This window comes from Mobula hypostoma, chromosome 7 (genome assembly GCF_963921235.1).
Source record: "Mobula hypostoma chromosome 7, sMobHyp1.1, whole genome shotgun sequence".
Taxonomy (NCBI): Eukaryota; Metazoa; Chordata; class Chondrichthyes; order Myliobatiformes; family Myliobatidae; genus Mobula; species Mobula hypostoma.
The window spans coordinates 48,236,357-48,524,714 of NC_086103.1; the positions used below are offsets into that span (position 1 = coordinate 48,236,357).

Below are 288,358 nucleotides of genomic sequence, written 5' to 3' on the forward strand. Positions count from 1 at the left end.
AGTTCTGTGATGTTGTCCTTATGACTGCACAAACAAAATTCCTCACAGAAAATAAAGTGAATTGAAATCATCAATTAAATCTAATTTAATCTACAATTAAATTACATAAATTATACATAACCTATATGACAAAATAAACAAATAAGCATAACATTAGTGCAAGTTAAAAGAAATATAGTCCAAGGTAGTTTGGGGTTTTCTAGTTGGTTCAAGAAATGGATGGCAGTGAGGAAGATGTTATTGTTGACTACCCCTTGCTCCTTGATTTTGTTGACATTGAGTGTAAGGTTGTTGCTGTGACACCACTCAAACAGCTGACTTTTCTCATTTCTGTATGCCCCCTCGTCACCGTCCTCAACAGAGGTGTTATCAGAGATGGAGTTGGAAATAGGCTTAAATACGCAGGTATAGATAGAGAGAGAGTAGAGCAGGGAGCTAAACATGCAGTTCTGGTCAGCCCTTTGTTGATAGTCAGTGAGGAGCAGATAAGGTGAGGAATCTAATTGCAGAAGGAAGTGCAGAGGCCCAGAGGGTGATGGCGTTGAACCCAAAGCCGTAATCAATGAGCAAGATATCTGACACCATATCCCTCTACTTCTTTCCTATCCATGTACCTGATGAAATGCTGTAAAATGGTCTTTCTCAATAACCATTAACCTCTTATGAAAAACTAACCTTCCAGATCAGTTCTAGGCTCTCACCCACCTCCCAACACCCTGGAAAATTAATTCTGATTATCTATCCTATCTATGCCCCTCATAATTCTGTAAACCTCTATAACAGGGGTTCCCAACCATTTTTATGTCACAGACCCTTACCATTAACTGAGGGGTTTGTGGACCCCCGGATGGAAACCTCTGCTGTATAAGGTCATTTATAATTTCAGTGAGAATAAACTCAGTTTACACAATCATGTCATACGTGGTCATTGGTAGCAGACCCAAATGCCAGGCACAGACACTGAAGTACTAGGAACTGGACTATGTTTATTAAGATTGCTAGGGAAGCCAAAGAGCGAGGACAAAATGATAACATGAAGGAAGACAAAGAGTGACAAACTGGAAAACCTGGACTTGGACTTGGGACTAGAACTTGACAGGGAACTCATGCAATAACTCGGAACTCGGGACCAGGGTCTAGACTTGGCTCTTGGCTCAGACTCAAACTTGGTTTGGCCTTGGCTCGGTCTGGGCTCGGAGCTTGGCTCTCGCCTTGGACACAGGACACAGAACACTGAGCCAGGGCTCCTCCTTGGACACAGGACATAGAGCCAGGACTCTTCTTGGACACAGGGCACAAAACACTGAGACCATTCCCCCCCTCAGGGTAGTGGTAAGTGGCCAGAGCTACCCAGTGGAGGAGAGAACATGGAGAGACAAAATCATACAATAGACTGACCTTTATCTTGACACAAAAAAGCTCCAAGTAGCAGCAAGCCCTAGATGCAGCCCAGGAACTACAGACAGCGGCTCTAGTCTCACTCCGGCGGGTTAACTTGACAGGGATTCTGACGAGGTTACTGCCAAGGACGGTCCAGCAAGGACCCCAGAGCTATTTATGTTGCCAGCCCGAAACGAGAATCAGGTGCCTCAATTAAGGCACCGAACGGAACAAGGGAAAAATGGAATAACCGGAGTACAGAATCCACTTCACGGACCGGACCATGACAACTCTGTCCTTACAACAGCAGGTCTCCACTCCAGGCAACATCCTAGTGACTCTCTCTAACACTCTCCCTATTGTTGCCACATCCCTCCTATGGTGTGCAACCAGAATTGTACCGAATACTCTAAGTTCAGTCTAACCAATACTTGTACAACTGCAGCATGGCATCCTAAGCAACACACAGAAAATTCTGGAGGAACTCAGCAGGAGACGTCAACTGTACTCTTTTCCATAGATGCTGCCTGGCCTGTCGAGTTCCTCTAGCATTTTGTGCATGTTGTCTGGATTTCCAGCAGCTGCAGATTTTCTCTTGTTTGCGATTGCACGACTCCCCAACTCTTGTTGTCTCTTGGGCTATGGAGGCAAACATACCAAATCCTTTTTTTTATATTACCCTTTCTTCTTGTGCTTCCACCTTCAGCAAACGTTGGACTTGTACCCCAAGGCCTCTCTGCATCAACGCTCCTACTGTCCCCCACTTGCCGTGTATGCCCCCAACAGAATTTGACCTCCCAAAGATGGCCTGTCCTGGGGTACAGGACTGTCAATGTGCATGGGTGGGATGGAAGAACGAGGCTTGTTTCGCTGTTGTTACTTTGTTGCTTGTTATATTGTGTTGTTCTGCCGAGTATTGTTATGTTGGCTGTTGGCGCGTTTCACTGTTTGCATCGATGTGTACGTTATAAACAAACCTGAATCCTGAATCTTGAGCAATCTTCTCCTTTGCTTCCCATTATATTCACCCCAGTTGTAACTGAAATCCACCAACCGACACGGTGAGATTTCAACTTCTGTCACCGCATCTGTACCAATAGGACTGTATTGAAAAGTTGTGACTTGGTAAAGATCGATACATAGTTATTAGGTCTTAAACCTGAAACGTTATCCCTTGCTTCTCTCCCGAATGATACAGTCTGGCCTGCGGTGTATTTCCAGCGTTTTCTGCTCATTAGAATGATGCACAGGACAAACGATACTGAAACACCGTAGTCTGATTTCTAGCAGAGAAAGCCTGGGTCTAATGATGTTACAGTAATCTATACATTAGAGAGGATGCAAGGCTCATCTCCGCATTGAATAAATCACAGAGCTGAAAATACTTTAGTTCAGTGCGTGACGGCGAGGTGGTGCTGGCTGCAGACATTTTGGCTGAGTCAGACCCCACAATTCGCTATTAATTTTGAAATATTTTATAAATGCTCCAGGCTCAAAAGCATTATACAAGACTCAATGAATCAACTTTATCACAAGGTATAATTAGGGGAAATGTTTAAAGTATTTAATTGAAAAATCAACTTTAAATTATAAATAAACCGTAATCAGACTTCAGGCAGCACCGGCGACAGAGACAGGTTGCGTTCCGGGTCCAAGACCTTTCATCGATTCCGGAAGATCGTACCCTTTAGAAACCATTGGAGAGGCAGGGGAGCGGACTATTTTGGGATATAATTTTAGAGTGAATTAGATACCGTATCTGATACCAATTTCGGATGGCCGGTAAATTCTGGCCCATGTAAATAGCCCAACCTGGCCCGACAGAGGAATCGTATCCCCCAGTGCTCCGCCCATTGATGCAGCGCCGTGTTCTGCAGACTCCTCTTGCGCGGGTGGTTAAGAGATCAGCAAAAAAAATGCCGCACATCCGCAACTAGGTTGTCATGCCCGCTGCAACAGGTTACGAATAGTATTTCAGAATTAATTTCTGCCAGTCCCGTTTAACACTGCTCCTGCATCCAGCGATGATCCCCAGCCCTTGTCTCTCATATATCTACATCACTCAAAGCGATCTTCGCCGGGGGTTGGAAATTGCAGTGGGCTGGGTCTATTGTTTAACTGACGCGCGGCTCCAACTTATTGGAAGTGTAGGGCACAAACCAAAGTCGATTTCTTTCAGTTCCGGCTGTAGACTTGCTGCTCACATAGGCTGCTTTCTTTATCGCACAATAAATGCATTTTCTATCCAGGGAGGTTCTAGTTGCAGTTTTGGAGGCGTTTTTTTCACGAATTTGACTTAAGTTATTGTAAGGCTGAATCGATTTGGAGACAATTCAGGGAACCACGATGTGGGCGAAACTGATGTTCATTGCGTGGCAGCATTTTATTTTTTCCTCAGGTATGTAAATACAAGTTGTTAGATTGTGAACGCTAAGCAAAAAAAAAACCCTGCACTTTCAGCTTCAGTATAGCATGATCATTATTTGCGAAGAGCTGAAGAATATTCTAATATTTATAATTCTAATATAGTTGTTGTTTGACGTATCTAGCATTTATTTTAGTCAGAAAAATCTTGTTTCACATAATGGCTTCTGGCCATATTAATTTGAGCAAATCCTTCCACTCGATACGATTATTTCGCGGTCCTCCACGGCAGCCCAGTGTAATGTTCGGTCTACAGTGGCAGGATACCAAAGAATAACAAGATAGACGTTCTTCTGTAAACTTTTGCTTAAATTAGAGGGACTGAAAGCCCCTATTGTATAGATCCCTAAAAATAAACAGCACGAGTCTGTGCAGCGGAACAGCCGCTTCAGAAAATGAACAGGCAGAATAAGAAAGTATCTGTTTTAAAAACAACTACATAGCAAATTGTATTTCGCATTCTGGCATCTAAATCATTAATATTTTCTCATGCAATTTGTGTGGTGCTAAATAATCAGTGAATATTCCTTTTTTCTTTTCCCCAGCTAGTGACTCGACTGCGCACAAAACAACACAAACAGGTTTTTCAACAAACGTCGGTACATTTCTATCAGAAAATTCATCTACCACTTTTAGCTCCGCCACGCCTCTCGTCAGCTTGCAAAACGCACACAGTACAGAAGTAAGTCGCAATTCGGAAGACGGTACCGCGACAAATTTTACATCCTTTCCCTACAATCAAATATTTTTCTCAAATGCAAGCCACTCAACTCGTACTGTGCTCTCCACCACTGCGGCAACGAACCTCACTTTTCAAAACAGCACAGCTCCTAATGTCGCAATCGCGCCGATCACAATAGCTCCCAATGCAACTTATAACAGTTCAGTAACAGTAACAAGTTACTCACCCAACGTAACAAATAGTTCAGTAGAAGAAGAGATTACAACTAATATAACCGATAGTCCGATGGTAAATAGTACGACCCAGCCAACTTCACTGCGCGCTTTGACCGGCAATACTTCTTTCACAAGCCAGGAGCCAACTTCCTTTACAACTAGCATTAAGTACAGTGAAGCCACTGCAATTCAAGTCTCTACTACTACCTTTACACACCCTGATGCTTCTATCACCCTTGTATCATCTTCGAGCATAACTCCTCTACTAAGCAAGAATCATTCAAATACTAATGGGGAAAGAGGACATGCATCTGCAGCTCCAAGCAAAACAGGTGAGAATTTATAGTACTATTTCAAATATGTATTGTTGGGGCCCGTAAATCAGCACTCACTGTACAATGTGTACTGCTTGTCTGTCTGTTTCCATTGCGTTCTTTTTGATGAAGAGAGGGGTAATAATACCTTGAACAGACAAAGAAGATAGATAATGACAATGATGCGAGAGACGTGAATATGTAAATGTATTTGAAAGGACAACTCATGGAAGCGGACTGGTTCAATAATTTTAAAGCTTTTAACATTCCACTGGATTTCTGAGGCTTCATCTCAAGCGATGAAAAATCAAAAAGTTGAGTTGTAAATGACCAGCCTGTAGAAAACATTGGTAATACCCTGGGTAGAGTAATGTAGTATATGCTGTACTGTATTAGGCAACACACTATCAAAACGACATTCAGACTTAAAAGGATGGACAGAGAACATTTAACAAAATGCTTCCTCATATGATGAAATACCAACCTGAAGAAAGGTTTGGGCCACGTTTGGAATTAATTTTAATTTGCTGTCCCACTGCCGTCTATTTCAATGTCATTTGTGAAACATATTAAGCCATAATTTGATAGAGCAGTGCATCTTACAAATTCTGCCATTACCTAATCATGCCATTATAAGTTTAAGTTTTGAATATTTTGTTTTACTTGGAAAGCTGCTAAATGCTTTAGTGAACAGAACAAGAAACTATAACTAAATATGGTATAACTATACATCAGTATAATCAAACAAACTGATGAAATTAACAGCTCAAGTGTTGAAGAGAAAAGGAGGAATCAGAGAATGAAAGTAAAATGAGAAAGAAAATAGTTATGTATTAATCTCAAAATTTCCAAAATATCAATTAAATTTAACCCAACGAATCGAGACTCCTTGCATGCAGTTGGTAATTCCCAGTACAATTGAGATCCACTGGCTATAATTAATCTGAATGATTTTGGCCTAGAGTTTCTGACATTGGTGAACTGCCTGTACTTGCTGCTGTCTCACCCATTGTCTACTTTAACTTGGAATGGATCTTCTTCCACAATTTCCTGAACAAAATTGCATTGAAGGTGTTGGGCAAGTTCCGTAGAGAGCAGCCTCTGACTTCCAAAACTAATTTAAAGTAATCACCTGATTATAAGTGGAAATTTATAATAATTAAAAACAATTAATACATTTAACTCAATCAATTTAGACAACCATGACCATGTTCTGGAACAAACTATCCAGCTATTTCTCAACCTTCTTTGCATGTTGAAATGTCCCTCACTACTGCTGAGACCAATGTTTCATAACGCTGCAGAGAAATTTCTCATGCATTCATTGTATTAGGTCTTATTGTCATTAGTTACTCTAAATTTGTTTTTTCAGTATGTTAGTTACTTAATTCTGATTCACCTTTTATTCTAAACATAATTGCCAGACAGATTTAATTTTATTTCTGCTAGTTTCTCAATTTAACAATTTTTACATCTATTTACTTAAACATGATAACTTCACTTTTATCCTTGATTTTTATGTATTATTTTTAGCAGTTTTGTGGCCCCTTAATCTGCCACATAGTTAAAACCAGAATTTTAAAAAAATCAAATGCTTGACTTTTATTTCTTGGTCTCTATGGCTATATCATATGCATCTGCAATGGCATAATTTTCCGTTCTTAACTCTCATCTCATTGCGGACTTATGAAGCACATTATATAGAGATTTTTTAAAGAATCTTTATTGCGGATATCTTATCTGTCATGTTCCTGATTTACCTTGCTGCAGTGATATGACTTTTCATTGATAATACAAGTTATTGCCATAGCTGTGTACTTCTTTAGTTTCAGTCATTGAGTGATCAGATATGTGACTGTGTAAAAGAAAACTATCCAGTCTTTGTAGCTAATCAGTTTGTCTCAGTCACTCCCTAGTTCTAAGTTATGTTCCCATGAAAATCTGGTATGAGCCCTGGAGGATTCTACTCAAGGAGGCAGAGGGCACGGCTGAGCTCTCAGTCGAGTGGTTAAAATATGCCTTCAGTTAAAAAGAGACAGCTGTTGGAATTTCAGTAAAGGATAATACAGTTGAGATTCTACAAGGGCTAAAACTTGATAAAGAGCAGGTACTAGAAAGGTCTGTTGCACTTAAAGTAGATAAATCAACTTGTTCACATGTTTACATGGAGAATAAGCAAGATGTTCTGGCCATTTTCTAACAAGCATCATATTTAGGAGTGGTGTTTCAAGTTAAAGAAATGTTACAGCTTCATTAAAAACAAAATGTAAGGATAAAACTAGCAACTACAGAACAACTAGTCTAACCTTGGTGATGAGAAGCTCCAGAAACAAAAACCAGGGACAAAACACTTTGTGAATAAATGTTTAGAGAGAGCCATTATGGATTGGTTAAATATAAAATGTTTTTAACTAAATGAAGATTTTTTGATGAAGTGACAGAAAGTGTTCCTGTGGATAAACTATGTGGACTTTGAAAAGATATTTGATAAAATGCCACAGGATAAGATTCTCATCAAGATTGAAGGGACTATAACAGTATGAAAGGGAAATTGGCCAAGAAAAGAGAAAGAGTGGTAGAAAAAGATTTTCTTTTGGACTGGAATGAATTGTATGATGGACATTCCTCAGGAGGTAATACAAATATCATTACAGCAATGGTTTGGACTTGGGTATACAGAACTAAATTTTCAAAGATGCAAATGTATTGAGCTGTGAAGAGGATAGTAGTGCACATGAAGGACCTATTGATAGAATCAGGAGAGAGATGACAAATGAAATGTAGTGATAAGAATCATAAAGTGTTTAATTTTGATAAGTAGAATGAGAAAAAATGATGTAAATTAGAGGTTGCAATTCTAAAAGAAAAGGAACAAAGAGATTTTAGAGGTTGAAGCGCACTGAAATTGACAAGGCAGTCTATGAATGCCATAAAAAAGCATGAGGTTTATCTTGCAAAGAAAGAGTGTCATGACAAACCATTGCAAGATACTAGTTCCAACTAATGTGTCAAATTCCAGATACTTTATGAAATATAAGGATGCAAGAGATAAAGAAAAATGATTCCAAGAATGAGGGATTTTAGTTATAGAAAAGTTTGGTGAATCAGAGGTTGACCTCCTAGAAAGGGAGGAGACTGCAAGGCCTTATAACATTTCAAACCACAGGTGTATAGTTAGAGCGGAATGAAAGAGACTGCACCCATTGGTGGAAGAATTGCAGTGGAGATGTGGAAACAGATTCAGTCGTAGCATTAAAAATGGCTGTGAATAAATAACTCAAAGAAAAGAACTGGCATTATTCTAGAGGCAAAGATGGGGAAATGGAAATAATGCATTGCTCTTAAATAGAGATGATATGGTTCTACTGAGCCAAATAGCCTCTTTCCATATTATGTATTAAAAACTATATATCTTGAAAGAAGTGTATTGAACAGTAATTAATCTCATATATGCATTCTATTTGAATATCAGTGGGGAAATAATCAATATTGATGCTTCTCTTAAGATTATTGTTTTGCATCATTAGACATGGCTCAGGTTGTTTTCAGGCAATTGTGCTTATAAAATAGTTTAAGGAAAGAGCATAAATGGCCAATTTTATTTTAGGTTAGATAACTGTTCATTTAACCATTTAATCACCATGGCTAAAACAGCATAAGGTGGAGCTGCGTACTTTTGCTGATCGTTTCCTTTTCCATATTGACCAAACAACTAAAAATCAATGTCTCGTGTTTGAATACAACATCCATATTTTGTTAGCTGAAAGCACTTACCACAAGAGCTTTTTCTGGGTAACCATGATAGCATAGTGGTTAACGTGACAGTATTACATCTTGGGGTGTTCTGAAGTCTGGAGTTCAATTCCGGCACTGTCCTATATGGAGTTTGTATGTTCTTCCCGTGGAATGTGTGGGTTTTCCCTGGGGGCTCCAGTTTCCTCCCACAGTCCAAAGAAGTCCCAGTTAGTAGGCTAATTGGTCACTGTAAATTGTCCTGTGGTTTGGTTAGTGTCAATTAGGTTTGATGGGGTGGCATGGCTCAGAGAGCTGTACGAGCCTACTCTGTGTTGTATCACTAAATAAGAATTTTTAAAAAAGTATTCTTAACTATAATTTTAAAATGTAAAGTACGTTTAAAGTTCAGGGTACTAGAATTGAGATAATCTTATTAATATAACTATTAATTAAGGAAAGCAAAATGGACAGGTGCTATATTAAGCAACATACATAAAAGTTGCTGGTGAACGCAGCAGGCCAGGCAGCATCTCTAGGAAGAGGTACAGTCGACGTTTCAGGCCGAGACCCTTCGTCAGGACTAACTGAAGGAACAGCTAGTAAGAGATTTGAAAGTGGGACGGGGAGGGGGAGATCCAAAATGATAGGAGAAGACAGGAGGGGGAGGGATGGAGCCAAGAGCTGGACAGGTGATTGGCAAAGGGGATATGAGAAGATCATGGGACAGGAGGCCCAGGGAGAAAGAAAAGGGGGAGGGGGGAAACCAGAGGATGGGCAAGGGGTATAGTGAGGGGGACAGAGGGAGAAAAAGGAGAGAGAGAAAAAGAATGTGTGTATATAAATAAATAAATAACGGATGGGGTACGAGGGGGAGGTGGGGCATTAGCGGAAGTTTGAGAAGTCAATGTTCATGCCATCAGGTTGGAGGCTACCAGACGGAATATAAGGTGTTGTTCCTCCAACCTGAGTGATCCTCTCATACTAGTGATGATTGACGCCATACTAGCAGACGCAGGCTATCGTGACAGCTGTGATGTGGGCTTCTGTGCAGCTCATATGACTTTTCCTTGAGCAGGTTGCCACTGTGAAGTCCACTTTAACTTACTGAGATAAATGTTAAGGCAAATTTCTTTCTGTCGTCATGCTACCTAACACTGTAGTGGCTTTAGTTGGGTTGGATATGGATCAGGTTTTAATTTTGTATCCAAGCAGGAAATAGTACTAAAAGCTCCTTAAAATATTGTGGTTACATAATTACATTCTGTTTCCAAAGTTCAGTGACATTGCTCTGTATGTTGCAGTGATGATGATAAACTAAACTATGAGTCACTAACTGTCATTCCTCCATGAAACTGATAGCAACTTTGAGGTTTTGTCATAATTTAATGTGAAGTCCACAGCTACTGTACTGTTGCAAGCCTCTCCATTACAATTAATCACCATAATTGAAACTGAAATGAATTTCGGGTGATCAAATTAATCAGTAATCAAAATAATTTATGCTTAGTTATATGATGACTAAAAGTTATATAAATACCATATTATTATTCCAAAAACTCCATGGCTCAAAAGCCTAATATTTAATTTGGATATAAAGTGGATTCCGGTTAACAGGGTCACATTGGGTCCAGTACGTTTTGGCTCAATTAAGCAGCTGCCCAAATTAGCTGAAGTTTTACAGAAATAGTTAAAAAGGTATAAAAAAGACAAACTACTGTTTAACTGAGTAAAAAAGTTGCAAGACCATAAGGCTATAAGATATACGAGGAGAATTAGACCACTTGGCCCATCTAGTTTGCTTCACCATTTCATCATGGCTGATCCAATTTTCCTCTCAGCCCCAATCTCCTGCCTTTTCCCTGTATTCCTTCATGCTCTGACTAATCAAGCATCTGTCAACCGCTGCCTTAAATATCCATAAAGACTTGGCCTCCACAGCTGCCTGTGGCAAAAAAATTTACAGATTCACCACTCTCTGGCTAAAGAAATTCCTCCTCATTTCTGTTCTAAAAGGACGCTCCTCTATTCTGAGGCTTTGTCCTGTGGTCGTAGACTCTCCCACCATAGGAAGCATCTTCACCATCAAGGCTATTCACCATTTGCAGGTTTCAATAAGGTCACCCCTCCTTCTTCTGAATTCCGGTGAATACAGGCCCAGAACCATCAAACACGGTTCATATGACAAGCCATTCAATCCTGAAATCATTTTCGTGAACACCCTTTGAACCCTCTTCAGTTTTAGCACATCCTTTCTGAGATAAGAAGGTCAAAGCTGGTCACAAGTGAGGCCTCACCTGTGCTTTATAAAGTCTCAACATTAAATCCTTGTTTTTATATTGTAGTCCTTTGAAATGAGTGCTAACATTGCAGTTACCTTCCTCAATACAGACTCAACCTGCAAATTAACCTTTCGGGCATCCTGCACAAAGTCTCCCAAGACCCTTTGCATCCCAGTTTTTTTGTATTTTCTTTCCATTTAGAAAATAGACAAACCTTTCATTTCTTCTATCAAAGTGCATGACTGTGTTCTTCTTGACACTGTATTCCATCTGCCACTTTTTTGTCCATTCTCCTAATTTGTCTAAGTCATTCTGTAGCCTACTTCCTCAAAACTACCTGCCCCTTCACCTATCTTCTTATCATCTGCAAACTTTGCAACAAAGCCATCAATTTCATCATCCAAGTCATTGACATATAACATAAAAAGCATCAGTCCCAACACAGACCCTTGTGGAACACCACTAGTCACCAGGAAAGGCTCCCTTTATTCCCACTCTTTGCCTCCTGCAGATCAGCCACTGCTTTATCAATGTAGAATCTTTCCTGTAAATCCATGGGCTCATAGCTTGTTAAGCAGCCTCATGTGTGGTACCTTGTCAAAGGCCTTCTGAAAATCCAAGTACGCAACATCAATTTAATCTCCTTTGTGTATCCTGCTTTGTTATTTCTTCACAGAATTCCAACAGATTTGTCAGGCAAGATTTTCTCTTGAGAAAATGATGCTGACTATGGCCTATTTTATCAAGTGCATCCAAGTATCCTGAGATCTCATCCTTAATAATTGAATCCAACATCTTCCCAACCACTGAGATCAGACTAACTGGCCTATAGTTTCCTTTCTCCTGCCTCTCTCCCTTCTTGAAGAGTGGAGTGACATTTGCAATTTTCCAATCTTCAGGAACCATTTCAGAATCAAGTGATTCTTGAAAGATCGTTACTAATATCTCCACAATCTCCTCAGCCACCTCTTTCAGAACGCTTGGTTGTATGCCATCTGGTCCAGGTGACTTATCTACCTTCAGACTATTTGGTTTCACAAGAATCTTCTTTCTTGTTCACACCTTCACACACTTCATGCCCCCTGGCACCTGGAACTTTCATTATACTGCAAGTGTCTTCCACAGACTGATGCAAAGTACCTATTCAGTTTGTCCACCATGTCCTTGTTCCCCATTGCTACCACTCCAGGTTTGTTTTCCAGCAGTCAGGTACCCCTCTTGCCTCTCTTTTACACTTTATGAATCTGAAGAAACTTTTGGTATCCTCTTTAATATTGTTGGCTAACTTACTTTCGTATTCCATCTTTATCTTAATGACTTTTTTAGTTGCGTCATGTTGGTTTTTAAAAGCTTCCCAATCCTCTAACTTCGCACTAATTTTTGCTGTATTATATGCCCTCTCTTTGGTTTTGATGTTGACTTTGACTTCTCTTGTTAGTCACAGTTCTGTCAACTTGCCTTTAGAATACTCTTCCTGTTTGGGATTTATATTTCCTGTGCCTTCCGAAATTCTTCCAGAAATTCTAGCCATTGCTGCTCTGCTGTCTTCCCTGCCAGTGTTTTTTTCCAATAGTTTCTGGCCAACTCCTCTCTCATGCCTCTGTAATTCCCTTTCCTCCACTGTAATATGGAAACATCTGACTTTAGCTTCTCCTTCTCAAATTTCGGAGTGAATTCGATCATATTATGATCACTTTCCCCTAAGGGTTCTTTTTCCTTAAGCTCTCTAATCAATTCTGTTTCATTGCACAAAACCCAATCCGGATTAGCTGATCCCCTGGTGGGTTCAACCACAAGTTGCTCTAAAAAGCATCTCATAGGCATTCTAGAAATTCCTCCTCTTGAAATGCAGCACCAACCTGATTTTCCCAATCTACCTGCATATTGAAATCCCCCAATACTATTGTAACATTGCCCTTTTGGCATACATTTTCCATCTCCTGCTGTAATTTGTAGATCACATCCTTACTGCTGCTTGGGGATCTATATACAACTTCCATCGGGGTCTTTTACCCTTGCAGTTCCTTAGCTCTATCCACAATGATTCAACAGCTTCTGATCCCATCTCACCCCTTTCTAATGATTTGATTTCATTTTTTACAACGGAGCAACCCCGCCCCCTCTGCCTTCCTGCCTGTCCTTTCAATACAATGTGTATCCTTGGACGTTAAGCCCCAAGCTATAATCTTCTTTCAGGCCATGAATCAGTGATGCCTACAACATCATACATGCCATTCTGCAACTGTGCTACAAGTTCATCTACCTTATTCCATCTACTGCACGTATTCAAATAATATCCTGTATTTACCCTTTTTGATTTTGTTCGCCTTTTACGTTGCAACTCATCCTGTTGACTGAAATTTTGCCCAATCAACAACCTCTCCTCACTACACATCGCCCCTGTTTGTAAACAAACTACCTCATCTTGAGCACTATCATCTACCTTTCTAATCATCCTTCTTGCATTGAAATATATCTAGCTCAGGACAGTAGTCACATCATGCTCAACGTCTTGATCCCTAACTTTATCTATGGTCTTACCAACATCTACCTCCACAACCTCTCCACTAACTGTTCTGGTACTCTGGTTCCCATCCCCCTGCAGTTATGTATTTAAATGAAATATAGAACAAATTAGAACACTACCGAAACTACTACTATACTATAAAACTGTGTATTAGTTCCTAGCAGTTATCGATGGAGCAATTCATCCAGTGTACACTGCCACGTTCTTTTGACTGACTTTAAACAAAATTAGCACGGACATCTTGTGCACATATTAGACTGCCTTCAAACAATGCTTTTGATGATTGCATCCTCCAAATTTTCATTTTTGCTGTAACATTCCAGATGATTGTCGATGCCTTCAAATTCTAGCAATTCCTATCGTGTTGTAGTAGTGAAATTGTTTCATTTTCACTGCAGGATGTTTCTGGCATCTCCAAGCCCGAATGCTTGAAACCACAGTGAGCAAAACAGTTCTGAATTGTCTTACTGCTTACTTCTTGGCAACTATCAATGACAAAGATCCCTGATTTTTGAACGCAAACACACATAAGTGATACTATTTAAAAACTTTTCATGCTAAGCACGGTGTGGTGTCTGATGGCCACATGAAGTGCACGTGACTGATGCTAGTTAGAAACTGTTTGGCAACTGTCTCCTGTCCCAATTAAATGGCATAGTGTGCAAATAAACAAAGGGAATCCTGGCTATGTTCTTGGTTTGTTTTTGTTCTTTAAGAGATGTCCCAAATAAGTGGCTTTTTGAGATGTTCTTTCATGAAGATTTAAAAATAATGGATTTTCAAAGATTTTTCTCTCAAAGTTTTTATTTGTTACGTTGTTGCTTTTAACTCAATGAAATATTCATTCAGGTTTGTTGCCTATGAGAACAGTTAACCTAAGCTGCTAGTGTCCAGGGATACTTCAGGACTATTCCTTGATGCTGCAACCCTCGAAAGGACAATGTTCTTGTGACAGAATGGCACATTACATTTTTCAAGAATCTATGAAAATATCATGACATTCTGTATATTGTGTAATGCCACATCAGGCCTTGAAGGTAAAAAAGGAACTTCTTTTACTGAAGGTATTTAGCAAGGGAAAGATTGTTGATGAGAGAAAAAAGTCTGTAGTCCCAATAACATCTACTTTTAAATGTACCATTTGAATTGAAGAAATTATTGCACTTTAGCAAATTTACTTCATATTTTTTAACATTTTTCTAACCAATTGACAGTAAGACTATTCGAGTAATATAGAATCATGAAAATGTACAGCTCACAAATATAAACAAGAGAAAATCTGCAGATGCTGGATACCTGAGCAACACACACAAAATGCTGGAGGAACTCAGCAGGCCAGGCCACATCTATGGAAAAAGATACAGTTGACGTTTCAGGCCGATACCCTTTGGCAGGACTGGAGAAAAAAAACTGAGGAGTAGATTTAAACTGTATCGTATCTTTGCAAGCAGAACAAGTGCTACATCTGTCCCTACACCTCCTCCCTCACTACCACTCAGGGCCCTAAACAGTCCTTCCAGGTAAGGTGACACCTCACCTGTGCGTCTGTTGGAGTCATACACTGCGTTCAGTGTTCCTGGTATAGCCTCCTGTATGTTGGTGAGATCTGAGGTAGACTGGGAGACCACTTTGCCAAGCACCTGTGCTCCGTCCACCAGAAAAAGTGGGATCTCCCAGTGGCCAGCCATTTTAATTCCATTTCCCATTCCCATTCCGATATGTCCATCCATGGCCTCCTCCACTGTCGTGATGAGGCCACACTTAGGTTGGAAGAACAACACCTTATATTCCATTTGAGTAGCCTCCAACCTGATGGCATGAACATTGATTTCTCAAGCTTCTGGTAGTGCTCCCTACCCTTCTTTTCTTTCACCAATTCCCATCCCCTTTTCCCTCTCTCACCTTATCTCCTTGCTCACCCATCGTCTCCCTCTGGTGCTCCTCCCTCTTTCTTCCATGGCCTTCTGTCTCTTTCACCAATCAACTTCCCAGCTCTTTACTTCATTCCTCCCCCTCCAGGTTTCACCTTGTCTTTCTCCCTCCCCTCCCCCCACCTTTTAAATCTACTCCTCAGCTTTTCTTCTCCTGGCCTGCTGAGTTCCCCCAGCATTTTGTGTGTGTAGCTCACAAATATGCCGACTAGGATGCCTATTTACACTATACCACTTGCCCACATTAGGCCAATATCCTTCTACTCTTTAATATCTAAGTACCCATCCCAGTGTCTTTTAAACACTGTAATTGTATCTGTCCCTGCCACTTCCCGGGCAGCTCATCCCATACATAACCACCACCCTCTGTGTGAAAAAGTTTGCCCCTCATATCTCCTTTTTTCGTCTCACCTTTAACCTATGCCCACTCGTTTTAGAGTCCTATGTATGATTCCTGATAAAGAACCTTGACCTGAAATATCAAGAACTCCTTTCCCTCCACAGATGCTGCTTGACCTAATGAGTTTCTCCTGCAGTTTGTTTTTAACATTCCTGTGAATCTCTTCTCACTTTTCTAATGCTGTGACAATTTTCCTGTTGCATGGTGATGAGACTGTACACAGTTTTCCAAGTACAGGTTGACCAGTGGATTGTACAGCTGCAATATGACATCCCAACTCCTACACTGAATGTCTCGGCTTACGAAGGCAAGCCTTCCTCATGACCTTTTCCAGCAGTGTCACCATTGTTAGTGGGCGATGGACTTGCATTCCAAGGTCCCCCTGTACATCGTTGCTCCTGAATCCCCTGCCATTTACTATAGATGTCCTGTTAGTACTTGATATCCCAAAGTGGATTACTTTGTATTTGTCTGGATTAAATTCCATCTGCTGTTGCTTCACCCAGTTTTTCAACTGATTGATGCCTCTTTCACAACCTTCTTTACTGTCTACTGTACCACATTTTTGTATCATTGGAAAAAGTGCTAATCATTCCATTAAAGTCATGACAAGCCACAGTGATGCTAGCACTGATCCCTGCAGAATACTGCATGTCTCAGGCTTCCAGTAAAAATAACACCCCCAGTCACTGCCCTCTGCTTCCAAACACAAAGGCAATTTTGTATCCAGTTTGCTAGTACACCATGAATCCAATATACCCTAAATCTAACAATGCAAGGCTTTGATATAATCTTTGCTAAAGACCATCTGAGTCACATCTACTGTGCTGCCTTACCTCATCAAAACATTCAGTCAGATATGTGAGACAGGATTTCCCCCGCACAAAACCAGACTGACACCTCCTAACCAGGCCCTGCTTTCCCAAGTTGATGTAAACACTGCCCCTTCGAATTTTTTTCCAAATATTTTCTACTTTTGATGTAAGTTCCTTGCTTATCTCTACTGCCCATTTTGAAAAGGGAACAACATTAGCTACCCTCTAATCTCTGTTTACCTGTGGCTAATAAAGATGCAGCAATCTCTATTAGCGTCTTCCATCCTTTGCTTCCCATAGCAGTATAAGTTAGATACCATCAGGCTCTAATGGATTAGAGGTGTGGTCAAATGGAGTAAGACTCTCTATATACTGCCTTAAAAATCACTTCTGAATGCACTTGGTAAATTAGTATTGTCACAAGTACCAAGGTGCAGTAAAAACTTTGTTTGCATATCATTTATATAGATCAAATCATCACACCAGTGCATTGAAGATGTGCAAGATAAAACAATAGCAGAATAAAGTGTTACAGTTACAGAGGAAGTAAATAAGGTGCAGGATTATGGTGAGGTTAGACTGGGAGATTAAGAGTTCATTTTATTATACTATGGAACTGTTCAGTAGCCTTAAAACATTGAGGTAGAAGCTGTCCTTGAACCTGGCTGTACTTGCTTTCAGGCTTTTGTATCTTCTTCCCAGTTGAGAGGGGAGAAGAGAGAATGTCCTGGGTGGGTGGGATCTTTGATTATTCTGGCTGCTGTACTGATGCAGTGAGAAGTATAGACAGAGTCCACGGAGAGGAGGCTGCTTTCCATGATGTCCCACAATTCTCTGCAGTTTCTTGTGGTCATAGGCAGAGCAGTTGCCATACCAAGCCATGACTCATCGGGATAGGATGCTTTCGATGGTGCATTGGCGACGGTCAAAGAGGACAGGCCAAATTTCTTGAGGAAGTAGAGATGCTGGTGAGCTTCCATGGCCGTGACATCAATGTGGTTGGGCCAGGACCGGCTATTGATGATGTTCACTCCCAGGGGCTTGAAGCTTTCAATCTTTTTCAAAGATAAAAATAAAAGATCAGCTTTATTTATATGCACATCAAAATATGTCATTTGCGTGGACAACAGACACAGTCTGATTATTTTCTGTGGGCAACCCGCAGTGTCGCCACACTCCCTGCAGCAATATAGCATATAATCAACTTCCTAACCCTAACCTGTATGTCTCTGGATTGTGAGAAGAAACCCACAAGGTATGGGGAGAATGTACAAATTCCTTACAGACAGTGGCGGGAATTCAACCCTGATCGCGATCGCTGGCACTATGAACCATTATACTAACTGCTACACCATTGTGCTGACCCTGTTGTCCTCAGTGCTGCTGATGAAAACAGAAGCAGGTGCACTGCCACCCCACTCCTAAAGTCAACGACTGGCCTTTTTTGCTGATATTGAGGGAGAGGTTGTTGTCTTGGCACTGTCACTAGGCTCTCTATCTCCTTCTTGTATTGCAACTCATCGTTATATAAGATGCAGCCTACCATAGTGGGATCATCTGCACACTTGCAGATGGAGCTCAGACAGAACCTGGCCACCCAGTGGTGAGTGTGCTGGTAACAGAGTGGGGGGCTGAGCACACAGCCTTGTGGGGCACCAGCGTTGAGAATAATCGTGGCAGAGGCGTTGCTGCCCTCCCTTACTGGTTGTTGCTTGTTGGTCAGGAAATCAATGATCCAGTTACAAACAGAGGTGTTGAGTCCCATATCCAGGTGTTTGGAGATGAATTTGCTGGGATTTATAGTACTGGAGAGGATTATAGCAGAAGCATTATAGTATTTTATGATATCCACCCCATCTAAACCACTTAGACTAACGTAATCCCAGTCAATGTCAAGAAAGTTTAAATTCCTTGCTACTCAGTCATCTTAAACACAAAATAATCTGCAGATGCTGGGGTCAAAGCAACACTCACAACACGCTGGAGGAACTCAGCAGGTCGGGCAGCATCCTTGGAAAAGATCGGTCGACGTTTCGGGCCGGAACCCTTTGTCCTGACGAAGCGTTCTGGCCCAAAACGTCGACCGATCTTTTCCACAGATGCTGCTCGACCTGCTGAGTTCCTCCAGCGTGTTGTGAGTGTTACTCAGTCATCTTGTTTTTACACTACATTGCAATTTTCCTACATAGTTGCTCTTCTACTTCGCACTGACCATTGAGAGGTCTATAATATAGCCCCATCTAGGTGATTGCCCAATTTCTTACTTCTAAATTCCACCCATTTAGCTCATTCCATCATCCCTCCAGATACCTTCCTTGAGCACCTCCATGAAGCTGAGTGATCAGCAACGCATCACTCCCTTACTCTCATGCCTGAAAGTTCCATATCCTGGGCTACCAGGTTTCTTTGAATGGCTTGTCATATGACGAGCATTTGATGGCTCTGGGCTTGTATTCACTAGAATTCAGAAGAATGAGGGGTGACCTCATTGGAAGCTATCGATTGGTGAAAGGCCTTGATAGAGTGAATATTTCCTATGGTGGGAGAGTCTAAGACCAGAGGACACAGCCTCAGAGTAGAGAGGTGTCCTTTTACAACAGAACTGAGGAGAAATTTCTTTAGCCAGAGGGTGGTGAATCTGTGGAATTCTTTGCCACAGGCGGCTGTGGAGGCCAAGTCTTTCTGTATATTTAAAGCAGGCGGTAATAGATTCTTGATTGCTCAGGGCATGAAGGGACACGGGAAGAAGGTAGGAGGTTGGTGCTGAGAGGAAAATTGGATCAGCCATGGTGAAATGGCGGGGCAGACTTGATAGTCCAAATTGCCTAATTCTGCTCCTATATCTTATGGTCTTATGGTTTGCCCTGCCCTCAACAACATTTCCATGGTTACAAAGATATCGTAATATCAAGTGATGATCCATGCTGTCAGATTATCCTTTTTACCTGTGAGGCTCCTTGCATTAAAGTAAATCCAGTTAAGTTCATCAGTCTTCTCATATTTTCCCCACCTGTTTCTGTCTGCCCTGCATACTAGATTTGCCTGTTCTATTTTCTGCATATGATTCTCACTCCCCACCTGTACCACTGCTATTCTGTGTTTCACCCCCTTGCCTGCATCACTAATTTAAATTTTCCTAACTATCAGTTACAATCCTCCCTGCAAGAATATCAGTCCCCTTCTACTGTAGGTGCAATCCGTCCTTCTTGTGCCCCAGAATAGATCCTGATGTTTCAAATATCTGAAGCCTTCCCCACTCTACAATCTATCCATTCATTCAGCTGTTCAGTCTTCCTGTTTCTATACTCACTAGCATGTGGGCCAGGGAGTATTTGTGAGATTACAACTGCAGAAGTCCTGACTTTCAACTTTGTACCTAACTTCTTAAATTCTCTTTGTAAGACCTTGTCTTTTCTTATCTATTTTGTTAGTAACAACATGACCACTAGTTGCATGCCCTCCACTTTAAGAATATTTTGCACTTGCTGTAACCCCGATACCAAGGAGGCAACATCCCATCCTGGAGTTTTGCTCACAGCACAGAAACTCAGTCTGTCCCACAACTATCAAGCCCCTTTCTGTGCCTGCCTAATCTTTGTCCTTCTCTGGTGTACAACAGAGCCAGGTATCATGCCGCTGATTTGGCCTTTGCTGTCATCTCATGAGTGGCCATGCACCCCAACAGTATCCAGAGCAGTAGAGCTGTCGGAGAGGTGAACAGCCACAGGCCGGCCTGCCTGCCTGCCCCTTTTGGCAGTCACCCTCCTACTGCCAGGCGTGCTGACATCCCTAAAGCTCCTTCATACTTCCTGCCTCGTGTATGCTCTTTCGTGTGTTCAGCTGCCGCTGCAACTAACCTCTGCAGTCCGAGAGGAGCTGCAGCTGAACAATACGCTTCATTGACTGAGGTAATATTTAAGAATAGCAACCATGCCCCAAGGGAGAAATTGAAAGGAGCTGGTTTAAACTCTCTAGGACTCATAAGAATGAGAGTTAATCTCATTGAAACATATACATTTCTTCAGGGGATTGGCAACAGAAATGAAGGGATAATGTTTCCCTTGGCTGAATGTCCAAAACTCTGGGACACATTGCCAAAATAAGGGGTCAGCCATTCAAAATTGAGATGAGAAGGTACTTCTTTACCAAAAGGGGGATGAGTGTAAGGAATTTGTTTCCCAGGACGCTGTGGGTTCTCAGTCAGAGTATATTGTAAATATATTTTTGATATTAACGATATTTAAGGATATAGATTAGCTTCAAGAAAGATCAGCCGTGATGTTACTAAATGGTGAAGCAGGTACAAAGGCTGAATTCTCTATTTCCACTTGTATGTTCTTATAATTTAAAGAATATGCAGGAGATCTGACTAAATCAGAACTGACTAAAATACTCAGCAGTAATACAGATGATTTTTCTGTGAATTGAATTCTCATTAAGTGTTATTGACTTGAAATATTAACTCTTTTGTTCTCTGCATAGATTTATTTACTGAATATCTTCAGCATTTATGTTTTACTTAAGGTTTCCAGCATCTTTTATAAATTGAATAAGGAGTTCTAAGTATAAACTTGGGAACAGATTTGTTGTGTTTTACTAACATGAGATAAAACTTGCATTTTATATCTATACTATGTAAACATAGGTGCCAGAGAATTTAAAGAATGATATGTGAGGTGATCATTCACATTCTACCTTGCTTCATTGCCGGCTTTCGTCATCTCCTTCATCATGGGAAAGGGAGGAAAGGAAATTTCATATTCAATGTTGCTTTCATTTTAATCAATATATGATTGAAAGTGATATGGTTTAGTCTTTTATGTGCATTGTTTATTGTTCTCTTTTTTCCTGCATTGTACGTTATTTATATTTGCAAAGGAGAAGTACATTCTTAAGCAAATGTTATTACATCTGTGAAATGGACCATTACACAGTGCACTAATCATTCAGGTTGTTACTGTTCTGGCAATGTTGTCTGTGTTGAATCTGCCCTGGATCAAAGTGCTTAGCCACTCCGTTTCAGCTGATTTAGAAACTTTGTGTTCAAAACACTAATTGTAAGGATTATTCAATGCTTTTAGCATCAGTTCATTAAAAAAAATAGTCTCAGGGCACAGGAGCAACTAACAAGATTGAACTTATATTGCTGTGTTTGTTGCCAGAGAACATGTAGACAATGATTTTGGCTGTGGAAATCCCCAGCTACTGCTCATTGTAATCAGTAGGTTGCATTGAATAAGACTTTAAGAATCTATTGTGAAGAATGGCTACAAACTACCTTTGCAACAGGCTGTGTAGAAGCCCCAGCAAGGGATTTCAGTAAATGAAACAAATATACAGTAAGTCCATATTCTGTGGTGAAATGTTTTTAACTGAGGTTGAGGACTTGCGATAATCTTGATGTAACAGCTCACAGTGGGAGGCTTTTCCTTTTCTCTGTCCCACTTTATGCAATGAGCTGTGCCCTGCATATACTCATGACTATTGTGGGTGTTAAACTGCTGACAGCCTGATGAAACATGACATCTGGTGACTGACTAGGTCAATTTTGCTGACTGGAGTGTTTTCAAAGCTGAGAGATCTTTGTTTTGATTTGAAACCTCCAGGTTAGTAATCTCTGGAATGCCACCTGCGCCATGTGCCATTTGGGGTAAGAATAGGACGATTTGGCAGGTGAATGTGTGGCAGAAGAATTGGTGCAGGGGACAGGGTCATTGGGATCTCTTCTGGGGAAGGATGGGTCACAACTGAACCTGAGTGGGACCGATATCCTTGTGGGCAGGTTTGCTCGAGCAGTTGGGGAGGGTTCAAACTAATTTGCAGGGGTATGGGAACCAGAGTGATAGGGCTGAGGGTGGGTCAGTTGATATCCAAGTGGATGCAGTGTGGAGAGAGACTGTGAGGAAGGACAGGCAGATGACAGAGCAAATTTGCAGTCAGTGGGATGAGTTAAAGTGTAACGGGGGGGCAGAATCAAAAAAGGGTAATAAATACAAGACTGAAGGTGTTATGTTTGAATGCACACAGTATATAGAAAAGGTTGGTGTTCTTGTAGAGCAGTTAGAGATAGGCAGGTATGATGTTGTGGGCATCTCTAAGTCATGGCTGAAAGAAGATCACAAATGGGGCCTAACATCCAAGGATGCATTGAAAGGACAGGCTCAGGAGAGCAGAGGGGGTGGAGTGGCTCTATTGGTAAAAATTGAAATCGAGTCCTTAGAAAGAGGTGACATAGGGAGTGAAAGGTGTAAAATCCTTGCGGGGAGAATTAAGAAAATGCAACAGTACAAAGGCCCTGATTGAAGTTATATACAGGCCTCCGAACAGTAGGCAGGATGTGGGAAACAAGATACAAAGGGAGATGGAAAAGGCATGTAAGTGGGCAATGTTGTAATAATCATGGGAGTTTCAATATGCAGGTAAATTGGGAAAATCTGGTTGGTGCTGGATCCCAAGAGAGGGAATTTGTAGAATGCCTCTGAGATGGCCTTTCAAAGTATCTTATGGTTGAGCCAACTAGGGAAATGGCAATTCTACATTGCGTTTTATGTAATGACCCAGATTTGATTAGGAAGCTTAAAGCAGAGGAACCCTTAGGAGGCTGTGATCGTAATATGACAGAGTTTACCCTGCAGTTTGAGAAGGAGAAGCTAAAATTGGATGTATCAGTATTACAGTGGAGTAAAGGAAATTGCAGAGGCATGAGAGAGGAGCTGGCCAAAGCTGATTAGAAGGGAAGACTTCAAGGATGACAGCAGAACAGCAATGGCTATTGTTTCTGGGGGAAATTCAGATGGCACAGGAAAGATACATTCCAAAGGTGAAGAAGTATTCTAAAGGAAGGACGAGGCAATTGCCTCAATAATGCTAGAGAGGTAAAAAAATGTCATAGAAAAGTACAGCACAGAAACAGGCCCCTTGGCCCATCCAGACCGTGCCAAACCATTGAAATTGCCTCGTCCCATCAAGCTCACATGCACCACTTGTGCAGGCAGCTTGTTCCACATTCTCATGACCCTCTTAGTAAAGAAGTTTCCCTCAGGTGGAAAAAGCCTGCATGTGCTTACCCTATCTATACCCCTCATAATTTTGTATACCTCTAGCAAATCTCCCCTCAGTCTTCTATGTTCTAGGGTATAAAGTTCTAACCTATTCAATCTTGTAACTCAAGTTCTCCAGTCCTGACAACATCCTTATAGATTTTCTTGGTACTCTTTCAATCTTATTTACATCTTTCCTCTAGATAGGTGACCAAAACTGCACACAATACTCCAAATTAGGCCTCACCAACATCTTATACAACTTCAACATACCATCACATTTTCAGGACATAATACTTTGATTTATGAAAGACAATGTGTCAAAGCTTTTTTTACAATCCTATCTACCTTTGACACCACTTTTAATGAATTATATTCTTGTATTCCCAGATCCCATTGTTCTACTGCTCTCCTCAATGCCCTACTGTTCACTGTACAAGACCTACCCTGGTTGGTCCAAAGAAAATGCAACACGTCACACTTGACTGCATAAAATTCCATCTTCTAGCTGGTCCAGTTCCTGCTGCAAGTCTTCCTCACTGTCCACTACATCCCCAATCTTGGTGTCATTCGCAAATTTGCTAATCCAGTTAACCACATTATCATTCAGATCATTGATATAGATGACAAACAACAATAGACCCAGCACCGATCCCTATGGCACCTCACTAGACACAGGCATCCAGTCAGAGAGTTAACCATCAGCTACTAACCTCTGTCTTCTCCCACAAAGCCAATGTCTTATCCTATTTACTACCTTATTTTGAAAGCCAAGTGACTAAACCTTCTTGACCAACCTCCCATGCTGGAACTTGTTAAATGCCTTGCTGCAGTCCATGTAGACAACATCTACTGTCTTGCCTCCATCTTCTTTTCTGTTAACCTGCTCAATAAACTCTATAAGATTGGATAGACATGACCTACCATGCACAACGCCATGTTGACTATCCCAGATCAGTCCACACCTATCCAAATACTTATATATCCAGTCCCTTGGGATACCCTCCAATAACTTTCGCACCACTTGATGTCAGGCTCATCAGCTTATAATTTCCTGGCTTATTTTTACAGCCTTTCTTAAACAGTGGAACAACATTAGCTATCCTTTAATCCTCCAGAACCTTACCTGTCACTAATGATGATATAAATATCTCTGCTAGGGCCCTGGAAATTTCTGCATTTGCCTCCCACTGGGTCCAAGGGAACTCATTGTCAGACCTTGGGGATTTATTCACCATATTTTGCCTCAAGACAGCAAACACTTCCTCCTCTGTAAACCGTATTGGGTCGATGACATCGCTGCTGCTTTGCCTCACTTCTATAGACTCTGTGCCCATCTCCTGAGTAAATACAGATGCAAAAAAATCCAGTTAAGATCTCCACCATCTCTTTTGGCTCTGTGCACAGATTACCATTCTGATGTTCCAGAGCATCAATTTTGTCCCTTGCAATCATTTTGTTCTTACCATATCTGTAGAATCCCTTAGCATTCTCCCTCACCTTGTCTGCTAGGGCAAACTCGTACCTTCTTTAAGCCCTCTGGATTTCTTTCTTAGTGTTCTCTTGCATTTCTTATACTCCATAAGTATCTTATTTGTTCCTACCTCCCCAAACCTGCTATGCACCTCCTTTTTTTTCTTAACCAGGGCCTCAATATCTTTTGAGAGCCAAGGTTCTCTAAACCTGTTAGCTTTGGCTTTTATTCTGACAGACACATACAAGTTTTGTACTCTCAAAATTTCTCTTTTGGTCTCCCACTTACCAAGTACACCTTTGCCAGTGAACAGCCTGTCCCAATCCACACTTGCCAGATCCTTTCTGATACCATCAAAATTGACCTTTCTCCAATTTAGAATCTCAACTCTAGAACCAGACATATCCTTTTCCATAATTACCTTGAAACAAGATGCAAAGTGTTCCCCCACACAAATTTCTGTCACCTGCCCTGTCTCATTCCCTATTAGGAGATCAAGTGTTGCACACTCTCTCTTTGGGACGTCCATGTACTGATTAAGTAAACTTTCCTGAACATGTTTGACAAACTCTATCCCATCTAGTCCTTTTACAGTGTGGGAGTTCCAGTCAATATGTGGAAAGTTAAAACTGCCCATCTATAACAATCTTATGTTTCATGCAACAGTCTGCAATATCTCTACAGATTTGTTCTGCTAAATCCTGTGGACTATTAGGTGGCCTATAATATAGCCCCAATAATGTGTCCATACCTCTCTTTTTCTTCAGTTCCGCTCATAAAACCTCACTAGCAGAGTTCTCCAGTATGTCCTGACTGAGCACTGCTGTGATATTTTCCCTGAATAGTACCACTCTTTCCTCTTTAATCTTTCCTGCTCTGTTACGTCTAAAACAACAGAACCCCGGGATAATGAGCTGCTGGTCCTGCCCCTTCTGCAACCAAGTCTCAGTAAAGGCTACAATGTCATAATTGAGCTGATCCATGCTCCAAACTCATCTGCCTTTCCTGCAATACCTCTTGCTTTGAAATGTATGCAACTCAGTACGTTAGTCCCAGAATCCTCAATCTTTTGATTCTTGACTTTGTCAGAGGTCTTAACAACATCTGTCTCCACAGCCTCTCCACTATCTGTTCTGGCACTCATCTCCCTGCAACATTAGTTGAAACCCCTCCCCCTCCCTGCGCCGCCCCCCCACCCACTAGGATATTAGTCCCCCTCCAGTTCAGGTGTAAACTATCTCTTCTGTACAGGTCCCATGTTCCCTGGAAGAGTGCCCAATGATCCAAAAATCTGACACTTTCCCTCCTACACCAACTCCTTATCCACTTGTTAAACTGTATCATCTTTCTGCTGAATGGGGGCAAAGAAGTATTTTGCGTCTGTCTTCACTGTGGAAGGTACTAGCAGAATGCCAGAAATGCGAGATTGTCAGGGGACATTGCTATTACTAAGGAGAGGGCGCTTGAGAATCTGTAAGGTCTGAAGGGATCTGGACCAGATAGACTACACCCCTGGTTCCGAAAGAGGTAGCTGAAGAGATTGTGGAGGCACTAGTAATGATCTTTCAAGAATCACTGGGTTCTGGCATGGTTCCTGATGACTGGAAAATTGCAAATGTCACTCCACTCTTTAAGAAGGGAGGGAGGAGGAAGAAAGAAAATCATAGGCCAGTTAGCCTGACTTCAGTGGTTGGAAAGACGTTGAAGTCGATTATTAAGGATGTGGTTTCGGGGTACTTGTAGGCACATGATTAAATAGGCCACAGTCAGCATGGTTTTCTAAAGGGGAAATTTTGCCCTTCAAATCTGTTCGAATTACTTAAGGAAGTAACGGACCGGATGGACAAAGGAGATTCAGTGAATTGGCTGACTAGCAGGAGGCAAAGAGTGAGAATAAAGGGGGCCTTTTCTGTCTGGCTGCTGGTGATTAGTGGTATGGTACAGAGGTAGGTCCTGGGGCCGCTTCTTTTCATGTTGCATGTCAGTGATTTGGATGAAGGAATTGATGGCTTTGTGGCCAAATTGGCAGATGATACAAAGATAGGTGGAGGGACAGGGAAGCAGGATATCTGCATAAGGACTTAGACAAATTGGAGGAATGGGCAAAGATAAGCAATATAATGTAGGTTAGTGCTTATACTGTAAGGAAGTGAAAAAATAAAGGTGTGGACTATTTTGTAAGTTGGGAGAAAACTCAAAAATCAGAGGTTCAGAGGGATTTGGGAATCCTTATGCAGGATTCCCTGATGGTTAACTTACAAGTTCAGTCGGTGGTAAGGAAGGCAAATCCAATGTTAGCATTCAATTCGAGAGGACTAGAATCCAAAAGGAAGATTGTAATGCTGAGGCTTTATAAGGCATTTGTCAGACTGCACTTGGAGTATTGTGAGCAGTTTAGGGCTCCTTACCTAAGAAATGATATACTGGTAACTGAGAGAGTCCAGAGGACGTTCACGAGAATGATCCCAGGAAGGAAAGGGTTAACATATGAGGAGCATTTGATGAATCACTGGAGTTTAGAAGAATGGGGGGAATTAAGGGACATCCATTTAGAACAGAGATAAGGAAAAAATTGCCATAGATGTCTGTGCTGGTCAAGTCATTGTGTACAGTATATTTAAGGTTGATAGGTTCTTGATTTTTCGGGGTGTCAAAGGTTACAGGGAGAAGGCAGGAAAACAGAATTGAGACGGATAATCAATCAGCCATGATGGAATGGCGGAGCAGACTCGATGGGCTAAGTAGCCTATTCTGCTCCTAAGTCTTATGGTCTTATGCTATAAATATTGAAGTTGAAGCTTCTGCTTTGATCTATGAATGTGTTTGTACCCTGCTCTCATGCTTGTCTTGAACAGACTGCCTGTCTGGTATCGGATTTGATTCGAAGAAGGAGTCTGAGAGTCTGAGTGGGAGTGCCGAGAAAGAGATTTTTGAAATTTTCGTTATTTTTTTTTCTCCAACGGCTTTCTGAGAGGCGGGACTGCGCAGGCGTGTGACGTCGGGCAGTGCAGCGCGGCAGATTTAAAAGGGCAGACATCCTGCTTCGGATTTGATTCGAAGAAGGAGTCTGAGAGTCTGAGTGGGAGTGCCGAGAAAGAGATTTTTGAAATTTTCGTTATTTTTTTTTCTCCAACGGCTTTCTGAGAGGCGGGACTGCGCAGGCGTGTGACGTCGGGCAGTGCAGCGCGGCAGATTTAAAAGGGCAGACATCCTGCTTCGGATTTGATTCGAAGAAGGAGTCTGAGAGTCTGAGTGGGAGTGCCGAGAAAGAGATTTTTGAAATTTTCGTTATTTTTTTTTCTCCAACGGCTTTCTGAGAGGCGGGACTGCGCAGGCGTGTGACGTCGGGCAGTGCAGCGCGGCAGATTTAAAAGGAACAAAGCCTCATAGAGCGGGCAGCGTAGTTTGCGGGCGGCGGAGTGAGCCGGGAGCAGAGTGAAGACTTAAGGGCTTCGGCTCAACGGGCTTAGGCGGAAGCGGGCGAGGCGAGGAAGGTTTGACATTCATTTTCTGTTGCTATTTGAGGAGAGGGGCATTATGACTGTGAGGGCAGTTTGCTGTTCTCGGTGTCGGATGTGGGAGGCCCTGGAGTCTCCAAGCCTCCCGGACGTCTACATCTGCGCCAAGTGCATCGAGATGCAGCTCCTAAGGGACCGCGTTACGGAACTGGAGCTGCAGCTCGATGACCTTCGTCTGGTCAGGGAGAGCGAGGAGGTGATAGAGAGGAGTGGAAGGCAGGTGGTCACGCCGGGGCCACGGGAGGCAGACAAGTGGGTCACGGTTAGGAGAGGGAAGGGGAAAAGGCAGGTGATGAGGAGTACCCCGGCGGCTGTGCCCCTTAACAACAGGTACTCCTGTTTGAGTACTGTTGGGGGGGACAGCTTACCCGGGGGAAGCGACAGTGGCCCTGCCTCCGGCACAGAGTCTGGCCCTGTAGCTCAGAAGGGTAGGGCAAGGAAGAGGAGGGCAGTTGTGATAGGGGACTCGATAGTAAGGGGGTCAGATAGGCGATTCTGTGGACGCAGTCCAGAGACTCGGATGGTAGTTTGCCTCCCTGGTGCCAGGGTCCGGGATATTTCTGATCGTGTCCAAGATATCCTGAAGTGGGAGGGTGAAGAGCCAGAGGTCCTGGTACATATAGGTACCAATGACATAGGTAGGAAAAGGGATGAGGTCCTGAAAGAAGAATATAGGGAGCTAGGAAGGGAGTTGAGAAAAAGGACCGCAAAGGTAGTAATCTCGGGATTACTGCCTGTGCCACGCGACAGTGAGAGTAGGAATGCGATGAGGTGGAGGATAAATGCGTGGCTGAGGGATTGGAGCAGGGGGCAGGGATTCAAGTTTTTGGATCATTGGGACCTCTTTTGGCGTAGGTGTGACCTGTACAAAAAGGACGGGTTACACTTAAATCCTAGGGGGACCAATATCCTGGCAGGGAGATTAGCGGGGGCTACTGAGGTGACTTTAAACTAGAATGGTTGGGGGGTGGGAATCAAATTAAAGCGGCTAGGTGTGAGGAGGTTAGTTCACAACAGAGGGATGGGAACCAGTGCAGAGAGACAGAGGAGTGTAAAGTGAGCGTAGAAGCAAAAAGTACAAAGGGGAAAAGTAAAAGTGGCAGGCCGACAAATTCAGGGCAAGCATTAAAAAGGGCTAAGAGAGTTGTAAAAGAGCGCCTGAAGGCTTTATGTGTCAATGCAAGGAGCATTCGTAATAAGGTGGATGAATTGAAAGTGCAGATTGTTATTAATGATTATGATATAGTTGGGATCACAGAGACATGGCTCCAGGGTGACCAGGGATGGGAGCTCAACGTTCAGGGATATTCAATATTCAGGAGGGATAGACACGAAGGAAGGGGAGGTGGGGTGGCGTTGCTGGTTAAAAAAGAGATTAACGCAATAGAAAGGAAGGACATAAGCCGGGAAGATGTGGAATCGATATGGGTAGAGCTGCGTAACACTAAGGGGCAGAAGACGCTGCTGGGAGTTGTGTACAGGCCACCTAACAGTAGTAGTGAGGTCGGAGATGGTATTAAACAGGAAATTAGAAATGTGTGCAATAAAGGAACAGCAGTTATAATGGGTGACTTCAATCTACATGTAGACTGGGTGAACCAAATTGGTAAAGGTGCTGAGGAAGAGGATTTCTTGGAATGTATGCGGGATGGTTTTTTGAACCAACATGTCGAGGAACCGACTAGAGAGCAGGCTATTCTGGACTGGGTTTTGAGCAATGAGGAAGGGTTAATTAGCGATCTTGTCGTGAGAGGCCCCTTGGGTAAGAGTGACCATAATATGGTGGAATTCTTCATTAACATGGAGAGTGACGTAGTTAATTCAGAAACAAAGGTTCTGAACTTAAAGAGGGGTAACTTTGAAGGTATGAGACATGAATTAGCTAAGATAGACTGGCAAATGACACTTCAAGGATTGACGGTGGATATGCAATGGCAGGCATTTAAAGGTTGCATGGATGAACTACAACAATTGTTCATCCCAGTTTGGCAAAAGAATAAATCAAGGAAGGTAGTGCACCCGTGGCTGACAAGAGAAATTAGGGATAGTATCAATTCCAAAGAAGTAGCATACAAATTAGCCAGAGAAAGTGGCTCACCTGAGGACTGGGAGAAATTCAGAGTTCAGCAGAGGAGGACAAAGGGCTTAATTAGGAAGGGGAAAAAAGATTATGAGAGAAAACTGGCAGAGAACATAAAAACGGACTGTAAAAGCTTTTATAGATATGTAAAAAGGAAAAGACTGATAAAGACAAATGTAGGTCCCCTGCAAACAGAAACAGGTGAATTGATTATGGGGAGCAAGGACATGGCAGACCAATTGAATAATTACTTTGGTTCTGTCTTCACTAAGGAGGACATAAATAATCTTCCAGAAATAGTAAGGGACAGAGGGTCCAGTGAGATGGAGGAACTGAGCGAAATACATGTTAGTAGGGAAGTGGTGTTAGGTAAATTGAAGGGATTGAAGGCAGATAAATCCCCAGGGCCAGATGGTCTGCATCCCAGAGTGCTTAAGGAAGTGGCCCAAGAAATAGTGGATGCATTAGTGATAATTTTTCAAAACTCGTTAGATTCTGGACTAGTTCCTGAGGATTGGAGGGTGGCTAATGTAACCCCACTTTTTAAAAAAGGAGGGAGAGAGAAACCGGGGAATTATAGGCCGGTTAGCCTAACGTCGGTGGTGGGGAAACTGCTGGAGTCAGTTATCAAGGATGTGATAACAGCACATTTGGAAAGCGGTGAAATGATCGGACAAAGTCAGCATGGATTTGTGAAAGGAAAATCATGTCTGACGAATCTCATAGAATTTTTTGAGGATGTAACTAGTAGAGTGGATAGGGGAGAACCAGTGGATGTGGTATATTTGGATTTTCAAAAGGCTTTTGACAAGGTCCCACACAGGAGATTAGTGTGCAAACTTAAAGCACATGGTATTGGGGGTAAGGTATTGGTGTGGGTGGAGAATTGGTTAGCAGACAGGAAGCAAAGAGTGGGAATAAACGGGACCTTTTCAGAATGGCAGGCGGTGACTAGTGGGGTACCGCAAGGCTCAGTGCTGGGACCCCAGTTGTTTACAATATATATTAATGACTTGGATGAGGGAATTAAATGCAGCATCTCCAAGTTTGCGGATGACACGAAGCTGGGTGGCAGTGTTAGCAGTGAGGAGGATGCTAAGAGGATGCAGGGTGACTTGGATAGGTTGGGTGAGTGGGCAAACTCATGGCAGATGCAATTTAATGTGGATAAATGTGAAGTTATCCACTTTGGTGGCAAAAATAGGAAAACAGATTATTATCTGAATGGTGGCCGATTAGGAAAAGGGGAGGTGCAACGAGACCTGGGTGTCATTATACACCAGTCATTGAAAGTGGGCATGCAGGTACAGCAGGCGGTGAAAAAGGCGAACGGTATGCTGGCATTTATAGCGAGAGGATTCGAGTACAGGAGCAGGGAGGTACTACTGCAGTTGTACAAGGCCTTGGTGAGACCACACCTGGAGTATTGTGTGCAGTTTTGGTCCCCTAATCTGAGGAAAGACATCCTTGCCATAGAGGGAGTACAAAGAAGGTTCACCAGATTGATTCCTGGGATGGCAGGTCTTTCATATGAAGAAAGACTGGATGAACTGGGCTTGTACTCGTTGGAATTTAGAAGATTGAGGGGGGATCTGATTGAAACGTATAAGATCCTAAAGGGATTGGACAGGCTAGATGCGGGAAGATTGTTCCCGATGTTGGGGAGGTCTAGAACGAGGGGTCACAGTTTGAGGATAGAGGGGAAGCCTTTTAGGACCGAGGTTAGGAAAAACTTCTTCACACAGAGAGTGGTGAATCTGTGGAATTCTCTGCCACAGCAAACTGTTGAGGCCAGTTCATTAGCTATGTTTAAAAGGAAGTTAGATATGGCCCTTGTGGCTACAGGGGTCACGGGGTATGGAGGGAAGGCTGGGTTCTGAGTTGGATGATCAGCCATGATCATAATAAATGGCGGTGCAGGCTCGAAGGGCCGAATGGCCTACTCCTGCACCTATTTTCTATGTTTCTATGTTTCTATCTACACCAGCTGTTTAATATAATTTTTGTTATATTCCAAGTGGTCAAACACAAATTCACTTAATATTTCAAGTGGAAAGACAGCGTCATTTGGGATGCACTTTCACAGTAGGAATCAATGCAAGCAGGGAATAAAGATATAAAGCACTTCCCATCACCTGCTCTCTGTTCATTTACACAGCTTCAAAATAGCACTTTGTTTGCATAACTGAAGTGCTCTTTCTGTTGGCTTTTTATTCCCAATAGTATTCAGCTCAATGGTTTTTGATTTTCTGTACTTACAGCTTATTTAGGGCAGTATTGTGAACATTCTGGTTCTGTGGACTATCAAAAACCATATGGTGTCAGACAAGGGTTTGGTTTTGTTCATTTTCTGAGTTTTTAACTTTCTGTACAGTTTGCTATCTTTACAGTTGCTGAGCCTCATTAATGTTGGTAATACTGTTCTGAGACTTGACATGTGGTAGTTCATTGGCCTGGATTTTAATTGCAGATGCATTTCCTGCTGTCGTATCACTAAGACAGATAGCTGGTGAGTGGGAGACGGGCGGCAGTGGTGTTGGGGGAAATGTCTAAACTATTTTTAAGGACCTTTTTTCTTTGGCACGATAAACATAAAAAGTCTTTTTTAAAAGCTTTTTTTTTGGACATTCCAAGCCCACATGCAACTTTATGGCTGAGCTGACTTATCAGTAAACTGTGACATTAGGGTTTCCTGTCCTAGTCATCTAATTAGAATTCAAACCAGGTCGCAAAGAATCTGCAGTAGTTTAAGGCAGGTGCTAACTTGAATGATGGTGGGGTTAAGATTGCCCATTTGGCAGGCTCTTGTTGCTATTTTTCTTGCTGACTTCCCTTGCTGTCTTTGGAGTTTTGTTTTTCTTTATGAGGTTCATGATTAAGCCACTTTGCAAGGCAAATTCGTACAGACACCATATACAATTACAGTCCTTTGGATCTTAGTTGCATTATGTAGCTGGACTATAGAGTTCTCTGACTAGTCCGGACATCTCAAACCAAAAATGCATTTGTTTTTAGTCTAATGTAACAAAAATTATTGTATCTGATATGAATTTTAAAATAAATAGTAAACTATCATAATCCAAGAATGCAGAGGTTAAACCTGATTGCCCCAAAACCACATCCTTTTGGTTAGAGTGATGGCACAGTAGCCTGCCTTAAAACGAAGCCTTACAGCAACACTTGAAGAGTTTTTGCTTGCATAAAACAACACAGCAGTTTGAAAGGAGGCCACTTACTGTGATGATAAAATCCTTTCTTATTAAAGACAATCAAACTTGATGGTCAGGAAAAGAGCAGATAGTCCATCAATCTTATTCCATATTATGATAGTTTAAGTATACGACATAGGAGCAAAATTAGGCCATTTGGTCCATCAAGTCTGCTCTGCCATTTCATCATGGCTGATCCATTTCCCTCTCGACCCCATTCTCCTACCTTCTCTCTGTAACCTTTCACACCTTAACTAATCAAGAACCTACCAACCTCTGCCTTAATGACCTGGCCTCCACAGCTGCCCTTGGCAATGAAATCCACAGATTCACCACCCTCCGGCTGAAGAAATTCTTCCTCATCTCCATTCTAAATAGACGTCCCCACCATAGGAAATATCCTCTCCACATCCACTTTAGGCCTTTCAACATTCGATAGGCTTCAGAGAGATCCCTGCTCATTCTTCTAAATTCCAGTGAGTAAAGGCCCAGAATTATCAGTCGCTCCTCATGTGATAAGCAAGAATCCATCTGCAGTATCCATTATAAAAAGCTAATTTTGCTTTCAGGATGTTCCCTCTTAACTGCTGAGTTGAAAGTTTTTTTGCTTAATCTTCTAGAATTAGTCTGGAAGATCTATTGCCAGTTAAGTTAATTGAAGTTTCTGGGTTTTAGATGAGTTCTTTCAAGGTTTAACATTGATGACATGGTGTGAGTCCAGATGCCTGATGTAATGCCTAAATGAAAGCTCACAATCTCAGTGAGCCACATCCAAAGATAAATGTCAAACTGATAGTTTGCTTATTCCAATTTATCCCCTTCAAACCACCTAAGCAAGCTTCCTCACTCACAGCTTTTTATCTGCGGGTGAGGGGGTCAGGGATTGTATTGTTGCTCTTTCTTTTTCTGTGGGTGAGCGGGTCAGGGATTGTTATTGTTGCTGTTTTTTTCTGCAGGGAGAGGAGTAGAGATTTGTTGCTATTGTTGGTGTTTTTTCTGCAGGGGAGGGGTGCTGGATTTTGGGGGTCTGTGAGTTTTATTTATTTTTCTTTTTCATGCTGGGGACTTGATGTATGGTCTTTCTGTATTTCATGGCTATCTGGAGAAGACAAGTATCAGAGTTGTATCATACATGCATACTTTGACAATAGAATGAACCTTTGAACCAATATATGAAAACCATCTTCAAGCCTAGTAAACCATTAGAAGGTTACCTCTTCCGCTTGAATACTGTTAATTCCTGAATCAGAGCTGCACCAATTTTTAACCTTACTATATCAAGCTAAGGCAATAACATTACCTGTTATAATGTTAATAATGTTGTGCAATAGAAAAACATGGTCATGAAAATATCATATATCAGGTTATGGCTTGATAGAAAGCAGATTTTAGCAGCTCTGTTGCAACATGACGTTCAGTTCAAATCTACTGTACAGATATATACTGTATGACCACAGTCCTTTGATCCTAGTTACGTTATGTGACTGGATTTCCCAGTTTGTCTGGATTATCTCAAGCTTAAAATGCATTTGGTTTTAGTCTAATGCAATAAATTTATTGTGCTTTTAATGGTCTCTTAATTTGCGACTTGGCTGAACTTTTCTTTTGCCATTACCGTCAAAGTTGTGCATTGCTTTCCTTACATTATACAGGTATTCTTACAGCTGTTTACCATTTGCTTTGATTGGAAATAGTATTTGCCTGTTCTCATGTAAAATAACAACCTTAGCTAAGTAGAATATTTTCTACTTTCTTTAGATTTGCCTCTCCATATTCTTTGTCAACCATAATGCTTTTGTTTTTCTGTACATTTTTCTTCTATCAGGATAGACAATACATTTTCCTGATTGAGAATGTGACCTCAAGTGTCTGTAATGTAGGATTGGCCATTCCACTTTTGCCAGATATCCAGCTCTAATAAAATTAGCTCTTAAGATCTGGTACCAGATCTGTAGCTGTAGATTGGCAGTAACAAATCAAACAACATTACTGATGCTGGGCCATGTGACTGAATCACTGAGGTGCTGCAAATCTTTTCGGTTTTATTGCCTGAACATCCTGTTCTGTTGTTCCAGGATGAGGATGAAATATAGCGAGTAATATTTCCTTGACCTGCTTATAAGACCTGTACTTAGCAGATTAAAAGACATGCTTGAATCTTTTTATTATTTATTGTTGGAATGTTTCACTGGGAAAAACAAGTAAAGGTTAGCTATGAGCTTACTCACCGTTGGAGGTGCGACGTCTCTGCTGGGCAGATTGAGATGTGGGATCTTTCCGTGATGAGATATTTGGTCATCCAGTATGTCTTCATGCAATGTTTCTGAGCTACCTGGAGTTAAGGGTACCTCTCCTAACATTTTTTGTTTGATTCTAGTTTTGTCTGATAGTATGGCATTCTTCCCTGGCTCTTCCTGTTTCAAAAACAAAACCAAAGAGGTATTTCTAGAGAGAAATACATTGCTTGTTACATGAAATGATTTTCAAATAAAGATTGCCACAAAACAAATATTGTGGTGTTATCTTATAGTGTTAACAATAGGAAAAGAAGCAAATTTTCTCTTTAAAAAAAGGGTTGGGAATATGTTTCAATAAATTATGTAACTCCCAAGAAATTTGTATGAACAGATAGAATGTTTGTGATGGTGCTGGAAAAATGAAATGGTCCCAGTGTGGAGCCAGCAGAGCAAAGTGCTGGCTGATTTCCCAATAATCATCACTTGACGGTATCAGAGCTAATTGTTGGAAATTCTGCCACTGTGGTTTAAAACAGTACTTTATTTAAAAAATATTAACATTATTCAATGTAATTTACAAATTAGGGATTATAATAGAAATAGCTACTCTTGATCTCTACCTACTCTGTGCCAACACATTCTTTGGTTAACAGGAAATATCACAATAAAATCATATTCATTTCATCTACATATTGTGTAGACACAGGTTTGTGTTTCTGTTCTATATAGGAAATAACAGAGCTAAAGCTATTAACAAAACATTTTTTATCAAAGGCAACACATCTCAACCAATGATTGTGACTTGTACAACATTGTGTCATAATAATTGTACATTTAGTTCTGAAAGGTACTGTAAATGAAATTTATTTACACCACATTGCCTCCTCTTGAAAAAGGATAATAAAGTCTTACAAAACATCAAATATTTACATGCATAAAATTATACAACCAGTTAACAGTTTACATCAATTTGAATTGTAACTTCAATTAACAACAAATGTACTGATTCTTGGTCTCTTTGTTCAGTAAATTCTTCATCACGAACTTGACTTGATCTCACTGCAGTATTCAATTCAGTCATTGATGATTCCATCCGTCATTTCTTCAGATTGACCTCCAGAGCATTTGGGTTCAGGACATGCTCTGTAAATATTGTTTCAACAGTCACATATTGCTTGATAACTGTCAAATATTGTATACCCGTACACCAAACTACTTAGGTAAAACTTAACAAAAGGCTAATAGTAAAGAAGAGAAAATCTGCAGATGCTGGAAATCCAAGCAACACACCCAAAATGCTGGAGAAACTCAGTAGGCCAGGAATCATCTATGGAAAAGAGTAGAGTTGACATTTCAGGCTGAGACCCTTCAACAGGACTGGAAAAAGGATGATGAGGAGTCAGAGTAAGAAAGTGGGGGGGGGGAGGGGGGGAGTAGGGGAGGAAGAACCACAAGGTGAAAGGTGAAACTGGAAAGAGGAACAGGTGAAGTAAAGAGCTGGGAAGTTGATTGGTGAAAGAGATACAGGACTGGAGAAGGGGAAATCTGAAATGGAAGGACAGAAGGCCAAGGAAGAATGAGAAGGGGGAGGAGAACCAGAGGGAGGTGATAGGCAGGTAAGGAGATAAGGTGAGAGAGGGAAATTGGATGGGAATGGGAAGTGGGGGGCGGTGGAATTACAGGAAGTTCAAGAAATCGATGTTCATTACATTGGTTGGAGGCTTCCCAGCTGAAATACAAGGTGTTGCTCCTCCAACCTGAGTGTGGCCACATCATGACAGTAGAGACCATGTATTGACATTTTGGAATGGGAATTGTCAGTGGAAATAAAATGGGTGGCCACTTGGAGATCCCACTTTTTCTGGCAGGTGGAGGGTAGGTGCTCAGCGGTCTCCCAGTCTGCATTGGGTCTCACCGATATATAGGAGGCCACACCGGGAGCACCAAGCTAATAATGATTTGTTAATTAAGACTGTAGTTACATTGGTTTTTTTAAAAAAATTCTAGATTATTTGAACTCCACAATGATCTCTACTTTGGTAGATTATTAAGATTGCATCTTTGTGCATCTGTTTATACTCAGTCTTCATTCCAGACTCCCACCCTAACTCCATTAAACACATCACATTATTCTTTCCTACTGTCACTGTCCTCTGATATTTTCTTTAGATAATCACCAAGCTTTCTAACTCTTATCATTATTACTTTTTTATTTCTCTCACCACATTCTGACCAGACTTACTGCCCATCATTTGATCTTTGGAGATCTGGAGAGAATGTAGACTTTTTACATTGCAGTTTTGACGCAGTTTGTACAGTAGAGCATCTTGAAAGAGGACCTTTATTTTGTGTGCATTAAATGTAAGCTGCAGTCTCTCATGTTGCCTTAGCGACAAGTTATTAATGACCTGGAGCTTGGCCTTCAGACACATACAGAACCACTGTCTATATGGGTCCTGCTTTGATAAGTGATGTTGTGGTGATACTGGCTGCAGAGTGAAGGCAGTTTAGATTAAACCAGTTGACCTGCTAATTTAATTAATTCCATTAGAAAGCTTGTTTGATGTGAAGTGCAGTACAGTGGTGAAAAAGAACTTTCTACATAATATTCCATCAGCAATGTCCTTGCCCATTCAGTTCATCTACCTATATCCCCCAAAGCCTCCCAGCATCCTTTTTACATCTAACTCCGCCTACCTTTCTACCTTCAACAAACCGAAGTCAAATTACATAGAAACATAGAAACATAGAAAATAGGTGTAGGAGTAGGCCATTCGGCCCTTTGAGCCTGCACCGCCATTTATTATGATCATAGCTGATCATCCAACTCAGAACCTTGCACCAGCCTTCCCTCCATACCCTCTGATCCCTTTAGCCACAAGGGCCATATCTAACTCCCTCTTAAATATAGCCAATGAACTGGCCTCAACTGTTTCCTGTGGCAGAGAATTCCACAGATTCACCACTCTCTGTGTGAAGAAGTTTTTCCTAATCTCAGTCCTAAAAGGCTTCGCCTTTATCCTCAAACCGTGACCCCTCGTTCTGGACTTCCCCAACATCGGGAACAATCTTCCTGCATCTAGCCTGTCCAATCCCTTTCGGATTTTATATGTTTCAATCAGATCCCCCCTCAATCTTCTAAATTCCAACGAGTACAAGCCTAGTTCATCCAGTCTTTCTTCATATGAAAGTCCTGCCATCCCAGGAATCAATCTGGTGAACCTTCTTTGTAGCCCTCTATGGCAAGGATGTCTTTCCTCAGATTAGGGGACCAAAACTGCACACAATACTCCAGGTGTGGTCTCACCAAGGCCTTGTACAACTGCAGTAGTACCTCCCTGCTCCTGTACTCGAATCCTCTTGCTATAAATGCCAGCATTCCATTCGCCTTTTTCACTGCCTGCTGTACCTGCATGCCCACTTTCAATGACTGGTGTATAATGACAGCCAGGTCTCGTTGCACCTCCCCTTTTCCTAATCGGCCACCATTCAGATAATAATCTGTTTTCCTATTTTTGCCACCAAAGTGGATAACTTCACATTTATCTACATTAAATTGCATCTGCCATGAGTTTGCCCACTCATCCAACCTATCCAAGTCACCCTGCATCCTCTTAGCATCCTCCTCACTGCTAACACTGCCGCCCAGCTTCGTGTCATCCGCAAACTTGGAGATGCTGCATTTAATTCCCTCATCCAAGTCATTAATATATATTGTAAACAACTGGGGTCCCAGCACTGAGCCTTGCGGTACCCCACTAGTCACTGCCTGCCATTCTGAAAAGGTCCCATTTATTCCCACTCTTTGCTTCCTGTCTGCTAACCAATTCTCTATCCTCATCAATACCTTACCCCCAATACCGTGTGCTTTAAGTTTGCACACTAATCTCCTGTGTGGGACCTTGTCAAAAGCCTTTTGAAAATCCAAATATACCACATCCACTGGTTCTCCCCTATCCACTCTACTAGTTACATCCTCAAAAAATTCTATGAGATTCGTCAGACATGATTTTCCTTTCACAAATCCATGCTGACTTTGTCCGATGATTTCACCGCTTTCCAAATGTGCTGTTATCACATCTTTGATAACTGACTCCAGCAGTTTCCCCACCACTGACGTTAGGCTAACCGGTCTATAATTGTCTGGTTTCTCTCTCCCTCCTTTTTTAAAAAGTGGGGTTACATTAGCCACCCTCCAATCCTCAGGAACTAGTCCAGAATCTAACGAGTTTTGAAAAATTATCACTAATGCATCCACTATTTCTTGGGCTACTTCCTTAAGCACTCTGGGATGCAGACCATCTGGCCCTGGGGATTTATCTGCCTTTAATCCCTTCAATTTACCTAACACCACTTCCCTACTAACATGTATTTCGCTCAGTTCCTCCATCTCACTGGACCCTCTGTCCCCTACTATTTCTGGAAGATTATTTATGTCCTCCTTAGTGAAGACAGAACCAAAGTAATTATTCAATTGGTCTGCCATGTCCTTGCTCCCCATAATCAATTCACCTATTTCTGTCTGTAGGGGACCTACATTTGTCTTTACCAGTCTTTTCCTTTTTACATATCTATAAAAGCTTTTACAGTCAGTTTTTATGTTCCCTGCCAGTTTTCTCTCATAATCTTTTTTTTTCCCCTTCCTAATTAAGCCCTTTGTCCTCCTCTGCTGAACTCTGAATTTCTCCCAGTCCTCAGGTGAGCCACTTTTTCTGGCTAATTTGTATGCTTCTTTGGAATTGATACTATCCCTAATTTCTTTTGTCAGCCACGGGTGCACTACCTTCCTTGATTTATTCTTTTGTCTAACTGGGTTGAACAATTGTTGTAGTTCATCTGTGCAATCTTTAAATGCTTGCCATTGCATATCCACCGTCAATCCTTTAAGTGTCATTTGCCAGTCTATCTTAGCTAATTCACGTCTCATAGCTTCAAAGTTACCCCTCTTTAAGTTCAGAACCTTTGTTTCTGAATTAACTATGTCACTCTCCATCTTAATGAAGAATTCCACCATATTATGGTCACTCTTACCCAAGATCACTTTATTTAAATTATTGAAATAGATTGTAAGCATTCTGGGGCTCACTGATTCCTGTGGTACCTCGCAAGTTAGAACAAACAAACTCAAAAACTTTGTGTCTGCTATCGGTTTTCAGTCAATGCCAAAACTGGGTGCTAATTTTGTTTAGTGGTATCTAATGTATCACTTTTCAATGATTGACAACTAGCTTGTTACAACCTCAAAAGAAGTTCCAAAAGACTTCCAGAAATTTTTCTCAAATCCATATTGACTCTGCCTGGTCCTATTCTTATTTTCTGAGTACGCTGTTAGCATGTCTTAAATAAGGTATTATAAATGAGGGAGCACTTTTCCTGCTACTCATATCAGGTTAACTGTTTTCTCTGTCCCAAGCTTTTTAAACACGGTGAGGTGGGGTTGGTATATTTACAACAGTCCTAACATTCTTCTTGGGTGTGTAGTAGATACAATTCTGAATGACTACTTGCACCTCCTCATTTTTGAGTTTCAATGTGTGCACAGTGTCCCAGTGAGACTTAAATCTGAATCACTGAGGAACCACCAACTTTATAATGTTACATTTCTCAGGGATTTGCTTCAGTGCAATACAACCTACATGGTGACAGAATAGCACAGTGGCTTAATGGATGCTTCAGATTCTGGTCCACCCAGGCTTGGGTGGATCTCATAACATTCATAGCAAGGCTCTCACCACTTGCACTCCATGTGATCCACAACCATCCAGTTTTCAGCATTCATGTGACCTGACAAACCCATATGTAGCATCTACATGACAATGTGAAGTAGAAAACCATACCATTATTATCCAATTCAGTAGTCTTGTACCAAGATTCCCATGTAAGCTAGTCCATTTGACCCATATCCTTCCAGATCTTTCCATTCTATGCACTTGTCTAAGTAACTTTAATGTTATCAATTTATCTACCTCAACCACTTCCTCTGGTACCTGACTGCATATAATTACCACACTTTGGTTGAAAAGGTTTCCCCAGAGCTTTCTATTTAAATCCCTCAATGAGGTGCAGGGTACAGAAGTGTATGGTCATGCACTTTATAGACAATAGGTGCAGGAGTAGGCCATTTGGCCCTTCAAGCCAGCACCACTATTCACTGTGATCATGGCTGATCATCCACAATCAGTATCCAGTTCCTGCCTTATCCCCATAACCTTTGATTCCACTATCTTTAAGAGCTCTATTCATCTCTTTCTTGAAAGCATCCAGAGACTTGGCCTCCACTGCCTTCTGGGGCAGAGCATTCCACATATCCACCACTCTCTGGGTGAAAAAGTTTTTCCTCAACTCCATTCTAAATGGCCTACCCCTTATTCTTAAACTGTGGCCTCTGGTTCTGGACTCACCCACTCTGGTAGAAGGAATAAAGGCACAGGCTGTTGCAAGGATGAGGCTGAGGCACAGAGGCAGAGTCGTGAGGCATTAGTACCATCACGAACAGGGAACCAGTATCCAGGAGAGTCTTTACATGGAGACAATGTTTACGTAGAGTATCCAGGCAATGATGCCAAGCTTAGAACTGACAGACACAAGGAATCAAGAAACAAAGTTTACTCACACTAGAGTCAACCAACAAACTAGCAAAGCATGGCTCTGCTGCCCGAGTTTTATCCTATGTTCGCTAATGGGAACCAGGTGTGCTGTAATTAGTGGAACTGGGAATGATTGGAAATCAGATGAGGAGATTAAGGCCCAATTAAGGAGGTAATAGCAAGATGGGGAATTGCCAGACGGGACCATGACACAGGCTGTTTTCTAAATGGTGAGCGAATTCAGAAATTGGACGTGCAAAGGGACTTTGGGAGTCCTAGTGCAGGATCCCTTAAAGGATAACTTGCTGGTTTAGTTGGTAATAAGGAAGACAAATGCAATGTTAGCGTTAGTGTCGAGAGGACTAGAATATAAAAGCAAGGATGTTATGCTGAAGCTCCAAGAGGCATTGGTCAGGCCACATCTGGAGTACTGTGAACAGTTTTCAGCTCCATATCGAAGAATTAATGTGTTGGAATGGGAGAGGGACCAGAGGAGGCTTATGAAAATGACCCTGGGAATGAAAAGGTTTGATAGCTTTTGCCTGTAATCACTGGAGTTCAGAAGAAAGAGCGGATCTCATGGAAACCTACTGAATATTGAAGATATTTTGAGTGGATGTAGAGAGGATGTTTCCGTAGTGGGGGAAAAGGTGGGAGAATGAGGTTGAGAGGGAAAATAAGTCAACCATTAGTGGAGCATACTTGACGGACCAGATGGCCTAATTCTGCTGCTATGTTTAATGGTCTCCTATCACTTAAACTTAAGTCCTCTCATTCTTGATTTGCCTTTGCAAAAAAGGATGTGCTCATTTATGCAATCTATGCCCCTCATAATTTAATACATCTCAACTGGCTCAACTGGTCCCAGCTGGCTAAACTTCTCCCCATATCTCAGTTTCTCAAGCCCTGGCAATGTTCTTCTAAATTTCATCCACTCTCTTTCCAGCTTAATGCCATATTTCCTCTGCACTGTAACATCCCAACTTCTAAACTCAGTGCCTTGAACGATGCAAGCCAGTGTGCCAAAAGTTTTCTTTAACAGCATGTCTACCTGCAATGCCACTTTTAGGGCACTTTGCACTTAATTGAATTAAACTCCATTTGCCATTCCTTAGCCCACTCACTCAAGATCCCTTTGTATGTCCTATTATTCTTCATTTTTCCCCCCAAAAGTACTCAAAATATGTACAGTGGATTGCGGTTAATTGGGACACATTGGTCCAGTACATTTTGGCCCAATTAAGCAGCTGCTCCAATTAAGCCTTGCTCCAACAAGACAAACTATTGTTCAACTGAGTAATAATTTATATATTCAGGGGAAATACAGAAAATATTAGAACACTACCAATACCTCTACAGAACTATAGAACTCCTAATAGTTACTGACAGAGGAATTCATCTGTGTTCTTTTGCTTGACTGTAAATGAACAAAATTGGCAGACACCTAGTGCAGATCATGGACTGCCTTCATTCAACGCTTTAGACAGTTACACCCTCCAAATCTTCATTTTCCTTGTAACAAGATGGTTGTTGATACAGTCAAATTCTTTGTAATTAATAACTTGATGCAGTATTGAAATCATTTCATTTTCACTCAAGCCCATTTCTGGCATCTCCAAGCATGAATGCTTGAAATGGCAGTGAGTAAAACATTTCCTAAATGCCTTGCTGCTTATTTCTTTCCAATTATTAGTGATAAGCATCGCTGCTTTCTGAACACAAGCACATGTAACTGACATTATGTAAAATCTGATCGTTCTAAGCAGAATGGCCATGCAATGCTCACGACTGACGCTAGTCAGAAACTGTTCGGCAATTGTCTCCCACCCCAATTAAGCAGCATGGTGTCCAAAATAAACAAAAGGAATCCCTGCTATTTTCTCAATTTAGTTTTTGTTCTTTAAGGGTTGTCCCAAATAAATGACTGTCCCAATTAACAGATGACCCAATTATCCGGAATCCACAGTATATGCCAATTGGTCATTTGCTTCATTCTAACACCCGATGCTGGCACTGGGTTTTCAATGGGAATATTTAATTCAGAGTATTTGCAACTAACTCAAGCTACATGAAAGTGCATCAACACAAGATACTGGAGGAACTCAGCAGGCCAGGCGGCATCTATGGAAAAGAGTACAGTCAACATCTCGGGCTGAGACCCTTCAGCAGAACCAGAGGGAAAAAGGATGAGGAGGCAGAGCTGGAAAGTGGGGGAGGGGAGGGAGAAGCACAAGGTGAAAGGTGAAACTGGGAGGGGGAGGGGTGAAGTAACGAACTGGGAAATTGATTGGTGAGAGAGATACAGGGCTGGAGAAGGGGAAAGCTAATAGGAGAGGACAGAAGCCATGGAAGAGAGAAAAGGGGGGAGAAGCACCAGAGGGAGATGATGGGAAGGCAAGGAGATAAGGTGAGAGCGAGAAAAGGGGATGGGGAATAGAGAAGGTGGGAGCATCGATGTTCATGCCATCAGGTTGGAGGCTACCCAGACGGAATATAAGGTGTTGCTCCTCTAACCTGAGTGTGGCTGCATCACAACAGTAGAGGAGGCCATGGATGGACATGTCGAAGTGGGAATGGGAAGTAGAATTAGAATGGTCAGGACATAGATTGGGAGACTGCTTTGCTGAGCACTGACATTCCGTCACCAGAAAAACAGGATCTCCCAGTGGCCACCCATTCCCGTAATGGCCCCACCCTTCTCTAATCCCCACCCCTTTTCCCTCTCTCATGTTATCTACTTGCCTGCTCATTGCCTCCCTCTGATGCTCCTCCCCTTTTTCATTCTTCCATGTCTTTCTGTCCTCTCCTTCTCCAGCCCTGTATCTCTCTCACCAATCAACTTCCCAGCTCTTTACTTCACCCCTCCCCCTCCCAGTTTCATCAATCAGCTTGTGTTTCTACCTCCCCCCTGCCCACATTCTAACTCTGACTCCTCATCTTTTTTTCTCCAATCCTGCTGAAGGGTCTCAGCCCGAAACGTCGACTGTACTTTTTCCTTAGATGCTGCCTGACCTGCTGAGTTCCTCCAGCATTTTGTGTGCTGCTTAGATTTCCATCATCTGCAGACTTTCTCCTGATGGTGAAAGTGCATCAACCCATTTGCATACCCGCATTTGTAGACAACTACAGATTCATATTTCACTTTGGTTGACATTAAATGCATGCAGTGTCTTCTATTATTAAAGTACAGGTGGCATCACCAAGGTTCATCAATAATTGCTTACATTCTACAAAACAGTTGAATAGCAACATGTCATGTGTTCAATTGTATTTCATGAATGATGGCACAATAGGATGATTAAATATGATTAAGTGCCTTTAAATTTGCAAAATCTTATAAGGTGCTTGACTGGAGTATTATACAACATTTGGTAATGAATCAAAATGAGGAATATTAGTCAAAGAAGTCATTGTGAAGAGTAACTTAAGCTAGAGATAATAGGAGTTTTGCATATTTGAAAGCATATATTTTAACATGGGACCAAAATTAAATGAGCATATTCTGGATAATGCCTGTGAAAATACCAGCATCATTATTGCCACCAGAATATTTTCAGCTGCTGTGCAAAGTCACTAAAAGCACACTGCGTTACAAATAGAACGCCTCGAGGACACATCCACATTCTACTTAATTAGGAATCTGCTTATCTTACTGGTGTCTCCTGGGGTCTGCCGTACCAATTCCTTTTAATAATAGGGGTGACATAAACAGAGATCAACAACACCTACACCGTGGAGGAAGAAGTGCTTTTAGCCCACTCCAGCAATGTGCTCGAGTAATCTAGCTTGTCTCTATCCCCTGTTCTCTCCCTGCATGAGAACTTACCTATTTCCCTTTTGAAAACTATAACTGAGTTTGCCTTCACCGTCCCCACTACCTCTCCCAACCTACACCAGTGAATTCCAGTCGCTAACTATACGCTGCATAACAGATGTTTCTCCTTATGGTTGTTTTGCTAGTTACCTTCATTCAGACAATATAACCGAAACCTATTGCACCTTACTCAAAAGTAAGTGTCAGATACAACCAAACCAAAAACACTCAGAGTCACACATGCACAGACATGATTCCCTGAAGAAACTAAAAGCAAAATATTTTCCGTAAGGACAATACTACAGATGCAAAATAGGAGAGCAGGTTCATTTAGGTGTTATATAAATAAAGGAAATATGATCCTGTTCATGTTTTGGCCAAGGCTGAACAAGAATGAATAAACAAAAGTGAAGAGAATGTAAATCTAAAGGGCTAAAGTTAGTCTGCATGCTGCTATTGAAGTAGCCCCACATCACTCTTCTCAGCTACTAAACTAGAGATAATATTGTTCGATTTTATTTGCCAACAATACATAGAAAGATTTCATAGGGTGTCTGCAAATATTTGGCCAGTAAATTTCCTCTGAAAAGCGCAGTGTTACCTGATGTGCTTAGTATTTCCAGAATTTTCTTTGTCTTGTATTTATCTGGTGTGGCCCCTGCTGTACTTTTAAAACATAAATGGAAAATTCAGTTATGAATGCCGACTGAATTTTCTCCATGCCAGTAGCTGAAGTATGAGGAAATGCTCAGCTGTAAGAAAGGGATGAGTTGCAATTAAGTTGGCCATTCAACAGGCTGGAGAAGAAACTATTAAACTGCATTAAGGTATGGTAGTGCTTTGAAAGTGAAGTCTTTTGTATATACGCACATGCACACACAAGCAGAACTACAGCATGAATTAAGGTCATTGTTACGTTCTTAGATCTAATTGCATAATGTTTTATTATTGTATCTTGACAACATTCTATTTTGCATTTCTCATATGTAGCATGATTATTGATCTTTCATCACTTGCCTCTTAATTCTATGTTTCAAAACTGAATTTGATAGGGCACTTTGCAACATCTTGATTGACCTTTCCAAAGTTTGCTTAAACTTCAATGTGACCTCTTCGATTTATTAGCATTCATATTGGAATTTCCCCTTAAACGAAGTTCCTCTAAATTAATTTTCCTGTTATGTTTTTCTCTTAGTTATTTGTTTAACTGGTGGTTTTGCTTTTTGGAAAATACAGCCATTAAGTTGGGCTCGTCATTTCCTAGTTTGTGTTCAAGTAGATGCAAGAAGTGTTACGACAGATTTCAGAACCTGTCCCTTAGGTTTTAACTGATTTTCATTTTCGAAAATTTTGCAAACTTAAAAAAAAATGAATAAAATAGTTATACCTGTAATTACAAATGAAAGTAGCTATATTTTCTATTTTTGCAGTTACATTAACTTATAGGCAGAAACAAAATAGCTTTGGACATTTGTAAACAAAACTGAAATAAAAGTTTCCAGTTAAAAGCCATATAAAATGTTAAATATATACACATCAGAGAAATAATTAGGCTTAATATATTTAGATAAATAGTCTTGCAGTTTCGATGATTATTTTTCTCTGGAAGGAGTTCATTTGGAGAAAAAATATCATTAATGTGTTAATAATGTTTTGTTTAAATTGACAGGGACAGTAATTGCTGCAGTGTGTTTGATTCTTGTTGCTGCTGCGTTATTGGGAGTGCTGATGTATTTGAAGAAAAGGTAGGTTCCCAAATTACAGTAGTGGAATAATTCTGACCAGAAAACCAAACAATTTTTAGCTGTAGTAATCAGGTTAAACTGACACTCCTCCAACCTCATTAATGTATATTTAACCAAGCACAGATTTCATATTCTGTAAAGAAAATATATTTTTTAAAATGGGCACATTTGGGCACATCTTTTGGAAACAGGCACATTATTCTAATCGATGGGGTAGGTTCCGGAGAAGAAAAAAATAAGCCTACTTGCAGATCAAATGAAAATGGTTTACAGGCTTTGAGCAACAGGAATTTCTTATTATCATGTACAAACAAGCTTCTTACCTGGACAATCAATCATATTTCTTTGTTGTGGTAGAATTGTGCATTCTGTTCAGTGAGTTTTTACTGCGATTTTGATTGGGCATCCAGATGATAAAATACTTTCATTTCCTCTATTTTTCAGTTCTGGACGAAACAGCATTTTAAACAACAATTGTGGCCCAACTTCGTAGTGGTTAAAAATACAAAGTTTATATTTTCTGTTTCCAAACCATTTAAATGGTGAAAGCATGGGAAAAGTGAATTAAATCTATATAAGGGATTGTGCTCAGTGTTTGATGCATAATTTACACACATTCAGTGATTTATACTAATTCAACTTAGAAGTAATTAGCTGTTAACAATGAAATAGTGGAACAGAAAATTAAAAATCCTTTTCATTTTCTTGTAGAAGAGTATTCTATAGCCGACTACAGGAAGACAATCCAATTGGATCTTGGAGCAATTACAATAACCCTGTATATGAGGATCCATAACATTAAATCAAGAAACCACTTGGCAAGAAATTACATGGATCTTTAAATATATTTCCTTTTGTCTGAAACTTAAAAAAAACACAAAAACGGTGAACTTAATCTTGGGTGTCAGCAGTAACCAGTTTGCATCCACATCACTTTTTATTTGTTCTGTTGCTTATTTTGCATCTCTGCCAAAGACAAAAATTACCCATCGGTACTTTGTATTTGTAATTTCTTTATAGGAATAAATTTCAGTGTTTGTCACAATGTTTGAGTCAATGGCATCAAGTATATATATGATAAAAATATTAACTTACAGTGTCAAGGGCTCACGTGCAGCCTGAGTTAATACTCCATAAATTGATCTTGCTTGCTTATATTTAGAAATTATAGAATCCATTCTCTCCAAATCTGCCAAAGCAGGATATTAGCTCAATATTGTTGAAATGCACTTTATTTTCTGCTAATGCAGATTATTTTGAAGTGCCATAATGAGGCTTTTTTTCACCTAACCAGAGTGGCTATTGTACATACAGAGAGCAAACTTGGCTCAGTACAAACCAATATATGAGGAACAGCTCCTATTACTGGGAGGAATATTATATTTCTATGAATTAATAGTCTGCAACTTTTTAAGTTGTACTCTGAGCTTTGAGGCCATTGTCAGTGTGGTAAACCTTGGATGCATGGTATTCATCCAAAAAGTTTCTTCAATTAAGGGGACTTTTATTTCAGGCAAACTTGCAGTTTACCAATATTTAATATAACAACAATCAGATAATATATATTTTAGGTTGACCTAGAATGCTAAATGTGGATTCAAAATTAGCGTGAAGCTGCCTTTAAATTTATTCCAGGAAAATACCTCAGTAGGAAAAGATCACTGTTAAAAATTCAAACAGGAATCTTGATATATGCCTTTTAACAATAGATTTATACAGAAAAATGAAGCATAGCAATGCATTTTTTTTGAAATATATGCCAGACAATCATAACCTTCGTCAAAAGCAAGAGACAAGCAATCAGAAATTAAAACAGAGATTGCAAATAATACTCAGGATTTATATACAGAGAACTGAGGGAAGAGATCAAGACAATTATTTTCATTAACCTCTTTTGGATTTCTTCTGTAATATACAGCAGGAATTCATGAGGCATTTGGATTGTGCAAAATAACATACATTTATTATGTGTCACTGAATTCAATACTCTGCTTTGGATTTTAAAGAATATCTAAATGTGTTGTGAAATAATATGCTTAGTAAGTGATGCATTTTTGAGATATTTGTTTAATAGATGTTCAAATGTAATAAATTGTATGTTCTCAACATTTAAATGTGAATGTGTTATTACTGATTGCCTTGAACATTACTGCTAGTATCCTTGGATATCGTTGAGAGTACTGGGTTCCATTTTCTTTAATAAAATAACAAAACCATTTTGAATATTTTAACTCTAACAGCATTGACTACAATCACAGATTCCAGAGTTTCCTTTGCATTCATGCCACCAAAGAGTGGAAACATGAAGCTTAACATTCAAAAATGTTATAATTGTTCAACTCAATCTTGATGCATTTAATGTTAGCTGATAAAACTTACACAAAAACACTCTATCCTTTGATATTTTCTGGATAGCAATAATAGATTATACAATGCACATCCTTTGTTCATTATAACTTATATCTTGATATTTCCCCAACATTTTGTGGCCAATCAGCATGTTATTTTCCTATAAAAGTGTAGCTATACTTATCAATAATCAATAACTGTTGTCTGGCAATATATTTATGAATTTTAAAATTATAAAAAAAGGATTCAGAAATGTGCTCACATTATTAACATTAAAAATTAACTTTATTGAAAATATTATTGTTCAATGTATATTTTCAACGAAAATAAAACAAAAATTCCACACTCCACACCTTTCCCAAACTCACTTTTAACCTTAAAAAAATTTCAGTTTGTCCAAGGCTCTGTTTACCTCTGTCCTCGGAGAAGCACAAAGAAGATTGACAATGATTCATGCATGGAAAAGAAGAGGAGGGGGAGAACTTATTGGAAATTGGAAATATCTATGTTCATGCCATCAGGTTGGAAGCTACCCAGATGGAATATGAGGTGTTGCTCCTCCAGCCTGAGAGTGGCCGTAGAGAAAGCCATGGGCTGACAGGTCAGAAGGGGTATGGGGAGTGAAATTGTGATGGTTGATCACTGGGAAACCCTCCCTGTTGCAGATGGAGCAAAGGTGCTCGACAAAGAGTTCTTCCAATCTACTTTGGGTCAGAGCGATATAGTGATGGCTGCACCGGGAACATCAGATACAGTGGATGACCCCGACAGACTTGCTGGTGAAGCGTTGCCTCACCTGGAAGGACTGTTTGGGGCCTTTAAAGGTGGTGAGTGAGGAGGTACGTGGTCAGGTGTAGCACTGGTGCTTCTTGGAGGGATAACTGCCAGGAGGAGGAATCACTGGGGAGGTTTGAGTAGACAAGGAAATCATGGAGAAAGTGATCTCTGCAGAAAGCTGAGAGCGGGGCGCTGGGTGGTAGAGCTCTGTTTGGAAGTAGGATTCCACTGAAGATGGCCTCAATATCCTTATTGAGGGAGTGAGAAGGTGGGGTTTTGCCGATGTCGGGGAAATGGAGGAGATGGGGGTGAGGACAACATCAATGGCAGATGAAGGAAAACCTCATCCTCTGAAGAAGGATAACATCACGTCACTTCAATGCATTACTTGAGAAGGTGGAAATGTGAATAGAGTTCACATCTTAAAGACCAGGAAGCCTTTGGTATCAATTACGAAGCTGCATTGGATAAAGGCAACTCAGTCAATTCCATGGGGTCCCAAGGAACTCAGTAAGGTACTGGAAATACTTAATGACTTCATGCAACATGGAACAGAATAGTACAGTACAGGAACTGGCACTCTTGATGTCTGCACGGACCATGAATCCTGTCCAAACTAATCCCATCCACCTGCAAATGATCACTTTCTCTCCATTCCCTGCTTGTCCACTTGTCTGTCTAGTGCCCCCTACATGTTACCGTCAAAACATTCAACATATGTGTGTGTACAGTATAGAACCCTGATATTCCTCTTCCCCACAGATAGTCGTGAAACAAAGACCCAAGGAACCTGCTCAAAGAGAAACATCACCCCCCCATGAATAAAAAAATTGTGTAAATGGCAACAACATAAAGAGTGAACTGCACAGAATATAAAACACCAGATTGAAGGAGTCCAGGCACGTTCAGTTCAGCCCAGTTCATTATCCACAGTCTGCCTCGATCAAAATCACTCAAAATAGCCCCAAAAAAAAGGACCAACCAGACGCACATCATAACGTGAACCACAGAGTCCAATCCACAAACTGTGTTGATTCAACCCTGCCCAAGACTCAGAAATCTGGCACCACCCTCAGACAGCATCGAAGGAGAGAGACCATCGGAACGCAGGGACCTTCCTCTGACAGTGGTGAGTGAGAGGCTGGTAGACAGCGCTGAACACCCACTCGCCCTCTGTACAACTGCAATCCTCCTTGGTGCTTTGATTGGCAAGATCAGCGAGGAATGGAATCGACGATGGGCTCACGCCCCTTCTCCAGGGCTCTTGGCCACAAATTTCTCTCGAAGCCTCACGGAGACAGCAACGCACCAGATCACTCAATTAGCCCGAAAACCTGCCACCAAAATGTAGATCACAAGCTCCAACAGTAGCAGAACCCCACTTCTGACTGATCAGATTCAGATCTAATCCCACTACCACTCTTCACAGTACATTCCAGGCACCCAACAATCTGTCTTTTTCAAAAATAAACTCCTTTAAACATTCCTTATCTCACCTTAAAGCTATGCCCTCTAAAAGACCATAAAGCCATAAGACATAGGAGCAGAATTAGGCCATTGGCCCATCGAACCTGCTCCACTATTTCAACATGGCTGCTCTATTGCTCCTCTCAGCCCCAATCTCCTGTCTTCCCCCACATCCCTTCATGCACTGACCAGTCAAGAATCTATTAACCTCTGCCTTAAAAATACATTAAAGACTCAGCCTCCACAGCTGCCTGTGATAACAAATTCCACAGATCCACCACTCTCTGGCTAAAGAAATTCCTCATCTCCATTCTAAAAGGATGCCCCTCTATTTTGAGGCTGTGTCCTCTAGTCTTAGCCTTTCCCACCACAGGAAACACCCTCTATACATCCACTCTATCGAGGCCTTTCACCATTCAATAGGTTTCAATCAGGTCACTCTTCATTCTTCTGAATTCCAATGAATACAGGCTCAGTGCCACCAAACGTTCTTTATATGACAAACCATTCAACCCGGAATCATTTTTGTGAAACTCCTTTGAACCCTCTCCAGTTTCAGCACATCGTTTCTAAGATAATGGGTGCAAAACTGCTCACAATACTCCAAGTGAGGCCTCACCAGTGCTTTAGAAATCCTCAACATTACATCCTTGCTCTTATATTCTAGTCCTCTTGAAATGGATGCTAACATTGCATTTGCCTTCCTCACAATGGACACAATCTGCAAATTAACCATTAGGGAATCCCACACAAGAACTCCCAAGACCCTTGGAGCCTCAGTTTTTTGTATTTTCTCTCCATTTAGAAAATAATCAAACCTTTAATTTCTTCCACCAAAGTGCATGACCATACACTTCCTGACACTGTATTCCATCTGCCACTTCTTCGCCCATTCTCCTACTCTGTTTAAGTCCTTCTATAGTCCATTTCCTCAACACTACCTGTCCCTCCACCTATCTTTGTATCATCTGCAGACACTCCACCAACCAAATCTTTAACATATAACATAAAAGGAATCGGTCCCAACACAGACCCCCTGTGGAACACTACTAGTCACTGGCAGCCAACCAGAAAAGGCTCTTTTTATTCCCACTCTTTGTCTCCAACCAGTCAGCCACTGCTTTACCATGCTAGAATCTTCCTCTTTAATACCATGGACTCGTAGCTTGTTATGCAGCTTCATGTGTGGCACCTTGTCAAAGGTCTTCTGAAAATCCAAATATACAATGCTAACTGATTCTCCTTTATCTATTCTGCTTGTTATTTCTTCAAAGAATTCCAACAGATCTGTCAGGCGAGATTTTCCCTTGAGGAAACCATGCTGCCTTTGGCCTATTTTATCAAGTGCTTCCAAATACCCCAAAACCACATACTTAACAATCAACTCCAATATTTGCCCAACCACTGAGGTCAGACTAACTGGCCTTAGTTTTCTTTCTTCTGCCTCTCTCCCTTCTTGAAGAGTGCAGTGACATTTGCAATTTTTGGAACCATTCCTAATGGTTAACTGTAATACTGATATGTCTAGTATTTGACACTTCCACCCTGAGAAAAAGGTTCTATCTACCCTATCTATCCTACTTAATATTTTATATATTTCTGTCAGAACACCCCTTAATTTTACTTCCCTTTCCAGTGAGTCAAATAAATGGGGGAGATAGATCTCAAGCAACTGACAGAAGGGAGGTCAGGAGAATGTTTTCAGTAAGGTTATGCCTGAAAAGATGATAGAGATAAATATCCCAACAGGTTTTAGACACGTTTCAATGTGAATTTGAATGATCAAATCCCACCAAACTGCAAATCTATTGATGAAAAATTTGATTAGCTTGGTTTGGTGCTGGCCTTTTTGACTGAATGGACTTTAACCAAAAGCCCAAAAGATATAGGAACAACTGTAGGCTGGTCACCCTTGTGTGCCTCTCCATTACTCAATAGGATCTTGGCTGAACCGACATTCTTTGAGTTTACTCTACTGTCATTGCCCCTGAATACATGATCGCCTTACTGATCAGAGATCTTTCTCAGCCTTTAATGCATTCATGGTTACTGCCCCCACATCGCTCGGTTTCAAATAATTACAAAAAGATGCTTCTGCATTTCTCAGTGTTTATAATTCAATTTGATACCCAGAGTCACCAGCTCAGATAAATGCACTATTTACCTAGTGTGGCACGGTGGTTCCCCCAAAACGTTATGGTACAGACGACACGGGTTCAATTCCTGTTGCTGCCTCTAAGGAGTTTGTATGTTCTCCATGTAACCATGTGGGATTCCTCCCACAGTACAAAGACATACCAGTTGGTAGGTTAATTAGTCATTATAAAATTGTCTTGTGATTAGGCTAGGATTAAATCAGTGGGGGTTGCTGGGTGACAAGACTCAAAGGGCTGCAAGGGCCTGTTTTACGCTGTGTCTCTAAATGAAATAAATAAACTCATTCAGAATGCTGCTGCTAGACTTTTAATGAAAACCAGGATGAGAAGCATATTACTCCCTCCCTCACTACTCTGCTTTGGTCCGGCCAAAGGGTCTTGGCCTGAAACATCCACGGTACTTTTTTCCATCGATGCTGCCTGGCCTGCTGAGCTCCTGTGTGTGTTCCTTGGATTTCCAGCTCAGCAGATTTTCCCTTGTTTGTGCATTGGCTTCCTGTATCTTTAAGAACTGATTTTAAAATTCTCTCACTTGTTTTAAAGCTTTCAGTGGTCTGGGCCTGGAGTACATCACAGAATCTCTTTCGTTTTATAATCCTGCTTGAGCCCTCTCAGGTCTTCTTCCAGCAGTCCCTTAAATTTAAAACTCCATCAAAAGAAAATTGGCAGGTCAGCTTTTTTTAACTATGCTCCTAAACTGTGGAATCAATACCTAAAACTATAAGGGATGAAGACTCTGTTGACACTTTTAAATGCCAGTTCAAAACCTATTTAACCTTACTTTTAGCCAAGCAACACATAAAAAGTGCTGGTGAACACAGCAGGCCAGGTAGCATCTCTAGGAAGAGGTACAATCGACGTTTCGGACTGAGACCCTTCGTCAGGACTAACTGAAAGAAGATATAGTAAGAGATTTGAAAGTGGGAGGGGGAGGGGGAGATCCAAAATGATAGGAGAAGACAGGAGGGGGAAGGATGGAGCCAAGAGCTGGACAGTTGATTGGCAAAAGGGATATGAGAGGACCATGGGATGGAAGGCCCAGGGAGAAAGAAAGGGGGAGGGGGGAAGCCCAGAGGATGGGCAGGGAGTTTCGTGAGAGGGACAGAGGGAGAAAAAGCGAGAGAGAAAAAAAAAATAATAATAAATAAATAACAGATGGGGTATGAAGGGGAGATGGGCCATTAATGGAAGTTAGAGAAGCCAATGTTCATGCCATCAGGTTGGAGGCTACCCAGACGGAATATAAGGTGTTGTTTCTCCAACCTGAGTGTGGCTTCATCTTGACAGTAGAGAAGGCTGTGGATGGACATATCAGAATAGGAATGGGATGTGGAATTAAAATGTGTGGCCACTGGGAGATCCTGCTTTCTCTAGCGGACAGAGCGTAGGTGTTCAGCGAAATGGTCTCCCAATCTGCGCCGGGTCTCGCCAATATATAGAAGGCCACATCGGGAGCACCGGACGCAGTATATCACCCCAGCCAACTCACAGGCGAAGTGTCGCCTCACCTGGAAGGACTGTCTGGGGCCCTGAATGGTGGTGAGGGAGGAAGTGTATGGGCATGTGTAGCACTTGTTCCGCTTACAAGGATAAGTGCCAGGAGGGAGATCAGTGGGGAGGGATGGGGGGGGACGAATGGACAAGGGAGTCGCGTAGGGAGCGATCCCTGCGGAAAGCAGAGGGGAGGGGAGGGAAAGATGTGCTTAGTGGTGGGATCCCGTTGGAGGTGGTGGAAGTTACAGAGAATTATATGTTGGACCTGGAAGCTGGTGGGGTGGTAGGTGAGGACAAGGGGAACCCTATTCCTAGTGGGGTGGCGGGAGGAATGGGTGAGAGCAGATGTGCGTGAAATGGGAGAGATGCGTTTGAGAGTAGAGTTGATGGTGGAGTAAGGGAAGCCCCTTTCTTTAAAAAAGGAGGACATCTCCTTCGTCCTGGAATGAAAAGCCTCATCCTGAGAGCAGATGCAGCGGAAACGGAGGAATTGCGAGAAGGGGACGGCATTTTTGCAAGAGACAGGGTGAGAAGAGGAATAGTCCAGATAGCTGTGAGAGTCAGTAGGCTTATAGTAGACATCAGTAGATAAGCTGTCTCCAGAGATAGAGACAGAAGGATCCAGAAAGGGGAGGTAGGTGTCGGAAATGGACCAGGTAAACTTGAGGGCAGGGTGAAAGTTGGAGGCAAAGTTAATAAAGTCAACGAGCTCAGCATGCGTGCAGGAAGCAGCGCCAATGCAGTCATTGATGTAGTGAAGGAAAAGAGGGGACAGATACCAGTATAAGCTTGGAACATGGATTGTTCCACAAAACCAACAAAAAGGCTGACATAGCTGGGACCCATACGGGTGCCCATGGCTACACCTTTAGTTTGGAGGAAGTGGGAGGGGCCAAAGGAGAAATTATTAAGAGTAGGGACTAATTCCGCTAGACGGAGCAGAGCGGTGGTAGAGGGGAACTGGTTAGGTCTGGAATCCAAAAAGAAGCGGAGAGCTTTGAGACTTTCCTGGTGGGGGATGGAAGTATATAGGAACTGAACATCCATGGTGAAAATAAAGTGGTGGGGGCCAGGGAACTTAAAATCATCGAAAAATTTCAGAGCATGAGAAGTGTCACGAACATAGGTAGGAAGGGATTGAACGAGGGGGGATAAAACAGTGGCGAGATATGATTGAAAAATTTCACATGCTGCCTGGCCTGCTGCATCAGCAATTTTTATGTGTGTTGCTTGAAATTTCAGCATCTGCAGATTTCCTTCGTGTTTACTTTTAGCCAACATCATTTGACTTTTATTTTTATGTTTCCACTTTATCCCGTTGTAAAACACATTGTTTGTATGAAAAGTGCTCTATTAATAAGTCATTATTATTCCAAATTGTTGGTGCTGATGGTGAGTCTGAACAGTTCAAAGGCAAGCTCCAGATCACAGCACTACTCAAGATTTCCCTTTGAGACTCAGAATTGTTTAATGTCATTTCCTGTATACAAATGTAAAGAAGAACAGAGCACTTGGTATTCCTGACTTGATGCAGCACAAACCACGCCCCCCCCACCCCCGCCACAAAATATAAAGAACACAATAATTGATAAAAAACAAGACATGTCAATACATAAGATAATTTATATACAAAGATTGATTGTATGCCCATAAAGTGATGTAAGGCAGTATGTAAGGTGATTGAAAGGAAATAATAAAGTCATGGTGGAGTTAGTGGGTGGTGGTGTTGCTTGGGAAAGGTAACTGATTTTGAGTCTGGTGCTCCTGGTGTGGATGCTACATAGCCTTCTCCTTGATGGGAATGGGACAAACAGTCCATGAACAGAGTGGGTGGAATCCTTCATGATGCTACTGGCTCTTTTCTGGCACCTTTCTGTACATTTGCCCTTGATGGCAGATGCCAGGGATGTGTTGGGCAGTTTGGACTATCTGTTGCACAGCCTTCCTGACTGCCACAGTACAGTTTCCATAACAAAAGGTATTACTGGGCTTCCTTGACTGTGTAGGATGTGTTCTCGGACCATGAGAGGTTGTATGTGATGGGCACTCCCAGAAGTCTGAAATTGCTAGCAGTTTCCACTGTTGTGCCACCAGTATAAAGGGGGAATGTGTGGTGTGAGTTCTCCTGAAGTTGGTAACCATCTCCTTTGTCTTATTGACGTGCCTGGCACCAGGCCTTGAGCTCTTCCTCCTCCTGTCGGTAGGCCTCCAGGCCTGGGGATTTGAGCCAGGCCACCGGGCGGCAGGAGAAGCCGGATTGGGTTTGGATGAGCTGACCTGGGTGGAGACTGTGCTGCTGCCCGCTACACGGAGGCACCGGAGTTGGTGCCTTCAAGTTGGCGCAAAGGTGGCATGTGGTGATGCCATGACACCATAAGACCATAAGACATAGGAGCAGAATTAGGCCATCTGGCCCATCGAGTCTGCTCCGCCATTCAATCATGGCTGATCTATTTTTTTCTCCTCTGCAAACCCCAGTTCCCGGCCTTCTCCCTGTAACCTTTGATGCCATGTTCAATCAAGAACCTATCAATCTCTGCCTTAAATACACCCCATTGACCTGGCCTCCACAGTTGCATGTGGCAACAAATCCCACAAATTCACCACCGTTTGGCAAAAAAAATTTCTCCGCATCTCTAGTTTTGAAAGGGCGCCCCTCCATCCTGAGGCTGTGCCCTCTTGTCCTAGACTCTCCCACCATGGGAAACATCTTTTCCACATCTACCCTGTCTAGGCCTTTCAACATTTGAAAGGTTTCAATGAGATCCCCCCTCATCCTTCTGAATTCCAGCAAGGTACAGACCCACAGCCATCAAATGTTCCTCGTATGATAACCCTTTCATTCCTGGAATCATCCTTGAGAACCTCCTCTGGACCCTTTCCAATGCCAGCACATCTTTTCTAAGATGAGGGGCCCAAAACTGTTCACAACACTCAAGGTGAGGTCTCACCAGTGCCTTATAAAGCCTCAGCATTACATCCTTGCTCTTGTATTCTATACCTCTTGAAATGAATGCCAAAATTGCATTTTCCTTCCTCACCACCGACTCTAGCTGCAAGTTAACCTTTAGGTTGTTCTGCTCAAGGACTCCCAAGTCCCTCTGCATATCAGATTTTTGGATTTTCTCCCCATTTAGAAAATAGTCCGCACATTTATTTCTACTACCAAAGTGCATGACCATGCATTTTCCAACATTGTATTTAATTTGCCACTTTCTTGCCCATTCTCCTAATCTGTCTAAGTCCTTCTGCTTCCTGTTTCCTCAACACTACCTGCCCCTCCACCAGTCTTTGCAAACTTGGCAACAAAGCCATCTATTCCATCATCTAAAGCACTTATATAAAGCATAAAAAGAAGTGGTCCCAACACTGACCCTTGTGGAACACCACTAGTCACTGGCAGCCAACCAGAAAAGGATCCTTTTATTCCCACTCGCTGCCTCCTACCAATCAGCCAATGCTCTAACCATACTAGTAGCTTGCCTGTAATACCATGGGCTCTTAACTTGGTAAGCAGCCTCATGTGTGGTACTTTGTTAAAGGCCTTCTGAAAGTACAAATATACAACATCCACTGCATCCCCTTTATCTATCCTACTTGTAATCTCCTCAAAGAATTCCAAAAGGTTCGTCAGGCAGGATTTTCCCTGAAGGAGACCATGCTGACTTTGTCCTATCTTGTCCTGTGTCACCAAATACTCCATCACCTCATCCGTAACAATTGAGTCTTTACATCTTCCCAGCCGCTGAGGTCAGGCTAACTGGTCTATAATTTCCTTTCTGCTGCCTTCCTCCTTTCTTAAAGAGTGGAGTGACATTTGCAATTTTCCAGACCTCTGGCACCATGCCAGAGTCCAATGATTTTTGAAAGATCATTTCTAATGCCACCGCAATCTCTAATGCTACCTCTTTCAGAACCCTAGGGTGCAGTTCATCTGGTCTGGGTGACTTATGTACCTTTAGGTCTTTCAGCTTTCTGAGCACCTTCTCTCTTGTAATAGTAACTGCACCCACTTCTCTTCCTTCACACACTACAACATCAGACATACTGCTAGTGTCTTCTGCAGTGAAGAATGATGCAAAATACTCATTTAGTTCATCAGCCATCTCCTTGTCCCCCATTATTATTTCTCCTGCCTCATTTTCTAGTGGTCCTATGTCCACTCTTGTTTCTCTTTTATTTTTAACATACTTGAAAAAACTTTTACTATCCACTTTGATATTATTTGCTAGCTTGCTTTCATATTTCATCTTTTCCCTTCTAATGATTTTTTTAGTTGCTGTCTAGGTTTTTAAAAGCTTCCCAATCCTCTATCTTCCCACTAATTTTTGCTTTGCTGTATGCCTTTTTTGGTTTTACAATAGCTTTGACTTCCATTGTTAGCCATGGTTGTACTATTTTACCATTTGAGTGTTTCTTCATTTTTGGAATACATATGTCCTGCATCTTCCTTATTTTCCCCAGAGATGCACGCATTTGCTGCTCTACTGACATCCCTGCCAGCAGCTCCTTCCAATTTGCTTTGGCCAACTCCTCTCTCATACCATTGTAATTTCCTTTACTCCACTGAAATACTGCTACATCAGACTTTACTTTCTCCCTATCAAATTTCAAGTTGAACTCATTTATAATTGATCACTAGTTCCTAAGGGTTTTTTTTTTACCTTAAGCTCCCTAATCACTTCTGGTTCACTACATAACACCCAATCCAGTATAGTTAATCCCCTAGTAGGCTCAATGACAAACTGCTCTAAAAAGTCATCTCTTAAGCAGTCAACAAACTCACTCTCTTGAGATCCATTACTGACCTGATTTTCCCAATCATATATGTTAAAATCTCCCATGACTACCATAACATTGCCCATTTGACTCACCTTTTCTCTTTCCTGTTGTAAAATCTGTGGTCCACCTCCCAGCCACTGTTGGGAGGCCTGTATATAACTGCCATCAATGTCCTTTTACCCTTGCGGTTTCTTAACTCAACCCGCAAGGATTCAACATCTTCCGATCCTATCTCACATCTTTCTACTGATTTGATGCCATTCTTTACCATTCACACCACCCCCTCTGCCTACCTTCCTCCGATATAACACGTAACCTTGGATATTCAGCTCCCAGCTACAACCCACCCTTCAGCCACAATTCAGTGATGGCCACAACATCATACTTGGCAATCTGTAACAGTGTAACAAGATCATCCACCTTATTTCTTTTACTACGTGCATTTAGATACAACATCTTGAGTACCGTATTTGCTATCCTTCCTGATTCTGCATCCCTCATGTTTTGATACTCAACCTGTTGGCTGCAACTTAAGTCCTATCACCTGCCTGCCCTTCCTGACAGTCTGACTGCATGCTATCTTTACTTTTTTACCATCCGTCCTATCCTGAGTCCCTTCACTCTGGTTCCCATCCTCCTGCCAAATTAGTTTAAACCCTCCCCAACAGCTCTAACAAACCTGTCCACAAGAATATTGATCCCCCTCGGGTTCAGGTGCAACCTGTCACTGTTGAACAGATCATACCTCCCCCAGAAGAGATCCCAATGATCCAAGAACCTGAAGCCCTGCCCCCTGCACCAGCTTCTCAGCCACGCATTTATCTGCCAAATCATCCTGATTCTACCCCTACTGGCGTGTGGCACAGGCAGCAATCCAGAAATTACTACCTGGGAGGTCCTGCTTCTCTTTTCAGGACCTCATTGCTTTTCCTTCCTATGTCACTGGTACCAATATGTACCAAGACATTGGTTGGTCCCCCTCCCTCTCCAGAATGTTGTGGACGCGATCTGAGACATCCCTGACCCTGGCACCTGGGAGGCAACACACCTGGACTGTCCTGGATGTTTCTTTTGTAATCACAAGACCCTGTTGGATATTGATTGCCACAGGCCTGCTTCCCTTGTTTGGGGGGAGACAGGCAGTGAGGCAGCAGCTCACCTCGGTTGAGGCTAGGACTAGGCCGCAGTTTTCCGGCTTGCGTTGTAGTGTGGTGTCTAGGTTCAGTTGGGGGGAAGGATGGGAGGGAGGGGGAGGGGTGGCCTCTCCCATCGGTGCTGTCCTCGGTGTGAATTGGTGGGATTACAGGCTGGACAGCTGGGAATCATCAATTTGCTGGACTTGTATTTCATGAAATTGGTCTAAAAATTTGGTTTCTTACGTGAATATGTTGTTTATTTTCTTTCTCATTACCTTGAATGCACGTGTATGTCTTTGCACCTTGGCCCTAGAGGAAAGTTGTCTCTTTTGTATGTATCCATATGTGGTTTGTATGACAATTAAACTTGATTCGATCTCATTATTGTTTCTGCTGAGTTCCACTGCTGTCATGCCATCAGCGAACTTGATGATGTGATTGTTCAGGTGTTTGGCCGTGCAGTTATGACTCAGCACACAGCCCTGGGGGCATCTGTGTTGAGTGTGATGGGGAGGGAGGAACACTTGTGCATCCTGACTATCTGAGGTCTGTTGGTTAGGAAGTCCAACACCCAGTTGCACAGCGATATACTTAGACTGAGGAGTGGGAGTTTGTTCACCAAGGTCTGTGGGACAATAGTGTTGAATGCTGAACTGAAATCCAGAAACGGTATTCTGACATAAGCGTCCTTGTTTTCTAGGTTTGTCAGGACCAGGTACATCTGTTGTCGAGCAGTTGTGTCGGTAAGTATATTGGTGAGGGCCTAATGTGGCAGGAATGGAGTTTTTGACATGTGCTATGATCAGCCATTCAAAGCACTTCATGACGATTGGCGTCAGTGCCACCGGGCAGTAGTCATTTAGTCCTGAAGCTGTAGAGTTATTTGGTAGCGGGATGACGGTGGCTGATTTAAAGCATGTGGGGACAGCAGCCTAGATAAGTGAAGTGTTGAAGATGTCTGTGAAGATGTCAGTGAGCTGGCGTGCACACTCCCTGAGTACTCAGCCTGGGAGGATGTCTGGCCCAGTTGCCTTACAGGGGTTGACCATCTGCAAAGCCCTTCCCAGGTCTGCTGCTGTCACAGGCAATGGCTACTATAGCCTATGAAATAGCCTTCCATTAGCCCGAGAGGATGAGAACAGTAGAACAGCCAAAGACAAATCATAAACTGATGCAGATGCTTTGCTGAGAGTGATTAGTCAATCGTTGGATGGTTTCTGTATAGATTAGATCTACAGGTTTGGCAGCTTGATCCCTCTATTCATGATTTATGCTGAAAGAAATTTGAAACAGAGATAAGGTAACATAAATTGCAAACACAAGTGATTCTGCAAATGCTGGAAATCCAGAGTAACACACAAAATGCTGGAGGAACTCAGCAGGCCAGGTTGTGTCTATGGAGGGGAAAACCAGTCGACATTTTGGGCCGACTGGATAACGGCAGTTCCATTTCCTGTCAGAGGCAACAGTCAGGAGACTCTCATTGGAGATGGTGATCACCAGCACATGACACTGCCTCTATGTATTGGGCTGTAGGTTTTCTATGTTTCTATCCAGTTCTTAATTAGTCGAACAGGGTCCGCACTTGAAATAGTGGTCAAGTTCAGAGAGTCTCTCATCTTGTTCTCCTTCTTGTATAATTCTCTTATCTTCGGTTGTTGTAGGACAGCAGGCAAGTGATACGGTTGCATAATTACCGAATTCTGGAAGGTGCAACAGGCAATGATGAAGCATGAGTTTCATTGCCGGATTGGTTCAGACATTTGCAGGAGTACCAGCATAGCTATCTGCATTATGGTACTGGCTGCATTGTTCCTCATGTTGCATGTAGGCTCAGCACTACTTGAAAGGAAAGAATTAGCGTTAAAGAAATCAGGCAAAGACCCTTATTGGTCGAGTCACATGGCTGATATACAGCAGGCACAACAGACAACTAAGAATGAAAGAACCTTGAGTTTTCTGAGCTTCGGATTTTGACCAACATGATTTTCTGACTGTTGATATGTACAAATTGCACACTTAGGAAGTGTTAGCCTTTCCTACAGCGAATCTGGCCTGGTTTCCTTTACAAGATAGCATTCCATGTGTGCTATCTATTGTTGCTCCAAATATGGGAGAACCCATGATCAAATCAAAACTCTCTGCTGAACTCCACTGAGAGAGAAGGAGGTGAGTTCTTCGCCATGTATTAAGGACCTTCCATTAAGTTTCATATGAAACAATGAACTGCAGATGGAGACGTGGCGTCAGGGGAGCAAAGGGACTTGGGAGTCCTCGTGCAGAATTCCTTAAACGGATGCTTCACTCCCACATGAGCTAAACACCTTTTATGTATGGCTTGAAAGGGAGATTAAAATGACACCTGTGTGAATCCCTGCAGCATCTAGTCTCTGTCTTGGAGGCCAACATCAGAACATCTTTCATGAGGGTGAACCCTCACAAGGTGTCAGGCCCTGATGGTGTACCTGGTAGGGCACTGAAAGCCTGAGTTAATCAGCTGGCGGGTGTGTTCAGGGACATCTTCGGTCTCTCACTGCTGCTTCGGAGGTTCCCACCAGCTCCAAAAGGACAACAATCATACCAGTGACCAAGAGGAGGAGGCTAAGCCATCTCAATGACTGTCATCCAGTCACATTCATATCTACTCTGATGAAGTGGTTTGAGGGGTTGGTTATGGCCAGAATCAACTCCTGCCTGAGCAAGGACCTGGACCCAATGTAATTTGCTTATTGCCACAATGTTGGCGCGTAGTCAAGTGGTTAAGGCGTTCGTCTAGTGATCTGAAGGTTGCTAGATCGAGCATTGGCTGAGGCAGTGTGTGTGTCCTTGAGCAAGGCACTTAAACACATATTGCTCTGCGATGACACTGGTGCCAAGCTGTATCAGACCTAGTGCCCTTCCCTTGGACAACATCGGTGGCGTGGAGAAAGGAGACTTGCGGCATGGGCAACTGCTGGTCTTCCATACAACCTTGCCCAGGCCTGCGCCCTGGAAACCTTCCAAGGCGCAAATCCATGGTCTCATGAGACTAACGGATGCCTATATATATTGCCACAACAGGTCTATAGCAGATGAAATCTCACTGGCTCTCCACTCAGCCTTGGATTACCTGAACAATAGCAAAATCTATATTAGGCTGCTGTTCATTGACCATGGCTCAGCATTCAACACCATTATACCTTCAGTTTTAATCAATGAGCTCCAAAACCTTGGCCTCTATACCTCCCTCTGCAACTGGATCCTCGACTTCCTCACTGGGAGACTATAGTCAGTACAGATTGGAAATAACATCTCCTCCTTGATGGCAATCAACACAGGTGCACCTCAAGGATGCATGCTTTGCCAACTCCTCGACTCCTTCTACACCCATGATCTTGTGGCCAGGCACATCTCAAATGTCATCCATAAATTTGTTGGTAGAATTTCAGATGGTGATGAGGAAGCATTGAGGATTGTGATAGATCAGCTGGTTGAGTGGTGTCACAACAACCACATTGCACTCAATGTCAATAAAACCAAGGGATTAATTGTGGACTTGAGGACAGCGAAGTTGACAGAACACACAACAGTCCTCATTGAGGGATCAACAGTGGAAAGGGTGAGCAGCTGGAAGTTTCTGAGTTTCAACATCTCTGAAGATCTATCCAAGGCCTAACATATTGATACAATTACAAAGAAGGCAGGACAGTGGCTATACTTCATAAGAGTTTGAGGAGATTTGGTACATTGCCAAAGACTTTCCCAAATTTCTACAGATGTACTTTCCAACTGTTTGCATCACTGTCTGGTATGGAGAGGCGACTGCACAGGATCGGAATAAGCTGCAGAATGTTGCAAAATCAGCCATCTACAACATGGACATTTGCCTCCCCAGCATCGAGGATAACTTCTAAAGGTGATGTCTCAAAAGGTTGGCATCGTCATGAAGGACTCTCCTCACCCAGGACATGCTCTCTTCTCATTGCTACCATCAAGGAGGAGGAAACTGAAGATACACATTCAACATTTTAGGAATAGCTTCTTTCCAACCGCAATCATATTTCTGAATGGACAATGAACCCATATTCTGATTCTGAGGTTAACTCGCATGCTGAGTCAGTTGTATGAAAGCCAAATGGAATGTTTGCATTAACTGCAAGAAGACTGGAATAAAAATAAACAAGAGTTTAACTCTGCTGCTTTTTCAGTGGTTTGAACGGGGCATGACTGCGCAAGTGCATGGAGGTCAGCCAGAGAGAACAGTGGGAAGGGTTTAAAAGGAACACAGATTTACAGAGCGGGCAACAGAATAGAGACAGAGTAGGAAGGCTTTGGCTCAACGGGGCTTCGGCGATAAAGGGTTCAGGTCAGGTAGGTTATCTGTTTAAAATAAAGGCAAAGTATGTGAGTGAGGCCAGTTTTCTGTGCTCGGTGTCAGATGTGGAAGGTCCTGGAGGCCCTGGAGACTCCCAGCCTCCTGGCCGACTACATCTGCACCAGGTGTGTCGAGCTGCTGCTCAATGATTTTCGTCTGGTCAGGGAGAGTGAGGAGGTGATAGAGAGGAGCTACAGGCAGGTAGTCACCCTGGGACCACAGGAGACAGAGAAGTGGGTAACAGTCAGGAGAGGGAAGGGCAAGAAGCAGGTACTAGTGAGTACCCCAGTGGCTGTCCCCCTTAACAATAAATACTCCTATTTGAGTACTGTTGGGGGGATGGCCTACCTGGGGGAAGCAACAATGGTTGTGCCTCTGGCACAGAGTCTGGCCCTGTGGCTCAGAAGGGTAGGGAAAGGAAGAGGATGGCAGCAGTGATAGGGGACTCTATAGTTAGGGTGTCAGATAAGTGATTCTGTGGATGCAGGAAAGAAATGCAGATGGTAGTTCACCTCCCAGGTGCCAGAGTCTGGGATGTTTCTGATCATGTCCACAATATCTTGAATTTGGAAGGAGAACAGCCAGAGGTCATGGTACATATTGGTGCCAACAACACAGGTAGGAAAAGGGAGGAAGTCCTGAAAAATGACTACAGGGAGCTAGGAAAGAAGTTGAGAAGCAGGACATCAAAGGTAGTAATCTCGGGATTACTGCCTGTGCCACATAACAGTGAGTATAGGAATAGAATGAGGTGGAGGATAAATGCGTGGCTGAGGGATTGGAGCAGGGGGCAGGGATTCAGATTTCTGGATCATTGGAACCTCTTTTGAGTCAGGCGTGACCTGTACAAAAAGGACAGGTTGCACTTGAATCCGAGGGGGACCAATATCCTGTCGGGGAGGTTTGCTAAAGCTATTGGGGAGAGTTTAAATTAGAATTGCTGGGGCTGGGAACCAAACTGAAGTGACAGAGGAAAGGAAGGTTGCCTCAGAAATAGAGAAAGCTTGTAGACAGTGCGATAGGGAATATAGGCAGGTGATAGAGAAGGGACGCGCTCAGTCTGATGGTTTGAGATGTATCTATTTTAATGCAAGGAGTATCATGAATAAAGCGGATGAGCTTAGAGCGTGGATCAGCACTTGGAGCTATGATGTTGTTGTCATTACAGAGACTTGGATGGTGCAGGGGCAGGAATAGCTACTTCAAGTGCCAGACTTTAGATGTTTCAGAAAGGATAAGGAGGGAGGCAAAAGAGGTGGGGGCGTGGCACTCTTGATCTGAGATAGTGTCACGGCTGCAGAAAAGGAGGAAGTCATGGAAGGGTTGTCTACGGAGTCTCTGTGGGTGGAAGTTAGGAATAGCAAGGGGTCAATAACTCTACTGGGTGTTTTTTATAGACCACCCAATAGTAACAGGGACATCGAGGAGTAGAGAGGGAGACAGATTCTGGAAAGGAGTAATAATAAGAGGGTTGTTGTGGTGGGAGATTTTAATTTCCCAAATACTGATTGGCATCTCCCTAGAGTGAGGCGTTTAGATGGGTTTAGATGTTAGGTGTGTTCTGGAAGGTTTCTTGACACAGTATGTAGATAAGCCTATAAGAGGAGAGGCTGTACTTGATCTGGTATTGGGTAATGAATCTGGTCAGGTGTCAGGTCTCTCAGTGGGAGAGCATTTTGGAGATAGTGATCACAATGCTATCTCCTTTACCATAGCATTGGAGAGGGATAGGAACAGACAAGTTAGGGAAATGTTTAATTGGAGTAAAGGGAAAAACGAGGCTATCAGGCAGGAACTTGGAAGCATAAATTGGAAACAGATGTTCTCAGGGAAACATACAGAAGAAATGTGGCAACAGGGGATATTTGCGTGGGGTTCCGAGTAGGTACCTTCCAATGAGACATGGAAAGGATGGTAGGGTACAAGATCTGTGGTGTACAAAGGCTGTTGTAAGTCTAGTCAAGAAGAAGAGCTTATGAAAGGTTCAAAAAACTAGGTAATGATATGAATCTAGAAGATTATAAGGCTAACAGGAAAGAGCTTAAGAATGAAATTAGGAGAGCCAGAAGGAGCCATGAGAAGGCCTTGGCAGTCAGGATTATGGAAAACCCCAAGGCATTCTACAAGTATGTGAAGAGCAAGAGGATAAGACGTGAGAGAATAGAACCAATCAAGTGTGACAGTGGAAAAGTGTGTATGGAACTGGAGGAAATAGCAGAGGTACTTAATGAATACTTTGCTTCAGTATTCACTACGGAAAAGGATCTTGGCGATTGTAGGGATGACTTGCAGTGGACTGAAAAGCTTGAGAATGTAGATATTAAGAAAGAGGATGTGCTGGAGCTTTTGGAAAGCATCAAGTTGGATAAGTCACCGGGACTGGACGGGATGTACCCCAGGCTACTGTGGGAAGCGACAGAAGAGATTGCTGAGCCTCTGGCAATGATCTTTGCATCATCAATGAGGACAGGAGAGGTTCCAGAGGATGGGAGAGGTGCGGATGTTGTTTCCTTATTCTAGAAAGGGAGTAGGGATAGCCCAGGAAATTATAGGCCAATTGGTCTTACTTCAGTGGTTGGTAAGTTGATGGAGAAGATCCTGAGAGGCAGGATTTATGAACATTTGGAAAGGCATAATATGATTAGTAATAGTCAGTATGGCTTTGTCAAAGGCAGGTCGTGCCTTACAAGCCTGATTGAATTTTTTGAGGATGTGACTAAGCACATTGATGAAAGTAGAACCGTAGATGTAGTGTATATGGATTTCAGAAAGGCATTTGATAAGGTACCCCATGCAAGGTTTATTGAGAAAGTAAGGAGGCATGGGATACAAGAGGACATTGCTTTGTGGATCCAGAATTGGCTTGCCCACAGAAGGCAAAGAGTGGTTGTAGACGGGTCATATTCTGTATGGAGGCCAGTGACCAGTGGTGTGCCTCAGGGATCTGTTCTGGGACCCCTACTCTTTGTGATTTTTATAAATAACCTGGATGAGGAAGTGGAAGGATGGGTTAGTAAATTTGCTGATGACACAGAGGTTGGGGGACATTGATAGGATGCAAAACTGAACTGAGAAGTGGCAGATGGAGTTCAACCCAGATAAATGTGAGGTGGTTCATTTTAGTAGGTCACATATGATGGCAGAATATAGCATTAATGGTAAGACTCTTGGCAGTATGGAGGATCAGAGGGATCTTGGGGTCCTAGTCCATAGGACACTCAAAGCTGCTATGCAGTTTGACTCTGTGGTTAAGAAGGCATACGGTGCATTGGCCTTCATCAATCGTGGGATTGAGTTTGAGAGTCAAGAGGTAATGTTGCAGCTATATAGGACCCTGGTCAGACCCCACGTGGAGTACTGTGCTCAATTCTGGTTGCCTCACTACAGGAAGGACATGGAAACCATAGAAAGGGTGCAGAGGAGATTTACAAGGATGTTGCCTGGATTGGGGAGAATGCCTTATGAGAATAGGTTAAGTGAACACGGACTTTTCTCCTTGGAGCGACGGAGGATGAGAGGAGACCTGATACAGGTGTACAAGATAATGAGAGGCATTGATTGTGTGGATAGTCAGAGGCTTTTCCCCAGGGCTGAAATAGCTAGCCTGAGAGAGCATTGTTTTAAGGTGCTTGGAAGTAGGTACAGAGGAGATATCAGGGGTAAGTTTTTTTACACAGAGAGTGGTGAGGGCGTGGAATGGGCCAGTGGCGGCAGTGGAAACCCAAACGATAGGGTCTTTTAAGAGACTCCTGGATGGCTACATGGAGCTTAGAAAAATAGAGGGCTATGTGTAAAGCCTAGGTAGTTATAAGGTAGGGACATGTTCGGCACAGCTTTGTGGGCTGAAAGGCCTGTATTGTGCTGTATGTTTTCTATGTTTCTATGAGGCCTTGGTCAGATCACACTTGGAATATGGTGAGCAGTTTTGGGCCCTTTATCCAATAAAGGATGTGCTGGCATTGGAGACGGTCCAGAGAAGGTTCACGAGAATGATCCTGGGAATGAAAGGGTTAACACATGAACAGTGTTTTTAATCCTTGGCTTGCACTCGCTGGAGTTTAGAAAAATGAAGAGGGATTTCATTGAAACCTATCAAATATTGAAATGCTCATAGAGTATAAATATTGAAAGAGTGGTCATGGAGAGGATTTTTCCATTTGTGGGGGGAATCTAGGACCAGAGGACACAACTCCAGAATACAAGCATGTCCCTTTAGAACAGAGAAGAGGAGGAATTTCTTTAGCCAGAGGGGCGGTGAAACTGTGACATTCATGGCCACAGATGGCTATGGAGATCAAGTCATTGGGTACACTTAAAGCGGAGGTTGATGGGTTCTTGATTAGTAAAGGTGTCAAAGGTTACAGGAGGAAGGCAGGAGAGTGGGATGGAGAAGGATATTAAATCAGACATGATGGAATGGTGCAGCAGACTCAATGGACTAGATGGCCTAATTCTATTTCTATGTCTTATGGCAAATGTTACCAGGCTCTGCCTAAAATGATACAGGTGGTATGGTTCAGGGCCCCTGTGAATTTAACTAGCAAGTAACATTCTCTCCTTTGAGTGATATCTTGGCTTGAACCCAGAACTTTTAGTCGAGAATGCAAACAATTGAGCTAATGGGCTGAAGTTACTGGTTAGTACTCTCCATCTGCAGTCTCGAGACTTAAAACAGCAATTAGGAGAGATGTCAGCAATTTTTAAAATTAATGTTGTATTTTGTTCTGAGGTTTTCCAAGTGCTGTTCATTAAGTTTTGCAATTGTATTTCTCAGCCTGATTTCCTACATAAAGATTATCCATGCCATTCCAATTATGCATCAGAAAGACATTTAAAAAAAAACAGTGCATTGTGCAAGTTGAAAAGAAAGGGGAAGATACATTTGAAGTATATTTCATATTCCAAGCATATCTCAGTGTACTTTATAAATAAGTATTTTTGAAACTTTTGTAATACAGAGAACTACACTTGTGTAACTGGTCAACTTGATGAGAAGTAATAATTAATACCAGTTATCACTACCCGACACTGGGGAGAATTTTACTTCAGTCTGCAAGAAACAATTCAAATCAAGCAGATCCATATCTCCACTAATCTGATCAATGTTTATTTTGATATCACTAGTTTTGTTAGTAGATTAAACCCAGAATAATTGCAAATTGTTGTCTGAAGACATATTATCAGAAATTGATATAATTCATTTTAGTTCAACTGGAAAAATCCATAAGATGAATTGCTTAGGAATTTCAAAATCACGCAAGGACAAGTAAAAAGTAATCTAATATAATGGGGCTTAGGGGATCAGGGTGCTCCTCCAAACGTCAGAAGATGTATCCACACTTCAGCTCTGCTGGCTACAGTTGCACCCTTCCAGGGCAATTGTGTAGTTTAAAGCTGCATACTACAGTGTTCAGGTAATTTTCATTCCCTTGCCAGTAAGTTATACTTCTGCAGGAAACAACAGCATTCACAAGAGACCCAGGTGCTAATATCCGTAAAGCACTTAATAAAAGCAACCATGCGAGATTACTATTTGCACCCAATGAGAGAGAAGTTAGGCCAGTGTGTATTTTCCATGTAGATATATTTATTATATCTTCAGACCTTTTCTTCATTTCTTTTTAAATTTCTAACATTGTAGTCACGAACTACAGTGAAAACATTAGCTATATTTAGACACATGGTAAAAAGAAAGTGTTGAGTGGAAAAGAGGCTATCATTATATTTTTGACAGCTGAAGAGCTTCGTAGTTAATCTTATATATTGAAATTGAAGTGAACAACCTAGGACTTGGATGTACAGGTATCTGACAATACTGAAACTACAATAATCCACAATATTGCTTTAATGTTGTGATGTGCATTTTGCAATTAAAAAAAGCACATTATTTGGCTAGAATACGTAATGAGCAATGCTGAGGTTTGACGATCTGTGATTTTTGTGTTTGTAGTTGGTGCAGCATTTCCATTTTAGGTAAAGAATGCCATTTCTATTCATACGAACTGGAAATAGATCTGTGGCTTCAAAAAGACCTGCTTATTTTTTAATGAAAATATGTGACTTTTTGGCTGACCCTCTTAAACACAATACATCTTTTATCATATGGGAATTAAACTACACAAAATGCTGAAGTCTAAAGAAAGAAATAACCTCCAAGAGGCCAGAGTGTGGGAAGTTATGTCTTCCCAAAATTTTCCCAGAGCTATTATTGCTGCACGTTAACTGGAAACAGGGTAAAGAGAGGTTCCTGGAAACTGGCAGTGCTTAGTTTTCGTCCATGTGATATTTAGAACATGCATTCGTCTACTTTCTCAGCTTTTCTTTTATTTCTGTCAGTAACTAGTCAGCAGATTGTAAAACAAATCACCAACAAACAAGATGCTGGAGGAGCTCGATGGGTTAGCGATCATTTGAGGGGGGAAGTGGGCAGCTGGTATTTTGGGTCAGCATCCTTCATCCAGATCTGGATTTGGGCTGGGCTGAGCTGAGCTCCTCCAGCATCTTGGTTGTTGTTTCAGATTCCAGCAACTACCATCTCTTTTGTCTTTACTAAGAAACAAAATTAGCTACAAATGTAATATCTGACTGGACCTTTGCCAGGCTGAATGATAGGCTCAATTAAAAAAAAAAGGAATCTCCATTCTACAAACAATTTACAATGTCAGTGATTATTGTGATTATTAATGATACAATTCACTTTCTGGTTATGAATATGTGATATGTAAATTTTGCCATTTATCAAGTAAAGTTTAACTGGCCAAATATCTAAATTCACAGGATACTTCAATTCAGATATTACCTCAAAATCTTGTAAGTGTGCAGTTCTGTATAACAAACACAAACACACACACAATGATCTTGATGAAATGTCTCACCCAAAATGTCAAATGTTAATCGTCTCCAAAGTTCCTTCAGCACTTTGTGTGTATTGCTCTGGATTTCCAGCATCTGCAGAATCGTTTGTGTTTAGCAATTTTATATAATATAGTTTCATTGAGAATTTTTATATCAAGATTATTAGGTGGCAGGGTGGAGATACGTCTCCACCAAAGGAGGTGTAAGGCGATCCTTCCCTCCACTAGCCTGCAGGTCAACCTTGGGCAAGGTGCAGCACTTGCTTAGTCTCCCGATCAGGGTCACATCAAGCCATGGGAGCAAGTAGGTGGTGAATGGTTGTATGAATAGCTGGTCTATATCATAAGTCCTGATTATGCTGCAATGTAATTGGTGAAAACTTTTTGTGTTAAGTGTTTGGAGTACAATAAATGAGTTGTTACAGCTTTTCTTTAACATAAAACGCCTCATGGTTTAATTTGTGAAAACCCAGTGTGACCACTGATGCCAGGCAGACAATCTCTCAAGAGTATTGATAACGGCTGGGGTCACCTGTCTTGTAAGGACACTGCCCAGAAGAAGGCAATGGCAAACCACTTCTGTAGAAAAATTTGCCAATAATCTTGTTCATGGAAAGACCATGATCGCCTACGTCAAACAACATGTCACATAATGACGGTGATGATATCAGATTATATATATTTCAAGTATTAGTTCACTAGGGTTTGCAATTTTAATTAGATCTCCTGTGCTTTGGTGTCAAGTTGAACTATTCTAACTACATTGACTCCATTTTTCAATGAAAAAATATCAGTTGGCTGTGGCATTGAAATAAACTTTTTTTATCCTAAAGGTTGCAAATCAATCATAGTTCACAAATATACACTTAAGATTCAGATAATAGATCATATTGTGCATGCTTTTTGATATACTGTATGTAATAATTATGCTTTTCCTTATTAAAAATAAAAGTTATATGAATATTAAGTTTCAGGTACAACTAAAAATAAGTGTTACATTCATTAGTTTTTAGAAAATATTGGTCCTAAAAAGTTCCAGGGAAGAGTATGCACATTAATTACAGCATGAATTCTTAAACTGGTGAATTAGAAAACTTTTCAAATTGTTCTTTGAGCTGCAAATTCTTGTGATATTACAAGTTAATTACAATCTGAGGAAACAAAAATATTGACTTAAAACTGGGACTTAAAAATTTGTTAAGCATCAAAATGTTATCTACAAGCAACCTACATTCTAAAATATTAAAATTACACTGTAATTAACAGACTTCTTCTGTAAATATAACCTGTTGATATTTCCAAACAGAAAGCTGGCATTTGGAAACCACAGATTTGAATGCATGTGCAGGGTACTATTCAGAAGCAAGCACTGTGCAGCTCTTGTTGCCTATTGAATGTTTAGTCAAAAGATGCTCACAATCTGCTTTTGATGCATGCTCTGAAATTATGGGGAAGTCAGCTGCAAAGAGTAAACAAACCCTCCAGCCTATTGCATCTTTTAACAGTTCAATATCTCAGAACACATCAAATTGTAAACAATGGATTGTCTCTTAAATTTGGTAAATCTAATGATGCACACTTTTTCTGATGTAGCATTTATGGAAAGGTGATTTGCAAGACTTTATTAATGCAAGTACTTTCACAATTGCTGATGCACATTTTGAATATGGGGCTTTGGTGGGTTTGAGCTGTGCTGAGGGTGACATTGAGGGTAGCTGTAGATCCTATAATAGGTGAAGCTAATTCAATGCAGGGGAACCATTTGGGATATGTTCAAAGAATTATTTCAAATTTACATGATAAAAAACAGTTTTCTCAGAATGGTCTTATTTGTTAAAGACATGGTACCTGTCTTCACAAAACCTTCAAAGTTACTGTCAAAGTTGTTAATTATACAAAAAAAATCAAATTGTGTGTCAGGAAGTTGGCAGTGCAGATGTACATCTTCTTCACAGAATGGAAACTTATTTGATATATTGAAAAATATGCTGTACTGATAATATGAAATTAAGTGAGTTGAAGTATACAGTGTCATCAGGCAAGAAAATTCAACAACATTTGGCTTATTTTACATATCTCACAAATATATTTGACAAGCTAAACTATTTTAACACATCCTTAACACTGGACATTCAAAAGACAACTTTCTCTATGGGCCCATAAGCTTCAAATGATGAGATTTTCATTGTGTCTCTGCAACAAAATGGAAGATCCCCCTAGTTGCGAAGCATGAAAATAAAATCAGCAATCATTTAAATAAATTGTGCACAAGCTTCTGGAAATGCTTTTCAGAGAATGAACTGAAGCAGCTCAAAAGCAAAGGATGACTGCAGGATTCTTTTGGGGTCAGACCGGAACACAGTCATTTTTAGAAAGATGACTGTCCCTTGGAGGGAATAGAACACTAACGGTTGAAAATGTTGCCAGTGACTTTCCCTCAAAGTTGATTTCTGTCTTTACAAGTTTTCAAGTATTCCATTTAACTGATAGTCTTCACCTTTAAAGTTGTGCCCAAAATACAGGTTTTCTACTGAAAATATTCTTTGGACCTGGGTTGAACCACAAAATTATCAAATAAGTTCTTGTACAAAACAGGCTGAGAACCATTAAATGAAGTTATAGAGTAATACATCATTGAAATGAGCACGTTGACCCTACTCAGCATGCTGACCAAGTTGGTCCCATATCCCTCTAAGCCCCTCTTATCTAAATGCCTTTTAAATGTTGTTATTATATCTATCTTAACCACTCCTCTAACAGTTTATTCCATATATGCAATAGCCTCTGCATTTAAATCCCTTGTAAATCTTTAACCTCCCACCTTAAAGCAATGTGCTCTAGTTTTTAGTTCCCCTTCTCCAGGAAAATAACCATGTGAGGTCGTTCCGTCTCCTCCTCATGACTTTCTACACCTAGCCTGTCCAACCTCTCCTCATAACTCAAAACCCCGGGTTCTGGCAGTATCCTCAAGTCTGAATCAAAATCCTCATAATACCTTCAACAGGCAAAACAATTGATTCATCTGATGTTATTTGCATTCCTTCTGGCTAATGTTTTACACATTTATCATTGTTAACATTACTGTTGTAAGTTACTGTTAGTAAGTATATGGAATTATTGTAGCATTTTACCCCTCTCAGATGAACTGCAATCTTTTTTTTAAATAAAACTCCCTTCATTTTGTTCAAACTATTATTTTTTATTTTATCTTTATTTTTCTCAAGTCTTTTGTTACTTCTGACTCAACTATTTTTAAAATTATCTATCAGACATCAGTTTTCCTCAAAACAACCATACTGTAGTTTTGCTTCATACATGCTAAGGCAATCATATTCCTACTTATTGCTTCTATTCAGGGTTTTGTTTCTGTACTTTTAATAAGCCTTTGCTTATTCAAAATTGAATACTGGAATCAAAAACCTAGGCTAATCAGAGAATAGAATCAAAACTAGAATTTCAATTGTATTTACATAAATTCAACAATACATTTGGTTTTCCTTAACTCATTTAAAAAAATTAAGTGAAATAATTCCCAGAAAAATTCTTAATAATCTAGCATATTTGCCCAGGGGAAGGAGGATGGCTAGAAGGAGATAGGTAAAGCCAGGTGGGTGGGCAGCCTCCAACCTGATGGCCTGAATATTGATTTCTCCTTCCGATAAAACAATTTTCCCCTCCCCTTTGCCTCTTCTCATACCCACTCTGGCTTCTTACTACTTCTCTTCTGCCAATCACCTCCCCCTGTGCCCCCCCTTTCCCTTTCTCCTGTGGTCCATGTTCCTTTCCTATCAGATTCCTTCATCTTCAGCCCTTTACCTTTCCCACCCACCTGGCTTTACCTATCTCCTTCTAGCTATCCTCCTTCCCCTCCCGCTGTCTTTTTATTCTGGCAGCTTCCCCTTTCCTTTTCAGTCCGGATTAAAAGTCTCAGCCCAAAACGTGAACTAATTGTTCCTTTCCATAGATGCTGCCTGACCTGCTGAGTTTCTCCAGCGTTTTGTGTGTATTGCTTTGGATTTCCAGCATCTGCAGAATTTCTTGTGATTACAATTAATTGGTCTTTATAGGAAGCTAAATTTATTAAAATATTCCATTGACTAGTACTTGTTCTTGATAGGCAAATCAAAAAAAGCAAGGGTGTTTGAAGTTGTTCTAATCAGACCTCCTCTATATCAGTGGCATTCTAAAACTAGGTTAGCTTCACCTTATCAAAATTGACAAGGTCCATTTAAACTGGACCACATTCCATTGCTGTTATTGGATGAAAGGACAACCTTGCACTATACAGAGCACTCATCTGGTTCCCTATTAACCATTTACGATGAAAGGTATAATCATACTTCTTGCTTAGCTAATACGTCTGACAATGTCATGATTTCAGTCAGTGGCTGACCCTGAACTTTGTGTTTAATTGACCTTTTTGAAAAGGAGAGTACTGACTGCAGTATCTGGTCACAAGCTTAACCACACATCTACAAACTCTAGAACTTAGTGCCACTTTTGTCCTGCAATGACAGCAAATACTGAGAGTTTTATCACCATTGCTATTGGAAAATCTGGGCCAAAGAAGTTCTGTTCTGGGATGCCTTGCAGTAGTCAGAATCAGAATCAGGTTTATTATCACGGGCATGTTTCATGAAATTTGTTATCGAGGAATCGAACATACAAACTTATGAATTGATAAATTAGGAACAAGAGTGGGCACTCAATCCCTCGTGTGACCTGTAATTCATAAGGTCATAGCTAGTTAGATTGTGATTTCAATTGCACATTTCTGCGTACTTGGTAACGTGACAACTTCAAAAAAAAACTGTACGCTCCACTTCCTTTAAGAAAGAGATTGGAACATTGACCACTTCAATCTCTGCCTGAAATAGACAACCCCTTGTTTTAAAGTGTTTCTTGATTCTCCCACAAGAGTGCATTCCACTCCTCAGGTTTCAGTTAAGACTCCTTTCACTTTCTAAACTCCAGCAGATGGATACCTGTCCAAACCTTGCCTGTCCAATCTACCTCATAAAAGAACCTGCCCATTCCAGATATTGAGCTAATAAACCTTTTTTCTGAACTGCTTCCAATACCTTAGCATATATGTAAAGATTTTCTTAAATAAGGAGACAAACAGTTCACAGTTCTCCAGGTGCAGCTTCACAAATGTCTTATTTCCCTGGATTTAATTCAATTTCTCTCATAACAGACTCCCACTGTTAACTGCAACCTAAATCTTCAAATCACTTGCAGCAAGAAAGATGCAGAAATCAGGTAACAATACAATTTCAGCTATCTTCACAATGGGCAAACAATTCACGAGATAGACTAGTTAGGTCCTGTGATGTTTTTCAAGGAATTTTCTTTTGATTGCCATTGGCATAGAACACTTGCGAGCTCTGCACTGGGTTCCGAACTTTACATATGGATACCTTACCTAATTTGCAATCTCGGTATATCTCTTAGTAGTGCCAAAATTAGAACATGGCCCAGATGTACAGATAGGCAAATTCTAATTGGTTTGCATACTACTAAAGATTAAGCCTCAGGTCAAAATTCTAAATAAGATGTACAGGAAATGGCTTGTCAATCACTCTGGCCAATTGATCACCACCAGTCACATCCTTCCTCCAGATTAAACAGATCATGCATCTCCCTGAGCATAACCCTACCAGAGTACTCACCGCTAAAATAGCATTAACTAGGGCAAGACCAGGTTGCTGATCTAGGCAATGATAAAGTGTCCTTAACAATGTAGAAATTATGCTAATGAGATGTGGAAACAGTTAAGATCAAATGATTGGAAGATGCCTGTCATGTCAATACTATCTTATGGATAATCCCCAAAATACTAAAGTAGCCTGTAAGGATGAAGAAAACATGTGGTAAAACAGACTGAAGATCTGACCTGACCGCTAAGAACAATGGAAGTGTTCTTGGAAATCACTTATGTTTGATAACTTCTTTGTTTGTGACACTGTTTCAATGTACCTTTACTATTGTGAGGGCAGTTCGTTGTGTGATGGTATTGTGTTTGCTGATCTCAAAGTTTTGAACTTAAACAAAGACCTTCAGCTCTATCTGATATAGATAGCCACAGGTACCCTCACTAAGAAGAAGAAAAAGAAGAAGAAGAAGAAAGCCCTTAACTCCGAGTGGAGTCATCGGGACGCCATCATTTGATGGCTTTTTTTTTAGCAGGCTTTCTTGTTTTTACGAGGCCGAGTTGCTAGCTCGATGCTCAACCCAGCACGGATGGAAATTGTGCAAGGGGGCCGGCTGGATTCAAACTCGGGAGCCTTTGCTCTGAAGTCTGGTGCTGATGCCACTATGCCACCAGCCGGCTAAGTATCCTCACTAAGGGGAGGTTATACTGTAACTACCCAATCTTCAAAGACTAGTTCACTTCCAAGTTTATACTCCATGGCGAGTTTAGTTGCTAGTACCAACTATTTGAGCAATGGGTCTCCCCTCCCTGTCAAAGAGGAGATACTTTCAGCTAACAAAGTCATTTAAACACAGTTCATTTATTTTTAGTGATACATGTTTGAAAACAGACAAAATTCTTAAAACAGATTTAAAACTCAGAGGTATTCTTATGAAATTCTTACAAATTACAACATTTCTAAAACTCAAGGGTACAGATCCTATAAGCTAAAAAGACATATCCGTATGTCACCTGTCGCAGAAATTGAAAGCAGAGGAATGGATTCTAGTTCCCCCCATACTTCTGTCATTCTTCTTGATATTCCTGGACTATTTCTAAAAAGCCTGGACTGAATACCGGTACCATTGATACCGTTTCTCTGTCACTTGGGTGATTTCACACACATGCGATTTTTTTTTCGAATGCCTTACAACACAAATAGTCTAAAATGCTGTGAAGCTGACTCCCTGTGTACACAAATCTTCCAACTATTAACAAATTAGCTATTTGCTGTGCCAAATGATAATATTAATTTGGTATGCAAGTTTCCTTAACTAAATAACTCAGCCAGTGTTGTCTAGTCTGAAACTAGCCAAATTGAATAACTTCATTGTCTTGCAATGCACCTCTTGAGCGGTAAGCCCAAGTGCTGTAGGCCAGCAAGTCTGCTCTATAGAAAGTGCTTGTTTACAAAGCTGTTCTTTTAATTTCAAATTGATTACTGCTTGCTATTTACAGTAAGCATTGAAGACTGGCTCCTGTTTAGGACAGGAAGCTAAACAAAAAATGTTGCTTTGCAGTTTAGAGGTTCAACTTAAAAACAACCCTTTGCTCTCTAGAACACAGAACACTTCTACTCAATTTGAGACAGAGTTGAACTACACATGGACACACAGCATTCCTCAATCAGTTTGATGGCTACAGTGTAATTTGAAGATAAATCAGTGTTTTTGCAGCAATTCTTTCATAACCACAAACATGCTAAAGAAAAACAAACCAGCAAATGAAGTGTTGCCTAGTCTAAAAATAAGCTTGAAAAGGATGACCATCAGAAACTAATATGAAGCAAATAGGTTCAGTCGACAGATTCTGATAAACCCATGTTAACAGCTGTGGACAGATTTAGAATGACATCCTGCAAGCGTAACAGCTTTACTGATAGCTGTGAAGGTTATTACAACCAATCTATCTACAAAATTGCACTGTTCATGTGAATAACCTTACTGTGTCTTATCTTATTTCTTTTATGAGAGCTGTGATGAAAAGTTGAGATTTTTCAAAGAGGAAGCTCATTGATTGTATTTACAATCTTCTCTTGTAATAAAATGACAGACAAAATTTTAATCCTGAATTATAAGAAGCGCATTTTTTATTGTTGTGACACCACTCAACCAGCTGATAGTGTTGTTTCAAGGCAGTGGCATCCATCATTAAGGACCCTAACCATTCAGCACATGCCCTCTTCTCATTACTACTGTCAGAAGATGTACACTCAACGCTTTAGGAACAAGCTTCTTCCCTTCAGCCATCAGATTTCTGAATGGTCCATAATCCCACGGTCCCAACCTCACTACTTTGCTCACTTTTAGCACTTTTTATTTATTTCTATTTCTTACTGTAACTGAAAGTAAGTTTTTATGCATTGCACTGTATTGCTGCCATAAAACAAATGTCACAACGTATGTCAGTGACAATAAACCTATTCTGTTTCTTTTACGCTTCCATGCAGCTATCTGAAATTCAGCCAACAACAGCAGCGTCACCTGTGAATTCATAGATAGTATTTGAGCTGTGCCTGGCCGCACAGTCACGTTCGTACAGAGCGTACAGCAGTGGGCTAGGCACGCATCTTTGAGACACTCGTGCTGATTGTCAGTGAAGATTGAAGCAATCTCAACGAAGGCATGCCAGCGGTTATATTTCACTAGAAATTGGAGGAGATTTAGAATGTCACCAAAGACTGGCAAATTTCTGCAGAGGCACAGTGGAGAGCATTCTGACTGGCTGCATCACAGCATGGTATGGAGCCTCCAATGCACAGGATCACAACAGGCTGCAGAGGGTTCCAACATAGGCACAGCCTTCCCTGCCACCGAGAACATCTCCCAAAGGCAGTGACTCAAGCATGTGGTATCCATCATTACATACCCTCATCATCCAGGACACGTCCTCTTCACAATACTACCACTTCGAAGGAGATACAGGAGGCTGCAGACTCACACTCTATATTTTAAGAATAACTTCCTCCCCTGCACCAACAGATTTCTGAAGGGTCCATGAACTCATGAACACTATCTAGTTATTCGTCTTTTTGAATTATTTATCTTTGTAACCAACAGTGATTTTTGTCTTGCCCTTTACTGCTGTACAACAAATTTCACAACATATTTCTGTGATAATAAACTTGATTTGGATTCTGATACTTCATGGTTGTCAAGGTGCTGAATGTCAATGCTGTAGAATAACACTAAATTAGATATTTACACAGCAATCAATTATGTCAGGGGTCAGATGCTTTTCTCAGCTCCATAATCACTACTAATCTAACCTTACATAATTCCACCCATTTCACCCACTGAGATTCCAGAACATCACTATGCGGTGCAACTAGCTTCCACTTCCATCTCACCAATTCAAATCCCCAAATCAATCTGAGGGGTTCTTTGGGAATTCATCCAGCCCAAACCTTCCTGAGAAAATTAATGAATTGCATGAGAAGATTGAACAGTCACCCATAGCTCTCTAAAAATTTTCAGATGAAGCCTAAGCTGTGGTTCAGTTCTCCTGCTAGCAAAAGTATTGATCATTTTCAGGCTGGAACAGGAATTAAATCCAATTTCATCATTATTTCTGACTTTCACCAATAAAATGTGCAGGCACTGCTAATGACAAAGAGACTTCTTGGACTAGGAATACGTTCAGTTTCAATTGCTGCCAGACAGCTAAAACAGATTCAGCCAGGATATCGTGATACTTAAACAAACCAATATTATCTGTATGAAATCTGTCTGCTCTCACTGACTTCTTCTAATGAACAAAACACTTGCTTTTAACTGCCAGCCATCACACTGATCTCAAGCCTCAGCATCCAAAAATAACCAATTTCTTACGCTAATCCAAGAGAATCAATGTCAAGCGAACTCCTGCATTAAATACGCAAACACTAGGAAATCTGCAGATGCTGGAATTTCAAGCAACACACATAAAAGTTGCTGGTGAATGCAGCAGGCCAGGCAGCATCTCTAGGAAGAGGTACAGTCGACGTTTCGGGCCGAGACTCTTCATCAGAACTAACTGAAAGAAGAGCTAGTAAGGCGTCTCGGCCCAAAACGTCGACTATACCTCTTCCTAGAGATGCTGCCTGGCCTGCTGCGTTCACCAGCAACTTTTATGTGTGTTTCCTGCATTAAATATCCTACTTTCAGAACTGCTTCTTGTTTATCACATACACATGCCTTACAAGCACGTAGGGTTTTCTCCACTCTACCCTATGTGCCAACTGAAGATTACTTTTGACTGGAATGTCAGCAGCAGTTGCAAAATATGATCAGACCCTTGGGATGAAAATAGGTATTCTCTCTTGTCTCAGTCCTTGGATAAAAAGGGACAGCTCTACTCTGTCATGAGCACATTTCTTTGAGGAATCAATATTACGCATAACTGCTAGAAGCGGAAGGTGTGCATGCCAACTATTTCATGAGGAATAATGTTCTACTTACAATGGTGACAAATAAGAAGTCCTGACATAATCAAGACATCACCATCTCCCTCAGAGACTCTGTAGAGGCTTTGTGTGATGTGATTTCTCTACATAAAGAAGGATACACTTGCCCAGAAGTTTTAGAATATAAATTCATCAGATTGATTTATGTATGCCCTATAAAGGCAAGACTGTCCACGTTTACAAAGTCTGTTAGAATATACAGTGATCAAATAGTACTGAGAATCAGATTCCTCAGTTCGGAGAATATGAGCTAGAGCACAATCTCTGGATAATGGGTCAACCAATTAGAATTGAGATGGAAGGAATTTTCTTTACTCAGAGGACTGTCAATCTGCTCTTCCACTGGCCCGACTCTTGATCCTGGAAGAAAAACATACCATTAACCTTGGCTTGCTGGAGCAATATTTTGGCTTAATAAGCATTGTTAGAGTCATAGAGAAGTAAAATACAGAAACAGGCCCATCAATCCATCTAGACTGTGCCGAACCATTTATACTGCCCACTCCCATTGAATTGTACTGGGACAACAGCCCTCCATATCCCTATTTTCCATGTACCACTTGAGCTGGCAGCTCATCCTACACTCTCACATCCCTTTTAGTGAAGAGTCCTCGATGTTTCCCTTAAACTTTTCACCTTTCACCCTTAACCCTTGACCTCTGGTTCTAGTCCCATCCACTTCGGTGGGGAAAAAACCCGCTATACCCCAGTGTTTTCTACTATGTGTTATACTGTATTTGACCAATTAGTATGGTTTCTCCTCCAGTGCTCTGTAATTCCCTGGCATCCTGGCAATATGCATTGTTTTCTCTGCAGGAGACATACAATAGGTTCATTGACTGCTGCAGTTGTAGAGATCTCGCAGTTACAGTCTGTCAGGATTTGTAGAATAGAAAGCATTACCAGGACTGCTTGAAGCAGTAAATCTATGAAGAAAATGTTAAGTGAATAAATGTGCTTCACACAATATGAAACAATTATTATTCCCCCAATTAGATTGGCTTTGGAGCAAGAAACAAAAGTGTCACAGAACATCCCCATGCTCATTATATGATTAGCTGTAAGTTTCTATATTTTGGGAGGCTGCTCTGCTCTGTGATTCAGCTGACTGTATTCTGGTAGGATCCATGCATTGGGGTTAGGTTTAGGTTTGACTGTAAGGTCAATGAAGTTATTACGTTCCACACTGATAAGGGCATCAGCACGAAACATTAATTTTGTTTCTTTCTCCACAAATTCAGCCAATCTACTCAGTATTTCCAGTATTTTATTTTTATCTACAAGTATATTTTTGCTCTTATCTTCTCATAGTGACCATGCATTACATCCAACGAAGAACTTTGAATGAATTTTGAACTGCAGTTATTATCCCGTTTGTATCATAGAGGCAAGTGCAGAATTACAGTTTCAAACATAGAACACACAACAGGTCATTTGGCTCATTATCTTATGCCAACCTTTCTATTTACTCCACATATAAACCTAACTCTTCCCTCCTACATAGCCATCCATTTTTCTATTAACCCTAAACCTATCTAGGAGTTTCTTAAATGCCTGTAATCTATCTAACATGGTAAGATCTGTCCATGTACCTATTTACAGTGAACAGCACAACTCTAAAATCTCATTCACTTGGATGAGATTGTTCCATTCTTTCTATAAACCTTTTTCAATAAAATAGTTTTTTCTGCATTTCTTAGTTTCCTTTTGATGTAATTTATGTGTTATGCTGAAACGTTGTACTATTAGAAAGGATGCCAGGATGCAATTGGTCTACTTTCCATAATTTTAAACATTTGTATCACTTTCGCTGAACCTTCCAGTTTTTAAAAAGACAAAAAAAAACCAAGATAGTTCATCTTTTTTCATCGAACACCTCTGCTTTCTGGGGAATCAACAATAAAGTCCCTCCTTCTGAACTTTTTTTGTAAGTACAAAGGTGAACGGTATTCACAGCGTTTCCAATGTCATCTCACGAAGAGTATATATAGTTTTAAAATACTCTTTGAACTCGTTTATTTTAATCCCTCGCTATTCATTCTAAAATACTGTATTTTTAACAACAGAGAATTATTTGCTGAAGATTCTCATAGCCAACATATTGATAAACAAATTGCATATTTCCTAAATAAAATTAAACTGGATTTACACCAAAGTTTATGAGAACTGTTCAAGGAAATCTTGAAGAGTTTCCAAGAAAGTTCTCTGAATTTAAATCAAACTCTTACTATGGTTTTCTGGCAAGAAATCAAAAAGGCAGTCCTATTGAAATAATGACAGATGTCAATTTCTGCTTTGTAAAAACTAGCAAGATTTTAATGTGTTAAAACTATTTAAGAATAAACAATATTTCACTAATTTAATTGCAGCAACTTCCACTTCAGTACAATGAGGTTTGTACTGCAGTGGTTAAAAACTAGATAAAGTTTTAATGTTGATGTCACCTCCAAAGCATGAGACTTGCTCTATTATCATGCCACTGTGTTATAAACTTGAACTCGTAAGCTTCTGACTCAGGAGATACTACCAATTAAACCCAGCTGCTCAAAATATTCATAACACAGAACAAATTCAAAGCAAATTAAAGATCTGGAAATGCACAGAAGTTTGTTCAATGCATGTGAAAGGGAAAGATGAGGAATTTCTTTGGGGTTAGGTCAAGTTTGAATCAATGAAAGAAAAAAACATGGACCCAGATCAGGGGTAAATGTCTGTTAATGTACCTGACTGAAAATAAAGTGTCAAGTAAATAATTATGCCATTGAGCTAAGTAGAAAACATTAAAAAATATATATAGTCAAATTGCCAAGACGGCAAAAAAGAACAGAATATTCCCAAAAGTTAAGAACATGTAGAATATAAAAAATAACCAAACTATAATATTTGAAATGAATCAAAATGCTGAAATTTGTTAGGTCTGCTCATGGGGGAAAAATAACTTAAAACAGGCAATTGCAATTGTTTTCATTCAGCATTAAGGAACTTTACTTGAAACCATAATCGCTGTTCCTAATCAATAAATAAGATACTGTATATATCAATTAAATCTCTCTCTCTCTGTTGAGGTTGTGTGTGCTCATTAGATCAATGTGGAGTAAATGAGAACAGACTCATCAAATTAGATCTGCATAACAATGCACTGGAAAACCCCAGGTTATGATGAACAAACTATATGGAAAGTCCTTCCGCTCGTCTACATGTCTGAAACTCACCAACAAATACCTGATAGAAAGTTTGGGATTTCAGTACATGCATGCACCTACAAGGGAATCCCATGCCCCATAACAATTATAGGTTGCTGTCTGCGGAAGGAAAAGTAGGTCCTAATAAACTAACACATTCTCTGGGACCTTAAGGCTCCATCATGCTCTGTTTGTCTGCTGCTATATACATTCCTCCAGATACACCTTTTGATTGTATAATTTGTTTCATCTTCTCTTTCCTTAATTTTGTACGATCAGTACATTATCAACTAATTATATGTGGCAATCTACACCATCACAGATCTCTCATTTATTTTCCTTCCTCCCCTTTCATTGATCCCAACTTAAAAACTGTTCCTTCATCTCACTGTTCAGTTCTGACAAAAGGTCACCAATTTGAAATGTTTTCACAATGTGAGTAACATCAAGCCAAATCACCTATTGGAGAACTGATAGGATCAGATGCAAAGCTGATTTTACACCTTGCCCAATTTTAATTTCTACTGAAGTCACTCAAGAATTATATTGGGCAACATGCAAAAAAAGTCAGCCCAACTGCACATGCAAATTTGGCCAAAATTATTTGAAATGTTTCCCTCTTCATAAATTTTGCCCAACCTCTTTGTTGTCTTCTTTTTCTTTACAATTTTCAGCTTTTATCATAGCTATATTTTGTAGATTACAAACTGATAATATTGCCACCTCTACTATGTTCCCCATTAATTGTGGCACCATCATGAACTCCCAATCAACAGGAATTCTGCAGATGCTGGAAATTCAAGCAACACACATCAAAGTTGCTGGTGAACGCAGCAGGCCAGGCAGCATCTGTAGGAAGAGGTGCAGTCGACGTTTCAGGCCGAGACCCTTCATCAGGCAACTTTGAGGAACTCCCAATGTTTGTCTTGTGCACATGTCCAAGTGGATGAATTCATCTCAGCTTCCTCCTGAGATCCCCGTCATCAGAGAAACCATTCTCTGGGTCCAAACAACATTCTAGATGCACTATTGAAACTTGTGCTCCAGGCACATCATCCACCCTACTGAGCTGTTCCTTTACAAATACAACACAGGCATCTACACGACAATGGAACAACTGCCTAAGTATACCTGTCCACAGAGATGAGGACAAATAAAACCTGGGTAACTGCTGCCCTCTCATTCTATTTTCAACCATTAAGAAAGCAATGGAAGGTACCCTTCTCCATGGATTGTCACCTTGTCGTGGTGGAGGAGCTTCTGTGGTCCTGAGATCCCGAGAGCAATGCCGTCTGGAGCTATGCTCCTGGTAGGGTCACCCATGGCGGTAAGGTCAAGGGTGAGGTCCCTGACAAAGAACAATCCAGCCAAGATCTCAATTGTGGAACAGGCAGATGAAGTTACTTCGAACTCAATGGCTGTGAAGGCGGATGAAGGCTGCAACAAATCCATCAGCTCCAATCGTCATTCAATTCATGCCACTGGAATCAGTTGGTTGATTTGTGCTTCTTGGAGTGCAACATCAAGTACATGTTAAACAAATACATGCACAGGCGTCTTCACTCTGTGGGCCACTTCTTCAGAACGAGGACCATCATCCTCGAACTCGAGGGATAGCCATGACGACGGAAGATACCATTGAAAGTGCTATGAAGGAGCATTTGATTGCCAATATCCAGTTCAAAGTTCCATTTGGGTTTCACCAGGACCTTTTGGCCTCAGTCTTCAGCATGACTTTAGATGAAGTGTGGATTGAAGAGCTGAACTCTAACAGTGGGTTGAGAGCGACTAGCCCTAGGTAGACTAACATTAAATTAGCACCTGACTGCACATGGCATCAAGGAGTTCTGGTAAACCTGGAGTCAACAGAAATCAAAGGAAAAATACTCCAATGATTGGAGTTATACTCTGCATAAAGGAAGATTATTGTGGTTGTTGGAAGTCCATTAATTCAGTCTCTCATATTGTTGTCCTGCATGCAAGCACTTCCACCTGTTTTGTCAATGATTGCCCTCTCTTTAAAACAATCAGAGACAGGATTGTTTGCCAATAATTGCACAATCATTTCTAATCACAATTCTTCAGAACATGAAGCAGACCTTAAAATACAGGAAGGCCTAGATTCCTTCAAAGGTACGTGCTCATACATGACAAATAACACTCAATGATTTCAGTGCCAAGCAATACTCAATCATATCCAATAAGAGAGAGTCGACTTACCTACCCTTACATTCAATGACATATAGTATCCTAGGGAATGCTGTATGACCAGAAATTCGGCTAAATTAGCCACATAACAACTGTCTGTATGAAAGCAGATCCAAGGTCAGGTCACAGAGAAACAGAATCATCTCCTGACATCCGAAACTGTGCCACTGTATTCAGTCGCTCTACGGTAGCATAACGATTAGCATGATGCTATTGCAGCTCGGAGGGTTCTGGAGTTCAATTCAGGTGCCATCTGTAAGGAGTTAGTACATTCTCCCTGTAACCACGTGGGTTTCCTCTGGGTGCTCTGGTTTCCTCCCACAGTCCAAAGACGTACTGATTAGTAAGTTAATTGGTTATTGTAAAGATACTTGTGATTAGGCTAGTATTAAGTTGGTGGGTTACTGGACAGTGTGGCTCGTTGGGCCGAAAGGGCCCGTTCAGTGCTGTATCTCGAAACAAATATAAAAAAATAAAGGCTTTGCAACTTTAGTACCAATGATCAATCATATCCACTAAGAGAGAGTCTATTCATCTACCCTTACACTCCATGACATTACCATACTTGGGAGATACCATATGACCAGAAACTCATTTAGACCAGCCACAAATACTGCTGATATGAAAGCAGATCTAAGGCCAGGTATCATGCAGAAATTGCTTCATCTCCTGACATCCTAAACCTTGTCCCTGTATACATACGGTGGAAGCACGTTGAGGTACTCTACACTTATCCCAATGAATGAAGCTCCAAGAAAACTCAATAAGGTTGATGCATCCAGGACAAAGCAGCCAATTTGATTGATACCTCAATGACCAGCCTAAACATTTCCCACTCTGCTACCTGTGCACTGAGTCTGTAGCTTATGCCATTTACAAAATGCACTGCTGTTACTCAGAGGCTTTTCCAAAACTACCACCTTTACCACTAAGAAAGACAAATGCCATTGCATTATTCTCAAGTTACCCTACAACTCCTGACTTGGGTACATATTAGCATTTCTCCATTATTGCTGGAGGCAAGTCCTGGAACTCCTTTCCCACTGTGGGAGTCCTTTCATCAGAAGGATTGCAGTTATGCATTGTCACTTTTCCAAGACCATTTGGGGATGGATAATAATACTGGTCTTACCAGCAACATGCACATCCTGAAAAACTGAAGATGTACATTAAAAAACTTGTCTTAAACTTGCTTCTGAAACCTTCATGGTATGATATAAGCTTTACTAGATGTTGCTACTACAAGTTATAATATGAAATCTGCTCTATACGGTACCCACAAATAATAAATCTCTGGGTATCTCCAAGTCTGTGGGCTCCTTTCAGCCACAATTTTCAAAGGTGGCTTTGTTTGCAATATTATTAGACTACTTCTCTAAGTCTTTGCAACCATTGGTGATGTACATCTCTGATAGTTCAAGCAATGTTGTCAGAAATGTTGAGGTTTATATTTATTAAATTTGAGATTTCCAATTAAAACTCTTTATTTCAGGCAATAGATCTGTAGTCTAAGTGCATTTTGGGTTTTTATCTGCTCAAAAGATTATCAGCATCAGAAAAAAGGAACATTAACATTTTCATCGACTTCTCTAACTTCTGCTAATGCCCCACCTCCCACTCGTACCTCATCTGTTATTTATTTTTATACACACATTCTTTCTCTCACTCTCCTTTTTCTCCCTCTGTCCCTCTGACTATACCCCTTGCCTATCCTCTGGGTTCTACCCCCCCCTTGTCTTTCTCCCTGGGCCTCCTGTCCCACGATCCTCTCGTATCCCTTTTGCCAATCACCTGCCCAGCTCTTGGCTTCATCCCTCCCCCTCCTGTCTTCTCCTATTATTTTGGATCTCCCCCTCCCCCTCCCACTTTCAAATCTCTTACTAACTCTTCCTTCAGTTAGTCCTGACGAAGGGTCTCATCCTGAAACGTTGACTGTACCTCTTCCTAGAGTTGCTGCCTGGCCTGCTGCGTTCACCAGCAACTTTTATGTGTGTTGTTACATTAACATTTTCAACAGCTTTCATCCTAATTCACAAAACTGTGATCATCGTTAGTTCCCAGGGGCAGCGGTGGCAAGCATACACCCTCTCTGAAGCATTGATTTCTTTCTTCTTTAAAGACGTGCCAATATTTTGCATCATATACCAACTCTTGGATTGTTTCTAATCTTCTGCTATCTTCCTACTTAACTCAGCTATCGTGCCTTGAGTTGGAACTCAATGTCTGTTCTTGACTTTTGATTAATTCAGATTTTGTCATTCAAACCAGAACCAAGTGAAAGGGGAAAGGAGCCATGGTTTTTATAGATAGCCAATCAATAATAAATGGAATGTCGTTATTTCCTGCTGAGGGCACAAACTTATGCCAAAATAATTTTTTTCTTTTCAATTAGTACGATTCCAAATTGTAAATATACTGATGTTCCTTCACTATCACCATATGAAAACCTTGAGAGCTTTCTACCTAACAGCAAAGAAGTCCTGAAAAGGACTAAAAATTCAATGAGGAGACATACCACAACCTTCTTGTGGCAATTAATAAGAGGCACTCAATGCTAATCTGACAATCAAGAACTATGTCTGACAAATAACCTTACCCTACCATAAGCCTTGGATGAACTGGAACATTCACAATGTGCTGAGGGTTAGATTCGTGGCATCAGGTCTGACAAACAAGGTATTTATAATTTAAATTTTTAATATTTACTATTGATAAGTAATCCAGGGAGCAGGAAACGCAGCTTCAAATATCGCTATGATGATTGTACGTTGTAGTATCAATTGTTTCGCGACAATAAAGTATAAAGTAAGTATGAGGTCCTGGTATGACTTCCAGAAAGCCATCTCACATGCAAAGTAGTAATTCTGGACCATAGAAGGATGCTTGACAGCAGTGGCAGGGCATGAAGTCTATTATCTCCTACAAAACAAAACCAAGCAGCAAATGTGACAACAATGTTTCGCTCCCAGATGAGCACAATGCTTTCTATGCTCACTTTGACTGGCAGAACTTGAAGGCACCTTCACAAACTCCCACAGTCTCCGATGACCATGTGATCTCAGTCTCTGAGGTCGATGTGAGAGCATCCATCAAGAGGATAACCCACAGAAGGCATCTGGCCCAGACGGTGTAACTGGTTGAGTACTGGAGACCTGTGCGAATCAACTCACTAGAGTGCTTACTGACACTTTTTATCCTCTTGCTTCAGCAGTCTGAGGTACCCACTAGGCTTTAATGCCCAAGAAGAACATGATAATCTGCCTCAATGATTATCATCCAGTAGCACTTACATTCACTGTGACAAAGTGCCTTCTGAGGCTGGTCATGAAACAAATCAACTCCTACCTGAGGAGGGACTTGGATCCACTCCAATTTGCCTAGCATCACAACAGGTCAACAGCAGGTGCTATTTCATTGGCTCTTCACGCAGCCGTAGAATATTTGGACAGTAAAGATGCATACCTCAGGATGCTCTTCATTGACTACAGCTCAGCTTTCAACATATCATCCCTTCAAAACCTATCAATAAGCTGCATGACCTAGGCCTTGATGCCTCCTTGTGCAACTAGATCCGCAAGTTCCTCACTTGCAGACTCCAGTTAGTTTGGATTGGCAATAACATCTCCTCCACAGTCATAAGCACAGGTGTACCATTGGGCTGTGTGCTTAGCCCCCCCCCCCCCCCGCTGTACCTGCTTTATAGTTATGACTATGAGGCTAAGTACAGCTCCAGTGCTGTATTTAACCACTGTTGCTGGCTGAATCAAAGGTGGTGACGAATCAGCATATCACAGGGAGATTAAAAATCTGTTGAATGGTGTCACAGCAACAATCTCTCACTCAATACCAACAGCAAAGCCAAAGGTCTGATTACTGACTACTGTTATGGACATTCACTTCTTGGTTGTTCGGTAAGCTTGCCTTTTAAACGTAGTTGCACTTTTAAGATGATTAACAATTGTAAGTAAACATCCAACTAATTGTTTGTTTAACTTATGGTCGTAAATGGAAGTCAGTCTTCAGTTCTTAAGAGGTAAATGAAATGCAGTAATCAGTTTTAAGTTAAAAAGTATTGTTGACAGAACAGCTTTGCAAACAAGCTCTGTTTTTAGGTGGACACTCTGTATAGAAGCAGATGCTAGCTCACTACTTTTGCTTTAATATTGCTCCAGGTGTAATATAAAACAATGGGTTGTTTAATTTGGCTTGTTTCAAACCAACAAGCTGACTGTTAAATTGTTTAGTTCAGGGAAGCTTGCAGAACAGATGGATAATATTTCAAGGAAGTTAGCTTCACAGCATTAACTGTGAACTAAACATTAAGCTGAGACTTATGTTTCTGAAAATGCCTTTAGTCTCTGTGTTAAAAGGATATCTGAGGAAATACTGTATGCTTATGAAGTCATCCAGATGGTAGGGAAAGGGTATAAAGGTAGAGGGCAGTTCAGGCTCATCAGGAATAGGGCAAGGAACATCAAGAAGAAACATTAAAGAAACATGGGCTGACGAGAGTTCTATTCAAAAGGTTCAAAGGAATATCTAAACAAGCCTGATGCATTTTGGAAACAAGTCCTATGGACTGATGAAGTTAAAATAGAACTTTTTGGCCTCAATGAGCAAAGGTACGTTTGGAGAAAAAAAGGTGCAGAATTTCATGAAAAGAACCCCTCCCCAACTGTTAAGTACGGGGGTGGATCGATCATGCTTTAGGCTTGTGTTGCAGCCAGTGGCACGGGGAACATTTCACTGGTAGAGGGAAGAATGAATTCGATTAAATACCAGAAAATTCTGGAAGCAAAGAACATACCATCTGTAAAAAAGACGAAGATGAAAAGAGGATGGCTTCTACAACAGGATAATGAACCTAAACACACCTCAAAATCCACAATGGACTACCTCAAGAGATGCAAGCTGAAGGTTTTGCGATGGCCCCTGACCTAAACATCATCGAGAATCAGTGGATAGACTTCAAAAGAGCAGTGCATGCAAGACGGCCCAAGAATCTCACAGAACTAGAAGCTTTTTGCAAGGAAGAATGGGCGAAAATCCCCCAAACAAGAATTGAAAGACTGTTAGCTGGCTACAAAAAGCATTTACAAGCTGTAATACTTGCCAAAGGGGGTGTTACTAAGTACTGCCATGCAGGGTGCCCAAACTTTTGCTTCGGGCCTTTTTCCTTTTTTGTTATTTTGAAACTGTAAAAGATGGAAATAAAAAAGTTTTCTTGCTTAAAATATTAAAGAAATGTGTCATCTTTAACTTCATGCCTTTTGGAAATCAGTTCATCTTTTTTACTCGCTTAGCTATTCACAGCAACAGAAATTTTGACCAGGTGTGCCCAAACTTCTGCATACCACTATAATTAAAAAAATAATAAATATCTGTTAAATAACTGGCTTAAGCCAAAATGGGATTTAATTTTTCTAAAGGTAGGCTTGGTAGATTTAACTTAAATAAAGGTAGTAAATCGATATAAATTAATGCTACTTACAACATGAAAATTTATTGACAATGTGGGATAGTAAAGTTACTAAAGACCACAAACCAAAGCAATATGAATAAAAATATAGCCTGGGACAATTTTATACAAGACTTTGAAAAAACATTTTCTCAGTAAGTGATGTGATCAGACTCAAATATAGGCCTAGCCTGTGAGAGTGTGCTTGCTCTTTGCTGCAAAAATACTCAATTCTGGGTTGAACTTGAGATAAGTATACATGGATTTCAACTGAAACGTGATGATTTCCATCCTTGCTCTCGATGCTTATAACCAAGAAAAAGCTTGCTCGTACATGTAAGAAGTTGAAAACTGCTGCAAAATGTTCATTGCTTTCCTATGAATGGCAGGATACTCTTCTTTCACAGAACTCCTGAACTTGTCCAGGGGCAGGTCAGTAAATCTCATCTTGAGTGAAAGACAAGAGTGCAGCTCACAAAGTTCTTCTTCTTCTCCTCTCAAAGTCAAATTTTCAGGCTGAGCAAAGATTCAGAGAAAGAGTCCCTCACCCAGTCATACACATGTTGAAAAGGAGGAAAAATACTGTTCAGTTTTGTACTTCAGTTCTTCCAGGTGGTGTTCAATAAGATTTGCGACTTCCTGATATCCTTCCTCACTGTCAAGCCCAATAGCAGTGGAAACATTTCAGATTTCCTTTCATAGCGTTATTTTTTTAAAGATTCAGTTCCTTTTCAATCCAAGAATCTTGTCACTTGAAGTCAAAACATTTTCTCCAGGGCCTTGCAGAGACTTTTTCAACCATTTCATATGATGAAAAGTGTCTGGTTAGTAGGCTAGTTTCTACACACAGAACGTTGGGAGAGGTAATTTGGGAGGGAGAGGCTGACGTCTCAGCCCAACTTGGGTGAGTCCATTCAATGCTCGGAAAATATACTACATGCTCCTCATCAGCCTGCCGTGCTCCCCTCAGCGCAATACAGCGCTCACCAATGATCAACGGCCTCCCCTATCTTGCGTCAAAAACTGAGAATAAACACGTCCCTACTGTGCATTGCCATACTGGGCTAACAGACCTCTAATGAAATTGATAACAGGGCTGCTTGGTCACTGCTCACCACAGTGGGTGCTAGCATCACGCCTCGCGTGAAGTTCAAATTCATGTTTTTTTTAAAAACACAATCTCTCGCGGAACCCCAGTTGAGAAACCATTGGCTAAACAATAATTTCATTTTTTAAGAATGCAAATACAATGCAAAAATAAATAAAAGGACGAACCCGCAACGTTGAGATGGACTGGTCTCACAAAATACATCTTCTTAGCAGAACCTTTGTCGGATCCTGACGACTACTGTGCGTAATTATTTTTACTTCATGTATTAACTAATATTTAAATCTTTTTACATTGGTAACATTATTGTAGCAAGAATTGTACAAGTTGGATAAATATGTAATTGTGGCTTGGTTTAGGAATCTGAAATAACCATTTCAATAAAACCATTTCCCAACATGCAGCAGTGTTTCCAGAAATTCTTACTGATCGTCAAAGAATTTACTCTAATTTACCGAAAAAGAATTTCATCACCACTCCCTATGAGAGACTTTACTCTATTAGGGAACAGAGATAAAGACACAGACCTCGGGTATACGGTTAACCCTTTAATTAAATGATCATGGGCAGCCATTGTCTTATGACTCCAACAATGTCAGGTTACAACTCAAATTTATACAGTAAATTTTGGGCAGTAGCCAACAGCTAAACATACTTAAGTCAGCGATTTCCAAAGCACTTGTTAGGTATCAGCAAGTTTACTAAAGTTCCTGTGCGATGCACAACATTAGATACACATGTCTACAGTTAGTTCCTCTATTTGCTACTTGCTACACAATCTCAGAAAGAGGTTAACAATACCTCATTGTTAGCATGATCTATGTCTGGGTATTGTTAGCTCACACAAGCAAGGCAGCGTCTGCCTTTTATCCTATCACCCTCATGACCCAGGTCTTGAGCAATATCTAGCAAGTCAAACATGGCAACAACATTTAATTCAAAATTAATCTTAACTTTATAAATTTCTTCAAACCCCATCTATGAATACGTTTTGTTCTAGGCACACACTAAGAAGGGGTAGACTTTATAAAGACTGAATTTTGCCACTTGGTTGTAAACAGGAATACAGAGCTTAACTGTCAAAAGACAGGATCTGACTTGCCACTGAAGGGACACACAAGTTTGGGGCAATTATTTACAGAAAATAAATCCAAGTGCAACCAGCCACACAATCCAAGGCTAAAAGAAAACATAGAACATAGAAAACTACAACACATTACAGGCTCTTCGGCCCACAATGTTGTGCCGTCCATGTAACCTTCTCTAGAAACTGCCTAGAAATTCCCTACTAACATAGTCCTCCATTTTTCTAAGCTCCATGTACCTATCTAAGAGTCTCTTAAAAGACTCTATTGTATACGCCTCGACCATCGCTGCAGTGTATTCCATGCACCCACTACTATACGAGTGAAAAATTTACCTCTGACATCCCCCTTGTACCTACTTCCAAGCACCTTAAAACTATGCTACCTTGTGTTAGCCATTTCAGCCGTGGGAAAAAGCCTCTGGCTATCCACGTGATCAATGTCTCTCATCATCTTATATACCTCTATCAGGTCACCTCTCAACCTCCATTGTTCCAAGCAATAAAGGCAAAGTTCACTCAACCTATTTTCATAAAGCACGCTTTCCAATCCAGCATCCTTGTACATCCTTGTAAATATCCTCAGCACTCTCTCTAGTGTCCACATCCTTCCTGTAGTGAGGTGACCAGAACTGAATATAGTACTCCAAGTGGGGTCTAACTAAGGTCTTATATAGCTGTAACATTACCTCACGGCTCTTGAACTCAATCCCACGGTTGATGAAAGCCATCACACCATATGCCTTCTTAACAACACTGTCAACCTGCACAGCAGCTTTGAGTGTCCTATGGACATGGACCCCTAGGTGTCCCCATTTCTCCAAGAGTTTTACCATTAATACTGTATTCTGCCTTCAAATTTGACCTACTGAAATGAACCACTTCACACTTACCTGGGTTGAATGCCATCTGTCACTTCTCAGCCCAGTTTGCATCCTATCGATGTCCCACTGTAACCTCTGACAACCCTCCAGACTATCCACAACACTCCAAACTTTTGTGTCATCAGCAAACTTACTAACCCACCCTTCTACTTCCTCATCCAGGTCATTTACAAAATCACAAAGAGGAGGGGTCCCAGAACAGATCCCTGCAGAACACCATTGGTCACCGTCCTCCATCAAGAATACGAACCATCTACAACCATCCTTTGCCTTCCCTGGTCAAGCCAATTCTGAATCCACAAAGCAAGGTCTCCTTGGATCCCATGCCTCATTACTTTCTGAATGAGCCTCGCAAGGGGAACCTTATCAAATGCCCTAATGGAATCCATATATACATCAACTGCTCTACCTTCATCAATGTGTTTTGTTACATCCTCAAAGAATTCAATCAGGTTTGCATGGCATGACCTGCCCTTAACAAAGCTATGCTGACTATCCCTAATCAGATTAAGTCTCTCCAAATGTTCATAAATTCTGCCTCTTAGGATCTTCTCCAACAACTTGCCCACCATGGAGGTAAAACTTACTGGTTTATAATTTCCTGGGTTATCTCTACTCCCTTTCTTGAATAAGGGAACAACGTCTGCAACCTTCCAATCCCTGGTACTTCTCCTGTCTCTATTGATGATGCAAAGATCATCACCAGAGGCTCAGCAATCTCCTCCCTTGCCTCCCACTGTAGCCTGGGGTATATCTCGTCTGGTCCTGTTGATTTATCTAACTTAATACCTTTTAAAAGCTCCAGCACATCCTCTTTCTTAATGTCTATACATTTAAGCGTTTCAGTCCGCTATATGTAATCCCCACAATCGCCAAGGTCCTTTTCACTGGTGAATACTGAAGCAAAGTATTCAATAAGTACCTCCGCTACCTTCTCCGGCTCCATGCACTTGTTTCCACTCCTGCTCCTGATTGGTCCTATTTTCACATGGCTCATCCTCTTGCTCTTCACATACCTGTAGAATGCTTTGGGGTTTTCCTTAATCCTGCTCACCAAGACCTTCTCATGGCCCTTTCTAGCTCTCCTAATTTCATCCTTGAGCTCTTTTCTGACACCCTTGTAATTTTCTAGAGCTCTAATGGTACCTAGTTTCTTGAACCTTTTATAAGCTTTTCTTTTCAACTAGATTTTCTACATCCTTTGTACACCCTGGTTCTTTTACCCTACCATTCTATCCCTGCCTCAATGGAACATACCTATGCAAAATACCATGCAAATGTTCCCTGAACATTTGCAACATTTCTCCCATGCATTTCTTTGAGAACATCTGCTCCCAATTTATGTTCTCAAGTTCCTGCCTAGTGGCATCATATTTCCCCCTACCCCAATTAAGCGTTTTCCCGAATAGTCTGCTCCTATCCCTCTCCAGTGCTATGACAGAGAGATAGAATTATGATCACTACCTCCAAAATGTTCTCCCACTGAGAGATCTGACACCTGACCAGGTTCATTCCCCAATACCAGATCAAGTACAGCCCCTCCTCTAGTTGGTTTATCTACATATTGTGTCAGGAAACTTTCCTGAACACACCTAAGAAACTCCACTTCATTTAAACTCCTTGCTCTAAGAAGATGCCAGTCAATATTAGGAAAGTTAAAATCACCGATCATATCAACCCTATGATTATTGCACCATTCCAGAATCTGCCTCCGCATCTGCTCCTTAATGTCTCTGTTACTATTGGGGGGGGGGGTCTATAAAAAACACCCAGCAGAGTTACTGCCCCCTTCCTGTTTCTGACTTCCACCCACATTTCCTGTGATTCAAAATAACTAGAAACATAACTAATGGCCACAAAGTACATTATTCAAAAAAATGCAACAACTGACTGAATCTACAGAAACAATCGCAATATATTTGAATCATACCTGACAACTCTGGGATCTTGAACATAAGGCGCAGCTTTATTCTGAATATCTCTCTCTCCAACCATGTGTTCCAGCTTTTGACTTGGATGTAATTTATTATCTGTTGTTATTGGGCTAAAGATCAATCTATTCCCTAATTAACGCAAGTGTAGAGAATTATTATCGCAAGGACTGCAGTGGCTCAGTGCCCAGCAACGCCTTCTCAGAGAACCTAGGGAAGGGCAACGAACATGATCATGGCAGTGACCTCCCCGTCCAGAGAACAACAAAAGAATTCTTCTGGAAGTTAATACAGAATCTTTAATATTTTCAACTGTACCTTCTAATAGTTAATGCAGCTTCCCTGAATCTGAAATGAGATGGTGCCATCTGTTGGTGAAAGTATCAACACACTAAATTAAATTAATGTCTTGGCTAATTTGCTGGGGAGATTTTATAGGCAAACTGAGGTTAAACAAGTTGGTCGATAGTTACTTTTAGTCTTATAGGTACCACTGAACCTTGTCATTTACCTGGGTGCCACGTGGAGTCCAGTGACAGTGCCACGTCTTGCTAGAGTGCTGTGATACTAAGCTGGAGGATCTGCATCTCTGATTCTGTGTCACATCAGTCCTGGTGTGGAATCAGAGACTCCACTCATGTGAATGAGATTCTAAGCCTGCAAAATAGGTGAAGTAAATTATCTTTTAAAGTGACTTTATTTTTGTTTTAATGATCTTTAACTCATTATCTGCTTCTAATTCATTCCTTTCTCTTTAGTGGAAATTTTAATTATTTACAGCAATATTAATAGGTTTTAAGTATCTTTGAACGTCAATGACATTCAAAAATAATTAAGTTCCTTGTTAGCTTTCACACAAAGCAAAGGTCCTTTCCCAGACTTGCCTTCCATCAAAGGCTGTTAGGGGTATTCCTGGCAACACACACAAAATGCTGGTGGAATTGAGCAGGTCAGACAGCATCTATGGAAAGAATTAACAGTTGATGTTTCGGGACGAGGCTCTTCATCAGGACTGGAAAGGGAGGCGGAAGATGCCAGAATAAGAGGGTGGGGGGAGGGGAAGGAGGACAAGCTGGAAGGTGCGTGTTCTAGAAGCAAGGTCTTGGCCATACACTGCTCGAAGCTCAATTCTGGGACTTTGCAGAAGTGTCCAGGAACTGAAGGTCCAGCAAATTCCACTTAAGCAAGCATGATATGTTCTTATAGGTTGGTGGAGAGGAGCATCGATGAGTCCAGACAACTGTACAATCGAGGCACGATGGTTAAATTGTTGAACCAGTAATAAAGAGAACAGGACAAACAATCCAGAGGTCAGAGTCCAAACAACAATTATGGAATTTAAATTCAAATTTATAACCCGGAACTTAAAAACAAAGTCAGAACCACCATCAAAATCCACAAGTTTCACTGATGTCCTTCTCTACACCACACAAACAAATACTCAATGTGAAATGGTTGTGCAAGGCACTCAGTTGATGCGTAACTAAGGGTGAGCTACAAAAGCTGGGCTTGCCAACAATGCCTAGATCTTTAGAAACTGGTGAGGATAGAAAGACCAGGTCCAGTATGATTGGACCCCAAATAACAGAGTAAGACTGCATGTACTATAATGAGATCATGACTAATATATCACCCAACCCAATTTGGTGTATTTGCTCTGGAAGCTTTAATTATTTTGGTTAATGAACATATATCACTCTAAACTTTTAAATTAATAACTTGGCACCAATTGCAATAGAACTGTTTCCTGTCTTCATTGCTGAGACTGATTTTTTAATACAGTATTAATACAGCCCAAGTCCTAAACACTAACCAGTTACAATAATTTGTACCTACCACATCATTTCCCCAAATATCCTGGAAACATCAAACAAACCACCCCTCAGTCCATGGAGTACAGGTAATGATATTGCCAAGTAGCATGGTGATAAAAAACAAACTGCTGGAGACACATACAGACCCTTTCAAGGGCAATATATCCTTCAAGGAATAGTGCCCAGAATTATACAGCATGATTTGAGTCCATTAATATTAGGAGGATGAGAATGAACACAGAACATAGAAATTTACAGCACATTATAAGCCCTTCGGCCCACAATGTTGTGCTGACCATGTAACCTACTCTAGAGACTGCCTAGAATTTCCCTAGCACCTAGCCCTCTATTTTTCTAAGCTCCATGTACCTATCTAAGAGGCTCTTAAAAGACACTATTGTATCTGCATGACTAAAAATTCCATTGGCCTTTTTAATAATTTTCAGTTCCTGCTGCATTTAGACCTCAAAATTTATTCAGATTTCCACTGTTGCAGTTTTTCACTATTTATAAAGTGTTATTTTCTGTGTCCAAATAGATGATTCTATATACACTGTGAGCTCTATTAGTGTGATTGTTTAATCTTCTATTTGTTTGCACTTGTATTCTTCAGTCTAGCTCCAAAATTTCACCCAATTTTCTATTCCATTATGGTAATCATTAATAAATCAAGAGAAAACATGAGATTCATCAAGCATGCAAATATACATGGCAAAAGCTTCTTTTTTGTTTTACTCACAGTCTCTTAAGAGGACCTTCTGGAACTACACCTGAAATAACATCCACTACTTGAACCTTCATGTGTCATGAAGCATACCTAATGTTTCACTGACCAACTAAAAACTTTCAGAACCAGACTAACAGATCTGTGAAACAGATGTGGATTTGCATCTGAATAGTTCTGCTGCACTCCAATATTTACTTCTTTTTCAATAACCCTAGTTAACTATCCACCATGGCTGACGGTGCTCTCAATCACTGCCGCGCTATTTCTCATACAGCCCCTCTCCTCCAGTGAGAATTATCCTTATCCTCCACCAGACCAATCAAGAGATCACCCTCCAACTTGGTGCCACCTCCAGACTGCATTTCACTGAATGGTCATTTCAGCATTCAGAAGGGCTGTTCTATTCACAGGACTGTAGTCCACACTTCCATTAACAATCATATCTACTTTCCTTCCAGCACGGTAGTCCAAAATTCCACTGACATCACCTCTACACTCCCTTACAGCCCTGCAGTTCATACTTCCATCAACATCATATCTACTCTCTTTCACATGCAACCATAGTAGATGCTATGCCTGTTCTATTATCCCTTCCTTTTGCCATCCAGAACCTAAGCATACCAATCAGATGCAGATTCACTCATACCTCAACCAATTTAATATATGACATTTGGTGCTTACAATGTGGTCTTCCTTATGGGGAAAACCAGACAGATTGATGAACTCCTTTCAAATTGCTGCCCATCCAAGCATTCAGCATTAAATTCAACAGCTTTCTGTTGAATCCTTCAACAGTTCTCATCAGCCATTCCATTTTTGTATCTTACATTTCCAACATTCAGCATTTTTTAAACGCAAACAACAGGAATTCTGCAGATGCTGGAAATTCAAGCAACATACATCAAAGTTGCTGGTGAATGCAGCAGGCCAAGCAGCCTCTTCCTATAGATGCTGCTTGGCCTGCTGTGTTCACCAGCAACTTTGATGTATGTTGATTCAGTATTTTTGCCTCCCTCGTTTTCTGGCATTTTAGATTTCATTCCCATTTATTTATATCTCCTCCATTTTCTTTTAGCCAGCTCCACCAATACATGTCATTCAATCACAGACTTTCCCTATTGTCTCACCACACTTCTTCTATTCTTCCGCAACTGTCAGCTTAATTCTAACTTCTCTCAGTTCTGATGAAAGATCACTGTCCTGAATAATTAACACTGTCCTCTCACTACAAATGCTGCATGAAGTGCTGGTATTTCCAGCATTTTGTGTTTTAAACTCAGATTTGTGTGAGTTTGCTTTTTATATCTTATGATACTCTGGTTTCCACCCCACATATTTCTCAGAGGAGTAACCTGGTCAATTTTCCAAATTAAAGAAATAATTCCCTAATCAAGGAGGTGTTGGATAGTAAAGTCTTCAGTACTTGAGCTGGGTCTTGCTTACAAGGTAATTGTGAAATTAATGTAACCCTTGCCTAACCAAGGCACAGTCTGTACTCTTTTCGTCAAACTGCCAAAAGCTGGGTTTGTACACAAAAGGCAATGGTGAATTGCATACGAATGTGGAAGCTCATAAGTGTTGAATTAGATCCCCCAATTCAATTTAAAAATTGTGGTGTTATTCAGCACAGAGCCAAAGTAAGAAGCACTTGCAGCCATTAATGAAGTACAGAAAAGAAGAACCAGAGTGGGACTGTGCCAAGTCTGTATTCAGAGTGATTTTCAGGGATTGGTTTGTATTGGTCTATATTGGACCATTCTGATCCAGAATTCCAAGTATAGGTCTGCTATTTATTCGGCCTCCCAGATTAAAGCTATCACTTTTACACAGAACAGGAACCTAAAATACAAAAGAGAATTGATTTGGGTCACATAGAAGTAATCCCTTTTACAATGCAGTTTCCAGCTAATAAGACTCAATGGATAATGGTAGGTGTTAGAATATTGATTCATTCTACTCTTTATTGGTTGTTAAATGGCTGTCTATAGCTAATGTTATTCTTAGTTATAAAGAAAACCTACATGTTTCATTACAAATGCGCAAAGAGTTGCATTAACTCGTGCAATCCATGCGTCCCCACCCCATCACTTCGATAGGGGCAGTCAAAGCCTTCTTGAAAATTCTCGACATATGTTAATGCAAAACCACAAGAAATATACTCATCAATAGTGAAATCAAATGTCATAGTCTAAACGAAATAATATGCGTACAATTCACGTGACAGCCACCATGCGTCAAGTTGAGTCGACACCTGCACCTCTAGTTTTCTCGCAAAAGTAACATATCAGCTCGAGATTCCACATATAGCAACACAAGCACATTTTGCTGGAGGCCAGGCAGCATCAATGGAAACGAATAAACAGTCGACGTTTGGGGCAGAGACCCTCCCTCAGGACGGCTGAAAACCACGAGTACAAAACTAATCAAAAGGAGCTACAACCGAAGAGCACTGCCCTCTCACTGTTGGTTGTCATAGATTGTACGCACATTATTTTTGCTATAGTGCCCTCCCATGAATGCATAAATTCTGTCACCGTTTATGATCAGTCTTCTAGGCTGCTAGGGTTTTTTTTCGTACCTTACTCTTGTATCGAGCTCAGCATGCTATTGGATGCGGAAGACACCGCTACGCTTTTGGATAGGCCAGGACTATTTAATAAACATGGCAATTTTCACTTGACAGGAGGGGCACTAAAACAAATAGATCATAACACATTGATTAATAAAATGAGAAAAAATAGTTAATACAAACTAGCTAACAACCTCTAAATGGTCAAATCTTGCAACGACTAGAAGGATAAAGCAATAGATCAAAAAATTCCAAAACGTATAAAATCAAGTTAACATTCAAAAGAGTAAGAAAGCATTTAGACAAAATAATATGATATACAGTATAGACTTTAAATGTGCGTTATATATTCCTGTGAAACTGTGATAATTACTACTACTAATAATAATAATAATAATAATTCTGCTCTACAAGAACATTTTGGTATTGGAAGTTAGCGAACGTTTTTAAATAGTAATTGCTGATGGGTTATCTTTTAAACCTGCTGACAGAGATTCTCGCTCGTCACATTAACAATAGCAGCTAAGAGAATAGCTCAGATATTTGATAAATAAACAGTTCGAACAGATGGGGTGCCATCAGTTTTGAATCACCCTCCGCATTTTCGTGTCCTATTGATTGATACGGCTGAGGGCCCTCAAAAGTTAAGCAACTGACAGGTAGTTCATGGTAACTGAACACGTACATCGTTTGTTATTGATTTCAATCAAAAGCTAAGTCTTTAGATTCCGATGGCAAGTAAGAAGAGTGATAGTAAAAAAAATCTTCAAGGGAAACGACACCTGAAGTTTCACAGAACGGACTGCGTTCAGTGTGTAGGTTCGCCTCTAGCTTCCCAAGAATTGCCGCCCGTCCCCGTCCCCTCTGCAGATTTTGGAAGATGGGTTTATCATTGCGCAGCCTGCGGAGAAGAAGCTGTTCCCACAAAAAATAATCCGGCCTGCCACCAATGCCTTCATCCTAACTTAGCTTTAAAATGAAGAAGGAAGCCGCCGATATTAACCCTTGATTCACCAAACGCCAGAGCACCCCGCTAGAAGAAAAGGAGACCGACAGGAAAATTGCAGCCATTTCTGCCGCAACAGAATACAGCCGGAAATTATGTGTTCTGAGATTCTCTTTTACTATCTGTAATTTAGTACGAATACAGCTATTCATACTGAAATAACAGCTTCTTCTCCTCCGCCATCAGATTCCTGAACAGTCCATTAATCCATGAACGCTGCTTCCCTCTTCGCTTAATTTTGCAGTTTAGAGTAATTTTAATCTTTACATTGTCTTGCTCCCGGAAAAATAACTAATTTCAGGTCGTACAAGACAGTGATCATATACCTGATTCAGATTTTTTTTCACTGAGATATCCTTATGCAAATCAAAATCACTCTGGCTAAAACAACAAACTCCTGACGGATCCAATTCAACGAACAGTTTCGTTAACCTCACAGACATTCCATGTTGCCCGACGCATGGTAAACGCAGTTCCTTTCTCATAGATTCCGATGAAATATATAAAAATGCAAGTTTCTTTTGGAGAGAAGGACAACGACCGTGGAAACCCTTTGGCAAACTGATTACTTTGATAGATTCTCCAGTTACTAATATCATTCCCAAATCTGTGAATAGTTTAACTCTTTTTGACGAATAAGATAAACAACGGCAATGTGTTCACTCAGAATTGCACCAGCCCCCATGTGCGGCTCTTTCACTACCAAGAATTATTTTTAGCGGTCTGTTTTATTTGCATCTCCTCCTAGTCCATCCCGCCACCCCCAATTTCAATTTAACATAGCCCAACATTTCGTACTTGCCGATTATCCATCTAAGCCTTGCCAAAGTAACAAGCTATATTTTCTAGGGTATTTAATGTGGTTTGGAATGCATAGAAATATACAAATAATTAAGTTGAGGCAATGTTGTTCCCTTGATTTGAACGACGTATGAAACAGACCTTACTAAAGCATTCACCGTAGGATCATGTCGTTTTAATCTTGCAAGGTTCTTGTTCTCGGGAAGTAAAGTAACCCATATTGTTTGAATCGAAAATAGCAAAATCTAAAATCGAAATCCACAGCCTGTCCTAGATCAAAGTCGCGTTCAATCACGCCGCATTTAAATGGAAATATAATTAAAACGATATCGACGATGATAAAACAGACGCTTGAAATATTTTTTGTCCCCCCCCCCCCGCCCCGGCTTATCGACATGGTTTCCTGTTTCTTCAGGACCTAACGCAATTGCCATATGCGGCGGCGGGCAGGTGCCGCGGTCGGAGGTGCTGTTACCTCGCTGCCCTGGTCTCGGGGGCCCAGACTCTGTCGGAGTCGGAATGTGATCGCTCGCTACTACAATTGCTCTGAGTGAAAAACAAAAAATATCCACAAGATGGAGTCTACCAAGGAAAAGGCATACAAAATGGACAAATATTGGCTCAAGAATGACGATGAGCACTGCGGGCAGTTGAGATTGCAGCTCAGCATTTTGTACTACGGGATTGTGACATAAAATGAGCAGAAATCCCGGGATGGACAGATTGTCAACACCAATTTCATCCATAGTTGTTTTTATTTTACGGGGCTGAAAATTCCGTAATCAGCCATTTCCCAGCATCGGGTTAAAAAGGGTTAATGGCAGCAGCAACAGTGAGTTGAAAAGCAAACCAAGGCCATGTTAAAAGTGATTTACCTACAACACAAACGTAAGCTACGTAGAAAATGCGTATTTCTGTAAATCACAGTCTGCATAAAACTTACGTGTATGGCTATAGTTCCTGAGATGCATGCGAGTAACATCGATGGACAAGAGCGGGTTTTAGATCCGTTTAAAATCCTAGTCAGGTCTAGTATTAATTTTGGCGCATCATAATACTGTATCGTTGTAACGAAAGGGACGTCCGGGTTGCAAATGGACAAAGTGTAATCTCCATTGGCAAATTATTTTCATAGCGTTCCGGATTCTTCATTTAGAGACCTTGGGCCACGATTCAATCATTTGTCGTATGGTATAGATTTGATTGTAAACGGAGTCATGTCAGGTCAGAGTGGTAATCAATGATAGGCAACATCTCCTGATAGAAAAGGTAGAAATAAACAGGGTAAAAGTTAAACTCCGGTACATAAAACCCCAAATATATTTTGGAGAGTAGTGCAAAAGAGAAGTGCGAAAGAACAGTGAACCAGGACGTTGTCAAGGTGGTACTGAAGTACAGGAAACAAACTTGCGAGTACTTGACACTCCAAATAGGTGTCTTTGAGTCACGTGACATGTGTAACTACCCCCTGCGTTTTATAGAACTTCAGTTCTCTATAGTTGAGCATCTTATTTTGCGTTAGGAGCTCCTCTACAAGAAATTGCAAGAAGCAGTCCAAAGAAAACCAAAAACTGAGCGGTGCGCGAGGGAACCAGAGGCGAAAAGAACTAGTTTCTCCATTGACGTCGCATCGATCGGTAACAGTAATTTTGTTGACACTCAGATTTCGGCTGCTAGAGTACCAGTTCACAAACTGAGCCGAACTATGTTCCTGTCAGGACTAAAGGCAAAGTGAATAAGAATAAGGAACCTTAGTTCTCAAGGGATATTGGAACTCTGATAAAGAAGAAGAGAGAGATGTATGACATATATAGGAAACGGAGCAAATAAGGTGCTTGAGGAGTATAAAAAGAGCAAAAAAATACTTAAGAAAGAAATCAGGAGGGCTAAAAGAAGACATGAGGTTGCTTGGCAGTCAAGGTGAAGGATAATCCAAAGAGCTTCTACAGGTATATTAAGAGCAAAAGGATAGTAAGGGATAAAATTGTTCCTCTTGAAGATCAGAGTGGTCGGCTATGTACAGAACCAAAAGAAATGGGGGAGATCTTAAGTGGGTTTTTTTGCATCTGTATTTACTAAGGAAACTGGCATGGAGACAATGGAAATAAGGCAAACAAGTAGTGAGGTCCTGGAACCTATACAGATTGAAGAGGAGGAGGTGCTTGCTATCTTGAGGCAAATCAGAGTAGATAAATCCCCAGGACCGACAGGGTACTCCCTTGGATCTTGAAGGAGACTAGTGTTGAAATTGCAGGGGCCCTAGCAGATATATTTGAAATGTCGGTATCTATGGGTGAGGTGCCGGAGGATTGGAGGATAGCTCATGTTGTTCCGCAGTTTAAAAAAGGCTCCAAAAGTAATCCGGGAAGTTATAAGCTGGTAAATTAGACGTCGGTAGTGGGTAAATTAATGGAAGGAGTACTAAGAGATAGGATCTACAAGTATTTGGATAGACAGGGACTTATTTGGGAGAGTCAACATGGCTTTGTGCGTGGTAGGTCATGTTTGACAAATCTGTTGGAGTTTTTCGAGGAGGTTACCAGGAAAGTGGATGAAGGGAAGGCAGTGGATGTTGTATAAATGGACTTCAGTAAGGGCTTTGACAAGGTTCCGCATGGGAGGTTAGTTAGGAAGATTCAGTCGCTAGGTATACATGGAGAGGTAGTAAATTGGATCAGACACTGGCTCAATGGAAGATGCCAGAGAGTGGTAGTGGAGGATTGCTTCTCTGAGTGGAGGCCTGTGACTAGTGGTGTGCCACAGGGATCAGTGCTGGGTCCATTGTTATTTGTCATCTGTATCAATGATCTAGATGATAATGTGGTAAATTGGATCAGCAAATTTGCTGATGATACAAAGATTGGAGGTGTAGTGGACAGTGAGAAAGGTTTTGAAAGCTTGCAGAGGGATTTGGACCAGCTGGAAAAATGGGTTGAAAAATGGCAGATGGAGTTTAATACAGACAAGTGTGAGGTATTGCACATTGGAAGGACAAACCAAGGTAGAACATACAGGGTTAATGGTAAGACACTGAAGAGTGCAGTAGAACAGAGGGATCTGGGAATACAGATACAAAATTCCCTAAAAGTGGTGTCACAAATAGATAGGGTCATAAAGAGAGCTTTTGGTACATTGGCCTTTATAAGTCAAAGTACTGAGTATAAGAGTTGGAATGTTATGGTGAGGTTGTTGGTGAGGCTGAATTTGGAGTATTATGTGCAGTTTTGGTCACCAAATTACAAGAAGGATATTACTAAGGTTGAAAGAGTGCAGAGAAGGTTTACAAGTATGTTGCCTGGACTTGAGAAACTGAGTTACAGAGAAAGGTTGAATAGGTTAGGGCTTTATTCCCTGGAGCACAGAAGAATGAGGGGAGATTTGTTAGAGGTATATAAAATTATGATGGGTATAGATAGAGTGAATGCAAGCAGGCTTTTCCACTGAGGCAAGGGGAGAAAAAAACCAGAGGACATGGGTTAAGGGTGAAGGGGGAAAAGTTTAAAGGGAATGTGGGGGGAGGCTTCTTCACACAGAGAGTGGTGGGAGTGTGGAATGAGCTGCCAGATGAAGTGGTAAACGCGGGCTCACTTATAACATTTAAGAAAAACTTGGACAGGTACATGGATGAGAGGTGTATGGAGGGATATGGTCCAGGTGCAAGTCAGTGGGACTAGGCAGAAAAATAGTTCAGCACAGCCAAGAAGGGCCAAAAGGCCTGTTTCTGTGCTGTAATGTTCTATGGTTCTAAGCTGCGAAATCACAAAGAACAATGGGTTCAGCATCTAGGTTACTTCGCACAGGGCATGTCATCAGATGCAGCGTGTATATTCCTAAATAGTCTCCTGGCTGGGCCTCAAAGGTCCTAATGTTCATAAAATGATAGAAATAACAACACTCTGGGGAGAGCTTGTGGCCCTGGTGGATGTGCTGTAATCTAAATTTTGTAATCTCATTCTTCTTAGATAACTTTGTTAGAAAATCACAAAAGAATAATTGTTTTCTATCTTAAATTCTGTTCCAGGCATTACCTCAATTATGCTGCTAATAAAGCGCACCACAACATGACGACCTCCACTTTAAGAATGTAGTTCTGTCCAGAGAAGTGTGAAGTAATGTACCTTATTAAGACAAGGAACTGCATAATAACTAGTGGGATTCTTTGAAGCACAGAGGAAACTTGGAGTGTATCTCTATACATCCCTAATATACCAGATAGATAAGTCATATACAGTACCTCACTTTTGGCAACAAGCCTCAGAATGCAAGTTAAAGGGACATATTAGAACTAAGTAAAACGAAGTTTTACACAAAGGCCACAACCACAGCACTGTGAAGTTCGAATTAGCACACTACAGCAAGTATGTGGTGGGTGCAGAGATCTGAGGAAGTGCTTGGATTTGAGATTTAAATTTAGATGAGATCTCTTAAAATCCCTAATGCACTGTATTTCCCTCTACCCCGACCACAGGAAACACATTCCAAGCTCCCACCTGTGGTGTCAAAAACTTGCCCTTCACATCTTCTTTGAACTTACCTGCTCTCACCTTAAATGCATGTCCTCTGATATTAGACATTTCAACTTTAGGACAAGGATACTATCATAATCTCCTCTCAATCTTATAAACCTCTATCAGATTTCCCTTCAGACTCTTCCACTCCAGAGAAAACAACCCAAGTTTGTCCAACCTCTCATTATAGCACATGCTCCCTAATCTAGGGAGCATCCGGGTAAACGTCTTCTGCACCCTCCCCAAAGCCTCGACATCCTTCCTATAATGGGGCGACCAGATCTATATTCAATACTCCGAATGCAGTCAAATCAGCTTTATAAAGCTGCAACATAACTTGCTGTGTTTTGAACTCAATACCTCGACTAATAAAGGTAAGGATGCCATATGCCTGTTTAAACACCCTGTCAATCTGTGTGGACACTTTAAGGATTCTATAGTATGAACGAGGACCACAAGATCCTTCCGCTCCTCAGCATTGTTAAGGACCTTGCCCTCAAAAGTGTACTGCCTCTATACAATTGACCTGCCAAGGGGCAATACTTCACACTTGGCCAGAGTAAATTCCATCTGTCATTTCTCCACCCACATCTAAACTGATCTATATCGCACTGTATTTGTTACCAATCTTATACGTTACCTGTAACGATGCTAATCTTTGTGTCACCTGCAAACTCATCGACAATTTCATCCAGGTTATTTATATACAGTCCATCACAAACAGCAGAGGTCCCAGTACAGATCTCTGAAGAACATCCCTAATCACAGACCTCCAGCTAGAATAAGTCCCATTGACCAGGACCCTGTGTCTTTTATGGGCAAGCCAGCTCTAAATCTAAACAGCCAATTCGTCATGGATCCTGACCCTCTGCATCTTAATCTTCTGGATGAGTCACTCATGAGGGACCTTGTCAAATGCCTTACTAAGATCAATATAGATAACATCCACAGCGCTTCCTTCATCAATCACACTCATCGCCTCGCCAAAAAACTCAATCGTTAGTAAGAGATGATTTGCCCTGCACAAAGCCATGCTGGCTCTCCCTAATTATACCATGCTTTTCCAAATGCTCATAAATCCTATCTATAAGCATTCTATCCATCAACTTTCCTACCACTGACGTGAGACTCACTGGGTTATAGTTTCCAGGATTATCCCTGGTTCCTTTCTTGAATAATGGAACATTAGCTACTTGCTAGTCCTCTAGGACTTCAGCTGCAGCTAGAGAGGACAAGATTATTGGTCAAGGACCCAGCAATCCCATCTCTTCCCTCTCTCAATAACCTGGAGTATATCCCATCAGATCATGGAGTCTTATCTACCCTAATGCTCTTTAAAGGACCCAACATTATTGTTTCTTTTACCTCAAAATGCCAGTATATTAATTATTAATACACTTGGCACTGATCACTCCTCTATCCTCCACATCCTTCTCTTTGGTAAATACTCATGTAAAACAGTCATTTAGGACTTCACCTACATCCAAGCAAATGCTCTCCTCTTTATCCTCAAGTGGTGCTACCCTTTCCCTAGTTACCCTCTTATAATACCTTGGGATTCTCTTTCATCCTAATTGCCTAGGACTTTTCATGCCCCTCCTGGCTTCCCTAATTTCCTTCTTGAGTTCTTTTCTAGCTTCTTTATAACCCCCAAGGGCTTTATATATTTCTTCCTTTTTCTTCTTGACTAAATTCATCACCTCCCTTGACATCCAAGGTTCTCTTACCTTGCCTTCCTTGACCTTTCTTCTGGGTGGAACATACTCATCCTGTACTCTCAGCAGTTGTTGTTTAAATACCCTCTGCATATTGGTTGGTGGGCTTGCCCAAAAACAACTCTTCTTAGTTCCTGCCTAATGTTCTCATAATTTGGCATGTTTCAACTTAGTACTCTTCGACAAGGTTCTTATTTATAGCTACCCTCAAACTTAAGGAGTTATGACCATTGTTCTCCAACTGCTCACTGTTTGAAAGGTCGCTCACCTGCTCAGGCTCATTACCCAACACCGTTTCCACTACAGCCCTTCCTGTTGGAACTTCTACATGTTGATTTAAGAAACCCTCCTGGATGTACCTAACAAATTCTGCCCCGTCTAAACTTCTTGCACTGGGAAACTATCAATTAATATTAGGGAAGCTGAAGTCCCCCATATTGTTTTACACCTTTCCTTAGTCTGCCTGAAGGTCTGTTCCACAATGTTCTGGTGGCTCAAAAAAGTTTGTAGATTCAAAAAAGAAAATTCTGTTGATAAACAAGAACAAATGAATGGGAGACCGTAGATGAAGAAAGGGGTAAACATCATAAATAAAGGATAAAGCACTAAGTATATGACAAAATGGATCTGTATGCAAGAGAGAAGTTTTAAAAAAAGGGCATCAATAGGAAGTATAAAATTAAAAATTGAGGGACATAAGGATACACTGACATAATAGTTAAGCTACTGGTCTAACAGCCAGAATTCTGGACTATTAATCCAGCGGCACTAGTTCACATCCAACCATAACAGCTGAAGCATTTAAATTCAAATAATTAAATAAAATCTAGAATTTAGAAAAGACTAGGTGGGTAATGGTAAGCATAAAACTACTGGGCTGTAATAAAAAAGTGCCATCTAGTTCACTAATGGTCATTGAGAAGGAAATCCACTGTTTGTTTTCATCGATATGAAATTTCAAATATGCCCAGGTGTTGTCCTTTAACTGTCCTTTCATTTTAGGGGCACCAAGGGATGTACAGTACAATAAATGCCACAAGGATTGTGTGTGTGTTCATCAAAAATTTTCAACTGTCGGTGATATCCACCACCCATGAAGAAGACCATGTGACATAGAAACAGATTCGATTAGCCATTCAGCCCATCGAGTCTACTCCACCATTTGACCATTTCTCTCTCAACTCTATTCTCCTCCCTCGTCTCTGTAACCTTCAATACCCGTACTCATCAAGAATCCATCAACCTCTGCTTTAAATACATCCAATGACTTAGCCTTCGTAGCTGACCATGGCAATGAATTCCACAGATTCACCACCCCCCTGGCTAAAGAAAGTCCTTATCAATTCTGATCTAAATGCATATCCCTCTATTCTGAGTCTGTGCCTTCTGGTTCTAGCCTCTCCCACTGTTGGAAATACCCTCTCCATATACATTCTATCTAGGCTTTCCAAAACTTGGTAGGTTTCAATGAGAAACCCCTCATTCTTCGAACTCCAGTGAATACAGGCACCAGAGCTGTCAAATGCCCCTCATATGTTAACCTTTCATTCCCAGGATCATTCTTGTAAACCTCTCCTGGACTCTGCATATCGTTTTTTAGATATGGGGCCCAAAACAGCTCACAATACTTCAAATGCTTTCTGACCAATGTATTATAAATTCAACATATTACATCCTTGTTTTTAAATTCTAGTCCTCAAAATGAATGCTAACTTTGTTTATGTCTTCCTTACCCCAGCTACTCAACCTGCAAAATAACCTTTGGGGAATCCTGCACTAGGACTCCAAGATCCTTTTCACCTCCAATTTCTGAATGTTCTCACCATTTAGAAAATAGTCTATGTCTTTATTCCTTCTACTAAAGTACATGATCATACACTTCTCTACACTGTATTCCATTTGTCACTTATTTGTCCATTCTCCTAATATGTCCAAGTCCTCTGAAAACTCCCTGCTTCCTCAAAACTACTTGCTCCTCCACCTATCTTTGAATCAACTGCAACCCTTGGCACAAAGCTATCAATTCCACCATTCAGATCTTTAATGTATTATGTGAAATGTAGCAGACCCAACACTACTTGTCACTGCAGCCAACCAGAAGACGTCCCTTTTATTCCCATTCTTTGCATTCTACCAGTCAGCCAATCTTCCGTCCATGCTAGTATCTTTCTTGTCATACCATGGGCACTTATCTTGTTTAGCAGCCTCAGCAGCCAAAATCCTAATGCACATAAGTGCTAATGGGAAATAAATTTGATCCTTGATGTGTGACATTTTGCCAAAGGCCTTCTGAAAATCGAAGTAAACAACATCTACTGACCCTCCTTTGACTAAATAGCCTGTTACTTCCTCAAAGCATTCCAACAAATTCATCAGGCAAGATTACCCCTTAAGGAAATCATGCTGGCTTTGAGCTATTTTGTTGTGTGCCTCCACATTCTGCAAAAGCTCATCCTTAATAATGGACTCTAACATCTTGCCAACCTCTGAAGTCAGGCTAACTGGCTTCTAATTTCCTTACATCCTCCTTACAGAGTGGCATGACATTTGCAATTTTCCAGTCTTTAGGAACTATTTCAGAATCTAGTGATTCTTGAAAAATCACTGCTAATGCCTCTTTAGTCCCTCCAGTTGCCTCTTTCAGAACCAGGTGATTTATCTGCCTTCAGTCCTTTCAGCGTCCCAAGCACTTTCTCCTTAGTAATAGCAACTGCACTCACTTCTGCCTCCTGACACTCTTGAATTTTTTGTCCTGATGCTGTTGTCTTGCACAGAGAGGGCTACTTGTTCAATTCTTCTGCCAATCTTTGTATCTTGTTAAAACCTCCAGAATCATCTTCCAGCAATCCAATGTCCACTCTTTCCTCTCTTGTACTCTTTATATTAATATCTGAAAAAAAAATTGGTATCCTCTTTGATATTATTGGCTAGCTTACCTTAACATTTTGCGTTCTCCCTCCTTACTTTTTTAGTTACCTTCGGTTGGTTTTTCAAAGCTTCAACTCCTCTAGCTTCCAACTAACTTTTTGTGTGCATTTATGCTGTCTCTGGCTTCCCTTGTCAGCATGGCTTACTGACTCTCCCTTTGGAATGCTGCTTCTTATTGGGATGAACCAATCCTGCATTTTCCTAATTACTCCCAAAAACTACAGCTATTGCTCTTCTGCTGTCATCCCTGATAGTGTTCCCTTCCAATCACCTTTGGCCAAATCCTTTCTTATACCTCCGTAGTTACTTTTACTCAACTATAATAATGATAGATCTCATTTTAGCTTTTCCCTTTCAAACTTCAAGGTGAATTCCACCATATTATGATCACTGCCTCCTAAAAATTCCTTTAATTTAAGCTCACTAATCGAATCAGGTTCATTAAACAACACCTAATGCAGAATTGCCTCTTCCCTAGTGGGCTCAACCATAAGCTGCTATAAAAAGCTATATCATAAGCATAAAACAATTTCCTTCTTTTGAGATCCAGCACAAACCTAAATTTTCCAATCTACCTCCATATTGAAATTCCCCATGACAATTATAGCATCGCCCTTTTGACATGACTTTTCAGTGTCCCTTTGTAATTTGTACCCCACATCCTGGCTGAGGTCTGAATGTAGTTCCCATCAGAATCTTTTCACCCTTGTACTTTCTTAACTCTACCAACAAGGATTCTATATCTTCTGATCTAATGTTACTTTTTTTCTAAAGATTTGATTTAATTTTTTTTTACTAACAAAATCACGACTACCCCAGCTGTTCACCTGCTTGTCCTTTCAATATGATGTGTATCCTTGGGTGTTAAGGTCTCAGTTGTGACATTCTTTCAACCACTCTGTGATACCCACATCATACCTACCAATTGTTTTACTGCGCTAAAAGATCATCTACTTTATTTCATATACTGTGTGCATTCAAATATACCACCTTCAGTCCTAAATTCACCACCCTTCTTTTCAATTTTGCCTATATGCTGTCTAAAGTTATAACCTTACCCTTTTCGAAACTTTGTCTTTTTCTGTATTCTGGAGATTTTACTCATCTCTCCTGCATTCTCCTTCCCTTTTACTTTATCCATACTTTTCCAGCTGCTGAACTCACCCCCCACCCCCCCCACTATTTAGTTTAAAACCCTATCCACAGCCTCAGTTATGAGATTCACCAGGACCCTGGTTCTAGCATGCTTCAGGTCTCATTGAAACATTTCCCTCCTTCCACAACACTGGTGCCAGTGTCCCATGAATTCAAACCCACTTCTCCCACATCAATCTCTGAGCCATGCACTTAGCTCTGATCTGATTAACCCTCTGCCAATTTTCAAGTGGCTTAGTTAACAATCCACAGATGATCATATTTTTGATTCAGTGTTTTAATTAAGACCCTAATCGCTCATATTACCTCAAAAGAGCCTCTTTCATTGTTCTTTGTACCTATGTCATTTGTACCTACGTGGACCATGACAACTATTTCTTTCTCCTCCCACTCAAAATTCCTCTGCAGGTCAGGTGACATGTCTTGAAGCCAGGCAACAAGGAGACGACACAGCCGCGATCCTTGTGACAGAAATGTATGTCTATTCCCCTCATATTTATTTTTCCCAATTACCACAACACTTCTCTTTTCTCCCCCTTGAACCACGGTGTCATGGTTCAGTTGCTTGCCCTTTCTACAGCCCCCACTCTCATCCTCACAGGGAGCAAAAATCTCAGACTTGTTGGGCAAGTTCAAGGGCTGGGGCGCCTCCGGCACCATCTCTTGGATCCCCCTACTTGCCTAACTCACAGTCACACCCTTTTGTCCCCAGCCACAGACCAAATATGTAGTAGTTAACCTAATGGGTGTGACCGCCTCCTGAAAAAGTGCCCATGTAGCCCTCCCCCTTGCTAGTGCATCACACTCATAGAGCTATAGAAACCTCCAGCACAGAAACCAGGCCATTCAACCCATCTAGTCCATGCCAAACCATTTAAACTGCCTGATTCCATTGATCTGCACCCGGACAAGGGCCCTCCATACCCATCCCATCCATGTATCTATCCAAACTTGTCTTAAACATTGACATCAAAATTGCTTCCACCACTTGCACTGGTAGTTCATTCCATACTCTCACTACCCTCTGAGAGATGACGTTCCCCTTCATGCTCCTCTTAAACATTCACCCTGCACCCTTAACCCATGACCTCTAGTTTCAGTCTCACCCAACCTCAGTGGAAAAAGTCTGTTTATATTTACCCTATCTATACCCCTCATAATTGTGTATACCTTTATTAAATCTCTCCTCAGTCTTCTGTGTTCTAGGGATAAAGTTCTAACCTATGCAATCTTTCCATATACAGTACCTCAGGTCCTCCAGACCCAGCAACATACTGGTAAATTTTCTCTGTACTCTTGCAACATTATTTATATCTTTCCTGTAGGTAGGTGACAAAAGTTGCACATAATATTCCAAATTAGTCCTCACCTATATCTTATACAACTTCAACATAACATTCCAACTCTTATACTCAGTACTTCGATCCATGTAGACCAATGTGCCAAAGGCTTTCTTAATGGCACTATATAACTGAGTCGCCACTTTCAATGAATTATCGATCCGTAGTCCTGTTGTTGTACCACACTCCTCAGTGCCCTATCACTCATGGTATAAGACCTACCCTGGCTGGTCCTCACAAAGGGCTTGACTGCATTAAATTCCATCTGCCATTTTTCCAACTGGTCCAAATCGTGCTACAAGCTTTGATAGACTTCCCCATTGTCCATGACACCCTCAGTCTTGATGTCATCCACAAACTTGCTGATCCATTTGTGCACATTATCATCCAGATTATTGATATAGATTAAAAACAACAACAGACCCAGCACTGATCCCTGCGGCACTCCACTATTCACAGACCTCCAGTCAGTGAGGCAACTATCTTCTTCCACTTTCTGGCCACTGCCATAGAGCCAATATTTATCCAATTTGCTACCTCAATCTGAAAGCCAAGTGACTGAACCTTCTTGACCAACCGCCCATGCGGAAACTTGTCAAATGCCTTGCTGAACTCCATGTAGACAATACCCACTGCCTTGCTTTCATCAACTTTCCTGGTAACATCCTCGAAAAATTCTATAAGATTGGTTAGACACAACCTGCCATGCTGATTACCCATAATCAATCTGATAGTCCAAATACTCATATCTGGTACCTTAGAATACCTTCCAATAACTTTCCCCTACTGATATTCATTTCAAGAATACAAGAGCAAGGATGTCATGCTGAGGCTTTAAAAGGTCCCTCCTGAGGTTCACCTTGAGTATCGTGAACCGTTTTGGGCTTCTCATCTAAGAAAGATGTGCTGTCATTGGAGAAGGTTCAGAGGAGGTTTGCAAGGATGATTCCAGGAATGAAAGGGTTATCATACGAGGAACGTTTGATAGCTCTGGGGTCTCTACTCACTGGAATTTAGAAGGATGAGGGGGGATCTCATTGAAATCTTTCTAATGTTGAAAGGTCTAGACAGAGTAGATGTGGAAAGAATGCTTCCCATGGTGGGGAAGTCTAGGACAAGTGGGCACAGCCTCAGGATAGAGGGTTGTCCATTTAAAACAGAGATGTGGAGAAATTTCTTCAGCCAGAGAGTGGTGAATTTATGGAATTTGTTACCATAGGCAGCAGTGGAGACCAGGTTGTTGGGTGTACTTGAGGCAGAACTTGATAGCTTCTTGATTGGACATGGCATCAAAGGTTACAGGGAGAAGGCCGGAGAAAGGGGCTGAGGAGGGGAGAAAGGATCAGCGATGATTGACTGGCGGAGCAGTCTCGATGGCCCAAATGGCCTGTTTCTGCTCCTGTGTCTTATGGTCTTATGATATCAGGCTGACCGGCCTATGATTTCCTGGTTTATTCGTACAGCCTTTCTTAAACAACAGAACAACATTAGCTATCCTCCAATCCACAGGCACCATTCCTGTTAGAGACGATTAAAATATCTCTGCGAGGGCCCCTATAATTTCTACAGAGTGCGAGGGAACATGTCGTCAGGCTCCAGGGATTTGACCACCATGATTTGCCTGAAGACAGCAAATACCTCTTCCTCTGTAATCTGTATGCCCATGACCTTGCTGCTGTTTTGCCTCATTTCTATAGACTCTGAGTCCATCTCCTGAATAAACACGGATGCAAAAAAATAAAATTAAGATCGCCCTCATCTCTTTTGGCTCCATGTGTAGATTAGCATTCTGATCTTCTAGAGCACCAATTTTGTCCCTTGAAATCCTTTTGCTCTTAACATATCCACAGAATCCCTTAGGATTCTCCTTCACCTCGTCTGCTAGGGCAACCTCTTTTTCAATCTTTTTATTAGTTTCATAAAATATAAACATAACATAATAGTAGTACAAAGTTATTGGGAATACATTGTTGTACTTAACATGAGTAATTATAGAACCAAATAGTACTTAATTAACAAAACTCCCAATCATATAGGATACCAATGAATAATACAGAACAAAAAAAAATCTGGACAAAAATTATGAAAAAAGAAAAAAAAACAAAAAAAAAACCCTCAAAAAAAACCTAATCTAAACAGAACCTAATCAACGAAACTAAAAAAAGACCTGGGCTGTTTTAACATAGTAAGAAATGGGAGAAAAGAAAACGATAGTGTCAACGACTCCGTTCCTCTCAACCAACACTACAGAGAAGTAAAATAAGTTTGGAAATGGTCAGATTACATCATATGAAAATGCTGAATAAATGGCCTCCAAGTTTTTTCAAATTTAATGGACGGGTCGTAAACCACACTTCTAATTTTTTCCAAATTTAAACACAACATAGTTTATGAAAACCAATGAAATAAAGTAGGAGGGTTAATCTCTTTCCAATTCAGCAAAATCGATCTTCTAGCCATTAAAGTAAAAAATGCAATCATCCGACGAGCTGAAGAGGTAGGGTAACCTCATGTCTTCTTTTAGCCCTCCTGATTTTCTTAAGTGTTCACTTGCATTTCGTTCACTCCATAAGTACCTTATTTGGTCCCACCTGTTATGCACCTTTGTCTTCTTAACCATGGCCTCAATATCTCTTGAAAACTAAAGTTCCGTAAACCTGTCATCCTTGCCTTTTGTTCTGACAGGCACATACAAGCTTTGTATTCCCAACATTTCTCTTCAGAAGGCCTCCCATTTACCAAATACAACTTTGCCAGAAAACAACCTGTCCCAATTCACACTTGCCAGATCCTTTCTGATACCATCAAAATTGGCCTTTCTCCAACTTAGAATCTCAACCCGAGGACCAGGCCTATCCTTTTTTTATACTTACCTTGAAACTAATGGCATTATGATCACAAGATGCAAAGTGCTCCCCTACACAAATTTCTGTCACCTGCCCTGTCTCATTCCCTAATAGGGGATCAAGTATTGTGCATTCTCTCTTTGGAACTTCTATGTACTGATGAAGGAAACATTCCTGAACATATTTGACAAACTCTATCACATCCAGTCCTTTTACAGTATGGGAGTCCCAGTCAATATGTGGAAAATTAAATTCACCTATGTACTATCACAACCCTATGTTTCTTGCAACAGTCTGTAATCTTTCTACAAATTTGTTCTTCTAAATCCCATAGACTGTTGGGTGGTTTATAATGTAACAACATTAACATGGTCATACCTTTCTTATTCCTCATTTCCACCCGCAAATCCTCACCAACTGAATTCTCTAATCTGTCCTGACTGAGCACTGCTGTGACATTCTCCCTGACTAGTAACAGTACCCCTCCCTCTCTATCACAACTAAAACAACAGAACCTTGGAATATTGAACTGCCAGTCCTGCCCCTCCTGCAACCAAGTCATTCTAATGGCTACAATATCATAATTCCATGTTTTGATTCACACCCTGAGCTCATGTACCTTTCCTACTATACTTATTGCATTGAAATATACACAACTTAGAACATTACTCTTCATTTTGCTTCCTGATAGTCCCACCATGCTCAAATTTTTGTTACCTGACTTTGTTTTTGGTCTTAACAACATCTATCTCGTCACCTTTGAGTCTGAGTTCCTTGAGCAACAAACAGTTGTTGCAGATGTGCTCACCAGGAACCACAACAGTGTCTGCCACCATTTCCCACATCATGCAGCTACAACAGATCATTTGATCTGCATCCCCACTTTATTTAATTAATTGTAATTGGTGTCTTTTTCATTAACTTCTATTAAAATAACTTATCTGTTCTTACCTGCTACTCACCTGTGCCTCCTTGCTGAAGCCTCTTGAGCCAAAGCCTCAGACTTCAGACTTTTATACTGGCACACTCACACAATGGCCAGATTGCATTAAATAAACAACAAAAAAAAGTAGTGCATAGCATCAGAAGAAAAAGAGCCACAAAGAGGCTGCCAGGATTGGGCAGTGTTGATAAAATGACATAAATATTAAATAATTACTTTTGATATCTACCAGGGAGTTAAGTAACTCAGACATGATACAAAGTTCATACAAAATTATGAGGAGAAATATTTTGACAAGGTCCCACACAGGAGATTAGTGTGCAAACTTAAAGCACACAGTATTGGGGGTAAGGTATTGATGTGGATAGAGAATTGGTTAGCAGACAAAGCAGACAGGAAGCAAAGAGTGGGAATAAACGGGACCTTTTCAGAATGGCAGGCAGTGACTAGTGGGGTACCGCAAGGCTCAGTGCTGGGACCCCAGTTGTTTACAATATATATTAATGACTTGGATGAGGGAATTAAATGCAGCATCTCCAAGTTTGCGGATGACACGAAGCTGGGCGGCAGTGTTAGCTGTGAGGAGGATGCTAAGAGGATGCAGGGTGACTTGGATAGGTTGGGTGAGTGGGCAAATTCATGGCAGATGCAATTTAATGTGGATAAATGTGAAGTTATCCACTTTGGTGGCAAAAATAGGAAAACAGATTATTATCTGAATGGTGGCCGATTAGGAAAAGGGGAGGTGCAACGAGACCTGGCTGTCATTATACACCAGTCATTGAAAGTGGGCATGCAGGTACAGCAGGCGGTGAAAAAGGCGAATGGTATGCTGGCATTTATAGCGAGAGGATTCGAGTACAGGAGCAGGGAGGTACTACTGCAGTTGTACAAGGCCTTGGTGACACCACACCTGGAGTATTGTATGCAGTTTTGGTCCTCTAATCTGAGGAAAGACATCCTTGCCATAGAGGGAGTACAAAGAAGGTTCACCAGATTGATTCCTGGGATGGCAGGACTTTCATGTGAAGAAAGACTGGATGAACTAGGCTTGTACTCGTTGGAATTTAGAAGATTGAGGGGGGATCTGATTGAAACGTATAAAATCCTAAAGGGATTGGACAGGTTAGCTGCAGGAAGATTGTTCCCGATGTTGGGGAAGTCCAGAACGAGGGGTCACAGTTTGAGGATAAAGGGGAAGCCTTTTAGGACTGAGATTAGGAAAAACTTCTTTACACAGAGAGTGGTGAATCTGTGGAATTCTCTGCCACAGGAAACAGTTGAGGCCAGTTCATTGGCTATATTTAAGAGGGAGTTAGCTTGCGGCTACGGGGATCAGGGGGTATGGAGGGAAGGCTGGTGCACGGTTCTGAGTTGGATGATCAGCCGTGATCATAATAAATGGCGGTGCAGGCTCGAAGGGCCGAATGGCCTACTCCAGCACCTATTTTCTATGTTTCTATGTTTCAATAACTAATCAAATTCAGACTATAAGCCCTGGGTCTGGTGGATTACATACTTTAATTTTAAAAGAATGCAGGGATGAGTGAATATTAATTATTAGGAAACAAATTATTAGAAACCAAGGGACTTTGCTTCCTCATTATGAGGAACTTAATTGGACCAGCTATGTAAAACAGGAATAGGTCAAAGACCATACTGTACCAAGCGACTTACCTCAAAATTTCATTCAGTTTTTCTACTATGTACAAAGCACAAATCTGGAGTATGATAGAATAACTCCAGTTGCTTTGGTGAAAAGATTGAAGTGCAAACTTCAAATGGGAGTTTGTAAAGACTCTTCCAACTTAAACAAAATCTTAACCTTTTTGGATCTCTTAAAAGACTAGTATCTGTGTTTTATTTTTGATTATTTTACCTCTATGCCATAGATTTTAGTAACTTATGTACCAAGATATTTAGTTCCATTGCTTTCCTTGATGTGTCAGAATATTTTACCTCATGCTCTATCTCAATGCTTTTGAGCTGCATTCTACAGACTCAAGTTGCCATTATCTTCTCTATACTTACTTTATGGTAATCATTCACTTCGACTTTTATCTTTTGGCTTTCATTTGTCATGACACCACTGCACTTACCTCTCAAATTTACATAAAACCGTACCTTCTTTTGGTCCTGTATTTTGTACCCAGTTTTAAAAATATAGTCACCTCAATCTCTTAATCATACAGACTGCCATGTATGACATTGTGTGCATCACTGAATCGTAGCTATAAGATCATAATTGGGAGCATAATGTCCAAAGATACACATTATATTGAAAGGACAGGCAGGTAGGCAGAGGGGGTGGGGTGGCTCTGTTGGTTTAAAAAAAAATGAAATGATATCATTAAAAAGAGGTGACATTGGATTGGAAGATGTAGAACCATTGTGGGTAGAGCTAAGAAGTTGTAAGGGTAAGAAGACCCAAATGGGAGTTGTATACAGATCTCAGATAGTAGCAAAGATCTGGTCTACGGGAGATAGAAAATGCATGTCAAAAAAGCAATGTTTTGATAGTCATGGGGGGGGGGGATTTCAATATGCAAGTAGATTGGGAAAATCATGTTGGTGCTGGATCCTAAAAGGGGGAATTTGTAGAATGCAGCTCATGGTTGAGTTCACTAGGATCAGCTATTCTGGATTGGATGTTGTACAATGAACTAGAATTGATTAGGAAGCTTAAGATAAAGGAACCCTTTGGGCCCAGTGATCATAATATGATAGAATTCGCCCTTCAATCTGTGAAGAAAAAGCTAAAGTCAGATATATTAGTACCACAGTGGAATAAAGACAATTACAGAGACATGAGAGAGGAGCTGGCTGCAATTGAATGGAAGGGAACACTAGCAGGGATGATGGCAGAGCAGTAATGGCTGGAATCTCTGGGAGAAACTCGGAAGGCACAGGATCGATACTTCCCAAAGAAGTAGCAATATTCTAAAGGTGGGATGACACAACTGTGGCTGAGAAGAAAAGTCAATACCAATATAAAAGCCAAAGAAAGGGCATATAATAGAGCAAAAATTAATGGTGAGTTTTTAAAACCCAACAGAAGGCAACTAAAAGAGTCATAAAGAATGAAAAGATGGAATATGAAGGTAAGGTAGCCAATAATATTAACGTGGACATCAAAAGTTTCTTTCAATCTATAAAGTGTAAAAGAGAGGCAAGAGTAGATATCAGACTGCTGGAAAATGATGCTGTAAGGGTAGTAATGGGGGACAAAAAATGGCGGATGAACTGAATAGGTATTTTGCATCACTCTTCACTGTGGAAGACATTAGCAATATGCCGGAAGTTCAAGTGTCAGGGGGCAGAAATGGGTGAAGTTGCCATTGCTGGGGAGAAGGTGCCTGGGAAACTGAAAAGTCTGAAGGTAGATAGGTCACCTGGACCAGATGGTCTACACCCCAGAGTTCTGAAAGAAATAGCTGAAAAGATTGGAGGGGAGGCAAAAGTAATGATTTTTCAAGAACCAATAGATTCTGGCATGGTTCTGGAGGACTGGAAAATTGCAAATGTCACTCCACTCTTGAAGTAGGGAGAAAGGAAGAAGAAAGGAAATTATAGACCTGTTACTCTGACCTCAGTGATTGGAAAGGTGTTAGAGTCGATTGTTAAGGATGTGGTTTCAGGATACTTGGAGGTACACAATAAAATAGGTCGAAGTCAGCAGGGTATCCTTAAAGAAAAATTTTGCCTGACAAGTCTGTTGGAATTCTTTGAATAAATATCAAGCAGGATAGACAAAAAGGAATTGGTGGATGTTGTATACTTGGATTATCAGAAGGCCTTTGACAAGTTGCCACACATGAGGCTGCTTGACAAGTTAAGAGCCCATGGCATTACAGAAAAGACACTAGCATGGATAGAGCATTGGCTGATTGACAGGAAGCAAAGAGTGGGAACAAAGGGAGCCTTTTCAGGTTGACTGCCAATAACTAGTGGTGTTCCATAGGGGGTCTGTTTAGGGACCACTTCCTTTTACGTTATATGTTAATGATTTGGATGATAAAATTGATGGCTTTGTGGCCACATTTGCAGATGATATGAATGTAGGTGGAGGGGCAGGTAGTGTTGAGGAGGCAGTGAGTCTACAGAAGTCAGATTAGGAGAATGGGCAAAAGAGTTGCAGATGGAATACAGTGTCGGGAAGTATAAGGTCAAACACTTTGGTAGAAGTAAAAGTGTAGACTATTCTCTAAATGGACAGAAAATTCAAAAATCTGTGGTGCAAGGGGACTTAAGAATCCTCAAGCAGACTGAGTCGGTGGTGAGGAAGGCAAATACAATGTTAGTATTCATTTTGAGAGGACTAGAATATTGAAGCAAGAATATAATGTAAGGATTTATAAGGTACTGGTGAGGCCTCACTTGGAGTACTGTGAGCAGTTCTGGGCCTGTTATCTAGGAAAGGATATGCTGACATTAGAGAGGGTTCAAAGGAGGTTCATGAAAATGATTCCAGGATTAAAAGGCTCGTCTTATGAAGAGCGTTTGATGGCTCTCAGCCTGTACTCTCTGGAATTAAGAAAAATGAGGGGGGATCTCATTGAAACCTCTCGTATGTTGAAAGGCCTCAATAGAGTGGATACGGAGAGAATGTTTCCTCTGGTGAGGGAGTCTAAAAGCAGAGGATACAGCCTCAGAATAGAGGGACATCTATTTAGCAGGGAGATGAGAAGGAATTTCTTTAGTCAGAGGGTGGTGAATCTGTGGAATTTGTTGCCAGAGATGGTTGTGGAGGCCAAGCCACTGGGTATAGTTAAGAGAAAGGCTGATATGCTATTGATTAGTCAGGGCCAGAAGGGATACTGGAGAAGGCAGGAAATGGGGTCTGAGGGGTAAATGGATCATGATGAAATGGTGCAGCAGACGATGAGCCAAATGGCCTAGTTCTGCTCCTGGTCATATTCCTCAGGCTGGACCAATGCAAAGAAAGGAGCAGATGTGACATAGCTTTACAGATTCTACACAATGTGTGTTTCAGTTCTGTCATCACTCTGACATGCTGCGATCTTTTTAAATACTCTTACTGGGTATGTCCAAGACTGGCATATATTTGCTGAATTTTGCAGTTATTGTGCCAAGGGCAATCCCACTAATAGTGCAGACTGAGATGATAAAACAATTACAGTTATAATAGCAATTGTCTGCACTAAGGATGATATTTTTTTAAAGTCACAACATGAAATGAGTTTTATGGATACTACAACAGAAGGCAGAATCAGCATCAGGTAATTACCTGTAATGCAAATCCTTTCCTATAACAGCCATCATTTGTCAAATATTTTTATGTTTCTTAATAATATTTCTCAGTACCTTACGTCATTGCATGAACTTTCCACCTCTGCACCAACCCTCCCAATAATGCTCCAACTCCACCTATACAACTTTAGCAAAGATCCTGCCATTTTTGGTGCCTGCAAATCAGATTAGATTGGTGATATAACTATGTTTAATGTGCATACATTTAGTATATGCGTGACTATCATGTAAAATATTAAAACCGCACAGCGTACTTTTATAAAAAACTATGTTAAATGTTTTCAAATCACATACCTTGGGTGGTATTCATCTATCAAGATCATTCCTTCTGACATGTAGACTCCATGTCAGGTGGTGTCTGGATGACCCTGAGTCGGGTCCCAACGATTAGATGTAGATGTGACTAGTAACCCTTTCAGCTATACACGTCTTTTAAAAGACGACGCTTTAGATGCAATGTAAGTACTGTACATGTATATCATGCAAGTATTTAGTTATGAAATGTCTACCACTTTTCTGTAGGAAACTTGACTCTCTCTTTAAAGAGGACTTTATTTTGGCATGAAATCAGTCAAACAAATCCCAGTGGAAATATTAAACTTCTGTCCAGCAGCTGTAGGCAATACTTCTGACATAATGATTTGCACAAGATGTACTAGACTGGTCACTAGCAACCATCTAAACAGCAGTCGGATGATTTACACTGTACAGCTAGTTGCTGGCTTCAGCAATTATTCTGATCATCTGCCTCCTACTGCTTCTGGAGTGTTGAACTTACACACTTCTACCTTTGTTATGCATCAAGGAATGGATTGAAATTATCAAAAGAAACAAAGAAACTTTTCATTAGTAAATAGTACGGAATTTGTGTGGCTAGTGTATTTTGGGCTAAGTACTTCATTTAAATATTTAATGTTTAGATATTGGAGGTATTGAGCAAGTGCAGGAAAGTGATGCAGAACAGGAACAGTGGAAAAACAGTCACCAATTAAAGACCGATACATCTTAAAGATACAGAAAAGAATTATATGGATGCTGAACCAACACAACTATTAATTTATATTAATTGAATTCTATATTTATTGAGTAGGATCCTGAAATTTTTATCTATGTTGAGATTGTATCTGCTTGAAATTAGAACTATTTGTTTATGGTGATTGAGTTAGATTCCATTTTATTACATGGGATTGAGAATGATTAATATGATTGAACTTATTGAAATTTGTGCTTTTTCTGTGAAAACAGAATGTTCCTAAGAATTTTAAGGAAACTATAGCCACCATTATACTCACTATCAAAAATTCAAGTATATTTTGATACATAGAGCCCATTGAGTGATTTGTTTTAATATGTTGTATGTATTCAGTAAAATGTAAGAATTTACAAAGTACAAAGAATGTACTTTTACCCAAATTTATTTGGAGGTAAAGAGCTGGAATTAAATTTTCAGTAATAATTATATACTTAAATAACAAGATTTAATATTGATTTGTTTGTATTTTTCAAAATAATTGTTCCACCATTAAAGATTGCAACCAAATTGACATATGATTTTTTTCTAGATAATATCATTCATAAAATCTTTCTTACATTTTTCATCAAATTTATTTTCAAATTTGATTTTCATCTCTCAAAGTGGCCCTATAGGTCCCAAGTCAGGTTGGTACAACTATATCATACACATTTTCTGTGGGCACATATGCACAAATTAGTTTTGGTTGAACACTGACTTTAAATGTTTGACATTGTATTTGTAGGTTAAAAATCGTACTGATATGGATATTTATTGAGTGCGCCACATTTACATTAGAATTATTTGTATAACATTTTGTGGTGATATCTTGAGTGGGTTTCATTAAAATCTCAGTACTTACCTTCAACACTAAATTTGACTTATCTAGCTTGTCTCCACTAGACAGTATCTCTTCCCTACTTTCTTGGGAAACTGAAGAATTATTTTCTATTATCAGTAACTCAAACCTACATTTCTGAAACATGCGAAATAAATGGTCTTAAATTTTCTTTAAATTAAATGTGTTTTATAGCTTCTAACAGCAGGGAAAGACTAGTAATATTTTAGTAATTCCATTTGTATTAATATTTAATTATTTTAAAACCAGTCCATGTTTGGGTAGATGTTCAACTCGCTGCAGTGTAAAACTAAATTAGGCAAACAAATTTCAGTATCTCCAACAAAGTTTCGTAAAACAACTTCCTTCATTCTCCAATGCTCTCAAAATGCATTAAATTACTGGCATTCTGAAATGAAAAGTAATGAAGTGAGAATTCACTGAATTAAGTCATGCAGCATTAGTAAAGAAAGGAAGTAATTTTGAATGGTAATTTAGCCTCAGGCCTGAAATATTAACCTTTTTTCTCCTTTTGCTGAGCATGCACAGCATTTGCTCGATTATATTCAATGGTAATATTTCTCATAGTATTTAGGGTGCATGGGGAGTCCAGGGAAATGTAGCACCTCTGATAAAAGGGCTTGTTGGGTACATTTCGGGGCAGCTCACTCACCTTTAGTCCCCAGTGAACACTCAGCTCTCACTTGTGGCTCCAAGTAGCTGTTTATATGTGACAGTGGCCACATTCCAGTACACCGCTTCAACAGGCTAGCTAAACCAGGTGAGGGTAGCCTGTGGCCTCATACCCCAGTGAGATAGAGCACATCTGTCCTAGTGTGCGATGTCAGCCCTGGCGGACTAAGTGGATAAGATCTACAGTGAGAGCCGATGGCCAGGAAGGCGGTACTGCAACACATGCAATATGGAGAGCAAAGCACAGAAGATGTCATGGTCATCCACTGTAACCAAGGAAGACCCCAGTTTGTGATGTTTGTTCCTACCACTGGACCTGGACTTCTGAGGTCAAGAGATTGGAACTGCCCCAGTTTTTAAAGTGGCTTTTCCAATTTAAAAACTCTCCTGCACAGGTTTCTGTCATCGTCAGATACAATAGATAATTACCATTCCAGTACTTCTACAACATGTAATCTTTAGCTTGTTTTATATCTTTTCATTATTTTGAATAATTATTTTTAAATGATCAAAATTATATTAAGGGTGAAGTTTATGTTACTTTGCTCTTAAGCGCTTAAGGTGCTTTAGTCATCCTAATCATACAATAAACGTTGTGCAAAATTGGAGGTTAAACTATGAAATTATGTGAGTATTCTCTATGAGTCATACATTACTTCTCACCACTATTATGGTAAGATTATATGCTAATCAAAGGCCATTTTAAAGTCCATTAAAGATTGTTTAAATCATCTGACCTTATAAGCATAAAATCATAAAAAAATCAAAAGATGTCAGCACATAACGGTACCTTTATGTCTCCACAAGAAATCTGAAAATAATTGCAATATCCTGCTTTACATATTCCTCCATCTCAAATGTTTTTGATTTTCCTTAAAAAAAATCTACCTCAGTAATTTGCTTTACCAAAGTGCAGTCATTGTGAAAACTCTTAGAACAAAGGCATCTTTCCTCATCCTCCTAGTAGTGGTAACTAAATGACAATTGCTTAGCTCTAGATCCTTAAAATGAAGTCGCCTAATCCTTTTGTTCAGTTAATAAGCTTGTATTTATACACCCATTTAATAAAACAGTACAATTAACTTTCAACAGGATAAGTATCAAGTAAAAACCTGACAATAGCTACATTAGGGGATATTAGGTGCATGACCTATACTTTGTCAGCAGCAGGTATTTTTTAGGTAGCATTTTGAAAGCAGGAAAGAAGAGTTAAGAGGCTGTAAACTTTAGAGATGATGTTAGTGGAAAGATTAAATTGGAGGATGACCAAGTGGCCAAGAATAAACGGTATAACATCAACATTTTGAAAAGCCTGATCAACTCTCATCAATATAATTTGTTCCAACTGTAATTAATTCAGTTCTTTTGCTATAAACTATATTTCATGTGCCTGATGAATTGATGCTGAATGGTTGCTCAAAGGTTAATAAATGTCTATAATTAGGTTGCACAAATATCCCCTTGGTATTGTATTCTAAGTGTGGCACATATCAGTATTGTCCATTACTCACACCACACCAGTAGCTAATCAGGGTTCCCAGATGCGACTGCACTTTTGCTTGTGTGCATTCCTTCAATAGTTACTATTATTTGTTAACGGCTGAATTAAGGTTTAACACTGATAAAAATACTGGACTTCAAGTTTTCAGGGGATACAAGCTATGATTACATTCAGTTTAGAGGATCGGAGTAATCGGCAGAACTCAGTGAAAGACAAGGTCAAGTAAATGCGCGAGTCATCGCTTTTAGCAATATACCGAGGACAGCGAAGTGCCATTTCAAAGTGCGGTGCAAAAACCTAGACGCCATGACGAAGAAAGCGTTTAAACAAATGCGGTATTGTTAAGTCATTTTCTTCAACAACTAGAGAATGTAGTTAAACTAAAGTAGGCTATGATTAGTGATTTAAATTGGACAACGGTGCTCCCATTGGTGCCTGCAAAAGGACCCGGTGCAGCCAGAAGTCCGGGAGCGAATATCCATTTTGTAAAATGAATTAATTTGTCCCTTGCTTAATTAGATCATCCATTCAGGAGGAAACACGAACAAAAGGAATCATTTGGCCTTTTCCGATTAATGACCCAGACGCCAGACAGTTACAGCCAATCGACATAAATAAGTTATTTAAATCAAAAAGTGATTTGCCTTTTACAGCTTTTTTATTAGCACTCGGACTTTGGAGGAGCTATACATGTAATTTGCTCCATTTCTTCCATCTCTTTACTCGAAACATTTTTCCTTTTTTTTGCTCCAAAACAATTACCACCTGACTATCCACTCTCATCATTAGTGCTGGGTGATCCCGTTCAAAGGTTGCGCTTCCTGTGCCAAAGCCAGTTCAACACTAACCTGGAATACTTTGAACAGGCCTGATTTCACTACCTTGAGGATATATTTGAAGTAGATGGCGTATTGCTGCTTGGGACGGTGGATTAGTGATTTGAGAAGAGAGATCAAGCAAGCCGGCTCTGTGCTTTTTGGAGTTTAGAAATATGAAGGATCGTATTTCATTGTACGAATACTCGAGGGGCTTCGGTGGGTAGATACAGAGTTTTTGTTTCCCTTAGCTAGAATCTGAGGTGGGGATAAAGAGACCGCTATTCAACTGAAAGATGGGAAGAAAATTCTTCACTCGGAGAACAGTGCCTTTGAAATTTACTAAGAGGCTTTCTGAGTCGAAATCATTCAGATTAATAACGAAAACTGACAAAATTTTCGTTACAAATTAAATCAGAGGGTACAAGGTAAGGCGCTTTGATCTTCTTTAATGGCAGAGTCGGCAATATTCGCCTGAATGGCATACCCCTACGTTTATTAATGCAAGAGACGCTGCGGATCCTGGAAATCCAGGGCAACGCATACAAAATGCTGGAGGAACTCAGTAGATCTGAAAGCATCTACAAAAATGAATGTCGACGTTTCGGGCGGAGGTACTAAATCTAAATTTATTGTTTATGCTCGTGACTATGCTATCAATTAAACCAGAACGGACACTACCTTTCCGGCAGATCTACAGTCACCATTTACTTCACTTCCATAGTTTTCAAATGGGCTTCTAGTCACGTTAATATACGGGACAAGTCGGGAGTTATAACGCTACATAACCTACCCACCAATTTCCCGAATCACACATTTTCTCTGCGTTATTTGCTGAATTTGCTTTTAGAATTGTCACTGGATTTTTCTTTCTAACGAATTTTTCATGAGATACTTTCCTATGAACCCATCTACTAGATTTCGTTTACTTATCTAACAATATTTTCATTCCAAAAATCTACACAGTACTTTTACCTATTAGCATGAATCTACATTATACAATTTAAAATGTATTAATATATATTCATTTTCATAATATACATTTCTCCTTTAAATTCGATCATTTGTCTAGTCTCTTAGCCATGTATATTTATTTTGCTCTCTGCATTCGGTTTGGCAGATTTCCCACCGATCTTTTTAAATTAATTCAGATCACAGATCTCTTACCAAATAATTTTTTCTCTTAGGTGTCCCCAATCCTTAGTTCATGATCAAACCAGCAGTCATTTGTTTTCCCGTGATAGCATTTTCTCACCATCTCGTTTAACTTATTCCCGGAGAGTGAAAAATTATTCCAAACTCTGGCATTGATAAGTAAATGGTATTCTTGGCACTCCTTTCGTTTTAATCCTGCTTCACCTAGAGGCAGTTCATAGTTCTATAAACCTGTGCATATATTTTTCGTTTCCAGTGGTGGAACAAGAAACCACCAATAAATTCAAACAGCATGAATAACAGACAGACTTTATGTCAAAACAATATGATAGTTTTGCATTGTCCTGATGTCCCGATGAAGGGTCTCGCCCCGAAACGTCGACTGTTTACTCTTTTCCATAGATGCTGCCTGGCCTACTGAGTTCCTCCAGCATTTTGAGTGTTGCCTGGATTTCCAGTATCTGCAAATTTTCTCGCGTTCGTCAAAATAATATGGTTCAGGGCAATAATTTGGTACAGCTGCAAGTAGACAGATACATCCTGGGCGTGAAGAAATTACCTTTTTCATTTATGAGTAGGTTACAGTTTAACCAGAAAATTAATATAAAAATAATTTAAAATTTTTGCTAACTGTCGGTTTAACATCAACCATCTTGAATTTTCCCACTCCTCTCTCGGGCTCGAACCTATCACTTCCTGGACTTGCTCTGCTCCATCCGCTAAGATCCAACTCAGACATGGTCATCAAACCCACTTTATGCAGGTAGCGCAGTCATGGTCGAGCGAACTGACCTCTTTATCACAAAGGTCAGGCGTAAGCTTTCAGGAGCCTGATCCTGGCTTTTAACCCACATTCAAAGGATCATTCAGCACAATTTCTAGCACCTTCAAAGAACCTCCATCATCAGGCACACCTAACCTCTCTTTCAGCGTTTTACAGCGACTGCTACCTTTGTGACTCCCTGGTTCACTTTCCCATTGCCATCAATTACCACCCACCTTCAGCTTCTTACAGCACTTTATTTTGCAACCACAGATTAAATATTTATCCTTTCAGCTCTTTCCTCTCTATCATCAAAGGACCCAAACAGTCCTTTCAGGTGAAGTAGTGATTCAGTTAACACTTCTAATCTACTACAAGACCTTCACAATATGGTCTGTCCTATTTTGGAGAAACCAAATGCATTGCATTTGGTTAGATCATAAGACCATAAGATGTAGGAGCAGGATTAGGCCATTTGACCCAACAGTTCTGCTCTGCCATTGCATCATGGCTGATCCAATCTTCCTCTCAGCCCCAATCACCTGGCTTCTCCACGTATTCCTTCATGCCCTGACTAATTAAGAATCTATCAACCTCTGCCTTAAATACACATAAAGATTTGGCCTCCACAGCTGTCTGTGGCAAAGAATTCCACACACTCCCTGGCTCAAGAAATTCTTCATCTCCGTTCTAAAAGGACATCCTTCTATTCTAAGGCTGTGTTCTCTGGTCTAAGACTCTCCCACCATAGAGAACATCCTCTCCACATTCATTCTATCAAGATCTTTCACTATTGGAGAGTTTTCAATGAAGTCATCCCTTATTCTTCTCAATTCCAGTGAATACAGGCCCAGAACAATCAAATATTCTTCACATTTTTGTGAACCTCCTTTGAACTCTCTCCAGCTTCAGTGCATCCTTTCTAAGAAATGGGGCCTCAAACTGCTTACAATATCCAAGTGAAGCCTCACCAATGCTCTGTAAAGTTTCAACATTACATCCTTGCTTTTATATTCCAGTCCTCTTGAAATGAATGCTAACATTGCATTTGCCTTCCTCACCACAGACTTAACCTGCACAAAGACCTGTTTTTTGTATTTTCTCTCCATCTAGAAAACAGTCAACCCTTTCATTTCTTCTACCAAAGTACATGACCATACACTTCCTGACACTGTATTCCATCTGCCATTTCTTTGACCATTCTCCTAATCTGTCTGTCCTTCTGTAGACTTTCTACTTCCTCAAAAATACCTGCCCCTTCACTTATCTTCATTTTATCTGAAAACTTTGCAACAAAGCCATCAATTCCATCACCCAAATCATTGGCATATGATGTAAAAATCAATCCCAACACAGACCCCTGTGAAGAACCATTAGTCATCAGCAGTCAGCCAGAAAAGGCTCCCTTTATTCCCACTCTTTGCCTCCTGCCAACCAGCCACTGCTTTATCCATGCTAGAATCTTTCCTGTAATATCATGGGCTTGTAGCTTGTTAAGCAGCCCCATGTGTGGCACCTTGTCAAAGACTTTCTGAAAATCCAAGTACATAACATCAACCGATTCTCATTTGTCTATCCTGCTTGCTATATCTTCAAAGAATTCCAACAGATGTGTCAGGCAAGATTTTCCCTTGAGGAAACCTTGCTAACTGTGGCCTATTTTTATCATGTGCCTCCAATTACCCTGAGACCTCATCCTTAATAATCAATTCCAACATCTTCCCAACCACTGAGGTCAGACTAACTGGCCTATAGTTTCCTTTCTTCTGCCTCTCTCCCATCTTGAAGAGTGGAGTGACATTTGCAATTTTCCAGTCTTCCAGAACCATTCCAAAATCTAGTGAACCTTTAAAGATCTAATGCCTCCACAATCTCTTCAGCCATCTTTCAGAATCCTGGGGTATATACCATCTGTCCCAGTGACATATGTACCTTCAGTCCTTTCAGTTTCTCAAGAACCGTATCTCTAGTTACGGTAACTTCTCACATTTCATGACTTGATAGCTGGTATTTCATCTGCTATTTTGTTGTCCCCCATTACTACCTCTCCAGCATTGTTTTTCAGTGGTCCGATATCCACTCTCGCCTCTGTTTTATGCTTTATGTATCTGAAGAAACTTTTGATATCCTCTTTAATATTATTGGCTAGCTTACTTTTGTATTCCATCTTTGCCTTCTTAATGACTTTTTAGTTGCCTTCTGTTGGGTATTAAAAGCTTCCCAATCCTCTAACTTCTGCTCTATTTTTTCTCTAATTTTTGCTCTATTATATGCCCTGTCTTTGGCTTTGACTTCTCTTGTTAGCCACAGTTGAGTCATCTTTCCTTTAGAATACTTCTTTCTCTTTAGAAGGTATATCATATGCCTTCCAAATTGCTTCAGGAAATTCCAGCTATTGCTGCTCTGCTGTCATCCCTGCCAGTGTTCTTTTCCAAGCAATTCTGGCCAGGCCCTCCCTCATACTTCTGTAATTCCCTTTACTCCACCGTTATACTTATACATCTGACTTCAGCTTCTTCTCAAATTTCAGGGTGAATTTGATCATATTATGATCACTCGCCTCTAAAGGTCTTTTTTCTTAACCTTAAGGTCTCTAATCAATTCTGGTTCATTGCACAACACTCAATCCAGAATAACTGAGCCTCTAGTGGGCTCAACCATGAGCTGCTCTAAAAAGCCATCCTGTGGGCACTCTAGAAATTCCACCCCCTGTAATCCAGCACCAACCTGATTTTCCCAATCTACCTGCATATTGAAACCCCCCATGACTAATGTAACATTGTCCTTTTGGCATGCATTTTCTGACTCCCATTGTAATTTGTAGGCCGCATCCTTACCGTTTAGGGAGTCTGTATACTATTCCGATCAGAGACTTTTTACTCTTGCAGTTCCGCAGCTCTAGCCACAATGATTCAACACCTTCCGACCCTATGTCAGCTCTTTCTAATGATTTGGTTAAGACCTGAGGTTCATGTTGCCTGTCACTTTCATTCTTCATCTCACTTCCACACTGCCTGTTGGTCTGTGCTCTCCCTACACTGGTATAAAGAGGGCCAAAGCAAGCTTGGCAAATGACACCTCACCTTCCATCTGTGCATGTTGCAGCCTTCTGGACTCGATACAACTTAAGATAACTTGATTTTGTTTTTAGTCATGCACTTGTGTTATTAGTTTCAGCTGTCGATGCAGTATTCTGTCCCATTTCTCCCAGTTTCTCTGTCTCCACCATATCTGCTCTCAGGATGAGGCCTTCCATTCCAGGACATCTGAAATGTCCACCTCTCTCAGGAAACATGGCTTCACTTCCGCTTTGTTGATAGATCCCTCTCTGTAATTCTCTCTGTTCCCCATACTTGTACACTCACCCACTCCCTCCAAAAGAGACTTCCCCTCGTCCTCATCTTTCATTCTACAAGCTTCTGTATATAGCAAACATTTTTACTAGCTGAAACTGGATCCAACTACTAGCCACACCTTCCTCTTCTCACCCTGTTTTACTTTTCACAGGGGCAACTCTCTCCATCCTTTTTTGGTTTACTAATTCGTCCCCATCAGACTTTACTTCAGCCCAGGCAATTTCACCTGAAACTGTAAGGGTCCCTTCTCCACCTCTCTCACCAACGCTACCCAAGAACTGAAACAGCACTTCCAGATGAGGCAAAGATGCATGTGCAGCTCCTCCACCAACTTGCCCAGTTTCAACTTTTTTCACTGGCAAATGCAAACTAGAACACCACTTCATATTCTATCCAAGTTAAGATATCCCTCATCTCCAGTGTTTTTCTTCTACCCCCCCCCCCACTGCCCAGTTCCGATCCACCTCTGCTCCTCCCATTTTACCCTCTCTTCCTCCTGGTTCATCTGCATACTTCACCCACCAGATCTAAACCTCCCCCTATTTGGTTATGCCTGTCTTTCATCTCTTTCATAAATGGTTTCAATGATCATTTTCCTTGCTTATCATGTTTTCTCGTGTTGTCTTGGTTGGCCTTCCATTTTCTATTCCTTGTAAATTTGACCTTCATAAAAATGTCCCTGCTTATTTTTAGAATCACTCCAAATCCTGTTCACCCTACACAATCTCCCATTTCAATATCCCAAATCTTAAAATTTTATTGTTTTAATTCTCTCTTTCTTGATAACCACCTTCAGCTCTCCAGGCATGTATTTCACTAATTCTGACACTTTCCTGAACTTATTCACTCAAACATCAGTCACCATGCTTTTGGCTATTTCTGTCCTCTGCTTTAGAGTATCCGAAATAAATTTTTTGCTTTTCTTTGTAGGATAGTGAATTTTACTTTGATCATTTTGTTCATCATAGAATGTAAAGTGAGTAGCTGACCTACTAAAGTTAAAAAAAACACAAGAGTTTGTTGAAACAAAATAAAAGTAAGTTTATCAAATCCTTCAACCACCCAAAGTCCTCATGCCTTTGCTATAAGGTTATTTATTACTTAAAGACTGTTAAAATATTATTTATTGATTATATTTCCATAAAGAACAAAACATAAGTTACAAAAGTCCATTTTTTAAGAAGAAAATGCTGCCATCTTATATTATTCACAGCCCCCAAAAGACTGCCACCACAAAATAGTCTTACTCTTTTGCATCATGACTGAACAACACTCAGCTTAAAGGACATAGCATTAAATTTGACAGCTTAAATTTGGTACATTTATCAAGTTAACTTACATACTTTTATGGAGTGTTGAACAAATGAATAGTTTTAAATAGGTCAAAACTGCATATAAAATTATTCAATCTCAGAGTTGTATACTGCATTCATACTTTGATAATAAGTGCGCCTTGAACCTTGAAATAATGACTTGAAATTAATTTTGTTTCTTTAAAAACGTATCAATTTTCACTTAGAGTAAATTGTCGAGCAAATTGCAAAGACAAAGCAAAAATAATGCACTGCAAGGGTAATCAGCATATGTCGGTTCAAACTTAAAGAGAAACCAAATCAGAATTACATTTTGTTTAAGCACAATATATTCTTTAAATCATTAATTAACAAGTGTGTGCAATTTCTCTATTATATACAGTATGATCAACTTTTAAAATCATCAGTCAGCACTTGCAAAGGAACAGGAATTCATTTAGCCCTTCGAACCTTTTCAACAATTCAAGTTAGGTCAGAATTGATCTAGAACTCAAATTCATATTGGTTGTTCCATAACCCATTAGTATTCTTTACCTAGAAAACATCTATTAGCTTTAGTTCAAAAACATCCAAAATGACTCCCTTCTCACAAATGGAGAAGTCACAAAACAATTTTCAAGTTTTCAGCACCCTTTACAAGAAAACTGCAATTTCTGGATTCTTCCCTAACTATTCTATGATCTAATACCTCATTGTTCTGGATTCTAGCATCAGAGGAAGTGAGCTCTCCTTATTGATTCAAATAACTATATTAATTAGCTTATTTTTCATCACCATTCAATCTTCCAAATTCCAGGGAATACAACTCATCTCTCATGGGATACAACTGACTTCATAATTTAACCTTGTATTCTGAGGAATCATCTTGACGAACCTGTACAGCTTTCAAGTCACTGCAAGTTTCTAGAGGTTTGACAGTCAAAATGAACAGTAGAGATGGATGTAATAAGGATACTCGAAGATAATCATGGATGACTTTAACATACATATAGACAGGTCAAAGTAAATTCAAAATAATCCTATGGAAGATGAATTTCTGGCGTATGTAAAGGACGATTTAAAAACGGTACATCAAGGATCTAGCAAGAGAACAGATCGAATCCTGCACAATGAGAATGTGTTAATTAATCCTGTTTTGCAGTGCCTTTTAGGGAAGAAGTATAGAATCCTTCCTAAAATGGAAAGTGCAATAGTTCAATCCAAATCTAGGGTCCTAAATTTAAAAATGGCAACAATAACGGTAACAAGAGTGAGCTGGCTAATCAGATCAGATTCAACATAATGGAAAATAGATATTACAAGGCTCTGAACTATGAAATGGAAAGTAATGGCCTCTGTGTCTTTCTTTAAAATAATGAGGTAAATCTAGCTCATCTTAAATTAATGCTTCAAATATTTAAAATTAATATCAAAGCCACCCAGTTTTATGGATACTCCAACACTCAATGTTTGAAATGTTTTTAAAATTTTTGCATTCAATAAATTGAGCAATGATTTGCTCTAAATCACAAAACACTTCGTTCTGGGGGGATCCAACAGCAGGATCAAGCAATTTCAGTTAAATAGTTGCATGTTAATCTGGACCACATTTTCCATATCCATCAGTCCAGTCCATTGCTAAAACTGTGTTTCACATTACATCTTTACAGACAAACTGAGGGAGTATTCATTTAACCTTACACATCTTATACATGGAATTTTGGTACACTTACATGGTACTTTCCACGATATTAAATAACCAAAGCTCTGGGAAGGCCGGAACAGCAGCGCAGTAGTTTGCACAACACTTCACAGTACCAACGACTCATGTTCAATACTCATCACTGTCTGTAAGGAATTTGCATGTTCTCCCTGTAACTGCATAGGTTCTCTCCATGTGTTCCGGTTTCCTCCCACAGTCCAAAAACATACTGGTTTGCAGGGTTAACTGGTCATTGTAAATTGTCCCGTGATTAGGCCAGGGTTAAATTGGGGGTTGCTGGGCAGCATAGCTCAAAAGGTCAGAAGGGCCTACTCCACATTGTATCTCAATAAATAGATAAATGAATAAGCTCTATGGAACAAGGGAGTAACAGAAGGATATTTTCTTTGCCCCACATTTGTCCAAAATGTGTTGATTTCAATTTGGGTCTTTGGCAACATTTCAGACAATATTCTGAAAAGATAGTGGAACTAACCAAGGAATGTTAAATATCATCTTATATGAAAGAAAGAAAGTTAAAGAGAATCTTACAATAAAGAGCTCTTTATTACTATGATCTTATTTGACAGATTAGTTTTGAGAGTAATGTACTTGCATCAAAAATGTAATGATGGTTTTTAAACTGATAGCCAATTGTACAACTCTGAAGAATCAGTCGGCTAACACAAGTTGGGAAAGTAGATTTATAAGTATGACAACAGATAAGAAATAACAGACTTTTAAAGAAATATGTTATTATCCTCAGTGAATATACTTCACCATGAGAAATAAAATCCCTAATGAAAAAAATTATCTGTGGCCATCGATGGAGTTGTAAATCTCTTTTTAATCTAATACTGTACAACATCACCAGGAGTATAAAACCGAGGATTAGGGCATACAAGTTATGCTGTGTTGGATTTTTAAAAGCCTGACTTTAAAAAAAGGAAATTGCAATGAAGGTAGAGCAGCTTGAAATAATAAAACCAAGTTGTAAACAAAAGAAAAAGAAAAAGGGTATACTGTGTAAAGGAAGAGCATCAACAGAAAATGTGGGGTATTGGAGGGTGAGAGGAGAATAAACTATAGAGCAGAATAGAGCTGTGGCTGAGACATCAAGCAAATATTTAATATGTCTTCAAAAAATACAACCACTGTGCCAGAAATGGCAGCGAAACAATGCTTTAAATGAAGTAATTAGAAGCAATTAATGTTATTAAGAGAAACTACTGGAGCATTCATTGGACTTAATACATCCCCTGGAATTCAGATCCAAGAGTTTGAAATGAGATGGCTGCAGAAACAGGGCATTAAAACATAAAAAATGTAACACTTACTTACACAAGAGATACCGGAGATGCTGGAAATCTTGAGCAACACAAAGTGCTGGAGAAACTCAGCAAGTCAGATAACATATATGAAGGATGATAAACAGTTGACGTTTTGGGCTGAGACCCTTATCAGGACTGGAAAGGAAGGGCAAAGAAGCCAGAAAGAGATTGATGCTACCCTCACCAGCATCTCTTCCATTTCCCACACATCTGCCCTCACCCCGTCCTCCTGCCACTTATTCCTTCAAGTAGGACAAGTGCTATACCTGCCCCTACATCTCTTCCCTCATTACCAGAGTCTAAACAGTCTTCGTCCACCAAAAAAAGGCAGTATTTCCTAGTGACCATGCATTAATTCTACTTCCCATTCTGATATTTGGTCCATGGCCTCTTCTATTGCTATGATGAGGCCACATTCAAATTGGAAGAACAACACCTCATATTCTGTTTGGGGAACCTCCAACCTGATGGCAAGACCATCAATTTCTCTAACTTCTGGTAATATCTCCACTCTCCCCTTTCTCTCTTTTTCCATTCCCCATTCTGATTCCCTTTTCAGCCCTTTTCCTCCCCTGCACATCACCTTCCTCTGGTGCCACCCTCCATCCTTCACTGTCCTTCCCTATCAGATTCCTCCTTTTTTAGCCCTTTACGTCTTCCATCTATCACTTTCCATTTTCTTCATAACCCCTTCCCCACCAACTCTCCATCCTACTCACCTGGTCTCACCCATCACCTGCCAGCTTGTACTACTTCCCCTCCCACCACTGATCTTATCTGGCTTCTTTCCACTTCCTTTCCAGTCCTGATGAAGGGTCTCAGCTTGAAGTGCCAATCTCTCTCTATTCCTCTCCATAGATACTGCCTGACCCGAATTCCTCCAATACTTTGTGTATATTGCACAAATGTAAACTGCTGTTCAAGGATGAGGGAAGGAAGAGAAAAAAATGGGGATCAGTTAGTCTTGACAATTGTAGGAAATCAAAAGGTGTGTTTGTTTTTTTTTAAAAAAAGAGTCATATTAGGGCATATCCAAATTCATGATTTGTCTGCCTGAACAAGGTTTCAAAGGAAAATGTTTAAAAATGTGATTTAATTAACAATGCAGATAAACAGGAATTAGTGGAAATAGCAAAATTGTGTTTGTAAATAGTGGCCACATAGAAGTTACACCCAAAGTAACAGCTTATGAAAATGGGAAACTATACTGGTGTTTATAGAGGAATAAAGGACAAAGTTAGAATAAACTTGTCATTTTCAGTTTGGTAAGTGTTACCAGTGCCTTGGCACAGTAATTACTGCACTGCACAAGCCTCAGTTATTTACTGGCTAAATTAATAACAAAGCAACTTTTCTAACATGAGAAAGGTTAGTGGGAGAGCAAGCTTTGAGGAGGATGCAAAGGCAGTGGCTATAACATTGGAAAGTTGCAGTTATTCACATGGTAAATATGCTTAAATGCTGAAATGCTATCAGGCATTGCTGTTCTGGAAGATTGAAGTTTTCCATGGAACACTAAATTGCGGATATGGTGAGCTATTAGGAATCCAAATGATATAATGAGATTTATAGGAAGTGGGCTGGGTTACAAATTTACTGCAAATGTATAGGACTTTGGTTGCAAATACCATGTGCAGATTTGCTCTTTGCACTCCAGAAAGCCTCAGAGAAAATGAAACAATTTCAGGTGATGGATTGAAGAAGTGCTTTGCACTGAGATGAGATCAAGAAGAATTAAGCTATAATTTCTAGAGTTTAGAACAGCAGCTGAAAAAGATCATGTGAAGGACTAGCAGGATAAATACTAAGAGGCTGTTTCCTCAGGCTGGGGACCACAGATCCTGGGGATATCATCATGGGATAAAGCATCAGCCATTTTTGACTGAATTGAAGAGGGATTTTTTCACTACGAGGTTAGGGAATCTTATGAATTTTGTACCCCAAGGGTGACTGATGTTAATGATGGGTTGCAAAATGCATTTAATAGTGAGATATGTTATTGTGGGAAAATCAGCTGTTATTCCTATTCTTCACAAACATTTTGCATCTATACTGAAAATGCAAAATGGCTGCTGTTGGGTGAGAACTTAATTGGGCTCAGCTATGATATCCAATGTACTTGAATAGTTTTCAGAAACAATATCAAAACTTTCGCATGAATCTTGAGTGAGTTTTGAGAAAATTTTAAAACATCTGGCAATGATAGTAGTATACTTCAGCATAAAGCCAACATCCATAGGAGGAACAAATGAAAAGAAATACCAAAGCTTTGATAGCTCTGCAAGCTTGTAACACAATGCTTTTTTAAACATTCTGCTGCCAGTGTTAAAATACATTATGTCTAGTAATACATCAAATTAAAGGTAGCCAACTACTTAAGCAGTCAGACGAACTCTAGGAGCTGAGAAATTTAGTTAGTCTCTAACAAAATACCATTGAGTTTAGAGAAACACATCCTTTGCAAACTGTACTTGCTGACCCAGGTGGTTGTCTTTGCTGGTCCCATTAGCCTGTGTTTGGTCCACATCCCTCTGTTCCTTTCCTATCCATGTACTGTCTAAATAAGCCTATAGATGCAAGATACAAGTAAAGAATTATGCCATCCGGCCCATTGAGTCTGCTCTGCAATTCAATCAAGGCTGATTTTTAAAATATATATGTCAATTCCATTCTCCTGCATACTCCCCATAAATATTAACCCTCTTACCAGTCAAGAACTTATCAATCCAATACTCCTAATGACTTGGCCTCCACATGCGTCAAGTAGCTATGAATTCTGCAGATACACTACTTTCTGGATGAAGAAATTCCCTTTCATCTTAGTTCTAAAGGGACATTCCCTTATTCTGAGGCAGTGCCTCATATCCTACACTCCTACTAATGAAAGCATCCTCTCCACATCCACTCTACCTAGGCCTTTCAATATTGTGGGTTTCAACAAAATCCCTCATTTTTCTGAACTCCATTATACACCAGCCCAGAGCAATCAAATGTTCCTCATAAGTCTTTCATTCCCAGGTTTTTCTATGAACTTCTCCGGATCCCTTGAGCACATCTTTCCTTGTCCTAAATATTGTTTCACCAATGTCTTACAAAGCCACAGCAGTATATCCTTACTTTTATATTCTGATCCTCTCAAAATGAATGCTAATATTGCATTCGTCTTCCTTCCTGCCAACCCAATCTGCAAGTGAATCCTAAGGGAATCCCGAATTGGGACTCAGAAGTCCCTTGGCACATCTGATTTCTAAATTCTATCTCCATTTAGAAAATAGTCTATGCCATTATTCTTCCTACTGAAGTATATAACCCTACACTTTCCAACGCTGTATTCCATCTGCCACTTCTTTGCCCACTTCCCAAACATGTCCAAGTTCTTCTGCAGACTCCCTTCCTCCGCAACTCATCTGTTTCTCTGCCTATTTTGATATTGCCTGCAAACTTGGCAACAATGCCCAGTAACTTTATTCAGATCACTGATATAAAGTGAAAAGTTGTTGTCCCAATACTGATCCCTGTGGAACTCCTGAAAAGGACCTCTTTATCCCCACTCTTTTCTAGTTTTTTTGCCTCTACACTCACCTCTACCACCCTGACTTTCCTGAACTTCTGGCATGTTACTCATGTCTTTCACTGTGAAGACTGATGCAAAGACCTATTCAGTCCTCCTCTGTTTCTTTGTTCTCCATTGCTCATTTTCCAGTGGTCCAATGTCCACTCTTCCCTTGCTCCTAGCCCTTATGTACCTAAAAAAAACTGTTGCAATTTTCTTTAATAATATTGCCTAGTTTCCTCTCATATTTCAAAATGCTGGAGGAACTTAGCAGGCCAGGCAGCATCTATGGAAAAGAGTACAGTTGACGTTTCAGCCTGAAATGAGCCAAAAATCAGCCTCTTTTCCATTCTGCCTGGCCTGCTGAGTTGCTCAGATTTCCAGCATCTGCAGGTTCTCTCTTCACATTTTATCTTCTTCCTCCCTTTATTGTTTCTTAGTTGTCTTCTCTTGGCTTCAAAAGGTTTCCAAATTCTCTGACTTCTCACTAATCTTTGTCATATTGTATGCCTTCTCTTTTGTTTTTATGCTGCCCTTGACTTCCCTTGTCAGCTATGGTCATCTCATCCTCCCCTTCGGATGCTGTTGCTTCTTAGGGATGGAATTTTACTGTGTCTCCTGAGCTGCTTCCAGATACTCCTGCCAATGCTGCTCCACTGCCTTTCCCTATAGAGTGCACTTCCAAGCAATTCTGACCTGCTCCTCCCCCATTCCTCTGTAGTACTGTTATATCTGATCCCAGCATCTCACTTTTGACCTGCAGGATGAATTATATCATATTATGGTCAATGCCTCCTAATGTTTCATTCTCCTTAAACTCCGTAATCAAGTTTGCCTCATTATATAAAATTAAACCAAGAATTGCTTGTTCTCTGCTGGGCTCTACCATAAGCCACAAGCTTATTGTGTTCGACTGCAGACTGCTGCAACATTCATAGACTCAGAATCTTGGACTATTTTTTTATGTGACTGTATTTTACTGATATCTTATATGTGCTATATTTGCTGAGTGTGACTGTTGGTGCTGTTTGGCACCTTGGCCCTGGAGTAACACTTTTTCATTTAGCTGTATTCATGCAGGAATGAATGAAAATTAAACTTGAACTTGAACTGAGTTGGTCTAAAAAGCTATCTCAAAGACATTCCACAAATTCCTTTTCTTGGGGTCCACTATCAACTTGATTTTTCCAGTACACCTGCAGTCTCAAATGCAATTTGCAGTAATCTTCTAAAAGTTGTAAATGGGGTCTATTGGGTTTCCAGGGAGGGGGTAGCAGCTCTGGTGAAGGGGCTTGTCAAGGCCATTCTGGAGCAGGTCACTCACCTTTAGTCCCCACGAGATGCTCTGCTCTCATCTGTGCTCCAAGTAGCCATTTGCATGCAACAGAGGCCACACCCAGGTACACCGCTTTGACAGGCAGACTAAATCAGGTGAGGCTAGCCGGTGGCCTCATACCCCAGTGAAATAGGGACATGCCTGTCCTAGCACCTGATGTCAGCTCCAGTGGATTGGATAGATGAGATCTACAGTGAGATCCAACAGCCAGGGAGGTGGTACTGCAATGTTCCATGGAGAGCAAAGGGCATGACAAGGCACAGAAGGCGTCATAGTCATCCACTGCAACCAAGGAAGGCCCCAGTTTGTGACATTTGTTCTTACCACTGGACCTGGACTTCTGAGATCGAGAGCGTGGAACTGATAAGCTGCAATGGCTTTTCCACTTAAAAAACTCCCTTACAGGTTTCCTGCCATCGACGGACTTAATATACAACCAGGATTCAAAAACTGTAAATATGGCAACCTAAAAGTAAAGTTATTCGTTTACTGATAGCAGAGGAAAATAAAAATGAATCCAACCTAACTAATGGTGGTGCACATCTTATGTAAAATAAAAGACAGGTTTGTTGGTGTTTACAGATCAATCAGAGGGTCCTCATTATGAAAGAGATACAATTAGTACACGAGAAAGCAATGAGATATCCAAGCAATTTTTCATTACTCCATTTTGAAAAGCATAAGGATGTTTTTTAAAAAATACTTGTTGCTTTGCCCAAATTTTTCACACTTATGCTTATTAAAACAATTGATTCTGTTCCTTTATCATGTTATATGGAATATTTACAGTAAGCAATATCTTAATAAAGTTTTGAAGGGCTGCAAAATTGCACATTTTGCAATGAAATGCACGGCACTGGAAAATTATGTATTTTTCAATTTATCAGGCAATAGTTTATATTGTCATTTTACAATGGAAAGCGGGACAATTTGTCCAAGAATTTTGTATTATAAAGTTACATGTTATTCCATTTTCAAATTTTCAGTTTTCTTTTCCTTTTCAGTTGGAAGGTTTTACTTTCTCAGTACGAACAGTTCTAAATCTTTTCTGCCTTGGAATCTGATTATTCCAACTTGTGAAGTTTTGGATCCTCTGTTTTTGTGTTGTTTTTTTTTCCAATTAAAAGTACTCCACTACATTCATAGACCAGGCTTCAAATATTGCACATTCTGTTGTGGACACAAGAAGTTTTTGCAGGACGCACCTGAACACACCAGGCGTCTGTCTTCAGTCCAAACCTAAAACGAAGCACAAACACTCCAGGTCAGAGAGATTCATCTAACACTAGAGGAAACTGTAATTGGTTGTACCATCGACTGTTTCAAACCAATGAAATCAAGTTGAAAATTGCCTCGTACGAAGTATCAAGACTTTCCAAAGACTTGCCTCAAAACCCTGGTAATACTTGGTATTGCAGTTACCTCAACAGATGCTGGAGGCATCCCTGGTACTGCATAATGCTGCAACATCTGCTATCAAGTCTTCCATTGTTGTTCCAACCTTGATCAGAAAAGTGTCATCAAGAGGACTACTAACCTTGGATCTACAGTTTCCCCAACTAACACTCATTAATCCAGGTAGGTCTCTGACTTAAGTCATCTCAGCTCAGTCAAAATATATGGACTACACACAACATTACAAGTTCTCTGTGTCCTCTGGAATCCATAATTTTATTTGGAATTGTTTCACTGAAACAGATCCAAAGCCAAAGACATTGGTCTGGAAAGTTCATGGATGAATATCGCCCTTCTTCTAAATCATCTATCATGAAATGATTTGACTCAGTGTATTATGGAGACATATCTTTAGAATCTTCCAAATGAAAAGGGGGGGGGGAGGGAAATGTACTATATTTTGGCTGACAACTCAAAACTAAGTCAAATCTTGTTTCTTTAATGTAATGACTAAATAACAATATTTTAGGATTACTTTTCACCTAACTCAATAGTCAGTCCTGAATCTAATGATGCTATTTATATTGTGGGGTTTTCTGTTTTTGATTCTCTATGGTTGACTGATGAAGTAGTTTAGTAGGGCTTTCTTTAGGCAGTGTGAACAAGACTACAGTTCCAACTAACATCAAAGTAGCTTTTTCTTTTTCTCTTGTGTTCTTCATTGAGGACCACAGAAGACTGACCCCAAGCCCTTGATACATTTCAGTCTGAGAACAAAAATGTACTGTTGGTGTTCTTCAGGGAAGAGACTACAGAAGTGTTCTGTGGCTTGGATATGCTGCTCAATATAGTGAACCAGTTTCATTTTCACACAAAAAAATCTCTGAGGATCTTCAGATAAAACTGCCAGGGCTCCTTTTCATAAATTCTGCAGAATCTTGAAGAACTGTTTGAACATTTTCAGCAACACAGGAGCAAAGTAAGAATATTTATATAAAAATACACTGAGTCATTAACACGTGAGCTCCAAAATTGGGGAAAACAAAACATCTATTTCACAAGAGTGAGCGGATTCTCTTTATGGTCTGTTATACATCTAGGCATCAGGAAAGGAATGAAATAAATTTTAAACTTTCTGCCTCAGCAATTTATATCACTCTTGCTGGGCTTTCCCACCATGTACTAAATCAGTAAGAAGTGTTTTAACATCTTTTTAAAATGAAGCATCATGATCTCCAAGCAACACAAACGAAATGCTGGAGGAACTCAGCAGGCCAGACAGCATCTATGGGAAAGAGTACAGTTGACGCTTTGGGCTGAAAACCCTCGGCAGAACTGGGAAAAAAAAGCTAGGAGCAGATTTAAAAGGTTGGGGGGGGTGGAGGAGGGGAGAGAGAAACACTAGGTGACAGATGAAAATTGCAAGGGGAGGGATGAAGTAAAGAGCTAGGAAGTTGATTAGTACAAGAGACAGAAGGCAATGGAAGTAAAAGGGGTGGGGGGGTTGGAGCAGTGTGGCCTCATCGTGACAGTTTTGGAGACCATGGATGGACATTTCGGAATCAGAATGGGAAGTGGAATTATAATGGATGGCCACTGGATATCCTGCTTTTTCTGGTGGATGGAGCGTAGTGCTCATGGAAGCAGTCTCCCAATCTACGTCAAGTCTCACCGATATACAGGATGCCACACCGCAAGCACCAAACACAGTATATGACCCCAACAGACTCACAGGTGATGCGTCGCCTCACTTGGAAGGACTGTTTAGGGCTCTGAATGGTAGTGAGGGAGGTGTAGGGGCAGGTGTAGCACTTGTTCTGCTTGCAAGGATAAATGCCAGGAGGGAGATCAGTGGGAAGGGATGAATGGACAAGGGAGTCGCTTAAGTTGCGATCCCTGTGGAAAGCAGAAAGGGGTGGGAGGGGAAGATGTGCTTGGTGGTGGGATTCCATTGGAGGTGGCGGAAATTTTGGAGAATTATATGATGGACACGGAGGCTGGTGGAGTGGCAGGTGAGGACAAGAGGAACCCTATCTCTGGTAGGGTGGCAGGAGGATGGGGTAAGAGCAGACATGCATGAAATGGAAGAGACGCGGTTGAGGGCAGCATTGGTGGTGGAAAGAGGGAAGCCCTTTTCTTTGAAAAAGGAGGACATCTCCTTTGTTCTAGAGTGAAAAGTCTTATCCCGAGAAAAGATGCAGTGGAGTCAGAGAAACTGAGAGAAGGGGATGGCGCTTTTACAAGTGGTAGGGTGGAACAAGGTATAGTCCAGGTAGCAGTGAGGGTCCATGGGTTTGTAATAGACATCGGTGAATAATCTGCCTCCGGAGATAGAGACAGTGAAATCAAGAAAGGGAAGGGAGGTGTCAGAAATGGGCCCAGTGAATTTGAGGGCATGGTGGAAGTTGGAGGCAAAGTGGATGAAATCAATGAGTTCAGCATGGGTGCAGGAAGCAGCTCTAATTGCAGTTGTCAATGTAGCAAAGGAAAAGTGCAGGACAGTCACCAACATAGGCTTGGAACATAGACTGTTACACATAGCCGACAAAGAGGCAGGCATAACTGGGACCCATGTGAATGCCCATGGCTGCCTCTTTTGTTTGAAGGAAGTGGGAGGAGCCAAAGGAGAAATTGAAAGTGAGGACAATTTCTGCTAGGCAGAGGAAAGTGGTGGTGGAGGGGAACTGGTTAGGTCTGGTGTCCAGAAAAAAAATCGGAGAGCTTTGAGGCCTTCCTGGTGGGGGATGGAGGTGTATAGGGACTGGACATCCATAGTGAAAATAAGATGATGGGGGCTAGGGAACCTGAAGCCTTGAAGAGATCAAGAGCGTGTGAGGTGTCAAGGATGTAGGTAGGAAGGTACTGAACCAGGAGGGGAAAAAACAAGAGTCGGGGTATGCTGATATGAGTTCAGTGGGGCAGGAACAAGCTAAAACAATGGGTCTACCTGGACAAGCGGGTTTGTGGATTTTGGGTAGGAGGTAGAAACGGGAGGTGCATGGTACAGGAACTATAAGGTTGGTGGCGGTGGATGGGAGATCCCCAGAGTTAATAAGGTTGGTGATGGTGTGGGAGACAATGGCCTGGTGTTCCTTAGTGGGGTCCAGTTCAAGGGGTAAGTAAGGTGTCTGAGAGTTGGTGCTGGGCCTCAGCAAGGTAGAAGTCAATGCGCTAAACTACTACTGCACCTCCCTTATCTGCGAGTTTGATGGTGAGGTTAGGATTAGTGTGGAAGGAGTGGAGAGCCAAGTGCTTGGAAGGAGTGAGGTTGAATTATTGAAGTCTAGACAGTTAATATCCCATCAGCAGTTGGCAAAGAAAAGGTCCAGAGCAGGCAGAAGACCAGGGCGGGTTGACCTCCAATACTGGCATCTTCCTTTGAAGAAATAGCTTATTTAGAATAATTTAAGAAACTAGATAAATATGTTTGGGCAGAAAACAGAAATTCAGATATGTGACATGGTGTATCTCTCAGACGCCTTCTGCACATTCTACAGCACAAGGGAAAATGGATGGTTGATGAAATTAGAAACAACAGAAAAATTCCCTGTGACCGTGACAAGTGCTAATCCTGCCCCTATACTTCCCCCCCCTCACCACTACTCAGGGCCCCAAACAGTTCTTCCAAGAGAGATGCACTCCGCTTTCAAGTCTGTTGAGTTCATCTATTGCATTGGTGAAACCTCCTCTACATTGGGGAGGCCTGACAAATATCGGGGGACTGCTTCAGCAAGTATCTTTATTCCATCTACCACAAAAAGCAGGATCTCCTGGTGGTCACCTATTTCAATTCAACTTTCCAATTCCTTACCAACATGTCTGTCCATGGCCTCCTCTACTGCCATGACGAGACCAAACTCAGTTTGAAGGAGCAATCTCTCATGCAAAATTCAAGATTCAAGATTCGTTTAATGTCATATCCAGTTCACAATTTTAAAGGAGAACAAAATAAGACACAGCAGCATTTGAAGTATTATGAGCAGTTTTGGGCCCCAATTTGGATGCTGGCATTGGACAGGGTCCAGAAGTTAATGTATGAGGAGTATTTGGTGGCTCTGGATTTCAGAAGAATTGGCGGGGGGGGGGGGCGCGGAATCTTATTGAAACCTATTGAATATTGAAATTCCTAGATAGAGGGTACAGTCTCAGAATAGAAGGTCGTCCCTTGAAAATAGAGAAGGAGAGTGTGATGAATCTGTGGAATTCATGCCACAGATGGTTGTGGAGGCTAAATTATTGGGTATATTTAAAACAAAAGTTGATAGGTTCTTGATTAGTAAGAGCACCAAAGGTTATGGGGAGAAGGCAGGAGAATGGGATTGAGAGGGATAATAAACAGGTCATGATAGAATGGCAGAACAGGCTGATAGGCTGAATGACCTAGTTCTTCTCCAATGTCCTTTGGTCTTATTTTGCTCTGGACCCTTATGTTGTATGAGGAGGAAAAACTTTAGGAGAGTCAAGCCATAGAGTATAAAGCCTCTAACATGCTCCTATTGTCATAATGCATACCAGACCAGGTTTCTAGTGAATGGTAAAATCCAGGATACTGATGTAAAGAAAACGGGCAATTATTCTTTCATAACCCTCAGTTAAAGTACATACTGAGCACTACAGATGCATTGGAAAAATCGTGGCTAAAGGCACAGCCAGTTCTGGAATATCAAGAAAAGATGTTTAGATTTTCTCTTGTTCAAGATGGTCATTGCTAGTCACTTGCCCAGTGTGAATGGTACATGTTATATCACCCCAATTGGTCAGGTTGGCCAATCATCCTATAATATTATGTGAGTATGGCGTTCTACACATTGAACTGAACACCATGCAATCAGCAAACATTCTCTGAATGGGTCACTTTTTAAATGGGAAAATGCCAAACAAGTCACTGCTGTGCCTTCTAAAGATAGTTGAATCTAAATGACATAGCCCTGAAATTCCTCCAAGGGTCCTGGGACTGAGAAGAAATAATTGACCTTAATAATTGCAAACATTTTTACTCTACATTCCCAGCACTATCTGCAAGTAGCTTGTATGGTCTCCCCGTGACCACATGGGTTTCCTCTGGGTCCTCTGGTTTTCTCCCACATTCCAAAGATGATTGGGTTAATAGGTTAATTGGTCAGCATAGACCCAATGGACCGGGAGGTAGAGAGGGATAGCGAGACAGAGAGTAAATAATAAAAATAAACAAATATTAATCAATTAATAGGTATTATTCACCCAGATGGTATTCCTGTGATTCCCATTGACTTAATTTTGCTTGGGCCTCTTGATGCTACAATGAAATCAAATGATCTTTTGATGTTATTCTAACTATTCAAAGTGCAGCATGCTTGGGTTAGATCTGTAATGAGGTCAGAAGCCCAGCAGCAATGGGAGAACATAAGAACTGGTCTACTGATGCCCATTTTAAGTACCCCTTTATACCATTTTTAGTGATCCTTTCTATTAGTCTACAGATAAATTATGGTGAGAGGTAGCAATTAGCCAGGTTGGATTTGTCCTGTTGGTAGTGGGCAAATTACTTCCGGAAATTCTCCATTCTTTGTGTTTCTGCTGTACATATAGCTGAAAGCATGGCTATTTCTGGAGCACAAGTAATCAACATTACTGCTTGATGCTGATGGAACCATGGGCTTTCCAGTGTAATCAGGACTTTCCATAATATTATGTGAAGTTAAATCAACTGATGACTAGCTTCTCTGATGACTTTTGGAAGTAAAAATGCTTCACCCGCTTGGCATTTCTGGATACAAGTGCTTCAGACTTTTGTACAACCTCCACCACTTACTTTACATTATTCAATAATTAAGAATCTTCTAAACTAATAATTATGAAAACAAAATCATAACCATCTGGACAAATAAGTTAACCTGTTTATAACTTAGGATAGTGTTTTTGTTTACTTTCACTTGCAAAGTTATTTAGTTATACAAATTAGAGTGCTCAAAATTTACAAATCTCTTCTAACTTTCAATTCAACTCTTATAAAAGAGAATTAAATTCCAGAACAATCTCATTTAGATTCTGCCTTTTAACAGATACGTATAATATACATCATATCTAATCCATCCAGCGTCTCTGACCATCTCCAACACTGCAAAGAAAATGCTAGCAAATTCTCCACAGCCTTATAACTGAAAGTACATTCTTTCTATGTTTCTGCATCTTAATTCTTTGAAAATCAGTGGAACACAATTGAATTCTTATAATCTAATTTTCCATCTTAATTACAAGTATTCTGGAGTTCTAGTTCTTTTGCACAAACTGGTTCTTCATGAGAACTGCAGAATTCTATAAGATTCCACAACGCTTACCTGTCATCAAATGTATCCTGTTGGCTGTAACCAACTGTAATTCTAAATACCCAGCCTTATCCAGTTTAGAGTAATGTATGAATCATGGTGCCTTGCTAGGGTGGTCGCAATAAAACCTCAAGCGTGAGAATATCTATTCAGTTTATCAAGGCTCATCACTAAATTTCATTAACTTAATTCATTTGATTGCATTTTTAAATAACTAGAAAACTTTTACTTTAAAACATTGTTTGCCAAATGATTGCACTTCCAGGTTTTCTGTTTCAATATTTCATTATGGGTTACCGACTGATTAATTATGTTAATATTATAATGGGCTCCTTAATGTTGAAAGTGTATGGAACATAGAAATGAATGTCAAATTCTAATACAAAGTTCATATAAAACAAACTAAATTCTTGTTTTTAATGTTGATCAACCTTATGTCCATTTGCAGCAGATAAAATAAAAATAATTGTCTCATACAGTGCTTTTGCTAATCTTATCTAAACCAATTTGAACATTTTCATATATTTTTCAACAGCTCCGACACATTTACTCAGATTACAATTGATATACCTAGATTGGGACAGATTGATAAACAATCTACTAACCCAGTGATATCCAGTCTTTTAAATCATTTGGCACTCAAAACGAGTTTCAATAATTGTACAAATAGCTATATAAATCTAGCTGCATCTGGCACCAGTGCAGCTTGGCTGATATTTTCACCCACTGAAGTTTAATATAGTCTTTACAAATCACAAATGCGTTTTCCATTTGAAATTGTATAATCTGCAATTTAAATTTTCCTGCATTGGGAGATTATGATTGATTAAGATACCACATTGTTTCATCACTTCATCTTGTTGTTGGGCATTCTAACAAAATATCAAAAATTGTTTCAACTTCATCCATGGCAACTTAACATTCCTTACAATAAAAAAAATCACCACAAAGGTATTATAGAATTTTGCTATACAGTATCAACAAATCTTCATGTTTAGTAATACAGGAACACTTCTAGGTAATGCTGCACCACCACCCCTCAACCATCAGGCTCTTGAACCAAAGGGGTTAACATCACATTCCCCATCATTGAAATGTTCCCACAACCAATGGACTGTCTTTCAAGGACTCTTGTATTTGCATAGTTTGTTGTCTTCTGCACTGTGGTTGAATGCCCGAGTTGTGTGGTCTTTCATCGATTCTCTTATAGTTATTATTCTATAGATGTGTTGAGTATGCCCACAAAAGAATGAACCTCAGGGTGTATATGGTGACATATATGTATTTTGATAATAAAACTAACGTTGGACATCTCAACCTGACTGCAGCTGGGTAAAGTTAGACAGGTATATAATGTTCCAGTCACAAAGAAATTACCATACACTGGAAAATGCTAAAGGGTTAAAATATCAAAGCCATCTCTAGCTACACTTATTATGGCCTCACTGCTTCCTTACAGGTCACTCAAGTGCTATCTAAAATAAACTCAATTCTCACCAACACAATTAATGCTTTCAGATACAGCTTCTCTTGTCTCATTTTAATTAGAATCCAAAGCTCTCCTCCTCAATAATTTTATAATGATTTGACAGAGAAACAAGTTCAGCAGATAGATTTTGCCTCACAAATAAGGAGCTCTTCAAAACAATACTTTTTCCCCCATAAATATTTGATTTTTATTGGATCTTAGCCTATAAATATAAGAATCCCAGTTGTCCTAGTAGATATGAATTTATCCAGTTTGTTCATAGCTGAAAATAGTGAGATAAATGTTATAAATGATCATTCTGTGCTAAAACCCTTATTCTATCATATGAATCATCAGATATACATGTGTATATATTTAAAACACCAATAATTAGTACTTAAGAGTTTGTTCTAGACATCAAACCATCACATTTGTAAGTGTATTACACACAGGGTAACACATGCTGATGGCCCACACACATAAAATTAAAGCTTACTCTGCAATCTAGGGCAATTACAAACTCCAAAGTGTTCCATCCGTATATCAATAATACAAATATTCGAACTATGTTAATATGAAAAATATTCAAAAACATTATCTAGTTCAGTATTTTATTGTATAATTACAAACAAGCTGCCTCTTTGTTGGAGAAGGATAATTCTACTACTAGCACAAGGACACAAAAATGAAAATTTAAGATCACCTATTGTGTAGACAACTTCATTCTTTGATGTCCTTGCACTGAATTCCAATCCACTTTCCTCTAGGCTTCTGCCTTTGATTCAATTATTACACTGTTGAGTTCAGCAACCTAATTCCTTTACATTGAAGCCAAATTATGGTTGAGACAATTGCACTGAACACCCTGCTGGCAAATGCTGCTTAAATTTACACACAAGACAATGGCTGTCTAAACGAAAATGCACGAGAGACCTTTTCTTTGAAAAAAAATCACTCATGGGATATGGGCTCACTGAGCGTTAAATTCTTGCCCTGTCATTCTTAATTGCTCTTGAAGATGGCACTGCCAGCTTCATGAACTGCCACTGTGCTTCCAGTCAAAATCATCCACTTTGCTATAACTTGGGAAACCCCACAAGTTTGAGTTATTGACAACATGGGTAATATATTTCGAACTCAGGAAGTCTGCAATTTAGAAGGATACTTTCAGTGTGCCCCAGCTTGTTCGGTTCCAGTCCTTCCAGTCGTTGGTAAAAGACTTAGAATAACACATCTTACCAAGCTGCTGCAGTATATTTATTGATGGTACACAATACAACCACAGTGATTTGATGGTGAAGGGAGTGAAATGGATACTAATCATGCACATTACTTTATCCTACAAGAATTCTGAGTGCTATTGAAGGTACGGTTCCTTAAGGTTGTCAGAGCCAGGGGATTCAGTGGGGATAAGCTCCCACTACCAATTAAATGCTCCCAATGACATGCATCTCAAATACAACTAAGTTCAGCTCTTGGCCTTTACAGGTAGCTTAGTTACTAAGCCCAGAGGAACTATATCTACTGACAGAAGGGTTACTGGCACCTTAAAACCACTCACTTTGTGCAGATGGGACTCATCAGCTGTGGTTGGCAGGTCATCTAGGAGGAAGAAAACTCAGATCTCAAAACTCCATTGCCTTGCAGCCATACCTACTTAAGGGGAAGGCTTCAGGAGTAAACCCCAAGGAAAAACCCGGAGCTAGAGTCCCTAAGGCAGTGCCAAATTGATTTCAATGCTGACTGGTAACTCCTGCAATGCTGCTGCTGCCGCTGCCAACCTGCCAGTCTCTGCTGTTCCTTTGGATTCATCAGCTGCATGGAATGATACCTGCTGCATGGGCAGCAGCTCGTTTTCCACATTATACTGCCCTGGCTTGTGTACAGGCTTGCATATCACGTAGACAGCTACTATGATGCAATATCCATAGTCGACCGTGACCAACAGATAGCCTCCATTACAGGTATATTTATCAAGGCAAAAGGAGATCATTACGTGGATTGCGGAAAAGATTCAAGTTTGGATCTGAATTATGTATACCCGTTATCCATTTTCTGACCTGTTCTTGTAACTACAATGCAGTTTCTGTTGATAGAAAATGCCACTGAACCTCACAGGTTAACCCAAGCTGGCATGTGTACCACAACATCATTTGTCAATTTTCTACCTATACCTGCAATTACCCTGTTCAATCATCTACCAATGTACTCACTTTTCAATTTACTTTCAGGAACTGGGCAAAGCCACCACTTGTCCCCCACATGACTGGGGATGGTGAAAGGTGATGGTGAAGCTTCATGAACTATTGTAGCCCCACAATACTGTTGGCCCATGAGTTCCCACTTTGGGACCATCACTGATGTACTTTAATTTCAATATGGTGTTACATTAAAAGGAAACTCACAGGTGCTGACATCCCATTACGGCTACTGCCTTTATTCTTGATGTACATGCAGGGTAGGGAGGTGCTGTTTAGAAGAATGGGTATTGCTGCAAAGCACTTTCTAGAGGTACCCACTGTGGTACATCTAGTCTGCTGATAATGGAGGGAATAAATGTTCAGAACAGAGGACTGCATGTCAAACAAATAGGCTAAGGCTGGGTAGTGCACAGAGCTGCACTCACCCTGGCACCATTATACAACATACTTTTGCCCTGTAGATGGTGGAAGGGTTTTTGGGACTCAGGTAGCAAATCCCATCCTATGAAATTCATAGTCACTTTTCTACACTTCCTATTTACTAGTTATTTCAGGTCAATGTTGAATGCCATCTTAAAGATAAAGATTCTGGTGATGGTAATCCCACTAAGTGTCATGTACAGGTTGTTAGATTCTCTCTGGTTGGAAATGGCTATTCCATGACAGTTAATAATATTTTCCACTTACCAGACTATGGCTGAATGCTATCAAGGTTCTACTGAAAAGTGTTGTTTTTTTAAAATCACCTGTGGAGTTAGATATAATTACATACATACTTCTGACCTTACTAATATGGAAAATGACATGAAAAGTTGCACTTTGGATATTGCCCTATAGAAATGCTGAATTAATATTGCTACAGCTCAAACGATTGACCCCCCAATAACCTCACCATTATCTTTTGTGTAAACTTGAGCTAGAATAGAGAATGTACTGGCTTCCCATTTCCTTCCATTGTACAAAGAAACCTTAATCGGATACAATGCCAAGGCATAATTTGACTATAAAAATAGGCAATTCTGCCTCACTGCTGAAACTCAGCTCTTTCGTCCATGTTTGGACTAAGGCTGTAATGTTGTCTGGAGATAACGAGTACTAAGCTAAAGTACAAACCAAGATAAACATGAGTAGGCAGATTTAATGATGAATATTAAGCTTAAAAACATTTTCTTAAGCAGCTTCCGCCACTTTGCTGACGATTAGAACTGATAGGACAGTACTTTATTTGCATGCTTTCTACGGGTAGAATATACCAGGACAAATCTCCATATTACCAGGTGTTTGGCAGTATCATAGTTGTATAAGAGCACATTTAACTTCAAGATTTACCTGCAGAACACCCCGGATGGTGTCTGTTACATACCTACAGGCCTCCAATGTGTGGGAGGCACTCTCTTTCTGAGTGTGCCCATCTTTTGTCTCACTGGGCCCTGTTCATAGCTTCTACATTGCAAGTTGCCCAACGTGTACCATTACTAACATGACTCAATAAGAACACTTAATCATACTATTCTGTTGAAGTTCTTGCTCCACACAATATGCAACAGTATTAACTTCTATAGCCTTTGCTGCATTCAAATAATTCCCCATGGGAACACTGAATTAGCTGAAGACTAGTTTCTACAACACTGAATACTTCAGGAGAGACCAATACAAATGAACTACTGGCAAACTTTAGCTGAAAAGTATTGTAAACACTTAAAACATCTACCATGCCCAACAACACACATAAAAGTTGCTGGTGAACGCAGCAGGCCAGGCAGCATCTCTAAGAAGAAGTGCAGTCAACGTTTCAGGCCGAGACCATGCCCAATGGTGGCTTTTGTTATCATTGGGATTCATAGATTCAGAATTAGGTTGTTGTGAAAAGTGTTTTGTGACAGCGGTACAGTGCAAGACAAAAAAATCCCTTTAAGTTAACAATAAAAATAAATAAATAGTGAAAAGGAGGAATTGCGAGGCAATGTCCATTAGTTCATGGACTGTTCAGAAATCTGATGGCAGAGGAAAAGATGATGTTCCTAATACATTAGGTATAGTTCTTCAGACTCGTGTACCTCCGCCTTAATGGTAGTAATAGAAGAGGGTCATAAGCTGAACTCAGGGAAAGCACTAAGTGGTGTACAGCAGAAGGTTTATTATCCAACTATAACCTAACATCATGAGACTTGCAAAGATCTAGAATCCAACTTAAGGACATTCAAGACTATTCCCTCTTTACAGTTTACCACTGTGCCATCTATCAGGATAATCTGTTCTGATAGATTTAGTTAGAGGTTCCTGAAACCTATTCTGCGTTCAGTCAGCTCATGGCTGATTCTGTACCTCCTCTACTTTCCCATCTAAACTTCATACTGTCCAGAACTCAATGACAAACTAGTGAAGGTTCACATGAAGATAAAAAATTCTGAAACTTTACATACACTGAGGAAAAAATGCTAATTTCAGTCCAAACTGGATAACCTTATGTGAAGATTATACCCCTGGTACAGGATGTTCCCACCTGAGAAAGAAGCCTTTCAGCATCTGGGTGGCATTTCATCATCTCTCCTAGAATCTTGTACAATCCAATTAAACCATTATTCAATCTTCCAAACTCCAGTGACTATTTGCTAACTTTACCCATTCTCTTCTCGGAGCAACCCCTCATGTCACAAATCAAGCAACACACACAAAGTTGCTGGTGAACGCAGCAGGCCAGGCAGCGTCTCTAGGAAGAGGTACAGTCGGCGTTTCAGGCCGAGACCCTTCGTCAGGACTGACTGAAAGAAGACCTAGTAAGAGATTTGAAAGTGGGATGGGGAGGGGGAGATCCAAAATGATAGGAGAATACAGGAGGGGGAGGGTTGGAGCCAAGAGCTGGACAGTTGATTGGCAAAAGGGATATGAGAGGATCACGGGACAGGAGGCCGAGGGAGAAAGAAAAGGGGAGGAGGGGAAAACCCTGTCCCATGATCCTCTCATATCCCTTTTGCCAATCAACTGTCCAGCTTTTGGCTCCATCCCTCCCCCTCCTGTCTTCTCCTATCATTTTGGATCTCCCCCTCCCCCTCTCAAATCTCTTACTAGCTCTTCTTTCAGTTAGTCCTGATGAAGGGTCTCAGCCCGAAACGTCGACTGTACCTCTTCCTAGAGATGCTGCCTGGCCTGCTGCGTTCACCAGTAACTTTGATGTGTGTTGCTCGAATTTCCAGCATCTGCAGATTTCCTCGTTTGCATGTCACAAATCAATGTTGAACTGACTCCAAATATCTCTTCTTGTGTGCGGACATCAAAACTGTATATTCCAGATAGAATCTTGCAAAAACCCTACACAATTACAGCAAAACTTTCCAACTTGTGTACTCCAAGTCTGTTGCAATAAATGTCTTTGCCTTGCCAGCTGTATTCACGCTATTTTTACAATTCAATGATTATTAGCACATGAAGATCTCTGTGTGCACCGCTTTTTCTAATTTTGCAGAGTGTTAAAATACTACCACTTTTCTATTCTCCTAACCGTATAATACTAGATCTACCATTTTCTTGCCCTCCTTATTAATACCTAAACCCTTAGCAGACACACATCTTCTTAAATTACTAATAGCCTGGGAATAGATTAGGAGCCCATACTAATTACAATATCATTCCACGAGTAACAGCCTAACCTGAAAATGGCCTGTTTACTCCTACTGTTTTCTGTACTTTAATCAATTCTCTATTCATGGATATTTCCTCCAGCATAGTCAAAGACCTTTTTTCAAAATCTGGATCTACTATTCCCTTTGAACTATACTGCTCATCACTTTTCTCAGAAAATTGAGATTTGACAAACATGATTTTCGTTTCTTATAAGCATGTTGACTCTCCTAAATCATACTATAGCTTAAGTAGCCTGTACCACTACCTTAAAAATGGATTCCAATATTTTGTCAAATGATGTTTTACTTTTGGATTATTTAATTTCTAGATCACTGCTTTATGACAAAAATGAAAGCAAGGTCATCGATGAAGCAGCTGCATTGTCAGGAGAACGTCTCTGAAGAGCCCCTGCAGTAATGTTCTGGGCCTGAGGTACACTGCCTCCAGCAACCAGAACTATCGTACTTGCAAGAAGTATGACGCCAGCCTAGTCTGTTTATTTATTTATTTATTCATTCATCTAGAGATACATTACAGAACAGGCCTTTCCAGCCAACAAGCCACACCACCCAGCAATCCACCTATTTAACACCAGCCTAAACACAGCACAATTTACGATTACATACCAATTAACCTACCAAAGGGTAGGTACATCTTTGGACTGTGGGAGGAAACAGGCAAACCTGGAAAAAAAATTCACATGCTCAGGGGAAGAATGTACAAACTTCTTGCACACAGTGCCAGACCTGAACTCCAAACTCTGATGCCTCAAGCTGTAATACCACCACACTAACTGCCAAGGTTGTCAGCAACACAAGGAGTATGTTACATTGAAGCAGTACCCTTTGAAACTACAGCACTGGAGGGGACTTCAGATGAAAAAGATCATGTTGTACACTAACTTCTTTGGTGATATTGCAATATGACAACTGTATTCTAGACTATATCCAGAATATTACTTCCCAAATAATAATCTTCATTAAAACATTTTGATGGCATATATCTATGATAGGCAGGTTAAATATTGGAAAAACCTTTCAATTTACACAAAATAATATAGAAACATAGAAAACCTACAGCACAATATAGGCCCTTTGGCCCACAAAGCTGTGCCGAACATGTCCTTACCTTAGAACTACCTAGGCTTACCCATAGCCCTTTATTTTTCTAAGCTCCATGTATCCATCCAGGAATCTCTTAAAATACCCTATTGTTTCCGCCTACACCACCACCGCTGGTGGCCCATTCCACGCACTTACCACTCGCTGGGTAAAAACCTTACCCCTGACACCCCCTCTGTCCCTATTTCCAAGCACCTTAAAACTATGCCCTCTCATGCTAGCCATTTCAGCCCTGGGAAAAAGTCTCTGACGATCCACACAATCAATGCCTCTCATTATCTTGTACACCCCATCAGGTCACCTCTCATCCTCTGTTGCTCCAAGGAGAAAAGGCCAAGTTCACTCAACCTATTCTCATAAAGCATGCTCCCCAATCCAGGCAACATCCTTGTAAATCCCCTCTGCACCCTTTCTATGGTTTCCACATCCTTCCTGTAGTGAGACCAGTGTCCTATATAGCTACAACATTACCTCTCGGCTCTCAAACTCAATCCCACAATTGATGAAGGCCAATGCACTGTATGCCTTCTTAACTACACAGTCAACCTGCGTAGCAGCTTTGAATGTCCAATGGACTTGGACTGCAAGATCCTTTTGATCCTCCACACTGCCAAGAGTCTTACCATTAATGCTATATTCTGCCATCATACTTGACCTACCAAAATGAACCACTTCACACTTATCTGGGTTGAACTCCATCTGCCACTTCTCAGCCCAGTTTTGCATCCTAGCAATGTCCCACTGTAACCTCTGACAGCCCTCCACACTATCCACAACACCCCCAACCTTTGTGTCTTACTAACCCATCCCTCCACTTCCTCATCCAGGTTATTTATAAAAATCACAAAGAGTAGGGGTCTCAGAACAGATCCCTGAGGCACACCACTGGTCACCAGCCTCCATGCAGAATATGACCCGTCTACAACCACTCTTTGCCTTCTGTGGGCAAGCCAGTTCTGGATCCACAAAGCAATGTCCCCTTAGATCCCATGGCTCTTTACTTTCTCAATAAGCCTTGCATGGGGTACCTCATCAGATGCCTTGCTGAAATCCATATACACTACATCTACGGCTCTACCTTCATCAATGTGCTTAGTCACATCCTTAAAAAATTCAATCAGGCTTGTAAGGAATGACCTGCCCTTGACAAAGCCATGCTGACTACTCCTAATCATATTATGCCTCTCCAAATGTTCATAAATCCTGCCTCTCAGGATCTTCTCCATCAACTTACCAACCACTGAAGTAAGACTCACTGGCCTATAATTTCCTGGGCTATCCCTACTCCCTTTCTTGAATAAGGGACAACATCCGCAACCCTCCAATCTTCCTGAACCTCTCCCATCCTCATTGATGATGCAAAGATCGTCGCCAGAGGCTCAGCAATCTCCTCCCTCACTTCCCACAGTAGCCTGGGGTACATACTGTCCGGTCTCAGTGACTTATCCAACTTGATGCTTTCCAAAAGCTCCAGCACATCCTCTTTCTCAATATCTACATGCTCAAGCTTTTCGGACCGCTGCAAGTCATCCCTATAATCGCCAAGATCCTTTTCCGTAGTGAATACTGAAGCGAAGTATTCATTAAGTACCTCTGCCATCTCCTCCGGTTCCATACACACTTTTCCACTGTCACACTTGATTGGTCCTATTCTCTCAAGTCTTATCCTCTTGAAATATTTGAAATAAAATTACTAATGATACATCTAATATTAGTAGTACGGAAATTTCTGGAAAAAAATCTTGAAAAACAAGTTAATCTAAACTAAAAGGCATGGATTGATCAAGGACTTGGTGCTGGGAGATGCTGTCTGAGTAATTTAATTCAGATGGTTTTTGAAGTAATAAATATATAGATGATGACAGTGGTTTACATGGACTTCATTAAGGCCTTTGATAAGTTCCAATGTGAAAGATTAGAGAAAAGGGCAAATACCATAACCATGAAAGTCCAAGGCAAGTTGGATCCAAAATTAGCATGAAAGTTGGAGACAGAAAATGATGGTGGAGGGTTGCTTTTGTGACAGGAAGTCTCATAACTTACAGGGATTGGTGCTGGGACCTTTGTTGTTTGCCATATACATTAATGCCCATGTAGGCAGAATAACTGGTAAACTTGCAGATGATTTGAAAATTATTGATAGTGAGGGAGATAGCCTTTGCCTACAGAATGAAAATGATCAGCTGATAAGTTGGACAGAGCAAAGGCAGACAGAACTTAATCACAATAAATGTAAAGTGATGCATTTTGGGGAGGTCTAATAAGGGATAGGACCTATTCCAAGCACGGTTGGGTCTAAAGAACACTGAGGAACAAAGAAACCTTAGAAGCAACCGAGTTCAAAGATCCCCAACAACACCTTCATTAATTGGCACATAGAATACAAAAGTAGTCTTGGTAAGATGTTGGAAAATATCAGTCAAGCCGTGGCTGGAATATTGTATGCAGTTCAGTTTGACAGACAATAGGAAGGATGTGATTGCCTTGGAGAGAGTGCATTAAGAGAATCACCCAGATGTCAGCTGGGATGGAATTTTTCAGTTATGAGATAAGACTTGATGGGCTGGGTTTATTTTCTTCAGAACAAAGGAGTTGGGGGGGGGGGTGAAGAACCTCATACAAGCATACAATACTTAAGGCATTAATAGAGTAGATGAGAGGAAACTTTGCCCCATGCAGAGATGTTCAAGGCCAGAAGGCAGTTAAGCAATAAAAGGCTTAGAAACAATCCAGGGCAAAATGATGGGGGGTGAGGCACTCTAACAATATTAATGTAGCCAGCTGGATGGATAATTGAATATCCAGACATAGGAGGTTACAAATCCAATGCTTGTAAACCGGATTCGCTTGGAAAAGGGACTCAATGGTCAGCACAAACATGGAGGGCAGAAGGGCCTGTTTCTGTGATGCACAAATCTGTGAAATAAACAATTTCTCAAGGTGAAACACAATGCATTTCATATATTAAATTTATGCACTATTAATGCAGTATTAATTTTTTTTAAATAGGTGAGCCATATTAAGAAATGAATGGAGATAAGGTAGGCTTTAAAAGATGCTTTAAGCAGCAGCAGCAAGTCAGAAAGCTGGAGAGACTGAGAGAGAATTCCAGAAGTTGGGGCCTTGCAGCTGAACTCATGTCCATCATTGATGCAAACAGCTATTTTCTTTGTAATCTTTCTGTTACTCTAACTGCAAAAATTATATTATCTGTAATATGTTAAAACATCATGCAACAGCATATTATTAATGGTGATGCTCATGTTTATATTTGAATCTACGCTGTAACATCAACATTATCTCACATCATTCCCAACAGGTTTCTTTGTACTGCAGCACATAACTAGAACAATCTCAGCTATATTTCCCAGTTAACTATCAACTTACAACATGGTCAAATTCTGCTCTTTTCATCCCTCTCTCTTTCCCCATCACACAAATTGACTCCAAAAGTTAGGAGAGAATAGTAGCATTCAGGAAAGCAAGGCTGAAGAAATAGAATTCATGCATATCAGTTTCCTTGACAACAAGTCATTCCTTAGTTGAAACAGAGTGGATCATAGCAGCTTTATCACTAGGCTTACTTAACATGCTATTCTAACATTACAGAATACGTATTTTACAACAAATACTACACAAACCAATAGCTCAAATTATGACATATATGAATGTCATGTTCTAGGTTTGTTCAAGCATAACCTACACTTTAGGAAGGGTAAATTTTAAATTGTAGTTTGAGTTAATTTTCTCACATGCAATGTGGTAGAAAATATTACTTGCCCACCAAAGAGCTTCACTTCAATGTTGAGAATATGCCAGTGTACGTTAAGGTAGAACCCCACAAAACCGATGATCAATTTTCTGCTGCTATTTACTTGCTTCCGGAAAACAGACTCATGGCTTAGAATGGAATATGTGGTTCCAAGCACAAGTAACACATTGACTAGCATGCTGACTGCAAATAAGAACAGAATAAATGTTCATCAGTTATTACTCAGATGGAAAAGGCTGGGAGCTGGTGCCTCACAATGATTGGTGTAGGACATTTGCCTCATTCAACAGTTAAATGAACAATTTAAAAAGGGAATTGGAAGTACAATCTCATAATTTGCAAATGACATGGACTGTAATGAAATATGTGATACACAAATTACTTGCAGAGTGGACACAGCTTTCAAATACCCAATAAGAAATTGTCTGGAGTTTATTTTGGCAAGGAGATAGGACATACTCTTTGGGGAAAAAACTGAAGGAGAAATGGAAACTTTGGGTGGTGGGTATACATAGACAAGACATTAGAAATGCAAAAGGTAACAAAAGTGCCTTGGTATACAAGTCCAAAGGTACCCAAAAGATAGTAGTACAGGTATAGTAGATAGGTTGGTGAAGGAGGCATGTCAAATGCTTGCTGTTAACTGGGGCATAGGATACAAGTACTGATGTTCATTTCCAGAAGGTAAGCAGACAAGTTCCAGACTCCTGGTTAAACCACAGAAAGGTTCCTATAAATAGCTATGAAAAAATAAAATCACTGAAGGTACAAAACATATTGGATCAGAGAGCTTTAACCTATCAGGAAAGATAGAATAGTCTGAGTCTCAGTTCAAAATTGTAAGACTGAAGGTAACTTTATAAATATTATTTCATTTTGAAAAGTGTCATAGGAAAGGTGAGAAGAGGGTTCCACTTGCATGAAGCTTCAAGACTAATAGTCAAACAAAACAGTTTTTGTTTTCCAAGGAATAAAAGCTGATCTTTCTGGCCTTAAGGGATAAATGACCACAGACAACCTTGTACTCAAGCATCCTTCAACTCTATTCTCCCTTCTGGGATACAAACCTGAAAGCAAGAATCACCCCACACAACTTAATACTGTATATAGTACAGTCTCTTGGCAACACTAGTGTTTTCTATGATACAGTACATAACTAACCACTTCTAGATAGATTCTAGTGCTACATACAAATATTACCATGCTTTCTCCAATACTTTATATGTTATAAGCAATAACATATTAATCTCTATGACAAAGTCTTAAGTACAACATGATTTTCACATTCAAAAATACTATACAAGGAAACTTACTATATCTTCTCTACAAAAGAAGATTAATGGATTGATTTAATTGTCAATTGCAAGCTGTATTGACTGGAACTCCATTATGCAATACCATCTCATTCTGGAATAAAACAAATTCTGAAAATCAGTGAATGCAGGATATTTGAATTTAAACTGTCACTGATTCTGGTAAAAGCCTATTAGAGTTTCATTTGCTTTATACTCCTGGTTTACCTATTGAGGTATGCATCTTCTAAAGATGCATTCCTTTCCTGTCAAAAACATCAAATCAGGAATACAAAAATATTAAGCAATTCTAAATGCTTTCTCACACTAAGAAGCTCCTTGTATTGTCCTATTGTTATAAATCCATTCCAGATCTTTTCTTCCTTTCCAATCAATAGAGTAAGATTCATGCATTCCTAATATTCCATTTAAGAAAGGTCGATTAATTACTTTTATAAAGTAATCATGCTCACCTTATCTTTTATCTGTGTAATTAAATTTAGGCCATAACCATTATAGGGCCATAAGAACTGGGAGCAGAATTACGTTATTCAGCCCATTGAGTCTGCTCCACTATTCCATCATGGCTGATTTATTTTCCTTCTCAACCCATTTTCCCCATAACTTTTGACATCCTGGTTAATTAAGATCCTACCAACTTAAATATATACAATGATTTGGCTTGCACAGCCCTCTGTAGCAATGAATTCCATAGATTAACCACCCTTCCTTGCCAGCATCTGAACCTGCAAGTTAACCTTTAGGGCAGGGGTTTCCAACCTTTTTTGTGCAATGGACCAATACCATTAAGCAAGGGGTCCATGGACCACAAGTTGAGAACCCCTGCACAAGGACTCCCAAGTCCCTTTGTACCTATGACCTTTGAATTCTCTCCCCATTTTGAAAATAGTCCACAGCTTTATTCCTTCTACCAAAGTGCATTTCCCCAAGCTATATTTCACCCGCCACTGCTTTGACCATTCCCCAATCTGTCTAAATCCTCCTTCAGCCTCCCTGCTTCAACACTACCTGTCTCTCCTTCATATCAATCTCTCCTTCATATCGTCTCATCTTCATATCAATTGCAAGTTTGGCCACAAAGCCATCAATTCCTTCATCCAAATCATTGACACACAATGTGAAAAGAAGCAATCCCAACACTGCCCCTTGAAGCACGCCAGCAGTCAACCGGAAAAGGCCTCCTTTATTCCCTCTCTTTGCTTCCTGCCAGTAAGCCAATACTCTATCCATGCTAGTATCTTTCCTATAATACCGTGGGCTCTTATCTTGTTGAGCAGTCTCATGTGCAGCACCTTGTCAAAGGCCTTCTGAAAATCCAAATAAAACTGACTCTCCTTTGTCTATCCTGCCTGTTATTACCTCAACGAATTCCAACACATTTGTCAGGCAAATTTCCCCTTTAGAAAACCATGCAGACTTTGGCCTCCAAGTACTCCGAAACCTCATCCTTAAAGATGACTCCAACATCTTTCTAGCCATTGAAGTCAGGCTAACTGGCCTATAATTTCCTCTCTTCTGCCTCCCTCCCTAAAGTCATGCTTAAAGTCCTAATTTGTAATTAAAACATTTCATAGAACTAGAAACAAAAGAATTTCTAATGCCCTATTAGTTTTTCTCTCTCAGCCACAAACACCTTAGTATTTCCACAGGCCTAGGATAGTTTTAACAGCAACTTATTTAGCTTTCCTGAGTGCTTGCTGTGCAAACTTGTCATTTTTGCCCTCATAAGAAACAACACTCACTGGCTGTGAAGTCCTCTCCCCTATGGAGGGGATTAAACAGCATTAATACAAGCTTTTATTTCCTCCCACTTAATGCAGGTTTTACCCAAGTGCAAAATAATTAAAACTATGAAGAAAATAGCAATACATTGAGAATGCAACTTAGTATAATTATTTCTAAATTTATTCTTTCTTCAGTTGACTGACAACATTCTTGTATAATTATTAATCATTGATTTATAAATGTAATGTGGCACTTTTAGTTTAGTCAAATGTTACAAACATGCAAATTAAGTATGCAAGCCCTTTGATATGATATATTCAGTAGATTGCTTAAACCTAATATATAGTCAATAATCCAAAGATTAAAATGCTATCTACAATCTCTACACTCCTCAGGGACATATGTTTGAGGATAACTCATGTTCACATATCTTGTTCAAACGAAACAGAAACGGCCAGAAATGCTCAGGTTAAGCAACACCTGTGGAGCAAATAAAGCTTTCAAATTGATAAACTGATAGAAGCTGCTGAGTATTTCCTGCATTTTATTGCTTATTATTTCAGAAGGCCGGTATGGTTTTTTTGCTTTTTGATTAGCCATTTTGCTGTTCAGTTCTGTGCATCAGCCATTTGTCGACAGATCTCAGGCCCCAACTCAAAGCTTGAACTAATCGCCAATTTCAATATTAAGATCATTATGGTTAAATGTGGAAAAGTTGACAATGATCATGTAGAAAAAATATTTTTCTGGTTTCCTAATGGAAGCTTAGGTCTGCAAGTGCCCTGAGCTGAACCTGAATAGAGGATTTCTAATGCTAATGAAAGTTGAACTACACTCAGTGGACACATTATTAGGTACAGCTGCTTGTTTTAAAGCAAATATCTAATCAATCATGTGGCAGCAGCTCAATGCATTAAAACATGGCAAAGTTCAGTTGTTGCTCAGACCAAACATCAGAAAGGGAAAGAAATGTGATCCAAGTGCCTTTAACCATGGAAAGTTTGTTGGTGCCAGGCGGGGTGGCTTGAGTGTCTCAGAAATGGCTGATCTACGAGGATTTTCACGCACAGCAATCTCTAAAGTTTAAAGAGAATGGCGCAAAAAACAAAAAAAAAATCCAGCCAGTGGGAGTTCTGAGCGTGAAAATGCTTTGTTAATGAGAGGTCAGAGGAGAATGCACAGACTGGTTTAAGCTGACAGGAAGGTGATGGTAACTGAAATAACCATGCATTACAAGAGCAGAAAAGCAAATCTGAATGCACCACATGTCAAACCATGAAGTAGATGGGTTACAGAAGACGACCATGAATGTACACTCAGTGGCCACTTTATTAGGTACAGGAGGTACCAAATAAAGTGGGTACTGGGTGTACATCTTTTCTGCATCTCTAGAGGCCATTTGCAGAAGTTTAAGACATTGTGCTGGTTTCAAAATGTCAGGATCAATATATGGAATAAAAAACAAAATTGGACATATTAGTACTTGCAAGCTCATATCCCCTAAACTTTTCATTGCAAAAATAATTTCTGATTTATAGCAAAAAATCATTCACTGATTTTCAGAGAATCTGACTGTTCACGTCAGAGAATGAAAATGTGTTTTATCATCAGACCTGAAGATATTAAGTTTGTATAGCAAGTTAGCGAATTACCGCAGTTTGTTTGAAATCTTCAAATAATTTAATTATAAATATTTCATAAAGACATAATAGAAGTACAAATAAGTAAATAGAATTATAATATAATCAAAGTATAATCACTTGGGTAGAATATGGAGTTCCCAATTTGTTACAACTACCACAAGAAAAGGGACTGATTGAAGGTCATTGCAAGAGGAAGCAAATTATATGATAAAAACAAAACCTGAATTTGTAATTATTTGTACACAGGTACTCTGCGGCCTCAAGCGAATTGCTGGAGTTATTTAATGCCACAATCTGTATCTTGGTGAAATTCTCAATGCATAATAATGATAACTGAGTAAATATAATGACTAACTGTATGTTAAAGTGTCATATCTTTAAAATGATCAAAACTAGTAAAGCTGCACCAGAGACTTGGATTTATTCCTGACCTCAGGTGCTGCCAGTGTGGAACTTTCATGTTCTCTGTGACTACGAGGTTTCCTCTGGGTGCTCCACTTTACTTGTATATTCAAAGATGTGCAGATTTTTGCTTACTTTGACACTGTAAATTGCCCCGAGATGAGAACGGGGGTGGGAGGGGGCAGCAAAACATGGGATTAATGCAGGATTAATGTAATCATGTGTTTGCTGGTCAGTGCTGAAACAGTGCCCATTTCTGTGCCTCTATTATATAACTGGAAGAAACAGAACAACTGAAAGAATAACAGAGTGAACACAAGTGAAGAACCCAAAAATAACACTAACAACAATTTGAACCTATGGCTTAACGTGATAGGAAAATATACCCAAAAATTGATGGGAAAAGGACATGTAATTTTTAAATCAGGTAAATACAATGAAATTTCTATGTAATATAGAACTTACCCCCTCCTCCGCACAAACATAGCAAGCCTTAAAACAGCGTAACACTGTATGGATTATATTGGTCACATCAATAAAAATAGAACTTTTCCATCATCTTGGTGGATTGGGGAATACACAGTTAAGACAGGCCAGGAAAAAGATCCCCTAACTGCCTAGGTTGGAAAACTGCATAGTGTAGAAACCTAAAATGTGCTCTTTTATGATTCATTTGCATATTTACCCTGCAACAAAGCAGTACGTGCTGCTAGAAAAAGGTAGTGAACAAAAGAACAAAATTACAAAATTCTGTAATAATTCAAATGCTCAATTTCAGGCACAAGTCATTAAATTTTGCTTTGTACAAATTTGACTTTCCTGCCTCTTTAGTCGAGGGCACTGGATTGTTCAATCTGCAGAAATGCAAAATGAATCAACTTCGGGGCCGGCTTACAAGTGAGGCAGACTGAAGGTTGTTTTGCATCACTGATAGATAAAACAATTATAACTATGTTGCATTGTTGATCATACTACTTTTAAAAATGAACTGCCAATTTCAAGTTAACTATGATCAATTAACAATGTATATCTAATGTCCAATTTAAACTTGGCAAGTCATGATACGTTGATATTACAAAGAATAAAAAAAACTATTCCAATTTGAGAAGTCTTTAATTTTAGAGTGAGTCTCATAAGAGTACAAAACTTCTGTCAATTATGATGCATGCTTATATTTCATATTTTACTGATTGAAACTTGTCCCACTTAAGCAAGTAACTGCATTAGAAGGTTAATACCCTTGAGGATTGAAACTAACGTAAAACTTTAGGAAAATTATAGTTATTATATTGTTATATAATAGTATGAGCACAAGATATGCTGTTGATGAAGGGTCTCAGCCTGAAGCGTTGACTGCTTACTAATTCCTTTCCATAGTTGCTACCTGACTTAGAGTTCCTCCAGCATTTTCTATGTGTTACCCAGCATTAGCATTAATCTTATTTGTTGTCATCAGTTTATTGTCGCTGTATCAATAGTATCACATTTTGCACTTTTGTGATTTGATGATATATAAGGAGCCTCTTAAAATCAGATGTAAACTTATGATATTCTAGTTATCAAAATCTCAAGCGCCCAGAGTGGGCATGGCAACAGGGAGGTTTTAAATGACTCAAGACTCAGTAAGAATGCTCAGTCTAAATGTGTCTCCTTCAAAGTTTGACATTTAAATTGTTAGATTTTGTGGGATGTAAGTATTTGCAATCTGAGCTTTCATATCTGATTAAAAAATGAAACACTACACTGCATATGCCATTTTTCTGTATTGCAGTCATAGTTAAAATTGCCTTCCAAAATTTTTTTAGATTGATAAGTAAAAAATCTTTCCGCTTCCACAAGTGCTCTAAAATGTGCATGTTTATTGTGGTAGCTGTTTACATCTTCACATAGAAAAAGGAAAGAATTTGATGCTCAAATTCTCTATCAAATAGTAATTATTTTTTCCATTTCCATCTAGGCAAGTTATCGCAGTTTTATTAAACACAATTAAAACAATGGTAATCAAACCAATCTTCAAATTATGGTCAAAAGAATAAATTCAACTTCTTAAAACTGATTATATAATCCAAGTAAAATGAGACACGAATCTGCAAGATTCGGTAATTTATCAGGTAGATTAAACCGATAATCACTTGCCCTGTAAACAAAAGTTCAAAGATATCTGCCATCCTTTTTTTTGGGCTGTGCAACTCTTCTGTCTTACAAATAAGTAATATGGCACTTTTTCAGAATCAGAATTTATACTTCATAAATTATAAAGAGGACAACAAAAATTCTAAAAGGAAAGCTACACATTTTATTCAAAGAAAATCTGGTAAAATATTAACCTTAAAATATTGTCAAAGCTGTCTCATAAAACAAATCCTCCATTAAAGCCAATATGTATTGGGAAACTTAAGTATCCAAAGCAAGCAAGCAAACATCAATGTTATAGTATCCCTACATTACATTGAGGCAATCTAAACAGTTACTGGCAATCCATCTTAATAGTATATTCCAACAAAATAGTCTACCACCAAAGATTCTCAAAAGGAATTTATTAGGATTGTGAAAATACAACAAAAAATATTTCTAAAACTTCTAAAATTAACTTCATTTCTGACAATTAAAAATTAAATCAGCACCATGCTTAATTGATATTAAATGGCAGTAAATCAGTCAAATATTTTAGGTAAAACTTTTGAAACAGACCGCAAAGATAATGGTATCACATTTTGACATTTAGCAAGTTTTACAAACTGAGACTTCAAACTTAAAGCAAAGAAACTTACTACCATACTATTTTTTGGTTTTCTTTTAATTGGCTCCTACTGAAATAATGTTAAACAGAAAATTAATTCCAAATTTGAATTCTTGCCAAAAAAACATTTTGCTTATGCACAAGAATTTTTCTTAATAAAAGTGCTTTTCTTCAAAGAAGTCGGTAAAGATGGAAATTCAGTTCAAACTTTAGAATTTTAACGAGTGTACATCAATAAGGCTTGCAAAAGGAAAATGGGTAAAAGAGAAAGTATAAAATTAATATTTAAGAATCTCAGTTATTGCACATCACTCATCTACTGAATTTGCATCACGACACCTTTTGAATCTGTGGCATCTTGCAAAATGACAGCTATTAATGCAGCAGGATTCTACTCAACTTTTATGCACAATTGAGGCCAACTCTAGCGGCTTGGCTGCAAGTCAAATGCACTGCAAACTACAAGGTTGTTTTCAAACAGATAGTCCTATTCTAAAAGTCTGTACAGACTTCAGTCTCAGAAAAGCCATTTTGTGGAACATTTATGAGCCATATTGGTTATCGCTGTTTATATGAAAATAGCCATATTTTATGTTTATTTCCACTAAGAATATAGTGGTATTCAGACAAGGCAGAGTGGCTTTCAGTGAACACTATTCAAGCCAGTACCAACCGTCTTGGCCTGATTAAAGCCAATGTGTCTTTGAACTGCTGCACTGCAAAGCTGCTGGCACTTGAAGCAAACTGGCAAGCCCACAAATTCAAAATCACATACAATATGAGTGGAGGCGGGGCAGAGTTCAGCTCACAACTTAAAACAAGGGCTGCCATAATAATTATTACAGTTTGTGAATTATCTAAAATAAGGACTTCAGCTATTTGGAATTGGATTTATGAGCTTATACCACTAGTTATTAACTTCCTTTACAATCTTGATTAAAGTAAATTTACATTTGATTGCATTTCTAATCTTGTCTGCTGCAATTGTGTTTTCAAATTAAGGCTCAACCTGCTTGAATCTATCAGTCTGGTATGAATTACTTTGCCTTGTTTGGCAGTAGGATTGGATAAATCAAAATGACAGAAGAATGGAGTGATGGGGATGAAAATCCATTAATAAAGTTGGTTGCCTCATCAATATGCATATTCAATGAATTATGCATTATATAGAGGCAATATAAATAAATTTTAAAGTAAACCTCTGCAAAATCTGATATTCAATTTTTTATATTTATATAACAGAACAGTGACAGGGTTAGCAATATTTATTGCCCAATTCCACACTAGTTACAACAGTGCTGCTAAAATGTTGTGCTACATGAATAACATGTCTCAAATTACAGTAGCATCTAATTGTTTTTGCAAGTAGTAAAAGGCAACTGGCTGGGCAAGTACTGGCAATGTCTGTTAAATTCAGTATTATAAAAAAATACAAAAATGATGCATCAAATGTTACAATAAAAATTACTTGATGACACATTGCCATGTGTTGAATCATATAACTATCAAGTGGTGGATGACAAATATCTAGGTTCACAACTATCAAATATCTACAATAAATGGCTAAACTTCAGTTAAACCATGAAATTTGAATGTGTAATGGTAATATTTAATACCCTATGTATATACAGTATTTTACTGTACAAATATTCTGGAAGGTTTTAAAACTTATCCAGGTGTGGCTCCAATTGAAATGACTGGAGCCTGGATTTATTGGTTACAAGTTTAGAACAAAGCAGCCCTTGCTTTACTCACGACAGAATAGCAGAATCCTAAAAACGTTACCACAATGGTTGTAGAATTCTAGAAACAAACCACACGAAAGCCAAAGTCTAAACTATATAACAAAGAATTTTATCTCTACATAATCCCAAATGACAAGGTCACAACTGACTGAAGAACTACAGAAAAAAAAGCTGGAGAAAGCCCAGAAAGAATGAAACATGACTTTTACAGTGATTAATGATCTAGAATGTAATACTTTCAAACTTGCCAGCAACAGATAATTCACATGAATGCAACAGTCACTAGCAATAAGTAAGACATGTAAAACATTTTGATAGGTTGTACTACAAAAAGGAAAACATACCAAATTATATATATATTTATATTTATATATGTTAATACTGTGATGCTATAAAGTGCAGAATAATCTGTGCCTTTAGAATGTTCTAAAATACAACATTAACCAAACGGGAAATGTAATCTGGAAGAGTTGGCCCCCATAAATTGACATGTCACTCACTCAGATTTCCACTTAAGTTAAGTTGACCCCTTCCCCCTACAAAGCAAATAAATGCAATTTCCTCTCTTTACAGGCAACAGTAATTTAGGCAATAGCTTGCTACATGAATGCACTCACATTAAAAGTTCCCTATCAATTGTTAATTATGTACCATCTGATAGAATGCATATAATTTGACAACTAATCTAAATACATTAAATACCAGAAACTCACATTCACAGTTAAGAGCAAAATTATCATAACCTAACTTAAAATGTGCTACTTGCTTTGTTAATCATAGGTTAACATTTGTCTGTAAAAATCAAACAACTTTGCAGTTTTCATTTAAATGCCTTTTTTAATAATTTGCTTCATGTTCACAGAAGTTCCACTGACCAGTTTTATGTTTAAGGTCCAGATGCAATGCATATTGTATAAAAGAGAGCACTTCTTAATAGTTTTACCTTGCATGAATAAACCTATGTACCTTTTAACTCTACAGACTTCTGCATTACATTTAACAAAGCTCAGACACACAGCATGCCTAGCCCTCATATATACACATCTCTAATCACAGGTATATAGGGTGCCAAATATACTATAACCTCCGTATAATGTTTGAAATTTGGTAACAAAATGAGAAAACTAAAAATATTATTTACGTGTTCTTCTAAAATATCTCTCATTTTGTGCTAAGTCAAATGTTAGCTCACATGAAAAGGACTTATTTCATTATAATTCAGCATATTATCTGACGATTGCAAACACTTTTAATAGCTTGAACGTGTACAAAAGTCTTGGTTAATCAGGGAAATAAACACTCAGTTTTTTTATCAAGTAGGAAACACAGTTCATAATGTTATTACTTAGCAGCTGCTTACGGTTTACACGGTTGATAAGTGGACGAACATCCAGCGATGGGTGACAAGTCGAACTGTCAGTTGTGGAGGTTTGGTGGGTGGTGCTCCCTCGGAGTTAAACAGTTACAGTTTTACAGGAAGAGTTTTTAATTACAGTTATATCAGTCTTCCTCCCCATCATCTCCGGGAGCTTCCTCTTGCTGTTCAGACCTTTTCTCCCGCTGTTTCTCCTGTATTTTCTTCATTTCCTCTGCGTATTTACTGAAAGTATTTCCAAACTTGGCCCACACTTTATAGGGTATCGTGATAGAATTGCGGTACGATGGTTTCACCTCACTTACTCTCATAAAAACGCCATACTTGTTTGACCCAACGTCAAAGAAAAATCGCTTGTTGTCCACAGTGAGCGATGTCCCTTCGGGCAGCTCAGTTGGTTCCTCTTCGATGCCATAATCGTCGATTAGTTTAGCGAGTGCATCACGGAATTCAATCAGCCCCTGAGCGGGGAGGGCGATAGTTTGACCCTGGGAACCAAGGCCATGTCCCCGGTTTACGGTCTGACGAATCCGTAGGAACCGGCCCCGTTGATTCTCTTTTAAATCCATGTAATATTTGCGGTTTTCCCGCACCAAGAATTCACTTTTCAGAGCTCGCCTCGGCTCGTCTGTCTGCATGTCCGGGTTGCTGGGGCCGAGCTGTGCGTAATGTTCGATGAAATCTCCCAGGTAGTCGCGGAACTCCACAGCAACAGACATGGAGAGAGTTAGACGACTTTTATTGCCTCCCGCTCCCACCTCTGCTATCTTCAGGAATCGGCCTTTCACATTCTGCTTCACGTCCAGGTAGAAGCGCTTATTCTGAATGTCCACCCTCTTGGAAGCCAATTCCTGCGTCTCCTGCTGCAGCTGTTGCAAGCTCGAGCTGGCCGCCCCTTGCTCGCTTCCACTGTCTCTATCCGCCATGATGGTAGCCTTCTTCCAAACTCCCAGCAGCCGGCGATCTCGCGAGACTGCAGCAAGGCAAGAGGCATTTCGTTAGAGGCTTCCTCATTGGACAAGGTTTCCAGAACACCGCGCAGCCCGCCAATCACCAGTTCCCTTACAACCTGCCGACCTCGCGGTCTGTCTCGAACTGCTCAAGTATCGCAGAAAGCAGCTGATGTCTGCCCTCGACAAAGTGAGACATTGAACATCGATAATATTGGGAAAGTGACGGGAACAAATTTCGCTCCCGTTCGATTACAGTCAGGATTTTTAGTCATCAGATTTTTCTGCCATAGGTAATTCTTCACTGCTATTAAAAGTCTCCCGCAATAATATCATAATATGTTAATTTTGTAATAGGTATTTATTACCTGACAATTAAGTCAATTTTGAGAGAACATTTAAACTCAGCAAATATCGAAATATAAACAGTATACCATAGGTAATGGAACAATTTTTACGATACATATAAATAATAACAGTTGATAACCAAAATGGCTGCATTCCCTAATGAATCCGTAAACCTATTACATACATATAATACAGCAAATAAATTAGTTACTTGAAGTAACGGAATTCGTTGCATTTCAGTGGCTCTTTTAATCGCTGTTGTATTTTGCTTATGAAACATTTTGTTTATTTCGAATTAGTCTATGGTAAAAGCCATGACTTTTATCACAAACTAGAAAACTACCAAGAAATCGGAACTCGACGCATTTCATGTTTTCTTACAATCAATTCGTTTGTTTAAAATGGTTTAACATTTTAATCTGAAATTTACTTCAACGTTTAATCTGAAATTTACTTCAACGTTTAATCTGAAATTTACTTTAACGTTTAATCTGAAACATTTCTAACCTGTGATCAAAAAGTTACTTTAGTCTGGTATTTGACTGTTTACGTAAACGAAAGACTGACATTTTTCTGACCTCTGGGTTAAAAATAAGTAATTTTATTTTCACGTAAAATAGAACAGAAAAACCTGTGCAATAGCGAGCCTGTGGAGAGAGAGAAACAGTTAACGTTTCAGGTCTATGAATTTTTAATCAGAATTGTAGTTTTATGTATACAGTATTGACAAGCCATGTTCAGAGCAGTTTGCGTATCTGCCTTTTTCAATCAAATTTTGATAGAAAATGTTCATCATGGATAAATGAAAACGAACGGCGTTTGTTACCACAACAAATAGATACGTTACATTGCGACTTTATTGTCCGTTTAGCAATGTTTACACGCTGTTCGTTAAAATTATATATAATGACATAAAGTTTCGAGATTTCGATGTTTTAATATTTTTCACGATTTCGTACATTTCCTATTATATTTGATCAACTGTAAACGTCACTGATCAAATAGCAAATCCAATGCTCACCATAAACCTGCAGACATGTCCGACAAAATCGAAAAATCTCAAAATCTAAATGATTGTTCCAAACTCGATCATCATTTGCATTTACCATACGTTTGTACAGTTTAAAACGCAAATGAAAGTCGATACATTTTAGACCTTCACGTAAAGAGATCAGTAGCTAAGAATATTAAATTCGAAAGAAGAATGTAATTACAAATTCATTTAAAGTTGCAAACTCTCACAGCATTTTGCTGAGTTATTTTTTCGACGATGAAAATGAAATCATATTATATGAAATTATTTTCTTGGAGAACATTGATTATGTGGTTATTTTATTCACAGTCTTTCCCTTGAGTGGTTTCTGAATTAAAATAGGTGCAAGCTAGATTCAATAGATGCCCTTTATTCCTTCCGTTATATTGTAGCTTGTATAGCTTCTGGTTGGACTCATTATATTTGCGTAAATGGAAACTAAATGCGACAAAGAAAAAGGATGTGTTGTTCGGAAATAGAGCGATCGCGGTGCTGTGGGGAGCTTCTGAAATCGGAAACATTTCCGATGTCTAGGAAACAAACAGCACTCAATAAGGATTGCGGATAAGATTAATATCAATGATAAAGATTACGATTTCACATTTACTCATAAATTTCACATCGGCTTGAAATTGTAAATACATTTTTAAAATGTGCTAAACTCCGCCAGTCATTTGTTAAATTAAACATAATTTAATTAAAATTCGCTTGGAATTGACTTATTCGAACTTAAATATGTTTGCAATGCAAGAAAGTTATATTTTGGGTTCCCTTTATAACGAAGTTATGTCGAGCACCTCCGCTCCATCCGCCAAAAGCGGAATTTCCCGGCGACCAATCATTTTCATTCCTATCTCCCTTCCCGTTCCGACTTGTCGGTCTATGTGCGGCCCCGCTGAGGGTGCAGGATCAACACCTCATATTCCTTCTGGGTAGCCTCCAACCTGATTGTATGAATATCGATATCTCCTTCCGGTAATTTTTCTCCTCCCCTTCCCTCTTTTTCTATTCCCATTCTGGCCTCTTACTTCTTCTCTTCACCTGCCCATCACCTCCCCCTGTGCCCCTCCTTGCTCCCTTTCTCCCATAGTCCACTCTCCTCTCCTATTAGATTCTTTCTCTCCAGATCTTTACCTTTTCCACCCACCTGGTTTCACCTATCACCTTCTAGCTTGTACTCCTTCCCCTCTACCACCCTTTTTATTCTGGTATTTTCCCTTTTCTTTACATCTCTGATGAAGGCTTTCGGCCCTGCGACTACTTATTCATTTCCACAGATGCTGCCTGACTTGCTGAGTTCCTCTAGAATTTGGGGTGTGTTCAAACGAATTAATTTATTTCGCTTTATATATCTCTTCACTTTAAGACACGATTGATCATAACTCCGTTTACTTTTTCATTGAATGCCAATATTTACTTCGAACAACAAAATTTTATTCTTTAAAAAACTCACTGCTGGTAAATTTAATTTGCCACCTTTATTCTGAAAATATCCATTTCCCTTCTGTTAACAAACAGACGTCAGAATTTTGCAATGAACAACACGATATCAGAATGCCACAGTCTGACACATCGATCAGTGTTTTTGTAACATGAATTGTACATCAAATAAAACATCCTACCAAAATGTTCCCAAATCCCAAAGCTCTAATCATTCAAGTAGTAAGTAACGCTTTACAGTACTATAAAAATGTTGTCGAACATTCACTTGAAATTGGGGCTTAATGAGCACTTGAAAAAGTTGTGTTCCACAACAGTGCTCCCATAGCAAAATCGCCAAATTGTTCTCTTTTATAAATTTGACTCTGATAAGAAATCTGAGTTTCAACAAGAGCGAACATTTAGTTCATTTTTAAACATTGAATTAAGACACTGTGGCCGCTTATACAGACGCAAAGTTCTTTCTTTCGTGAAGCACTCAGATATTCAACGAAGGCTGAAAAGAGTAAGGAAAATTGTTTTAAGATGAATCGCCCCTCATTTCATTTGGGCGTTTATCATATGGCGAGCCCCGCATTGATTGTATGTACAAACACATTAAAGTGATTTAAAATGATACTTGGACTGTTTATAACATTCCACCGTGCCACCTGAATTATGGTACTGCTTTAGTTGAGCAATCAAATACAAAATTCGACAGAAATCATAATTTAATGAATAGTGCATTTTAAAGAGCGTGCTTTTTTCAAGGCAGATTATTTGCAAACGTTTGAGAGAATTAGCCTTTTTGATAATTTTCAAGATAACAAAACAAAATGTTTTGTTTTCAAGCCTCTAGATAAATAAGACTGGTTACTTTTCTAGATGTAACATCTTTTACATTGGACGTTTGATAAGTGATTGCTTTTGGCTCGTCCACATGCCAAGACTCCCAATCCTTGCCCGGTCCTCCTTTGGGAAAAGTATCCTTTTTCATTAAGAGACCCATTGAACACGTCCTTTAGCTTGGGAATTTCTTTTCTAGTTGGTACTTAGCAAGTAGATTTCTCAATGTCGCTTGAGAAATGGGCAAACGGAACAACTGTGTACCTTTGCCACAACGTACAATAAAAAGAATTAACATCATGATTTGTGCATTGATTGTAGCAAGTAGTGCTAGAATTGTAACCAAAACCCGTCACAGTCAGAGAACATCTACGAAAATAACTTTGTAGTCCTCTACAATTTGTATTTTTTAAACAAAAGATGCCATTGAAATTGTTTTTGTCGCCTCTCTTTTAAATCTTAAAACAACGCTAACAGAGTGTTTAGTACGCTCTTCTTTTCCAGCTGCAACACCATTTCGCTTCATCTTTTTTAGATTATTTTGCTTCTAACTAGCAAATCAGTTTAAAATATGTATGTATTTCAGAACACTTTTACAAGTTTCAGGGAAACATTTCTGACGTAAAGATTAATTATTTGCGTCTTTGTCGGACTCCTAACACGAGCACTGAATTAATATAACGTAAGTAGGTTTATCAATAATATACATTGTTGACAGAATAAGGAACTTTAATATATAACAATTAAATTGCTTTTTAATTCTTAGAGATAAGAAGATGAGCAATTTCGCAACTCAAGGCCAACACTGATAGCATCAGAAAAACATTACCAAGGTTTAGAATATAAATAACTAACCTTTCTGGAGTATGTTTTCTGAATATTTTATAGCGTATACTTCATTAAAAGCTGAATTCAAATAGTTGAAAATAGCCTTTAAATTAAAACAATTGCAGGAAAATAGACTAAAACCAGTTTTTCTAAATTTCAGTGCGATATTTTATAAATGGGCAGTCTGCTGATCTGAGCACAATCTATTAACACCAAAATATTTGCAGGCTTTTTATTAAAGCAAAGCTCCTTCCACCAATAGGATGGGACTTTCGCAACCCAAAACTGAGCTAGCAATATTATTGACATCATTAACGTCTTTTAAAATGTTGAAAATCTACCATGCTCACTTGACATGAAAAAAACAATAAAATAATAAACAGGAGTGCTACGATCTTACCTTGAAGCTTTTCTGCTTGCGGACTTTGCAAAATATTCTGTAGGTGCGATTACCTGCCAGAACTGTGATGGCCGAACAGTGAAGTGCAGTTTTATTAGAAAGGCCTGATCAGAGTGCTGCCACCTTGGCACAATCGATGGTGAGGGAAAGAGAAAGCGACTCGTCTCACGACATCACGTTCTCCTGCGTCCAACAGGATCTCCAGTACGTCAGGGCAACGTACTGTATGGCCCCGGAACTTCCAGCAGGAATCGATGTTTCAGAGGAGCTGCTGGTGATCTGAGAAGGTTACTTGTAAGGAGAGCATTTGTTTTGTTCACTTGTCGCAACATTAGGTTTTATGTTTTGTTTCTTTTTGTCGGGAACGTTGTCGGCGAGCCCGGATTGTAATGGAAAATTAACTGCAGTATTCTCGCAAAAAGTCTCGATAATCTGCGTTGAGGGGAATGTTAAATTTGTAGTTCAGTGTTCTTCACCCCACAGTGTTTTACTGGAAAATTGTATGATGCTTTCACTGATTTTGAGTTGTAAATGTGAAAAGGCTTGCGGAAATTCTGCAGGCCGATATCTAAAATTTGTAAAATATGTACTTTCCGACAGTAATGGGTTATAAGAGATTTGTTTTTGCAGTTCAAACGGGTTGAGGTGGCAAAGCAGTTGACGTCTGATGTTAATACGCTTCATAGTTTCTATAGATAATTTATCCACTTTAACATATCCATGTCATTACCGCAGTGTGTGAAATAACCCTCCCGCCATTTCATGAATGTTCAGTTTCACGAATAACATTTGCCATCACAATTATAGAAATACGCGGTTGCAAACAATGTTGTGGATCGCTGGGGGTGTGGGGTAGTCTTACAAAATCAAAGTTGTCAAGGCTACTTAAATAAGAGCTTTTTAACCACAAGGAAACAAAAGCATGTATCTTGAAAAACGACTACCGATGACACTTTTAAAATCAGTTAACGACCTGAATTCAAATACCATAATGGTTAGTAAATTAACTTCGCGGGAGTGTTCGCATCGAGCACTTGGAGTGCATCTTGAAAGACGAAAGGAACATCTCACGGTAGGAAAAGGAAAAGGCTGAAGTGGAAAGAGATATGATAAACAGAACAGCGGGTAAATTAATCTTGGCAGACAACTAAATTGAGCTGTCCACGGGAAAAATATTAGAATTAATAATTGAATCATAGAAATAATAATGGTTAGGGAATAAGCAAATATAGGCATACAAGGTTTCATTCATTTGGATAGAATGACAAAATATGGCCTCCAGAAAAAAAATGAGCATTAGAATAATTATTATTTTTACTATTGGTGTTCGAAACCATAATAAAAAAGCCTGAGGTAGACATTGTTGTCTAAGTAGGAAACTATAAAGTTATTAATGAAACCTGCTAAATTGCAATAAATATAATTAAATACAGGTTAGTAGGGTGTAAAATGTTTAGTTTCAGCAGAAAACTTGCAGGATAAAGCGTACAGAACATGTGGGAAGTGAAACACAGAGACATTAACTGGTTGAAGATTTAAATGCATGAAACAATGAATAGAAAACTTGGTCTGGCTGAGGTATTTTGGATAAGTTGAAGTTTATGGAGGAGAGTATTGTGACCAATCAGAATAAAAATGATGGTCAGATTTGGAGGTGATAAAGGCAAAGATGTCTTTGGTGTGCATTTACCATTGTTGCAAGGTATTAATATCCATTTCGGATTAAAACTTCACGATTATACCTACTTTGGGTTGTTGAATGTGAATGCAAAATAAAATAGCCTTTTGTAAAATTCATACCTGTGAGTGAGAAATTTTGTGTTGGCATGTGGCCAAGTGGTTAAGGCGTTCGTCTAGTGGATTTGAAGATCGCTAGTTCGAGCCTTGGCTGAGGCAGCATGTTGTGTCCTTGAGCAAGGCACTTAACCACACATTGCTCTGCGATGACACTGGTGCCAAGCTGTATGGGTCCTGATGCCCTTCCCTTGGACAACATCGGTGGCGTGGAGAGGGGAGACTTGCGGCATGGCAACTGCTGGTCTTCCATTCAACCTTGCCCAGGCCTGCGCCCTGGAAACCTTCCAAGACGCAAATCCATGGTCTCATGAGACTAACGGATGCCTATGATGATATATGAGTGAGAAATTCATGGATACAAGCCCTTACTGCAGATATTTAAGTGCAAGGTATAGGCTGACAGTTCAGAGCAGCGCAGAAGTAATGTTTCAGGTTAAATAATAAACTGTCATGTCAAATGGATTTGTTTGCCAATATTGGTCCTTCAGTCAAAGTTCAAAGTAAATTTATTATCAAGGTACAGATATGTCACCACCTTTTACTCCGAGATTCATTTTCTTGCGGACATTCACAGTAGAAACAAAGAAACACAATAGAATCAATGAAGAACCACACATAAAGACCAACAACCAATGTGAGTAAGCAGGCAAACTGTAGTTTAAAAAATAATAAAAAATAAATACATATTTACATAAATAATATTGGGAACATGAGATGTAGGGTCCTTGTGGAGTAGTTCAGTATGGAAACGAGTGAGGTTGTTCTCCTGGTTCAGGAGCCTGATGGTTCAAGGGTAATAACTGCTCCTGAACCTGGGGGTATGAGAGCAAAGCTCCTGTACTGTATTCCTTCCTGATAGCAGCAGTGAAAAGAGAGTGTGGCCTGGATGATGGGGTGCTGCTTTCTAGTGACAGTGCTCGCGGTAGATGTACTCAGTGGTGGGGAACACTTTTGCTGTAATGGACTGGGCTGTATCGGTACTTTTTGCAGGCTGTTCCATTCATGGGCATTGGTGTTTCCATACCAGGTTGTGATGCGGTCTGACAGGATACTCTTCACTGTGCTGAATCTGCACTAATGTCTGGGAAAGTAGAGGCGCTACCATGCTTTCTTTGTGATGGCATGTGTGTGCTGGTCCTTGGGCAGGTCCTCTGAAATGACAGCGCCAAGGAATATAAAGTTACAGACACTCTCCACCTCCAGACCCCTGATGAAGACTACTTCATGGACCTCTGGTTTCCTCCTCCTCCTGTAGTCAATAATCAGGTCTTTGGTTTTGCTGACATTGAATGAAAGGTTATTGTGGCACCATTCAACCAGATTCAATCTCCCCCCATATGCTGATTTGTCTCCGCCTTTGATTCTCCAGCAACAGTGGTGTTGTCAGCAAGTGAATCTGGCATTGGAGCTGTAATTGGACCACAAGACATGGGAGCAGAGTTAAGCCATTCAGCCCATTGAGTCTGCTCCGCCATCCCATCGTGGCTGATCCCAGATCCCATTCAACTCCATCGACCTGCCTTCTTGCCATATCCTTTGATGCCCTCACCGATCAGGAAAAGATCAACTTCCGCCTTAAATATACACATAGACTTGGCTTCCACCGCTGTCTGTAGCAGAGCATTCCACAGATTTACTACTCTCTGGCTAAAAAAATTCCTCCTTACCGTTGTTCTGAAGGGTCAGATTTCCCAATCTAGCGATGGAAGGGTATGCATTTGTGATGGTGGTGTAGCAGAGGTCAATCAACATCTGTAGTACAAATTGTTAATATTGCAATGCTATTCTCTGGATTTTGCTTGGTGCAACTTGATTGCCATATTACCTACTTTCTAACATTGTCTACTAATTAAATGCTTCATTAGTTAATTAATTGTGGTTGTCTTGAGGTTGTGAAAATAAATTTTAAAGCTCTTTAAATGGAACCTACAGTATATTTAGCAACTTTTCCACATTAATCAAACTCTGTTGACATTGCTTGTGTTTAATTTTAAACCATTTTACTTTCTATCTCTCTTTATCTTTTAAAACATCTTTCTTAACCTCTTTCTTTCTGTACTTAATCCAACACTGAATTCACTCATTCTAATTTGCACATTTCAGTCGTATTACCTACAAGCTGCAGTTTCTTGGCCTATTCACCTCAGAAGCTGGATGCTTTTCTCCTTCACTACAATGTTATCAGCTGGCATTTGCAGCAAGTTGCAATGTAATAATGCAAAAATTTGAACAGCTCAAAGCAAGCATTCCTAACTATGATACTGTTGGAACATTTGCCGCATCAAATTATGGGCCAGTAAAATGACAATAGTAAATTAGACATTAAGTGAAAAGAGCATATTGAAGGCTACTTTAAGAGTCATGGATTTGTGGTGTTTACTTTTTGGTAACAGGCAGTAATCATTGCTTAACCAGTAAAGCAGGCAGATATCATGATTGTAGCAAAATAATAAGACAAATAGGATCAATTACAGAAAAGACAACAGAGGCAACCTTGAGGTTACAAACAGACCTGCAACACAAAATAACAACTCAAAAATTAGAATTGGCTGGTGATATCCTGATGAAGAAAAAAAAACCTAAGGCCGGTGTCTGGGACATTGTGAATAGCTGGGTCAAGGGCATTGAGAGTCATAGTCAGATTCAGGAAACAAACCTTTCGGCCCAGCTTGTCAGTCCCAGCTATTTGCCTCAATTTGGCCCATATCCCTTTATGCATTTCCTATCCATGACCTATTTTATGTCTTTTAAACATTATAATTGTACCCGTCACTACCACTTCCTTTGTCTGCTCATTCTACCTACACCCACACCACCCTCTGTATAGTAAAGTTGTCCCCCAGGTTCCAGTCCTGATGAAGGGTACCAGCCAAAACATTGACTGTTTGTTCCATTTTATAGATACTGCCTGACCTACTGAGGTCCTCCAGCATTTTGTGTGTATTGCTGCCTTTAAAACTTGGCTCTCTCATCGTATATCACTTTGACAATGACTTCGATGGCTTGGACAATGTGATTATTCACAGACTTTGAAGGAAGTGTCTGTCATTTATTTCGATAACATTATAATCACTTCACAAAAGTTTAGGATTTCATTTGTATCATCAGAATTGTCCACAAAGAAGGTAAGACTTGACACAGGTAATGCAATTTTGATTATGTCTTGCAAAGGCTATATAGTGGAGACTGAATAAGATCTGAGGAAGATTTCACTCTCTTAAAGACTTCTAATTACAGAATTGCTAAATGGACTGAAACAAGCACAAATTGAGTTGGGTACATTGAGGATGTGAACAACAGGAATTCTGCAGATGCTGGAAATTCAAGCAAGACACATAAAAGTTGCTGGTGAACACAGCAGGCCAGGCAGCATCTCTAGGAAGAGGTGCAGTCGACGTTTCAGGCCAAGACCCTTCCTGACGAAGGGTCTTCCTAGAGATGCTGCCTGGCCTGCTGCGTTCACCAGCAACTTTTGAGGATGTGCAGATGATTTGAAGGTGTAAAAATCTGATGATGTGTACTAGACATAGACTTAATCAGGTCAGCTCAATCCAGCATGGCTGGGATGAAATGCAGTGGAGCAAAAATATAACTGAAATAATTGAATATCAAGAAGATAATTCAGGATGGGAAAGTCTAAAGAGAAGAATTCTCAACTCAAAATCTGTTAGGAGGAAAGAGTTAAGATTTAGCATCAACTGCTTGTGAGAGTGTGAGTCAGGATTAAAGGTGGTGTGAAAACAGAGGGACAATGATGGATAGCTTTATGAAACAATTAGAGATTGTTAAGTTTTGTAAATTTAATACATAAAAACAAATTGTATTAAAAGATAGGTGTCTGAAATGATGCGAGTCTTAGTTCTTACTTTACATTAAGCGAGCGAGGTATGCACTTATGTTGCAGCATCATGATGTATACAATGCATTTACTTTTACATATGCATGTGTATATACACATATACACACATACATACACATCTACACACACAAATACATACACATATACACACACAAATACATGCACATATGCTCACACACACATTCACATACATATACACACATATACACACACACATGCACACATATACACACATACGCACACACACATACATACATACACATATGTACACACGCACACACAAATACATATGCATATACACACATTCACATACACATAGAGACAAATACACACATATGCACACACACATACATACACATGCACACACATATACACAAACATACACATATACACACAAATACATACACATTCACACACACACACACTCACTCTTCTTCGGTTGTCTATTGAAATCCGATGACGATGTCCACTCCTTTAACGGTGAGATCTTTGATGACTATACAGTCCTATCGTGGACCCACAAGCTCTATTGCAGGTGGGACATGTTTATGTGGTAGCGTTGGCAACCACGGCTGCATTTCTCCTGGCTCTCTTCTGCTGTCTTCTGGTTGTTCTTTCCATCTCCAGAATACGAACCCCGTCCCTACACAGCTGTTGCCAAGTGGTACGGTCAGCAGCAACATCCTCCAGGTCCTCGGGTCTGATGTTGCCCTTCTTTAACGCATTCTTCATCTGATCCTTATAGCGCTTCTTCGGCCTTCCAGCTGAGCGTCGACCATAATGTAGCTGGCCATATAACATTCTGCGGGGTAGCCGACATGGGGGCATTCTTATCACGTGCCCCAGCCACTGCAGCTGACGCTGGGTGATCATGGCGTCAGTACCCCTGCAGTTGGTCTTTACAAGTATTTCAGTGTGAAGCACCCGCTCACGCCAGGTAATTCCCTGGATGCACTGGAGGCAGCTTATGTGGAAGCGCTCCAAGGACTTGATGTGACGGCTGTAGGTTACCCAAGCTTCACAGCTATAAAGGAGGATGGTGACACAGACCGTTTGGTATACGGCGACCTTTGTGGAGGGACGAAGGCTCCTGTTCTGAAAGACTCTATACTGAAGTCTCCCAAAGGCAGCTGATGCCTGTTTAATGCGGCTCTGGATGTCGTTGTCTATGCCACTATCCTCAGAGAGAATGCTCCCCATATACTTGAAAGATGGCACTACTGACAGCTTTTCATCACCAACAGTGAAGGCAGGTAGAGTGGGTAGGACACTGGTACTCCATTGGCAAACCACTTCTGTCTTGGTGGTATTGACAGTCAACCCCATCCTGCTGTACGCTCTCACTGCCACAGCAAGGACAGTCTGAAGATCCTCCAGAGTATGGGCCACAAGAGCACAATCGTCTGCATACTGCAGCTCCAGGACCCCCTCTCTACGGAGTTTGGTGGTTGTGTGGAGCTTCCTGATGTCAAAGAGGTTGTCATCTAATCTGACGTCCACTGCCACACTGCTGCTGTCCTCAATCTCATTGTGGAAAAGCTTGGTTACACACAAGAGGAAGATGTTAAAGAGCACTGGCGCTAGTGCATAAATACACATACACATACACACACATACATACGCATACACATATATACATACATACATATATACACACATACATATACACACACATACACATACACACACATACATACACACATAAACATACACACATACATATACACACACATACACATACACACATACATAGACATACACACCCACATACATACACATATACACGCACATACACATATACACACACATACATTGGATAACATCTTTCCTGACAAGGGGGATCACTCTGCTTAGCAGGTGAGACTTGTGGCTGTGAAACAATCTCAGGTCTGGGATCCTCGCTGTGGTGGTTGTGGGAGTTGACTCTGGGACTGCAGGAAGTGGTTTTGACAGTGGTAGCAATCTTTCTTCTCTAACAATTGACTCTGCTCTCCTCAATATGTTATCTCCATATGATATCAGATGTCATTTCCACTGTTTAGGAGAGTGGTACAGTTCTGACTTAATCTTTCCAAGTCAATTTTGATCATCTCTGTAGTCCCTCACCTGGACTGTTTGTCCAGGAGTGAAACATTGAACTTCCTTGTTTGAGGAGGCTTCAGTTTGCCTCAGCTGTTTGTCTTGCATACATCTTTGGAGATTGGGCGGAGGCTATTGAGGACACTTCTGGTCACTTTGTAGCTGCATCCACCACTACAGGAAAGTTCTGCCCATGAATAGTCCAGCAAAATCCACATGGATCCTCTGTCAGGGCAACGCAGGCCATTCTCAGGGATGGTGAGGCAGTGCTCTTTGCATCTTCCGGATGTGTTGACATCCTGAACAGTGCATAGCAAGCTGCTTGATATGCTGATCTATTCCAGGCCACCAGATTGAAAAGGTCAGGTTGTTGGGGCCGGAGGAGTGGGACGTGCCAGTGTTCAGCTTGGTAATCTGTGAGGTTTACTGGTCTCTGCTGTGCTGAACTGAGGCTGTGGCTTGCTCCTGGAATGGCTGCAGTGATGACTGGCTTCATGGCTCTGAACTCACGTTCATGAACTTCAGTTCTCAATGTTATTTGCTTACTTTTATTGTTTTGCACGATTTGTTTTTTACTGCACATTTGGTGTTTAATGGTCTTTTTAATTGGATTCTATTGGGTTTCGTTGTTTAGGGGCTTCCTGTGAGGATACAAATCTCAGGTTTGTACATAGTATACATACTTTGATAAGAAATGTATTTAGAACTTAGAACTTTGAGCTTGGAGATGATCGGCATGTGGCTCCTCCAACAGTTTAGTTCTCAGCTTGGATGATACAACTCTCAATCCTCACATAAGGCAACCACTGTCCAGGGCAAGCTTTTCTGGGTGCTGGTAAAAATGGTGTAAATGGAACTTCTGCTGCACATTCCAGCCGTTTTGTGTGGCCATGTAGACCCGAGACATTGTAGGGTCTTTCCTGGGTTTCCCTTTGGATCATTTCTGCCATAATCGGGAGACTTCCGATTTGTGTTAGGGAGAATACGTCAAGAAGGGCGTCACTTTTTGTAAAATTTCCTGGTTTTCTCCTTTTCTAAAGGTAAACAGGACAATCCATGAGCATTTTGATGATTAGTTGTCCTTGCTCTTGTAACTGTGTCCTCCAAGAAACAGAGCCCATCTCTGCATTCTTGATGCTGCTTCTATGGATTGAAAATGGGCACCAGTGGTTGATATCAGTAATGAGGGTAAACTCTGTCCCATACAAGTACTGTTTGAAACATTTACATCTCAAAGCAGACTCAAGGCCTGTCTGTCAGTCTGTGCATATTTTTGTTTCTCTGCAGATGTAAGGGAATGTGATGCAAAGGTTATCACTTCTATCACTCATAACATGTGACATGACGGCACCTATACCAGAAGACGAGGCATCACAGTCAAGCCTTGCTGGACAACGTGGATCATAATGTGTGAGTACAGTGTCTGAGGCCATTATTTCTTTTAGCTTTTTGAAAGCCACCTCACACTGCACTGTCCATTGCTGTTTCTTCCCGATTTGCAATAACGAGTTCAAGGGGTGGAGCACAGTATCTATGTTTGGCAGGAACCTGTTATAGTGGTAGACAAATCTTAAAAAGGACTGCAACTCTGACATGTAACTCTGACATGTTCTTTGGCCTTGGAGCATCCACCACTGCTTGAATTTTCTCAGCACACTTGTGTCATCCTTGTGTGTCAATGGTGTGACCACAGTAAGTAAAGAACTCACACTTGCTGCATTGCGCTCTGAGCCCATAATTTTCTAATCTTTTTAACACTGTATTGAGATTTAGGAAATATTCTTTGTCATCCTCACCAGTAGCAATGATGTCATCCAGGTAACACTGAGTGCTTGAGCAGCCTTGCTGTACCTGGTCCATTGCTTTCTTGCAGAGTTCAGGTGTGGGTGCTACTCCAAAAATAAGCTTATTACAGGGATAAAACCCTTTGAGTGTTTATGGTGAGAAATACTTTGGACTCTTCACCATTTTCACCTGTAGGTGGGCCTCAGCTAAGTCCACTTTGCTGAAGTGTTTTCCTCCAGAAAGATTTGCAAAGAAATCCTCTATCCTGGGCAGAGGGTATTGATCTACTTCTAGTCCTGGGTTGATGGTGACCTTAAAATCACCACAAATCCTGATAGACCCATTCTTCTTGGCTACTGGGACCACCAGCATTGCCACCCAACCTTGGAAAGAATTCCTTCGACCTCCATGAGATTAGCTCACTTAACTGCTTTATCACAGATGGTATAAGGAACTGGACGGACTTTGTAAAACTTGGGTGTGGCATTTTCACTTAACACTATTTTACCCTCGATGTGTTTGAATTTTCAAGTGCTATCCTTGAACACTGCTGTGGCATCATCCAGTTTCTTTCTTAATTTGCTTTCAGTTGGCAGGGAATGTGCATGTAAATGGTGGATGGATCTCCAATCATGCCCCACAATACTGGCCCTCCTGTTCTTACCATGTATTCAGTAGTGGATCAAATACGTTGTATAATTTGTATTTTTGATAAAAGTTATCAGATTCTTTCTTAAATCTTTTGGGGACAATTAGTTGTGAACAGGTCATGCAATATAGTCAAAGTCATTAAGGCGATTATTTGAGGCAACAATTACAGAACAGGATTTGAAACTTGATGCACCAGAGGCCTATCTGAAAAAGCAATCAATTGCACGGTACCAGGGTGTTAAGTCCAACTTGCAGTGAAGGGTTCAGTGAACAAAGAGTCCAAAATATTGAGTAAGTTCATAATTGGTTGAATTTGTGACTATATTAATATAACCAGTTAACATACTGCTTAACAACTTTATAAGCTTTCTTTTTCATAGGGGAACTAGGGTACCTTTAAGAACTGATTTGTGTTACGTGGTACGAGTCTGTTACATTGTTGTCTCCACATTCTGAAGTTCACTTTAGTTACAGCCTTCATTAAAGGATGTTCTGTTCTAGCTCCACATCAATCGGACTGCCTTTGTCTGCAATAACAAGAAGGTAACCCACAGAAACTATTGTACAGACACCAACTGAGCCAAATCTGACATATGAGACAGTACAGCAGAAGCCACATTCTATAGTAACTCTGGCAGTGAGTGCTGCACCATCTTCCTGGACTTTAGCAGCTTGAACAATTTACTTCTGCTAATAACAGATGTTGCTGTGTTTTTGACTTTCAGTTTAAATTCTGAAAAATGCTCAACCAGGCGAATCATCAGAAGGTTCGGAGTGTAAGGGAAGGGTTTTAAAAGCTCATCACTAGTTTTCACAAAGAATTCCTTTTAATGCAGAAAATGGAAAGTAATTCACTTCTATTAGTATTTTGTTTTGAAGTCACATGGACCGTTGCAATGAAATACCTAGTTTTTAAAAACTAATTTCTGATGGTCAGTTTGATAAATGTTCTGTTATGTACTCAGTATTAATATTTTCAATAACTTGGTTTCAACAATTAATTAATTATTTTTATATATTTCAAGAAGGTGGTGTAAATGTAGGCTGGCAATTTTCTTTTTTGTCAGACTCCTTAATGTTGATGCTGTCATACAAAATTATAAGGGTATATTTTTATATGTTACAGTTGTTACTGCTGCATGTATTTATGACCACAATAGTGTTATCCAAGAACATTCCCATCCTCACTGACTGCAGTACCCAGAATATGAGTGCTAAAAAATAAGGCTGAAGCATTTGAAACCATGTTCAGGCAGACGTGCTGAGTAGATGCTCCATCTCTGCCTCCTTTTGAGATCCCTACCATCACAGAAACCTGTCTTCAATCAGTTTGGGTCACCTTATGTACTACTAAGAAATGAATGAAAACGTGGTGTACAATAAAGGCTGTATGTGCAGACAACACCTCATCTGTAATACTGAAGATCTGTGGTCTAGATCAAGCAGCACCTCAAACCTATCTCTTTCAATATAGTTACAGCACATCATTCTCCTCAACATCTGCTGTCTTCAAAGGGATCCTACCATCAAACATATCTTTACCTTCCCCCCCACTCTCAACTTTCCGCAGGATTCACTCTCTCTGTGCTTCCCTTGTTGATTCGTTCCTCTCCACTGATCTCCCTCCTGGCACCTACTCCTGCAAGTGGGACAAGTGCTTCTTCACCTCTTCCCGCACCACCATTGAGGTGGCTTCTTCACCTCCTCCCTCACCACTATTCAGGGCCCCAAACTGTCCTTCCAGTTCTCAGATGTGGTTAGGGTCAGGTGGTATGCAGTATGCCTGGATTTATTCACGTTTAACAAGCACGAGTGGAGGAAAAGTGTGTGACCATTATCCCTTAAGTACACAAGTCCTTATATAAAGTAACATAATGATGCATAAGGGGCACTGTCATTTTAGCAACTTTTAATGGGATATTGGATTTTCGAGATATTGAATTTTGGGCTATGAACTTTGGCCCTTGAGAAATAAGATGTTTTTGTGGTCAATTTTGACTGCTTTGCATTTTTTCTCCTTGATTTCTCCCAAGCTATTGTTATAATTATTTAACCATATTGTCATAATTAAGTAAAATGTTCTTAAAAGAAATCCTCCTTGTGGAAATTCAGTGGAAGATTTGAAAACACAAGGTGTATGAGTAAGATCAACTGTATTAGAAGGCTGAATGTCTGCTTTTCAGTACCATACATTAACTTGAAATTATCTACCCCTCAAGTTAAGTTGTGATAACGGACCAGATGATACAAATGTACATGCAAACTTGATTACCTTAAATGATAAATGGTTCTCAGCAATTTCTTTTTTTTTTTCTTTTTTTTTAAATTTTATTTTTATTTGGATAAGGAATTCACAATTATCATGTACTTTTTTCACACATATAACCTTTTCCATTTTTTTATATGTATAAAACTACAATTATTTATACATTCTTAAGTACACATTGAGATGATATAAAAGGAAAATAAACATTTAAATAGATAATTATGTACTGTGGTAAATCTAACCTATTAGGCTAAGTAATGAAATTAGTTGTTAAGAAAAATGGTAATAATAGTTTCCATACAATCCTTCTGGACCATTTGCACTGGTCCAAAATGTTGCATACAAGCCTATATACCAACCATTGTAGGTGTTTATATCCCAATTTGTTCGTGCTTGTTCCTGCCCGCAGACATAATTATCCAATCCCTATGTACTTATTTACTTAATTTTTTCTTTTTTTTATCCCTTTCCCAAATCTTTCCCTTTACTTGTGTTAATTCTCTATTTTCCAAAAAAAAACAACAAACATTTAGACTAGGGGTGCTTACGTTAGCAATATTACTGTGTTGATGAGAAGAGCAATATAAATCATTAGGAGAGTCATCTAAAGTCTGCTCGCGTTGGGGTTATATATTCAATCCATTTATTCCAGATTTGATAAAATGTTTCTTTTTGAGTTCTCAGGGAGTAAGTCAACTTTTCCATTTTAAATATTTCCAAGATAATTTCGTACCAATCTTCTAATGTAGGTGGTATTGGACTTAGCCATTTTCTAGTGATTGATTTCTTACTTGCCGCTAAGAGGGCCTGCAGCAACTTTATATCTTCCTTCTGTTCAAGGAACAATACATGCCCCAAATAGAGCGTCTCAAAGTTCAGAGGTATCTGGGACCTAAGTACCTTAACTAATGTTCTATGAATACCTTCCCAAAATAGACTTAATTTAGGGCAATCCCAGAAAATATGAAAATGATTTGCCTCCTTGGAGCCGCACCTTCTCCAACACATCACATTTGTATCTTTATATTTTTCCTGATAGGGGGTCTTGAAGTATCTTATAATGTTTTTCCAACGATGTTCTCTCCAAGTCAAAGAATTAGTCCAGGACCATTGAAAGCTGCAGATTTTCCCCCAAGCCTCCTCTGAAAGTACCAACCCCGCTTCTTTCTCCCACTTCTCTTTAATATACAGTGTATTTACATTTTTAGCATGGGAGAGTGCATTATATAGGCGAGAAACTGATTTACTAGGTATTGAACTGCAAGCCGAATTCAGAATCTTGAAAAATTCTAATTCTACTGTTGATAGGTCTGTATATCTACAACTCTGGTTAACATAGTTTCGTATTTGAAGGTACCTAAAAAAGTCATTATGTTCTAGGCCATGTTTGTCCTGCCGGATTTGGAAACTTTGTAATACTCTTTTATCTATAAATGAGAGGTAGGTTGTAAGACCTACCTGAGCTTTATCCATAGCTCAAATCTTTTATCTCCTCTGTTGGGAAGGAATTCGGTATCATATGCACACCATCTAAAGAGTTTTAGCATGTTATTAATTCCACATGAATTAACCACCTTCTGCCATACTTTTAATGTAAGATTTATCCAAGCATTATTAAATTTTTCCAACTGGGCCATCAATCCTTTGTCAGCTATTGAGGCCTGAAGAGGAAAACTGTCAACTAATCCAAATTCTATTTCCTTCCATCTAGCCTTATATTCCCTATTACACCAATATAACAGAGGGGTTATCTGTGAGGCATAAAAATAATTTCTCAGGCAAGGAAGAACCATACCTCCTCTTTCCTTCCCTAACTGTAAGGTGTTATATCGAATTCTAGGTTTCCTTCCTTGCCAAATGAAGCGGGAAATCCATTTGTCCCATTCCCTGAATTGATTATCATCCACCTCCACTGGTAAAGTACGGAAAAGAAATAATAACCGAGGAAGAATATTCATTTTTATAGTATTTATCCTTGAATTTAAACTTAAAAAGGGGATAAGATTCCATCTATGCATATCTGCTTTTATCTCTGAGATTAATGGCCCATAATTTACCTGTGACAGTGTTGAAAGATCCTTCGGCAGGGTTATTCCTAAATATTTTAATGATTTAGCTTCCCACTTAAGATCGTGTGTATCCTGCAATTTTTTGGATGGTGTATAATTTAGGGACATAACCTGCGTTTTCTTTACATTTATTTTATAACCTGATATTTTCCCAAAGTCATCCAACAGTGTAAACAATCCTATAAATGATTTTTCTGGTTCACTCAGATAGACCAAAACATCATCTGCAAATAACGCCACTTTCTGTTCAATCCCTGCCACCTTGATACCTTTTACGATTTCGCTCTGTCTTATTAGTTGGGCAAGTGGTTCAATATATAGCGCAAAAAGGAGAGGAGAAATTCGGCATCCCTGTCTAGTGCCTCTCTCTAAAATGAAGGAGTCAGAGAGGTCCCCATTTATCTTAATTCGGGCTGTTGGGCTGTCATACAGAGTCTGAATTACTTTAATAAACCTTTCTTGAAAGCCAAATCTTCCTAACACTCTGTATAGGAATGCCCAACTAACCGAATCAAAAGCTTTCTCAGCGTCCAATCCTACTACCATTGTCTCTGTCTCGTTCTTATTAACCTGTTCTAATATGCGCAGAGTTCTCCTTATGTTGTCCTGTGTTTGTCTTTGTTGAATAAATCCAGTCTGGTCTAAATGGATTAGGCCAGGTAAAAGCTTTTCCAATCTGCGCGCTAATATAGATGTAAATAGTTTGTAATCTAAATTAAGAACACTAATTGGCCGATAATTGCCACATTCTAGTTTATCTTTACCCTCTTTAGGAATAACTGAAATAATCGCTTCTCTCCAGGAAGGTGGAGTTTCTCCTCTCTGCAAGATCCAATTAAAAGTGTCAAGTAGTAATGGGGCTAACTGTGTCTTCAGGGACTTGTACCACTCTGAGGTAAACCCATCAGAACCCGGGGACTTTCCAGCCTTTAACCTAGAGATGGCCACGTTCAGTTCTTTGACAGTTACTGGTTCTAATAAACTTTCATTTTGTAAATCTGTAAGTTTAGGTAGATCTAAAAAATTCAATACACTGTCTATATAGGGCTCATTGGGGGCCCGGGGTTGGGAGTACAGCTCTCGATAATGTTTCAAAACTCTCTTGAATTTTGGTTCTCAGCAATTTCATGGTAAAATCATATCATGGAACTTAATGAAAAATGTCATAAAAGGTTGATCAATCAGAAAATTTTACTGACTGTAGCTGTTTAAATTTCTCTGGCCAACATTGCAGGCATTGTTGTGTCACATGGGGGTGCTGGGAACAGACCCAAATGCAAGACACAGACATTGAAGTACAAGGAACAGGACTTGACTAGAGTAGAGACGTGACAGAATTCAGGCAAGAAGCAGGGACAAGAATGCAGAGTTGGGCTAGGGAAAGCGGGACCAGGACTAGGAACCATGGACTAGGAGACAAGGCTTGGACTCCGAGCCCGAGACTGGACAAGGACCCAGAACCTGGGTCTTGCCTCAGGCTCGGACCCTGGAACCAGGCAAGGACATGACATGGCTTGAGGCTTGGGTCTTGAGCTTGGCTTGGGGTCTTGGATCTTGAGCTTGACTGGGGATCCTCGAGGCTTGGGGTCTTGGGTCTTGAGCTTGGCTGGGGATCCTCGAGGCTTGGGGTCTTGGGTCTTGAGCTTGGCTGGGGATCCTCGAGGCTTGGGTTCTTGGAGCTTGGCTTAGGATCCTTGAAGCTTGGGTTCTTGGAGCTTGGCTTAGGATCCTCGAAGCTTGGGTTCTTGGAGCTTGGCTTAGGATCCTCGAGGCTTGGGTTCTTGGAGCTTGGCTTGGGAACCTCGAGGCTTGGGTTCTTGGAGCTTGGCTTGGGAACCTCGAGGCTTGGGTTCTTCGTCTTGAAATGCAGAGGCTGATAACTCAGACTGGAGCTGAGAGACAGACTGGAAACTGAACATCAGCTTAGAGCCAGGACTTATCCTTTCACAAGCCAGGACTCATCTTTAACACAACACAAACATGAGACAGGACAGAACATAGACAGAGCCAGAACTTATCCTACGACAAGCCGGGACTCAACTTCATCTCCACACCAAGGTGGGACAGGTCTGTCCGTCAGGTAACGGCAGAATGGCCAGACTTACCCAACAGAGGCAAGGACAAGACAATACAGGTCCCCCCGCAGGGCAACGGCAAAACAGCTTGGCTTACCCCACAGAGGCGAGGACAAGACAAGACAGATTCCCTCGCAGGGCAACAGAAAAACAGCCTGGCTTACCCTGCAGAGGCAAGGACAAGACAAGACAGATCCCCCTGCAGGGCAACAGCAAAACAGTCTGGCTTACCCCACAGAGGCAAGGACAAGAAGGGACAAACACCAAAGAACGACAGACAGTTCCATCTCTGCTCCGGGGAAGCTCCAAGTCTCAGTTTGGCCAGCAACCTCAGCTGGCTACAGAAACAGCCAGATCCCTACCTAGCTTGGAGTGTCTGGCAGTCACTCAACTGGCCTGGGAAACAGCCAAATCCATACTGCAAAGACCACTCCAATGAGTGGCAACAAGGCTCCATGAAGCAGTGGTCCTCCAACCAGGCCTAGAGATCACAAATGGTTTCACTAGCCTTCTATCAGCAGGTTGCTCTAAGGGGGACTGACAAGACAAACCAGCAACCCACACTCAATCCCAAGGCTACTTATATTGCAAGCCCAAAGATGGGAATCAGGTGCCTTTGATTTAGTCAAACAAGGGACAGCTGGAAGACACGGAGTCCTGAGTCCATGGACTGGACCGTGAACCTGAATGCGGACTTCACGGACCGGACCATGACATGTTGAGCCTACTTGAACATATTGAGGTGGTGAGGAGAGAACAGAGGCGTGGCAGGTTAACCTGTGTTGGATTGGGAGATGACTGCTACAGGCTGGCTGTTCCATCGGCACTGCTGTCTAGTGTTCACTACCTGGAAGACAAGCTAGATTGCTTTCATCAGATAGCGGCAGATAAAGAACTACTGCATGCTTGTTCTTGCAGAAACGTGGCTGCTGGACAGCATCCCATGCATTATTAATCTTCAGGCCATGTCACTCAGGGACTTGTGCTAATATTACTTTGTGACAGTATGTGCTGTCATAACTATATGTGCTCTGTGCTATGTGTGACTGTACGTACTGTGTTTTACACCTTGGCCCTGGAGGAATGCTGCTTTGTTTAGCTGTATACATGGTGCCCAAGAATTCCTTGGGCAAACTTGAAGACCAAATTTTAATCATGTTTAATCATATTACATGTCTATCCACTTTTCTGCAGATCATTGAGAGCGTAGTCCCAAAGCAGATAAAATAAGACTGTGAAAATAATTTGATATTTCTGAAGATGATCACATTTGTATCTTCATATCTCAGTCATCTTTATTCATGTCTGTCTTCTTCAGTGGATTCTAGCAGCCCACAATCTTTTGAGTGAGGAACAATAGGCTTTCATGAAATAATGTTGGCAGTATTTGATAAGACAAGGGAATTCTAATGAAAAGCTATATGGTGATAGTTGATTCGTATTTTTTGTATACCTGTGTAAATCTTTGCGTCAGCTAGTGAATATCATTGTTAGCCTTTTTATGCATGTCCTCCAGTTTCTAAGGGTGAAATGTTAGAAGGGACAATGAACATGAGAAACATATTGTTTAGAGAACTACTCACCAACATGCTGCTCCTGAAGAGTTGTGATTAAAGTAGAGTTTATGGGCTTTCCTGTTTTGTGTGCGGTAAATAAACCATGCATAATTTAAAGGAAGTCTGATAGGTTGCTTTACAAAGGAAATATAAATTACTTAAACATACAAATAACCCATCTATCAATCTTGCCACATTGCATTTCATTATTAATTGCTGACATGCCATCGGATAGACAGTGGATTCCTATTAATTGGGATACCGATTGATTGGGACAGCCGCTTATCTGGGATAACTCTAGAAGAAGTGAAACTAATTGCGAAAATAGCCAGAATTCCCTTCATTTATTTGGGATACAATGCCACCTAATTGGGACTAAGGACTGTTGCCAAACAGTTTCTAACTCGCGTCAGTTGTGTGCACTTGTACGGTTGTTAACATTACACTGTACTTAAACTGAACAGTTTTCAAGTAGTATCAGTTGTGTGTGCGTAGAAATTACAGAGATTTTTGCAACTGATAGTGAGAAATAAGCAGGCAATTCGGAACTGTTTTGCTGTCACTGCAGTGTCAAGCGCTTAGGGTTGGAGATGCCCGAAATGGTTGCAAGTAGAAATGAAATGATTTCACTACTTGAACTATTTAGGAATTACAAAGAATTTTAAGGCATCGACAATTATCTTGAATGTTACAGTGAAAATGGAGATTTGGAGGATGCAGTTGTTGAAAAGATTGCATGAAGACGGTCCATTATCTGCACTAGGTATCTGCGCTGATTTTATTAATTTACATCCAATCTAAAGAACACAGCAGTATACAATTCCTCCATCAATAACTATTAAGAACTAATACACTGTTTTATAGTACTTTAGATGTATTGGTAGTGTTCTAATTTGTTCTGTGTTTCATTTAAATACATAATTTTTTACTCAGTTAAATGGTAGTTTGTCTTTTTTGTACCTTATTAACTCTCCATGTAGCTTTGGCTAATTGGGGCAGCTGGGCCAAAATGTACTGTTCCCGATGTGTCCCAATTAACCTGAATACAGCTAAAAAAATTCCTCCTCATCTCTGTTCTAAAATGGATGTCCGTATATTTTGAGGCTATGCCCTCTGGTCTTGGACTCACCCACTATAGGAAACATCCTCTCCGCATCCACTGTATCTAGCTCGTTCAATATTCAATAGGTTTCAATGAGATCCCCCCTCTCCCCCATTATTGTCCTAAATTCCAAATGAGTGCAGGCTCAGAGCCATCAAACACTCCCCATACATTAACCCTTACATTCCCGGAATCATTCTTATGAACCTCTTCCGGACCCTCTTCAATCTCAATACTTCTTTTCTTAGATAACGGGCCTAAAACTGCTCACAGTATTCCAAGTGTGGTCTGACCAATTCCTTATAAAGCCTCAGCTGAAAAACTTTTGATTTCCTGTTTTATATCATTGGCTAGCTTACCTTCATATTTCATCCTTGCTTTTGTATTCTTCTCCTCTCAAAATGAATGCTAACATTACATTTGCCTTCCTTACCACCAAATGAACCTGCAAGTTAACCTTTAGGGAATCCTGCACTAGGACTTGCAGGTCCCTTTGCAGCTCTGATTTTTGAATTTTCTCCCCGTTCAGAATATTGTCTATGCCTTTATTCCTTCTACTAAAGTCCATGACCATACACTTCCCTACACTATATTTGATCTGTCACTTCTTTGACCATTCTCCCAATCTGTCTAAATGCTTCTGCAGACTCCCTGTTTCTTCAACACTACCTGCGTCTCTACCTTGTCTGCAAACTTGGCCACAAAGCCGTGAATTCCTTTATCCAAATCATTGACATGCAATGTGAAAAGAAGCGGTTGTAACACTGACCCCTGCGGAACAGCACTAGTTACTGGCAGCCAACTAGAAAAAGGCCCTTTATTTGCCTCCTGCCAGTCAGCAAATCTTCTGTTTATGCTAGTATCTTTCCTGTAATACCATGGGCTCTTATCTTATTAAGAAGCCTCATGTGTAGCACTTTGTCAAAAGCCTTCAAAAAATCCATTGACTCTCTTTTGTCTATCCTGCCTGTTATTTCCTCCAAGAATTCCAACAGGTTTATCAGGCAAGATTGACAACCTCATCCTTAATAATGGACTCCAACATTTTCACAACCATTGAAGTGAGGCTAACTGGCCTATAATTTCCTTCCTTCTGCCACCCTCCTTTCTTAAAGAGTGGAGTGACATTTGCAATTTTCCAGTCTTCCAGACCATTTCAGAATTTGGTGATTCTTGAAAGAACATTACCACAATCTCTTGCCTCCACAATCTCTTCAACTACCTCTTTTATAACCTTGGGGTGTAGTCCATCTGGTACAGGTGACTTAACTACCTAAAGAGCTGATGGCTTCCCAAACACCTTCTCCTTAGTGATAGCAACTACACTTCTGCCCCTTCACACTCTTGAATTTCTGGCATTTTGGTGTCTCCCACAGTGAAGACTGATGCAAAATACTTATTAGGTTTGCCCGCCATTTCTTTGTCCTCCAATACTATCTCTCCAGCGTCATTTTCCAGCGGTCCGATATCTACTATCGCCTCTCTTTCACTCTTCATATATCTGAAAAGGTTTTGTTATCCTTTTACGATGTTGGCTTGCTTACCTTCATATTTCGTCTTTTCTTTCCTAGGAGCTTTTTTTTAAAGTTGGCTTCTGTTGGTTTTTAAAGTTTCCCAATCCTCCAACTTCCCACAAATTTTTGCTCTATTATTTGCCCTCTCATTTGCTTTTATTCTGTCTTTAACTTCAATTGTTTGCCATCCTCCCTTTAAAATACTTATTAATCTTTAGGATGGATCTATCCTGTACTTTCTGAATTACTCCCAGAAACTCCAGCCATTGCTGTTATGCTGTCATTCCTGATAGTTGTTCCTTTCCAATCAACTTTGGCCAGTTCCTCTCTCATGCCTCTGTGATACCCTATACTCCACTGTAATAATGATACATCTGACTTGATCTTCTACCTCTCTAACTGCAGGAAGAATTCTATTATATTATGGTCACTGCCTCCTAATAGTTTTCATTATCTTAATCTCCCTAATCAAATCACAACGCTTAATTCAGAGCAACACACACAAAATGCTGAAGGAACTCAGCAGGTCAGGCAGCATCTATGAAAAAAAGTACAGTCGAAGTTTCGGGCTGAAACCCTTCAGTAGGACTGGAGAAAAATGCTGAGGAGTAGATTTGAAAGGTGGGGGAGGGGACAGAGAGACACCAGGCGATAGGTGAAACTTGGAGGGGGAGGGATGAAGCAAAGAGCTAGGAAATTAATTGGTGAAAGAGACAGAGGCTATGGCCATGGAAGAAAGAAGAAGGAGAGGGGGTTGGTGGGGGGAGAAGCACTAGAGGAAGGCAATGGGTGGGTAAGGAAATAACATGAGAGAGAGACAAGGGAAGGGGAAATGGTGAAGGTGGGGGGGGGGAGGCATTACTGGAAGTTTGAGAAATTGATGTTCTGGTGGACGGAGCATAGATGCTTGGCGAAGCAGTCTCCCAATCTACGTTGGGTCTCACCGATATACTAGATACACTGGGAGCACCAAACACAGTACGGTACATGACCCCAACAGACTCATGGGTGAAGTGTCGCTTAACTCAGAATTGCCTTTCCCTTAGTGGGCTCAACCACAAGCTATTTTTTTTCCAAAAAAAAGCCATCTTGTAGTCAATCTACAAATTCTGTCTTGGGACCCAGCATCAACCTGATTTTTTCAATCTATCTGCACGTTGAAATCGCCAATGACTATTGTAGCATTGCCTTTATTACATACCTTTTCTATTTCCCATTGAAATTTATACCCCACATCCTGGCTACTGTTTGGGGCCTGTATATAACTCCCATCAGGATCTTTTTACCTTTGCAGTTTCACAAGTCTGCCCATATGGATTCTACATCTTAAGATCCTATATTACTTTATTCTAAGGATTTGATTTCATTTTTTAAAAAATCAACAAAGTCACCCCCACCCCGCCCACCTGCCTGTCCTTTTGATGCAATGTGTATCCTTGGATGTTAAGCTACCAACTATGATTTTCTTTCAGCCACGACTCAGTGATGCCCACAATGTTGTACCTGCCAATCTTTATTGGCTTGTAATTCTGCTACAAGATCATCTACCTTACCCTGTATACTACATGCATTCAAATATAACAGTTGCAGTCATGTATTCTTCACCCTTTTCAATTTTACCCACCATGTTACACATCAATTCATCCTACTGACTGCAATTTTTTCCCATTTCTGCCAGTCCTTCCTCACAGTCTCACTACACAATGCATCTACTTGTTTACCAACTGTGCCATCCTCAGTCCTCTCACTCCAGTTCCTATCCCCCTGCTATCTCTGTTTAAACCCTCTCCAACAGCTCCTGCAAACTTGTCCTCAAGGATATTGGTTTCCTTTGGGTTTAGGTGTAACCCGTCCTCTTTGCACAGATCATACCTTTTCTAGAAGAGATCCCGATTGTCCAGAAATCTGAAATGCTGGCCCCTGCACCAATTCTTCAGCCACACATTCATCTGCTAAATCATCCTATTCTTGCCCTCATTGGCATGTGGCACAGGAAGCAATCCAGGGATTACTACCCTGGAGGTCTTGCTTTTCAGCTTTCTACCCAACTCCCTATATTCTCTTCACAGGACCCCCTTTTCCTACCTATGTCATTGGTGCCAATTTGTAGCATGACTTCTGGCTGTTCACCCTCCCCCTTTAAGATGCTGTGGATCCAATCTGAGTCATCCCTGACCTTGGCACTTATGAGGCAGCGTACCACATGTCCACAGAGTCTTCTGTCTGTCCGTCTGACTATGGAATCCCTATCCCTACTACACTCCTCCTACCTTTTCGTCTGTGCCGGAGCCAGGCTCAGTGCCAGAGACCTAGTCACTGCAGCTTCCACTGGTAGGTTTCTTCCCCTCCCACCCCAACAGTATTCAAATTGGTATACCTAATACTGAGAGGAACAGCCACAGGGGTACTCTGCACTGGCTGTCTCCATTTCCCATCCCCTTCTCCCTCTCTGACCATCACCCCATTACCTGCCTCCTGCAACTTAGGGGTGACTATTTCCCTGTAGCTCCTATCTCTGACCTCCTCATTCTCCCATATGAGCCTGAAGGTAATCAAGTTGCAGCTCCAGTTCCTTAACAGGGTCTCTGAGGAGCTGCATATTGATGCATTTTTGCAGATGTAGCTATCAGGGGGACTGGAGGTCTCCCAGAGTTCTCAAATATCACAAAAAGAACATACGGCCAACTCTGGACCCATTCTCAGCACACTAGATATATGCTAATAGGCAAAGAAAGAGAGAAATAAAATTTAATACAAACTTAGAAACTCCACCTGTGCTTGTCCAAGCATATTGTCACTCAACCCTGTTGAATCAAAGCCTCCCACTCTAATACTGGCCCTAGTATAACCTACTGCACGAACGGTCTAATGCTTTTCTTCTTCACAGTTCAATACCCACCATTTTTCTTGCATCCATGTGTCTATCCAAGAGTCTCTTAAATATTGCTATTGCATCGACCTCTGGCACCCCATCCAGCAGTGAATTCCAGGCACTTACCACCCTCTGTGTGACAAAACTTACCTCTGACATCTCCTCCAGCTTTCCTCTATTCATCTTAAACAGATACTCTCTTGAATTGGTCATTGTTGTCCTTGAAAAGGCGCTGGCTGGCCAGTCTATCTATGCCTCTCATAATCTTACAGAACTCCATCAATCCGCCTCTCATTCTCCTTCACTCTAAAGAGCAAAGCCCTAGCTTGCTCAACCTTGAACTGGTGAGCTTATCTGTGGTAACGATTGTATTTAGCTTGTGTGATGCCTTGAATTTACTGGTCCCAGGTACATTCATGTTCCAGTAGTGGCTGAATTTGAATTAATTGGGTTAAATCTGATGTCCCTCGATCTTATGTAAAGTGAATGTATCAGTCTGATTTCTTTAGTATTTTTAATTCCTGTGACCTTTTACATTTTACTGTTACAGTTGTTGTCAAATTTTGCAAATGCAAGTTCTAATAAAGAAACTCAGATTACCATTCTACAGACATGACTGAAGAAATCACCAAAGGAGGGAGAAATAAAGATTTGGAGTTTCATACCTAAAATTATTTTAACGTAACAAATTCTACAGAACCAATGAGATTGACAAATGCTAAATAATAGCTGAATCATTCTGAGGTCAGCTATCTTACTCCTCTCTGTGTATTCCTCTAATATCCTCCAAGTTAACCAAGTATTGGCTGCGAAACACATAAGCACACTTCTTTACCTCCTAACTTCAGTTCTTTGTTGGCAAAGAGATTTCACAGCAGGAAGTGAATGCTGTAGGCTTTGGCCTTGATGGCTTGTCTGGTATTCCTTCAGTTTCGTTTTTGTCAGCCTTCAGATAAGCCCTTTCTTTTCCCAGCATTTCTTTGGACTTCTAGGTCAATTTGAAAAGACATTGAAGGCAATTCTTTGGATACTGTAAGCCTACAAACAAATACAATGAGAGAGGCTGCTGTTGATTGTGTCACTTTTCAGGGAGAATTTGAGCCTGGGATTGTGTTGGATGAGAAATTATAAGGACAGGATTTAGGTTAATAGGCATAAGAGTTAATAAAGAGATACATAGATTTGGAAAGATGAAATTTGGTATGGCTTGGTGGCAGGAACAGTAGGAAAAAAGGAAAGAAAAGTTTGTTGGAATTGAAAAGAAAAGTGATTTTGCAGTTATTAAATTGATTTAAAATTCTGTGAACCCATTTCCTGCAGTCTGATTGAATTGCAATATTTTTGAAAATAGCTCTATTGATCGAAGTAACTGATTTCTCTTGAAAAGCAAATTATTTGGCAAAGCTATCGCAATCAAGACTTAAATATACATGATTTTTGTGTGCTATGAATATATAATTTTACTACTTTATACTGTTCTATTTAGCTTTTAGAATCAGCAACTTGATAAGAGTTTTATACTACAATTTGTCTTACTTATTTGAAGAAGAACCCATATCATTGCAGAATATTTCTATTTCCAGATCAGCTGTAGACTTAAAATATAATCTCCAATTGTTTTATAGTTCTTTCTAAATGCAATATAAAATGGTATAACTTGTCTTTTTTGAGATAATTTAGAGTCTGCAAATTGGCAGAAGTCCTACTGAGAAATAATTTCTGACCTCCTTATAAGACTGCCAAGAAACATTATTTCTTCTCATTGACAGGATGACTTTCTAAGAAAGATAATAGGCTCATGCACATCACTAAAAAGCAGCTGTGCATTTTAGAAATTTCTGAAGCCTCTGTCTCCTTTAGAAGTACAAAGCAGCAACAGATGGTGTGACAATGTAGATGGAGACCCATGTCTCTCAGGAATTGCTGTCACTAAATTTATATCAAGTGTGGAGTTAAAATCACCTATGGATTCCTTACCTTTATCAAATTCAAACTATAGCTTTGTCAGTTCCTTCATTTCTACTAGTAATTACATCTCTAACAATTTTCTTATTTCTTTTAACATTTGCCTTTTGCAGCTGTCTGCCATGCTTCAATTATTACCTGGCAAAGCACCTGTAGTGCCTTCTGGAATACATCTCAAATCCCCAACTTTATACTGATTACACGCCATGAGAGTAGGATTGCTATGGTCAATTTATTGATTGGTTTTCTTGCCACTGTTTCATAAATACCCACTGTCTAAACTTGAACTGTAATGCAACCTTGAGCATGTTTGGTTGCTGAAAAAAAATAGTCAGCACGTGTTCCAGACTTACTTTGCAAGGCTTGCAACTTTGGTTTAAAGTTCCACCCCGGCTTTAAGTAAAGCTAATAAAAGCTGATTAACTTGCATTGCCAATATGGACTTTATGTACAATTAGCCAAGTGAGTGGGTGAACAGCTGACATTCACATATTGAAATGGCGTGGGCGCTAGATTTATTTGGCATGCTGTCAGTTTCTTATATTGTATTTCCTTATCTTGTAAGTAAAGGCCATTGGTCCCATTGACATGCTGGCACTCTTAAACCCTATTGATCATATAATCCTCCCCATTTCTTCTTCTCCCTCTCCCTCTCCCTTTCCCCACACTGATTCTCTTATCATCCACAGCTAATTTATAGTAAACACTTCAACCTACTAATACATTTCTCTTTGGAATTTGGGAGGTTACTCAGGGAAATCAATGTGATCTCTGTCAGGCATGCAAACGCTACACAAAAGGACCACCAGAGGTCAGTGTTGTTGAAGCTGTGAATCAGTGCCACAATGTACAGTGCTGCTCTCTTGCTGGTAATGCAGGTTCTATTTAGATGCTTTACACTCCAATATAGATGTGCTCAATACCCAGTCTGATTGTTAAAATCAGGTTTATATTTTGATGCACACCATATTTGTCCTGTAGGAGTCCATTCTACAATCATCATTACTCCAACCTTCCCATTGCTTCACCACTGTTCAATTTTACACTTCCCTAGAAACAACTTGGTTAGCATCCCACTTATCTCACACCTCTGGATTTGTCAAGATCAGAAATTAATTTAACCAAACCTGTTTTCCACCCAATTTATATGCCCCAAATGAAAACAGAAAATGCTGGCAATACTTAGCCAGCTTAGTTTATCTTGGATGAAGGGGGAAGTGTGCAGGGAAAGAATTAACATCTTAAGTCATTGACCTGTCATCAGAGTATATTATCATTCAAAACCCTATCAGTCTGAAACATTAACTCTGCCTTTCTCTTTCCTTGGATCCTGCTTGATCGGCAGAGTTTTTCCCAGTATTTTCCAACCTTATTTCCAATTTACAATCTTCAGAGAATATTTTTGTTTGTATTAGCTGTTTATTCAATTTTCCAAGATGTAACTCAGTGGATAAGAAATGTTCTGATCTGGGGATCAATTTTAAAACGTTATTAAGATGTAACCATTAACATTACCTCTGACCTTTTCAGTGTCAAAATTGCTAAAGTCACCTAATATTATTTTTGCAGAGCTTTATGAACATTTAACGAATGATGATACGTTTTTAATCTTCAGGACATCACTGCAGGAGTTCCTCAGGGAAGTGTCCGAGGACCAACCATCTTCAGCTGCTTCATCAATGACCCTCCTTCCATGAAAAGATCAGAAGTGGGGACATTCTCAGATGACTGCACAATGTTCTGTACCATTTCACTGACTTCTCCAGTGCGTTCAACACCATCCGCCCTGCTCTGCTGGGGGAGAAGCTGACAGCAATGCAGGTGGATGCTTCCCTGGTGTCATGGATTCTTGATTACCTGACTGGCAGACCACAGTACGTGTGCTTGCAACACTGTGTGTGCGACAGAGTGATCAGCAGCACTGGGGCTCCACAGGGGACTGTCTTGTCTCCCTTTCTCTTCACCATTTACACCTCGGACTTCAACTACTGCACGGAGTCTTGTCATCTTCGGAAGCTTTCTGATGACTCTGCCATAGTTGGATGCATCAGCAAGGGAGATGAGGCTGAGTACAGGGCTACGGTAGGAAACTTTGTACAGGGCTACGGTAGGAAACTTTGTCACATGGTGTGAGCAGAATTATCTGCAGCTTAATGTGAAAAAGACTAAGGAGCTGGTGGTAGACCTGAGGAGAGCTAAGGTACCGGTGACCCCTGTTTCCATCCAGGGGGTCAGTGTGGACATGGTGGAGGATTACAGATACCTGGGGATATGAATTGACAATAAACTGGACTGGTCAAAGTACACTGAGGCTGTTTACAAGAAGGGCCAGAGCCGTCTCTATTTCCTGAGGAGACTGAGGTCCTTTAACATCTGCCGGACAATGCTGAGGATGTTTTACGAGTCTGTGGTGGCCAGTGCTATCATGTTTGTTGTTGTGTGCTGGGGCAGCAGGCTGAGGGTGGCAGACACCAACAGAATCAAAAAACTCATTCATAAGGCCAGTGATGTTGTGTGGATGGAACTGGACTCTCTCAAAGTGGTGTCTGAAAAGAGGATGCTGTCTAAGTTGCATGCCATCTTGGTCAATGTCTCCCATCCACTACATAATGTACTGGGTGGGCACAGGAGTACATTCAGCCAGAGACTCATTCCTCCGAGATGCAGCACAGAGCGTCATAGGAAGTCATTCCTGCCTGTGGCCATCAAACTTTACAACTCCTCCCTTGGAGGGTCAGACATCCTGAGCCAATAGGCTGGTCCTGGACTTATTTCATAATTTTCTGGCATAATTTACATATTACTATTTAACTATTTATGGTTCTATTACTAGTTATTATTTATGGAGCAACTGTAACGAAAACCAATTTCCCCCCGGGACTAATAAAGTATGACTATGACTATGACTATTTGTGACTGCTCAGATAGTGAAGCAGTTCATATCCAAATGCAGCAGGAACTGGACAATATCCAGGCTTGGGCTGACAAGTGACAAGTACCATTCGAGCCACACAAGTGCAGGCAATGACCACCTCCAACAAAAGAGGCTCTCACCATTGTCCCTTGACATTCAGTGGCATCACCATCTCTGAATCCCCTACTATCAACATCCTGGGGGTACCGTTGACAGGAAACTAAACTGGTCTAGCCATATAAACACTGTGGCTACCAGAGCAGGTCAAAGGCTAGGCATCCTGCGGCATGTAACTCACCTCCTGGCGTCCCAAAGCCTGTCCAATGTCTACAAGGCTGAGGTCAGGTGTGTAATGGAATACTCGCCACTCGCCTGGATGAGTGCAGCTCCATCAACAGTTGAGAAGTTTGACACCATCCAGTACAAGGCAGCTCACTTGATTGGTACCCCTTCCACAAGCATCCAATCCCTCCACCATCGACGGACAGTTGCAGCAATGTGTACTATCTACAAAGTGCACTACAACAACACACCAAAGTTTCTAAGGCAGCACCTTCCAAACCCTCGGCCACTACCATCATGAAGGACGAGAACAGCAGATACTGGGGAACACTACCACTTGGAAATCCCCCTTCAGGTCACTCATCATCCTGACTGGGAAACACATTGCCTTTCCTTCATTGTTGCTGGGTCAAAATCATGGAATTCCCACCCTAACTGCACTGTGGGTGTACCTGCACCTCAGGGACAGCAGTGGTTCAAGAAGGCAGCTCATAACCACCTTCTCAAGGGCAACTAGGGATGGGCAATAAATGCTGGCTTAGCTGGTGATGCCCACATCCCGTAAATGAATTTTAAAAAATCAGCTCATGGTGGTCCACACAGAAAACTACCATCTCCTTTCATGTTGATTAAGTAGGGCATTTAATTAAATAATCCAGAATGAAAAGTATGCGTATTAGTAACAGTGACCAGGTAACTTTTGCATTGCTGTTAAAAACCCATTTGGTTCACTGGTAAACATGGAACAAAATCAACCATTCATAACTGGCCTGCAGTGACTCCCCAGCCAGAACAATGTGGTTGACTCTTACTTGCTCTGAAATCACTCGTCAAGCGACTGAATTCAAGAGGAAGTCGGGATCGGCAATAAATGTCAGGATTGCAGCAATACTGACATATTGTGAGTGATTGAAAAATAGTACATCTTGAAAGGACCTGCCTTAAAGCAGCCTTTCATAAAGTTCACAATTCATATGCTAACACAAAATGTAGTAATATTGTATGTGCATTGCACTCCATTCTGAAACTGGGCATCATTGACATCAGTTAAACAGAATTTTAGAAGCAGAGTTTCACTTGCACACATCACATCTTTCATTTGTTGCACATACATTTCTACCCCAGTCTGTTTTACTTGGAGATACAGTGCAGAATAGTCCGTTTTGGCCCTTCAAGCTGCGCCGCCCATAAACCCCGACAATTCCCAATTTAACCATAAGACCATAAAACAAAGGAGCAGAAGTTGGCCATTCGGCCTATCGAGTCTGCTCCGCCATTTTATCATGAGCTGATCCATTCTCCCATTTAGTCCCACTCTCCCGCCTTCTCACCTTTTTTAATGCCCTGGCTACTCAGATACCTATCAATCTACCTTAAATACACCCAACGACTTGACCTCCACTGCCGCCCGTGGCAACAAATTCCGTAGATTCACCACCCTCTGGCTAAAAAAATTTCTTCGCATCTCTGTTCTGAATGGGCGCCCTTCAATCCTTAAGTCATGCCCTCTCATACTAGACTCCCTCACCATGTGAAAAAACTTTGCCACATCCACTCTGTCCATGCCTTTGAACATTTGAAATGTTTCTATGAGGTCCCCCACAATTCTTCTAAACTCCAAGGAATGCAGTCCAAGAGCGGACAAATGCTCCTCATATGTTAACCCTCTCATTCCCGGAATCATTTTAGTGAATCTTCTCTGTACCCTCTCCAACGTCAGCACATCCTTTCTTAAATAAGGAGCCCAAAACTGCCCACAGCACTCCAAGTGAGGTCTTACCAGCACCTTATAGAGCCTCAACATCACATCCCTGCTCCTGTACTCTATTCCTCTAGAAATGAATGCCAACATTGCATTCGCCGTCTTTACCACCGACTCAGCCTGGAGGTTAACCTTAAGGGTATCCTGCAGAGGACTCCCAAGTCCCGTTGCATCTCAGAACTTTGAATTCTCTCCCCATTTAAAAAATAGTCTGCCCGTTTATTTCTTCTGCCAAAGTGCATAACCGTACACTTTCCAGTGTATCGCAGGACAATTTACAATGACCAAAGAACCTACTAACTAGTATTTGGACTGCGGGAGGAAACTGGAGCACACGGAGAAAACCTATGGGGAGGATGTATAGGCTTCTTACAGATGACATCAAACTGAACTCCAAACTCTGACGCCCTGAGCTGTAATAGCGTCATGCTAACTGCTACACTACCTTGATGTCATTGATAGATTGGCAAATGTTGATGCAGGCAAATAAACTTGTTTTAAAGTACTTGGGATCCTTCTTATCCATCTGACAAGCTACATTATGGTTAACAATACATGTGACTGCAGCTCTCCTCAAAGCCATGTATTAGGAGCTCTTGCTTAGTGACAAGGGCTTGGGCTTGTGACCACCTGAATCATGAAGTGGGAGTGTGAACCAAGGGTAAACCTTGAAAATAAAATAGCTTTTGTCTATGAAATACTAAATATAAACAAAAACTGTATTCTCTGCAGTTTTAAACTATTTTATTACACCATCAATACTTAGAAGATTATTTCAGGAGTTTATGAGAACCCTAGCCAGATCAAATGACCTTGTATTCGAATTAGATGATAGAGTACAGCTACCACCCATTTAGTCCAACTAATCCTCAAGCCTCCTCTGTTTTCTCTTTCCCCTCATCCTTTCACCATTATAATTTCATATTCCAATTATTCCTCAGTGTTTTTGCTGAAGTTCTGTATGTAGTGCGCTAGTTAATGGAGTCTCTGAAATTATAAAAATCTTCTGAGCAAAAATCTTCCAATAAAGAGCATTTGGTTCTTCCAATCACTCAGACACAGAAAGGAGTAACGTACTAATATTTCTGATTTTGGATAAGACCATCATAATCAGACATTTATATGTCACAGTTCTTCGTCATGCATTGACATTGTCCAATTATATTATTCTGAAAAATAAAGTACTTAATTAGATTAGATTAGATTAGGTTATGAGGACACGCAGTCCTCTTTTATTGTCATTTAGTAATGCATGCATTAAGAAATGATACAATATTCCTCCGGTGTGATATCACAGAAACACAGAAATTACCTATATATACAGTATATTATGATATAATAAGATTATAAAAGCTGCTATATTAATACATTATCTCTTCCCTTTACATATTAGCAATTTTATCATCTCCCATTCCAGCATTAACATTTCCATGCACTACATATGATTGGGACTGTTCATTTTCTTGCCTCCTTTATCTTGTGACTTCACACCAATCATTGCATAATCCAGGTAGATAAAGTATTTCCAATTTCTCTCAGAAGCATAGATGGCTCTCCAAAATTCTCACATAAAACTCACCCAATGTCCCAAACTCAAATACAGTATGCCTCCTGGCACTGGTCCCTGTGGAATACTATTAAATACAGATCTCCTGCACAAATAAGACCCTTGAACCACTACCCTCTGTCTTCTATGCGCAAGCCAGTTCTGAATCCAAACAGCCAATTCACTGTGGACCCCATGCATCTTAATCTTCTGGATTAGCCTCCTATGGGGGACTTTGTCATATGCCTTCCTAAAATCCACGTAGACAACATCCATTGCCCTGCCCTCATCAATCTCTCTCATCACCTTGTCAAAAAACTCAATCAAGTTGGTAAGGCACAGCCTGCTCCTGTCAAAGATATGCTGGCTCTTCCTAATTAGGCCATGGGTTTTCAAATGCTCATATATCCTAACCGTAACAATTTTCTCCAGCAATTTCCCTATTATTGACGTGAGACTCACAGGTCTACAGGTCCCAGGATTTTCCCTTGTTCCCTTCTTAAATAGAGGTACAACATTAGCCGCTCACCAGTCCTCTGGGATCTTGCCTGCCCTTCCAATCAACTTTGGCCAGCTCTTCTCTTATACCTCTGTTGTTACTTTTACTCAACTGCGATAAAAATACATTTGATTTTAGCTTCTCCCTCTCAAAATGCAGGGTATATGTGATCACATTATGATCACTACCTACTATGGGTTTCTTTAACATAAGCTCCCTAATCAAATCTGTTTCATTGCACAATATGAAGTCCAGAGTTACCTTTACCCTTGTGTGCTGAGCCACAAGCTGCTCTAAAAGCTATCTGGGTTGATATTCTACAAATTCCTTCCCTTGGGATTCACTACCAAACTGGTTTTTCCCAGATAACATACTTATTAGGTCCCCAATGATCACTGTAATATTGCCTTTCTCCCGTTGCAACTTATACTCACATCTTGGCTACTATTTGGAGGCCTGTATATAACTTTCATTCAGGATCTTTTTACTCATGTAGTTTATTGACTCTAACAACAGGGATTCTGCATCATCTGATCCTATGACACTTTTTGATAAGGATTTAATTTCATTTTACACCAATAGAGCTGCCCCACCCCATCTGCCCAATGCCTTTTTCTTCCCCAAGGATGTGTAACCTTGGATGTTTAGTTCACAGCTATTGCCTTCTTTCAGACATGACTGCAGTAAGGTCCCAAGAATTCAACTCCACTTCTCCCACACTAATCTTTGAGCCACAGATTTAACTCTAATCTGTGTCAATATGCATGTGGCTTGGGCAACAATCTGAGGTTATTATCTTCTTTTGTTCTTTTCTTTTTTAAATGTAGTCCATAACTTCTCATAATCCCTCCACATTACCTCTTTCCTTGTTCTGCTTGTATCGTTGGTACCTACTTGGACCACACAATTGAATTCAAATTCCTCTGCAGGTCAGAAGAGACGTCCCAAACCTGGGTACCAGGCAGGCAATACAGCCACCTGGTCTCTCAATCTTTGCAACAGAGAACTGTGTCGAAACAATTCTGATCCCTATTACAGCCACATTTCTCATCTATCTATATATCTCTGTCTTCCTTTTTGAATGGCTCCCTAAATCACATTGCCATGATTAGGCTGCAGGGAGCAAGAATCTCTGATCTGTTGGACAAGCTCAAGAACTGAGGCTACTCCAGTGCTACCTGTTGGACCTCTTGGACCCCCATACCTGCCTCATGTGCAGTCACACCCTCTTGTTCTCACAGACTGAATTTGAAACAGTTAATCGAATGGGTGTGATGCCTCCTGAAACACAGTGTCCAGGTAAATCTCCCCCTCCCTAATACATCAGCGTTTGAAGCTCAGCTTCCAGATAATCAACTCTGAGCCTGAGTTCCTCAAACAACCAAAATTTGTGGCCGATGTGGTCCCCATGAATCATAATGAGTCCATCAGCTACCACATCATACAACTACAACACACCTTCTTCTGACTTTTAATGGCTGTTGGCAGTCCAACAGTGTGGTGTAGAGAATTGGAAAATAAAATTCTTACTAGTTTCTTGGGTCTGTGCACAAGTATATATCAATTAAGTAAAAGTGCGCACACTGGCGTGTTCACATTGCAGTGAGAGAGGGGAACAACGTAGACATCAAATCAATATGTTGTGCTTAATTGGTCTAAAAGAAATAGATTCATACATTACACTTCCTCCCCCTTTAGATTAATGCAACATAAAACTGTATATGTACAAAACATTCAATTTTCCTTTCATAAATCCATATTCCAAATAAACATGCCTTCACAATAACAGTCCATAGCTAACTTCACAGTTCCAAAGGTTCAGTCTTTTGGGTGGCACTCTGTTTCTTTCAGGATAGCGCCTCTGGACCTGTGGAGTGACATCAGGTTTGGTAGGTATCTTATCAAAGACAATGTTCTTGGTTTCCAGTGTTGATGTTGCTGTCAGTGACATGATCATCACTGAGAGGCAAGTCCAGTGACTGTAATGTGTCTGTCTTGTTAGATTCAGTCGACTCAGGTGTGTTCTTCGGTTGAGCATCCAATATCTGCTCCACATGACTTCTCCATGTCTGTTTGCCAACATCCACTGTGTACACCAGTGGTCCAGTTCTTGTTGCTCTCCTATCGGGTGTCCACTTGTTTTCTTGGCAATCATGCACTAGGCCTATCTGTCCAATCTCAAAGCTCTTTGCTGTTTCATTTGGCTGCTGGCTGAATTGTTTATTCTTCACTTCCCTCCCTACGTCTGGTTTCAGGAGGTCTCAGAGATCTCAAATTCCTGCTCATGAACAGCATGGCAGGTATTTGATTTGTTGTTGCATGAACAGCGTTCTGATACACAAAAAATAAGTTGTCCACCTTGTGCTGTAGAGAACCGTCCTCCTTGTCATCGCTTTAATGGACTTCTTGAAGGTTTGGATAAACCATTCAGCTAACCTATGTGTTTCTGGGTGGTGAGGAGCTGACTTGAAATGTCTGATGCCATTTTTCTTTTGGGGGGAGGGGACAATGCGCATGCACAGACAACAGATCAATACACTGTGTTAACGGGAGTATGTCATTGCTCTAAAAGAAATGGATCCATACATTACCAGTTCTTTATCAAATTAAAACAATTACCTGAAAAAGCCCCATTGATTGTAAATAATGAAAGACAATACTGTGAATAAAATTAAAGTCATTTCCATAACTTAATAAAGTTTATCAGCCCCCAAAAATAGTAGTGTAGCCTGCATTTGATTTCTTTCAACCTTAGATGCTTCACATTGTAAAAGAATACGTTCAACTGTTCATAGTGATGACAAAACCTACACACCCCAGAGTGATGGTTTCCAACAAGATACAAAGAATAATCAACCATTGCATGCCCAATTCGAAGTCGAGTCAATACAATTCCCTCCCTCTTGTTTTATCCCTCCCCCCCCCCCCAGCAACCCAATAGTTTTATGTATTCTGTAAAGGGGTCTCCCCTTATGCCCAATATCCCAGAAGTCTCGCCATAATCCCCTAATTCCTAACCACTGACCCCTTAGCTTCTGATTTGCTAATTGGAAGGCCTATATCAACAGATGAATTTTTAACAGCTTTTTTAGCTAAGCAATCAGCCAGCTTATTCCCCTCAACACTTCCATGTGCAGTGCTGAGACCCACAAGAAAAAAACAAGTAAACCAATACTTCGAATATGAAATAAAGTTTGAACAGCTTCCAGGAGTAAATCTGACCTACCACCAGAATAACCTGTTCTAAGACTGATCAAAAACAAAAAATAATTTGAACAAATTACAACTTTGCAAAGACAAATTTCCTCCACCCACTGTGAGCCCCAAATGATGGCAACCAATTCTGCTGTATATACTGATAAATGGTTTGTAAGATGTTTCTTTATTGTTACTTGTAATTCTGCCACAAAAACAGCCACACCAGAATTCCCAGTTGAATTATCTTTTGATCCACCAGTTAAAGTGGTTAACATATCAAGCAACACACATCAAAGTTGCAGGTGAACGCAGCAGGCCAGGCAGCATCTCTAGGAAGAGGTACAGTCGACGTTTCAGGCCGAAACCCTTCATCAGGACTAACTGAAGGAAGAGCTAGTAAGAGATTTGAAAGTGGGAGGGGGAGGGGGAGATCTAAAATGATAGAAGAAGACAGGAGGGGGAGGGATGGAGCCAAGAGCTGGACAGGTGATTGGCAAAGGGGATATGAGAGGATCATGGGACAGCAGGCCCAGGGAGAAGGAAAAGGGGGAGGGGGAAAAACCCAGAGGATGGGCAAGGGGTATAGTCAGAGGGAGAGAGGGAGAGAAAGAACGTGTGTATATAATTAAATAACGGATGGGGTACGAGGAGGAGGTGGGGCATTAGCGGAAGTTAGAGAAGTCAATGTTCATGCCATCAGGTTGGAGGCTACCCAGATGGAATATAAGGTGTTGTTCCTCCAACCTGAGTGTGGCTTCATCTTTACAGTAGAGGAGGCCGTGGATAGACATGTCAGAATGGGAATGGGATGTGGAATTAAAATGTGTGGCCACTGGGAGATCCTGCTTTCTCTGGCGGACGGAGCGTAGGTGTTCAGCAAAACGATCTCCCGGTCTGCGTCAGGTCACCAGCTCTTGGCTCCATCCCTCCCCCTCCTGTCTTCTATCATTTCGGATCTCCCCCTCCCCCTCCCACTTTCAAATCTCTTACTGGCTCTTCCTTCAGTTAGTCCTGACGAAGGGTCTGGGCCCAAAACGTCGACTGTACCTCTTCCTAGAGATGCCGCCTGACCTGCTGCGTTCACTAGCAACTTTGATGTGTGTTGCTTGAATTTCCAGCATCTGCAGAATTCCTCGTGTTTACGGTTAACGTATCAATATCATTTTCCTTGACATATTGATGAACCAACAGACTCTCAGGCATATCAGAATCCTTAAACTTCATTAAATCATGCAACCTAAAGTCATTGGAAAAAACTAAGGTGGGGTTACCAAAAATGCCACAATGGGACAGATTACATAATTCAGCAAATCCATATTCCTAGCGTTTTAAGAACCCAGCCACCCAAAACTAAAGACACTCTCCTTGTGATGTTCCCAACAGTCCTCCAACATACTTTTAACAGGATGATAATTTCTTTGATCCCTCAAATTAATCTAGTATGTTAACATCAATTTCATCCTTGGCAACTGTAAGGATAATTGTCTGATTTCAATCAGTAAAGCCGAAATAGGAGACGACCTTACTGCACCACAACACAGTCTAAAAGCCTGTGCTTGTATCACATCCAGACATTTTAAATTTGAAAATAAAGCTGATCCATAAACCACACAGCCATAATCAAGCACAGATCTAATTAAACAAATACAAATGGTCAACAAAGATTTTCATGTAGCACCACTAGAACACCCACATATACACCCAAGGATACTTAATGCTCCTTTACATTTATTAATTATTTTACTGATATGGTGCTTCCATGTTACCTCATTATCCATCCACCTGCTGAGAAATCTTACCACAGACACATCAAGAGTTTGACCATATCATTTCATATCAAGTGCAGGTCTATTGGTCCTCTTTGTAAACCAGATAAATTGTGTTTTAGCAACTGAAAGCTTAAATCCCCATCTATTTGCCCACTGTTTGACCTTATTAATCACTAATTGCATCCTATGTACAGTTAAATTGAAATTTCTACCTCTAATCTATAAAGCTGCATCATCTGCTAAAACTAATTTACCCACCCCAGTACCCATCTTAGAGAAAATATCACTTATCATAATATTAAACAGTAAAGGGCTATAAATTCTGCCTTGTGAGGTCCCATTCTCTATCTCGCAGAAGCCCGAATCTACCTTCCCCACCCTTACCTGGATAGACCGTCCCTAATAAAAAAACTCAGAAAAAATTATACAACCTTCCTCTCACTTCTAATTTAATCAAAAGACCGTCCTCCACAACACATCATATACTTTTTCAGTATCCAAAAATACTGCTATTACAACTTCTTTATTTATCTCTGCTTTCCTAATATCATCTTCCAGACACAAAACTGAATCCAATGTCATTCTACCTCTCTGAAATCCACTCTGGTAATACACTATATCACCTCTGTTTTCCAAAATATAATTTAACTGCTCCATTACCATACATTCCATAAGTTTACACAGAAGAGACGTTGATATTGGTCTACAGGTAGAAGAATCTGATGAGGGTTTCCCAGGTTTTAAAATAGGCACAATACTGTCATTTTCCATGAGGAGGGAAGATGGCCTAACCTCCAAATAGGCTACAAAGATTTTAATATTATCTCAAGAGAGTTGTCAGCCATATGTTTAACTATACAATAACATACATCATCCTCTCCTGGAGACATCTGACCTGTACTATTAATAGCCTTCTTAAATTCACACGAAGAAAACTCTGCATCACTAATACTACAGCTGGCTTCCAACACATTAGGGTACTCACTCAAATTCTTATCCTTACACCTATTAACCTCTTTCACTTAATTTATCTTAATTATGAATGACAGCAAATGATCTAGCTAGTAACTCAACCTTCTTTATTTCAGTAATAATCATATAACCTTCTTTAATCAATACTGGAATGTTGTTATCCATACTAATCCCTCCCATTTTCTTAAACATTCCCCAAACATCTTCAAGTTTAAAATCACTTCCAATGCTATCACAATATGACTGACAGTAAACTTTTTTTTGCATTCCTCACCACTTCCCTCACCACGGCCTGTGCCCTTTTACGCTTAATAAAGTTACTTGGAGCATGATAACTTCTTGACTTTCCTAAATGTCTTATTCCTCCTTAACTGCCTCTGCACACTCCTCAGTCCACCATGGTACAACGTTTCCCCTATTACTGCCCTATTTAATAGGAAACACTTCCAACAAAAGTTTGATGAAAAGTGTAATATAACATTTCATTACAGAATTCCACATCATCCTCAACATTCAGCCCTGACAAATGTCTGTTGCATAAAACCTTAAACTTCTCCCAATTTGTTTGACCAAAAACCCACCTCCTAAAAGTGGGCTCCTGTCCCCTGTATAAATCCAAACCCAAGCTAATAAATATAGGAGAATGATCACTCCCCAATGATTCATCTCCCATGACATCCCACTCACTCTCTTCAGCCAGAATGTTCAAAACTAAAGTTAAATCTATAGCAGTTTCGGAACTATTATAAACACTAACTCTCATGCCCCTCCCATCATTAAGACACACAAAATGGGAAATATCTAAAAACTCTTCTACAATCAAAGCATTACCATCATTTTGCGAACAACCTCACAGTGAACTACATATGTTAAAATCCCCACACCATACAGCCCATAGTGAGCTAGAACTACATAAACTTTCTAATAAATCAATGAAAAGCTCTCCAAAAGGATTGTAAAAGTTAACCACTACCTGTTGAAACATATTTCTACTACAAGTGCCTCATACACTTCATTCACATCCACAACTATATATCCTATCCCTTTCCTTATAAAACTGGTAACACCATCCCCTCTACCAACTTTCCTATCACGCCTAATTACAATATAATCCTGCAAAGAAAAACTTAAATGTGTAACACACATAAAAGTTGCTGGTGAACGCAGCAGGCCAGGCAGCATCTCTAGGAAGAGGTACAGTCGACATTTCGGGCAGAAACCCTTCGTCAGGACACCAGGTTTCCTGAATATACAGTATATATATAACATTGAGAGGATTTAATAAATCAGAAATAAACTTCTTAAGTGTTGATCACTAGAAATCCGGCTTCTCACATTCCACTGCAATTTCTTAATCCCATTCTGAACCTTCGTAAGTAGACTGTAATGCAGATACCCCACCTATCAGAACCTCACTTAAAGCTTCCCACATAAACCCAGTTATATCAAGATATCGTTCAGCAGCTCTCATAATAATTTTACTTTTCTCACTATGACTAGATGACTGAGCGGTACAATTCACCACATCCATTATACACATTACAAACTTCATTTTATCAGCTTTTAAAGTATCCTTAGTAAGAGAACCTTGGTGTCGACATATATCCTACTTCACGGCCTGTTCTCTGACTGGTAATACTTTATCAACATTCTGTTTAACTTCTTGCAAGGCCTCTGCATAAGACAGACCTAACTGTGCTTTCACCTGTTGAACTTCAGCTGCCTTCTTAAGCACTTCACATCATCTTTAAGCTGCACTATGTTCTCCTCTGCAATTACAACAGTTAATCTTTACACCTTCTTCACAATATTCATACTTATGTTCCCCATTATACTTACTACATCTTAGTTTCCCTTGACATACTGCCGCAACATGCCCAAATCTCTGACATTTAAAACATCTAGACAGAGGTGGAATATAAGCTCATACATTATAACTATCATACCCTAAACTAACTCTGTCAGGGAGCCTCACCTCATCAAAATAAATCAATACAGATAAACTTTCCATCCTTTCTCCACTTCTAACTACTTGCAATCTCTTTACCTCCTTATCCTTGCCTCCCAATAAATATGATTTAACCTCTTCTATAGAAATCTCCACCAGAACACCTGTTATAACACCCCTAATACCTTTATTTTCATTAGACAAAATTGATACTATCTTTTTGCCAAATAATTTCTTAAAACGTGATGCCTTCTCACATTGTTTCTTATCCCTACAACTGATTATAACACATTACCTCCTGTTAAAGTACAAGCACAATCTATATCCCCTATAGAAAATTGCAATTCTCTAGTAAATTTAATGGGATTGATGGATGAAGGCTGTCCTGGGTCAAATGTAATCAATACCTTAACTTCTTCTTTTAAAAGAAAATCCCATCCTTCCTCTCCATCACTTGAAATCACTCCAATATTATGTTCCTTTTTCTGTTTTCCAGATCTGCATTCAACTTTATTCCAACCTCTTCCCGCCAACCCACAGTCTCCCGAACCCTTCATTTCCAGTTCCTTTTCCAGATCCTCCCCTCTAACTGAGTCTACACTATTTCCCAACATCACCAACTACTGCTTCTCTGGTACTCCCTACAGCACACTTGATCCTGCATCCTTTACTTGTAATCTGTTGTATTTTGACAATTATTATGTTATCAGTAACCTCATTTAAGTCTCAGCTGCAAGCTCACTAAGTAATTAGTCAGAGTCGTTTAAGGAGGAAGGTTAAGGATCTCCAGCCAATGCATCACTCTGACATTGGGTTGTTCACTTGAATGTTTCCTTCCTTTCATTGGCAGCTGCTATCCAATTAGCCAATAAGCCAATGAAAAATGCTGTTTTAATTTTTTTCCTGCTTTCACTCTCAGCCCTGCAAAGTGAAACTCATCAACCATGAGACTCGTTGTTTTAAAACCTTCCTGTTTTCACCCTTGCTCCTGTTTTGAATCCTGGATTTCAAGCACTTAATTTCAGAATTCTTAAATGCGAACTAAATCAGATATTACAGCCCTTCTCTAATTTTTGTTATGGTTTTCCTATGTATATCCTCATTTTCAAATAGTTGCTTTCTATGTATCTCATCCTCATGCATTATAAATATTCAAGTAGATACACTTTAAAAACTGTTTAATTATTAATCGATTTTCTCCATGAGTTCAAAGATATTTCCATATCTTTGGTTACTGTAAAGAGCATATTAACATTGTGCTGTGCCGCAAAAAATTAACAACATTTCAGTCTTGCTTAGCACTCTCGATCCATCCATTCCCAGTATTCCCACTTGTTACAGCAAGAATTCCATCAATTTAAAGACTGAGAAGACCAAAGCCACTTTCTTCTGTACCTTTCACAAATTTCTTTCACTAACTACTGAATCTATCCCTCTTTATGGCATATGCTGTATGTGAGGCAGAAACAGTTTTATTCCCTATTTGTCACTGAGGATGATCTTCTGACCATCTTTCTTCACTAAGGTCACTTATTTCCACATCAGTTATATTTCCCTCATTGACCCACGCTTTGAAGTTATTTAAATTTGACATGCATTCAATTCATGCTGACTTCCCCAATCAATCTATTGATAGGATGGAGGTAAGGTGGAGGTCCAGATGGCTTTTAAGTATGTTGCTGATGATTGTTTCTTAAAGATTTCTTTCTTCCAAAATATTTGGCTGTTGCCATTGAGTTTATTCCTGCAACTTTTTTTTTCTGAACAAAATGTTTATTTGGGACTGATATTAAGAGGAAATTCTTCACTGAGAAGGTTAGTGACGATCAAGCTGCAAAGGCTGTGCATGCTTAATTACTGAATATTTTCAAAGTTAAGTCTGATCAAATTCGTGGAAATAAGGCAGGAACAGATATGGATATTAGGCTAGCAAGTGGTGTTGAAGTAATGACAGATGGACCTCATTGAGAGAACAAACCAGGATTCAGGTGATCCTCTTTTTCATTGTTTTCTCTTGTTGTTATTTTAATACACTGCACTTCAGGCACAGAATTCTCCAAATACCGTGCTCTTTTTATTCCTTTCATTAATCTGATTTTAATAAAAACACCATATACTGATTTACTTTCATTTGTCACTCTGGAATTGTATTTCTAAACAACACTGCTCTTTTGCCTCCCTTTCTTTCTTTAATATGCAAGAGGCAAGTTTTGTTTGACAAGGCATTTGTCATGCATTTTGACATATTTTACTATTGTTAAAGATGTGCATTAACACTAGATTTTATTTTTCTTCAATACAGTGTATTTATTCTTGACCTGATTGTTTACAGATGAAGTTGGCCAGAATTATTATTAATTTCTCAATTTTGGAAAAGAGTGAAATTAAACTTTAAAGTTACAGCTTTTTGATAAAAACAATAGGCTGATGAAATATGGAATGCCTTGCTTAATAAATGATGCAATCAGTATATGTATGTAACAGTTACTTGTACATTATCATTTATAGGATTGCTTTCACATTTACAGTGCCTATGAAAAGTATTCAGCTTTCATGTTTTATTGTTTTACAACATTGAATCACAGTGGAATTAATTTGGCTTTTTTGACACTGTGTCAGAGTGAAAACAGATCTCTACAAAGTAATCTAAATTAATTACAAAGATAAAACACGAAATAATTGATTGCATAAGTATTCACCCCCCCCCCTTTAATATGACGCACTAAATGATCACTGGTGCAGTAAATTGGTTTTAGAAGTCACATAATTAGTTAAATGGGGATCTGTTTTTGGAGACCTGTGTGCAGTCAAGGTATTTCAATGGAGTGTAGTCAAAATACACCTGTATCTGGAAGGTCCAGCTGCTGGTGAGTCAGTATCCAGGCAAAGCCTACACCATGAAGTCCAAAGAACACTCTAAGCAACTCCACGAAAAGGTTATTGAAAAGCACCAGTCCGGAGATGGATACAAGAAAATTTCCAAGTACCTGCATATCCTTTGGAGTACAGCTAAATCAATTATCAAGAAATGAAAAGAGTATGGCACAGCTGTAAATCTGCTTTCAGTTGATGTACTCTTTTCCATAGATGCTTCCTGGCCTGCTGAGTTCCTCCAGCATTTAGTGTGTGTCTCTCGGATTTCCAGCATCTGCAGATTTTCTTGTTTGTGATTGGAGTACATTAAGGTAATTAATTTTGCAATGTGATTGTAAATGACAAAGGGCATATCCAGTCTATATCAATAGAATAAGAAACGCTGCACCAAAATTATTATTTTCATGCTAAAAACCATTCTGAATTTAGTTGAAAATATACTTTTGGAGTGAGAGACTTTCTATGAAAGGAGCTGTTGTACACTTTTGTCCAAATATTAGACCCATTGATATTGATTTTTGTGTATAAAAAGTGTTTTGTGACTGTTTTATGTGTTTGTGTTCTATTCTTGTTGAAGTCATACTCATTGGGAAATTGGAACGAGCATTTGCAGTTGCAAATCACTTTAACATAAGTTTAATTTCTGTCATATTTCACATAAAAGATGACCCATTTGCATATGCAGATTGTTTTACTGACTTGATGACTGAAATTGGATCAAAATATTGTAACTTGTGCTTCGTAAATATCTTTATTTAAAAAAAAGGAATACATCATGCTAATGGAGTGATTTATGCCTGTCTTGAAATGACCCTGTACATTATTGTCATATGTAAATAAATACCCCCTGTGCTTTTAAAATTACAAAATAAAACTGATGTCGGTGTCCTTAGTAATAAATCTGTGAACTGCTAACTGTTGCTCATAGATTCTCAACTTCTGGATTCAATTTTGCTGCTAATCACAGGAGTTTGAGATCATCTGTGATCATAGGATAGTATTAGGCCCTCTCCTTGGTATGGGCTGGTGAGGAGATATTTGCTCCTAAAAGCAAAAATACACTATCATTGCCTTTCTGTCCCTATGGTACCAACCCACTTCAGTAAGAGGTAAGAGATCCAGCTTTTAAAGATGAGCAAAACTACAATCATAATTTCACAAAGCAAGGTGCCTCATCTTCTTGTCTTCTGCTATGGCATTAATGAAATACATGGCACCTAAGTGCACAGTTAAAAGTTCAAAGTACATTTATTGTTAAAGTATGTATACATTATACAACCTTGAGATTTGTCTCTTTACAGGCAGCCACAAAAGAAAGAAACCTAAAAGAACCCATCAAACACCCAATGTGCAGAGAATTAAAAAATACAAATCATGCAAATAAAACCAAGCAAATAGCATTCAGAACTGAAGTTCTCAAAAGAGAGTCTGTTCAGAGACATGAAGCGCAGCCTCAGTTTCAGTGCAGAGCTGAGTAAACAAGCTGAACTGGCCCACCCCCCTATGCCTCAGGCCCCGACACCCTGACCTTTTCAATCTGGCCCGGCACTTAAATCGTTGTCCAAACATCGGGTTCTGTCACCTTGATGTTCTATGGGGCCAGGACCTCACTGCCTCAATTCGGCCTGGCACTTAAATCATCATCAATCTGAAGACAGTTTCCAGCTGCTTGCTTTTCACCAATGGTGAAGTCAACCTACCTACCTGACTAAAAGATTTCATGAACATTCTTACGTTATTCCAAAATAAATATTTTATTGATACAAATTAATGGCACAATATTGAAAACAATTCTATTTCTGTGAATGTTTCTACATTGCTGGTTACTGAGAGAACAGCTGATGTGACTTACTGCCAATATGCATAAAATATTAGAATTGTACAGCACAGGAATGGACTTCTTTGGCCCACCTCTTTCAGGCCAACCAGAATGCTTGTTTGTGCTAATCCATTTGCCTGAATTGGGCCCATGTGCCTTTCCTATTTAAGTACCAGTGCAAATTCCTTTTGAAATTTTGTTCTTGCCTCTACCACTTCCTGAGGTTGTTTCATCCAGCTGTTTGTTCCAGAATATCATCAATATTTGTGTGAAAAATGTACTTCTCAATCCATATGCTGGAGAGATATGGACATCGTGTAGCAGAAGGGATGAATTTAGCTGGGCATTTAATTCCTAGTTTAAGTAGTTCAGCACAACATTGTGGGCCATGGGGCTGGTTCCTGTGCTGTACCATGTTCTGTCTCCTTTTAATTTCTCACCTGAAACTTGTGCCCTTCAGCTCTACACTCCCATGTCTTCGGACAAAGACTCACTATTAATCCTATCTAAGTCTTCCATAATTAAACCTTCATAAAATTACCACTTAAGCTTTCTGTGTTCCAGTAGGAGTAAACCAAGCCTATCCAATCTCTTTTCATAACTACAGCTCTACATTCCAGGCAACATCTGGTGATTCTTTTTTGCACTCTCTCTATTGCTACAATATCTTTCCTACAGAACAGCAACCGGAACTGTACACAATACTCCCAAGTGTTTCAACCAATATTTTTGTAAAGCTGCAACATGACATCCCAACTCTTAAATTTGATGCCTCAGACTATGAATAAATATATGCCAAATGTCATTTTCTATTACCCTATCCATCTATCACCATTTTCAGTGAGCTGCGGACTTGCACCCCAAGATCCTTTCGTACATCAGTGCTCCTAAGTTCCCTGATGTTCAGTCTATATACTCTTAAAAATATATATTTTTGACTTCCCAAGGTGCACTACCTCACAGTTGTTTGGATTAAATTGCACTTGCCTCCATTCTGCCCAACTTTCCTTCTGATCTATGTCCCACTGTATCTTTAGACAACTTCTTTGCTATCTACAACTGCATAAGTTTTCATGCATCTGCAAGCTTACTAATCAGTCCATCTATATTCTCATCCAAGTTTCCCAAAAGTTAGCATATATAAGAAGAACAATATATAGGTAGAAAGGTATAAAAGTAATAGGGTTGTGGTTGTAGTGGATTGTAATTGTCCCTACATTCATTGGGATTCCATAGTCATGGGGTGTAACTCATAAGATGTATTTTTTAAGCAGTATGTAGAGAGTCCTACTGTAGGTGGCACTATACTAGACCTTAAGGAATGAGGATGAGCAAATGAAACAAGTGTTTTTGCAGACACTTCAGGAACAGTGACCATAGCTTGGCAAGCTTCAAGGTAATCCTGAAGAAGATAAGCTTGGTTCCAGAGGTGGAGACCTACACTGGGTATAGGTAGATTATTAATAGTGTCAGACTGGACCTGGCAGAAGAACACAGGGAGCAGCTGCTCAAGAAGAAAACAGCATCTGATAAGTGGGAGGCATCTTAGAGCAAGGTAAAGAGTTCAAGATAGCACGTAGATTCATGTGAGGTAAGAAGCAAAGATGATAAGGTTAGAGAACCTTGATTAGTGAAGGATATTGAAGGTTTGATCAGGGAAAAGAAGGAAGCACAATGGATTATGATTCATTGGAACACACCAAGACCTGTATTTAACACCATCATTACCACAATCCTGATTGAGAACCTGGGCCTCTGTACCTCCCTCTGCAACTGTATCCTTAACTTCCTAACCGGAAGACCACAGTCTGCATGGATTGGTGATAACATTTCCTTCTCTCTGATGATCAACACTGGTGCACCTCAGGGGTGTGTGCTTAGCCCACTACTCCAGTATCTCTATACCCATGACTATGTGGCTAGGCATAGCTCAATATCATCCATAAATTTGCTGATGATATTACCATTGTTGGTAGAATCTCAGATGGTGATGAGAGGGTGCACAGGAGTGAGATATGCCAACTAGTAGAGTAGTGTCACAGCAACAACCTGGCACTCAACGTCAATAAGACGAAAGAGCTGATTGTGGACTTCTGGAAGGGTAAGATGAAGGAACACATACCAATCCTCATAGAGGGATCAGAAATGGAGAGAGTGAGCAGTTTCAAGTTCCTGGGGTCAAGATCTCTGAGGATCTAACCTGGTCCCAACATATCGATGCAGTTATAAAGAAGGCAAGACAGTGACTATGCTTCATTAGGAGTTTGAAGGGATTTGGTATGTCAACAAATACACTCAAAAACTTCTATAGATGTACTGTGGAGAGCATTCTGACAGGCTGCATCACTGTCTGGTATGGGGGTGGTGGGGTGGCTACTGCACAGGACTGAAAGAAGCTGCAGAGGATTGTAAATCTAGTCAGCTCCATCTTGGGTACTAGCCTACAAAGTATCCAGGACATTTTCAATGAGCAGTGTCTCAGAAAGGCAGTGTCCATTATAAAGGACCTCCAGCACCCAGGGCATGACCTTTTCTCACTGTTACCATCAGGTAGGAGGTACAGAAGCTTGAAGGCACACACTCAGTGATTCAGGAACAGCTTCTTCCCCTCTGCCATCTGATTCCTAAATAGACATTGAAATCTTGAACACTATCTCACTTCTAAAATATATATTATTTCTGTTTTTTGCATAATTTTGAATCTATTCAATATAGGTATACTGTAGTTGATTTACTTATTTATTTAATATTATTATTTTATATTTATTTATTTGTTTTTCTTCTTCTATATTATGTATTGCATTGAACTGCTGCTGCTAAGTTAACAAATTTCACGACACATGCTGGTGATAATAAACCTGATTCTGATTCTGAGTATATTTTGCCCATTTAAGCAGCTGTCCCATTTAGCTGAAGTTTCATGGAAATAGTTAAAAGGATATAAAAAAGATAAACTGCAGTACCATTTAACTGAGTAATAAATTATATATTTAAATGAAATAAAGAATGAATTAGAACACTATCAATACTACTAGGGTACTATAAAACTGCGCATTAGTTCCTAATTTTTGTTGACAGAGGAATTCATCCAGTGTACTTGTACACAGCCATGTTCTTTTGATAGACTATAAATGAACAAAATCTGTGCAGGCGCCTCATATAGATAATGGACATGCTTGAAACAATGCCGTCGATGATTGCATCCTCCAAATCTTCTTTTTTGTTACAACACTCAAGATGATTATTGATATCTTCAAATTTTTTATCGTTCCTAACTTGTTAAAGTCGTGAAATTGTTTCATTTTCACTCCTGGCCGTTTCTGGCATCACCAAGCCTGTGGTGAACAAAACAAAAGCTGTGATTTGAACTTCCTTATGGGTTTGTGGATGGTATTAATCCAGTATTTCCTCAGGATCCTGGCAATCCTTCCAGAAACTGTGGAAATATAGGGAAGACAGGCGGTAGAGAAGGGTTCCTCCTCGTTGTTAGGTTTCCTGGTTTTTCTCTCAGGCCTTTTAAGGGTCCAATTGATTTCCTTCACCTTGTAGCCATTCTGTAGGAACATCGTGCGTAATCATCTGATTTCCTTGAGGAGACTCTCCAAGTCTGACATGCTTTTCGCACGGTTAATCAAAGTAGAAAGGACGGCACTAAGTTGGGAGGTTTGATGGTGGCTGTTATTGTATAAGTCAGTGTGAGTGGGTTTCTCTTAGACGCCATGTCTGAGGCTACCATTTGGTTTCCATCATATAGAATGTCCAGGAACCAGAAACAACCATTCTTTTCCATCTCTATCATAAATTGAATGTTTGGATGTATACTGGTCTGATAGTTGTGGAACCGTTGGAGTGCCTGGAGTCTATGAGGCCACACTATGAATGTGTCATTGATGTATTTGAAAAAGCATTTGGGGCATAAGGACACTGAACTCAGAGCTGTCTCTTCAAAGTCCTCCATGTAGAAGTTAGCAATAGTCGCTGACAAGGGTGATCTCAAGGCCACTCTGTCTGTTTGTTCATAGTAGTTCCCCTTACAGAGGAAAAACGTTGATGTAAGGGTGTGTTCAAAAAGGTCAATGGTACCCTTCTCAATCCTTGACTGCAGGACGACTAAGCTGTCCTTAATGGGAACTCTTGTGAAGAGGGACAGCAGGTCAAAACTGACCATTATCTCCTCCAGGTTCAACAGGATGTTGGACATCGTTTTAATGAAGTTAGTCAAATTCATGATGTAATGCTCACAGCCTCCAACAAAAGGAGACAGCATGGTTGTTAAATACTTACCTTAACTATTGTGCCACGCCAGTGGCTTTTGAGACTGCATGGTAAGGGAAACCATTGAAATAAAACTAGAGGAAAAGAATTTTAACGAAGATGAAGGTCTCATTCTAAGTAAGAACTGGAATTCGATTGTAAACAAGGTGAGGAAGCGGAAACCTGATTGGATGAGTTCTAACCAATCAGGAGGGACGGACTATGGGGGTATAAATACCACTGGACTAGACATGCCCAGGCATCATCCCTGATGAATATGGTGGAGTTTTTCAATGAAACGTTGATTATAATCGATACCTACACCCAGATGGAAGCTGGAGAAGAGTTTATTCATTTGTTGGAGAAGGTTCTGAGGGACAGGATTTCTATTCACTCAGAGAGACAGGGGAGATCATGTCTCACAAATATGTTTACTTTTTTCAGGGCATAACTGAAAAATTTGTTGAAGGCAGCATAGTGGATGTGGTCTACATGTACTTTGGAAGGTTTTTGATAAGGTCCTGCATGATAAGTTGGTCCAAGTATTCGGGGACAAGGAATCCAAGGAATGTTGGCAAAGTGGACCCAGAATTGGCTTGTTAATGGGAAACAAAGAATACTGGTCAATGGGTATTCTTCCTACAGGAAGTCTGAACAAGTCTCCTCTGACCTCTCTCATTATCAAGGCATTTTGCCCACAGAACTGCCACTCTCTGAATTTTTTTTTTGTTTTCATACCATTCTCTGTACAATCTAGAGACTGTCATGCATGAAAGTCTCAGGAGCTCAGCTCTTTCTGGGATACTCAAACCATCCCATCTGGCACCCGCAATCATTCCACAATTATAGTCACTAGATCATATTTCTTCCCCATTCTGATGCTTGGTCTGAACAAGAAATGAACCCCTTGACCATGTCTGCATGCTTTTATGCATTGAGTTGCTGCCACATGATTAGCTGATTAGATATTTGCATTAATATGCAGTTTACCTAATAAGGTGGCCACAGACTGTTTATGATCTGATAATATTGTTTTCCAAGTAACTTAGATATAGGCACAAACTTATCTTGCTTTGTAAAAGCAAGGAGTGTACGATTTAGAACCATGAACGGTATTAGTATACAGTAATTATCTATTTCTACATCCTTTTTGAGAACAGTAAACTTGTTTTAAGTCAGAATTTTGGATATGTATTTTATATGCATCCTCTCAAGTCAGCAGTCAGTTAAAAGACTTCAATATCCGAAGTCTAATAAAAGAAGAATGGACATATGTTTTTGTTTAAACTAGTTAGAAACAGGGAAGTAAATTTGGTGCCCAAATAGAAACACTGTAGGGTATCAAAGTGATTCTTTTGACTCAGCAATTTATACAATCACCAAGAAATAATCAATGAAGCCTTCATGACAATTAAATGAAAATTGTGTTATTCAACTGGGGAGAAACTTGCACTGTTACAAATTTGATTATAGTGGATTCCGGTTAATTGAACCATCAGTTAATTGGGGCGGCTACTTAATTGGGACAACTTGTAAAGAACAAAAACTAATCGAGAAAATAGCTAGGACTCCCTTTCTTCATTTGGAAAACTTTGCTGCTCAATTGGCACAGGAGATTGTTGTTGAATGGAGACAGGCTAACCCCTATTGACATCGATGGATCTGGGGCTGAGAGGGTGAACAGCTTTAAATTCTTCCGCATAAACATCACTGAAGATCTCACGTGGTCTGTACATACTGGCTATGTGGTGAAAAAGGAACAACAATGCTTCTTTCATTTCAGGTAGTTGAAGAAGTTTGGTATGAGCCCCCGAATCCTTAAGAACTTTCTACAGGGGCACAGCTGAGAGCATCCTGACTGGCTGCATCACTGTCTGGTATGGGAACTGTACTCCCCCCAATCACAGGATTCTGCAGAGAGTGGTGCGGACAGCCCAGCACATCTGTAGATGTGAACTTCCCGCTATTCAGGACATTTATAAAGACAGGTGTGTAAAAAGGGCCTGAAGGATCATTGGGAACCCACCTGTTGAGTCACCCCAATTACAAACTGTTCCAGCTGCTACCATCTGGGAAATGGTACCACAGCAAAAAGCCAGGACCAACAGGCTCCAGGACAGCTTCTTCCACCAGGCCATCAGACTGATTAATTCATCCTGACACAATTGTATTTCTATATTATATTGACTATCCTGTTGTACATACTATTTATTAAAAGTTACTACAAATTGCACATTTAGACGGAGACATAACGTAAAGAGTTTTACTCCATATACATGAAGGATGTAAGAAATAAAGCCAATGCAATTGTGCTCAAAAAACTGATTTTGTCACTGATAGTTGCTGAGAAACAAGCAATAAGATAATTCAGAACTGTTTTGCTCACAGTGGTTTCAAATATTTAGAGAGGGTTAGCACATCTGATGAAGGGGCTTGTTGTGTACATCCTGGGGCAGCTCACTCACCTTCGATCCCCATCAGACACTCAGCTCCTAGTAGCTGTTTACATCTGACAGTGGCCACATCTGGTACACTGCTTCGACAGGTGGGCCTCATACCCTGGTGAGATAGGGACATAACTGTCCTAGCATGTGAAGTCAGCCCTGGAGAACAGGGCAGCTGAGATCAACAGTGAGATCCAATGGCCAGGAGGGTAATTCTGCAAAGCTTCATGGAGAGCCAAAGGCATGACAAGGCACGGTAGTCGTGGTCATCCACTGCAACCAGCGAGGTCCCCGGTTTGTGCCGACTACTCGTAGCACTTCCGAGTTAAAGAATGTGAAACTGTCTCAGTGCAATGACTTTTCCACTTGAAAAACTCGACCACACAGGTCTCCTGTCATTGTTGGTGTCACAACCACGGATTTGGCAGTGCAGTAGATACGGCAATTGTGCTTGTGAATTTGCACATGTCAGCTAACTATTATTTAATCGTGATAGTATTTAACTCCATATTTGTCGTCGTAGTGCTTGTCGAGACTTGGACAGAACATAGCAATGCTTCGCTGCTGTTTTGCATTCGGCCCTCCCTGAGATATTGGACTTTCAAGTCAACTGACTCTGAAGACTAGTGTTATTCGTTTAATGTTTAGATGTTCTTTTCAGCCGCAGTGTAGGCTTCGTGTTCCTTTTGAGAACTTTAGTTAACGGCAGTGTTTGGCCCAGCGTTTATTGTTTATTTTCCCTTTAACACCGTTCGTATTAAAGTCTGTGGACTATCGACTTGTTTCAGTGCCTCCACTCCGCACTTCGGCCATATGACGCTTTTTGTTATGTTTGTACTGAGTGAAATAAATTTAATCCATTCATATCTGAACTTGGTAACAGTTGGATCTGACAGACAACCAGCAACCTGCACCAGGCTGACTTTGTTCATTTGCAGTCAATGAAAAGAACACACAGCTTATACCAGATGAATTCCTCCGTTTGTAAATATAGGAACTAGTACACAGTTTTATCGTACTGTTATAGTATTGCTGGTGTTCTAAGTTGTTCTGTCTTTCATTTAAATACATATTTTGTTGCTCAGTTAAATGGTATTTGATCCTTTTTATACTCATAACTATTTCCATGCAACTTCAGCTAATTGGGGCAGCCACTTAATTGGGTCAGAATGAACTGGTCAGGATGGTCAGCTGGATCTGCAGCTTGAGGCCTGGTGTTCAGTGGCCTCCGGTTCCTAGGTTGATTTTGAGGATCGAGGCCCGAGGGTTGAATCGGACATCTGGGCGTTAAAGCTTCATTGGCTGAAGCCCAGGATCTGTGAATCTCTGCACATTCGCTAGGGCAGTTGAAGGCCCAGTGTTTGAGTGTCCAAGTCCAGCTCTGAATCTGCTGGAGGGTGGAGGCCCGTCTTAGAAAACTGTGTATGCACGTGGTTGGGAGGGAGCAATATGAACTTGTTTTGTTGCTTGTTGCGCTCTGCTATGTTGTGTTTTGTGTTGTTCTGCTGAGCATTGTGAGCACGCTATGTTAACACCAGAATCTGTGGTGGCACTTACGAGCTGCTCCCAGCATACCGTCAGGTACGTTGGTTGTTGATGCAAATGGCACATTTCACTGTATGTTTGAGGTAATTATGACAAATAAACGTGAATCTTAAATCTTGATCTTACGTGGTACTGAGAGGGGAAGCTGCAGTGGTGGTTTTCCCATGTGACTGCTGCCTTTGGTTTTGGCTGGTGAGGTCGGAGGACTCAAGGTTAATCTTCTTAATTTTAGAGGAACAGTGTCTTTCACTTCCATGATTTAAATTCAATAGAAGCTGAACACTTGCAATGGAATTTCTTTGTCAGTAGAGGGCAATTTGATTACATGTTTGACTAGTTTCTATTGTGAAACTTTGGCTGCAGTTGATACATATGTACAGTAGGAGGAGCTAACAGTACATGGTCTTATGTAATGCACGTCCTGTTGTATTTCAGCAATTGTAAAAGAGTAAATAATTCATAGGACTATATTAATCATGGGAAAATTATATCATTAATGTTCTAACTGTATATATTTAATTTTAATAATTTGTAATATTAACAATATTAATATTATTTATATTATAGTGGTCAAAACGTTAGGAAAAATCTGATTGGTGTATGTCAGAAAATAGCTTCATTAAATTAGCAATCAGACTATACAACCATAAAATATAGGAACAGAATGAGGCCATTTGGCCCATTGAGTCTGCTCTGCCATTTCAACATGACTGATCCAAATTTCCTCTCAATCCCGGTCACCCGACTTCTCCCCATATCCCTTCATGCCCTGACTAATCAAGAATCTATATTGAGCACTAAATATACTCAATTACTTGGCCTCGATAGCTGCCTGTGGCAACAAATTCCGCAGATTCACCACTCCCCGGCAAAAAAAATTCCTCCTCATCTCCGTTTTAAGGACACCCTTATATTCTGAGGCTGTGTCCTCTGATCTTAGATTTCCCACCGAAGGAAATGCGGTCTCCACATCCACTCTATCAAGGCCTTTCACCATTCAATAGGTTTCAAAGAGGTCATCCCTTCTGAATTCAAGTGAATTCTAATGTCCTACAGAGGAAGAAGTTCTCAAATGGCAGAGGTAGGCAACAATGGCTGACAAAGGAAGTTAAGAGCTGCATAAAAGCCAAGGAAAGGGCAGATAAGGTAGCAAAAGTGAGTGGGAAGTTGGATGATTGGGAAGTTTTTAAAACCCAACAAAAGGCAACTAAAAAGCCATAAGAAGGGAAAAGATGAAATTTGAGGGCCAACTAGCCAATAATATAAAGCAGGATACTAAAAGTTCTTTTTAGTTATATGTAGAGTAAAAGAGAGGCGAGAGTTGATATTGGACCACTGGAAAATGATGCTGGTTAAGTAGTAATGGGGGACAAAGAAATGGCAGATGAATTTGAGTACTTCGCATCATTTTTCACTATGGAAGACACTAACTATGTGCCTGAGGTCTGTAAATGTCAGGGAGCAGAAGTGAGTGCCATTGCTGTTACAAAGGAAAAAGTGCCATGCAAACTCAAAGGCTTTAAGATGGATAAGTCCCCTGGACCAGATGGACTACATCTCAGCGTTCTGAAAGAGATTGCTGAAGAGATGCATTGGTTATGATTTTTGAAGAATCACTTGATTCTGGCATGGTTCTGGAGGATTGGAAATTTTCAAGTGTCACTTCACTCTTTAAGAAGGGAGGAAGTCAAAGGAAAGGAAATTACAGGCCAGTTAGCCCAACCTCAGTGGTTGGGAAAGTGTTGGAGTCTATTATTAAGGATGCAGTTTTGGGGTACTTGGAGACTAATGATAAAATAAGTGAAAGTCAGCATGGTTCCTGTAAGGGGAAATCTTGCCTGACAAAGCTATTAGAGTTCTCTGAGGAAGTAATAAGCAGGGTGGACAAAGGAGAGGCAGTGGATGCCATTTACTTGGATTTTCAGAAGGCATTTGATAAGGTGACACACGTGAGGCTGCTTAACAAGATTAAATCCTTTGGCATTTCAGGAAAGATACCGATATGGATAGAGGAATGGCTGACAGGCAGGAGGCAGCGAATAAAGGGAGCCTTTTCTGGTTGGCTGCCAGTGACCAGTGGTGTTCCTCAGGGGTCAGTATTGGGACCACTACTTTTCACATTGTTTGTCAATGATTTAGATAATGAAATTGATGGCTTTATGTCAAAATTTGCAGATGAAATGAAGATAGGTGGAGGGGTAGGTAGTGCTGAGGAAGCAATGCGAGTGCAGCAAGACTAAGATGAATTGGAGGAATGGGCAAAAAAGTGGCAGATGGAGTACAGTGTTAAGAAATGTATGACAATTCTTTTTGGTAAAAGGAATAAAAATGCAGACTATTATCTAAATGGAGAGAAAGTTAAAATGTCAGAGATGTAAATGGACTTAGGAGTCCTTGTGCGGGACTCCCAAAATGTTAATTTACAGGTCGAGTCTGTGGTAAAGAAGGCAAATGCAATGTTGTCATTTATTTCAAGGGGAATAGACTATGAAGCAAGGAGATAATCCTGAGGCTGTATAAGACACTAGTCAGGCCGCACTTGGAGTATTGTTAACAGTTTTGGGCCCCATATCTCAAAAAGGATGTGCTGTCATTGGAGAGAGTCCAGACGAGGTTCACAAGGATGATTCCAGGAATGAAGAGGTTAACATATGAGGAGTGTTTGGCAGCTTTGAGCCTATACTCATTGAAACCTACTGAGTGTTGAAAGGACTAGATAAGGTGGATGTGAAGAGGATGTTTCCTATGGTAGGGGTGTCCAGAACTGAAGGGGCACAACCCCAAAATTGAGGGGCAACCCTTTAGAACATAGGTAAGGAGGAATTTTTTTAGTCAGAGAGTGGTGAATCGGTGGAATGCCCTGCCACAGGCAGCTGTGGAGGCCAAGACCATGGGTATATTTAAAGTGAAAATTTATAGTTTCCTGATCAGTCAGGGCATCAAAAGTTATGGCACGAAGGCAGGTGTATGGGGTTGAGTGGGATCCGGGATCAGACATGATAGAATGGCCTAATTCTGCTCCTATGTCTGATGGTCTTAAGGCCTTCCTTTAATTTGCTCTTGCTAGTCAATCTCAAATGCCGATTGGTCGCTGGTGAAAGCTCGTTTAGAGCAGAAAGGTCTTTACAGTTAGGATCCATGTTTTAGCTGCATTGCATTATTTCAGTCACTTCGATAATCAACCAAATTAGTGTTCCATTTTAAATGTAACTGAAAGGTCCTTCGTTAAATTAGATCATCCAGGGTTTTATTAAACCTGCTGATTTACTATCAGAGACTGCATTATTATATTACATTAGATTATTTAACATTTTGCCTTTGTTTTGGGGACTAAACATCATGATTTAAGAATAAGTCTGTGAAGCAGACTGGTTTATCTTTGAAGATCACATCAAAAAGGAATCCGATTCACTGTTTCGCTGGCCTGCTAAATATAGAACCATACAGCACAGGAAAAGTGCCTTCAGACGACAATATTGTGCCAAACTAACTAAAATGCCCAACTAAACTAATTTCTTTTGCCTATACAATGTCGACATTCTTCGATGTCCTGCACATTTATTTGCCTCAGAACCTCTTGAACATCTTTATCATAATTGCTTCCACCGTGCAGCCTGGACATCCATCACATTCTGTGTAAAAAAAAAACTTACCTGGGAAAAAGATACTGGCTGTTCATTCAATATGTGCCGCTAGTAATCAGATCTCCCCTTAGCCCCCACTGCTCTAGAGAAAACAATCCAAGTTTGGCCAAACTCTTCATATAGCACATATCCTCTAATCCAGGCAACATACTGGTAAACCTTTCCTGCACACTCTCCAAAGCCTCCGCATTCTTCCTACAATGGGGCGATCAGACTGAATGTAGTTCAGCCAAACTAGAGTTTCATAAAGCCTGCACAAATCTTCCTGACTCTTGAACATGGCTCCTCAACTAATTAAAGCAAGCATGACATATACCTGTTTTACAACTTAACCTGTGAGCCAATGTCAGGGATCTATGAACTTAGACTTCAAAATCCTTATGCATTTCAATATTGTTAAGAGTCTTGTTGTTAATAATGTACTGTTCCTTACATTTGATCTCCCAAAGTGCAATACTTAACATTTGGTTAGGTTAAAATGCATCTGCCATTTGTCTGTCCATATATGCAACTGATCTACAGTAGATCTCTCTGTGTTCCTTGGCAAGCTTCTACACATTCCACAATACCAACAAACTTTGTATCACCTACAAATTTAATAGTCCACATATCTACGTCTTTCTTTCCAGGACATCAGAGATATTCTCCTTCTTCAAAAAAATGGAGTTCCCTTCCTCCGCCATTGATGCTGCCCTCATCCACGTCTCCTTTATTTCCTGGACATCTGCCCTCACCCTACTTTTCTGCCACCTTAACCGGGATAGAGTTCCTCTTGTCCTCACCTACCATCCATTAGCCTTCACATCCAACACATCATTCTCTGCAACTTCCGCCATCTTCAGTGGGCTCCTACCACCAAACACATTTTTACCTCCTCCCCCAATCCACCTTCTGAAGGGATCACTCCCCCTGTGATTCCCTTGTTTATTCATTTTTCCCCACCAATCTTCCTCCAGGCACCTATCCCTGCAAGTGACAGAAAAGCTACACCTGCCCATTCACCTCCCCCCTCACTTCCATTTAGGGCTCCAAACAGTCCTTCCAGGTGAGGCAATCCTTTACCTATGAATCCATTGGGGTTGTCTACTGTATCCAGTGGTCCCGATGCAGCCTTCTCTACATTGGTGAGACAGATTGGGAAACCTCTTTGTTGAGCACCTCTACTTCATCTGTAAAAAGTGGAATTTCTGGTGGTATCCCCATTCCCATTCTGACATTTTGGTCCATGGCATCCTCTTCTGCTATGATGACAGAGCTCTCTGGGTAGAGGAGCAACACCTCATATTCTGTCTAGGTAGCCTCCAAGCTGATGGCATGGACATCAGCTTCTCCAACACCTGGTAATCCTTTTTCTTCCACTTTCCTCTTCTTCTTTTCCCCACTCTGGCCTCTTACCACTTCTCCCCCACACCTATCACTTCCCTCCTCCTTCCCTTTCTCCAAATGTCCACTCTCCTCTCCTATCAAATCCCTTCTTTTCCAGCCCTTTACCTTTTCCACCTATCACCTCCCAGCTTCTTACTGCATACCCCTCTTCCCCACCGCCTCGCTTCACCTATCACCATTTAGCCTTTCCTCTTTCTCCTTCCACACCTTTTGATTGTGGCATCTGCCCCCTTCCTTTCCTGTCCTGGTGATGTGTCTCAGTTCAAAATGTCTACTGTTTATTCATTTCCATAGATGCTGCCTGGCCTTCTGAGTTTCTCCAGCATTTTGTGTGTGTTGCTCTGAATTTTCAGCATCGGCAGAATCTTTTGTGTTTAGGTTTTAATCCAGGTCATTTATAGATATTGCAAAGGGCAGAGGTCCTAGTTTGGATTCCTATGGAAAAACATATATTGGAGACCTCCAGCCAGAGTAAGTCCAATCAAGCACTTCCCGTTGTCTTCAATAGGCAAACCAATCCTCAATACAAATGGCCAATTTACCAGGATCTCTTGTATCTTAATCTGCTGGATGAGCGTCCTATGAGGGACCTCGTCAAATGTCTTACTAAAATCTATGTAGATAACATCCACATCTCTATCTTCATCAATCACATTCATCACCTCCTTGATACACTCAGTCAAGTTAATGAGACAGGATATGTCCGTCACAAAACCATGATGACTGTCCCTAATTAGGCCATGGTTTTCCATATGCTCTTAAATTCTAACCCTAAGAATTCTCTCCAGTAACTTCCCGACCACTTATGAGACTCACTGGTCTATAGTTTCCAGAATTACCCTTATTTACCTTCTTGAATAATGGAACAACATTTGCTCCTCACTGGTCCTCTGGGACCTAACCTGAGGCTAGAGAGGACACAAAGATATTGGCCAAGGCTCCAGTAATCAGATCTCTTGTCTCACTCAATAATCTGGGCTATATCCGGGAACCAATTTGCCTTACTGTTCTTTAAGAGACCCAGCACTACCTCCTCTATCTCAAATTGCTCCAGCACATTACCCTCCAAATATCTCTTTGCCCTCCAAATCATTCTCCTTGGTAAATACTGATGCAAAATACTCACTTAGGATCTCACCCACATCGTCCGCCTTCAGGCACATGATCCCTCCTTTATCCTTGAGTGGTCCCACCCAGTCCTGAGTTATCACCTTGCTCTTGAGTGAGTATAGAATGCCTTAGGATTCCCTTTAATTCTACTTGTCAAGTGTTGTGTGAAATCAGGTTTGTGAGCTTGGTAAGTGGGGGTAGAAGACAACCAACACCAGTAGGTAAGTTACCCATTTGTTTACAGAACAAGACTAACCCTAAAATTCAGTTCCCATTCAAGTTACGTTCATTTATAAAAAAACTTATCTAAAGTGGGCACTCAGGCACTCTATCACTGCAACACAATTACATTGTTTCTGTAACACAATCTGTGACCTGGTCCATGGAGACCCAGAAAGCAAAAGAGATCATGTGATTTCTGTGTGCAAGGTTTCATACCCTACTGGTGCTGTGACATCAACAGCTAAATGCAGCTCGTGGGAGGGGCTGCAATGCTCCTTGAATGGGTCAATCCCAGCTAGTATGTGGGAGTGGCTTTCGATGAACAGGTAACGTTCCATCCCTTGAAATATGAGACACTGATGACACTCAGTCCGGGCTAGAATAATCCCTGTGGACACCCCACTTTGCTACAAACAAAACATAACACTGTGATACCCAGAATTATCAGCCCACCGTTTGCTGCTCAGTGTACTACAGTAGTCCACCAACCTCCCACTGCCCCGTCGGTGTAGCATTTGTCTGATGTATATGCAAACATCTCGTTGCCACCATCTTGTAAAGTTGTGCTTTTAACTTCAATTTACTGCTTGCATTTTACTATCTACATTAAGAACTGAAGACTGGTTCTTTCTTAAATTAATATCTGCTAGAACACATGACTCCGGAATACTCCATAACATACCCTCCTCTTGGCCCGTGGACAGAAATCTGTCCCAGGAAGCCCTAACTTTAAGTAGGGCAGTGAAAATGTCCTTCACTTCAGATCCCTTCCCTAATTCACGACATATGCTGGTGATATTAAACCTGATTCAGATTCTGATTACGAACTGATCATGACCCTTTGGGTACCCACATACATGCTATCTAATATCCCTAATTTCCATCTACAAGACTGAGCAGAGGTGGCAATAAAACGTTCCAGAAATTGATCATATCCTCTTCCTGGGCATATTTGTCTTATCGATTTCAACCGGTCTTGAAACTGCAGCAGTGCCAGTCATGTGCTTGTTGCCACTTTCTTGACTGGCCGTGATATCTCTGATAACTAACGCTATCAGTAGTGGCTGTGGGTAGTTACTCTGGGGCAGGGTCACAGCAAGGTAACTGTGTTTCAGGTTTCCATAACAGATAGTTATCAGAATGACCTGACAATCAGTCTCTCAGTCTCTTCGGTTGATCTACAGGAGGGTTTGGGGTGATCTCTACTCAAACAGCTGCAAAGATCTTGTCCTGGTGGCACCCCTCCCAGACTGTCCTTTTGATCACTGACCCTACCACTGAAAGGGCCCAGCACATTTGTGTTCACTCCCAATTCAGGCTGGGGTGACTGCCTTCAAACACAGTGTGCAATTCTTCTCTTTCTCAGTAAAAGATCAAAATTCAAAAGTTCAACGTAAATTTATTATCAAAGTACAGTACATATATGTCAGCATATACAACCCTAAGATTCATTTTCTTGTGGGTATACACAGGAAATCCAGGGAACAATAGAATCAAAGGAAGCCCACACCCAACAGAACGAACAAACAACCAATGTGCAAAGGACAACAAAATGCAAATACAAAAGAGAAAAATAAACAAACAACCAAGAAGAAGAATAGCCCTTAACTCGGCAGTGGAGTTATTGGAGCATCGTCTTTTTGTCGGTGTTTCCGTAGCAAGCTACTCTTGTTTTTACGAGGCCGAGTTGCTAGCCCAACGCTCAACCCGACTTGGATTCGAACTCGGGAACCTTCGCTCCGGAGTCTGGCGCTGATATTATTGCACCACCAAGCAGGACAAGCAAACAAGTAAATAAATAAATAAGCAATATATATCAAGAACATGAGATGAGAAGTCCTTGAAGGTGAATCTATTGATTGTGGGAACAAAGTGATGGGAGCAAGTAAAGTTGAGTGAAGTTATCCCACTGGTTCAAGAGCTTGATGGTTGAGGGTTAATAACTGTTCCCAAACCTGGTGGTGTGGGTGCTGAGGTCTCTTTCCCTTCTTCCTGATGGCAGCAGTGAGGAGGGAGTATGACCTAGGTGGTAGGGGTGCCTGATGATGGATGCTGCTTTCCTGGGACAACACTCTGTGTAGAAGTGCCGAATAGTGGGGAGGGTTTTACCCATGATGGACTGGGCTGTATCCACTACTTTTTGCAGAATTTTCTGTACAAGGGCGTTGGTGTTTCCATACCAGGCCATGATGCAACCAATCAATAAACTCTCCACCACATATCTATAGAAGTTTGTCAAAGTTTCAGTGTCATGCCAAATCTTCCCAAACTTTTAAAGAATTCGAGGCACTGCCATGCTAGGCACAGGATAGGTCCTCTGAAATGATAAAGTTGCTGATCTTCTCCACCTCTGATCCCCTGATGAGGACTCACTCACGGTCTTCCAGTTTCCACCTCCTAAAGTCAATAATCAACTCCTTGGTCTTGCAGACATTAAGTGAGAGGTTGTTGTGACACCATTCAGCCAGATTTTCAATCTCCCTTCTATATGCTGATTCATCACCACTTTTGATTTGGCCAGTGACAGTGGTAGCATCAGCAAACTTATATATGGCATTGGAGCCGTGCTTAGCCTCACAGTCATAAATATAAAATGAGTAGAGCAGGGGAGGTAAGCACACAGCCTTGTGGTGCACCTGTACTGATGGAGATTGCGATACTGATGTTGCTCCCGAGCTGAACCCACTGGGGTCTGCAAGTGAGGAAATCACGGCTCCGATTGCTCAAGGAGATATTGAGGCCAGGGTCTCAAAGCTTGTTGATTAGGTTTGAATGTATAATGAAGTTGAGTGCTGGTCTGTAGCCAATAAAGAGCATCCTGATGTCTGCATCTTTGCTGTCCAGATTTTTGAGGGTTAGGTGAAGAACCAATAAAATGGCACCTGCTGTGGACCTCTCGCACCAGTAGGCAAATTGGAGCAGATCCAAGTCACTTCTCAGGCAGGAGATGTTATAGAAACATAGAAACATGGAAAATAGGTGCAGGAGTAGGCCATTCAGCCCTTTGAGCCTGCATCGCCATTCAGTATGATCATGGCTGATCATCCAACTCAGAACCCTGTACCTGCCTTCTCTCCATACCCCCTGATCCCTTTAGCCACAAGGGCCATATCTAACTCCCTCTTAACTATAGCCAATGAACTGGCCTCAACTGTTTCCTGTGGCAGAGAATTCCACAGATTCACCACTCTCTGTGTGAAGAAGTTTTTCCTCATCTCGGTCCTAAAAGGCTTCCCCTTTATCCTCAAACTGTGACCCCTCGTTCTGGACTTCCCCAACATCGGGAACAATTTTCCTGCATCTAGCCTGTCCAATCCCTTTAGGATTTTATACGTTTCAATAAGATCCCTCCTCAATCTTCTAAATTCCAACGAGTATAAGCCTAGTCGATCCAGTCTCTCATCATATGAAAGTCCTGCCATCCCAGGAATCAATCTGGTGAACCTTCTTTGTACTCCCTCTATGGCAAGAATGTCTTTCTTCAGATTAGGGGACCAAAACTGCAGACAATACTCCAGGTGTGGTCTCACCAAGGCCTTGTACAACTGCAGTAGTACCTTCCTGCTCCTCTGCTTGAATCCTCTTGCTATATATATCATCACCAACCTCTCAAAGCACTTCATCATAGTGGATGTAAGTACTGCTGGATGATAGTCATTGCGGCAGGTTACCACATTTTTCCTAGCCACTAGAATAATTAAAGCCTTCTTGAAGCAGATGGTTGACTACTGAGGTGAGAGGTTAAAGATCTCAGTGAACAGTCCAGCCAGTTGATCAGCACAGGACTTTAGTACTCGGCCAGCTACCCCTTCTGGGCAGAATGCTTTCCCTTGGTTCACCCTCCTGAAGGATGCTCTCTTGTTGGCCTCAGAGACTGAAATCACAGGATCATCGGGGGCCGTGGGAGCTTGAAGGTTCCTCCATGTTTTAAGTTCGAAGTGCAAAGTATATTTATTATCAAAGTCTGTATACTATAGACATCCTTGTGATTCATGCCCTTACGGACAGCCTCAGAACAAAGAAAGCAAATAGAACCCATTAGAAAAGAAGACTGTCCAACAATCAATGTGCAGAAAAAAACAAATCATGCAAACAATAAAGGTAAGCAAATAATATTGAGAACTGAAGTTCATGAGAGTGAATTCACAGCCACCAAGCCAGTCATTACTGCAGCCGATTCAGGAGCCTATTAGTTGCAAGCCACAGCCTCAGCTCACCGAGCAGTGAGCTGAACACTGGCCCAACCCTCTGCTCTGGTCCCAACACCCCAATCTTTTTAATCTGGCCTGGCATTTAAATCGACCAAACAGTGGGTTGTTCCTCACTCCTGGACCCTGGCCCTGCCACTTCAATATACTCTCGTGACCGTGACCGGGACCAGCCACCTTGATTCAGTCGATGCTTGACCTACCCCACCTGGTCCGGTGCTTAACAGTCAGACATTGGCTTGTCCCTCGCACTTGGCCAGTGTCCTGCCACCTCAGCACTGCCTCATCTCAGTTTTACCGTTTCAAATAGGCTCCAAGTCCACTCCAGCATTGGCTAAATGTTGTCTCACTGCCTTGATGCAGTCCGAACACGCCGTGTCACAACTATCCCGCACCTTCCAGACTTCAGTCCACACTGCAGTTCAAAAGCTCAACTCAGTAAGGGAAGTTACAGGCTATTGATTGCAGTATCATCTTCCGGGAAAAGTATGACTAATTAAGTCATCAGTAGTTGTGATTGCTGCTGACAATTTGAGCCTAGAAGGCACTGAGCTTAACTGGGAGCAAAGCCTTGTTGTTACCTACGTCACTTGGTTTCACTATGTAAAATGTAATCGCATTCAAGCCTTGTTGCTGCTGTCGAGCATCTCCTACTGACTCAAGTTTGGTCTGGAGTCACCACTTTGCACATGAGGTGGCTGGACCTCTTGTATCTTATTTGGTCACCAGTCCTGAATGTGACTGATCTGGCCCTCAGCAGGTTGTGGATCTCATGCTATGCAGGGCTTCAGGCTGGGGAAGACTGGGCACACTCATCCATGATTGTTTTAATAAAGTCTGTGACAACCCCAATGTATTCTTTCAGATCCACTGATGTGTCCTTGAACACAGCCCTGTCCACCAACTCAAAGCAATCCTTTAGTCATTCTTCTGTCTCCCACAACCACCTCTTTGTTGTTCTTGCGTTTGGAGCCTTGCTTGTTAACCTCTGCTGAAATGCAGGAAGGAGAAGGATAGCCAAGTGATCAGATTTCCTGAAGTGCCGTCTAGGCATAGAACAGTAGGCATTCCTAAATCATAGCTTAGCAGTGGTCTAGTGTGTTGTGACCCCTGGTGCTGCAGATTATATGCTGATGATAATTGGGCAGAGATTTCTTCAAATAAGTCTGATTGAAGTCCTTGACTATGATTTTAAATGCGTCAGGATGGGCAGTTTCTTGCTTGGTGATGGGAGCATTCAATATTTTGAGTGTCTAGGTATCATCGGCAGTTGGCAATATGTACACTGTGGTCAGGATCGTGCAGGAGAAATCTCTTGGTAAGTAGAATGGTCGGCACTTAATCGTCAGATATTCAGGGAAACAGGAGTGCGACAAGACCAAAACCACTATGCCTGAGCACCACAGAGTTTGTCATCAAACATCTACCACCACCCCACCCCCACGTCTTTTGCCTTCTCTGAATCAGCAATTCAGTCCATCCTGTGTATGGAGAAGCCCTCGAGTCTGATCACGAATTTCGGTGTGTTTGGACTGAGCCATGTCTCTGAAACACAGAACACGGCAATTCCTCTTTTCCCTCCAATCCAGGGTCCTCAGTCCTGTTCTCCAGTGACTGGACATTTGCTGGGTAGAGGAACTTTCACTGCTTGGCATTTCAGCCTGGCTTGCAGTTCTCCCCTCCTCCCTCTCTTCTCGCCATGGCAATGTAGCTTCATCCACTTAAAGATGCTCTACCTGCTTGGGAGTTGTCTGCCGAGTCCTTCAGAAGATTATGAAATCATCAGTTTATTAAGATGGTTCAAAAGTACATTGTTTAAAGAGAAATTACAGGTTGCAGATTGCGGTGAGTGATATTCAGCAGAGATATATTTAGAAGTTTCATAAGCAGCCTGCAATACATCACTGTGGTTCACCAGCGTCATCTTGGTATAAGACCAGAAGACCATAAGACCTTAAGGCATAGGAGCAGAATTAGGCCATCTGGCCCATCGAGTCTGCTCGGCCATTCAATCATGGCTGATTCTTTTTCTTAATCTCCTCCTCAACCCCAGTTTCTGGCCTTCTCCCCGTAATCTTTGATCCATGTTCAAACAAGAACCTATCAATCTCTGCCTTGAATATCACCCAACGACCTTGCCATCATGCAATAAATTCCATGAATTCACCACCCTTTGGCTAAAGAAATTTCTCCGCAGCTATCTTTTGAAAGGGTGCCCCTCTATCCTGAGGCTGTGCCCTCTTGTCCGAGACTCTCCCACCATGGGAAACATCCTTTCCACATCTCCTCTGTCTAGGCCTTTCAACATTCGAAAGGTTTCAATGAAATCCCTCCTCATCCTTCTGAATTCCAGCGAATACAGACCCAGAGCCATCAAACGTTCCTCGTATGATAACCCTTTCATTCCTGGAATCATCCTTGTGAACCTCCTCTGGACCCTCTCCAATGCCAGCACATCTTTTCTAAGATGAGGGGCCCAAAACTGTTCGCAATACTCAAGGTGAGGACTGACCAGTGCCTTATAAAGCCACAGCATCACCCCCTTGCTCCTGTGTTCTAGACCTCTTGATATGGATACTAACATGGAATTTGCCTTCCTCACCACCAACTCAACCTGCAATTTAACTTTCAGGGTGTTCTGCATAAGGACTCCCAAGTCCCTCTGCATCTCAGATTCCTGGATTTTCTCTTCATTTAGAAAATAGTCCGCACATTTATTTCTACTACCAAAGTGCACGACCACGCATTTTCCAACATTGTATTTCATTGTTCTTCCTTCACACACTACAACATCAGGCACACTGCTAGTGTCTTCCACAGACTGATGCAAAATACTCATTTAGTTCATCTGCCATCTCCTTGTCCCCCATTATTATTTATCGTGGCTCATTTTCTAGTGGACCTATATCCAATCTCAGTTCTCTTTTATTTTTATCATACTTGAAAAAACTTTTACTATCCACTTTGCTATTATTTGCTAGCTTGCACTAGATTTATACTGTACCAGTGCAGTGATATCATCATCTAGATGGCAGCTATTGGGAGAGGTAGCAGTGCTCATTAAATGGGCTAATTCCTAGCTGTCATGGGTGAATGGCTTTCAATGAACATTCTGGATGATCCCCTTATGAGGGACTTTGTCAAATGCTTGTCTAAAAATCCATGTAGGCAACATCCACAAGTAAGATGGATACCTATTGCAACACCAAGGACTTTTTATGGCTCCACCTGGCTTTCCTAATTCCCTTCTTGAGTTCCTTTCTGACTTTTTTATAATCCTCAAGGGCTCTGCTTGATCTTGCTTCCTAAACCTTACACACGTTTCCTTTTACTTCTTAACTAAATTCACCACCTCTCTCTTAAGATCCAAGGCTCCCTTACCTTACCATCCTTGTCCTTCCTTACTGGTATATACGCCGTGCATACCCTACACATTCCAGATGTTGCCTTGCCCAAATAACAGCTTTTCCCAATTAACTCACCATGGTTCCTACCTAATGCACTCATATTTTGCCCTGCCCCAATTTAATACTCTCCCATAAGATCCACATTTATCCTGATCTATAACTAGCTTAAAGCTTAAGGAGTTGTGATCACTGTTCCCTAACTGTTCTCCCAATGTAAGGCCAGTCATCTGGATGGGCTCATATCCCAACATCAGATCCAGCTTGGCCACTTCTCATTTAGGACATCACCAATAACCTTCTGGATGATCATAGGGACTGTGTCAAATGCCTTTCTGAAGTCCACATAGACAAATCCACAAGCAAAAATTAAATTATTTTTAATGTTTGCTATTATTGTTTCAGATTTCCAATATCCCAGAAATTTACTGCTGGGTAAAATCTTCTTCAAGATTGACAATAACATCTACCAAATATTGAAAGGCTTTGATGGAGTCGACATAGAGAGAATATCTCCAACAGTGGGAGAGTCTAGGACCAAAAGGCAGAGCCTCAGAATAGAAAGATTTCTCTTTAGAACAGAGAAGAGGAGGAATTTCTCTAGACCGAGGGTGATTAATCTGGAATTCATTGCGTCAGGCAGCTGTAGAGGCCAAGTCAATGGATATATTTAGGGCAGAGGTTGATAGGTTCTTAATTAATAATGATGTCATAGATTGTGGGAGAAGGCAGGAGAATGGAGTAGCAAGGGAAAATAGATCAGCCATGACTGAATGGTAGAGCAGGTTTGATAGGCTGAGTGGCCTACCTCTGCTCCAATGTCTTATGATCTAATATTGGACCAGAAATTTTAGAACATTTTCTTTTCTATAATTTCTCTGAAATTAATTAAATTCCAAGTACTGGCAATGCAAAATCAAATGATCTGGCACATTTCAAGTGTAGAAGTGTTGTGCAATACAATGAGGAATGTCCAATTTTAAACCAAAAATAGAACTCATGATAAATTAATGCAAGCAATAGAAAATGGTGTTTGAAATCCTTCCTTCTAAACTTGAGCAACATAGCAAAAGCTGCATTGAATTGATGTATTTCACATGTCACAATGCTGAAAAATGTCAGGCAGTAAACAAACTATTTCCTTTGCAATGCCTGTTTCATCTTTTGTTTATATGAAGTAAGCTATCGTCAATTTTTCCTAAGTATGAAAAATTATTCCCAGTTCTTGTGAATCACAATGGTTGTGTATTGTTGTTGTTTGTTACATTATTAAGAGGGAATGATATTGTTGGAAGCCCTTTAGTGTAAAAATCTCAAGAGTTGTTTAACAGCTGCCCTGATATCTTAGTGGATGAGTGAACCACCTGATGTAGTGTCATCTTATCCTAGCCCAGAAAGATATCAGATTCAAAAAAGACCTTGGATTTATTGTACAAAACTTTTCATGACCTCAGAAGGTATCCCAACTGATTTTTTTTTTGATCATGAGAGTATTTAAGTGTTTATGTTGCAGTAGGTGATGTTTGTATACTGCAGTCCCAGGACTATAATTGGGATAAATGACTGCTTATTCTGCTTTTGCTGTGAGTGAAGGGAGAAATAATATCCAAATGGGTAATATTCTTGCCAGTTAGCTTTACATTAAGTTATTAATAATTTTTAACACTTTTCAATCATCCGAACCAGCAAAGCAGGTCTTCCACAAAGTATCAAATTGCCAGTTTTAGAGTGTTATCCTTTGGAGTGTTATTGGAGTGAAATCAAAAAACTGACTGATTTGAATGCAATATATGGAGAAAATACAAATATCTAGATATTGCTGGTTAGAACAGTATTTAATTTGTTCCCTAGATATTCTGAGAGGTGTTGGAATTGATCTTCTTAAATTGATATAATTTGGTAGAATTTAGAGAATAGTTAAAGCAGAATCCATTGTAACTACAATATTAAGAGCAGACTACTATAATTGGAATGGTTGCATATAGGTTAAAGGTAGTAAACTTCAGGTTTTCTATCTCCCAGAATGATCAAACTAACTGAATTTTATATCCCAATGGCTTGTTGGCTAACTTCGTCAAAATTTTACCAGGTGTAAAACTGAATTCAGTTCCTGATACTAAGGTTGGCTCATGTCCTTTGGTCATTGGTCGAGATTTCTGAACCCATATCACTGCCATACCATTCACCCACAGTTGATGGTGCTATGCAGCTTCCTTACATGGCAGGGTATGTCCTCAAATAGTTGCAGGGACGAGCTCCTGCAGAGTGGCATGTCTGCAGAGCAGAATCAGCAAGTTGCTTTTTAACATCCATTGACACCCTCAGTTAATTATCTTAACACAGATTAAAATTTCCAAGTATTAATCTAAAATAGTGATTAAATAGAATTGCAGAGGGAAATAATTCACTAAATTAGTTTGTGGTAATTTTTATAGACAAATATTATGTCCTATTAGAATGAAGTAAGGGTATCAGCATTTGATGTTCCAGAGCCTTTGAATGCATCCTTCCTGATTGACATCTGATCAGTTCACTTATAGAGCCAGTTGTTTGAGTGCACTGTATTGGTGTGATCAAAACGGTGTGATATTAAGGATGAAGACAGTGCCAGTTGCTTTTTGTGAATTCTTAATGCAATGTACGGGCCAATTCCGTATTATGGAATGGGGGGGGGGATGCGACTGTGTACCCCGAAAAGGGTGGTATTGTGGAATTTTTTTCTAATGTGAAGCTCTGTTATCTGTGTTATCAGGTGTCAAGAAATGCAAATCAAAATAAGAGTTGTGTTTATTTAATAACTTACATTTCATGTAAATTCTGAAGAGTGAATTTTATTTCCTATCACAAATACCTGGGCAATGATTTGCGACTTCCATGAGAATGAATTTCCATTGCCAAAATGGCCATAGTGGTGGGTTGCCTACATTTATTTGAATATAACATGTCATGTACTATTTTCCTTTATTTATATTTATATATTATTATTATTGTATTTAGTTGCAGCTTTTTCATCGATCTTTAATAATGTTGATTCATGCATGTCATTACAGCCATCAAATTTCTATTGTTTCTGGACTTTCGAAGAAATCAAGAATAAAACTAAACTCATATTGTCTTGATGAATGTATATGTTGAGATTGTCTAAGCACCAATAGTGAAATAATATTTCACTCCAAGAGCACAGAAAGGTTAAGTGGAACACAATTATTATTATTTCTAAATTCTCCAAAGAAAATAAATCATGGACCTGTCCATTTTTTCTTTATTACTTCCGGTCATTTGCAGCTGAACATCAATTTGGAAGCTGGAAGTGCATTTCCAGCTCAAGAAGACGCACTACCACAACATTTTAGGGGCACCAGGATTTTAAAATAAAATGTACATGTTGCTAATCACTCTGCAATTCTGACAAACATTGTGATCTTTGATTTTTTTTGGCAATTATACTTACTCAGTGGCTTGTTTGTTTTTTTGGGGGGAGGAATAACATGATCATTATTGCACATGCCTTTACCACTTATCTAAATTCTACAAATAAAACCAAGTTCTCAATAAAATTGATGGTCCAATCCATTTTGAAATAAAAGGCAACTTGGTCTAAAAAGACCTGTGGGTTAAAACTTGCACTCAGTCACTTGGACCAAGTGTGCAGTTTTTAGCTTGTGTATCTTGCTTATTTTTCTGACTACAACAAAATGAAATTTCTTGAGCAGAGTAAAATAAGCAGAAGATTTTAAATGCATTACACATTTAACTTAAGTGGCAAGGGCAAATTGCTACTCCTTCATCTTCAAAATTATTATTTTTAAAAATTAAAGCTTCTGTTGTCTGCCGATTAAAGCGACAAGGGAGATTGAAACATCAAGGCGAGTATGGAAGTTGGGAGTTTGTTTGGGTGCTTCAGCGCTCTGCAGTCGTGCACGAACCACCTGGCAGGCAGGCTGCAGGATGGGGTGCAAGCTGGTGTGCTGATTAAGGCGAAGAGTGAGATTGAAACATCCAGGTGAATGTGGAAGGGGGGCACTGGCTGCCTGCTTTTTGATCACCGAGGATCGCTCTGCTACGCTACCAGAGAGGGGAGGGGCTGCCGCTGTGCCTCGAGAATATTACCCAGGTTTTCTGCATTTTGCATATGGACTTGGACTATAGACTTTTTTTTTCAAACTTATAGTTTTTAAATTGTGATTTTTGCCCAATCTTTCTATTTTTTTGTGTGGGGATGGAGATTTGGGGGTCAATGTGCCTGTTCCATTTTTGTTTGTTTTTTTGTGCGGGAGGAGGGATTTGGGGTTGATGTGCCTGTTCCATTTTTTTTTGTTCAGGGAGGGGGGATGGGGGTTGTTGAGGTGCCTGTTCAGTTTTTGTTCGTTTTTGTGTGTGGGAAGGGGGATGGGGGGGGGGTGGGTTTGATGATCGTGTTGCCTTTCTTTTCGCTCTTGGTTTCATGGCTTTCTGGAGAGGAAGAATTTCAGACTTGTGTACTTTGATAATAAATGAACCTTTGAAGTGCACATCTCTAAAATGACACAATTTTGATCAGTTGAGTAACAGTGAACGATACCTAAATTAAAATTGATACTGAAAGTAATTACACAGCTCTTTTCAATGTGAATGGATTCTTCCACTTTAAAATATTATTATTGACTTTCCAATCAAGATAATAGGATCTTCATTACTAATTTACTTCATGAACATAACCTCATATACTGCACCACACAGAACCCATGAAACATTATTAATTATAAACATGACATTATTGGCAATACCAGCAAATCCCATAGGATTTGTTAAGTACTACATTCTATAGCAACATAAAATGATGAATGGTTATTAATTTGCAGAGGTACACTAGTTACCAGGAATACCTGAAATAAGGCAAATAAAAACACAGTTGTCTGGAAAATTATATATTAAGGAGACTTAAATCAGATAAATTACTTCAATAATTTTGTATTTACTCTAATGTATTTTGAAACAAAATGGAATTTGATGTGTTTCCAATTAGCATGTGACATGCTAAGGCCTTTTGATGAAAAATTATTCTGTTTTGGTATTCCAGTGGTTATTATCATATACCTTAAGTGCCTATCAGCTGTATGCAGGAGTTTTCTTTCAGGGTGCACATTCTGAGATGTGAATTATAGTTTGAATTTTTGGAATAACCTGCACAAATACAGTATTGCCTTAATAGTTTATTGGAAAGAATAAAGTATCTGAAAAATTAAATAGTGGTTATTTGTTGCAGTCCCACATTTTTTAAAATGAGCCTACTTGTTCTGAGTTAGAGGATAGTGTATACATAAGACATAAGAAATAGAATCAGAAACAGCTGTACCATATTCACATTCTCAATCTATTCAATAAGATAAATATTCCCCAAAGACTACTGTCCTAGCCTTTGCCGATGATTCTTATACTGATTAAAATTCTAAATCTGTTTTCTTAAATAACCCTTAAATAAAAGGACCACAGCTGTTTGTACTATTTTAGATATGATCTCATTAATGCCTTGTATAGTGCGATAATATTACTCTACTTAATGCTCCAGCCCCTTTCAAACAGAAGCCAGCATTTTCTGAGCCTTCCTGATTACCCCTCATACCTGTGTACTTACTTTCTGTGATCCTCAAATGCCTTTGCGTTATTGTTTTGTCCATTTAAATAACTACCTGCTTTATCAATCTTCCTTCAACTTCACATTTTCTCGCATTAAACTCCACTTGCCACATGTAATTACCATCCAAAATCATATCAATCTGGCTGCAACTGCTGAACCTACAAAATGCAAACTGCAGTTATGCCTTGGTGATCCCAACAGCTTCTCCCACACTTGTGACACCTGTGAGCGAGAAGGACAGGGTTTGAGACACCCATGGACTGATAAGTACACAAGGAAAAATAAATGGTTCTTCTTATTTGACTTATGATCATAACTACTGTATGAATTAGGCTGTACAATTGATTTGAAACAATTGTGCCATTTTGCTCTAGTATTAGAGTGCCAAGATATGAATTACCAGTCTGTGCAAACATAATCATGCACTGAGCTTCCCGTTTTAAGCAAGTCACGAAGAAGAGTTATTTCAGTGGAAACGCCAGTGCATTTTATAGGAATTAATGTATGTACATTGCAAAACAGAGACAACATAATAAGGGCTCAGTGAGAAGAGTTTAAAAATACAAATCAAAAAGGATTTACACAGGCAGAGAACATCAAAAGTCTTCATTTAACTTTATTTTAGTGACTGCATCTTGCTATTTCTGTATTTCTATGATTTCCTGTTTAATTTAATCAGAATCAGGTTTAATGTCAGTGGCATAGGGTATGTTATGAAATTCCCTGTCTTGTAGCAGCAGTACATTGCAATACATAGCAATAAAAACTATAATTATAATAAGTACTGTATATAACAAAAATAAATTAAATAAGTAGTGTGAAAAGGCAGGGAAAATAAAATACTGAGATAGATGTTTATGGGTTCATTGTCTATTCACACATCTGATGGCTGAGTGTGTGTCTTTTGGCTCCAGTACCTCCTCAATGGTAGCAATGAGAAGAGGGCATGTCCTGGGTGATGGGGGTCCTTAATGATGGATGCTGCCTTTTTGTGGCATCACCTTTTGAAGATGTCCTAGATGTTGAGGAGGCTAGTGCCCATGATGGAACTGGCTGAGTTTACAACTTCCCGCAGCTTTTCTGATCCTGTGCAGTGGCCCCACCATTACAGAGGGTGATGCAACCAGTTAGAATGCTGTCCACGGGACATCAGTAGAAACTTGCTAGTGTCTTTGGTGAGATGTTTACAATGAAATATAGCTGCTGTAGTGCCTTCTTTGTAATTCCATCAATGTATTCAGAGTACAATTGGAAGTGTCACACCAATACCAACAAAAAAAGGAAAACTGTTCAGAATATCTCCAACAAACATAAGAGATGTGCAAGGATATTGGATCCAGAATAAATTTTTGAACTTGTGTTTGAATTCTTTATTTTACTTTTTAGTATTTTCAAAATATCTAAGCTTCTTATTTCCATTTCAGCTATTTGTTTTAGCTTAGACTATCTTGAGTGGTGCCTCTTGTTGAAGTAATGCCAGCTGAATTGTATTAAATGGCACAACTGCTTGATCACCAACAGACATTTAAATAGACGAACAGTAATGTTCAATGTTCATTCTATAGCTGGATTTGGCAATTACACAGCTTGTCAATCTACTTGAAGAACTGGTCTTCTGTCCTCCCAAAAATTTCTATATTCAATTTCAGCTATGGTTATGTCTTACAATGTTAGCTTTGGCTGTATCAATTCCTATTTCATTTATGTTCAAAATAGAAAATAAGGGAAATTCCAGCTTAGAAAACTTATATACAACTATCCAAATCCTGCTAATATAGAGAGCAACAGATCTTTGATTCTATCAGACCTCATACAGGAAATGGGATTAGTGAAGATGGCAAAAAGGTCAACCAGGCTTAATGGGTCAAAGAGCCCATTTCTGTGCCATACAAATCTACAGCTTAATGCCACTGTTACCCATTTCCTTGCTGCTCTTTACAATGTAGCATCTTTCCTTTAATTACCATGCTACCTCAGTTTCATTTTAAGTCTCTTAATCAGCATCCTATTGGATTAGTGCGCCACTGGGACGCAAGTCAGGGGCTGATCACCCCCAGCTGGGTCGACCAGGCGAGGGTGTCTGATGATTAAAGACCCGAAACACCCTATGACCCCGGGTTCATCACTGAAGATGTGTCCAAGTAGCACTAGAAGGTGTTTTCCACAACAACATCTAAAAATTCACAGGATGTTTAAAAGTTACTTCCCTTCATCTGCTTCTTCTTTAGCTTCTCTATTCATCGACGCTGCAGTACTTCCAGTCGTGTAATGCCAACAACCGAGCACGAAAGATCTATTTGTGGTTTTACTATAGTTTTAAAAATTATTTTCTCATTACCACAAATATAACTTTTGCTAAGAGAGCCAGTGCAGTGTTAAATTTCCTGAGCTGTATAAGGTGTTTCAATGTATTTTAAAGCTGCCAAGAAAGCAATCCCTTAATCCACCTCACCAGATAAACCCCCGCTATTTAAAGTGTAATTATTACCTTCTTTTAAGAAACTATGCCTTAGAAATTCATTGGTGATGGAGAAGCTATACTTAAGGGTTATGGCCTAGTGCATCAATATTGCTTCATTCATGTCCCAACTAAAATTCAGGATTACACAAGATCCAAAGTGTAATATACCACAGAATGTGCCTTTCCACAGTCCACCTTGTGGGGATTACACAAAAGAAAGCCCCTGGCAGGTCCAGAAGGAAGTGAAGCAGCACGGGAGGGAGAAAGTGGTGGTCATGGATTAGCAGTTCAGTAGACCTTCTGTCAGGTGTCAGGGCACAGATGCCTGTCTTAGTCAACAATCCAGTGGGTGCCTGGTTCGATGCTTTGGGATCTTCGTTGGGAATTGGATTGGGGAGGTGTGGCCGAGTTAGGTACCTTTCAGCATTGGGGGCAGAGTCAGGAAATGGTCAAGGCAAGAGCTGAAGTGCGATTAAGTGTTAGGAACAGGAGCAAGACTAAAGGGATAACAATGAATGGGACCAGAATCTTAGCAAGATTTGTAGTTGAAGGCGATTGGTGGATGGGGTGCTAAGGCCAGAATTAGGAAGGCAAGAGCAGTGGGCTGTAAAGAATAGGGTTGCCAACTGTCCCGTATTAGCCAGGACATCCCGTATATTGGGCTAAATTGGTTTGGCCCATACGGGATCACTCTTGTCCCGTATTTTCCCCGCTAAGGTAGAGCATTCCTATGAAACCTTTCGTGCCGAAATGGCGTAAAGCGAAGCAATTACCATGAGTTTATATGAGAAAAATTTTTGAGTGTTCCAGACCCAAAAAATAATCTACCAGTTCGTACCAAATAACACATAAAACCTAAAATAACATTAACATATAGTAAAAGCAGGAATGATATGATAAATACACAGCCTATATAAAGTAGAAATAATGTATGTACAGTGTAGTTTCACTGGACAGAATCGCCAAAACCGATTTGTAGAAAAAAAAAATTGGCATGTACACGCATGCGCATGTCATGTATGTGCACACAGGTGCCCGCGCAAGGCTTCCTGGTCATGGTAGTCTTTCTCGGGGTAAACACAAGTGTCCCGTATTTGACTGCTACTTTTGTCCCTTATTTGGGAGTGAGACAGTTGGCAACCCTGCTAAAGAGACTTGTGTGGGAAGAGACAAAATACCACTTTGACAAAGTCATACTACCAGCACAAGCACAGTTTGCAACAGTATGTCTAGAATGATTTGATTTGACCCTGAAATTGTTGCAGTTGAGTTCCACTCTACAAATAACCACTTTGCAAACATGGCACTGAAACAAATAATGCTACATGTAAAAATTGCTTAAGATAATGTGGCATGCATAGTCCTGATCGCCGCTGATATTTTTCATATCTCACCACCATATTGTTTTACATTTTAGGATGTAGTTTTCACTAGCAGAGCCAGCATTTCATGCCACATCCTAACTGCCCTTGAAAATGTGATGGCGGGCTACCTTTCTGAAGCAGCAGTCTTTGTGGAGCAGATAATTCCACAGTGCTTTTGGACATTTCAATGTTTCATATTCAACATTTTATAGTTTCATTACCTAGGGGCAGCCATGTCCATGAGCAATTTGGGAGAGGGTATTACATGAGAGTTGTTCATGGTGGGTGCACCTCAAAGTTAATGGCAGTGCATGTCAAGAACAGATGATTTTATGCTCCTACTGGTATTGGTTATTGTTGGCATGTCTGCTGGGGTGAATGTTACCTGCTGACTGCAGAAGCTGCAGTAAGACAATAATAGCCTGGGGCAGTGGCAATCAAACAAGACCTGAGAAGTGAGCCCGCCCCCGACACCTCGGCTTTCTACAGAGGAGAGAGACTGGGTAGAATACGGCAGTATGCACTCAAGCCAGAAAAAGCGGGATCTCCCAGTGGCCACCCATTTTAATTCCACTTCCCGTTCCCATTCTGATATGTCAATCCATGGCCTCCTCTGCTGTTGTGATGAGGCCACACTTCGACTGGAGGAACAACACCTTGTATTCCGTATGCGTAGTCCCAACCTGATGGCATTGATTTTTCAAACTTCCGGTAATGCCCCCCGCTGCCTTCTTCACCATTCCCCACCCCCTTTTCCCTCTCTCACCTCATCTCCTCGGCCACCCATCGACACCCTCTGGTGCCCCTCCCCCCTCTTCTTTCTTCCATGGCCTTCTGTTCTCTCCTATCGGACTCCCCCTTCTCTAGCCCTCTATCTCTTTCACCAATCAACTTCCCAGCTCTTTGATTCATCCCTCCCCCTCCAGGTTTCACCTATCACCTTGTGTTTCTCTCTCCCCTCCCCCACCTTTTAATTCTACACTCATCCTTTTTTCTCCAGTCCCGCTGAAGGGTCTTGGCCTGAAACGTCGACTGTACTCTTTTCCGTAGATGTTGCCTGGCCTGCTGAGTTCCTCCAGTATTTTGTCTGTGTTGTATGTAAATGAATCAGAATCAGGTATATTATCACTGGGATGTGACGTGAAATGTGTTAACTTAGCAGCAGCAGTTCAATACAATACATAATCTAGCAGAGAGAAATAATAATAAACAAAAAAGTAAATCAATTATGTATATCGAATAAATGAAAAAATGTGCTAAAACAGAAATAATGCGTATTAAAAAAAGTGAAGTGGTGTCTAAAGGTTCAATGTCCATTTAGGAATTGGATGGCTGAGGGGAAGAAGCTGTTCCTGAATCGCTGAGTGTGTGCCTCGGGCTTCTGTACCTCCTACCTGATGGTAACGTTGAGAAAAGGGCATGCCCTGGGTGCTGGAGGTCCTTAATAATGGATGCTGCCTTTCTGAGACACCGCTCCCTGAAGGTGTCCTGGGTACTTTGTAGGCTAGTACCCAAGATGGAGCTGACTAGATTTACAACCTTCTGCAGCTTCTTTTGCTCCTGTGCAGTAGCCCCCCATACCGGACAGTGATGCAGCCTGTCAGAATGCTCTCCTCGGTACATCTATAGAAGTTTTTGAGTGTATTTGTTGACATGCCAATAGACAATAGACAACAGGCAATAGGTGTAGGAGTAGGCCATTCGGCCCTTCGAGCCAGCACTGCCATTCACTGTGATCATGGCCGATCATCCACAATCAGTACCCCGTTCCTGCCTTCTCCCCATATCCCTTGACTCTGCTATCATTAAGAGTGCTATGTAACTCTTTCTTGAAAGCATCCAGAGAATTGGCCTCCACTGCCTTCTGAGGCAGAACATTCCACAGATACACACCTCTCTGGGTGAGAAAGTTTTTCCTCAACTCCTTTCTAAATGGCCTACCCCTTATTCTCAAATTGTGGCCTTTGGTTCTGGACTCCCCCAACATTGCGAACATGTTTCCTGCTTCTAGCGTGTCCAATCCCTTAATAATCTTATATGTTTCAATCTTATATGCCAAATCTCTTCAAACTCCTAATAAACCATTGCTGCTGTCTTGCCTTCTTTATAACTACATTGATATGTTGGGACCAGGTTGAGACCTCAGAGATCTTGACACCCGGGAACCTGAAACTGCTCACTCTCTCCCCTTCTGATCCCTCTATGAGGATTGATATGTGTTCCTTTGTCTTACCCTTCCTGAAGTCCACAATCAGCTCTTCCGTCTCACTGATGTTGAACATGTGCGTAATTATTTTTTAAAAGTATCTGGATTAACTCTACGTGCGGGGACACCCATCTTAGGAAATGTTATTGTAAATAAGTTGTGATCTAGGTTAAAGGCGTGAGATGAGAGAGTTAAATAAAATTGTGAGTGTTTTACAATATTGCCAAAATCAATTACATCACAGGATTAAAGCTGTTAAAGGGAAAGGGGATAATCCTTGTGTTAGTCTTCCTAGCCTGCTCCACTATAGCCTCTGGGCAATATTGTACATTGTTTTAAAGGTATTGCCATAACTATCATATATAATTTGAGTGTTATTTTAACTCATAACTTTGTGTTATATTTAATGAAATTGACAGTGACCAAATTTTGGACAATCATTACCAGCTGGTCTTAACATGACTTGTTTTATATACACATGGCTCAGGTGATGCACTTGTGACTGCTAATCTTTGTTTTGAACAGCGTAGAAGTTTAGATAATACTGTTCTAAATGTATGGCTTTACAGTTCTTTGATCCAACAAACATGGAAATAGGATGGTGGGCACAATAGGGGTACATATGGAAATGTCCACAAGGTGTATATTTTTGTTTGCAGACAGTTTGGCCACTGGGCTGAAAGATGTTCGCGAGCCAAGGCAACTATGATAAGTTTCTGCCTCCAGCGTCACCAGCCCCATAGACTACACAGTTTACTTTAAATAATCTGTTCCTGAGTTGTACTTAAGAACTTGTACAATTTAAATTCTGCCCATTTTAAATGTAGATTGGGTGACCCTTCTGCCAGAAAAAGAAGGATCTCTCAGTGGCCACCACTTTAATTCCGCTTCCCATTCTGACATTTCCATTCATGGCCTCCTCTACTGTCGCAATGAGGCCATACTCAGGTTGGAGGAGCAACACCTTATATTCCTTCCGGGTAGCCTCCAACCTGATGGTATGAACATCAATTTCTTGAACTTCCAGTAATGCTCCCCCCGACTTCTCTATTCCCCATTCCCATTTCCCTCTCTCCCATTATCTCCTTCCCTAACCATCGCCTCCCTCTGGTGCTCCTCCCCCTTTTTCTTTCTTCCATGGCCTCTTGTCCTCTCCTTTTAGATTCCCTCTTCTCCAGCCCTGTATCTCTCTCACCAACCAACTTCCCAACTCTTTACTTCACTCTTCCCCCCCTTCACCTATCAACTTGCGTTCCTCCCTCCTCTCCCCCACCCTTTTACTCCACTTCCTCATCTTTTTCTCCGGTCCTGCTGAAGGGTATCAGCCCAAAATGTCAACTGTACTCTTTTTCATAGATGTTGCCTGGCCTGCGGAGTTCCTCCAGCATTTTGTAAGTGTTCATTGTAAAATGCCACCTGATGTAAGCCCGCATGTAATATTTCTTTGATGGCTTTTCCTCCTGATTGGATACTGGGAAAAAAGTGGAAAATTTTAGTGGATATTCACATCCACTGGCTTTCATAAAAATGTGCTACGCTCCAAACTGCGTAAAGACCCATCTCCTTATGAGATAATTTTGGGACATCCCATGCACTTACAAATCACCCTCTCTTTTTAATTGAACAGGTGGACGTCCATATTATGAGCAAAAGTGTAACCCAGGTTAATTAAGCCCACAAATGTAATGTTAGAATGCGCCACCTGTGGAGAGATGAAGATGAGGTTTACTGAATTTTAAAAAAAGAACTTGGTGCGGGGGTGGGGGGGGGTAATGCTATGCAAGAATGAGGCGGGGCTGGTGCATAGAACATAGAACATAGAAAAGTACAGCACAGTACAGGCCCTTTGGCCCACAATGTTGTGCCAACCCTCAAACCCTGCCTCCCATATAAGCCCCCACCTTAAATTCCTCCATATACCTGTCTAGTAGTCTCTTAAACTTCACTAGTGTATCTGCCTCCACCACTGACTCAGGCAGTGCATTCCACCCACCAACCACTCTCTGAGTAAAAAACCTTCCTCTAATATCCCCCTTGAACTTCCCACCCCTTACCTTAAAGCCATGTCCTCTTGTATTGAGCAGTGGTGCCCTGGGGAAGAGGCGCTGGCTATCCACTCTATCTATTCCTCTTATTATCTTGTACACCTCTATCATGTCTCCTCTCATCCTCCTTCTCTCCAAAGAGTAAAGCCCTAGCTCTCTTAATCTCTGATCATAATGCATACTTTCTAAACCAGGCAGCATCCTGGTAAATCTCCTCTGTACCCTTTGCGATGCTTCCACATCCTTCCTATAGTGAGGTGACCAGAACTGGACACAGTACTCCAAGTGTGGCCTAACCAGAGTTTTATAGAGCTGCATCATTACATCGCGACTCTTAAACTCTATCCTCCGACTTATGAAAGCTAACACCCCATAAGCTTTCTTAACTACCCTATCCACCTGTGAGGCAACTTTCAGGGATCTGTGGACATGTACCCCGAGATCCCTCTGCTCCTCCACACTACCAAGTATCCTGCCATTTACTTTGTACTCTGCCTTGGAGTTTGTCCTTCCAAAGTGTACCACCTCACACTTCTCCAGGTTGAACTCCATCTGCCACTTCTCAGCCCACTTCTGCATCCTATCGATGTCTCTCTGCAATCTTTGACAATCCTCTACACTATCTACAACACCACCAACCTTTGTGTCGTCTGCAAACTTGCCAACCCATCCTTCTACCCCCACATCCAGGTCGTTAATAAAAATCACGAAAAGTAGAGGTCCGAGAACAGATCCTTGTGGGACACCACTAGTCACAATCCTCCAATCTGAATGTACTCCCTCCACCACCACCCTCTGCCTTCTGCAGGCAAGCCAATTCTGAATCCACCTGGCCAAACTTCCCTGGATAGCATGCCTTCTAACTTTCTGAATAAGCCTACTGTGTGGAACCTTGTCAAATGCCTTACTAAAATCCATATAGATCACATCTACTGCACTACCCTCATCTATATGCCTGGTCACCTCCTCAAAGAACTCTATCTGGCTTGTTAGACACGATCTGCCCTTCACAAAGCCATGCTGACTGTCCCTGATCAGACCATGATTCTCTAAATGTCTATAGATCCTATCTCTAAGAATCTTTTCCAACAGCTTTCCCACCACAGACGTAAGGCTCACTGGTCTATAATTACCCGGACTATCCCTACTACCTTTTTTGAACAAGGGGACAACATTCGCCTCCCTCCAATCCTCCGGTACCATTCCCGTGGACAATGAAGACATAAAGATCCTAGCCAGAGGTTCAGCAATCTCTTCTCTCGCCTCGTGCAACAGCCTGGGGAATATTCCGTCAGGTCCCGGGGACTTATCTGTCTTAATGTATTTTAACAACTCCAACAACTCCTCTCTCTTAATATCAACATGCTCCAAAACATCAACCTCACTCATATTGTCCTCACCATCATCAAGTTCCCTCTCATTGGTGAATACCGAAGAGAAGTATTCATTGAGGAACTCGCTCACTTCCACAGCCTCCAGGCACATCTTCCCACTTTTATCTCTAATCGGTCCTACCTTCACTCCTGTCATCCTTTTTTTCTTCACATAATTGAAGAATGCCTTGGGGTTTTCCTTTACCCTACTCGCCAAGGCCTTCTCATGCCCCCTTCTTGCTCTTCTCAGCCCCTTCTTAAGCTCCTTTCTTGCTTCCCTATATTCCTCAATAGACCCATCTGATCCTTGCTTCCTAAACCTCATGTATGCTGCCTTCTTCCACCTGACTAGATTTTCCACCTCACTTGTCACCCATGGTTCCTTCACCCTACCATTCTTTATCTTCCTCACCGGGACAAATTTATCCCTTACATCCCACAAGAGATCTCTAAACATTGACCACATGTCCATAGTATATTTCCCTGCAAAAACATCATCCCAATTCACACCCGCAAGTTCTAGCCTTATAGCCTCATAATTTGTCTTTCCCCAATTAAAAATTTTCCTGTCCTCTCTGATTCTTTTCCATGATAATGCTAAAGGCCAGGGAGCGGTGGTCACTGTCCCCCAGATGCTCACCCACTGAGAGATCTGTGACCTGACCCAGTTCACTACCTAGTACTAGATCTAGTATGGCATTCCCCCTGGTCGGCCTGTCCACATACTGTGACAGGAATCCATCCTGGACACACTTAACAAACTCTGCCCCATCTAAACCCTTGGAACTAATCAGGTGCCAATCAATATTAGGGAAGTTAAAGTCACCCATGATAACAACCCTGTTATTTTTGCACCTTTCCAAAATCTGCCTCCCAATCTGCTCCTCTGTATCTCTGCTGCTACCAGGGGGCCTATAGAATACCCCCAGTAGAGTAACTGCTCCCTTCCTGTTCCCGACTTCCACCCATATTGACTCAAAAGAGGATCCTGCTACATTACCCACCCTTTCTGTAGCTGTAATAGTATCCCTGACCAGTAATGCCACCCCTCCTCCCCTTTTTCCGCCCTCTCTATCCCTTTTAAAGCACTGAAATCCAGGAATATTGAGAATCCATTCCTGCCCTGGTGCCAGCCAAGTCTCTGTAATGGCCACTATATCATAATTCCATGTATGTATCCAAGCTCTCAGTTCATCACCTTTGTTCCTGATGCTTCTTGCATTGAAGTACACACATTTCAGCTCTTCTACCTTACTATCTTTACACCGTTTATTCTGCTTCTCTTTCCTCAAAGCCTCTCTGTATGTTAGATCTGGCTTTACTCCATGCACTTCTTTCACTGCTCTATCGCTCTGGGTCCCATCCCCCTCGCAAGTTAGTTTAACCCCTCCCGAACCATGCTAGCAAACCTACCTGCAAGGATATTGCTCCCCCTCGAGTTCAGGTGCAACCCATCCAATCTGTACAGGCAGGCACAGACAAGCAAGAGAAATGCAGCAAACTATTACAAACTAAATATATAACTGTTAAAAGTGGAATTAGTAGTTTGTAAATCAACCCTACTTATTTGACAACCCCAGTGTGAAACCCCTGGAGGAGAGTTGATATTCATAAAAGATCTATTAAACTACAGCTATAACAGGCAGAAGCTGCAACGAGGCAGAGACGAGGGTCTGTACTGTGTAACCAGGAATTAGTTCTGTTATATCACACCAAGGGACTTGGTCAGGTTTTTTTTGTATACGGTTGTGAAATGAATTTCTGTGGATGATCAACTATTTCATCCAACTAAACAAGAAACAAGATGGTGAGCTACCCAAGACAGAAGAACCAGGGCAGGAACAAAATATTTAATAATGTAGAGGATTTAATACAATTGGATGTTTAAGTTTATTTTCATTCGAATGATCTGAATTTGATTTTCTGCAAGAACTGACTATTTGATTCAAAGACTTTGATGTTACTGAACGAAATTAACTTGTTGGAGAATTGTCTTGAAAGAAGTTAAGCTGTGTGTGTATATAAAATATTGGAATTTGCAGACATATTGACCTGAATTGAAACTGAAGTTAACCATAATACTTAAGGGTAGGAATTCAATTAATTTTCTGACTAACTAGGGGTAAATAAAATGGGAAGGTTAGTCTGTAACCTTTAAATAAGGATAACACTGGATCTAATTAGTTTGGAACCTAAACAGAATGTTGGAATTTTGAATTGTTCTTACTCATATAAATATTTTGCATTTTTTTTTATATAAACAAATCTTACCTCCAGAAGTGTGTGTTTTCTACTCACTGCCTCCTTCCGATGCCTAGAGCTTCTGATGGCCTACTAGCACCTGGTGTAATGCTATGTCATTTGATTTTTTCATAAAGAGCATGGTGACCAGTCACACGAGAAAAGACAAGTGCTATACAGATGTTACAAAAGCATGTTGCATTATTGTATACACAAGCTCTTAAAGATTTTTATCAACAGTTACAGTACCTGAAGCCCAAAAGATCATGCTGGCTGGCTGCACAATGTCAAACTTACCAACTGGGAGACTGGGTACTGGTGAGAGGCTACTGATGAAAGAACTGTCTGCAACCACACTGGAAAGATCCATTCCAAGTGCTGCTGACCACATACTGCTTTCAAAGTCCACGGAAAGCTGACACGGTTAAGCCAGTCGTGCCACTGGACCAGGGAACAAGTGGCCAGAAGAGCGTTGAGGATGGATGGAACTCTTGATCTTTGTTGTCTGCCACCTCAAGTAACCAATATGTATTACACATTTTGGGTAATCTGGACATGTATTTTCCACCTAAATGCAGAAATATTTCATGATACTGATACTCCTAAAACTTCTCTTTGCCTTAGTTATGAATATACATTGCATACTAACCAGTCTGGTTGTTGGGTGTGGTCTATACATTCAGAAGGTAGCTAGCCAATTTGTTTATACCCTTGAATTAGGGAGTTTGATTCTGTGTCATACTTTGACAATAAAACTAGAACTGTAAGGAAGCATGAAACTGTACTCCCCATAGGAATGATTCTTGCCAAAGCAACTGTTTTGAGCGTTAGCATCCATCTATCCGTCTACTTACAACAATTGCATTCCCCGCACGCCCCCCCCCCCCAACTCCACATACACACACACACTCTGAAGCTGCTACATTGGGAAAAGAGTGAAGTATGTTATTGTAATCGTCAAGGGACAGGACTAGACTTGGGTAACAGTACATGCAATGCCTATACTACACTACTGGTGACTCTCCAAATCCCATTATTGGTATTTACTGTGTATGTGGCTGACAGGCCTATCACTGGCTGCTAGGGACACCCATTCCAACATGGGACCTTGACCTGTACCATATCCATGGAGGGGTTGTTGTTATCTGGCCTATGTAGTACCACCTATATATATTTTCTTTCTCTCTCTCTCTCTCTCTCCACCCCCCCCCCCCCCCAATCCCACTGTCTGGGGCTGCCATCGAAGGACTATGGAGAACTCAGTGTTTCTGGATTGTAGTGCTCCTGTTCTGAGAGCCTGTCAGTGGCTCATAAAAGCATTAAAATGGTCTCAGGACCTGGCTACTGAAACAACCTTAGCACTACATGACAAGAGCTGGGCCATCAATGACCTTATGGCCAAAATGCTGGCAATCCTCTCCATGCCCACCGCTCAAAATGAACTAGCACTAGCCTTTCTTTTGTCTAAGAGAGGTGTTACTTGTTCCATTATTAGCCAGAAGCATTGCCTGTACTTCCCCGATATCAACAGTCGACTGACCCTGATGAAACACAGAGTTTTGGAGACTGCATTATTGAAAATGAGTAAGATTTATGTGTCCCCTACAGGACCAAGAAAAGGGAGTGTAGAAGTGTAAGACTAGCTCGGGGCAGTTGTAGTCCAGCAAGACCTTTGAAGTGAGATTGCCGAAGACACCTGTGCTTACTACAGCCTCAGTCGTGAGACTTTTCCAGCAAAATCTTCCTCAAACAAAGTGCCTCTACACAGTAGGGGTGCAGGAGACAGATGAGATATCAGAAGGATGTGAAACATAGCCAACAACTATATTTACTAACTTAAAAATATCATCGGCTGTTCTCTCGAATTTCAATTGATTTAACACCTCTATTGTGAATGGCGATTGATCTTGCAAGTAAGGAATTCAAACATATGCAATTAACAATGATCAATATCCGTAACTGATAAGCCAATTCTGTATAAAAATAGAGGTTTTCTGTTTGGATTTCAGAATCGCAGGGGCTCATGTTGTTCTCCTTTTGCACAAGTAAAATAATTAAAAAAAGAATACTTGTGTTGTAAGAGTGCATGTGTTCTGAGCCCAGTTATTTTAGATTTTTAGATTAGATTAGATTCAACTTTATTGTCATTGTGCCGAGTGCAGATACAAAGCCAATGAAATGCAGTTAGCATCTGACCAGAAATGCAAAGAATAGTGTTATTTACAAAATAACTGCGAATAAAAAGTAAGTGCTACAGCACGCAAATATAAAAGTACCGAGACAGTACAATATGGGTGCAGTACTGCTTAGTGCTGTGATGTGAGGTTCAGCAGGGTTATAGCCTCAGGGAAGAAGCTATTCCTGTGCCTGCTGGTGCGGGAGCGGAGGCTCCTGTAGCGCCTACCGGATGGGAGAAGAGTAAAAAGTCCATGGTTAGGGTGAGATGCATCCTTGATAATGCTTTTCGCCCTGCCCGGTCAGCATTTATGGTAGATGTTCTCAATTGGTGGGCAATTGGGTGCTGATAATCCGCTGGGCAGTTTTCACCACATGCTGGAGCGCTTTGCGGTCCAATACGGGACAATTGCCATACCACACTGAGATGCAGTTGGTGAGTATGCTCTTAACTGGACAGCGGTAAAAGCGATAGACTCTTGATTAGTGAGGGTATCAAAGGTTATGGGTGTGATGGTACTAGGTTTGTTGACTTGCGAAGTTCTAAACTCAGATGAAGACCTTAAGCCCTCTTGGATATAGATACTGTAGCTACGGGTACCCTCACTAGAGGGAGGTTATACTGTAACTTCAATTGCTAACCTTTTCAGTCTTGGTATCATTCTTGTTTTTTAGATTAGATTCAATTTCATTGTCATTGTGCTGAGTGCAGATACAAAGCCAATGAAATGCAGTTAGCATCTAACCAGAAATGGAAAGAATAGTGTTATTTACAAAATAACTGCGAATAAAATGTAAGTGCTACAGCACACAAATATAGAAGTACTGAGACAGTACAATATGCGTGCAATACTGCTTAGCGCTGTGATGTGAGGTTCAGCAGGGTTATTATCAACAATGACAGTTACTTCAGCAGAACTATTGAGCTGTGCTGCATGCAAACACAGACTGCTTCATTGCTTGAGAGTTTCAAGCCTGTGCAATCTTGAAAATATTTCCATTTCTGACCTTTTGATAGAGGGAAAATTATTGAGAAAAAAAACTTGGAAATCTTTGGGCTTTGGACAACCATAATATTTGTATTTCACTGCAGTTTCCTTTGGCTCTCAGGATAATTTACTATTTACTAATCTAACTTTCAACAACTCTCTCTGCTCCTTAAACAGAATTAAGTGGAACAGCCCGAGAAAAGGAAGTATGTTAGAGACCAGAATCTCTCCCACCTGCCCTGTGAAACTACCCTTTAGTCCAGTTATCTGATTTCGCCCATCTAAGCAGCTTCTTATTCAGTACTTTCCTGTTGTTCTTTTCAATTGTTAGCATTTTTTTCTTTCTCTTATTTTTTTTCTTAGTTGGTTTCTTGCTTTGTGTCTACAAATCTCAAGATTGTATAATTTATACATTCTTTGAAAATAAATGTACTTGAATCTTCCCTTGATTTTTTGCCTCCTAATCTTCTTTTGTAAAATGCCTTATCTGAAAATCTGTGTATTTTGTTACTTCTTCATTCACCTTATCTGTCAGGTTCTCAAAAAACTGATTAGTTTGTCAAACATATTCTTTTTTGAACTGCTTTTTGGCAGCTCCTATTTGTTTTCTCAGATTATGGGGACTCGCCCAAAAGAATTTCCTGCAAAGAATGATGACAAACGGGGGAAGTAGAATCTGATGAGATGAGAGGAGATGGGTAAATTGCTGAAATGAGGAAGATGACAGACAGGATTTAAAGTCCAAAGTTTACTGTCAGACAATGACATTATCATTGTATAAAGCAAGTTTTAAAATTTGCATTGCAAAGATAAATTAGAGAAAATATAACAGATTGGGATGAAGCTTACAGAGCAAAATATTTAGCACAATACTGTTTTTCATGCTAAATGTCAACACAGTGCAAGCTGTTTTGGCTAATTTGAAGAAGTATTCTTCCTCACTCTGTACTGCTAAGATGGCATTTTCACTGCACATAATATGTATTTTCAACAGATAAGATACTACTACAACAGTAAAATAGGATGAAGTGTTTAGTTTTCCAATCTAATCAATGGAAGATGCACATTATCGTATATGTGACTTGAATAAAAGGCACATAGCAGGTTGAATTATGTCAACAAACTGTGAATGTTCAAATTCTATCCAAAAACTGAAGCCATTAAACAACTGTCAATCATGAATTCACATTTATACTTTTTCATCAAATCCATTTGTATCGTGTGTCTGGTTGCAATCCTGTTTTGTTGAAAACTGAAGTAGTTGTTCTAAAGAATTTAAATGTATCCATATGCTCCAGATATTAAAATCTTGTTAGCTGCTTCTCCTAGACATTCAGAATGCTCATTGAATGTTCTAAATATTTCTTTAAATGTTTATTAATACTTATTATAACAAACTTGTCCTAGCTGCAATGTTTTTGGACTGATAGTTAATTCAGAAACAAAGGTTCTGAACTTAAAGAAGGGTAACTTTGAAGGTATGAGACGTGAATTAGCTAAGATAGACTGGCAAATGACACTTAAAGGGTTGACGGTGGATATGCAATGGCAAGCATTTAAAGATCGCATGGATGAACTACAACAATTGTTTATCCCAGTTTGGCAAAAGAATAAATCAAGGAAGGTAGTGCACCTATGGCTGACAAGGGAAATTAGGGATAGTATCAATTCCAAAGAAGAAGCATACAAATTAGCCATAAAAAGTGGCTCACCTAAGGACTGGGAGAAATTCAGAGTCCAGCAGAGGAGGACAAAGGACTTAATTAGGAAGGGGAAAAAAGATTATGTGAGAAAACTGGCAGGGAACATAAAAACTGACTGTAAAAGCTTTTATAGATATGTGAAAAGAAAAAGATTGGTTAAGACAAATGTAGGTCCCCTAAAGACAGAAACAGGTGAATTGATTATGGGGAGCAAGGACATGGCAGACCAATTGAATAACTACTTTGCTTCTGTCTTCACTAAGGAGGACATAAATAATCTTCCGGAAATAGTAGGGGACAGAGGGTCCAGTGAGATGGAGGAACTGAGGGAAATACATGTTAGTAGGGAAGTGGTGTTAGGTATGGCCCTTGTGGCTAAAGGGATCAGGGGGTATGGGGGGAAGGCTGGTACAAGGTTCTGAGTTGGATGATCAGCCATGATCATACTGAATGGCAGTGCAGGCTCGAAGGGCCGAATGGCCTACTCCTGCACCTATTTTCTATGTTTCTATGTTTCTATGACTGGCAATAAGAATGGGTTGCTTGTCACTTAATGGAGAGATTCTTTCTCGAGGAGATAAAGTCACTTTGTACAACAATATCTCGCCATAGATTAGTTCAGTAGTGTAGGTACTGTATTTCTGTCAAAATACTGTTGCAATATTGACAATTATACTATTTTCCAGCAACACTGGAGATCATAAATAAATTAAAAGTGGTTTGGACCCCAAGAACAGAAGTAGATATTAAAAACAACCATAACACAGCTTTGATTATAACCTGGTTTTGTTTCGAAAAATGAAACCTTTATTAGAGTTTTGATTATACTTCTGAAAGCAGCATACTGTATGAAAGTGCAGATGAAACATTAAATTAACCTATTAGAAGAAGGGTGAAAAAGCAAAGTATTTGCTTGAACAAATACATTTTCATATGAACAAGAGAAAGATAACATGTATAGCAATGCTCAAAGTGTGATAAGTAAATCAGGAGAATTAGAAGCAATGGCTAATTAAAGAAATAAATATTCTTGAATGAACCAAAGTAATGGGGAACTCAGCAGGCCACGCAGCATCTTTATAAATAAATAAACAGTAGAGATTTCAGATTGAGACCAGTCATCAAGATTGGAAACAAAGGGGGAAGACACCAGAATAAAAAAGGTAAGATGAGGGGAGGGGAAGGAGGATAGCTAGAAGGTGATAGGTGAAGCCAGGTGGGTTGGAAATGTAAAAGGCTGGAGAAGAAGGAATCTGATAAGAGAGGAGAGTGGACCAAAGGAGAAAGAGAAGGAGGAGGGGCATTGGGGGAGGTGAGGAGAAGAGGTAATGGGGGGCAGAGTGGGGAACTGAAGAAAGGGAAGTGGGAGGGGGAAAATTACTGGAAGTTGGAGAACTCAACCTTTATGCTGTGGGAGTTGGAATGTTTATAAAAGATATCAGTAGACAGTTATTGGTGGGCAGTCTCCACAGATGGAGAAAGAGAGATCGAGAAAGGAGAGAGATGTGAGAAATGGACCAATTGAATTTAAGGGCAGGGTGGAAGTTGGAGGCAAAGTTGATGATATTGATGAGGTCGTCACGGGTGTAATTCAGAGGGAGAAAGGTATGAAGAGAGAGGAGTGCTGAAGTCAAGACAGTTAATGTCATGTTGACAATTAGCACTGAAAAGATCCAGAGCAGGCAGGAAACCAGAGTGGAGTGTCCAAGAAGAGGAGAAGGTTTAGCTTTCTGTTAAATTATTAGGTGAGGTGAAACAAAGTTGGGTGCATGCAATTTATGTGGATATCAACAAAACTGGTATAACAAAAGTAGTACTAAAGAGTTGGTAGCTCAGAAAATTGGGAAGAAACTTGCAACACCACCAACAAATTCACATGAAGTGGAATGTGAAAGTTTATCTAGCACACTGTGTAGAACTTTTCGCTGCGAAAGGTGGTAGCATAGCGGTTAGGGCTATTACACATCGGGATGCTCTGGAGTTTGGAGTTCAATTCCAGCACCGCCTATAAGGAGTTTGTATGTTCTCCCCATGAACAACGGGTGTTCCCACAGTCCAAAGACTACCAGTTAGCAGACTAATTGGTCATTGTAAATTGTCCTGCGATTAGGCGAGAGTTAAATAGGTGGGTTACTAGGTGGTGCCTCTCATTGGGTCAGAAGAGCCTGTTCCATGCCATATTGCCAAATAAATAAAATCCATGCCACCCAGGCCGAAGAATCAAAACTATGAAAGAAACAAAGGATAAAATAATGAACAATAAAATCGCTTCTACAATGTCCAATTAAAATTATGCATCTGCATCTCTCAAAATTGGTTGCCATGAATGTCAGAGCTCCAACATTATGTATTGGTTTCTCTAGAATGCTAGTTTGCAAATCATCTTCAAGCATTCCTGCATGTTGTTCAAATAACTACCTACTCTTATCTTTTTCTGAGATTTCATAAAAATGCTCTAATTCTCAGTGGGGAATTAAAATTTGTATTTTATGTGGTTGGCCCACATCCTCCTCCATTGTTTATTGTTTTGTTTTGACAAGGAAGGGAAATATTCATTTCCTTCCTTCTTTGCACCTGATAAATAGGCAGGCAGGAAAATTCCAAGTCATAGTAATGATATTGACTCCATGCCATGTCTCAGTGCCTTAAAGCTGGCGAAAAGCTACAGTACCGATATGCTTGAGATACATCTGTTTTTCCATGATTAGTATCAGGTTCTGAAGCAGAAACCATATAAGAACCTCTGGTATTCCATGACAGACTGCAGTGCAAGTAAAAACTTCTTTGACTTTCCAGATCAGTAAATAGAGTTGTCCATATGCTTATTCTATAGGTTTGGGAAATTATTTAGCTGTGGAAGAATTTGTGGTGTTAATTAACATAACCATTCATCAGTGTAGGGCTAAATTGTTCTGTCCAGCTTTGGGAAGCCAAAGCCACTAAATCTGTGCACTGGACTCACCCCATAATTCTTTTCCAATCATCAGCAAGGCAGAGTTTCTAAACCTTCTCAGTCATTAGTGCATTTTGAGTTGTGAACTTGTACAAAAATAGCAGTGAGTCCTTCTGCATTCAAGAATACAGATGAAAAGAACTTCAGACTTCTCAAATATGACAAAAATAATATTGTGAATAAAACAAGGCTCCTTTTGCATGCAAAACTGAAGCAGGTAGTTGTGAGCTAAGCTACTTTGAAATATTTTATAACCTGATCATTTTTTAATTATACCGACTCATCTCCGACTGACCTTAACACTGCAATCAGCCTTCCTACATCCCACACCTTTACATTAAGCACTTCTAAAGCAGGCTGATGAAGAAATAAATCTGGTTACACATTTCATAAAGCATTTCCTGCTTTTGACTTCTTTCAATAGATCTTTTGGCACCTATTATATATCCAAATTTCATTTAACTGCCTTGTTGCAATTATAAAGTGTTATTTTGTTTTAGTGTATACATTTTATATTGGGGTGGAGTTAATCTTCAAAACTCATTGAAAACCTATCAATGACTAAACTCCCGAATGCACAGACAACATTTACATTGCACAGACTTGGAAATTAAGCTCTAAATCACCATTGATGCTTTCCTCTGAAGCATATGGCACGATGGGCCTTGTACTCAGTGTCCATAAATCAAACATTCTCTACCAACCTGCCACACAATACCACACTTTCGAACAGCAAAAAAAAAGGTTCATGGCAAGATCCTGGAGAATGTAGAGCCTCCTTCCACCACCTCCGGGCCTACCTCTTGGTGAAGAGGGACACTGGTGGTGAAATTCATCATTGTATTTCATCTGCAAACGCAGTCTTTGAAGAAGGGTATCTGAAGATCAAGATCTCAGATCCCTGGCACAAAACACAGGCTGTACCAGGCAGTAGCAACCCTGTGTATATTTCTGCTTCTGAGATCAGAATGACATTCTAAGGCGGGATGGTGAGCAGCCAGAAGTAACTAGACACTGTGCAGTGAGATTCACAGGAAGGAAAGGCAGATGATAAGGCAGAATTGCAGTCTGTAGGCTAAGCTACATTGTAACATGGGGACTAAATCTAAAAAGTTGAGGAATACAGGGCTGAAGGTGATCATGCAATATACAGAATAAAGTAGACGATCTTGCATTGCCGTTAGAGATTGGTAGGTATGACGTGGGCATTGCTGTATCATGGTTGAAAGAAGATCATAATAGGGACTTTAACATTCAAGGATACACATTGTATTGACAGGTTAGGCAGGTAGGGAGAGGGGGTGAGGTGACTCTGTTGGTAAAAAATGAAATCTAATCCTGAAAGGAAGTGACATAGGATAGGAAGATGTACAATCCTTGTGAGTAGAGTTAAGAAAGTTCAAGGGTAAAAAGTTTGAAGTTACATATAGGCCTCTGAACAATAGCCAGGATGTGGACTACAAATTACAATGGGAGATAGAAAACACATGTCAAAAGGGCAATATTATGGTAATCATATGGGATTTCAATATGCAGGTTGGTTGGGAAAATCATATTGGTGCTGGTTTCCAAGAAGAGAATTTGTAGAATGCCTATGAGATGGTTTTTTAGAGCAGCTTTTGATTGAACCCACTCAGGGAAAGGCTATTTCAGATTAGGTGTTGTTAAATGAACTGGATTTGATTAGGAAGCTTAAGGCAAAAGAACCCTTAGGAGACAATTATATCATGGACTTCACTCAGCAATTTGGGAGGGAGAGGCTAAGGTCAGTATTACAATGGAGTAAAGAGAATTATAGAGGCATGAGAAAGGAGCTGGCCAAAGTTGATTGGAAGAGGACACCAGCAGGGATGACAGCAGAACAGCAATGGCTGGAGTTTCTGGGAGAAATTTTGAAGGCACAGGATAGATACATCTCAAAGAAGAAGTGTTCTTAGGACAGGAAGATGCGACTGTGGCTGACTAGGGAAGTCCAAATCAATATAAAAGCAAAACAGAGGGTTTATAACAGAGCAAAAATTAGTTGGGCATTAGAGGATTGGGAAATGTTTAAAAACCACCAGAAGGCAGCTAAAAAGCCACAAAGAGCAAAAAGATGAAATATGAAAGTAAGCTAGCCAAAAATATCTAACATTTACCAAAAGTTTGTTTCAAATATATAAAGACTAAAAGAGAGGCAAGATTAAATATTGGACCACTGGAAAATGATGCTAGTGAGGTAGTAATTAGGGACAAGGAGATGGTGGATGGACTGAATAAGTATTTTACATCAGTCTTCACTGTGGAAGACACAAGCAGTATGCTGGAATTTCAAGAGTGTCAGGGCAGAAGTGAGTGCAATTACTATTACTAGGGAGAAGGAGTGGGAAGCTGAAAGGTCTGAAGATGATTAAGCCACCTAGACCAGATGGATTACACCCCAGCATTCTGACAGCTGTCTGGGTAGATTGTGGAGGCCTATCAAATCTGTTGGAAGTCTTCGAGGAAATGACAGGCAAAGGAAAATCAGTGGATGTTGTGTACTTGGATTTTCAGAAGGCCTTTGACAAGGTGCCACATATGAGGTTGCAGAGCAAGATAAGAGACCATGGTATTACAGGAAAGATGTTAGCATGTATAGAGGATTGGCTGATTGGCTGCAGGCAAAGAGTGGGAATAAAGGGGGCCTTTTCTGGTTGTCTGCTGGTGACTAGTGGTATTCCACAGGGGATGGTGTTGGGATCGCTTCTTTTTATGTTATATATCAATGATTTGGATGATGGAATTGATGGCTTTGTGGCCACATTTACGGATGATGCAAAGATAGGTGGAAGGGCAGGTAGTGTTGAGGAAGCAGGGAGTCTGCAGAAGGACTTAGACATTATGAAATTGGGCAAAGAAGTGATAGAATAGAGTGTCAGGAAGTATGTGGTTATGCACTGTGGTAAAAGAAACTAAAGTATGGACAATTTTCTAAGTGGGCAGAAAATTCAATAATCTGAGGTGCAAAGGGGACTTCGCTGTCCTTGTGCAGGATTTCCTAAAGGTTATCTTGCAGGTTGAGTCAGTGGTAAGGAAGACAAATGCAATGTTAGCATTCTTTATGAGAGGACTAGAATTTAAGAGCAAGGATGTAATGTGAGGTTTTGTAAGGCACTGGTGAGGCCTCCCTTGGAGTATTGTGAGCAGTTTTGGGGCCCTTATCTAAGAAAGAATATGCTGACATTGGAGAAGTTTCAGAGGAGGTTCATGAAAATGATTCCAGGAATGAAAGAGTTATCAGATGAGGAGCGTTTGAAGGCTCTGGGCCTGTACTCACTGGAATTTAGGAAAATGAGAGGGGATCACATTGAAATCTATTGAATGTTGAAAGATCTAGGCAGAGTGGTTGTGGAGAGGATGTTTCCTATGGTGGAGGAGTTAGGACCAGAGGGCACAATCTCAGAACAGAGGGATGTCCATCTAGAATGGAGATCAGGAGGAATTTCTTTAGCCAGAGAGTGGTGAAACTGTGGAATTTGTTGCCACAGGTGGCCAAGGAGGCCAGGTCACTGGGTGTATTTAAGGTGGAAGTCAATATGTTCTTTATTAGTCAAGGCATGAAGGTTACAGGAGTAAGGTAGGAGAATGGGGTTGAGAGGGAAAATGAATCAGCCATAATGAAATGACAGAGCAGATTCAATGGGCCAAATGTCCTAATTCTGCTCCTGTATTTATGGTCTTATGGTCTTACCTATAGATGGCACTAAGAAGGTGCATTTGAGATGTTAACAAGAACCTTGAGAATATTCAAAATGAGCACATTGAAGCCCTGTATATAAGCAGCAGGATTGCAACATCTTGCATCACTGACTTGAGCACATTAAAGTCATTTTCTGTCCGATCTATGGAGGAGTCACCAGTGACCTCAGGCCCCAAAGAGAAAATGGAAGTAAATCATCCTTAATCCCAGAGTTCTACTCAAAAAAGAAAGCTTTCTTTCTATACTTACGACTTCTTAAATGCTTGCTTTTAGCTTGGATTATTGGTTCTGATATTTTACTTGTCCTGTCTACTGTGTAGGTGTTAAAATGTAGATTTTTGCACAGCTGTAGGAAAAAGTAAAATTAGGAGAATCAACAAGCCTGGCTTAACAACTTTGACAGCTTTAAGCAATGTTCAATTAAGTCTTCAACAGTGCAGAAACAGTAATTTTTAAGACTATATATATCTTAGGCTGGAACCAATGAATCAGTATTGTTAAAGAAACAAAAGTTAAAACATACATCTATATGACATTAATCACATCCTCAGGACATCCAAAAATACTTACACCCACTTCTGAATAACAGTTAATTCAGGGAGGAGTGCTGTCTCAGACCCGATAATAACTCTTCAATTATTTCTATTAGAACTTTGTTTCATTCCTCTTTATTAAGAAGATGAGACCTCAATTAAATAGGTTATATGAAAGATAATGCTTGCATTCACCAGGCACCTTACCAAATTTCTAAGGCACCTGAAAGGAATTAATAGCAAATTAATCACTTGCAAAATTCACACTGTGTTATGTAGGCAACTTGTGCAAATCTTGGTACAGGCTATTAAATCTTCATTCTACCTACTAAATGTTTTTCCCAGGATTCAAGTCTCTAGTCCTAGAGGGCATGTTTATCTATTTTTTTTATTTATTGAGATACTGTGCCGAATAGGCCCTTCTGGCCCTTTGAGCCACAGTGCACAGCAATCCTCTGATTTAACCCTAGCATAATCACAGGGCAATTAACAATGATTAATCAACCTATCAACCGGTACGTCTTTGGACTGTGGGAGGAAACTGGAGCACCTGGAGGAAACCCAGACGGTTATAGGGTGCATGTACAGACTTTTTCAAGACAGTGGCAGGATATTTAAGCTAAGAGGGGGAAAGTACAAAGGAGATTTACTGATGTATCTATGTTCTAAGTTCTTATACAGCCAGTGATCTGATTTATATCTTAGTTTAAGGGGACTATTAGCAAGGAACTTTGGGATCTTTACATCCAACTGAACCAAAAGACAGAATTCGTTTAGCATCTTATCTTGAAGGCAGGCATTCCAGATGTGCAGCATTCTCATGGTACAACACAAACATGTCTACGTTTATGTCCTAGAGTGTAGTTTCAACTCATATGATATTAAACCTATGCCCTATAGAATAAGGCTTTTCTTAGAATGCAACATTTTGAAAGACAGAATTAATATTTATATACTCCATGTATTCAATAGATTGAAGTTTTATTATGTGCAGTTGAGTAGATTCATTTGTTTAACAAATTTCAAAGTTCAAAAGTTCAAAGTAAATTTATTATCAAAGTACATATATGTCACTATATACAACCCTGAGATTCATTTTCTTGTAGGCATACTCAGTAAATCCAAGAAACATAATGGAATCAATAAAAGTCGACACTCAACAGGACGGACAAATAAAGAAGGCAAGACAACAGCTATAGTTCATTAGGAGTTTGAGGAGATTTGGTTTGTCAACTAAAACACTTGAAAAGTTCTACAAATGTACCATAGAGAGCATTCTAACTGTCTGCACCATCGACTGGTATCAGGGGGCTACTGCACAAGATCACAATAAGTTGCAAAAGCTTGTAAAATTAGTCAGCTCTATCATGGGTACCAGCCTTTGTAGTATCCAAGACATCTTCAAGGAGTGGTGCCTTAGGATGGCACCGTCCATGATTAAGGATCCCCACCACCCAGGGCATGCCCTCCTCTCACTGTTACCATCAGGAAGGAGATACAGAAGCCGGAAGGCACACGCTCAGTGATTCAGGAACAGCTTCTTCCCCTCTGCCATTTAATTTCTAAATGGGCATTGAACCCATAAACATTACCTCACTACTTTTTATATATATATATTTTTATATATATACTTATCGTAACTCATTTTTCTCTATATTTATTTACATGTATTTCATTGTACTGCTGAATCAGAATCAGAATCAGGTTTATTATCATCTGCATGTGTCATGAAATTTGTTAACTTAGCAGCAACAGTTCAATGCCATACATAATCTAGCAGAGAGAAAAAGAAATAAAACATAATAATAATAAATAAGCAAGTAAATCAATTACGTATGTTGAATAGATTTTAAAAAACGTGCAAAAACAGAAATACTGTATATTTTAAAAAAGTGAGGTAGTGTACAAAGCTTCAATATCTATTTAGGAATCGGATGGCAGAGGGGAAGAAGCTGTTTCTGAATTGCTGAGTGTGTGCTTTCAGACTTCTGTACCTCCTATCTGATGGTAACAGTGAGAAAAGGGCATGCCCTGGGTGCTGGAGGTCCTTAATAATAGACACTGCCTTTCTGAGACATCGCTCCCTAAAGATGTCCTGCGTACTTTGTAGGCTACTGCCCAAGATGGAGCTGACTAGATTTACAACCTCCTGCAGCTTCTTTCAGTCCTGTGCAGTAGCCCCTCCATACCAGACAGTGATGCAGCCTGTCATAATGCTCTCCACAGCACAACTATAGAAGTTTTTGAGTGTATATGTTGAAATGCCAAACCTCTTCAAACTCCTAATAAAGTATAGCTGCTGTCTTGCCTTCTTTATAACTACATTGATATGTTGGGACCAGGTTAGATCCTCAGAGATCTTGACACACAGGAACTTGAAGCTGCTCACTCTCTCCACTTCTGATCCCTCTATGAGGATTGGTATGTGTTCCTTTGTCTTACCCTTCCTGAAGTCCACAATCAGTTCTTTTGTCTTACTGCACCACTCCACTAGTTGGCATATCTCACTCCTGTACACCCTCTCGTCACCACCTGAGATTCTACCAACAATGGTTGTAGCGTCAGCAAATTTATAGATGGTATTTGAGCTACGCCTAGCCACACAGTCATGTGTATATAGAGAGTAGAGCATTGGGCTGAGCACACACCCCTGAGGTGTACCAGTGTTGATCGTCAGCGAGGAGGGAATGTTAGCACCAATCCACACAGATTGTGGTCTTCCAGTTAGGAAGTTGAGGATCCAATTGCAGAGGGAGGTACAGAGGCCCAGGTTCTGCAACTTCTCAATCAGGATTGTGGGAATGATGGTATTGAATGCTGAGCTATAGTTGATGAACAGCATCCTGACATAGGTGTTTGTGTTGTCCAGGTGGTCTAAAGCCGTGTGGAGAGCCATTGAGATTGTGTCTACCATTGACCTATTGTGGCGATAGGAAAATTGCAATGGGTCCAGGTCCTTGCTGAGGCAGGAGTTCAGTCTAGTCATGACCAACCTCTCAAAGCATTTCATCACTGTCGATGTGAGTGCTACCGGGCGATAGTGATTAAGGCAGCTCACATTATTCTCCTTAGGCACGGGTATAATTGTTGCCTTTTTGAAGCAAGTGGGAACTTCTGCCTGTAGCAGTGAGAAGTTGAAAATGTCTTTGAGTATTCCCGCTAGTTGGTTGGCACAGGTTTTCAGAGCCTTACCAGGTACTCCATCGGGACTTTCTGCCTTGTGAGGGTTCACTCTCTTTAAAGACAGTCTAACATCAGCCTCTGAGACAGAGGTCACAGGGTCATCTGGTGAAGCAGGGATCTTCACAGCTGTGGTTGTGTTCTTCCTTTCAAAGCCTGCTGTAAACTTAACAAATTTCATGACGTAAGCTGGTGACATTAAATCTGATTCCGATTCTGAAACAACCAGTGTGCAAAAGACAAAAATCTGTGTAAGTACAACAGGGAAAAAATAAGCAATATATATCTTGAACATGAGATGAAGAATCCCTGAAAATGAATCCATAGGTTGTGAGAACATTTCAGTGATGGGATTTGTGAAGTTAGGTGAAGTTATCATCATTGGTTCAAGAGCTTGATGGATGAGAGGTAATAACTATTCCTGAACCTGGTGGTGTGGATCTTAAGTCTCCTGTACCTGCTTCCTGATGGCAGCAGCGAGTAGAGAGCATGGCAGGGGTAGTGGGGGTCCTTGATGATGGATGCTGCTTTCCTTCAACAGCACTCCATGTCGATGTGCTGTGAGGTGGGAATGGCTTACCCGTGATGGACTGGGCTATATCCACTACTTTTTGTAGGATTTTTCCATTCAAGGACATTTGTGTTTCCATACCAGGCCGTGATGCAACCAGTCAATATACTCTCCACTACACACCTAAGTTTTTTAAGATATGCCAAAGCTTCACAAACTTATTAAGAAGTAGAGGCACTGCCATACTCTCTTCATGCTTTTATTTATGCGCAGGATCCAGAACAGATTCCCTGAAATTATAACACTGAGGATCTTAATGCTGCTGTCTCTCTCCACCTCCGATCCACTGAACCAAAACTGATTAGAAATTTCCTTAATTTACAGAACTAGCTTCAAAGCAATAAAAATACGTAAAATGCTCATTATATCTGTAGTTTATTTTTACAACTGCCAACCCTGATCAAAAATATAAATGTAAAAAAATCACTATATTTATATTATGATGCTGATACAATAACAACTAAATTCAGACTATTGTGTTCCACTCTTTGTATCATCAGAAGGGCATTGCTCATAATAAAATACAGTTATCATTTACAGGTTTTGTAAAGACACATGAAAACAACCATTACAATTCTTACTCCCATTATAGACCCAATTCAAGTAATTTGCAAGTCAAAGTGTGTGAGGACTATGCCATTTGTTGGCATCATATGATAGCCTCTGTGCACAAACACATCATATGTTCAAAGAGCCTCAGAAACAATTCAGACAGTGGGCCGCTGACAGTCAGTATGTGATTGCAGGGCACAAAGAAATCTACCAATGATGGAACTGCTGAGCCATTATCTGTAGCCACAGATGCTTGTTATCTTAAAAGTTGCTAATGAAATACTGAAACATTTTGTTCTCTATTCTGTGTGGTAGGTATTACTGGTTACTGGTAATAACAAGATCCTTAGTTTTGGATAAGCCAGCAGCAGATGCAGATTGAAAGAGGGAAATTCTACTCTAGCAAATTTCTCCAGTGGAGCACATCTTCAGCAATTGCGTAGTTAACATTTAACAATTATTGCAGAGTTCAATTGCAGATTTATAGGGATATCTTTGGTACATTTACACATTGGAATGAAAGAAAGGTCACTTTTAACTTAAATAGACCTCATCTAGTTTTATCATCAAACCACAGTCCAGTTTATGGACCTTCTTATTCTTAGACAGTCTCTCATGATTGAATATGACTTAGTTACTTCTACTCTGGTAGTGTCTTCTCATGATGGAACTCAGAATAGAATGCTTGTTTTGACAGACACTCAGAGAGCATTGAAATAAGTCCTTTGGCCCACAGAGTTTACACCAACCATCAAGTACCCATCTAGAGCACTGTCAGATTATTCTCCGCATGCTTTCATCTACTGCCCCCAATCCTGCACTCAACCGTACACAAGGGGAACTTTACAGTGGGCAATTAACCAACCAGCCCACGCATACCTGGGACTTTCTGGACAGCGTGGTGGTGTAACGGTTAATGCAATCGCTTTTCAGCACCAGCGATCACAGATCAGGGTTCGATTCCTGCTGCTGTCAGTAAGGAATTTGTACTTTCACCCCATTTCTGTGTGGGTTTCTTCCGGGTGCTCTGGTTTCCTCCTACATCCCAAAGACATGCAAGTGTGGGTTAGTGAGCTGTAGGCATGTTATGTTGGCGCCTGAAGCATGGCGATACTTGCAGGCAAAATCCTTGGACTGTGCTGATCACTGACACTAAAACAGTGACGAATTTCACTGTATATTTCAATGTACATGTGAAAAATAAAACCCTGACATCTAGAAGGAACTTACATGGCCACAAGGAGAAGGTTCATGTTCGTCACAGAGAGCACCAGACATCAGGATCAGAGCTGTGTGGCAGTAGCTTTACTGACTGTGCCATTGTTTTACTTTAACGTCAGAATGCAAATAATATGGCTTACCAACAGGCTCCAAATGAACCTTTTGATATAAATTAGAGGACTTTGGCCTAGGAGAAGACACTGAAGTTCTTTACTGCCGACATTTACAATGTTGACGTGGTTGCCATCTGCTCCTGCAACTCTGTTATTTTTGAGCTAAGATGTTGCTTTCTTGAGTTCTTATCAGTCAGGAGCAGTAGGAAGGCTGACCCAAATAGGTTTCTGTTCAACCGAGTTCAGGGCACTTAGGTCAAGATGCAGTCACAGTTGACGAGACTTTGAAGTCTTCCTCCCATTAGGTGTTGGTTACCTCACTGTTTATGAAATGCTCACCCCTTTCCCTGGCTCTCAAAGGCTGAGCTTTGGGTGTTTTGGATTGAATTGACTTTATTCCTTACATCCTTCACATTAATGTGCAATGTGTAATCATAGTAATTTATAATAAATAGAACAGTCAATGTATCATAGAAATACAGTATGAGTTAATCAGTCTGATGGCCTGGTGAAAGAAGCTATCCCGGAGCCTGTTGGTCCTGGCTTTTATGCTGCGGTACTGCTTTCTGGATGGTAGTAGCCGGAATAGATTATGGTTGGGGTGACTCAGGTCCCCAGTGATCCTTCGAGCCCTTTTCTCACACCTGTCTTTGAAAATGTCCTGAATCATGGGAAGTTCACAACTACAGATGCGCTGGGCTGTCTGCACCACTCTCTGCAAAATCCTGCGATTAAAGGAGGTACCAGGCAGTGATGCAGCCAGTCAGGATGCTGTCACTTGTGCCCCTGTAAAAAGTTCTTAGGATTTAGGGGCCCATACCAAACTTCCTCAGCCGTCTGAGGTGAAAGAGGCGCTGTTGTGTCTTTTTCACCACACAGCTGGTGTGTACAGACCATATGAGGTCCTCGATGATGTGGATGCCGAGGAACTTAAATCTGTTCACTCTCTCAGACCCAAGTCCATTGATGTCAATAGGGGTTAGCCTGTCTCCATTCCTCCTGTAATCCACAACCAGTTCCTTTGTTTTTGTGACATTGAGGGAGAGGTTGTTTTCTTGATGACACTGTGTCAGAGAGATGACTTCTTCCCTGTAGGCCACCTCGATATTGTTTGAGATCAGAATCAGGTTTATTATCACCAGCATGTGACGTGAAATCTGTTAACAGCAGCAGCAGTTCAATGCAATACATAATATAGAAGTAAAAAACAAAATAAAATAATAATAATAATAAATAAATAACTAAATCAATTACAGTATACATATATTGAGCAGATTAAAATTGTGCAAAAAACAGAAATACTATATATAAAAGAAGTGAGGTAGTGTTCATGGGTTCAATGTCCAATTATGAATCGGATGGCAGAGGGGAAGAAGCTGTTCCTGAGTTGCTGAATGTGTGCCTTCAGGCTTCTGTACATCCTACCCAATGGTAACAGCGAGAAAAGGGCATGCTTTGGGTGCTGCAGGTTCTTAATAATGGATGCTGCCTTTCTGAGACACCACTCCTTGAAGATGTCCTGGGTACTTTGTAGGCTAGTACCCAAGATGGAGCCGACTAAATTTACAACCCTCTGCAGCTTCTTTTGGTCCTGTGCTGTAGACCCGTTCCCCCCCCCACCCCTCAATACCAGACAGTGATGCAGCCTGTCAGAATGCTCTCTATGGTACATCTATAGAAGTTTTTGAGTGTATTTGTTGACATGCCAAATCGCTTCAAACTCCAAATGAAGTATAGCTCTGTCTTGCCTTCTTTATAACTGCTCGATATGTTGGGACCAGGTTAGATCCTCAAAGATCTGGGCACCCAGATTAGGCCAATCAATGTAGGGTTGTCGGCAAACAAGACTATGTTGTTGCATTTTGGGATGCAGTTGGTTTTTACAACAATGAATTAGGCATTTTAATACTACAGCTGATTGCTGAGCCTCCTGTATGCTTTCAATTCATTTAATAATCTTGGTTTTCTACTGGATTTCTTCCCTCAAGTGCCAGGGAAAGCTATTTGTTCTCCCTCAAGAAAGATGGAAATTCTAATCCAGGCATATTTTAAGTTTGTAGTTAATTATCCCCTTGATCCCCAGGTTATTCTCTTTAAACCAGTCCTGGTCCTCCTTGTTATAGACGCCAAGAATCTCCTCACAGATGCCAATTTTGGTGAATTCCAGGGCAGCCAATATGTTGTGGATAATTTTGTAGCTCTTGTATTATTTACAGATTATTTGAGAAGAACCAGCTTTGTGTGATTCATGGGAGCTTTAACATTGAACTTGCAGAAGAGATAATACAGTGGAGCACGCTGTAATCAATTCAGAAGTAATTGGTGCCAATCATAGCATTGGCAATGCAGAATTCTTTGCAGTCCCTTGCTTGGATGCGGCCCTGATCTACCAGTTTCCAATGCTTAGACCAGTGATGTTGTACTCTGCCAGCACCTTCCAAACCCATGATCTCTAATATCAAGAAGATCAAGGATGTGTTCCAATCACTAATTTCTGATTATCAACATTATTGGCAAAAAACTCAATTGGATCTGCTTCATAATACTATGGCTAGAAGTTC

At 40.4% G+C, this 288,358-nt stretch overlaps 2 protein-coding genes and 1 long non-coding RNA gene across 5 annotated transcripts; 2 read left to right on the plus strand and 1 right to left on the minus strand.

Annotated features, from left to right (window-relative positions):
* Window positions 1-3,549: 3,549 nt before the first annotated feature.
* LOC134349307 (prostate androgen-regulated mucin-like protein 1) lies at window positions 3,550-51,265 on the plus strand. The gene is made up of 4 exons (XM_063053411.1): window positions 3,550-3,778; window positions 4,350-5,033; window positions 48,331-48,406; window positions 49,118-51,265. The coding sequence occupies exons 1-4, from the start codon at window positions 3,727-3,729 to the stop codon at window positions 49,200-49,202; spliced, it is 897 nt and encodes a 298-aa protein (XP_062909481.1). The 5' UTR covers window positions 3,550-3,726; the 3' UTR covers window positions 49,203-51,265.
* Window positions 51,266-71,703: 20,438 nt separating this feature from the next.
* Window positions 71,704-183,523, minus strand: LOC134349308 (transcriptional activator protein Pur-alpha-like). Of its 3 annotated transcripts, XR_010018636.1 has the most exons (4): window positions 183,390-183,523; window positions 177,551-178,538; window positions 83,910-84,274; window positions 71,704-76,324 (listed from the first exon to the last, which is right to left on the minus strand). XR_010018636.1 is itself a non-coding variant. In XM_063053412.1 (2 exons), the coding sequence occupies exon 2, from the start codon at window positions 178,489-178,491 to the stop codon at window positions 177,691-177,693; it is 801 nt and encodes a 266-aa protein (XP_062909482.1). In that variant the 5' UTR covers window positions 178,492-178,538; window positions 183,390-183,523; the 3' UTR covers window positions 172,780-177,690. The 3 variants fall into 3 exon arrangements, 1 of the variants encoding a protein (XP_062909482.1); XR_010018635.1 differs by lacking the exons at window positions 71,704-76,324; window positions 83,910-84,274 and adding an exon at window positions 138,008-147,978; XM_063053412.1 differs by lacking the exons at window positions 71,704-76,324; window positions 83,910-84,274 and having other exon boundaries at window positions 172,780-178,538.
* A 99-nt stretch (window positions 183,524-183,622) lies between these two features.
* LOC134348902 (uncharacterized) lies at window positions 183,623-211,048 on the plus strand. Its single transcript, XR_010018515.1, has 3 exons — window positions 183,623-183,683; window positions 192,412-192,534; window positions 210,595-211,048. It is a non-coding gene; the product is annotated as an uncharacterized LOC134348902 (long non-coding RNA).
* The last annotated feature ends 77,310 nt before the right edge of the window (window positions 211,049-288,358 follow it).

What these genes read in the sequence shown, in the direction of transcription:
- LOC134349308 (XM_063053412.1), bottom strand. Translation starts at nt 178,491, where the DNA reads ATGGCGGATAGAGACAGTGGAAGCGAGCAAGGGGCGGCCAGCTCGAGC.
- LOC134349307 (XM_063053411.1), top strand. Translation starts at nt 3,727, where the DNA reads ATGTGGGCGAAACTGATGTTCATTGCGTGGCAGCATTTTATTTTTTCC. An exon ending in GCATTTTATTTTTTCCTCAG is followed by an intron (nt 3,779 to 4,349) that starts GTATGTAAATAC and finishes TCTTTTCCCCAG; the next exon opens with CTAGTGACTCGACTGCGCAC. An exon ending in CTGATGTATTTGAAGAAAAG is followed by an intron (nt 48,407 to 49,117) that starts GTAGGTTCCCAA and finishes ATTTTCTTGTAG; the next exon opens with AAGAGTATTCTATAGCCGAC.